The following is a 288,358-nucleotide window of genomic DNA, read 5'->3' as shown; positions in this document are numbered from 1 at the left end:
AAGATTCAGTTAACGTTTACTCTAGCATATAACCACCGATAATCATATACGCCTTGCTACAGCCGTCTATTTATATTCGGTTCGATCCGCCGTTCAGAGGGCGCTGCTCAGCATACGCATGCGCTACCGGTCTGCAATTCTAATCATTTGCATATCATGCCCTACTTTACATTTTCTGCAATTTTGAGCTCACTCACGTAAGTCCTTCGTGGTGTTGCAATTTTCGCAAACAGGAGTGTATCATAACAATTTTGATTTTATTTCCTAGAAGGGATCTTGAACTTCAAAATAAAAAGTGATTCTTGCAATATTTCAAACCCAACATTTATTTATTATCAAACAATACAAACACTTGAAAAACCCACTTTACCCTGCCAAGGGGCTTAAAACGGGTAAGTCGTTATGGTAAAGCAGGTATAATCTTAACTAATTGTGATTTGGTACATTTTTCTGTCAAATTTGAAGTAATACATGATGAAACTAATTAACTAGAGCTAACTGCCATTATAAAAAATAAAGTTTTACTTATCGAATTAAAATTAAAAATCAAAGTCAGCACATTTGTTTGAAACATAAAGAAATAATTGATTAAATCAATAGACTAGCAAATTCCCATCATTAAAAATAACATTTTAAAGTTATACTAATCCTATTTAAATAGAAAATCTAAGTCATATGCCAACAAAACATATAGAAAGCGGTTATACCCGCCTTGCCCGAAAGCATGTTTTTTATTTCAATAATTATAACCTTAAATTAGTTTTAAAAAAAATAAATAAAAAACGGAATGAGCATCGTAGTTAATAGGTGGATAGTGTCAGAATAACGTAATGTTATTGACGATTTAAAAAAAAAAAAAAAGCTGGTCTTCGACTAATCACAAGTTACATACGTTCAGGATTTTTTTTTTTTTTTTTTTTTCAGAAATGTATCATTTTTTATATTTTAAGTCTGGTTACGGCATACCTCTTCACTGCTGCTTCGCTGGGACTGATTGAAACTCGGGAGTATTCAGGTAAACACGACATACGTATGCATCGCCGCTTGCACACCATGCCGCGGCATACAATTGCCGACCCGCTTTGGATCACCCTCCCTTATGTATAAATTTTATCTTACGTCAGTTTTAAAAGCTTTTGGGCCATCCTCCCCTGTGTATAAATTTTATCTTCCGTCAGTTTTAAAAGCTTTAAATTATTAAAAAAGAAATTTATTGTAAAATTTTCTTCGATTTCAAATTAAAAAAATTTAATGAAATATTCCACTGAAAACAAAGAAGTTGTCACCATAGAAACATTAACTGACTCATTGTTCTAAAAGTTTGGCCAAGAAAAAGGACTGGTACTGCCACTACTTGAGAATATTTCAAGATTTTTTTGCTTAACGTTATCCTAGTAAAACAGATCATGTTCAAATGTGCCCTATGCTCACATGTGCCCCCCTTTCCCCTACCTTCTTCCTAAACGTAAGTATGTGCTATATGTACATGATCGTATTTTATTATTCGATAAAATTGAAAGTTTCATTCGGCAAATTCAGAATTTTTCCCCTCTAAAAATAAATTCGGGGCGCTTCTAAATATTGTTACAAATTTTGTAAATAGTAATTATTTTTATGATTAATTTGTTGTAATCTAGCAACATTTGGCCTTTATTCCATTATTTTTCATCTAAAATTATCTTATTAACGTAACCTGTAAATAGTTTCTTGTAATGTACATACAACCCCCTAACATTCGACTGAAGTATACGGTCCCCTCATTTCAGAATGATAAGATTTGTGAATGGAATCTAAAAAAATATGAGAAGTTGGTAGAACATTGTAGGATTTTCTGGATATTTCTTTCCTAGGTATAAAACACCGGGCGTCTTGTGAATGAGAGAGAGTAAAGGCCGATTCACATGGCGACCGATCCGTCCGCCCGTTCCGATTTATCGGATGTGACGGACGGGTGTGAAAATATTGCAACATTCATACTAGCTCCGTCCGATAGCCACGTGAAGGTGTTCCCCCGCTAGGGATGAAGAGCGCGCATCTAATGCCGTTCTTTTGTCGCTCTCCTAACCAAAATAAATTTAACAAGAAGTTATAAGCGCAACTGCTGTGATTGCAATAAGCCTTTTAAAAATACATTATTGTTTGTCACGAACGTCAAGCAAGCGGTTAGTAGGATCACTTTGAACGTTCAGAAGAATTTTGGGCAGTAGAAATTAAAATGGCCGAACGATAAGGGTAAGCAAGTAGTGTAACAGAAAATTTTTCAAATATTTGTCTACAACATTTCTGTCAAAAAAGTGTCTGCACACCTCCCTCACCCTCTTATATTTAATAGAATTTATGAGAGAAATATTATTATTATTATACTTTTTTTCTGAAAAACTTGTTGGTTGAAGTTTTAGAAAAAAAAAAAGTAAAAATTGAATGAGAGTTGTACATAAAAAAACATCTGCACCACATTCCAGTCCTCCCCCCCCCCTTGATCTTCAATGGAATATATGAGAGAAATATTAAATGTTCAAATATTTTGAAAAAATTTGCTGGTTGAAATTTTCGCAAAAAAGTAAAAATTTAATGACAACTATACATAAAGAAAAATCTATTTAGTCTGAAAGGAATCTAGGCATGCAACAGTTGAAACTTTGACTCGATGCTACTACAATAGGTGTTGTTCAGCATCAGTATTTCATATAAGTTCAAGCTAGAGCACTCTTCGTCTCTTAAAACATTAAAAAAAAAATTTGGTCTAATATTTCAATCGTTTAGTAATAACTGAGCGTTATATGATTTGGTCCCGTACTTTGATGGCCTAAAAAATCTTTAAAAATGCTCTTAAGAACTGAAAAAATATTGTTAAAAATAGCAAAAAAATGTCCTTAAATATATAAACATTGTCCTTTAAATAAAGGAGTTTTTTCTATATTTAAACATGGATTTTCACTTGAATTACTATTTATTTCTTAAATTTACAAACAGTGTTCTTAAAATATTTATATTGAGATAAATTTGGGTACAAATTTCCTCTTTTTACGATTCAGGATAATCGATAAAACACTTTGGCTTCTTCAATTTGTTGTTGGATTCTTAAACATGTTGCGTAACTAAATTTTTACTGGGAAGTGAGCTAAAGCATACTCTTAAAATGACAAAAGTTACAAAATAATTCGATTATTATATTTATCCAGAAATCCGAAAAAGTGACAGTTTTTGAAAAAGTCAGGATATTTCTGGCAAAATCCTTATATATTATTTCTGTAGCCTGTTTTTGGTTTCTACGCCAAATTTCCCTCAATTCTTGATCGATTTCTTTGATTTACGGCTAATTTTATAGCTTATGGTGCTGGCTACTGACGAAAAATAGACCCAAGGTCTAAAAATTGTTTCTTTTAACCGAAAAACCTGTTTTAAAGAACCAGAATAAGGTTTTCGGTCAAACTTATAACTTTAATTTGCGCCATGACCGACAGAGCTGAGTAGCTTGATCGGCAGAGCGTTCTCTTCCTAACCAGGAGATTACGTGTTCGGGCCCACGTCTGGACAATCTGCAACAAAAAATTAAGAGAAATATCCCGCATTACATGAACACTTAATTAAGTGAATAACGACTATGAGGGAATAAAATAAATGAGAAGGAAACGCTCCTTGCTGTTATGAAAACCTGATGCTTAATTGTAAGGCTTCTTTTTTTTTTTTTTTTTAAGATTTGGCTCCGGTAAGAAAATTAAAGCATAATAAGCGAAAATATAAGTAACAGGTTTAAGATTTCAGACTACAATAGAATTGTTTTTTGTTCAGAAAAAAAATAATAAATCGTATATTGAAATATATATTCTTCTAATGAGTTTTTGACTCTTTGTACAAATAAATAAAATACTACCTCAATTTGAAGGGTAAAATATATATTTTTTCTTCTTTTTGCTAAAAAACAAATAGCTTATCACATTTTTACTACATTCGAAAAGCTACGCTTAAAAAAGAGCATAGTTCAATTTATTTTGTATTTTAACCGTGCTGTTAAATGATGAACACGTGTTTAAGGCCGTATCCAGAAATTTTTTTCGGGAGGGGCCCGGATTAGCACATTGCCCGACACACACACCATATAGTATATATAGACACACCAAACGCATAAAAATGTTAACATAGAAGACTTTTTGTCTCGATTTTTAATGATTCCACTGTTTGGACTGTTGTTATTTTATTTTAATTTCTTATTATTTTTCTTATTCACCTTGTAGTGGTAAGGATAACACGAGGGGTGTCCTTTTAAGTCGGATGTAGAACATCCATAATTTCAGGGGGTCCGGGGGTTTCTCCCCCCGAGAAATTTTTGAAAAAAAAAAAAATCTGTATTTTGAGGCCTTATATTAGGTAATTGAAACAACGAAAATATGAAAAAAAAATAGGCAAACAAAGTTTTTTAAAAGTTATACATTCTTTCTCCAATCAAGATCAAACAAAATAAAAATTGCTTGCTCGACAAATCATGGAAATTAATGGACAGAGAGGAGAAAAGAGAAGCACTCCGTCATCTGCTCATATCGACTTTTAGTGAAGTTTGTTTTTGATCACTCCCCCTACCCCCACTTTTTTTCATTAACTGCAATACAGTATGAAAATTGTACAAAATAGTTTAAAAGAAGTAGTGCAGACATGCAGAAAATAAGAACGGAAGGGTAATATTCTGGTCATTTGGACAATTCATACTTTATTTTCTTGATGAGATACAAAATTGAAGAACTTTTCTAGGAATTTCAAAAACTTAAATAATTTTCAGCCTCTCGAACAGTTGAAATTATTTGAAGCTCTTATAACTTTGTAAGACACACCCGTTTTAAGTTAATAAATGCAACGAAATATTTCTCGAAACAAACTTTTTTTTTTCAATCACAAGTAGTGCAGAAAATGAAAAAGAGTAGAGTAAGTGTTATTTTTTTTTCTCATACTTAAGGTATTAACAGTATGCCGTAGAAGTAAGAAAAAAAATAATAAACAAGCAATAACAAAAGAACTTCCATGATACTGAATTCGGCATTAAATAAATGCAAGACATGAAACATATCAGTAACAAAAATGATCTTGAAAATTATGCTATAAAAACGCGAGAATCGTGATTTTTGCATTTTTTACGCAGGATGTATCAAGGAGCTGAATTTGGCACATCTTGGTAACAAGATACTCGCCTAAATGGAAACTAAGGGCCCAGACTTTGGGGAGTCCCCGACTCGATATCAGTACAGTGTAAGTTTTATAAGAGTTTTAGGGGGAGGAGGGCAGGGTCGTGTATAGAGGGGAGAAGGGACACCTGTTAGTCCGGGCCCGAGCTTAAATGGGGGCCAATATCTTTAAACCTAGGGTTCAAAATATAGGTGAACAATATGGAGGGGGCCCAAAAAAGGTATTTGTAACAGCCCCAAAATTTCTGTGCACGCCCCTGGAGGAGGAAGTGCACGAACCAGACTTTACCAAAACTGACAAAGGGCCTGCCTTGACCCTGGACTGCCCTGAATTGAATTAAGAAAGAGAGCAGGAAGTCCTAATTAAAGGTCTAAATTTCAAGTGTGCCTTGCGGCTAATGAGAAATAGAATTGCTTTTTCTGTATTTCTTCAAAATATTATAAATCTTGAATAGTAGCAAAATTAAGAATAAAAAAAACTTCGTTATTCTCCTTTTCTGACATTAGGAATTAAAAAAAAATCCTTCTTCTGTTTTACGGTACAAAACATTTCGGGTTTCGGGGGGGGGGCGGACCCGTCAGGCCCCCCCTCTGGATACGGCCCTGCGTGCTGCCATCTAAGTTATAACGGCTTAAGCAGTCTGCGATAACAAATTGTAAAAATTTTCAAAAATAAAAACATTTTTCTTCAATATCTTATCTTATATATTAATCCCCTCTCATTTTAAAACTTATCAGGCTGGCCAATGACGAAAAAAAGACTTACGGTCGAAAATTCAAATTATCGAAATCGCCTCTTGCTGTTTCAAAACCTTGATGCTGCCTGTAGTTCTTATGCATTTTTTAAAGCAAAGTTCTAATGCAGTTTTCCATTTTTTACGTCGCTTTCGGCAAAAAAAAAAAAAAAATAGCCTGTGTGTGTGTTTATATTTTAATAAAGCTTAACAGCACTGGACTTAGTTGTTCGGTTTAAATGATAAGTTTTTTTCGGTAGAGCGTTCGGCTATAAACTATCTGAACTTCGGGCAATCTTGGACTGTCCGACATAATATCAAATTTATATTAGTATTACGCATTACATGTGCTCATAACATACACACCTAATAAAATAAATGCAGTGGGAATGCTACTAGGTGTTTCGACTCCTTTATGCAGGCTACAGTTATCATTCGGATAAGTTGATTGTTAATCGAACTGTGTTCTTTGACTACATCCAGACCACTCAACATAACGTAAGCATAAAAAAGTATTAGATTTACCTAAAGAAATCCTTTTTGTGCAGAAAAACATTTTTATTGTATGCTAAAATGTAGATATTTCTAATAGCAGTGTTCGACCTTTTGTACAAATGAAAAAATACTACGCCCGATTAAAACTACGAGTTTCACTCAGTAAACCTTTAATTTTTTATTCGCGCGAATACGATATAAAGCATTAAAAGTATTATCAACTTCATTAGCAAGAAATTATTTTCTGCTCCTCTGCTTTCTGCTGAAAAAAAAATACATTTTGTCTACGTTCGAAAAATTACACTTAAGAACGGACTCAGTTCAACTGGTTTTGGTTTTGAATTTTAAGTGTTCGATTAAAAGAGAAACATGTGAGGGCATTTAAGCCGTAACGGTTAAAGCAACCTTCTATGTGAAATAGTTCAATATTCAAAGATAAAAACACTTATTTTCAATCAAATTTATTACTTCTCTAGAATGTTTGTTTCAATCGCTACGTGAGATCTTCGTCATTCTTTAATCAAATTCCATGCTTTGCGAATAATTTTAAATCGTATCATGCTGGTTAATGACAAAACACAGATGCATGATCTTATTATTATTATTATTTTTTTTTTTTTTTGGCAAAAAGCTTTTTTGCTGTTTTTTACTACGCATTCCTTCAATGAATAGCTTTCGAAAAGGAAGGCGCAATTGCTAGGTTTGTTGGGGTGTCGTTCTGTTAGTCAGAATGGCGCCAATTCGAATACGTGCCAATAAATATCTCTTTAATGTTTCTTTTTTTCCCGTCAGATGCTGACATGTGCAGGACTGTATTTGCCACAACCTGTTTTTTCACATGCACAATTATTGCTTTTTCACGAGTCACCACTCAGCCACACTTTTAATGACATTTATGTTTGCATTGAAAATATGTACGATTAAAAAGGGAGCTATGATCAAATTATCACAACCTTGTATTTAACGAGGTTTTGTTACTGATGTCTTTAAATTACATGCCTTCTCTTCTGCGCTTACTTTTTTTTCGGTTCTTCTTCATAATGTTCTTCCTTTGAAATTCTTAAAGAGCGAAATGCCTTATGAAACGATTTGAAGCACAGTGCGGAGTTCCGCACGGGTCGACTAGTAGCACATATTATATTCATGAATAAGTTCGTGGCAAAGCCTATTTATTCAAAATTTTGAAAAGTCCAGCAAATGTTTAAGACAGTTTAATATCATTAGAATCTGACGACTTTTGAAACTAAGTGCCATAATATAGCAGGATTAATATAAACTGAATTTTAACGCGTAACCATAAAAGATTTAACTTGTATGATTTTTTTTTTTTTTTTTTTTTTGCTTGGTTAAAATGTGATTTGCTTCATCACATTTCGAAACAATGACTATTCAAACAAAAATTCAAGAACTTATACTGACTAATTAAAATAATAATAATAATGGGTTTCGTTAATGGTCTCACGGCCAATGTTTAGCGTTAGAAGCTGGTTTTGCAAGTTACTATGAGCAGTAGAATTATTTTTGAACGAAAAAACGAATTGCAAAACTAAATTTTCACGTAATTATATCTAATAAAGCATTCCACGCAAAATAAAGATAATTGAGTAATAACCCTCATATAACTTCTAGGCATTCTCATTTTTAAAAACATCAACTGTCTTTTTAAAAATAACCTCAAATTTTGTACGAAACTAGCAGTAAACAAAACGAGAAACATTCCCGCAAAAGTAAAAACGGCGTCTCTCCTTTGATTGGCTATCACATTCGCTCCCCGAATCGGACGGCCGTCAAAATCCAGCATCGCCAGAACGTGACGGGAGCCGAGAAATTCGGCGTGCTGTCATGGCAACGGATTCCGAAAACCAGTTTGGCAGCTAAAATATCGGAACGGACGGACGGATCGGTCGCCATGTGAATCGGCCTTTAGTTTGCTTTCTAACTGTGGAGTCTCGTTTCAGCCGTTCCGCTGGAAGTGTGTATTAGCCTTTGTGCTGTGTTTTTGCTTATTTTTGATGTAAATACATGTGTAACCGCTTAATTTACGGTGTTAATTGATATTTGCTTAATTGCTATGGTTAATAAGCAGTTGTTAACGATATTTCCTGTACATAGTTGTAAATAAATCTCCTGTTTTTCTCAAGAACTGTGTCGTCGTTAAAGAAAGATTGAAGTTGCACTGAACTCGTAACAATATGACCATCGTTTTCCTTCAACACCCACATCGTTTTGGAGATAGCACCTCTCTTTTTCTTTCCCCTTTGTTTTCGACAGTTTCATAGCCATTGTTTTTATTTGGAAAGGAAAGGAATACTCATATATATAATAGCCTCATATATATAGTAGTCCTCATATCCTCATATATACATATAACGGTTCTGACGTCATCAGCAATGGAACCCACGCTACGGCATGATAATTTGGGAATATGTTTTGGTAATGTTTAACATCCAGGGAAAGGTTTTATTGTGACAAAGCTGAACTGGATCCAATAACTTAACTGTTTTACTGGTAAGACTGTCATTTCAGGGGTATGAAGAAACAAAAACGTGGTCAACAATGAACGATATCTGCTGGAATTTAGGGTTAATCCACTGGAGTTAGGGTTAAAATTTCAACTATCAAAAAGTATTACCAAACAGGCAATTACCTCGTTCAAATGTAAAAAAGCATTTTTTGCCCGTTATATCTTCACGGGCGATTCTCTAGTATTATATCAATCGTTAACATTCTTCTGGGAGGCTAAAGGTTAAAAGTTTAAAAATATGAACATTTGTAGGGATGAGGGGGAGACTCATGGGACTCCCCCTAAAATATTATCATCAAAAACGATCTTTTTTTTTCTTGATTCTTTTCCCAGTTTTTTTCCCTTATTATTTATAGGTGCCAAACAAGAGCATGGGCCTGACTCCTATGGGCTCCATGTGCGAAAAAAAATTTCACGTTGTAAAAAAATGTTTTTAAAAATCTAGGAAGCTCCGCATGTTGCATACGGTGTCATCACTATATCGAAAAATTTGTACCTGTGTCTCATGATTTATTTATGACTATTTGGTTATGACTGCATCATTTGTTTATGACTGTATCAGGAAATGGGAAACAATAGGGGTGGTACATCCCCAGAAATATAAATATACTATTGCATATTCATACTTAATTTCATTTTGAATCTTAATTATATCTATGAATGTAACTTGAATACATATAAACAATACGAGGAGTTTCTCTACTGACGATCTGTGATGCGACTCGTATGCAACTTTTGACGCTTCTAATATTTTTCAATTTTTGTTTATTTACTAGAAATTCGTCCGTCAAGGTATGACGGGTGAAAATTGATTCAACATTTGAATGAAGCCATTGCCTGTTTATTGATATTTTGATAGATGAAAGTTTAATCCTAGCTTCAGTGGATAAACCCTAAACTCCTGTAGATAGCGTTCACATTGTTGACTATTTTTTCATTTCTTCATTCTCCTAAAATGACAGTCTTACCAGTAAAAAAGTTAAGTGGCCGGATCCAGTTCAGCATCGTCAAAATAAAGCCTTTCACTGCATGTCAAACATCACCGAAAAATATTATCAAATTATCATGCTGCGTAGAGCGAGTTTCATTGTTGATGGCGTCAGGAACGTTACTCGATCATTCGCTATTATATATATGAGGATTTACCTTTTTTGTTGTTGTTGTTTACAACGTGAAATTTTTTTGGACATAGAACTTATAGGCGTGAGGCCCATACTCTGGTTTTACACCAAAAAAATTAGTTAAAAAACCTGAGGGGGGGGGGACAGGCAAAAATATCGTTTTTGAAGCTTTTTTTTAATATTCAGGTCGGGTATACTCCCATGAGTCTCCCTCATTGCTGCGAACGTTCATGCTTTTGAAAGTTTTACTTCTTAAGCCCCTCAGAAGAATGCTAACAGTTAATTTAATGGTCCCTTCCCCTCGAAATGAAAAATAATAGTTGTAAAAAACTGTCGAAAACAAAAAAAAAAAAAAAAAAAAAAAATGGGGGCGTTATTTCCAAAAAAGGGCTTGAGTGATGGGAGAAAATGGTGTTCATAATTGGATTCAGGGGTTGTTTTACATAAGAATCAGAAAAAATTGTGCGAGAAGTATTCTGAGAGATCTTTTTGTTTTATTTTTGACGAGCAGTGTAATTTAACTTCAAAAATAATTCATCCTACATATCCATCTATATGTATAGATGTTGGGTATGTCTGACAGTTTCTAAGTTTTTCATTTTAAAAGTCATTGTTTGATTCATTCTATTAAGTTCGACGATGCAAAAGCATCAATCGGAGGTATTATGCAAAACTATCTCGAGGATCTGAACAAGACAAAAAATATGGATTAAAATGTGTCAAATGTCCAAAAAAGAAACTTTTAAAATTTTAAATGAAATTGACGAATCATGTACAAATACAAAAATTCTAGTTTCAACCAAAATATAACTTAGTAAAATATATGAATGCTTTGGATAAACGCAAAAAGGAGCAAATATGAAACGAATAACATAAGGGCAGCAAATAATAATAATAAATCGATGGCACAAAGCTGATCTCCTGGCGTAAGGATAACAAGGAGCTTCATCCCCTAGCAATTCATTGATTATTGGCTAACGCCGACTGGATTGCTTGAGCTAGGTTGGAGAGAAATGCAGGTCTTGTAATTTAAAACTTTCTATTTTCAATTGAGATTAACTGATAAACTATATATATAAGGCTGTCGTTGTGTGATCTATGGAAAATTCCAAGTCTTGATATGTTGAAGCATTCTTTTCACTCTTATGTCTACATAAATTCTGTTGCTTGCGCTGTAGAAATTTGAAAGCTGTATAGGTCGGTAAGTGTCAGTCGCATTTAGGTTCTAAATTTTTAAATCATTGCAGAAGAACTTCAACAGAAGCTAGAGTGTGCTATAAATTGCTGTAGAATATAAAAAAGCCTCGGGGGGGGGGGGGGTGATTAAGACCACATACAGCATTAAGTCTTTTAAGCTTAGATTTCAAGTTAGATGCAAGACTTGACTCTGTAGCCCTGAGTTTTACCCTCCTTAGACCATGCATAATACTCCGGGCCTAGAACAGAAATTCCAGTTCTCTATTTACATTTAATACCGGGCTCCAATCCATAATTTAATATTTGTAACTTAAAGGAGGGGGGAGGCTTTTTCATATGTACAAATGTGTCACTTAAAATGTATTACTTATGGAGCTTCTAAGAGCAATACTTCCAAATGCTTTAACAATTTTTTCCTGAAAGAAAAAAAGAGTTATTTGTATGTGTTTTCCAATGAAATTACTTCTAAAAATTCTTCTTTATACCCAAAGCTTTTAAGGGCTTTGCGTTTTTTTACATATTCGAAGCTGTGTGTGTGTGTGTGTGTTTTTTTTTTTTTTTTTTTTTTTTTTTTTTTTTTTTTTGCATATTCAAAGGCTGCCCACAGGAAAAGATTATGTCGCAAGTTGCGCCATCAACATTTTTGCGGGGGGGGGGGGATTTTTAAATTTATTTATTTAGATTTATTTATTAATTTGTTTTTAATGTAAATAATTTATTTATTTATTTTTAATTCTGTTATAGTATATTTTATTTATTTATTTAGTTTGTGTGTGTGTATGTCATTGGCGTTGCACAGAACATTTCTAATAAAATAATAATAATAATTAAAATTAAATAAATAAATAAATAAAAATATTTTTAAAAAGTTGACAATATAAAAAAAAAATAAAAAAAAAATAATAAAAAATAGTAAAAAAAAAATAAAACAAAAAAAAGAAAGCTAAAAAATAAAAAAGGGAAAGAATGCTAAGAAAATGAGGGGGGGGGGGATTTGCACCATTGAACTTGGGGTAGGTGGGCACCCCTGTTCAAAAATTATTTACCTTTCTACAGAAAAAAAAGGCAATTGCAAGATTGTGTGGCGAGCCATCAGGCTCCATCTGTCGCTTACGTAACTTCCGGTTTGCGCGGATCTTATCCACGTGGCGACGAATGAATCAGGGGTGACCGTGTTTTTCCTATTTCTCCCCAGGGAATTACAGAACGCAATATATGATGCAATTGAGGGAAATAACCAAAGCAACGGGCATATACTTATGGCACAAATCTAATGCAACTCACACACTGCTCTTCGATCCTTCTGATGTTCAACTTCCTCAAAAATATAATACCAATGATCGAGTAACGCTCCTAACGTCATCAACAATGAAACTCGCGCCACGGCATGATATTTTGACAATATGTTTTGCTAATGTTTGACATGCAGGGAAATGCTTTGTTTTGACCAGGCTGAACTGAATCCAGTCACTTAACTGTTTCACTGGCAAGACTCATTTTAGGAGTATGAAGAAACGAAAAAGAGTGGTCAACAATGAACGCTATCTACTGGAGCTTAGGGTTCATCCACTAGAGTTAGGGTTAAAATTTCAACTATCAAAATATCATCGAACAGGCAATTGTTTCGTTCAGATGTTGAAGCAAATTTCACCCGTCATACCTTGACGAGCGATTTTCTAGTCTTGTAAATAAAAGTCTTATTTTTGGTAATTATGGAGTCAGAGTTCTTGTCAAGAACATTTAATTCTGTTCATAACAACAAAATTGATTTTGTTATTAAATTATTCCGAGTCCTCTGGAGCCCTGGGTCCTATACAATTTCCCTTCCCTTGACTCGGACTTAGACAATGCTAAAGTGGTTGAATGGTGCTGTTGCTCGCATAAAAAGACCATAAGTTGTGCACTTTGACGGATTGGCACCCTTTTAGGAATTCTCCGAAACGTTGTTGTTGTTGAACGTTCTTGTTAGTTGTTGCTGAACGTTGTTGTACGTTGGCAGCATCATAATGCTGCGATTAGGACTGCGCAGCCTGCACAACGCTGCCAAGTTAGCTTTTGCCCTAACTATAGTTGGTTTCCCCACTCTGGCACTGCTTCGGCAGCGAAACAACTTTTACGGAATTTATGTATTTTGCTTCAAGGAGCTTCGCGATAAAACTGGTGACTATTGACCAAACCTCAGTAGCTCTAGACGAGATGAGAAAAATATAACTTTCTTTGGCTTGGATATAAAATCCAGGAGTATGATTGGAGTTAGTAAGATATGCCATTTATTGAGTGAAGGGTCATTCCATGTGAAATCATCCAGCAAAAACGTGGTTTGACCCCCCGAGGCTCTCAGATCTTGATGAAACTTCGTGAGGCTGTTCTATGCATATATATAAGAACTAGCAGTACCCGCGCGGCGATTCCCGTGCTAAAAATTTAAAGGAAATCCGTTGAATAAAAAAAATCCACGCCAGCTCCCCCCCCCCCCCCCCCACTGAAGTGAAATGATCATTTTTCTTTGATTAAAATGCGTACACACTTTTTCAGAAAAACCTATTAAAGTTTCTTTGAAATTTAAAACTATTTGTCAAAACATTAAATTAGATTTTATTGTTACTTTAAAACTTAAAATAATATTCCAACTGTATAGTTCCTCGTTTAAAGCGCCAAGCAACCACGTTACAATAACCCTGCCCTTTAGCGAGTAATCCGTTTGTTTTCTGCAATTTAAAATGTTTCGCCAAATAAACGAAAAAAAGGGCATCAAATAGCATCTTGCAAATGTAAAATAATTCCAAAGCTCTATTGTTTATCACCAAGCGACCACGCTACCGTAACCCAGTTTTTAGCGAACTCCGACTGATTAGCTATCCCATCTGTCCAACTAAAAACGGAAAAAGATCCCGAGGGACACTCGAAAATCGTCATCAGAAAAAAGAAAAAGTAGTACGTTTCATTCGATTAAAAATAAATCAAACGTTATTTTGGATTTCAAAGCAATTCACCAAAACAATAAATTATAAAAATATGTTTACATTGTCCTCATGTTTGCTCCGTCTTTTCTCATTTCCATTTTAATGGAACATTTGCATACTAGACGTTAAATCCCGGTACAAATTTGCCATTTCAACTGCGCTTGCGCGCGGACTTAGTTCTTTGGGCTTTCTGCTTTAAAATTTCGTTTTGCAACAAATTAATGAATGCGATTAGAATATTTTCACAGCGATGAAACTACGGATATAAATAACTAATAATCTTTATAATGTAAAGAGAAAAATGACACTTCAATATTTATTGGTTTGGAAATATTTATTTAACATAAACGTAAAACACGTTGTGTACTTAAAAAATGATTGGAATATGAGTACAGATATACGTCTTTTGCGGATATTTTACGTTAGGCGTAAACAGCTTAGTATTATACATTTTTATTTTGGTTGAGGGTTCGGCTTTGTAATAGAAGTGATGCTGCCATTCTAGTACGCTCTTCTGAGGTTAAAAATTTGGCCCTGAAAAGGGACAGAAAAATCAGACACCGAATCCATTAATAATTAAGACGCAAAAATCAATCTTTACCTTGGTCTAAAACTAAATAAGAGAAAGCTTTTTGATTTCTAATTTTTACCTGTTGCCATCTCGTATTTATTAACAAATTTAAAATGTTTGTAATTAATTTTAGCAAGATTTTTGAAATCAGCTACCAGCCCCAAGCTATTCGCAACTCCAACGAACTATAGGGGGCACTGCAGTCACTGTCTAATGGCCGACTTAAAAACTAAAACAAACGCATGTGGTAACGAAGAAAATGCTAAAAGTGTTGTGATTTTTGTTCGTATGTATGATTTTTTCGCTTTATTCATTTGAAAAGATTTTTCAAAGTCTTTTCGTTATTCTGACCCATATAGAAAGAGATTAGAAACCAAAATGTATTACGAAAGTAAACAATTAATGCAGAACACACAGTAAGTTGTTCTGAAGCAACCATTTTCACGATGTTGAATTCGGAATTCATAAATTTTTGGTTCGCTTCGAACGGCATTTTCATTTTGTACCGTTTTTTCTATACATTAGTACATATTAGGTTCAGTTTCGTGACATTTCCGTGATTTGTTGACATTTTGGTCACATAGGGCACATACGTGGCAAACTGTCAAGAGTAACGTTTAACACTAGATAATTTATTTCTATGACTATATGATTGGATATCCAAAGAAATCATGCATTTAATTCATTCGTCATGGAAATGATTTACCTGATATGCGAAATCTTGTCAAGATACATTATTCTTTCACACAATTTTAAAACCATAACCCTATAAACAGATTTTTGGCGAACTTTTATTTTTTATTGTTCAAATTCTTAACGTTCTTTCTGGATTTTTCAATCTGTTCTGCGATAAATATTTTCAAGAAAATTTATTTGCATACTGTCTATTTCAGTAGGATACTGTAGTAACAAAGGTTATTTAAATTATTTATGTGGAATTAGGTCAAGGAAAAGTGTCCAGTCAATGTTGTTAAGTTCGTTTTTTTTTTCCATCGAATTGAAAAACTGATATTTATTCAAATTCACTCAGAACAAAATAAATAAAATGTGTACTCACAGTTTATATATGGTGGTAGTTTTCTTTTCAGTTGATTGACCATTATTTCTTTTTACTTATCGAATTCTGTAATTTTACTATCATTTTATTCCACTCATGATAAAAATTAAAAATGGTTTAACTAAAAACGCGAAATCTCGCCAAGGCTATTTTGCTCGCACAATACTAAAACTATAACCCTACACAACTTTGGCGAAACCTTTCAGCTGAGAATAAAAGGAATAAAGTAAATTCTTTCTCGGTTAAACATTTTTCATTTTGTTCTACGATAATAAATTCAAGAAAATATTTTGCATACTGTCCATTCCAACTAAATGCTGCTGTAAAATATGATTAGTTAAATTAATTTAAGATTAAAAAAAACTCATATTCTTACAAATTCATACAAAACAATAAAAATTTTTACCTGGTATAACGTTATCCAATTTTGTTAATCCAGAGTTTTCTTGTTTACGCTTCCACCATTTAATACTTTTTTGAAAGAAATAAGGAAAACTAACATTATTTTGAGAAGCTCGAGAATACTACTAAGGGACGAATTAATTTCTGTAGCTGAAAGCAAACTAAGACACATCGATTGCGTTAATAAATACTCAAAACAAACTGCCTGTGTTTACGTCAACAGACACACGTGGAACGCAACGTGGCAATGTTTTAGTTCCATTGGCAGTTTTGTAAATCACCGCAAGGTAGCGTATTCGAGCGCTGGAGTTCCGAATTCCTTTCCTGCAAGGATTGCCAGGGGCTGTTTTCCAGCAGGATGATGTCCGTCCACATGTCGCCAGGACTGTCAAATCCTACCTTGATTCGCAGCAGGTACAGCTTCTTCCTTGGCCTGTATTTTCTCCGGATATGTCACCGATTGAACATGTGTGGGATTTCATTGGGCGCGTCTCGCTCGAGATCCTCGTCGTGTTGCTTCGACAGACGAACTTTGGTTGCGCATATAAACAATATGGAATACTCTTCCTCAGGCAGACATTCAAACTTTGTTTCACTCCATGCCGAGTCGTGTAGCAGCTCTTACTGCGGCACGTGGTGGCCACACAAAATACTAATTTCAATCTCTTTTAATTGTTTGTTTGGTTTGAAAATAAAATCATTTATTTGTACCATTACCACTCAACTGTGTATTAAATTTCATTCAGCATGATGCTTCCTTCATGGTGTTTCATTTTCACAAACAGGAGTGTATGTTCGAGGTAATCTCCGGAACCACTGCACCTATTTGAAAAATTCCTTCACTGTATGAAAGGTGCTTTCTTACCGAGTTCTTACCAAATTATAGCGACATAGGCTATAATTTGAAAAAAATCCGATAAATAATTCTTTTTTTATTCCAATTTATACCCAAATTTCATATAAATTCCCGAATATGGGAGTGAAAAATTACTTGCACATATTAATATTATATATCGTTGAAAATGGTAGAATTATCCGCGTTCTAAACAATTTGTTTCAATGTTCTAACTTAATTACGGATGGAGTAATTTTTTTTAGCTCGAACTTTTTTAGGCTTTTTTAGCTGAAATTTAGGCACTACTTTCTTTATTAAATCTATCAATAAAAAGTGAAGGAATTGTTCCACAGTTTTTTTTACACCATTGGAAAAAGCGACATTTTTTACTCCAGATCTCTCTCGACCTATATTCGAAAAACTTCGCTTCTATCTTCAAAAAAAAAAAAAAAAAAAGTTACAAGCGTTTTTAAATCACATTCAAAAAATGTCATTTTGATTCAGGTTGTCAACCATTTTATTTTCGCTTTCCCACGGTTTCGCTCTTTCAATACATTGTTTCTTTCCTTATTTTGTATTTAATTTCTTAAACTTATTTTATTTCGTGGGTCCATGGTTACGCTATTAAAATCTATCTTTCGCATTTTAATTTCTTAAAAGTATTTTAATATCTGTCGTCATTGTTTGGAAGGGTAATTTTGCATTGTGTTTTTTTTTCCTTTTAATTAATGTGATTTTATACATTTTTGTTTGCTTGGCGAAACATTTATTGTTGCCAAAGAAAAAACATCCGCTTCACTCACAAAAGGGCTGGGTTTCGGTAACGTGATTGCTTGGCGCGTTAGGCGCTGAGCAGTTCAGTCTAGGATTATTGTTTCAAAGCAACCGTAAATGTAATTCATTGTTTTGGCGATTTGTTTTGAAAGATAAGAAATTTTTTATTTGTTTTTATCCGAGTGAAATGTACGACATTTTCTTCTTTTTTTTCTGACGATGATTTTTGAATGTTCCACTGGATGTTTTCTTTTTTCTTTTTCGTTAGACGGATGGATTATGATAGCGCAGTTGTTGGGCGAGTTTGGCGATAAACAATAGAGTTGCGGAACTATTTTTACATTTGAAAGATAATAATTACTATCTTTTTTTTTGTTTGTTTGTTTGTTTGGCGAAATATTTTAAATTGCAGTAAAAACAGCTTTTCTCGCTAAACAGTTTTAAAGCAATTGTAAATCTAATTATTAATGATTTGACGATAAGTTTTAAATTCCAAAGAAACTTTAATACTTTTTTGAAAAGGTGTATATGCATTTTACACATTTAAAAATGATTATTTCACATCAGTGGGGGGAGGGGGCGTCATTTTTTTTTTAATTATTCAATGGACTTCCATTAAATTTTTAGCACGGGCATTGCTGTGCAGGTACCACTAGTACTATGTGAACTAGTACTTTTTAAAAACCTACGTCACAAATAATTTTTTTTGTGAGTTGATTTTATCGATTTATTGTGAACCGTATAAATGAGACAAACAAAAATGCTGTTCAACACCCTGTTGAAGTATGTAGTTTAAATAATCAATCGGATCAAATATTTTTTAAAGAAAAAGATCTTTTTATATATTTTAATTAAATTCGCTCTAGTGAAGGTATGGCATGCCAATTACGGGATGAAAAAACAAAATTAAAATAAATTTCAAATGCAAATTTCTCTTGAAGAAATTTTTAATCAAGAGGGTTACGCCTCTTCGTTTCATGTTATATGAAGTGAAAAGACATGACTATGTACGAAACCGAAACAACTGAACAGTAAATGATATTTATATAACAAGCAAATGTAATATATTCGTAATTAAATGCCGCGACCCAACGAACACCCACGCCAGAAAATAGTCGAAGCTGATGAGAATATGTGGGGGAAATCCCACTCTCTCCTAAACTTACCACGTCATGCCGTCTCCTTGGTGACTGCAGATAAGGGCACGTAGGTGAATTTTTGAGCGATTTTTCTCGCCCCTATCATAACTGCATTTTTTAATGCCAGAGGATCAATCCTTTGTTTTTATATTTTGCGGCATTTTATTTTCTCCTTTTTTTTAAACCGGAAATCGATGGACAGTTCATGAAGGAAGGCGCATCTTGTTGCCATTTTGACAACAAAACCAATTTAGTTCTGTAAAATATTATGAGAACAAATTAAAACTCTGTATTTGTCAATAACCAAGAAAATACTCACTGAAGATGCTATTAAATCAATTTTCAACTTGTAAATGCACCAATCTGAAGGAAAGCAAAAATAGATTTTTTTTTTTTTTTTTTTTTTTTTCGGAATCCGCAAATGTAAGATTTATTTTTTCAGTTTAGGCGCTCGAAAAGTTCACTTCTTTTAATTTTATGACGAATAAATTTTACTACTATTTAAAAAATAAAGCATTTTTACAATTTTTATCAATGTTTTGGAACATTTCGTGGTATATCATATGTTGGTTTTTCTGAAAAATCCCGATGTTGCCAAGTGGTTGTTTAATCATAAACCATCCCTAAATTACTTAACTATGATTTTTTAAGCATTTTTCTCATGATTTGAACAGTTTAAAGTCAAAGAACGTATTTTGATGTGTTTTTAAAAAATCATGTATTTAAGGGGGGGAGTTTAAACCATTTTAAGACAATTTCTTTTTAATAGTAGTACATTAAAACATTTTTTGAATTTAGAATGATTTAAGAACAGAACTTCATTTTTGTCTATGATTATTGTCGCGTAGATCCTCCCGAGTGGTGGGAAACAATTTTGTGAATAGGCAAAGAGATAAAGAGAGTGCTTCGTTGCACCGAATATGTATGACATATCTTACAAGTGGTTTCTCTTGTCAAAGAAATTCTGAGAGAGTTGGGGTACCCCTTTACAGAATTGGGAAAATTCGAGTCAAAGAAAATATGTTTACTCTTAATCTCATCCAAAAGCCCAATGATCAAAATATTATAGTACATATTGCGTCTGTGTCAGATGAAGAAATTGCACCGCTAAATAACCCATTGCCCAGCGAGACAACGCCGCGACAACGTTGAATCACTGTGAAAAAAAAAATGACAAGCTTTGAAAAAGTTAGGCACTTAGCATATTCAGAAGAAATACCAAAACTACGGAACGAACCCGAAATTCAGATACATTCAAAGAACCGCTCCAAAGGGGGAATGGCTAAAATGCTTGCGCGGATTCGAAACTGAATGAAACGAAAGAATTCTATAATGTGAATTACACCACAATTATTGTCTACTTTTAGTCGTAGAAAGGTACCAGTATCAGATCTGCAATTTTTTCCATGCCGGCGCAAATCTTAAAACTGCCACCCCAAACATCTTCCTTCAAGTTTATGTGTTGATTTTCAACGAAAAATACCACAGAAATAGAGTAGATTTGCCCCCTCCCCCCAGAAATTACCGCCCGGGGCAAAGGTCCCGGCTTGCTCCCCCCTAGCATTGGTACCACGCAGTTTCTAGTGAATAAAATTATGAGCTACTGTGTCGTCTACAAATGGCGCCACGCTTTGAGTGAGGATGGTGGGTCATGAAATTGTGAGTTTGACAAGTGGGAGGGAGGGACAACAAGGCGTGTGACATCACATATTTTGGTTGAATTAAAATCCTTTGTTAGGGGCTGTCCATAAATGATGTCACACTTTTTTCAATGTTTATGACCTCCTCCCCCTATCACAAAGTGTCACACTTCACACATAAGTGTCACCCTTAATTGATTGTTATATTATTGAAAATTTTCTATTCTGAAATCCTTAATATTAAGTTTCACATAGAGATCAGAAATATTACTACAGTAATGACTTACCATAAAAATAATCAATAATATCGCATACATTTTCAGTGTATTTAACAGGGTTGGCAAGGTTTTGGACACTATTGTAAAAACCCTGGTTTTTACCGTCCTGTCCAAAACCCTTGTGTCCAAAACTGTCTGAAAGTGTCCAAAACTATATTTTAAAAAAAATTGTACTTTGTGAGAAAACACCAAAAAAAAAAAACAATAAAATGTATCAAAGTAATGTTTTATATTGAACATTTATTCAATGTGAACATTCAACTTATTTGTGCAGCTGGTTTTAACCTAGTTGTTATGTTACTAAGGGGTTGAATTCTTGTTTAAAATTTCTCTTTGTATGCATGGGTTTATTTTATTTATTTTTTACATTAGTAACCAAATTTCTCTACGTTTGTGCATGTGTGCGAATGAAAGCAGGGTTGGCAAGGTTTTTCCCATCCTGTTCAAAGCCCTTGTGTCGAAAACTATTCGAAAGTGTCAAAAACTATTTTTTGAAAAACTAGATTTTGTGAGAAAATATCAAAAACAGAACAAAATGTGTCAGAATTATGTATTTTTTGACTATTTAATATATTTATTCAGTGTGAATATTCATGTATAAATATATATGTAAGTTATTTATACAGCTGATTTTAATCTAGTTACTAAAAAATTAAATTCTTCGTTAAAATTTCAATTTGTATGCATGAGTTTTTTTTTTTTTTTTTCCCCATGAACCAAATTTTTCGACATTTATGCATCTTTAATCTCTCACATTTATGCATCTCTATGATTTAAAAAATAATTTTTGTTAAAACATCATGTAAAAATTATTTGCAAAAACCATTAAAAAAAATTAACCTTTTTTTTTGGCACCTAAATATTGCACATTTAATAGCATTCCTTTGATATTTTATAGGGACTGAAATTAGTTGTCTTGCTAATGTTGTGATTTTCCTTTCATAACTCTATGAACTGCTACATAAGGAAGTTTTTATGTAATAGAGTTATTGGCAATTTTTTTTTTAATAAAATATTTTTAAACAAACATTTTAAGAGAAAAATATTATTAAATACTCATTGATTAAATCTCACACTAATATCTATATTTATACATTACGAATATTGCAGTGTAAATACGAATTGGTTAGATTACCCCTTTAGATTTACCATACTTTTGGACAGTTTAAGACAGTTTCATACACTTTTGGACAGTTTTAAACAGTTTAGGACGGTAAAAACCACCTGTCCTGTCCCAAACCAGTTTTGGACAGTCCAAAATCCAACCCTGGTATTTAAAGATTTATCATTATATTATAAAACGTTTTGCTCAGAACTTAGCAGAAATAAATTTCTAGTGCTCGGAAAATCATTTTCCCATGAAAAGTAACCGGTTTAATATCGATATTTAAAGTTTAAAAGGAATATTCAGATCAGTATTGAACATTGAGATCAATCATGAAACTAAAATCTCTTAAATATTAAAGAAGCCTAAAGATATAATATGGCTAAAGAAGCGCTGATTGTTGAAATACTAAAATTTAGTAAAAAGTAAATATTGATACACATCAGACTATAAAGTCGTATTCAACAGTCCGTGAATGAATTTTTATTTAAAATTAGTGGTAACATTAATTTTATGTATGTCTTAATTAATAATGACCTAAACAATTTTTTAAGTAGGGTTGGTTGGGGAAGGGGGGTCACTGGGGTAGGTGAGTCACCCCCCTAAAACTGAAATATGGATAAAGTTTTCAAGCTTTTTTGCACAGATCATGTAAAATTTCATCACAGTAATTGGTTTTGCACACACTTGGGATTCGTGGAATTTTTTTCTAGGTCATAGCACTTAGTCAAAAGAAAAATAAAAAAATCTGATTTTTTTTTTTTTTTTTTTTTTTTTTTTTTTGCGAGTTCAAGCAACTTTTTTCGAAAAAGTATTTCTAGGTTAGTTTTTATTATTTGTTTATGGTCATTAATTTTTCCCGTATAGTTTAACTTAAAGCTCATACAGCAACTAGAATTTTCGCATAAAATATAATTAACTAGCAGTACCCGCACAGCGATGCCCGTGCTAAACATTTAATGGAAGTCCGTTGAATTTAAAAAAAAATTGACGCCCCCTCCCTTTCTGATGTAGAATGATCATTTTTCTTTGTAAAAAAAATTTTGAAAAAAAAAATAGAACCGACTTCAAAATTGCTCTAAAAAGTGAAAAATAATTTTATTCTTTAAACACCATCGATAATACTTTTAAACATAATTTTTGAAGTTGGTGCAAAAACGATCGATAAAATCATTCACAGCCATAACTCAACTACAAGTATAAATTTAACCACGTCCAGTTTCTTCACTACCACATGCATTACGCATTGATGACAGCATATTTGAGTAACGATATAAATGTTCCGTTCCTAAGTTTGGATGATTTTTTGATAAAAATATGAACGAAGCATGGTTACAATGGATTTTACTTTTTGCTTTTGCGCCAACTTCAAAAATTATGTTTAAAAGTATTATCGATGGTGTTTAAAGAATAAAATTATTTTTCACTTTTTACAGCAATTTTGAAGTCGGTTCTATTTTTTTTTTTTTTTTTCAAATTTTTTTTATTTCATTCTTTTTAGTGTAAATGTAGATATTTCAGTAAAAGTAAGAAGTTACCTAGTAAGAAGTGCGGCTCTATATCACTGTATTGCTTTAGAAAAGCCTTTATTCAAAATTATCATTACAATTACTATTAATGTTACAGTTATATGGCACCAAACTTTTATAACAATGAGTTTCATATTGTCGCGTAGATGAAGATAGCGAAGACAATGTAAAAGCCAAAAGAAGCGAATACTCGTTAGTCTCGACTCGAGATCTTTATTCAGAACCACGAATGAACGTTACATCTCCTTATATACAACTTGAAAAAGTGCTGGAACTTTCCAGACTTGAAAAGATACAGAAATTAATAGAACATTCGAGAAAATACGGGAAACAGTAGAAACGAAATTTTAGTAAAATTCACTTTGTCCTAGTCGGGATTTGAACCCGGGTCGCTCGTGTGGGAGACGAGAATTCTACCACTGAGCCACCGTTATCCACGGATGAAAAGTGCGAACTTCGCTACAATATCATTTTAATCATTTAATAGGGAAATTTACTGTTTTTTGCCCATAACTTTTTTTCTAAAGAACAAATATGGTCAAACAAAGTAATGGGACCTAAGTTGAGCCATCCTCTATCCATTAAAAAAAGAATCATCAAAATCGGTTCACTAGGTGGGACGCTATGAGTGGACAAACAAACAAAAAAAAAAAAAAAACATACATACGGTATGAACTGATAACCGCCTCCTTTTTGAAGTCGGTTAATAAAATGCGTACGCACCTTTTCAGAGAAAATAATAATAATAATTTTTCCTTGGAATTTAAAACTTTTCGTCAAATCATTAAATAATATTTACAGTTGCTTTAAAATTCTATTTAGCGAGTGAAGCGGTTTTTACTGCAATTTAAAATATTTCGCCAAATAAACAAAAAAAGACATCAAATAATATCTTTCAAATGTAAAAATAGTTCCGTAACTCTATTGTTTATCGACAAACTCGCGCAGTAACCACGATCTCATAATCTATCTGTTGTTCTTCTTTAGAATTAAATGTAAAAGCGCGTACAAATACAACTTCCATCCCCCCTGCTTTTACGATGCACTGGTTTCTTTTCATTAGTAATTTCGAAGATATATCGATAACTGGGGGTTTGGCGCTCAATGGTCAATTATGGGCTATAATTGTTTGCTTTTGTGACTATCAGCAAGGCCATGGCCGAAACCCTTGGTCTTTGGCGTCCACAAATTTGGCCACAATTGGGAATATTGCTAAGACTCCTAAAACTCTTCCCGCAATTTCTACATTGTCTGGGGGAATTTTCATAACGTAGATCGTAAAATATGCAGAATTGGCGAAAACATTTCCCCATTGCTATATTCCGTGGCGCCAAGTTTGTGAGCCTTTAAGAAATTAAAATGAAGCGCAGCTAAAAGACGTAACAACCATGGCAATGCGAAACAAAACATCAGTATTTTTAATGGAGATTAGATTTATTCGAACTTTATTTTTAACGGCTTGTAACTTTTTTCCTTTGAAGATAGAAGCTAATTTTTTCGACCTAAGGTCGAGAGAGATCTGGAGTAAAAAATCTCGCTTTTTCCAACGCTGTCAAAAATAAAACTGTGGGACAATTCTTTCATTTTTTATTGATAGATTTAATGAAGAAAGTAGTGCCTAAATTTCAGCTAAGCCTAAAAAAGTTCGAGCTATAAACGCAAATTACTCCCGCCGTAATTAAGTTAGAGCATTGAAATAAATTGTTTATTCAATGCATGTTTTATCTTTACTAATATTATAAAGAGAGAGGGCGGATTTTTGTGTGTTTATATGTTCGAGCTAATCTCCGGAACCCCTGCACCTATTTGAAAAATTCTTTCACTATATGAAAGGTGCTTTCTTACTGAGTAACATAGGCTATAGTTCGAAAAAAATCCGACAAATAGTTCTTTTTCTAATTCCGATTTAGGCCCAAATTTCACCTAAATTGCCTATTATTGGCTATTAAAGGGGTGAAAAATTACTTGCACATATTTATATTTTATATCGTTGAAAAGGGTAGAATGTTTTGCGTTCTAAGCAATTTGTTTCAATGCTCTAACTTCATTACGACGGGAGTAATTTGCGTTTTTAGCTCGAACTTTTTTAGGCTTAGCTGAAATTTTGACAATACTTTCTTCCTTAAAGTTATCAATAAAAAGTGAAGGAATTGTCCCACAGTTTTCTTTTTGACACCGTTGGAAAATGCGACATTTTTTACTCCAGTAATATCTCGACCTATGGTCGAAAAAATAACCTTCTATCTCCAAAGGAAAAAAAGTTACAAGCCGTTAAAGATAAACTTCGAATAAATCTAATCTCCATTAAAATTGCTAATGTTTTGTTTTGCATTACCATGGTTACGTCTTTTAGCTTCGCTTCATTTTAATTTCTTAAAGGTCCACAGATTTGGCGCCACGGAATTATTAAGCAGTGGGGAAATGTTTTCGCCAATTCTTCACAATTTACGATCTACGTTATGATAATTCCCCTGGACAATGTAGAAATTGTGGGAAGAGTTTGAAAAGTAGGAGACTTAGCAATTTTCCCTATTATCGGCAAATTTGTGGACGCCAAAGACCAAGAACTAATGTATTTCTGCCATGGCCTAGCTGATAATGACAGAAGCAAACGATTATAGCCCATAATTGACGATAGCGCCAAACCCCCAGTTATCGAAATATTTTCGAAATTACTAATGAAAAGAAACCAGTCCATCGAAAAAGCAGGAGGGAATGGAAGTTGTATTTGTACTCGCTTTTGCATTTAATTGTAAAGAAGAACATTACTATGATTTAGCTTTCAAAACTTAATGATATCCAAACAAAATATCAATGTGAAAAGTAACCCGTTCGATCGAAATGAGGTTCTGGATAGACGGTGTCACCGACAAGATTCAGATCTCAACGGATAACAAGTTCCATAGCAGTTCCTCATGGAAATTGGATTGCCCCGTGTTCTTCAAATCATTTTGAAAACTATTTTTTACTTTCTTTGATCCCAGATTTAAATTTAGCAAGTTACTGTATAATTGGAGTGGGCACATGTTTTGGAAATTGTTTTTTGACGACTAAAACTTGCCGCAATTGCAAACTTGCTTGCCGATTTTCAACGTAAAGAAAGGAAATACACCACTCAGAGCATCCGAGGTTATCGGACCCACGTTTACCGGCATTGGAAGCGAAATTTCTACCACAAAGCCACGAAGGCCCCCAACGCATAATGAATGAGACATAATGAGTGATATAGTTTACAAAATCATTCCAATAAATTTAATGAAAAAAAAATTCTTTCGAGAGAATTTTGACGGACAAGGGTAATTTTTATATCAGGGTTTTTCTTAAAATTTCTTTATGGACTATGTTTGGAGCTCAGACAAAATTATGTGTGCACATTTTAACTAACGAAACAGGATCTTTCTTTTTATTTCGGAGTAGAAAGAGAAATTTACACTTGCTCTAAGAGATTTTTTTTATTTAGTTTTATAGCACGAGCAGAGCCGTGCGGGTACTCCTAGTAATATTAATAAAGACAAGTATTTAAGAAGAGGGGTCCCACTTACCCTGTACATTTTTGCTATACGGGGTAAATGGGTCCCCATATAATAAAAGGGATTTTAAAATCAAAAGCAACTCTGATTAAATATTTGGGTGAAATATAAGACAACTATGATGACTTAGTAGGAATTGATAGTTCAGCAACAAAAACTGCTAAAGCTGGCGATTATGTATTTGTGAAACATGCATGAAAGAAAATCATTAAGATTTAAGTAGCTCTAATGTTGGAAGTTGATGATACAAATTAAAAAATACTGCTGAGAATTTGCAAGAAAGAATAAAAATAGTGACACTTTCTATTGGCGTAGTGCAGATGATTTTTTAATAATTACTGAGGATGAAGCGATAATGGTTCTGTCTTAGCCAACTTTACGTAGATGCAGTCATTTTCAACTTATAGTTTTGGCAAATTTACTCAAATTGATCTTAATGAACTGTATTACGTTTATTAAACACACCTTTATATGTAAAAATAAAATATGTCATTATAGGCTTTCAATAAATTTCACAAATGAAATTGTTTTCTTTTTCGTTTTGAAACTTTCCGTGATACAGATTGGAAAGACAGTAAATATCTCATAAATTAATGCATAAAAAAAAAAAAAAAAAAAAAAAAAATCGCGCTAAAAATTTACTTACTTTACCATGTAAGACCCCCTTACCCCTTTTTTAGATATGTATCATTTAAATTTAAATAAAAGGAGGGTGACCCACTTACCCCTTACTATGGGGTAAGTGGGACATCCGATTTTTTTAAAAATATAAGGTAATGCACTAATAGTGGCCACAGTTAAGCATATTTTATGTCTCTTTTAAACTGTGGGTCTACAATATTAATTCTAATTTTTTAGCTCAATGAACGTATTATAGCCCAACTATTCCTAAATCATCCCATTATCTAAAAATGCCAGAATTTAAATTTTTTCAATTTTTTATCCATTTTTTCCCAAACTTCAAATTTGATCCAATAGTGGCCTCTCCGAAATCTGAAATTTTCAGTAGTGGCCACATGCATGAGTCAGTAGTGGCCATCTGACATCCTTTCCTTAGAATTCACATTACTCACATTAAATTCAAATAACTGATGGATAAAATTGATTCAATATGATAGTTACATTAAGTACCATATATTAATCACATTTTTATTGTACATTTCTTTCTTCAAAGTACATACGTACTTAGGATAAAATAAAAAGTTTTTAGTAGAAAATTTGTATTTGTATTTTTTGTACGCTAATGTAAAAAATAAAGTAAAAGAAAATGAATGTACTTATATAAGTATTCTACATATGAAGTTTGGTAAGTATGAACTGAATAATTATTATCACTACGAAATCTTTACTAATAAAAAAGGAGAAAGTATGTCTGTATATCTGGAACTCCTTCTGTCTGGGTGTCTTTGACACGCATAACACCTAGACCGTTCCGCCGATTTTCATGAAATTCGGCACAAAGTTAGTTTGTAGCATGGGGGTGTGCACCTCGAAGCGGTTTTTCAAAAATTCGATTTTGTTCGTTTTCTATTCCAATTTTAAGAACATTATCCCGAGCAAAATTATAAGATGGACGAATAAATTACCAAGTTATCATAACGTGGAACCGTAACATGGGCAAGCCAATTGGCGAGAAAGTCACCATACATTATTTGTAAATACATAGGCGAACCAAAAGATCTTTTAATTTTTCTACTACGGGCAAAGCCGTGCGAGTACCACTAGTACATAAGAAAATAGTAAGTACACAATTCAATGTAATTATAGGACAATTTGTTTCCTACAACTTACCAAGGTATACCAATGGATATAGGAAATTGGTAATATAAGTTTTCAATACTACTAAAGGCATGGTGTCCATGCACCTAGAAAGTCATGGATTTCGGCTATGATCAAAAATGGTCGTGGAAAGTCATGATTTTCGGCAAACAGTGCTCAAAAATCATGGAAATTGACAATTGGTCATGGAATTTGAGTTCCAGAACATGCATATTCATCGAATTCTACACATTAGCTTAAACTTACGTATCTTGGCCATTTTTTACGCTATTTCTAAATCCGATTGCATCCGCTTCTTTAATACTAGCTTATTTTTCTTTTCCTTTTGATTTTACCTTTTGGACATTTATAATTATGTATTCAGCATTATTTTTAACCCTCCTTATATGTCTTATTGTGCAGTTGAAGACTTTTAGACCTCTAATTTTGCCGATCACATTCGATGCAAAAATTTTAAGTCATCCGTGTTGATTCAAGAGACTCATAAAAATTATCATTAATTCTCAGCTTTGTCTTAAGTTAACGGAGATTTTAGAAAATAAAATTGGTCTGAAGAATTAATTACGGACGTTTTGTACATCGATAAAATACAGAAATCAGGGAATTTTCGAAGGAATTTTTTTTTAAAAAGTTCGTAAATATTACATATTTCATAGCTTCGGAAATTTTACAACATTTGTAACCTATCATAAAACTTTGGTGGTAAATTTCTGGTATTTTCTGGTAAATTATTTTTTAAGTACTTGAATATTCTATTTTTTTCTGATTATTTATGCTATTTATTGTAAACATAATTTTAATAACTACTAAACTATTGCTTGTCACAGATAATTTAGAAAACTACTAGTAGTACCATGCTCCTATTTTTTATTCGGTAAGCTTTAAAGTTTTATCCGGTAAACTGATAATTTCCCCCTTTCCAAAAATTTGAATTTTGGGCGTCCCTGACTATTAGCAGTCATAAATAAATATGAATCAATAGATTATAAATTTCAAAACACATACTTACTGACATGATTTAGACTACCAAAGAGAAAAATTGTTCCATAAACAAGTGTTATAACTGGGAGTTTTATATATCATGGCTTTTTCTAATTTTACTGTGTGTGGCTCACTTCTAATAAGTGTTTTACCTTAAAAAAATCTATTTTCAAGAAATGATTGCTTAAATCTAAGAACTTAAAAATTATCTGCTTTGCTTAGAAAAGGGATAACTTCGATCAAGCATTATGCCCTTCCCCCTTCATTTTTTTTACCTGCTCAGCAAGCAGGTTGCAATCTCTCTCTCGGTTCTAGTAGAATGTTTCTCCTCTTTTTGTACTAGCGCGCCAAATTCCTGTTTTTTCTACCAACAAACTATTTAATAATACCCCCCCCCCCCGTGATATGAGCCCCTAGGCCAGGGTGTATGGGCCTAGGGGATGGCCTGTTGAGTAATCCGGGCCTGTCCATAGAACAGGTAAACGCACTATCAGTCGCCACAGTGAAGGATATTTTTATGACTTTTTTAAACTGTGGGCCTACACTATCAATTACCATATTTGAAACTCAATGAGCATATTATAGCTCTTCTCTTCCTTAATCGTCCCATTTTTTAGAAATACCAGAATGTGAATTCGTCCAATTTTTTTCAAGCCTCAAATTTAATCCATCAGTGGCCATTATATAATGTACATGAGTCAGCAGTGGCCATATTGCTGCCACACCAGGTGGCCACTACTAGATGACACAATAATATTATGTCAGAAATGAGGCAGGTTTTTATGTAAAGAGATTACAACATATTAAAAGGAAAATTGAGTCGATTTGTAAAAAACCTTCCTGATTCAGTAGTGGCCACTCGGTGGCCACTTTTGAATTTCCGAACTTTTTTGGTACCAGTAGTGGCCAGGTAAACTGTCAGTCAAAAAAGCAACTATTTCAAGTTGAAAACGCTCCAAACATGATCTTTCACATTTCATAACATGGTTACCGCTCTAAAAATATTATTTTTGAGCATTGTTCTATTCATAATACGACACATTGTTTATATACCTCGTTACAGAGAAGGGTTAGAAGACAATTGAAAAACTGCCCACTACACTATAGCCTGAGGTCTACCTCCTGCAAGTTTGAATCCACTGGGACCCCTAGAATCCTTATTTTAAAAATATAAACCTTAAAGTGGCTACTACTGAAGCAGTTGCCACTACTGGTGCATTTACCTTAATCGTTAAGAATATTTAAAGCATTATTTTGGAAAATTTCTTGGTTTTCACCATGTAACCAAAATATTGCCATTTCTTTAATATTTCTTTCTTTAAATCATTTGTTAACATATAAAATAATCCGCCAACTAAATTATAGTAAATTCATAATCAGCACAAATTTGCACACCATTTCAAACAATTGTCAAATTTTACTACTTATTTCGGAAACATTTTAGGTAGCATCATTTTATAGTCACCAGAAGTATTTCAGTATTTGGCGACACTATCTCTTCGGTTAAAATTAGTAACACACAGTTTTACAAAGTAGAGAGGGGGAACCTTATCCAAGGTATCCCAAAACGATTACCGCAAATTTGGTAACATTTTAAATCACAGTAAGAGATTACGAGCGGCTACATTTTTTTAACAGTTTGTACTTCAATAGCAATACAGAGAAGATTTCAAAATACGATCAAAAAAAAAATAAATAAATAAATAAATAAATAAATAAATAAAATAAAATAAAATAAATAAATATAAAAAAAAAATAATAATTTGAATTTTTGGCATCTTGAATTCAAATTATGTTTTTCGCAATCACGAGCGTGTGTGTGTATGAATGCGCGTGTGTGTTTGTGTAGGCGCATGTGTGTGGGTGCGTGTGGGTGTGTATGTATGCATGTGTGTGGGTGCGTGTGGTTGTGTATGTATGCATGTGTGTGCGTGTTGTGTATGCAGTGCTGTGTGTGTACGCGCGTGTGTGTGTATGTACTGTCTGACCACGGATTGTATGGAAAGACAAACATCCGTTTTACAGCCGGAAATGGACGAATCTATTATTTTTTACCGATGTCAGCTTTTGCAGAAGCAGAGTCTCATTCAAATGAGCGGAATACGCGCATCAAATTTTTACTTTTCCCCCTTATTCACATAGATTCCTCTTATAGCCCAGTTAATAAAGGTTTCGTAACAACTAATTTAGGGAAAGCTAAATTTTTGCGGGTTGTTAGTACATAAAGTATACACTAAAAAATATGAAATCCCGACCCCCACCCCCTCCGAAACCTTGCAAGAGCAGTACTATGATTATATGCTTTTTGTGTCGCAACTAATTAGGGGAAAGCTGAATTTTGGTCGGATGTTGGTATGTAAAGTACTCTTTAAAAAAGTAAAGTCCCGACTCCCACCACTTTTTCTTCCCCCCTCCCTCACCCCCTCCGAAGCACTGCAAGAACAGTACTATGATTGTACGCTTTTCGTGTCGCAACTAATTAAGAGAAAGCGGAATTTTGGCAGGATATTAGTACGCAATGTATTCTTTAAAAAACTACAAAGTCTCGACCCCTCACCCCCTCCGAAATACAGCAAGAGCAGTACTATGGTTATGCGCTTTCCGTGTTGCAACTAATTTGGGGAAAGCGGATGTTTTTCAAGATGTTAGTACAAAAAGTATACACTAAAATAAGACAAAGTCCCGACCCGCACCCCTCTCCCCCCCCCCATAAACATTGCAAAAGCAGTACTATGATTATACGCTTTTCGTGTCCCAACTAAATAGGAGAAAGCTGATTTTTTTTCAAGATGTTGATATACTAAGTATACACTAAAAAAACACAAAGTCCCTACTGTCTGACCACGGATTGTATGGAAAGACAAACATCCGTTTTACAGCCGGAAATGGATGAATCTATTATTTTTTAGCGATGCCAGCTTTTGAAGAAGCAGAGTCTCATTCAAATGAGCGGAATAACAGCATCAAATTTTTACTTTTCCCCCTCATTCAGATAGATTCATCTTATCTGGAAGTTTGAAAATTCCATACAATCCGTGGTTGGACAGTACCTCTATTGTTTTCACCCCCACCCCGCCCAGTCCGAAACATTGCAATAGCAGTATTATGATTATACGCTTACAGTATAATCATAATACTGTTATTGCAAATATCTTAAAATATTATAAACCAGTGGTGCCCAACCTACTTCCAACGGGTCACATCCGGCCCATGAAACTGATCAGTATGAACCGTTGTTTTGCGAAATGTTACAACTCGAGGACTATGTAGCAACTGGTTTCTGAAAAACAGGTTGCATTAAAAAAAAGGCATCAATTTATTATAACTACAATTTTTCTTTTATAAGGGGTCATTTAACAATTTGTTGACTTGGTCTGAAATATTGTTACAATGCATTGCACTACAGTGTCCACACATAGACGTACAATCGAACCCAGTTTTACGACAGCTACAGTTTGTAACACAATGTTTTAGAGTTGCAAGATATTAGTAGGAGAATTTCACTTGGAGCAGAGAGGTAATTGTCATGATCTTAGGAATCAGTCTGTTGCTTGAAATATATTTCCAAACCCATTCTTCTGCTGGAAGTTTAAAATCTAACCAAGTTTGAATAAAATTTTGTGAAAAGCAAGTAATCAAAAAAATGTCCCTGAAGTCCACTTTTGATTTATCAAAACTTCCACCAACTTCAGACGTCACTCGTCAACATCTTTTTAAGGTTTTCACCAGAGTTTTTTGGGTCAACACCAGATTCAAACTCGGTTAGGTTTTAAACTTCCCCCCAGAAGAGTGGGGTTGGCATTATACTTCATGCAACAGACTGATTCATGAGTCTGTTGACTGATTCATGAGTCTTCAGACTGAAGTTCATGAAGATTACCTATGCTTCAAGTGAACTTCTCCAATTAGTATCTTGCAATTGAAAAGATTATGTGTTTCAAACTGCATCTGTCGTAAAGCTAGGTTTGACTGCACGTCCAGTGGAAAGCACTGTAACAATATTTCAGACCAAACCAACGAAATATTAGAAGATGGCCCCTTATTACATTGTTGATCCATTTCAAGAAAATGACTATTATCATATTATTATCTATAAATTTTGTTCAAACATTCCTTTCCAAGACGTAATGATAAAAAGCTATTAATTTGTTGAAGTTACTATTTGGTTCTTGTTGTGAGATTTCTGCATATGATTTAGTTGGTAAAATGGTGAAACTGAGCTATCTACATAAAAAGTGTATGTTTCATAATTTGTGTATAACAGTGGTCCCCAACAACGTTTTCAGCACCAATTTCTAAATATTTGGCTAACAATTTGTAACATTGTCATTAATCGTGCTTTTCGAGTTGTAACATTTCACAAAACAACGGGCAACACCAAGGCCGTATCCAGAAAATTTTTTCGGGAGGGGCCCTGATTAGCACATTGCCCTAACACACACACATATATAGTACACATAGATACACCAAACGCATAAAAATGTTAACATAGAAGACTTTTTGTCTCGATTTTTAATGATTCCACCTGTTTGGACTGTTGTTATTTTATTTTAATTTCTCATTATTTTTCTTATTCACCTTGTAGTGGTAAGGATAACAGGAGAGTATCCCTTTAAGTCGGATGTAGAACATCCATAATTTCAGGGGGTCCGGGGGGTTTCCCCCGAGAAATTTTTGAAAAAAAAATCTGTATTTTGAGGCCTTATACTAGGCAATTGAGACTACAAAAATATGAAAAAAAAAGGCAAAGTCTTTCAAAAGTTATACATTCTTTTGCAAATAAAAATCAAACACAATAAAAATTGCTTGCTCGACAAATCATGGAATTTAATGGACAGAGAGGAAAAACGAGAGAGGAGAAAAGAGAAGCACCCCGTCATCTGCTCATATCGGCTTTTAGTGAAGTTTGTTTTTGATCACTAACGCTACTCCCATTTTTTGTTTCATTTAATGCCTGCAGTATGAAAATTCTACAAAATAGTTTAAAAGAAATGGTGCAAACATTCAGAAAATAAGAACAGAAGAGTAATATTCTGGCCATTTGGACAATTCATACTTTATTTTCTTGTGAAGATACAAAATTGAAGAACTTTTCAAGGAATTTCAAAAATTTAAATAATTTTCAAAGACTCTCGAACAGTTGAAATTATTTGAAGCTCTTTATTTACACTTTTCAGAAGTTGATTGCAGTCTTACAAAATGATTATAACTTTGTAAGACACACCCGTTTTAAGTTAAAAAATAAATGCAACGAAATATTTCTCGAATCAAACTTTTTTTTTTTTTTCAATCACGCAGAAAATGAAAGAGAGTAGAGAAAGTGGTTTTTTTTTCTCATACTTAAGGTACAGTTACTTAACAGTATGCAGTAGAGGTAAGACAAAAAAAAAAACAAGCAATAACAAAAGAACTTCCATGATACTCTGAATTCGGCATTAAATAAATGCAAGACTTGAAACATATCAGTCACAAAAATGATCCTGAAAATTATGCTACAAAAACGCGAGAATCGTGATTTTTGCATTTTTTACTCAGGATGTATCAAGGAGCTGAATTTGGCATATTTTGGTAACAAGATACTCGCCTAATCGGAAACTAGGGGTCCAGCCTTTGGGAGTCCCCGGCTCGAAATCAGTACAGTGTAAGTTTTATAAGAGTTATAGGGGGAAGACGGCAGGGTCGTGCACAGAGGGGAGAAGGGACACCTGTTGGCCCGGGCCCGAGCTTAAATGGGACCCAACATTTTTAAACCTAGGGTTGAAAATATGGGTAAACAATATGGATTGGGCCCAAAAAAGACATTTGTGACAGCCCCAAAATTTCTGTGCACGCCCCTGGAGGAGGAAGTGCACAGATGTCAGTTTGGTAGACTTGAAAAACAACGAATTGACAAAGGGCCTGCCTTAGACCTGGACTGCCCTGAATTGAATTGGGAAAGAGAGCAGGAAGTCCTAATTAAAGATCTGAGTTTCAAGTGTGCCTTGCGGCTAATGAGAACTAGAACTGCTTTTTCTGTATTTCTTCAAAATATTATAAATTTTGAATAATAGCAAAATTAAGAATAAAAAAACTTTGTTATTTTCCTTTTCTGGCATTAGGAATTTAAAAAAAAATTAAAAAAAAAAAAAAGCTTCTGTTTTACGGTACAAAACATTTTGGGTTTCAAGGGGGCGGGGCGGGCCCGTCAGCCCCCTCTGAATACGGCCTGGGCAACACGGATCAGCTTCATGCGGTCGGTACCTGGGCCTTAGGTTCGGCACCACTGGTTTATATAATATTGTTAGAAATGAAATAAAAAAGGAACACCGGTAGCATAAATTTTCAAGCTGTACTCTTATAATCATAGTGAACTGATCAGTGTGCAATGTTTCGGATGGAGGGGGGAGAAGCAAGAGGGGTTAGGGTCGGAACTGTGTAAGTTTTAGTGTACACTTTATGTACTAACATCGTGCAAAAATCCAGCTTTCTATTAATTAGCTGCGAAAAGAAAAGCGAATCAGAAAATCATAGTATTGCTCTTGATGGTCTAAGTGTTTCGGAGGGGGTGGGGGGAAAGCAAGAGGGGTGGGGATCGGGACTTTGTATTTTTTTAGTGTATACTTTATATATAAACATCCTGCCAAAATTCAGCTTTCCCCTAATTAGTTGCGACACGAAAAACGGATAATCATAGTACTGCTCTTGCAATGTTTTTCCAACGGGGTGGGGGAGAAAGCAAGAGGGGTGGGGGTCGGGACTTTGTGGCTTTTTAGTGTGTACCTTATGTACAAACATCCTGCCAAAATTCAGCTTTCCCCTAATTAGTTGCGACACGAAAAAAGTATAATCATAGTACTGCTCTTGCAATGTTTCGGAGGGGGGTGGGGGAGAAAGTAAGAGGGGTGGGGGTCGGGAATTTGTGGCTTTTTAGTGTATATCTTATACAAACATCCTGCCAAAATTCAGCTTTCCCCTAATTAGTTGCGACACGAAAAACGTATAATCACTAGGGTGGAACGAAAAAAACAAAGTTTTTATTTTCGAATTGTAATAGTGCAGAAAAGTTGCGATTGGTGAAGACTTACAAAACAAAACAAAAATTTTTAAAATCGCATAATATCTTCCGATCCCGCAACAAGCCTAAAAATTTGAAAAAAAAAAAAAATGGAAAATTTCATGTGTTCTTAGAGATTTTTTAAAAATGTTGCTCCAACGTTTCTTTTTAATACTCTAAGACGGAAAAGTTACGATGGTGAAGCCTTCAGAAATTTAAAAAAACATATTGAAATCAAATAATACCTTCTGACCCAGGAACAAGCATGGAAAGTAAAAAAATTGAGAATTTCATCTTTTTTTAGTGATTAAAAATAAAATTGTTCTTGTTGTTTTTTTCCCCGGTGTTACAGGGAAAAGCCTTTAAAAAACCCTATATTACACATAAACATTAATTTATTTCTTGACTTTTAAGGTATATTCGAAACAAGCAAAACTACCATTCTTTACAACAATGAAACATTTTCAAATAATAGAAAGTTATAAAGTATTTACCAAATTTACAATCCAGTATACAAGTCTTATTGTTTTAAGTGTTAGTTGTTAAAGCTAATTTATAATCAGATTTTTTGGAAAATTCGGGCATAATTGATCTGGATTTCAATGTTGCTCTTATGTAGCCATCTTTTGATTTAAATCCACACACTTTGAGTGAAGCCTCCGTCATTAGCTTCACACATCTTTCGACAGCTTGCGTATGGCAGAGGAATAGTTTTATATCCCAGTCGGGTATAGTGCCTGTTACAATAAAATTTTCAATGTCTTTGTTAGGAACTTTTCGAAGAAAAGGTGGAGAAGATAGCTTTGTCGTGTTCCAATTAATAATCTCTGTGTAACCTTCTGCTTCGAAATTTAGAGATGGAATGACAAAGTTTCTAATGCTTTTGCCTTTAGAAACAGATTCTCTGGCTTTTAAGACGTTTTTAAATGCTAGTTCTCTTATGTGCCCCCTTTCATTAAACACCATTGCCATTAATAAGTTTTCGGGATGCGCAAAGAAAGAGTTTCTTTCAATGACAGGGTAAACAACTTGTTTTAGATTGTCAGGTAAGTATCGACAGATTTGAATTGTTCAGTAACCATGAATGGCATCGTCTGTGAAATTTTTGCGGTTCTTTATTTCGCTGATGGGGCGTATTAGATGCATACACTGTACTAAGCGGCATAAACAAATATAAGTATCGCGGGATTAAAGGGCCATGTGAACAATTTACAGGCAGGCTCTATTACTGAAATATCTCATTTGTTTTATAAACAAACGTTCTTCCATTAGTATTTCATACCGAACTTATGAGGATCGTTAAACTAAAAGAAGAAAAAAAAAAAGCTGAAAAAAGAGCTTAAAGTTTACATTTTTTCAAACGTGTAGGTTCGTTGCGCGATCGGAAGATATTGTTTTATTTCAAAAAGATATTTTTTTTTCACTTTGAAGTCTTCACTAAACGTAACTTCTCCGTTCTGTAGTCTGAAAAAGTACATTGATCCAAAAATGTTAAAAATTCGGAAAAATCCTGAAATTCTCAACTTTTTCGATTTTTTAGGCTTGGTTCTGGATCAGAAGGTATTATTCGATTTCAAATTCTTTTTTAATTTCTGAAGGTTTCACCAATCGTAACTTTTCCATCTTAGAGCTTTAAAAAGAAACATAAAACAAAATTTTTGAAAAATCACTAAGAAAACACGAAATTTTCAATTTTTTCAAATATTCAGGCTCGTTGCGGGATCGGAAGATATTATCCGATTTTAAAAATCTTTGTTTTGTTTTGTAAGTCTTCACCAATCGCAACTTTTCCGCACTATTACGATTCGAAAATAAAAACTTAGTTTTTTTCGTTCCACCCTAATAATCACAGTACTGCTCTTGCAATGCTTCGGAGGGGGGTGGGGGAGAAAGCAAGAGGGGTGGGGGTTGGGACTTTGTATTTTTTTAGTGTATACTTTATTTGCTAACATCCTGCAAAAATTCAGCTTTCCCTAAATTAGTTGCGACAAAGCCTATTTTTTTACCTTCATTGACTGGACTATTATTTGGACGTTTGAAAATGCCATGCAATCCGTGGTTGGACAGTAGGCATAAGTGTTTGTGCCGAGGCATAAGTGTGTGTACATGTGTGTGTAGGAGTGTGTGTTTGTGTCTGTGCGCAGGCAGGCCGGACTGGGTGGTCAAAAGGGCGCGGGAAAGTCGAGTTGAAGGGCGCCGATTTTGCCTCTATAATATATAAGGACTTAAGAGATAGTGCGGACATTTTAAGGGGATAAAAAATCATTGAGAAGTAAATAAAGCCCTTTTTTTGTTACAGAAAATGTCCAAAAGAGAAGTCATATTTTTTGCAAGTTCGACAATAGTAGGAGAGACCCCCCCCCCCTAAGAGTGTTGGCACACTCCCTTAAATATTACTGATTACCCCCTAGAAAGAGACCCTCCCTAAAAAAGAGAGGAAAGACCCCCAAAATTCCCCCTGAAAATTTGAAGAACGCTGGGCGGGGGGGGGGGGGATATTTTCCAGTTTCTAAGAATGAGAAGTTTTGCTAAATGTTTCTCAATAGGCACTTCCGAAAATTCATTGCTTGTACGTCTTTCTTCTGGAAATGCATCATTCACTAGTTCAATAGCATTAGAAGACACCATTTCTTGCCGTGATACATTATTTTTTGTGTTGTCGATTGAATATTTTTCACTGGTATCTGCTGTCATTTTAAAACATGATGCTGTCATTTTCTCACATAAATTTGTCGATTCTTTAAGCAGACGAGTTTTTTCTCCGTGCAATCAATATACATGTCCAAGTTTTTTTTTTTTTTTTTTTTTTTAACGTATTTTTCCTGCATATCATATGCTAGTTGGTTACTTTCGACAAAATGCTTCTGCAGTTCAAAATTAAAAAGAGATGTACATTACATTTGAAACTGTTATCCGTTTTCAAAGACTTAAAAAAAAAAAATTTTTTTTCACTTTTTTCAATGCGCTAAGGTTTAAAACTCAAAAAGAATAAATTAAAAATATCATTTCATTATAGCATTGTTAAAAATCTTTGCATCTCTGCATGGTGCTTTCTTAAAGCATTTTAGTTATGCAATTATTTTGAGAATAGGAGCGAGTAGTAATGAATATCACAGGTGATGCGGTTAAATAGGTTATGAGGTTAAATAGGTCATTACTAGTTTCTATAAATGTACTTTAAAAAGGAAAATGGTACGTTTTTGGATGAATAGTAATACAAGAAAGGCATTCAGTCATGAACGGAAAACATGATTTTACAAATTGGGTAAGTCAAGAAATATTATAACTTATCAGAAATGAAAATTAATAAAGAGTAATTAAGATGCAGAATTTAGTGCGGATATAACATGAGAAATGACACTAGTGATTAATTAATTTCAGCTCTTTAAAAAGAAAAAAGTCGAATTATGTTTACTCATTTGTTCTGTACTTAAAGTATAATATTATTTTTTTGCATCTCAAACGTCAAATTTGATACGAATTATGCATTTGTAATGAAATCGGCTTATTTACGCTATGATTACACTATGATTATTAACATGATAATGTCATAGCAAATACCTTGAGTCAAAGTTACAAGAAAATACAACCAATCGAACTCTTAACTTATCCAATGCACCTGATTGCCTCTTTGTAGTACGTAATAAATAATATCATTTTGATAACACTGCAACTATTGGGAAAAGCTTAAAAGTTAAATTATTTGAGGAATCATTTTTTATGTATGGATATGCATTTAAAATTGCTATTATTGTTTGTGACCATTAGAAGGAATAAATAAGTTAACAAAATAAGTTCATTAATTAATAAAACTTTTGCAAGAAAACTCAACGATTTCAATTTAAAAGAACAAAATTTCTTGACCATCTTGTCTAATTTTCCCCTTGCCTCCTTTTTTTATTTAAGAATTCCTTAATTTTTTCGAAGTAAAATTAAAATTAAAGTTTTTTGTTCTGCAGGGTAAGAAAACAAGAGGGTTTTTCCTAATGATATTTTTTCCCCCATTCTTAGAACACATAATCTAATTTCTGAAAATTCGTTTCAGAAATTCTCGCTATCCAAAGTGTTACATTTTAAAAGTACATAATAGCAAGCGAACATTTTTAAAACGTTTCCACTCATTTTTATGACATTATTTCCTTCAAGTTTAGAAAATTTTTGAGTGTAAAATTTTGTTTTAGAAAACTGACGCGAATTAGAAAGAGCCGTCATGAAATAAATTAAGGATATCAAAAAAAGAGGGAGAATGAAAAAAAAAGTTCAGGGACACGCTTGATCTTAATCTGTTTTACTATTTAAAATAATAGTTTTCATTTAATAACACAAGTCACTTAGATTTTATCTTTCAACTTATCTAAGTACGTTGTTTTTTTTAACTATATGTATTGTGGAAAATTTTGCAATATCATTTATTTGTCATTTCGTAGCTCATAGATCATATTACAGTTTTTTTACGAATCATCGATCATAATTCTATAATTTAAGGTTATACATGAAGGAAAATATTATCACAATAAAAAGAAAATCAAAACTGAAACGAGTAACCTACTGTTGAAAAGATCCTTGGCTTGATGTATCCAATTTTGTTGCAGCTTCAAAATCACTTGTTTACTAACGCTAAAATCTGATCCAAATGACTCTTCGATTCATGTAAATAACAGCAATCGGACATCTGTCGTCTAACTGGATAAAATTTATGATGATTGCCCTTCCTTATCCAGCAGAAATCTGTTGCCACGAATCCCCAAGCATCGCAAATCCTTATCCATAAAACGCATGTTAAAAGGCGTCATTTAAAGCCATAAAACCATTAAAGTCAACGTGTGTGGTCTACATGTATGCTCCTTTTTTTCTACTTATCATTAAGATAGTTAGTCAAAAGCTCTCGTACAAGAATGCTGCGAAAGACCCTCATAAAATGCTTTATTAAGCTTTTATTCTGTGAAAGAAAAAGTGCTCTTTATTTTTTAAGCAATCAAGGGCGCCCATATGCAAAATTTTAGGGGGGGGGGGGCTCAATAATTTTCCCCATGGTTTAGCAGAATATTTTTCCCACGGAAACCGATTTCAGTTCAGATTAGAGATATTAAAATTTGACATTTTAAATAACGTATTCATTAATGGCTGGAAAAGAAATTTTTATACATTTTTGCAAGGAAAAAAGCACTAAAAGCAAGGAAGTTTTCATTTCTAAGGAGGGGGGGGGGGCTAGAGCCCCCGCTTGCCCTCCTATACGGGCGACCTTGTAGGCAATATACTGTCCTAATATGTGTATAACTAACTGCAGATAGAAAACGAATAAGGTTTTCGATATTTCTCGCATTAGATTTCTAATATAGTCTTTAGTGACTCTTATTAATATTTGTAATACTAGTAGCGTACCTAGCATGGGTGACACTCGGAGCGGTAATTTGTGATATCACCCCCCCCCCCTTTAAAATGGAAAAAAAGAAGTTTTGAAATTCTATGTAAATATGAAAATCTTAAATTTTCAGAAACAACTGCATTTGTGAAAAACAAAGTGTTTTTAGCGGGATAATATATAGAAGAAAAATAAAAACTATGACTGCTTTTTATGTAACTTGCTCCAGACGCATGTGGGCGTCGAGTGATCTAAAAAATAAGGGGGTCTATATGAAATTGTTGGCCCTATAATTACTTTAAACGTATCGCACACACAGGGAAAGATAATGGGTTTTCAGTTTGTTGGTATAAGAGGTCACTACTATGCCTAAGTATTGACAATATGAACCTAATTCGGAGTATAGTGATATTAATTCCATGATGTGGGTACTGAGGTTCGGGCGGTTTCACCCCCTGGAAAATTTTCAAATTAGTACTCTTGAAAATGCATTTCAGCTTCGTATTTTTCAGAAACTTGCAATTACACTTTGGGTGTCACCCCCCAGACAGGTCACACCCCGGGGCAGACACCCCCCCCCCCTTCGCGCCACTTAGCGACGCCACTAGTAATACCTTTGCGTTTTACTTATTTCCGACATCGTTATGCATTCCTCCTTCAAACTCAAATTTCGTTTCCCACATAATGATTTGTATTTTTTCATTGATGCAAAATTTATTAGTAATAAACTTCGCAATGAGGGGAGGGGGTATCGAGCTTCATATACAAGAGGAAAACACAGATTAAAAAACGTCTCAAAATGATATAGCTAAAGGAAGGTTATATCATTTTGAGCTAAATGGCTAAAAGCTTGAGCTAAAGGGCTAAAATGTAATAATATAACGATTTTATGCAGAAACTCACATATAAATATTTTAAAGGTAGTACTGTAGCTTACATAAGGGCAACTCCCTCCAAAAGCTACGCAGCGCCGCCCCCCTCCCCGAAAACGTTACCTTTAACATACTATTTATAAAATCTTAAGCGATCCCCTAAAAATTTCAATGCCAAAGGTTATACCATTACCCTCCTTTGTGCACACCTCTGGCTAAAAGGACTAAGACAGTGAAGGAATTAAATCCAGTTACAAAAACTGGATTATGCTTTGAACACAAATTGACAAAACTTGGTTTAAAATCGAAAAATGTTTTACCTTTAAAACTTTTAGGCATCTTTATTGTGTTGAGTCCGATAATTCCCCAAATGTGCCTCCTAGGACCACTTCGAAATTTTACTATTTTTTTCTCAACTAATTTAGACTTATTATTTATAAAACGTTTTCCCACTTTTTGCAGAACCTCTGCAGGATAAATAAGGGCTATTCAATGCAAATACAAGAATCATATTTATTTTTGACTGTCAGTTACGAGTCATACTTTTATTTTGGGAAGGGCGCCATGCAAAAATCCAAGTTCCGAAAAGGGCGCCTTGACTCGAAAAGTATAGGAATCACCGTACAGTCCTGTCCTTTTTTTTTTTTTTTTTGAAGCGACTAAAAATGCGACATTTGTCATTGTGTGCATCCATCCACTAAAATATTGATTTTATGCGGCTTATTTCGATATAACACTTTTTTTAATGCGCCGATTTCAAAAATTAACATTATTTGTAATCTTACTTGCTTCTATTGCACTCATGATCGTTATCAGAACAGGGAGTCATGCCAGCTATCCGCTCTGACAGCAACTTAAGGACAGTCAATAAATCAAACCATTCTTGACCATAGATATGTGTGCTGTCACTTTCACCCTCACATCCCTTTTTTATTGAGGAAACACCATGGGTCCGCTTTTGTCCTCAGAACTGAACCTTGGAGCAAAAGATAAGTCACAAACGGGAGCAGACCGTTTACGAAACGAGGGGGGACTAATTGCTTTTATGAGGGTAATAAAAGGGAACGTTTATATAAAGAAGAAGAACATTGCTTTTGCATGTGAAAATATTCACATACAAAATCACTTCTTGATTCTACATAATTTATTTCCATATTGCTAGAACATTGTTTTGGAAAATAAGAAAACAACAGAAGGGCGCCTTCCGAGAGGGCGCACCGGGAAATGTCCCGGTCAAGTCTATGGCCAGTCCGGGCCTGTGCGCAGGCATGAGTGTGTGTATGTGTGTGTAGGTGTGTGTGTGTGTGTATGCGTAGGATATGGACGCAACCTGGAGACAGTTTTCGCAAGAGGAGCAGCATCGTGAGACCGGTCGACGCGGCGGTGTTGCTGGCAGAGGGTACTGGTGGGAAAATAAAATGATAGGAATTCAAAACAGTCAAATGAGAACAATAAGCAATCGTGATTGCTCAATAAAAAAATGAATCTTTTTAAACAAGTGAAGTTTAATTTCATTTTTGGAAATTCCTCAAATTTGTATGTTCTTAACTGTCGTTTTTTCGTTTCTAAAAGAGTACTATTTTGTTCTCCATATTTATTGCCATTTTACTTTTATGAGTAAGGAAGAAACTCGATTTATAATCATGACAAACCGGTGTGTTTTGAGTAATCGGTGTGTGACAGAAGAAAACGAATAAAAGTAGCGATTGTTTCTCATTATTAAAGACCCAGGCAACGCCGAGTATTTTTGCTGTGTGCAATAATCTGGTAACTATATAAAGAAAGTTATTAGACAGAGTCTGTCACCCTACCCCCAGTTACCGTCGAAAAAATATTTATTTTTCGCCAGGAACTGCCAAATGCAAAATATTTTCTTCATAGCATCTTCTGTTCGGAATTAAAAATCATTCTTATAAATATAGATTTTAAGCTAACATTTTACGCAGTTTTATAAACTTGGCAAGTCTCTGGCGAATGTATGGTACTATGGTCCTTCGGCGACAAATAATTCATTTTATTATTTTACTTTTTTAAGCTGCTTTTAATTGCTAAAATAGAAAAGGAAATTAAACAAAATGACATTTTAACCAAATTTATTCGATAAGCAGAGTTATGATAACGCGGTCGGGACGAGTGTACAAAAGTTGCATTAAATTGTAAAAATTTCGCCAAATTAATTTTCGTTAAAAGATTATTAAATACTACGTGTCAGGTATTGAAGTTAAAATTAATTCGCCAAATTAGTGAAACAGCACGCTCAAATGACATTAAAACTACTAATCAAATGTAAATTAATTCGCCAAATCCTTTTTTTTTATCTCAAGACTCACCAGGCGGCTACTTTAGCGCATTGGCGAATCATTGTAAATTTTTATGAAACTTTAAAATTTTCTTTTTTCTTTTGTGTGCGTGTTTTTAAGGATAAATGATACTAATTAGGATTTTGTGGAATTAATGTCCCTACTTTAATGGCAACAGTGGCGAAACTGGGAACAAACCATTTTTTGGTTAACTATTTGACCTCTGCCTGTTTGACTATGAACTTGAATCGACTGAAAAAAAACTACATCAACGTGAGCGAAGCCGCGGGTAAAAGCTAATACAGTAAAACCTCTCCTAACGGACGCCTCTCAAAAGCGGACACCCCTCTTATGCGGACAATTTTTAATTCCCCAGTTCCAATGCAAATAACATTATTAAACCCCTGTCCTGCGGACACCTCTCTATTGCGGACAAAAAAATTTGTCCCGTTAGTGTCCTCATTAGAGGGATTTTACTGTATTACATACGTGTATCAATTTTTGAAATTTGCCTGTATTATCATATGCTTTAATCTTCGGCGGTATTTTTTTTCTTGACTGTAATGGAGTCGGGAGTTGTTCATCAAGAGCTATTTCTAACAAAACTTTTTTGAAGTAAATTCGCCTTTAAGTTCGGGATCTATATTGAATTTCAGTTTCCTCGTAGGCGCTAATGCTAAGGGATTTGAACTGTTCAAAATTGAACGGAAAATTGTTCAAATCAAAAAGATATTTTCTATCCATGTTATTCTTCAAAAGCTTTTCCCTATAAAGTTTGTTTGAATGAAATTCGCCTCGAATAAGGCGGTTACTTCCAACTATCCGGAAAGTGTTCCACTCTCGGAATTTAAGCTGTCACGTGACGCATGATGCCATCTTTCCGAAGTTTCTTACTTTGATGTGTCCGGAATATTTCAACTTCGGTAATTTGCTTCGGAAAAGGGTTAAAACTTACCGACAGCAAAATATGGCTCTGAATTTCAGTTCCGATGCCGGATAGATTAGTTTTATACATCTGCTATCGCGACGAGTGCTACATTTTTGATTTAAATATATTATAAATTGTTCGGTACATCCTTTCTGCAACTTTTTGCATAAATTGAATTATGATTGTACATTTGGAAGGTTCATATTGCAAAGTTAATCGGATGATAAATTTAAATATTTTTGAAAAGTTTCGAACCGAAATATTTTTGGTGAAAAAAGTTTTTGATATATCTTTTCGAAAGGAAAAAAAATCAAAAGAATTATTAGCTTTACAGTGCTGTACTCTATATGATCAACCCCCAGTGGAGAATTGAACCTCTTTTTAGTTGTATCAGTGCATATTACAGACTCATCTCCATGATTAATTCAGTCAACAAAAAACAGACAAAAAAAAAGAAAGAAAAAGAGAAAGAAAGAAAAAGTTAAGGAAAATAATTTTTAAAAATAATTATAAAACAGCGGGAAACAACTACGTTTTTATTTTAAATCTTGAAAAGTATTTTAACTTCTGTAAAGCATTAACGAATTTATTTTTTAAAAAACTCGTATAAAAGTTAAACGTTTATGCTTCCATTTTCTAAAAATATATTAAATCAGTTTTATCTGTGTGAAATCAAGAACAATGTGCAAATCTTTCTTACTAACAATATTGGCAATAAAGGAGAGCTCCAAAAACTCGGCACTTGATTAACCAGGCCGAATCCATAAAACTCGGCCACCATAGAACGTAAAATTCCCCGCCAAAACACGTGTTGTATGAGCATTCTCTATGACCCGGAGTTTTCCTAAACTTCGTCACTTTTCGATCCATATTAGACCGATTTTTCGGGATTTCACTGTATTAAAATTGCATAAATAAAAATTGAAGGCATGTGTTTCAAGATTACGAGAAACCACCGAATGTGTCATTGTCAGTGTCCGTTAAAATTTCAAGTTACAAGCTTCTTCTGGTGAGTGTAAGTGTTATTGTGAGTATCATCAAACATTGCACAAACAAAATACTCTAAGACCGCAACAAGTAGCCATATCATGCATTGAAATCATGCCACGCCGCATCCAAGCCGTGATAGCAGCAAAAGGCGGAGTTACTAAATGTTAAATAATTATTTTTTACCTAGTTATTGCATCGATCAGAAGGTACTTAACGTTTAATATGTTTAATTCATATTTAAACTAAACTTTAAACTGTGTTCAAGTAATAAAACTGTATAACAACACAAATACAGAAAAGTTTATTTGAGTATAATAATTTGTTATTCTCTGCAAGCCACCTTTCGAGCAAAAAAAAAAAAGAATCGGTTCATTCCTTTAGGAACTACGATGCCACAGACAGACGCACAAATACGCAGGTACATGTATCAGGTTAAAAAGGGAAATAAACGAGCTGATGACATCACATGACTTCCTTTTACTCCAATTTAATGTCATTTTCTCATTATTGGCTGTTTTAATATGATTCATTAGTTTACTCTCTAAATATCACCAACAGCGGCCAAATTGAAACCAGATTTAAAAAAAAACTGGCGATATATCGCCAAGTGTCCGCCAAATTATAACACCACGTGAGTTTACATCGAAATTAACAATGATTCCCCCCCCCCCCCAAAAAAAAAGGCAAAACGCAAAAGACCCCCTTTGAAGCATACGAATGCAACCAAAAAGGAAGATGCACAACTAGATCCCATTAGGAGTCTATGTACCAAATTTCAACTTTCTAGGACATTCCGTTCTCGAGTTATGCGACATACACACATACGCACATACAGACGTCACGAGAAAACTCGTTGTAATTAACTCGGGGATCGTCAAAATGGATATTTCGGGTGTCTGTACGTTCCTAGGCACATATCCACGGGTGATCAGGTTGAAAAAAAAAAACTCAACATTCATTTGGGGGTGAGCAAAATGGAAATTAAGGCCGATTTCGGGGTGAAATTTTTTTCGCGAATACAATACTTCCTTTTCTGTAAAAGGAAGTAAAAAGGAGAAAATCTTATGCATTTTTTCTTTTTCTTAAATAACCCATTAAAACTTAAGCAACTGGGGGGCACGAGGCCATGACCAATAGTTGCCCTATTTGGTAATTAGGTCCTGTGTGGGAAAGAGTTCTATGATATGTCGTCTGGCACTTTTTTAAAATTTTAAATTCCTAAAATGCAATTTTAAAAGAATTTTAATGTCAACGAGGAGGTGAGGGGTTGCCCTTAGATTTTTTTTCTCTTACTTTTGACACTGAAACGCGATCTTAAATCACCTTTTGTTACGTTAGAGGTAGGGATGGAGGTTAAGAACTCTAAAATGGCAAATTTTTGATATTGAAATTAAAGAAACAACTTTGCGATCTTCGATAATGTTGAGACGAAGAAGTGTTGCAATTTGAAAATTTTTAAATTGAGATCCTAAAATCAGAATTTTAAGACATATTTAATGACATTGGGGTTCGGAACTATCTTCGGACTATGTTTATAATCCAAATTTTGTAGCCTTAGTAAAAAACTTTCAACATTTTAAAGAGATGGTATTTTGCAGTGACTTTCTATTTTATTATGATTTAAATGTGCCTATGGATTCTCGTGCCAGGATTCTCGTTATTGAGGGCAAGCAAAGGCACAAGATAGTGGTTTTTAGCAGCCCCCTCCCCCAAGTACGGTCCTCGGAAATTGTTTGAAATTATAGTTATCTTTCCTTAAAAATACATTTTATGCTTTTTTTTTTTTTGTCAAGTGACTTGACCCCAAAAATTTTTCTGAATTGAAGTGTAAAAATTACAATTTTAAATTATCTTTGGTGACATTTCGAATGAACGAGGGAATCGGAGGTTCTCTTTAGGGAAGGGCAGTTGCTCCTCCCTGCCTTTCCCCTGACTAAATCTGTGGATGCATATAATTTCATGACATCAGGGCTGATCACTGAATAGAAGAACTAGGCCGTGGCCTAGGGGCTCCGATATTTAATGACCAGCAAATGGCTGAAATTACTTCAGTGTTTATTCTATGGCTAAGGTTGTTTCAGCCAGAGGCTAAAGTTATATAGTTTGAATTCAGAGGGCCCCCCAAAAAGTATTTGGCCTATGGCCTTTCGATATCTTAATCGGGTCTGCATAACACAGTTTTGTAACATTTCCCTTTTTTTTTTTTTTTTGCCTTTAAGCATTTAAAACTACTGTTGTCACTTTACATCACAATCTCTTACGCTTTAAATATAATGTCAGTGGTTAGGGATGGCGAGAGTCTATCTTAGCGTTTTCATAAATTTGGAGCCCGGGTCGGAATCGGATTTTTACAAATTTTATCAGGGGAGGCGACCTTGGCTCAGTTTCCCCTGGAAACTATCACGTTTTTTTTTTTTTTCTACCCCGCTTTTAATCTATTCATTTTATTTTCAACTACGGTTTGCATAGTTTTCTGTAATGTTACATTTTCTTTCTTTCAGTTAAAAACATGTGAAACGTATATCCAAAAGGTTTTTTTTTTTTTTTTTTGTTAAGTAATCTGAATAATACGAAGATTCTGGGACATTCTTAAATTGTATTTTATAATCAAATTCAATTTTTAAACTTAGCAGAAAAAATATATTTGCTATTTTTATTTATGTGCTTTTTTCTTTTAATTTACTTTTTGAGCACTGCAAAAATTTACCATTTTCTTAAATCACAAAATGGGGTTAGCGATCCCTTTTCTGAAAACTGGGAGGAGGGCAAGTGGCATAGGGTAGCCATAGGTCTCTGCCAGTCTACCACCCGGGCTAAATGACAAATTTATCGCCCCTCCCCATTCTATAATGTATAACTGTCTGAGTATGATGTTTTAATATAAATAGAATATTTTAAACAAAAAAAAATAGATTAGATAGATAGAGACAGATATATTTTGCAAAAAAATTATTTTTTTTTTTAAATTGCAAGAAAACTTCTTAATTTTTACAGTAGAACAATAAAAAATAATTTCAGTGCCTTTTTTTTTTCTCTCTTTTAGAGCATATCTTATAACGGTATTTCAATGATCAATGATCTATTTATTCGCAACTCCAGCGCTCGAATACGCTACCTTGCGGTGATTTACAAAACTGCCGGAAAAACTAAAACTTTGCCACGTTGCGTTCCATGTGTTCTGTTGACGTAAACACAGGCAGTTTGTTCTGAGTATTTATTAACACAATCGATGTGTCTTAGTTCGATTTCTGCAGTTTTCAGCTACAGAAATTGTTTCGTCCCTTAGTAGTATTCTCGAGCTTCTCAGAATAATGTTAGTTTTCCTTATTTCCTTTTAAAATGTGAGTTGATTGAGAAATGGTTAAAGCGAAAACTGTGGATTAACAAACTTGGATAACGTTATACAAGGCAAAAATTTTTATTGTTATGTATGAATTTGTAAGAATATGGGTTTTTTTTTTAAATCTTAAATTAATTTAACTAACCATATTTTACAGCAGCATTCAGTTGGAATGGACAGTATGCAAAATATTTTCTTGAATATATTATCGTAGTACAAAATGAAAAATATTTAACCGAGAAAGAATTTACTTTATTCCTTTTATTCTCAGCTGAAAGGTTTCGCCAAATTTGTTTAGGGTTATAGTTTTAGTATTGTGCGAGCAAAGTAGCCTTGGCGAGATTTCGCGTTTTTAGTTAAACCATTTTTAATTTTTATCATGAGAGGAATAAAATGGTAGTAAGATTACAGAATTCGATAAGTAAAAAGAAATAATGGTCAATCAAATGAAAAGAAAACTACCACCATATATCCGTAAAAATTTTGTTGATGATTTGCATAACATGACATAATTAAATCGTAACTCAGAAATTAGAAAAATCGAAACAGAAAAATTTTAAATTAACCGATTCGGGAATTCGAGAGAATGCATTCTGAATATTGTCAAAGCCATAATAATGAAGAAAAACGATGAAAAACTGAAAAAATCAAGATAATCAACAATAAGGACCAATATTTATTGAGTAAAAATGAGCTTTCAACAAAGCCATCTGACTTGACGGACTTGAATCCTGAATTATTCGATTTATGGCTTCAGTGCCAATGCATTAGAAGAATTTAAAGCGTACTGAAGTTTAAAAGCTTATTACCTTTCCTCTTGTGGATGTATTTCGGATTTTTTATGTGTAAAATTTCGGCGATATATGTGCGGTGACTGAAACGATAAGTAAAAATCATGTTTAGCATACCGGCGTCTGTCCAAATATTTTTGCAATGACCTTGTTTTGTGCGCGTTTAATTATATAAATATAAAATTTGATTCATTTTCTAAAGGATTGATTTTTGTTTCGAATATCATATTTTCTATGAAATTGATCCCAGAATTTATGCTAAACTTGGTCTCCTAAGAAATACAAAATTTTTAGTGTAGTTTTTCAAGAGCAGATTAATTGTTGAATTGTTAGAACTTCATGAGCAAAAAAAGACAACACACCAGACACATATTCAGTTTTCACACTTGCTAATAAAACTGAATTATTGGTGAACATTTTAAATAAATGGAAGAATAGAAGAAATTTTTGACTCTCAAAAACTAAACATGCCTTGACATAAAAGTAGTAGAAAGCATAAATAATAAAATAATTAGTGTTTTTACTGTTTAGAATACATGCTGGATATTGAGTATGTGTATTATCTGCAAAGATAAATGATTATTCTGATTTTGAAATATTTAGAAAAACTTCCTTTGCAACTTTTTAATCTTCTGAATATTGATAAAAGTTATCCTTCTCGTACAACTCAGATTTATAACATGAATTGTGGAGTATATCTGCTAATTTGCATAGTAAGTTTTCAGTCATGGAAGTTTTTAGACAGACCTGTCATTTAAGGGTCAACTGCTCCCCCCCCCCCTCAGGCTTGTCATTTCGAGTTTTCCAGGGAGGAGCAAGCAATGCAAAACCCTTTTACATGTAAAAACATTAATTTTTCAATGGCCAGCTTTGAAAAATTAATGTTTTTTTCATAAAAGAGTGCAGGTTTTGTTGTTTTGCAATAAAAACTTGCATTAAATGCCCTTTGCCCCCTCCCCGAAAAATTCAAAATGAAAGGCTTGTTTTTTGAATCTTTACACAGTCCTAAATAAACTGTTATTTATTGTGGTAAATTAATTCCAATTCGTAAAGCAATATGTGATTCCATTTTGAGCAGGATTCTTTTTTGTAGTTATTGTAGAAAATTCGTTTTTGATCTCTTAAATACTTGGTTTTAACAAGGCGGGTAGGTTTGTGCCAAGCCTGATCGGTGCCCTTGTGCAAGTGTGTTTTAGGCACCTTTATGCTGTGACATTCAGGAAAATCTAGTTAACACCTGTAGTGAGGTTTTGTCGACAAATATAGAGAGGAAAAAATACGGTTAAATTTAATTCTATGTTTTGGTTTATAGCTCGAAGTTCTCTCGAGTTCAGTAGTTCACCTGAAATGCTAATACGTTTCCGGAAAATAAAATACAGTGCACCATTTATACTTATCTTTTTTATATGTTCTTATCAATTATACGTTTTTTAAATTGGTCCCTGCAGAGTCTAATACACATTAACCTATACTTATAATACATATTTTTCATTTGTTTGCTTTTTTCATACAGTCCCTTCAAAAACGTATAAACGTGCTTTACTGTATTCTAATACTGAAGTTAACGCCACTCTAAATTTCTCTCTAATCTTTAACTGATGAATAATTAATCAAATTTTTATGAATATCAAAACATAACAGGGTACTGACTATATTTCAAAATTGAAGCATAATAACATAGAGGATATTTCACCTCAAAAACTGAAATTTAATTTTTTTGCCTGCAAAATAATTCTTAGGTACGGAATCGTTAAAAAGGCGTTGAATTTAATATCTAAAACAAATGCATTGTGCAAAGCTCTATTTTTTTAAATGCGATATCCAAATAGTTGAAGAAAATGGTGGTGGAGAGGGAGAATCGAGGTTTTTAATTTTTGGTCAAGTCGTCACTTGATGGAACTAAAAGGTTAACCAAATTATTGTCTACAGTATTACAATATATAAATATTACACACAAGTAAATAATATGTAATGTGCTTATTTTTATGTGTGATAACATGAAGCAGCCAAATTACCACAAATGATAGTTAAAAATCTGAAAAATACGTATTGCACAGATTATAATCGAACATATTTACCACAAACAATGGCACGGCCAAAGGTAGATCAAGGGAGTTAGAACCCTCTCCGAAATGAGAAAGAAACTTCAAAAATGGAAAAGGTCCATTTTTTACACGTAGTTTTCTTACATAGCCCAAAAAAAAAAAAAAAAAAAACTAATTCGAGTGCGTAGAATTCCATATACAGTGAAATCCCATTACAACGAAATTTTCATTACAACGAACAAAATGTGCGGTCCCATTTTAAAACGTATTAAGATGATGTATAAAACATCTCATTTTAACAAAGACATTTTTTTCAAAAATTTGTTCCACGAAATATTTTTTTCAACGTCAGTTCGAATATTTTGTACTTAATGCTGTTTTCAGAAACTAAAAAACAACTTTCACAAGTCGCTATGTGAAAACTCCATTTGTACTTTCAAAACAGAGCCATTCAAGGTGGAAATGCACTCATACTGAAACGTGGGTTTATGTGTGACAACAAAAAGCTAGTGTCTATCCAAGCGCTGTCGATTTCTGCACACCAAACACAAGGCACCTTGCGAATTCGGAAAAGGGTTCTTGTGGTCAGTATAATAACGATTATCAATTATAATCTTTTATAATGTCTACTGGGACCAAATGTCTCGCATAAAAGAAAATAGCAACACTTTTTGTGATGACGACCAGTGAATAAAAGTTCAGTGTTCAATATTTTATTTTTTTTTCAGAATAATTAATGTGTTAATTATATTTTAGATTTTTTGTAACTGTAAAAGTTGCATATTTATGTATATTAGGGTGTAGGTTTGTAAAACTGACACTTTTATAAAAATAAAGTAAGTTTTTAGACGATTCCGTTACAATGAAATATTTTATCAGTCCCTTGGAGTTCGTTGTAATGGGATTTCACTGCATTTCTTTTACTTATGTAATGCAAGGATCGATCAAATTTAAAAACAAACTTTTTCCTCCTTTTTTCATTAAAAAGAAAAAAAACCTAAGGATTTCACAAAACAATATTACGACTAAAGACAATTATTCGATAGCGATTATGGGAGGGAAGGAACTATAGATCCGGGCCTAGGCCGGACATATAAAGGTGGGGTAGATTATTGCAAGGCCGTAGCTAGGATTTTATTTCGGGGGGAGGGGAGGGATTTATAACGAAGAAAGTTTATAGATAAAAATGCAAAGGGCAGAGGCCCGGTAGCAGATGTTAATTTATTCTGTTAAGTATTCTCTCTCAATTGCCAGACTGTCATCAAACCCGTTAGAGTTATAAAGGTAGGGTACTCTGTTCTAAGGAGAAGAGGTGGTTTCTGTGCCAACTCATTCTTTTTACCTACCCCAACAACTGTTTGATAATTTTTAGGTTATCATAGCTATGGGCTTAGAACCCATAAAATTCGACATAATCATGAATTTTTCATATGAGGGCTAATATTCACTTATAACATATACATGTCAGCAGTGCTGCAATTAAGAAAAAATGTTTGAGGGGAATCATTAAAAGAAAAGGTGGTTTCAAACCAATTGACATCACATTTGCATTTATTACAGTAAAAAAAAACAATTATACTACAACTACAGCATTGTGTGTAGGTATAAATATGTATGTATGTAAAAAGGAGCAATAGAAATTTTATTGGAAATAAAAGTTTTTATTTGAATGTGTTATTTTTGTGCCTTCCATTCAAAATTAAATTGATTTCGATGATTTTTGAATGATAAAGCATCAAAAAGTTTTTCTCCCAGAATGGGCAGTTAAATTGCAGATAGAGTGGAACTCCATTCTGCTGGTCTCTGAAAATGACTACTGATACGTTAAAATATTCCGGATTTACTTTGCCCTTTTTCAGAAAGTCCACATGATTGTTTTTCTACAAACAGATCAAAATAATTTTCCAGCTACAAGACTCACAGAATTTTTTTAAAAGATAAATGTTTTATATAGCTGTTTGAAGCCGCTCTGGCATCCTTTTTGCACTGTCTGATTTTTCTTTGTCTGTGAGAAGGATTTCCTCTGACCATCCAATATTCCTTCATGGCAGTTGAGGACTAGAGCTGCCGGTACCCTTCTTGAAATTATTCCAGCAGTTGGTGACACGTGACGTCTCATTAAATAACGAATTCCTTCAAGATCAGATTAACTGAACGCCTTTGATGATAATAACGAAAACAAAGAAGATATAATCGAGACTGTCCCCACAGATGATTAAGCAATTTTAAGTACAAAAACTCTAAAGCTATTTACATTTGTAAATGCCAACCAAGAAGTGAATTTGTAAAAAAATGTTAACGAATCATGCTATAAATGAAATTGTATCAAAAAACAAGTAAAAAGATTACACATTTTCCCCTACTTCATTGGATAAGAGTCGATTTTTAAACAATGTGTTCAGATTTTGAACTAGGCCCTGATTTTAAGTTTTCCACCTTGGAACGTTTTTCATCACTGGTTCTACTGAAAGCGTAAAATCAAGTTTTCACTAAACCATAATTTTCTATTCATTCTGAAAACTTAATACAGTTATCTCTGACTTATATATCAGCACATGGGATCAAAATAAAAATAAGTGGCACATTCATTAATGGAATTCACATTTTAGATCAAATTAAATTTCAAATCAGTTACACAGATAAAGCAAAATGAACATAAAATTTTAACACAAACCATGAACTATTAAGTTTGAATTTATTTCTGTCCATGTGGTAAAAATACATTATGTGGTAATCATATGGTCTAATTTAGTGAGAAACTTTATATTTAGAATATACTACTATGTTACTCCGTCCTTGGTTGCAGAAAAGAGTCCATATTTCTGTTGTCAAATTCAATGCATCCTTATAAAGTGCAAATAGTTCTTCCAAATTTTCATACCAACAAGATCATTCGCAGGGCAGAATTTTAAAGACTAACTCTGTCTCTGAACAAATGATCCAGCTAGTGAAAATTTTCCTTGTGTTTCTGATACAACTTTTTTGCCACTTCTCATCCGTAGAGAATCATAAAAAGCTTATTAAGCTCGCGGTAGTATTTACAATCGGGTAGTAAAAAAATTACCATCGTAATGAAAAAAATAAAAACGGGGAACACATAAAAAGACTCACATCAATGTAATTAAACAGGAAAGCTGTTCTGATCAACATAATAAAAAACTATTAAATTTATAAATAGATAAAACATTTCAGTTAAGGAATTTTATTCATCTATTTTCAGTACTTATATCTGAGTAACATTAAAATATCAGTAGGGGAGTTACACTGAAAGTATTAAATGCCTGAACATTAAACAGGACTAAAGCTCCCTATAAACAATCGCTTAAATTTTTATATTAAAAGCCGCATTTTTTAAGCGCTACAGGGGCGAAACGTTTGCGAGACTGTCCCGGGATTACATTCTTTTTTGATAGAACATGTATTAAGCACATATCCTTTGCCTCTTTTGGGAATTGTCATAACTATACAAACGTTCAAGAATAATAAATTTTTAATAAAGAACATTTAAGCATAAATCCAAATAGGAAATTTTTGACAACATGGTCTGTAGAGTTGGAGGGGAAATGAAAGAGTCCGGCAATTTAGAGCCTTCGACTCCGACTCCTTTACCCCAAAATCAGTCCCACTTCGGCTCCGTAGTCTGATCAAAATTTATTGCTTAAGAAACACTGAAAAACTTAATAGCAGCAGAAAATAACACCTACATTGCACAGCAAAAGAAATAGTACAGAAGACAACAAATGTCAAACAAACAATTCCCAAAAACAAAGGGAGGAGGGGGAGAGAGTTCATAAAATTTGTGGCAAACTGTTTATTTTGTGACTTTGACTTATCTAATCTCAATGTGATAAGTTTTACTGAGAGGAAAAAGTGCAACGAAGTTCGTTTAGCATGAAATTGAATAGCAACATAACACGGAGCAAGTCGGTTCAGTGATTATAAAAAAAATTTTTAGAATCTAAACATTGCGTATTCTGGTTAAACGTAACACGAAATGTAATGACAAAATTTATGACAAGGCAAAAAAGTTATATGATGAAGGGATGGAAAAAAAAAAAAAAAAAAAAGCAGAAATAACACCCACACTACAGGCAAACGAAGTTGTGTCTTTGACTCGTCGAGAATGCAAATAATTTTTGATGCAACGCAAACGTAACAACAATAATAGCAACATAGCGTAAACATCGTGGATGGGTGAGTGAAGTAAACAAAAATTTAATCTCACTCTAAAAAAGAATCTGTACATAAAATTAACAAAATACTGGTTGTATTAGTCACTTCAACTTATCTAGTATTAAAATAAATGCTCATCAATGCCAAGAAATTAGTTGAACAGTGCCTAATTCAACAAAAGTTAGATCACACGCAGCATTACGATGTAAAAACATGGAAGCGAACGAGATGCTTTGACAGCCGAGTGAACAGCACGTTTAGTTGTCAGCAGCACTTGGAGTTTGTTTGTCCACCAGGATGACGTCGTCTGCTACTGCCCTATAAGCAACAATTATATATTATGCTTTATTATGCGTTTCACCAACGCGACAGTTCAAAATGTTTAAAGGAGTTGTTTATCCAAGAGCAATATGGAACGCTGTCTCACCCTAATACCACGAAACTCCTAAAGAACGAGAGCCCACCTAAGAAAGTAGAAAAATATCCCTAAAAAATTTCAATAGCGCAGTATCTGACCCCCCCCCCCCTCAAAGTACCCTATAGGTTTCTCTTTAAAGTTGGCTCAACATTTTGTTGAGTTTCTTTTTTCACTAATAAATTTCGTATTTTAGGATAGATATAGGATAGATTTCATATAGGGACTCTAGGATAGATCGGGGAAAAATAAACTCGTAATCAATTATTTCGTTATTTCATATCCAATGCCTGGATACTGATAAGGAATAGGCCATGACCTGGGCTCCTGCTTTTTTGGGGCCTTCAAATGCCTAAAATAGTTTTAGCGAATGTTCTCCGCAAAGTTCGACTACAAGGAGTAGGACCGTTGATCGCTGCCCCCCCCCCCCTCCTTCCCTATAAAGCATATAAAACTTATTCTACTCTGAATCCAAGCCGAGCCCGTTTCCAACTAGACTGACATTGTCTTTCGTCGTCCCTGACAGAGGGTTTATCCATATTATTTTTGAATCTTTGGTAATTAAAACGGTTTTGACTGATAAAACTCATATTTCAGTTTTATCTTTTTGTTTTTTGAATATAGTAAAAGAATACAGGTTAAAATTTCTCGAATTCTTTTTCTAAATGGTTCGGTTTAAAAATATTATTTAAAGTCAGTATTTAAAAATGAGAAATGGTTTTAATGAAAATCTGTGAACAAATTTCAAATACTGGGAACAAATTTAATAACTTGTGGCCTCGAAAAGCTATTTTTATCACTGGGAAATTTTTAATACCAAATTTCATTTGAAATCCCTATATAGTAGCAGTAAGCTCTAAACAAGTGATATTTTTGCCATCACATTAACATTAAATAACTCATGCTATCGGGAGTGTGCGGGTGAGAGCGCTCTCTAGGCAAATTTAAAAAAAATGTGTTGCTTCTTTCAGAAGTACCAGATTTGGCTCCTCCCATTCAAATGAAATCCAACCAATCCGATTCGGAAATCTGTTTCCTAAACATCTCAGAGCACAGCCGGTTCGATAACCCTATTGTTGTTTTTATGCGCATCAAGGTGAGAACATAATATCAGTGTTATTTTGCCTTTCCCTGTTGTTTTTTTTTCCATTAAATAGCTAATATTTCATGTTAAAAAAAGTATGTAGTATAGTATCCTTGTTAGAGGCTTTGTTTTTGATCATGGTTATTTTTAGTTTCTAGTTCACTATTATTCTTGAAGTTGCCCCCATTGCCCTTTTGCATTTTTGTAATGTTTATGTAATTGATCAAAAGCAACTAAATATCTGTATTCGTGACAATGATACATTTTTATATCCTTCTAATTATATTTCACATTGTAACTATGATTTTAATTTTCAGACTTTATGGATGAAGCAGCTAAGCCAAATGTATTCATCTCTTATTTGAATACTCTTAGACGATATAAGTGGGTTATAATCTTTCCAACTGTTTCGTTTTATTTGATTTACAAAGACTACACCCGAACTCTCAAATACAAAGCACAGAAAGCACAAGCTTACTAACCTAAAGCATTTTAAAGTAAGTAAAAAATTCCTATTCAAATTTTCTTGCTTTTGAATGTTACCTAGGTATACTCACATAATAAATGAATAAATATGTTATGATTTTTACTTCAGAATTTCTTGATGTACTAATTTTGTTCTGTGTATACATTTACCATGTTACTAAGTAGCACATAATACTTTAATTGTCAAGATAAATTAAATTACTTTGCATATAATGAAAGTTAGTGTTTTCATGCGTGGGTACTGAACTTTAAAAAGTTTTTGAGTAAAGAGAGTTAGAATGAACTTACAGTAAACCTTTAGTTTTTGCAGATTTGATTATGCACAGTTTAAGATTTTCGGTCTTTATTTTGTTTTACGCGGATGAGTTCTAATGAGGGAGCTTGGGCCACTGGAGACATTTTTTGAGATTAATTCCAGGGCTTGTTCCCGGAAGTAAACTTCTTAAACTAACACAATTAAGGGCTCACTGGAAGAAGAGCTTTTAGAAGTGACAAAGGAGGACAAAGAAAAGAACAGGCATTGATGGCCCACTACCAAAAACTTAGACATTGAAAATTTTGAGCCATTCCTTGACACTAGCAAATGATCTTTCTGACTCGTTAATGAGAAAAGATCCGATCATGGAAATAACGTGAGTGATTATGGCAGGGTTGGCTTTCTGCCGGCAGAAACTAGTTTTTGCCATGCCAGTGGCAGAAACTGGTAAAAACTGGCAAAAACTTAAAAATATATTTAATAACTCAAGTAATTAGTAAATGATATTTGTTTAAGTAAATTAAAAAATTAACATTTCATCATTTGAAAAAATAAAATCCCATGCTAGTGCCCTTAATTTAGTTCAGAAAGAGAACTTTCCAATTGCAGAGGCTCGTAGTATTTGGATTAATTTAACAAAGGATAAAAAATCATACAGGGATGCTTAGGAAAGAGGAGTGACATACAGAATTAAACAGGCATTACTGATTTGCTCACTTATATGCTTCCTCTAAATTGTTTGTGATTGAAATGATCATGTCATGCGCTTCAAGAAGAAAGTGCCAGAATTTTACTTGACTAAATTTTGTACCTAATGTCACAGCTTTGCAAAACAAATCGGCCCCATTTCTCAAAACTTATTTTTCCAGTTAAATTTTTACCACAATCCCAGTTACTACATGGTTGACCAGTTATACAATAGATGAAGGTTTCACAAACATTGCTTGCTCCTTGATGCATTGTCTGCTAGCTCTTCTGTTTTAAGAATATTCTTAAATTTCTTATTTGTGCGTAGTAAATTGAGAACCTGTTTAGATTTTAGAAACCACCTTTTCTAAGAGGAATTGCAGGGTCCAAATAGTGTAACATTTGATTTTGAATTGTGATAGTTTTGTTATAAAATTACAGTGCTTTGGTTAACAATTAATTATTTTTTCCATGCATTTTCTGTTGTATATCAAGAATTTTTCATTTTGTGAGTTTTTGCCAGTTTCTGCCGCAAAGTGGCAGAAAGTGGTTTTTGCCATGCCGGTTTTAACCGGTTTCTACCAGTGGTTTCAACCGCCTTGGCAGAAACTTGCCAACCCTGGATTATGGATACTTTAATGTTCTACAAAGAACTACAGAGAGAAATAACACTGGCAAACAAAGATTTTGTTACATGAAACACATATATACTGTATAGTGTTACTTAGGTAATTTTCGCACTGATTTCAAATGTCCAATCAGAATATTTCCACCACCCAGTTTTTGTGTAATCATAGGTTTTAAGTGATTTATTTTTCCCGTGATTTCTTGTATCACGAAATGATAAAACTTAGAGTTAACAATTAAAACCTTGTCATAAGGACAAGAAATATGGAGATAGATAATCAAGTTTGCTGGTGCAGCAGTGATAACATAGTGGTCAGTCTCAATGGCACCCATTTTCACGATAAACCGTACCTGAATTGAATCATTTTCTGTATTTTTATTTTTGAATGCAAACATAATGAATTCATAGATTTTTCCTCTAACCAGGAAACTGCTTTAGAAAACTAATTGTGTTGACTCTTTAATGGATATGTTCGTATTTTAATATCAAACAGATGAAACTTGGTATTAACTCTTTTTCGAAACTAGTTTTAAAATAAAAATACTGCATTATTTCAACACGTTGCCTTCGGTATCACTAGCATGTTTAGTCAAAATGAAGGAAACAAATGGATATTTGTAACTTTTTTAAAGATAAAATTTAGTATGACATATCACGGGACATTTTTTTCTGGCCTAATGTTAAATTAAACAAGTTTTATTAACTGCTTGGGTTTTACACAATGCTGTTTTCTCCTCTGCAAATGGGATATCAATGGCAAGAAGGTTTAAACAAAAAAGAAAAAAGACTGACCCTGTTATTCTACTGGCCTTTCATATTAAATTAGGCCTTTTCAAAAACTTTGTAACACTGGTGCTGAATTTGAATACTTAAAAATAGAATTTCTACGTATTATTGACGTAAAGCTAAGAAAACGCATCTTTGGAGAGCCCCCTACTGTAGCCCCCTCACATATTAAAATTATATGTCCATGCAGGCCTGGATTTATTTGCAAGCTAAGCAAGCTGTAGCTTAGGGCCCCCAACTCTGGGAAATCAGCATATTCGTTCCAAAAAAAAAAGTACTTGAAAAAATAAACTTCATTTTCTAGTGCTTGAAAATTTGGAAAAGTTTGGCTATAAATCACAAATGGGAGCGGGTCAGGAGAAGGAATGCCAATATATGCAGGGCTCCCGAATGATCCGCTTTTCCCGCAAAAGTTCATTTTTTAGGGTACAGTCCGCTTCAGACCGCTTTTTAACGTTTTGATCCGATTAGTCCGCTTTTATGTTGTTTTTACTTAAAAATTAGATGTTAAAAGCTTTCATTACTTTAAAAGATTCACTGTGCTGATGTTTGTTGTGCCCAAACATGCAGTCGGGGCCCCTTTTTTCTATTGAACCTGACTTTCCTGTATTATATCGTTTCAAATTGTCAAGAATTTTACTTTAATAAAGTTTTGTTTGCCTACTTCTGTCCTGATATTTATGCATCAGAGGAAAGAGACAAACATAGTGAAGGGAAAAGAAAATAAAAAATTGCCTCTTACACCACCGAGAGAAACATTGTTGAAACTGCAAAAGAGGCCCCATGTATGAAATAGCTTAGGGCCCCGTTGAGTCTAAATCTGGCCCTGGGTTCATTGAAAGCTCTTTTTTTTTCTGCTGAAGATGGCACCTGTTCGAAATTTCTAAGTAAAATAAAAAATGAATTATAAGCTTTTTAGTTCCATGTTCAAAGGCTTTCATCAACTCAATTCAGTATTTAGTGTATCATCTCAACTCTGTTGATAGCTAGAATTGTTGTATTGTTTTGATATTTTTGCTTTTCGTCCGACTATTCAAGGCTTTTCTCAAGTCAAATCTTAAAGTAACAATTTTTCACAATATTGGCAACCAATAAATGAATTAAACTGATTATTTTCCATTTTAATGTAACTTGAATGAAATTAATGTTTCTTTAAAATTTATTTTTGCTGATTGGACACTTACTCATTACCCAAGCAACCAGCAGGAATTTCGCCAAACTTTTTGTGCTAAGATTTCAATTAGCTGAGGCATTTAGCAATTTTTCAAGTGTCGCTGTTTTTGAAGCTAAACACTACGCAATACTGTTTCTCAGTTCTCACTATGTAACCAAATTATCACCATTAAAAGAATTTTTTAAACTTTTGTTTAAATGTAAACAAACCCACTAACTAAATTAGGCAAATCCATAAACAACTCAAAAACTTCCACTATTTTGTCTTAGTGCATAATTTCAAACAATAGCCGAATTTTACTAATTATTTTGGAAACATTTCATATGAAAATGTTTAGCATCATTTTATGATCACCAAAAGTATCTCAGTATTTGGCAACAATATCTCTCCGAAGAAAATTAGTAACAGTTTTGTAAAGTAGGGGAGCATTATCCAAGGGCCAAGGTAGAGCTTCTCAACCAGTGTGCCGCAACAAGGTCCCTGATGTGGCACAGTATTTTTGGAGTTGTAGAAAAAGAAAGAACAGTGATACATTTTACATGCACAAGAGATCAGATTTTATATTGCTAGCTTAAGTAATTGCTATCTTGCATTGAAAACTGCATACCAACGGTGAAACATTTATTTTACCAGCGTGTAAAAAATAGTAAGGTGGAAAGATAGGTTCCGATGCTATAAATGAGGTGGTGGTCAGAGTAACAGTTCTGGACGATGTTTTCAAGCGACAAATTAATGACATGACGGGTGACACTAATAAAACATTAGTTCATAATCTACTAATAGCTGGAAATTTTTTATTTAGTGTTGATGAATCAACAGACATAAAAGATGCACTACAGTTGCTAATGATGACGGCATTCAAGATCATTATATTTTTGCAAAAAACTTTCTCAGCTTTCAACTGGTGATGAACTATTACGAGTTACAGCTTAATAAATAAACTACAACTGGATCTATTATTTTAACTGCATCGGCACTGCAGTGATGGAGCAGTTGCAACAATGGGAAATGTCAAAGGGTTCATGTTGAAAGCGAAAAATCAAAATTAAAGTGTTCAAACTAGTTTTACCCATTGTGAAACTCTTCTGGCAAACAATATGCCAGCTGAAGTCAGTCATGGTTAAAGCTGTAAAAATTCTCAAAATAAAATCAAGACTACTAAATTCTCACATTTGCATTGTACTTTCTGAAGAGGTGGAGGCAGATCAGTACTCCCTGCTTCTTCACACAGTGGTTCGCTGGCTTTTGAGAAGCTAGGTCCAGCCAAGAATTTTTTTAGTTGATGGGATGAGGTAAACATTTCTAATGATTCACGACAAAACGAAAAATAGCAGTTTGCTACAAGGTAATTTTTGTCTTTGAAAACAAGCATATACTTGGCTGATATTTTTGAGAATCTTAACAAACTGACAAAATATCATGTCTAGATCCTTGATTTAAAAACTTCCTGTAGCTCTTTCCAACATAGAGTTGGATAAGAAGTGCCACTGTTCCTCAAGATAGGCACTAGTGTGTCAGTCATGTTAAGTGAACGTTTGGGACTTGCTGGCCATAAAAAGCACTGAAATTCATGCTGAACTTTAAATCAATCTGTAAAGAAACTGAAATATTTAAAAGATTTCGAATATTTAAAAGATTAGTTGTTATATCCATATGGAAGTGCTGTTTTTTTCTCTTCCTTGCTTTGACTAGTGAATGATGGAAAGCATTATCCATATTGACACATAAATTTTAGTTTAATGTGCCACAAGGATTGAGAACTATCAAGTGTGCTGTAAAGTAAAAAAGGTTGAGAAGCACTGATCCAAGGTATTCCAAAACAATTATCAAAAATTTGGTAATAGTAGGGGAGCCCATGATGCTAAATATGGATTTACTCAAGCGTAGCGTGGACCTATAGGATTTTGTAGTTTAGGTTATAAGAAGAAGAAAATGTTGCATAATTTTCAACTTCAGTGGTGGGTAAAGTGTTGACTGATATTCATAAATGTAAAAAAAAAATAGTTATATGGGCATACTCGAGCGTGTCAGATATTGATAAATTTGATGCTCCAACGTGTCTCTAATTCTCAAGTTATATTTATCTGCCAACTTGCATGGTGAGTTTGGCCATCTGGAAGGATAAAAAATGAAAATAAAAAAAAAATTCTCGAGTGCGTCAGATATTCAGAGGGGAAGTTAAATGACCTTTAAAAATGTCACCATTTAAAAGACTGACGTTTTGGGAGTGACGCAAGCTCGTAGCGAATTTTTTAAAATGCAAAAAAAAAAGTCTTATGGATTTACTCAAGCACGTCAGATTCAGTTTGATGGTCCAGTCATGGTAGCCTAAAATCTGATGATTATTTTGAGGGGTAATTCTTAATTTGACAGCTAGAAGGGAAAAAATGGCTTTTCTTATTTTTACAACCCTCCCACACCCTTGCATTATTCTCAAACTGTCAGATTTTTTAAATGTACCCTCTTTAGCTAGTAATTAACCCACCTTATTTTAATCTGACATGCTTCAATAAATCCAAGGATCAAATATTTTTTAATAATCTGACAGGCTGTCCTAGACATATCTACCAACAAGAAAGACCAACATTTGGTATAAATACTTGACAGGGTATAAGGTATCTATGTTTAACTAACGCGTTCGAGTATATCTCCAAAAACACATTGGACTCCCCTTTTACCAATCTTTGTAGCCAATTTGTGATAGTCATGTTAAAATTGGCAGATTAAATGTTTTTCGAGATTCTTGCATTATTTCCTTTAACATAAAAAAAAAAAATCCACTGTGCTCGAGAAAATCCACACAATGTTTTTTTTTACAACTTTATAACCCTCCCACACCTTTGCATTACACTCAAATTGTCAGATTTTCTAAATGTACACTCTTTAGCTTGTAATTAACCCACCTTATCTTAATTTGACGCTCTTCAAAGTTAACAGCTTACAAGATTTTTCATCCTGCTTAAGTAAAAAGATTTTTATTGGCTTCATTGTTTCACAAGCTGTCAGAATAAAAGGAATTTGCAACACCATTTCCGCTTTCAATCTAGAAATTTCTGTACACAAAAATATACTTTTTAATAATAACTTCCCTAAAAATCTGGTTGAAAACATTTGCTTAAGTATAGCCTTCGATGAACATTTCGCTTCTCTTGAAACCGTTTAACTGTGTAAATGTGTGATACAACCGTGAGAAACCATTTTTTTTTTTTTGATCGCTGGTGTGGATGGATTTTGCACGTGGGAAACGGATGACTGGCATGTTTCTTGGTTATTTTGGATATGAACTTTTTTTTTAGATTTTACGTTAATAACTAGAATGAATTTTGTTAAGTTGAATATCGGATTGGTGTTGTTATAAATGGATCTCAAGGTAGGATAATTTTAGTTATTGGCAGGTACTGTCCTGTGGATGGCTAATTATTCAGAACTTGTTTTCGTAATTAGTCGAGGGGAAACACCCTGCTTTTATTTTTAGGTTTAAGTAAGCTCTTGTTTATTGTTTATAGTTTAACATGTGGTGCATTTTGCCCAATTTTACTCTATATTGCATATACTAGAGCTTAGACACTCTCTTTTAGTTCATAGTTAAATTTTTTGGTCTTTTGACCATATTTATTGAATCCTCCACTGCTGATGAGCTCTGGATTCATAGTTTGTCTTTTCCTATTAAATAGCTGCTTGCAATTTTTCCTTTTTCTCATCATTATTTTTTATAAAATGTTTAATACTTGGTATTTGGCATATATATATATATATATATATATATATATATATATATATATAATAAAAGTGAAAAAAATTGAAAAGACCACACCAAAAGCCCATAGATGCGCAACACAGCAAAACTAAAAAGCCAAGTAACGTATTAATAGCAAAAATTAGAGTACCATAAACCAGAAGCCCAAAGATGCTTAAAGCAGCCAAACAAATAAGACAGGTAAATATAAATATCAATAGAACAATAAACAGACAAGGTTACAACACAAATAAATGACAGAGATGAAGCCAGTACTCTTCAGCAGTGGAAACTTCATCCTATGGTCGAAAGACCAAAAATTTTAATACTAAAACTAAGAATAGGATGTCCAATTCCGGAAAAGTCAACATTCATGAATACATTGGACAAAAGCACCACATGTGAAAAATGAATGCAGATTTTTGGAATTAGGACCTAAAACTAAGCACTGGGGTTTCATCTCGGACGTTAGAAGCCAAGGCTGTCAATAATGTCCCTCCACCGTAGCGCCAGCAAAAATCAAAAGTCTTACTTATGTGTCCAGGTGTAAAAGTAAAATCCGCGTCCATCGGGGTCATTTCCATGCCAGTCGATAAAAATAAAAACAAAATCGAGCCCATAAATATAAAAACTAAATACATAAGTGTGTCATCCATAAAAACTGTTCCAAAGACATTCCAGGTCGACCGAAAAACTTAATTCACAAAAACATCATAAACTGGAGTCCAAACATTTGGTTTACTCTACAAAAAATCATACATGTGACAAGTAAAACGGTTACAGTGAAGCAAACTTTGAATTGAAATTCGCTTCTTTTATCATAAATAGTGGTTTCACAGTTAAAGTCAATATTAATTTTAATGTCAAGGAAGACAATTTTACTATTAGAACTAGTCTTTTTTAATGTGAAGGGGTTATCTATACATATAATAAAATAAGATGTTTGTGTGTATGGCGTGCATCCCGGGAAAACAGTAAGGCCTAGAAAGATGAAATTTGGTATACAGGTGTAGTTTTTGCTGAAGTTGTGCACCTCGGGCTTCGATTTTTGATATTTTAATTAGAAAAAAAGTTACTTAATGTTTTATGTGATTTTTAGCACTTTTTAGTACTTTTAACCTCACAGACCCCGAACCAATCGCGCCAGACAAATATTTTTGGTACTATAGTGTCCGAAATTTAATTTTAAATATGATGAACAAAAAAATTTTGAAGATGGAGCAATTTTTGTATTTTTTATGAATTTTTGAAAAAACCTTTAATTTGCATGTTTTTCTGGGTTTTATTTTTTTCTAATATCATCCTGCGAGAAGTATCAAAGCCTCATTTCTGAAATTAAAGTTGGTAATAGTAAAAACATTTCGCCCTCTTCAGAAGAAAAAAGTTCTTAAAAGTACGCAATAGTTTTTTTTTTACAATTTTTTTAATGCTGAACACATCATGTCCTTTCACGCATCAGTCGAAAAAAGCGTTCTTCAATCTTTTATGCCTGTGACGTCACTACTTGGGTTTCAATTCGATATTTACGATAGAATCTTAATCGCAAGCAATGTTAATCTCTTTTTTTTTTTACTATATAGCTTACTTCTACATTTTCTGACGTGATAACCACGTGTTTTTTCGGCAGCGCTTGCTTTTTTTCTTTCCTTTTTTTTTGTTTTATTTAGGGATTGCATTTATTTCTTTTTCCATCCCCCCCCCAAGCTGAACCTTTCGCTGTATCTATATTACGTTACATTTCATAGTTGTGCACATTAAATCAATAAAAACAGCGAGATTTTTTTTATCTTTCTCAAAAGCTACTTTTTGCACACTACGGGGAATTTGAGCTTTTTTTTTTTTTTTTTTTTTGCTCTACTTAAATAAAAAAAGCGGTTTTTTCAGTGTTCTTTGTTTTTATTAGGAAATGGTTGAGGAGGTCAAAATAAATAGAGATGGATAAGAAAATGTAGAGATAGATTGTAAAGGTAGATAGCCGCCGAAGGCGGCAATCTTGGCGTAAAAATGTGAATGGCACAAAAAAAAGATAGAGATGGATTGATTAATACTGCTGCCAAATTTATTTAAACAACCGCCGAAGGCGGCAAACTTGAAGTAAAAAGGTAAATGACAAGTTAGCCAAACAGCCGCCGTAGGTGGCTGCTTGCACATTGGATGTCAATGCCCCCCTCCCTTCCCCACATACACCATGACTTTGAAAAAACAATGCTTTCACATAAAAATGGAAGTGCTTTTTGTTATTTTTCGACAAAATTTGCATGAAGAGTACGTCGTTTGTGTCTCCCCTCCCCCTCCTTTAAAAATATTCCAAACGACGAAACTGGAGAGAGATCTAGAAAACAATTTATTCAAGTTATTAATGATATAGATAGATATAGATTGATTGACACCGCCACGAAATTTATTTAAGCAGCCGCCGAAGGCGGCAACATTGGCGTAAAAAAACGAATGATAATACTGATTTATAGAGAAAAACATTGATTAATGTCGTCGCTAAATTGTTTAAGCAGCCGCCGAAGGCGGCACCCCTGGCGTAAAAAGGCGGACCAGCTGGTCGCCGCAGGCGGCTAGTGATAAATATTTTTGCTGAGTTCAGAAAAGTTGGGGAAGTTGATACATAATAAATCATCAATATATCTGCAACAAAAAGGTGTAGTACTAGGATTATCAATAGAAATTTTTTTTTCATAAAACAAAGGAAAAAGGTTAGCTAGTGTAGAACTATAGCACCCATAGCAATACCATTAATTTGTTGAAAGCAAGAATTGCCATTTTTGAAAAAGTTGTTGAAGATGTAAAATTTGAAAAGTTTGAGAAAAAAAATCCCTATTAATATTGAGTGAAGTATTGACAGTTTTAAAAAGTTTAGTAACTGTAAATTGCAGTTCATGGAGTGGAATGTTGGTAATCAGATTTTCAAAATCAAGTGTTTCTAGATGAAAGATGTCAAGCATATTAAGTAATTTGATCACATCATTGGTGTTATCGATTATCCAATACCATTTTTCTTGACAGAGCTTAAGTTGGTTTAAAATCTTTTTAAGATAAAATTTAAGTTTAACACTGAGATTTTTTCCAATTGTGTTAGTGGCGGAACAGATAAAACGAAAAAAAAAAGGTGTTTTGTGGAATTTGGGAATTGCATAAAGATAAGGTAAATGAATAGTTTTGGGATGTGGTAATTTCAAGAGTTTATAGGCAACAAAGAATTTCTTGATGATGGAAGATTCATTTAGTGCGGAGCATTTATAAGTAGTAGTTTTTTCTAATTCAGATTTCATAACAGTGGCATAAAGTTTTTTACAACAGATAGAAAAATTGGAGTTGGCTTCGTCAACAACAGTGAAAACATAAGCTTCTTTAAGTTTTTTAAATGACTTAAGATCATCTGCAGAAAATTTAAAAAAAGAAGAGTCCTTATTGATAATTTCACGAAGTATCACTTTTAAATGAAGCAAAAAATGGTGTCTGTATTCCAGAAAAGCAACGAGTGGAGTATTATAAGAGTAGGATATTTTTCTAATGAAATCATCTAGTCTGGGGCAGATTTAGCAAGGGGGTGGTGGTTGAAAACCGCGAAAGCCATTCCCCCCTCCCGACCCGTCATGTAGGGGGGGGCAAGGAGTCAAATGCCCTCCCTCTTACCCTGTCTTTTAAATATTAATCGCCTCTAACGAATTTTCACCCCCTTGTAGTGTCAAATCGCCCCTTTGGGGGTGATCCCCACCAGGGTTGGAAACAACTGTTCTAAACCATAGCAATGTCTTATCATACCAGTATAGTGTAGTCCTGGAAGAAAAAGATTGAAAAACACATATAGAAATGTAAAAATTATCAAAATTCGAAAAAAAGGGAAGAGGCGAGCTTAGGTTCAAATTAAAAAGTGGGTAACGCTGTCCATCCTCGACTACACTAACTTTCTAAAATTAATTTAAAGCAAATTTGTGGAATGTACTTGATTAAAAATTAGTAGAGATTGCTAGTAATTCTTTCAATTCTATATCACTGGTTTCAGAAAATGACGGTCACAGAGGGGGCAGTCGCTCCCCTAATAAATCCGCCACTGCATCTAGTTCACTGGAAAGTTTATTACAGGCTTTCCAAAAATTAATTCTAAAGTTGGGACGGAATTTGGTACCAAGTGTAAAAATGTTTTTTAGATTATTATTTTGCAGAAAATTTAGATCGCCAGTGTCGCCCAGTGATCGCCTCCATCTAGTGGAGTTGAAAAATTCAGTGTTGGCAAAATTAACACAATTGCAATTGAAATCAAGGTATTTTTCAAAATTTTTAGCCGCATCATGATAATTCAGAATTTTTTTGGAAAAAGGGGGATTAAATTTTAAACTAAACATAATATCAAGATCTCGAATTGGAAAAAATTTGTAAGAGATTATTGTGTATTTTTGGGAGATGAAGATTGTCGAAAGATTTCTGTAAGAAGCTGAAGGTACAATAACAGGAATTCTTATCTTGAAACAAACCAACTTTATAGGTTATAAGATCGTAGCATAATAATTCAAAATGTGAATTTTTAAAGTTGTATTGAGGTAACGCATTTTTTCGTCTCAAACTTAAATATTTAAAAAAATTAAGAAATGCGTTACCTCAATACAACTTTAAAAATTCACATTTTAAAAAATTCACATTTAACGTGGGTATGCGTTAAAAAATAACGACTTTTATTTCTTTGGGACACCCTAATATATATATATATATATATATATATTAGAGACATACTGAGTAGCACTTTGGCCGAGTACCGAGTACTCGGCTTTTCACTACTCTACCGTTACCGAGTACTCGGCCTTTCACTACTTGGCTGAGTTACCAAGTAACAATTATGTTTTAAGAAGAACTACCTACACACATGTGATGAATTTTGAACTTATTGAATAGTAGTATAGACCTCCTTGTCCATATAATAGTTTTTAAAACTAAATTCCTGCTGAAATTTAACTACGCATTATATAAACAATTTTGTTTGTGTCAAAAAGTTACAAAAAAATTATTTTTAAAATTAAAAATAAATAAATGAAAGGTATGATTAATCAAGTTGGAATTAAAACAAATTACAGTAAAATCCCTCTAATGCGACACTAACAAAACAATTTTTTTGTCCGCAATAGAAAGGTGTTCGCAGGACAGGGGTTTAATAATGTTATTTGCATTGGAACTGCGGAATTGAAAATTGTCCGCATAAGAGGGGTGTCCGTTAGGAGGAGTTTCACTGTATACCAATCAATTATGGTTCTAGCCTGCCAAATATGAATAATTTTTAAAAGCAGATAAAACAAATGTGCAGGAACACTTCAGACCCGTTTTTCCGCCCCCCCCCCCCCCCCCGGTTACAAGGAACGTCTTTTTTGTGAGCTAAAGAATGTAAAGACATTCGACAAAAAAAATCCGACTTTTGTCGGATGCCTTTAAATCCACGAGCTCTTGGTGCATTGAAAAAGGAATTCCTTGTAACGCCAAAACACGTGTCTGCAGTGTTCCTGCACTATGCTTTTAACGTTGTTTTATTTCCTTTTATTTTTTAAGCAAAGGTATTTTTATATTTTTTATAACTAATTTTTGTTTGTAGCAAAAATCCATTTTTAATTTAAAAATTCCATATTTTCTATACTTACCTTTTTTGCATAATTTTTAATAAATAAGTTTTATTAACTTTGGGGACATTAAAATAAAGATTTATTCCATTGAAGCATTACAAACTTCATTATTCTCAAAATTTAAATTTGACTTATTAATTTTAATTGTGAATGATTGCAGAATATAATGCTTGCTCCTTTTTTTATAAATTTTAGTATCTATCTTGGAGAATATTCAATTTTTTGCAACTACAGTCAAACCTTGATATCTCGAACCTCCTTATCTCAAAACCCTTGATGTCTCAAAACAAAAATTTTCCCCAGCATTTTCTATAAAAACCCCTATGTATTTTCCATAGTTATCTCGAAATTTATTTTTCGAAACCCTTGATACGTCGAAATTTTTGCACAGAAGCAAGTTTCAATTGTCGTTTTGCTTTGGCAATTTTTGTAGTAAAACCAGTTCCAGGGACAATTGCTTAACGTTTTTCATCCATTTTCTTGGAAATTTTGTTAATTTCCAAGGATTGGTGAAGATAATAGGGGAGTGTTGGTATGAAGGGGGTGCTGTGTTTTCCCCAGAGTTCTTTACGTATATCTTTGTGCATTTGCAGAGTATATTTGTATAATCTTTGTGCATTTCTCTCGAACATTTTGTCCACTTTGAGGAAAGGGGTTCAATTTTTCGTCCGTCAGTTTTCAAGCGAAAATGGAAAATGTGTTCCTGATTTTCATCATTCAGCTTTTTTAACTTCTACAAAATGGCTGCTGAGTACTTTTTGAATGTGAGGTTACTTGTTGAAGATAAAGTTAGAATTTTTAAATTTTTAGGTGAAAAAAACCAAGTTGAAACTGTTGTTCATTTCAAAATCTCATCCTATGCACTTTCGACAATTGGAAAATTTCAAATCTAGTGAAATATTGAAGACTACTTTATTGATCGTAATTTGAAGTGGTCACATAAGTTCATATATAAATGCATATAACATATGTCTGTGTAAATGTGAGAGTTTCTAGTGTAATTTTTTTAAAACCTTGATAACTCGAAAATTTTTCCAGTCCCGAGAGATTTGAGCCCCAAAGCAGAATACTTTACGATGTTCTGCAACGGAAAATCATTTGACTAAAATTGTTCTGCAAGTACCTTAAGCATTGTACGCGAAAAAACGTGACATTTTAAACAAGTTGGGTGGCAAAAATCAAAATCATTTCACATTGTTTTTTTTTTTAACTGGACTGTTACTATTTATTTTTGTGGAAATGAGATATTTCCGGAAACATCACAGCTTTCAACCAAATGACTAATTAAAGAGCACTGAATTTGGAAAATTAGTTGATCACGAAAACTATAAAATCAAAAAACTTTAACAAGGTGTCAAACCTAAACCGATTGGGATTCTCCAAAAATAGTTTATATGCTTTCCAAAATGCATAGAAAGAGCAAAGATACAAAATTTTATAAAAATCCGAACCTAGGTGTCAAACCATATTTTTGGTTAATTTTACATGGCATGAAGGAGCAATTAAAATAATGTTACTAAACAAAGAAATTACTGAAATAATAAATAGAATGAGTTGAGTTTGGGTTGCATGTAATAAAACACTTCAAAACAATTAAAATATTTTCTGGATGCAAAAGGATTGAAATCTTAAACAAGACACGCAATTTCCAGCGATGGACATGTTGGCATGTTTCCTAAACATGCATAGCGGAAATTGTAGTGGATGAAGATCGATTGGGGAAAACCTACAAAGGACTAATCGAATTCAACATCGCGAGCTTTCCCCCAAATTATCGTAATTTGAGACAATTTTAGATTTTCTACTAATTTTAAGAAATTTGCAAACTCTACAGATTTTCTGCACCGCAGTTTCTGCAGATTTTCTGCACCGCAGTTTTTGCAGATTTTCAGCACCGTGGTTTCTGCAAATTTTCGGCACGGCAGTTTCTGCAAATTTTCAGCATCGCGGTTTCTGCAAATTTTCGGCACCGTGGTTTCTGCAGAAATGTCAATGAAATTTGTAGAATTTCTGCAGAAAATTTGTCAGTTTTCCTCTCACATTTGAACAGAATTGTTCTGCAGCTCAGGCATCTGTTCTGCGAGGTACGTCGCAAATTTAGTAGTATTCTGCTTTGGGGGATTTGAGATATCGAGGTTGTACTACTCGGTATTGGCTGAGTATCTGATCAGAATTTGACCGAGTACCGAGTATTCGGTAAATTGGCCGAGTACCAAGTAGTTACCGAGTACTTGGTACGTCTCTAATATTTATGTATATCAACTGATAAACTTTTTAAACAAGTGAATTTTAATTTCATACTTTGGAAGTTCTTCAAATTTGTATGTGCTTAACTGTCATGCTTTGGTTTCTACATGAATACCGTTTTGCTCTTACTATTTTTTTAAATACTTATTGCTATTTTACTTTTATGGGTAAGGAAGAAGCTCGATTTTTAATCACTTCAAATTGGTGTGTTTTAAGTTATTTCAGTTAAAACAGATAATGAAGGAAAGTAGCGATTGTTTCTCATAATTATTACTGACTCAGGCAACGCCATGTATGTGTATGTATATATATATATATATATATATATATATATCAGGGTTGGAGTAATCACCGATTACGTAATCGTAATCTGAGTAATCGATTACGTTTCTGTGTAATCATAATCGTAATCTGTCTATTGGATACTGCCGTAATAGTAATCGAAATCATAATCAGGATTTTCATGTGTAATTGTAACTGTAATCTAAGTAAAATAATCCGTAATTTCAACCTTGTAATCGTGTAATCTTGACTTTCTAGAAGTGAAAAAAATTAAGCCACCCTTTTACAAATGTATAGAAAGATAACATAGCTCAATAGTAACATAGAAAACCACTTCTTTAGAAAACCACTTCTTTAGAACTTTAAACGACTATTCAGTGCTCGTACCCACTCGTCCATGTTTGCAAACGAGAGTCATAAATCGAGCCCTATCTTAATAAGTATTTAGTACAATTAGTCGCCAGTGGGCAGACACTGCCCCATGGGCACCTTTTCGTTTTAGGGTTTCTTGGGAACGTCTTCCCAAATCCTAACAATTGGTCATTCATTAGTTTCAGGCAATCAAGTAAAGCACATTGCCGCCTCAAAATCGTATTTTAGCAGAAAAAGTAAATGTTCTCGAAAGTACAAAAGAAACGGGCAACAAAAAGCGTTTGTTTTTTTTTTACTTTTAATGAGAAAGTAGTGAATGACTGAAAAAAGATTTTGTCAAAAAAAAAAAAAAAAATGAATTCGCATTTGTGTTTCAGTGATTCTTTAAACACTCTTGTCTTCATACGCATTACATTTATTTTTTGCTACATGACATCTAATCTAAACCCTGTTGAATAAGATATTTTTTGTATGTTTTCAAAATAATTTGTTGCATAGTTTCATCTTAAATGTATGTTTATATGTTTACTACTGATATTATCTCTAATTAATGAGTATGTATGAAAGTAAAAGGTTTGCATTGATATATTTTATAAAATTTGTTTACGTTTTATTTTATCAAGGAATTAACAAATTTTGAAATTTAATTATCTTTTTACGCCACATTCTTAAAGTGAGAAAAATTGCACTTCACTTCTGCATTAAAACTGTGATGTATAAATATTATTATAAAATACTCATTTTTAAGCAAAAAAAAAAAGCTGTATGACTAACAAGAAGTCCTGTCTAGAACTAAACGAGCCTACTTTCCCGTATACCAATATCGACTTTCTAGTATCTGATCAGTATCTCAAAATTAGCTAAAATCGTAAATTATTTCAAACACATTTTTTAAATATTTTAAGCTGATTTCGAGAAATAAATATGCCTCACTCATCTAAAGAAGTAGATACGTAAAAAATAAATAAAAGAACAAATAAAATAGCAGCACCTTCTAAACAAAGCCATTAAACACATTTTTTCCAACAAAAAAAATCTTCAACCGCTTTCAAAAAGGAAAAAAAAAAGAATTCAAAGTAAAAGCTCATTAAAATAATCATCAAAAAAAAAAAAAAAAAAATCGTTTGTTTTTCCCCTGTTGCCAAAAAAAAAAAAAAAAAAAATTAAGAATGAATTAATGTACTTTCAAAAATAAGCAAAAACAATAAAATGTCAACTAAAAGAAACAATTTTCATTGTCAAAAAAAAAAAAAAAAAATCGTCTGTGCATATCTTTATGTAGAAACATAAAGGACTCCGAATTTCTCCGCCAAAAACTGAATACATAAATTAAAACTTTAGCTTGAAAATAAAATCAAAACATATTTAAAACAATTATTTCACAGTAAAAATCATGGCTGTGGAGTCAGAGTCGGAGTCCATCTGATTTTGGGACTAAAGAGTTAGATTCGAGAGCCGAATGTTTTAAATTCAAAGACTCGGAGTTGTAATCGATCATTTCCCCAAAAAGTCCGCAAGTCTGCCAATATTTGCAGAGACGGAGTAGGACTTATTATTTGATACAGGAGTTGGAGTCAGAGTCGAACATCCAAGAGTCAGAGTCAGCCATTTTTCCTCCGTACATAAATTTTTGCCAAAGCTACGAAGTCAGATTCAAAGTCGGGAAGTCGGAGTCCGAGTAATTTTTGGGTACAGGAGTCGGAGTCGGGAGTAGGTCGCTAAGAGCTATTTCCAACAAAGTTTGTTTGTAGTAAATCCGCCTTTAAGTTCGGAATCTATATTGACTTTCAGTTTCCCTTAGGCGCTTAATGTTAAGAGATTTGAACTGTTCAAAATTGAACGAAAACTTGTTCAAATCAAAAAGATATTTTCGATACATGTTTTTCATCAAAAGCTTTTCCCTACAAAGTTTGTTTGGAGCTACTTCGCTTCTAAGTTCAAGATTTATTTTTGATTTGAATTTCCCCGTAGGCGCTATTGTTAAATTTTTTTGAACTGTTCAAAATTGAGCGAAAAATTGCTCAAATCAAAAAATGAATTATGGGAATGAGATGTCCTCGCCGAGATCTTTCTAACAAAAAAAAAATTGTTCAAATCGGACTATTCATTCAAAAGTTATTAGGGGGGGACAGACAGACAGACCGACATGCATTTTCCCCCATCTCAATACCCTACTTTCCAACTTTTAATTTTTCAATATTTATCTAACCATTTTATTTATTTTTGACTTTTTTTTTTGTTTTTCGGGATATTTTTAAGATGTATTAAGCCTTCTTTCATGCTTTTTTCTTCTTTCTCTGACTTTTACTGGGAAAGTTGGCTAAAAAGTGGAAATCACAGCAAAAAATGTTATGCCCAATCTTTTTTTTTATGATTGTTAAGTTAAAACTTTCTAGCACTTGTAAAAGTGCAATTTCTTCAGTGAGTAATTGATTCCAGAATGAAATCAAAGCATATACAAATAGCTTATCAAATGATCATAAAATTGATCCTGTAAGAGTTGTAGGGTTCTAACACTCGTATGTATCCTTTTGCTAAAAACTACCCAAGTATTTTTTAACCTTTTGCGTCATCTACTCCAGTTCAACGATTGCTTAGCATTGCTGGAAATTTTTTCATTTCTGAAAGAATGAAAAAAAAAAAGAAAACATTTTTGAAGTTAATTACACTTAAATGCATTAATTATTATTATTTTTTTAATTTTCAATTGTTTAGTACCGTTTATTTTATATACACTTTCTGCGTATTTTATTACATTGCAGTTTTTCTGCATAAAGACCCATATGAGGTTCTTTTTTTTTTAAATAGCTGCGTATTAAATTAACTGATAGTATACTAAATAATTGAAAATACAATGCTGAAATATACCACACAATTTTCAGAAATTATAAGCTCTAAAATGCTGAGCAGTTTAGCAGTAAGTTATTGACCTTAAGCCAGAAGGCTAATGCAGAACTACTGCAGTGGCAAAACAATAATAAACAACTGAGTAAAAAATAATATGCACTGTGTATACATTTGAATAAGAGTGTGCCTATACCTGTATACAATGTACAGTCATTGTAGCGTTGTGTAATGTACGCAATTTGAATTATCTAGATATTTTTTTATCTTTCATATATTGCTCTTTTCCTGCAACAGCGCAAGAATTCTAAATAAATAATCATTAAGTTATTAGTACACGGTAGTTGCAATTATCTCTTTAATATTGAATCAACAATTATAATTTTCAATATCACGTTGTTGATGTAAATGAGTGATATATATATACATAATATTATAAGTCTGTAATCGTAATCAAAATCATAATCGGCATATTATAATCGTAATCGATTACATTTTCTACATAATCAGATAGTTGTTGTAATCATAATTAGTTTTTGCCAGAGAATTGTAATCGTAATCCCCCTTTTTTGTGTCCGTAATCATAATCATAATCGATAACATTCCTCGTATTTGACTCCAAGCCTGATATATATATATATATATATATATATATATATTTTAATGTTTACAGAATATAGCTAATATCATCGCCTTTGAGCAATAGCAGGGTATCTTACTGATATTCCTGGGATTAGATGTCTTACTGTTGCTCTGAGATGACAATAAAAGAGCAATTTTTTAATGCAATTATTTTCTGTTTGTAAAAACATCAATCATATTTATGATTAGTTTGTTTCTTTGTTGATGCACTCAATTCTCTACAATGAGCACACTTCACTTGCTTTGAGTTACCTCTAAATGTTGTAAATTTTTGTCGTATTTATTTTCTACTGTATTAGAACCAAATGGAAGGGTAGGACTCAAAAATTTTCACCTTCAAAAATTTTGGACCATCTTAATGTTTATGCTACCTATTGTGTGTTATAAATAGTTTCAATGCATACTTGATGATTTAATCACTATTTTCATAATTTTGTGAATTATATGCAAAATACTTTTATCTGTCAGGCTTGCTAGCCAATTCGGCAGATAGAAGTTTACTGTGAGAGAGAATCAGTATTTAATGAATTGAATGAAATAATGTTTTGAATTTTGAAAAGGATGTAAGTTACTCAACTTTATTTATCTTTTATAGGTCTGAACATGGGCATGTTTCTTGTTTACCTCAGAAGATGTTGGGCTATTCCATTGTTTCCTGTTGCATTTTATATTGGAAAACTCTTAGATGAAGCTGAAACCAGACGAATGTCAGATTATAGGGATAAAAGTCACATGTTTGCCCCTAAAGAGGGTGTAAAAGGGAAATCACCATGGGACTATTATTTCAGATAGTTCTAATTAAATATTGAATTGTTTATGTATAGAAAAATGTAATACTTTATTCTGCTGAAAATTAAGTGCAATTCAATAGCACCATCGAAAAAGGAACAGAATAAACATGAATTAGCATTTATCAGTCTTTCTTTTGTACTCTTCTGAATTGTAATTAGATTGAAATATTGGTAATTTATTGTATGTTAAAGGGTAGTTCTCAAAAGGTGGGAGCAAAAAAGTTAATTCTGAGTAGTTTTTAAAATTTTCAAATTTGATATAAATTTTGCATAGTATGTACTGTACACTAAGGTGGGCCAAAATAAGCCGAAATTTTTTTTTTTTTTTCGAAATCAATTTTTGGATAGCGCGCAAAAGTTGCGTGATGAGCTAGTTAGCACTCACAAAAAATTTCTTGGATATTAAAAAATATCTAGCCGGCGCTATTTGACACTAAAAAACCGAAAAAATGAGAAAAATTAATTTTTGTCGAAATTTTTTTTTAAAAACTAAATTCCAAATATTTTGCTGGAATGCACCGAAAATGTTATATAATGAGCCAGTTTGAGCCCATAAAATGTTTCATTGATTTTAATGAGCATTTAACCGCTCCTTTCGGACATCAAAAAATTGGAGAAAAATGAAAAAATATTGAATTTTTTTAAAAACCATTGTGAAAATTATTTTTCAAAATTGAATCATAGACTAATTATTTAAATAGCACTATTAATCATAGTAATTATTATCATGCAATAATATCATACATTTTCTAGAATTACATATAAAGATAATAAAATTTTGAAAAAGAAATCTTCAAATTTGATTTATAATACCTCATGCATAATGAATATTATTTTTTGGAATAATATTGTCCCTTGTTATCAAATGATGGAAGTTCTTTCCTAGCTTGAAGTTTGGCACGAATGTATCCATTTGTGCAGTTTCACCACGAACTTATATTGCAGCTTCGGTTATTAGTTTCACAGCTTCCGTGTGACAGGGAAATTTCTCGAAACAGCTGTAGGCTTTTCTCTTTGCACATTTCTTTCAATAGTTGGTCTTTTAGATGCATTGTTAGAGGTGGCTCTGTTGCAACACAGTTTGCCCAATGAACTAAATCAACGTAATCAATGACTTCAAAATTGAGTTCAGGACGCTTAAAAAATCGTAACCATCCGAGCTCTTCGTCTTCTTATTTCTAGAGTTCAGAATGCACCTAACAACTAATTCCCGAATGTATTTTCTTGAGTCAAACAACATTGTCAACAGTAGCTGATCAAGATGAGCGAAATATGCATTATTTGTTACCTTATCCACTTTTCCGATAGCCATTTTTCTTACTGTCCTTTGATCAATTAGAAATTTTTTCTTTATCAGGGACTTTTGCTTTTTTTCTGCAATTACACGAATATAAATCTGCGCATTTGCAGGCACAAACGTCAAACAAAGTTGTAGCTTCTGCTTTAAATTTGTCTAGTTTTGATTGTAAAAGTTGCGTCTTTATATTTTTAGCATTTTTTGTTACGCTATTATATTTAGAATAATAAGATATAATCATGGCAATGACTCTTCTTACCGAAACAAGGGTAAGGGAAGCACGCCCCCAAATATCAATAACTTTTTTTGCTACTACAGCGGCCACACTTGCTGAAGATGGTTGCTTACTTCCTTCTACCATTATTTGCATCTTATGATTTGATAACATTTGATAATGTCCTCATATGTTGGAAGAAATAAAGCATCGGGAGGAGACAAATCTCTTCCAGGTCCAAATAGAAGACTACTTGTGCTTGCTCGCGTTACTTTCTTTTTCGCGCGTTTCTACATAACAGTCGTGTTGTATACCAAAACAAGGATAATAATGCAATGACATTCGAAATGTCCGGCTCCCGTTTAAAAGACTTCAGAGGAGTCACATTTTTTTAATACTCAAGGGCTCTATTTGTCAAACATATATAAAATAGTTATAACAATCTTAGGAATAATAAAAGCAGCTGAGCGCCGTTTATTATCCAGGAGAAACAATTGGAACCGAAGATTAAAAAATTAGCATCTCATGTAACTATTTTTTATTTGAGTGTTTGCATTTTCTTAAAATTGGCGTACAAATGTCGCATAAAATTGATTGAATTTTCACTGTTTTTTCTAAGTAATGTATTGCGTAACATTTCAGTATTTACTTATTTTGAAACTACTTAAAAATTTTTTTTTCTTTTTTTTTTTCATTTTTCTCATATGTCAGTCTTAAAGGAGCGTAGCTAAATATTCTACGAAATGCATAAAAGTCTTTGAGGATTTCAACTTATTCACTGACATATACTTCTAATGTATGTTGAAACTAGCTTCAAACTTTTATTTTTAACCCCCCCCCCCCCATTTTCTTTCTTTTTTTTTTTGAAAAAAGTGCATTTTTGCCCTTTTTTTCAGTTTTTCAAGGTCAAATAGCGCCGGCTAAATATTAAACAAATTTAGCGAAATTTTTTATGGGTAATAACGGGCCCATATAGCAACTTTTCCGCACTATCCAAAAACAGATTTCGAAAAAAGTTTTTTCGGCCCACCCTACTGTACACCTAGAATATCATATATAAACATAAAAAGGCAGCAGGTATAAAAATTATTAAATAGCAAATTTGATGATCAATGTGTAGGTAACAGATTTGGGACGTACATAACAAATTTTGAACACCATCATAATGTAAATTTCACTATTTTCGAAATATTCCAATGAACATTTTATTTATTTTTTAAATTCTGCAATTAAAAATAGAGAGGATTAATGAAGTTTATGACTTTATATATTGGTTTTCAAAAAATAAAATTTTGTTGTGGTTTCTCAAAATGCGGAAAAAAACCCCATACATTTTGCCAGCACAAGTGATAAAGTCGCCAAAATTGATGCAGTTGACAATAATGGGAATTCCCTGCTGGTGACCCTTTGCTTATCGTACTCTGTGAGCTGTCGCCAATCGAGGTTTGTTAGGCGATTTTTGTGCAAAGAAGAGGAATACCTAAATATTAGAACATCGAAGAACTGTTTATTAAAGAATTGTTGTTTAGTTGTCAGATTTTTTGTCGTAATTTAAAAAAATTTCATCCAAAATATCAGTAAAATAACTGATAAATCATGTTTGAGATTTCGCTGATTTAGGAGCTGCTGCTGTTTTGTTTACTTAAATGCGTTTGTTATGATCACAAATGTGTTTCTGCTGTTATTTATGTAGTGTTCAATGCATAACTTATTAATTATGCAAAATACCAGTGGATTAATTAACTAGTGGTTAGTAACTTTATAATAATGTGTTTTACTAAGGTTATTAGATAGTAGATCATTTATAATAATGAATAAATGGACAGAATTATCGGCATCTGGATCGTAATCCAATTTGGACATCTCACATTTATGTTTAGGAAAAATGATTTTGCTGATACTGCATAAAAGCATATAAAAACACTTGAAAACAGTTACAAATTGATTTTGAGGATCGAAAAATACCTTTAAAACATAAACATCATTACTTAGTTCTCAAATAATAGCATTGTCCAGATCATAACTTTTGGACATACAGTGAAACCTGTCCAAGTTGATCACTTGCGGTGCACTAATTTAGTGGTCAACTTATGAAGGTTGATTTATATGGTAAGGGCTAATTATGTGCCTGAGAAAAGGGGTCAACTTCACAGGTTTTACTGTATATCAAACTTCCCCAACTTACTTTTTTCTAAAATTGTTTACAAAATAAATAATATGTCTTTACTTTTGTCGTTTGTGGAAAATACTCATAAAAAAAGTTATTCAGTTTGAGATTCATACCCTTAATTTTTTTTGAAATGTAAGGAAATAATTTGAAGAAAAAAAAATATATTACTTTTGCTCAGTTAACGTTTTGAATTCCAAAATCTTACCTTTTAGCAAAGAATTTTTTTAAGGGTATTTGAAGAGCATGTTTTCCATAATATATGTCAATTCTTGTCTCTACAGTATTATAATTTTACTCAAAAATATTTGAGTGAATTAAAATAAAAGTTATTTGGTGTAAAAGCTTCAAAGGTTAGGTCTGTGTTTACTCCCACCTTTTGAGAACTGCCCTAATGACTTATTCATGTAACTTAAAATGTATTGATAATGTTCAAAAAGATAAAAGCTAATATTCTGATAAATCTAGGGTAGTATAGAATCAGAGATATTATCCATGAAATTCAGAATTTCGTTTGAGAATAATTAATCATAAATTCAGGAATAATGTTTTATGTCGAAACATGCCATCCAAGTCACTCTTTTTTTTTACTTAGTCGCCCCATGGAGAGTGGCAAGCTCTAATCTTGACAAAACACACAGTATTTTTTTTTCACACACAAGTTTTGTCAATTGATTTTCCTGAAATTTTACCTACTTTTGCTGATTACAAAATCATAACTACTGTTACTAAATATTTTTTAATATGTTTAATATCAAGTAGCAGTTGTTACTGTATACTTTATAACCATTATTTGCTTTTGTAGTTTGTCTTTCTAAAGCAGAAAAGGGGGAACATTAATTTTACTAGATAGTGATTGATAGGTCTACCAGGATCTTTAATTGGAATGGATGAGAATCTCTGGTTCCACCACCATAGAAAGCCTTTTCACTTTCTCATCCAGACCCTGTTCCACAATTGTCAAAGCAACACAACATGCATCTAAATTCTAAACATTGCTGTAAGTTGTTCAATGAGAAGATTAGTTTCAATACAAGTTTAGAAAAAAATGAAATCATCTCAAAACTTATGTTTAAGTATTTTAGCCAATTTTCAATTCATGCATGAGTCACAATATTTCTAGCATTGCTTTTTTTTAATCTTGAAAGAGGTTCAAATTAGTGATATGCTTCCCTAAAAAAAAAATCAGGATTTTAAAAAATATCAGCTTAATATATTGTCATCTATTATAGATTATTTTCTTATAGTAATTAGTGTAAAAATACTTTCTCTCTCTCCCTCTCAAAGAAAAAAAAATATTGAGCAGAAATTTGATAATACAATTATTCAGTCATAATTTATCAGTCAGTTATTCAGTGTATAATTTTAAAAGGTTATTCTTACAGAAATGTATCTCCCATGAGTGAGGTATAAAGAAATATATATGATCTAACCCACATAACTCAAAAAATTCAAACTTAATAAGAGAAGCAAAAACAAGATTTGAGGTTCTCATTCTAGGCCATCAATACAATATTTAACTGAATAAATTTAATAGACATATGTAACAAAACAATTTAATAATATAACAATTATGTACATAATATACTTCAACTTCTATGACTTTAACACATCAAACTTCTATGCCGAAATCAGATCGTGTTTTTAATTTCCATTCCTGCTTTAATTTTGGATATTCTGTTCTTGTATGCCAAACTAGAACCTGCAAACAAACAAAATGCATTTATTGAATTAATCATTGATACTAAAAATAATAAATATAGTAATTATATCTTAAACAAAATGTTAATAAAGCCGCCCATTATTCCAGTGACAATCATCCCTTGGAGGGGAAGAAAATACATCTTTCTCAAACTTCTTAAAAATCAGGGAAGTTTGAACTTCAAAACAATGTCTTCATATTTTGTAGTAAGTTACCTCCCTAAAGCCAGGGCTAAGGCAGAAATACTTAAAATACACCGCCAGCTCAGTTATTCCATCTGAGGACTGCAATCCTCAGATGGAATAACTGAGCTGGCGGTGTATTTCAATGTCTTCATAGAAATTATTTCTTTCATCTACACTCAAAGTTTGGGGTGCACCTTTACACTTTCAGTGAAATTTGTAACAATTTTATGACTGTAGGGCTTGATTCTTCTGTACATCACATGACAAAAATATAGGCTGACAAGCCTCATTTTTTATAACAGTACAGACAGTTATTCTACTTCAGTGTGCCCTTATATTTTATGCCTTATTCAATACTAGCCGCCTGCGTCAACCAGCTGGTTTCGCCTATTTATGCTATTCACCTTTCTGTGCAAGTAGCTGCCTATTGCAGCTGTTTGGCTTACTTGTCATACACCATTTTACGCCTTCGGCGGCTGTTTAAACAAATTTGGCGGTGGTATTAACAAATCTATTTCTATCTATATAAATATTAATTTGAATAAAATATTTTCTATATCTCCAGTACCACCGTTTGGAATTTTCCCAAAGGAGGAGGAGGGGGAAAGAGTGTACTCTCAATGCAAATTTTTCGGAAAAGAACAAAAAGCATTTCCATTTTTATGTGAGAGCATTATTTTTTCAAAATCGTGAAAGAGGGGGGGGGGGCAATTGATCCCCTCCCCCCGTTGAAGTTCCTTGAATAACGGGCCTGTCTATCTCTTACTGTCCATAGACCTGTACGACCTCTATATTTATCAATCTATAGATCTATGCATATCTTACCTCTGATGGTAATTAACAATCTTTTTCAATGAAAAAAAGAATATATTCGAAAAAAAATATTTCGTGCATTAAATATCTACCAATCCCATCCATCTCTAAATATTCTTGTCTCTCTCTCTATTTTAACCTAACTGCCAATCCTTAATAAAAATTTAATTGAAACAGCAAAAAAAAAAAAAGTTTCTATTTCCCTGTAGTATGCAAAAGAATTAAAAAAAAAAAACTCAGTTTTTATGGGGCGGGGGGGGGGGAGAGAAACAAATGAAATCCCTGGAAGAAAAAAAAAGTGAATGAATCCGTCCAAAGGGAGAGCGGGGGAAAAAAAAGCAAGTCACTTTTGTTAGATTACGTCGGCCCGTTATGTCATATTCAGAGCCATCAGCAGGCAGCAGAACTTCGGGGACGCGAGAACTCATATCTTCGTTTTGTATTTAAAAATGGTTAAAAAAAATATTGCATATTTTTGAAAACTTTTTCTTTTTAAAGAGGATGGAATGTTTTGCTGATTACATAGTAAAATTTTAGAGAAGAGGCTTTTATACTTTTGGAGGGATGAGTTTTAGTTTAGAAAAAACATAAACCCAAGAAAAAATGCAAATTAAAGGTTTTTTCAAAAATTCATTTAAAAAAAAAGCTCTATCTTCAAAATTCCTTTTTTTCATCATATTTAAAATTAAATTTCTTACATTTTAGTAAAAAAATTATTTTTTTGGTGCAATTAATTTGGGATCTGTGGGGTAAAAAGCACGAAAAACAGCTAAAAATCATAGAACATTAAATAACTTTTTTTCTAATAAAAATATCAAAAAATGAAGCGTCAGGTGCACACAATCTGCAAAAATTACATCTGTATACCAAATTTCATCTCTCTAGACTTTACCGTTTTCCCGAAATGCATGCCAGAAACACACAGAAACAGCTTATTTTATTACTAGCCGCCTGCGGCGACCAGCTGGTTCGCCTTTTTACGCCATTAACCTTTATGCAAGCAGAAAACCTAGGGCGGTTGTTTGTATAACTTGTCATTTACCTTTTTACATCAAGTTTGCTGTTTTCAGCAGCCGTTTAAATAAATTTGGCAGCAGTATTAATCAATCCATCTTTTTTCATGCCATTCACCTTTTTACGCCAAGATTTCCACCTTCGGTGGCTATCTACCTTTATGATCTATCTCTAAATTTTCTTATCCATCTCTATTTATTTTAACCTCTCTGCCCATTCCCTAATAAGAACAAAGATCACTCAAAAAACCGCTTTTTTTTATTTAAGTAGAGCAAAAAAATAAATAAATAAATAGTAATAAAAAGTAACATCCGAAATTCCCCATAGTATGCAAAAAGTAGCGTTTGCAAAAGAAAAAAAAAATCTCGCTATTTCTATTGAATTAAATGTGCACAACTATGAAATGTAATGTAATATACATACAGCAAAACGTCCAGCAGAAGGGGGGGGGGGGATTGGAAAAAGAAACAAATGCAATCCTTAAATAAAACAAAAAAAGGAAAGAAAAAAAAGCAAGCGCTGCCGGAAAAAACACTTGGTCATGACTGATGTCATAAAATGTAGAAGTAAGCAATATAGTAAAAAAAGATAAACATTGTAGCGATTAAGGTATTAAGGTTTGATCCCTCAATATCGAATCGAAATCCAGGGTGTGACGTCAGCAGATAAGAGAAGAAGGTTTTTTCGACGGAGTCGACTAATAAGTGAAAATATGATGATGTTCTGCATTTAAAAAATTGAAAAGACCTATTGCGTACTTTTGAAAACCTTTTTTTTTTCTAAAGAGGGTGAAATGTTTTCGCTATTGTATACTTAATTTTTAGAAAGGAATCTTGTATATTTTTTGCAGGATGAGTTTAGAAAAGAATTAAACCCAGGAAAAAATGCAAAATAAAGGTTTTTTTCAAAAATTCATAAAAAACGCAAAAATTGATCTGTCTTCAAAATGTTTTCAGTCGTCATATTTAAAATTAAATTTCCTACACTATAGTACAAAAAATATTTGCCTGGCACAATTGGTTGGGGGTATGTGAGGTAAAAAGAGCTAAAAATCATATAAAACATTAAATAACTTTTTTTCAAATTAAAATATCAAAAATCCAAGCCCGAGGTGCATACCGTTGGTAAAAACTGCACCTATATACCAAATTTCATCTTTCTAGGCTTTGTTTTCCCGGGATGCGCCCACACACACACAAACAAACATTTTATTATATGTATAGAAGATAAACAATAGTTGATTTTTATTAAAACTGCATAGAATTTAGTGTTGATAGCCATTTACCCTATATTTCTTAAATCATACTTCTTGCCAACCTTCCAAGAAAAAAAAAGGAGATTCCACTAAAGGTATATAGGTGATTCACCAGCGACATATTTCATATCAAAATTATTAAATTATGCTTTTTAATAACATGAAAATTAAATTTTTAAGTGAATAGGGATTTTTCTGAGAGGAAAGCTAATTGGTAGCACCAAGAAAAATACATCAAACTGCAAAGGAAAAATCTACTAAGGAGTCAATTCCCCTAATGTTTCGTACATTCCCCAGTCTCCCCCCAAAAAGTAGCTACAAAAATTTAATAACCAAAACTCCGGGAAAAAAATCAATACATTATTAAAAATGAAAGATAAAATAAGTAAGTATAGGGTAGCACATGTTAAAATAACTTCAAACTTTCAAAATAACTGAAATATTTTCAAGATGCAAAAAGATTGAAATCTGCTGCAAATCTGCTTTGTCGAACATGCAATGTGGAAAACTTATAAAAATAATTTTTAACAAAATGAGTTATTAATTAAAAATTTTTTTTCAAGTAAAACTTTTAAAAAAGCCAATTCCTTCAGTACACTGATTTTTTTCAAAAGAAGAAAAAAAATCAGAAATAGAATCAGACTTTTCAAGGGAAAAAAAAGAATTTTCGCAGCAAATAATTATGTTGAAAAGGGAGTACTTAGCAGCCTTGTGCCTAAGGGAAAAAATGGTGCAGAATCGCCCTTAAATGTAGCTTTGTGGCAAGTTGGTGCAGAAAACTTACTCTGGCACTCTCAAAACGTAATTGTCATAGAATTCCTATTCCCTGGGGATAAAATTGGTTTCAGTCCATATTTTTATGCACTATATAGAGTTCTTTTTTCCCCTGACATTGGTGGATGACTGGAAATGGGGGCCATCTATTGAGAAGAAAGTGAAATCGATTGCAAAAAACAGAAAATGGTAAAAAACGGGAAAGCAGGAGATAGAAGCAAAAATGGAAGTCTCCCATTAAAATCAGTAGAGTTGGCAAGTAATGCTTAAATGCATTTGTAGTCGTCTGAAGGAATACAATGATTAAAAAACTAAAAAATTCTCGAGTCAAAGAATTCTTTAATATTTTTACAAGGCAAGAGTAAGAATTCCATTTTGATCCTGATAATTGCTTTTCCTTAGAAGTTTTTCAACAAAATATGTTGACTGAAGGCTGCTTAATTAAGTTGGTTATGTCAACAAGAAAACTTTTTAATATTTGATGTGTCCTAACAGATAATGATATTACATAGGCACATACAAAAACACGATAGCTGCATAGGAGAGTACAGGTATGCAGTTTGATGCAGCACAAGCACTACAAATCGGATTATATGACATATAATGAAATAAGCAATTGAAGCAGTAATACTTAAATTACAAAACAGTTAATATTTTTTAATGAAGAATAATATTATGATACGAAACAGAATGCATCAGTAACAGGGTAGTTGTCAATTCTTTTTAATAAAGCAAAGGTGACCAATTCATAGAGTTGAGATTAGGTAGAGGAACCCAGGCAACCTTATCCCCCCTTAGGAGAAATGGGTCAGATTTCCCCACAAGTCACATGGTTAAAAACCAATATTTGGCATTAAACGTTGATCAGCTTTTTTTCACCCATCGCAACTCTTCGGTTTGATATTAGACTTGCTTTTCCTATAGCAGTTTCACGTCAATCATTTCTGAAACATATTCATCCTAAAAAGATATTGTTAAAGATAAAACCAAGAGTTATAATTGACAACACAAACATTAAGTTTTTAAAAAAGACTGTTGCAATCCCTCCCCCCCCCCAATGAATAATAAATTCTACAGATACTAGATGTAAACAATTGTTCTGAAACGTCTAAGCTATTTAATGAAAAGCAAAAATAAATTTTAAAAACAGCAATGAAAAGTGCAGTAAATAAATCCAGTAAACATTAAAAAAATTATGTACTTAGGTTAAATCTACAATAATTTATTTATCTTAAAAAGGTCATTTTGCATCAATTAATTACAATATTAAATACTTGATTGTCTTTGTCTCTTATTAAATATAAAAAGTCATCAAAGGGCTAAGCACAACATTGTTACAGGTCATAACAGAAGTACCATTACCGAATGATATATACTGTATTTAGTGACGCACATAATGGGAGGGTCCAGGAGGTCCGAACCTCCCCCATTCATGGAGGATCATTCATTTCTTTGACAGGGTCATCATTGGAAGGCAGAGGTACCAGACGTTTAAAGTCCAAAGATTCAACATCAAGAACTTCTAAGGGATATAACTGTTGATAAGGGCATAATATTTCACCATTTTTAGTCCTCAACTTGACTAAGCAAACGTGTCCATTTCTACTAGGAAAAAATTTCAATACTTTGGCTAGTGGCCAATTTATTCACTTCGGATTACCATCATCCATTAGGACTATGGTCTCCTTCTTTTAACGGTTGGCTCTTCTTGGTTCTACTAATTTCCACAAACCCTAAATATTCATTTCTGAAACGTTGTCTAAGAACGCTTCTAATCTTCTGTTGATAGATATTTTATCAATATTGTCCAGGTCTGGCACTCCAACATCATGGATGCGGACCAGGAGGGTTCAGGACTCAGACTGTGCCATTGAAATTTTTATGGGGGAGGAGGGTAATTTGACAGGGTTTTGATCTCATTTTTTTTGCCGGGAGGGGGTACTCTGCAGCATGTAAGGGGGGTGCACCATTACCCTTTGGGCCCCCTTGATTACCAAACTATTAATATGCATTCCAGGCTGCTTTTTAAGATGATAATAAAGAAGAAAATTAAAGAGAGAAATAGGGATAACACTCTCTTTGACTGTATTTGATATGTCTGATAAAATAAAGCAGCTTTTTAAACTATAATGTGATTGGTATCACTAGAAATGAGAGACGAGTCCCTTCAGAAATTTTGACTACACCAATTATGTATGTCAGAAATGTGGTAGGCTATCTTCTTGGGAACAAATTTTTAAACAAAATATTTCACATTAAGTTATTCAAAAATCTAGAATATAAGTTCATTAAAAAAATATATTCTTCAGTTACGCTACAATAATTTTTCAAAAATGAATTTTTAAGGAATTTCATATATTTGACGATTTTATATCAATTAGTTGTAATATTCAGGTAAACAGGCAATGATTTTTTCTGCATCAAAAGCAGATCAGCATGCACAAAAAGCTCATCTTACCTTGGTGCAATTGTTGGCTTTTGGTTCAAGCTGTTCAATTTTAACTAAATCTTTCAGAAGTTTACTTTCTTGGTATCCTCGAGGAACAGATAGACTAAACGCTGCTTCTGGATGTTGCAGTAACAAAGTAACATTTACTGCAAAACCTGCCATGTCAAGAGGAAATGGCCTGTTTGGTTTCCAAATAGTATTCCAACCAGTAACTTTTCCATTTTTTACTAGTGGCTTTTCAACCATTAGACCACCAACAAGTCCTACAGGCCATACAGAAACTCTTTCAGTATACCTCATCTATAAAGAGAATATTTTAAAAAACATGAATATTTCTTCAGACTATCTGTAAAAGACAGCAGTCACAGAATTTTCAAACAAAATGAGTGTGACCAAAATAATAGACTAAAAAAATTCAAGAAAATATTTCCTAGCCTATAAAACGCTGTGTGTTTTATCAGGTTATGATGCTTGATAAAAGGATCAATGAACCATTTTAAGGATAAATGAAAACAGAACAGACGTTAAATGTGGACAAATCTGTAAGTGCTTAAACAGTGTAGAATGTAGGCCTGTCTTTTCAAATTTTTTCTGCGAGGAGCGAAGGGGTTCCCCTAACTTAAGTTTTTGGAAGGAGGGAAATTCTAATGCAACTCCAAATTTTGCTGAATGATAAAATATGGGTTTTCAAATATAAGTACATCTAATGAGAAGGGACATTTCGGCATTAAAAACAATGCAGTTTTATCTACCTTAGACAATCGTTAGGTTTTTTTTTTTTTTTTTTGAATAAAATCGTTTTCTTAACTTTTTCTTCATCGATTTTGTCGTTCAAAATTTCATCTGATGATTGCTGCTGAATGGTTGGAAAAGGTGGAGGAATGGGAATTCCTGGTCCATGAGGTACAGGTCGTGTAGCAGATGGTAAATCATGATACTGAGTTGTGTGTATGTTTTTTTTTTTTTTTTCGAATTGAAACCCTTGACATCACAGGAGCAAGAGTGACAGTCATCTCCATGTTTTTTTGGTTCTCTATATACCATAGAAATGCCAAGGGTAAAGAGCTACTTGTACTTTTTGTCCATTTTCTCAGTAGCTAAACACACTTTGTGTGGAGCCCTGCGTTTGTCCAGATCACCAAGCTTTACATCGAAGTAAGCATGATAAGTTTTTTTGATAAATACTGTTACGTTTTGCTGATGCTTTGTTATTATTAAATCACCACATCTGTAACAAAATGTATCAGAACTGTTTTTACACTTTCTTAATGACATTATGACGCACTAAACACTCAGAAAACAAGACACAACTTGATGCTACAAACAACTGCTGCTAATTATTTCGTAAACAATTGCGGATGCGGTCAAGTTGACTTTGACAGATGCGAAAATGAAAAAGTATTGCACCACTGAAATGTAATAAACATAACATTATACTAAAACATTTTTAATCAATGCATCAAGGCTTCGTCAGAGGTCACTAGAGATTGAGTATACCAAAATTCAACTCCGGGGGTCTTCATGGGGCTGTGATACAGAGGGGTGAAAAACCCAACTTGTTCAGTCATGTAAACTGTTCTTAGTCGCATAATTATTTTCTTTCGTCTTTCTTGGCGGTGGATATTTGGTTTTGTTGGTGATAGGACATGTAAAAAAAAAAATTTCAATGCAATTTAGAAAATGTCAATAAGGAACTTTTTTTGCTTTAGTACAAAATATCTTATAAGGTTTTTTTTAATTTTGTGAAAAGTCTTGAAGTAATGGGCTCAAGCCAAATTCATATTCAGAATCTGCGTACTTGTAATTAGCTAAGGACACTTATCTAATTCAAAACACCAAAAAACATGTCTGCCTGTGTTATTAATAAGTATTTCAGTACAAATTTATAAACATTTTGGAAAGAACAATTTTCAATTGTTGTAATGAAAATGTTAAAAAATTAATTGAAGCATTCAATATTTACTATGAAAAGTACTGGTCCAAATTTACCAAGTCTTCAAATTAGTTAAATTACCACACTAACTAGTAGAAATTGTAAACAGTTTTTTTTAAAAAATAAGAAATAAAACTTTAAAAACCTAAAAAAACTGAATGTTTTTCAACATAACATTCATATCATCATTTTATGCAATAATTGAGATTTTTAAATTAATCCGTTACTAATAGCCCTAAAAGTGTATAAAATGTTTATCATTAGTTTTTCTTAATTAATCAGTATTGAATAACAATATTATCTTAATAATATGATACATATAGAAGATGGCTTTTATGCAAAAGATGGGTAATAAATAAAAAGACTTCACTGTATTTTGTTACGAGAAAACTTGGACATTTACTACAACCTATAGAAGCTTTTTAAAGTAAATTATACATACTTCTTCAAAAAGATACAAATCATGGGTATTGTCATCATCATCAAAAATATACAACCCTTTTTATCATCAGTTTGTGCAACAATTGCGATTTGTAAATTAATTTATTACTAATAGTCCTAAAAGTGTATAAATGCTAATCATTAATTTTTCTTAATAAATCAGTACTGAGTAACAATATTATGTTGATGATATGAGGCATATAGAATAGATGATGGCTTTTATAAAAAAGATGAGTGATAACTTAAAATAGACTTCAACATATTTTATTACGAGAAAACTCAGATATTCACAACAACCTATAGAAGCTTTCTAAAGTAAATTATACATACTTCTTCGAAAAGATCCAAATCATAAGTATTGTCATCATCAGCAAAATATACAACCCCTTTTTCCGAAGAGAGTGCATGTTTCCTCAGCCAACTCAAGGCTAAATTTCGTTGCAAAACACCTTTAGGTTTCAGCCAGCTGGGATCATCTTTTGACATTTTCATAGGCAATGGAGTTGGTGTATACAAATGTGTATATGACAATTTTGACTTTTGCAACAAATTAACCACTAAAGCTGTTTTATTTACAGAATCTTCCACAACAATCCAATGAATATTAGGTACCTAAAAAAAAAAGTACTTAAAATTAATTCAGGGTTTGTACGGGTCATGGAAGTCCTGGAAAGTCATGGAAAAAGAAAAAAAAACAATTTCAGACCTGGAAAAGTCATGGAAAATGAATATTTTTGTTATAAGTCATGGAATTTTTTTTTAAGGTCATGGAAAAATGTCCTGGACAAAGAAAAAGTAACAATAGCTTAAAGAGCATTAGAAATCTTGAATGGTTTAACAGCATTGCATATAAAAGCTGTTCAAACTTGAAAATTGAATGATCCCAAAACCAAATCTGAATTTTGAAATCCCATTGCATCCCCATTTCTGTAGTGGTCGCCCTTCTTCTTTTGCAATGTGATTTTACTGCATAGACATCACTAGTTTTGAACTTATCAGTATTTTCAACACTTCTTTTATTTTATATTCTGTAGCAGCGAACTTACACGTTCTTGATTTTGCACGCCCACTCAAAAGACGCGATTCAGTTGAATCCGAGAACGTTTCAACCACTCGTAAAAACTTAATTATTAAATTTATCAGAGTTTATCTTAGTTTGTTGTAGGTTTTAGAAAATAAAGATCGTTAATGAGGCGATAGAATACAAAAATAGAGGAATTCTAATGCTCTAAAACAGTAGTGCCCAACATACGGCTCACAAAACTGACCCTTGCAGCCAAATGTTACGTTCAATGTCAGAAATCTAACACTATATTCTGAAATTTCTAATCCTTTTAATTTATATGCATTTGAAAATGCATAAATTAGTAAACAAGTACACTTGAATCAGAAGATTTATTTACTACTGAATGATTTTTTGTAAATATCTGTCTTGGAAACATGAATTTACTGAAGAATGGCTTTACTTTAAAGAACCAAAATACTCTGACAGGTTACATCCATGATTAGATGCACTGTTGACACTAAAAGGCAACTTTTAAAGCAAATTTATCAATACTTAGGAATGACTCGTTCAACCCTTTGTCCCCTTCTTTATCATTCTGCCCTTTTATGAAAAAATAAATTATACATTTAAACATCATTACATTGCATTCACTGCATTTTTACTTTACTTAAATTTATATAAAGAAGACAAATAAGAAGAGTTTAGTTTTTGCAGTGTGCATTGATGTTTTTTCAATCATAAAAAATTGCTTTGATGAAGTAGTGGCATTCACGTAGAAGTTTAGCTTATTCACATTTCCAAATATTGGCAAGTTTGATATTAAATAGCACTATTCTCTTTGTGTAACAAGGTAATGAACATTTTTATTAAATCATGAAAAAGTCTTGGAAAAATCATGGAATTTTTTCATCTGAATAGAGTATGAACCCTGTTAATTCTACTTTTTTTTTCTCTTTATCTTTTTAGAGCTCTAAGAGAGGGCTACTCAAACTTTCTGTTTGTGCCCCTCGTTGAACACTTGTGAGAGCTCATGCTCCCCTCCCTCATCAGATTACCTTATGGGGTGAATACAGGAGTACAATCAAAATTTGAAACTGAACCTAGTTGGGATAGCTAAAACTGGTAATTAAATAAAAATATAGATAATTTCATAAACAAAATTCTAATCTTCTTTTCTGCTCATTAATTTATATTGAACATACAGTGAAGCACCGCTTATACGTTTTTGAAGGGACTGTATGAAAAAAAAAACATATAAATGAAAAAACGAAGTATAGGAATAGGTTAATATGTATTGAGCTCTGCAGGGACCAATTTTAAAAATGATCAAATGATAAAAACATATAAAAGAGAAACATATAAACGGTGCTTCACTGTATTCTTGTTAGAACACATGAAATCAAATTACTAAATACAAATAAATGTAAAGTAATCTAGGACTTTGGTGAGATTGACATGCTATGTCAATCACTTTCACAAAATCAACAGAAGGAATACCACTGTTTGCAGTTGAAAAGCTCTTAATATTAGGTCATAACTTGTAAAAAAGCACACCTCAGGTCACTTTTAATGTATTTCTTTGCTTGATAATTTGATTTTATACCTTTTAATGCTGCAAATATAGATTTACAAGGATAGGTAGATAAAAACTGTACTTAAAGCTTGCAAATTAGCAATAATGTAAATTTATTTATTTAGAAGAAATTTGAACTGTCAAAGAAAAGCTTATAATTAATAACTAAATTGCAAATTAAGTAATGCAAAGGTATAAATAAGTAATAAATTTAAAATGCAAAAAAAAAAAAAAAAAAAAAGAACCATCAATACGAATTAATTAGAATAATTTCTTTATCTTTCAAATTTCCACCTGAATAATGCAAAAACAAAAAGTAAGTTATTTAATAATTAATGATTATCAAAAAGAGAAATTAATAAAAATTTTCAAAGGTGATGACATGTGCATACAAAAAAGAAAAGAAAGAAAGTGAAGAAGGGAAAAGGAAGCATAATACATAAGTAACTGTTCTTGTACATTTACTTTCATTAGGATTACATAGAAAAATTATATTTAAAACTCAAATTATATTTAGAGATTATAAATATTTAAAGCAACTTCAAAGGTAATATATACAAACTACATATTTAAAGTAAAATTATAATTTTTTTTATCAACGACATATTGAGAGCGGGGGGACAATAATATACGTTCATATATATGTCAGAGGAAAATTAATAAAAAAAACTCATGTTCATATTTAAGGAAAACTTTAGTAACACTTAATATTCTTTTTAACACTGAACTGGGGGAAAAAAAACGAACAATTATTAACTTTTCTGCAAATAGTCTTATCGATAACTCACAATTGAAAAACTCTTTCTAATGTGAAAGATATTGCAAAAATAATAATAATAATAATAATAATAAGGTTTTCATCATAAGCGTAAACTGAAAACACATTAAGTAGCATTTTTTAGGATATTTTTGGTTCAAATGTAGCACATCAACATGGAAAAAACTTTGATGTTAGAAAACACATGGACTCACAAACACTAATGTTTTAACAAAAACATTGCACTTTTGTAAACATCTACATCTAAGTTGCAAGTTGCACCACTATTACAGATATTCAATAAATCAATTTGCTCAAACAAAAAAAAGTCCAGAATACAAAATAAAAAATGTTGTATATAATTGTTAGAGGAAACTTACAAGTAATAGAGTATGTGATAATCTAGTTAATTCTGCCTTTTGAACTGGTCTTGCATATGTTGGAGTAATTACGTATATTTTTGGCTTTTTTTCATTCAAAACAATAGTCTCCTGCACAACTGTAAGAAGTTTGGTACACTGTGGCTCTCCCTTCAACACATCAAGCACACTTTTCATGAGATCATTCTGAGTGAAAAATCAAAAAATAATAATGATAAATTAATTAATATCCTATACACATAAAATTATCATTATTACTAAACAGTAATGTTTGAGACTAAATAATAATAATAAAAAAAAAAAGACGACAGTAGCCAGTGGACAGTTTATCCGAAAAAGATATTTTGCCACTTTTATTTTCTTGGTGGACATTTTGAACCACGTTCCAAACATAATTCCATTTCGCCTCATTTCCATATAGACATGTAATATTAGTACATTGTACACACATTTACCTTAATGCATACCTTAAACCATATATTTTCAAAATTTTACATTAAGAGAAAAAGGTCTTTAAAAGGAAAAAAAAACTAAAATTAAAACCTGTTTCTAAATAATGAAATAATTCTTGAAAAATCAAAATTATAAATACATTATGCAAGTAAAACAAACTAAAAGCATACATACCTGAAGTTAAAAAACATTTTATTTAATGTGCTGATTAATCACATATTTTGATCATTCTCTGGCACTATATTCAAAACTATGTTTTACTGCATCTTCTGAACTAAAATTACGAAATGCTAACCCTGATGTTTTCTTCCTTAAACAATATGTTATAGAGTCGCTTTTTCATACATAAATTAAATGTAACATTCAAAAATGATAAAAAGTAAGTGTAATATTTTTTTTAATGGGGAAGGGGTCATTATTAAAAGGAAAGAGCTTTTTAGGCAAAACCATGTGATCAGGAATTGTAAAATTGGTCTCCTGCATAGGATCCAAAATTTGGCAGTTTTGGAGATTCTTACTAGTATTGTTTTATATTAAAAAAAACTAATTTCCATGTAAAAAGGAAAGTTTTATTTCAGACATAAAAATTGGGAACCTTTAAGCTTTTCTTGGGGGGGAGGGAGATAAATGTTTTAAAATGGGGGTGTAACATGAAAGCACGTTTTAAAAGTAATCATAAGTGTATAATTTTACTTACTATACAAAGATTTTGTACTTGATTTCAAGATTTTTTAAAAAGGGTCTGTAACAATGATGACGCATTTGTTAATTGTTGCTTGCATTTTGAAACAATATCAATATAATTTTGGCTTTTAATGTTTTACTACATTATTGTACATGTTCTTATAAACTAGCAGTAACTTTTCCATGATCAACAAAAAGGGACATTCAAGCATCCAGTTTAGCGCAAGGGCGTATATAAGGGAGGGGCTGAGGAGGCCCGGACCCCCTCCAAAATGTGGAAGAAAAAACTTAAATAAGGGTTGTTATTTTTGGTTTTAGTTGCTCACGAATAATTTCCAAACTTTTAGCTACAAAAATGAATAAATAAATATGATAGTGATAATAATAAATATAATGCGTTAGAGCAGAGATTTCCGAACTGGGTGCCGCAGGTAGGAGGTGAGGGGTGCCGCCAAGCCCCCATGGTAACAATAATACGTATGTATATAAAACTAGACTAGAATGCCGTGAGAAAATTCTAATTCTTCAAAGGGTGCCGTGAATTGCTAAAGTTTGGGAACCCTGCTTTAGATGGCACCAGGATATGGTGTTCAGAAGGGGTTGGAGGATCAATACTCCGTGTTCTCCAGAAAAGAACGGGTCTCGGGAAAGCGAAGTTATTTCAACAAAAAAAAAAAGCAAATAATGTTGGGGAACAAATCTCAATTCTTTCAAAAAGAAATCTTCTCATTAAAAAAAAATTAACAGATGCAGCTAATTCCTTAGTAATTTAAATTCCTTTCTCTTTCATCCCCCCCCCCCTTTTTAAAGTTTGGGAACCCTGCTTTAGATGGCACCAGGATATGGTGTTCAGAAGGGGTTGGAGGATCAGTACTCCGTGTTCTCCAGAAAAGAACGGGTCTCAGGAAAGCGAAGTTATTTCAACAAAAAGAAAAGCAAATAATGTTGGGGAACAAATCTCAATTCTTTCAAAAAGAAATCTTCTAATTAAAAAAAATTAACAGATGCAGCTAATTGCTTAGCAATTTAAATTCCTTTCTCTTTCATCCCCCCCCCCCTTTTTTCTTTTCAAAATGATTCTTTCCTTAACTCTCGTTCCCTAAAAGAAATTTAAAATAAGTTTTAGTTTGGTTGGAGTAATAATGGAAATTGATGTCCTAAAAACGCATTTATTTAGGCCTTTTTCGGGCATCAATTTCAAAACATTTCTGTAGGAGGATCCCCAAAACCAACATCCTTTCACTGAGCTTACTATGAAAAATAGTCTGCAATTGTGTCTTAAAGATTTCAATTTTGAAAAGTTTCAGAGGAAGATTCCTAAAACTGCTCCTTACCACTAAACGTCTATAAAGATGACCTGAAATTGCATTGCACCTTTCAGAGAAGGATTCTCGAACTCCTTCTTACTTTCAAAGACTGCCTAATGTTGGGGAAAAATCTGAATTCCTTTTAAAAATAACCTTAAAATAAAAATTTTAAAACTTACTGATGACTATTGATCACGTCCAACACTTTCTATTCTTTTCAGTCCCCCCCCCCAATTTTTTTCCTTTTTTCCCTAGTCCGTCAAAGACAAGAAAGTCTTCAAAGTGCTACACTTCAAAGTCCCTCCACCCACTAAAACCATTGAAGAGCATCTCCAACCTCGTTTTCAGGGCTACAATGTCGAAACATTTTCAGGGGACAACCAAACGCCTTGCCTTCTGAAAGCATCGAAAATTGTTTAAGATTACCTTTAATGGAGCTTCAATTTTGAAAAATGGCCGAACCCCCTAACGTTACCAAATATGGTCCACAGACGCGCTTTTAAGACTTCAATTACGAAAAAATAAAAGGAAAAAAACTACAATTTTGGAAAATTCAAGATGGAGAGTGTTTAAATCCCTCCACCTAGTATTACTGAACATCTGTTTAAAACTTCGCTTTTTAGGACTTCAATTTCAAAATAGTTTTGGGGACTGTCCCAGAACCACCCTGCCCGTAACATCATCTTAATTAGTCTGAAACTGCGTTTTTAGAACTTCAATTTCGAAAAATTGGGCAGAGGAGTGAGGGATTTCGCTCTATTAAAAAAAAAAAATCAATAGGAGGCAACTTCAAAAAGTCCTATTCTTTTTACTACACTAACGTCAACAAATCCAGCCTATAATGGCGTTTTTAAGATTTCTATTTCTAAAAACTTCCGCAGAAGCCCCCGAACTTTTCCTTTCTGAGCATCACCAGAGACTCTAAAACTGCGTTCTTAGGACTAGAATTTCAAAACATTCCCGGCGGAGAACCCCCTGACACCCCTAGGACTCGACCGATGCATCGGCGCCGATGGTTCAACAATTTAGCCATCGGCATCGGCATCGGCGGCCGATGCTAACTTGCAGGAAACATCGGCCCATCGGCCTCAAAAAACGTCGAAAAGCCGATGGAATTGGCCGATGTTTTTGAAAAAAAAAGGACCTTTGTTGTTTTACTTTTTTAATACAAAGTAAAGGGAGTTATTGTTTTCATATAAAATGTTTACTTAAAATTCAGTATGAATTTCTATTTTAGTCACCGCCGAAAAAGTTTTTGGAACGTTCAGGTACCGAACAATTTAATTATTGCGTTGTTTCTTGCGGCTGGATGTACGTATGTATCTCTTATAAGTCATAACTCAAAAATGGTAAGCTGTAGAATGCTAAATTTTCGCATGTGGGGTGTGCATACGTTCCAGTTGTGCACTTTCCTTTTTGTTTTCGATCGGGTGCTCTAAAAAGCCTGTTTACTCATTTTTTGTGGCTATTAATTACTTATTTTAATACAAAACTAATATAGCGTCTGAGACTGACGATCATTTGGTGATATATTGTCGAATTGGAGACCATGGAAACAAATATGAGATGGCGAAACCGGTGTTTTTTTTTTTTTTCATTTTGTTAGATTCCTGTTGAACCGATGGCAATTTTTCGATATTTGTAATATGAATCACAGTAATGCAGTCTTTTCTGTATCGCTTCGGTGGAGCTACAAGTTTGGGACCCGTCGAAATACATTTTGGGGCCCTATTTCTCTATCACAGAAGTTGTAAAACATTTATCATAACCATTTTTGTAACTCCTTCGGTGCCCCTATGTTATGGGGCCTCTCGTGCAATTGCAAGATTTGCTATATTTTAATCCGCCACTGCACGTCAAAACAAACTCGGGTGCAAGTTTTAAAAGGGTTTTTCTGCTCAATGTTTTTGATTATTTTGAACTCTACTTTTTATGACTATTTTTTGTACTTCCGAGAACACTTGCGTGCCCTTCCTCCCACTCATTCAATTTCTGAAATTAAACTCTAGTTGTACCTCTGAGTTGTTTAAAACTAACACCATTCATAAAATTAGAAATTTTTTTCTTTTCAAGCTTTATCTATTGTTTAGGAAGAATTTAGAGCATTAATGTAAGAAATTGATTAAAGATGTTTTGAATGGTGACATTATTCGGAAATCAAAGGGACCTTTGAATTTTTTCTTCGGAAGTGCTGAAGTAGATTCAGAAACTCTTCCGAGGCGTTGGTGGTAGCGGTTCTGTATTTAAAAAATGAGGCCGAAGTTAAATGTTGTGAGTTACTCCAAAATCAGAGGTTGACCCCCCCCCCTTAATCCACCCTCGTCGTTTCAAACATTTCTTCAATATTTAGCGATTATTTATTTTGGTCAAGAAATGTCATTTTTCGTACTTCTTATACTTGTTTTACCTATATTTCGTAATAAGCCATCTTTTTTGCATCATTAATAGCGATCTTTTTTTTTTCTGTTGTAAGTAACTATTTTTATGTATTTATATAAAATCAATCAATAAGTTATTATATGTTATGGAAAAGTTTCAAGGATTTTCTATTATACAATTTTGTAAATTTCAGAAAATTATTGTTGTATTGAAAAATTCAGTTAGAACTTGTTGGTAGTTCTTCATAAAAGATTAAACAATCAAATTGTTCAATATTACGTGTGCAAACATCAGATCAAGTAGTATATGTACTCAGTTATTAACTTGGTGTAAATATTAAGTTTGTTTATTGTAGCTGCGTTTTAAGAAGCCTCTTTTCATGGCTATTTCTTTTTTCCGCAAAATTTATGTCACAGTTATAGCTTTTATAAAAATGCAAACTTTTCTATTCATAAATTTTAAATAAGTATAAAAATATTCCTATTATGATTTAATATTGTAATTTATCTGTTACCTTTTTTGTTTAATTTGATGACTAAAAAATGTCTACGAGCGATCTTTCCACTTGAATTGCGTAATTTGTCGACGGTTTCATAGTTTTATTCTTAATTTATTTTTTGAATGATTAAACAACATAATTTAATGTTTTTTAACTATATTTAGTGTACCTAAATCCATACCTTCTTACGATATTACTGAAATCTTAGTTATGTGTTCAATTAAAAAAACAAAAAACAATTGGTTATTTAAACAGTCTCTTTGTCTTTCTTCCTTCTTTTTTTTTTTTTTTTTTTGGTTGTTGTTCTTTGTCTTCCATCATACATCAGTCAAAAAAGGAGAAGCATAACTACAGATTGTACGTAGTACGATCCAAAAGTTCGGGGGACAAGCTGTATAAAACATTCCACAGGATAGTTCACATGACCGAAGCACATCCAACTTCAAAAGGTCACCTTGAGGGACTATGTACTTCTGCCAGTGTTCATATAACTTTTGGAAACACTCCAAGAACCATTTTTCGCAACCTTCTGCGATGCAGCTTTATCTTCTATTGACGGAAGAAAGCGACGTCCATGCAAATGTTTTTTTTTTCTGCTGGGAACTTGTAAAAGTCAGACGGAGCTAAGTCCGACGAAACGTTATGTTATTTGTTTGTCTTATCAGAGTATTGAGCAATCAAACCGTGCATCCTCAACATGAAAGTCGCCTTCTTCCCCACGATGAAGTTAAAGCAGCAGCGCAAGAGGCTTTACAGGAGGTTGCGATAAATGTCTTCCAGGAGTCCTTCTAAAAGCTATACGAACGTTGGCAGAAGTGCATAGTCGTTCAAGGTGACTATTTTGTAGATAGATGTACTTCGGTAATGTGAACTATTCAGGGTAAGGTTTTATACAACTTGTCCTCGAACTTTTAGATCATAATACGTACGTATGAGTTTTCAACTTACTATTTCATAGCGTTTTTGAGTGACGCTAGTTTACGCGCATGAAGACATCACAAGAGAATTTGCGATAATTAACTAAGGAGGAGTTCAAAATGAATATTTCGGTCATCTATATGTTCTTAGGTACATATGCATGTACAGATGTTCCGAAAAAACTTGTGAAGTTTAAGTTGGGTGATTGTAAAATAGAAATTTAGGTCGAAATGTAATTTTTTTTTTGTGATTAAAATTCCTTATTCGTAGACAGGAAGTAAAGTGAAATGAATCAATGATCCTTTAAATCCCTCACAGTCTTATAAATTTATTTCTTTTAGATATTTATTTTTTTTTTGCCATCGGCCAACGGCATCGGCCATCGGCCATTTGGAGGAAAACAATCGGCAATCGGCCATCTTTGAACAATCGGCCAACAATCGGCATCGGCCCATCGGCCAAAAATGCCATCGGTCGAGCCCTAGACACCCCCCCCCCCCCCCACCAGACGCGATTATTTCTCGAAAGTGCCCTCCTAAAACTATTATTTGGTTGCGACACTCGATGACAAACCTTATATATAAAGTTCTTGCCCCACTTAAAAAAATGAGAACATCAGGGTACTATAGCTCCCCCCCCCCAAAAAAAAATTACAAAAAACAACATAAGGGGGGGGGGGTAATCTTGGTTATATGGGCCCCCTCCAAAATAAAAACATATATACGCCACTGGTTTAGCGTCTCCGACCGTATTGATGTAATTCAGATTTTACTGCATTTAAAATACATAATTAACAGTCAGACAATATGAAATTGCATCAGAAAGTGTAAGTGTTTATTTATTTAGTGTTTATAGGATTAAGCTAAAATCAGGAAATATGGAGACATTCTCTGGTCCCCGAAATTCTTTTTTTAATCTACAGTGGTGAGTGGCGACTGCTAGTCTGCATCTTTATTAAATAGGTATTTTTAAACTCTTTTACCATTTAAAAGTAATTGTTTATAAATCCTATACATTGTATTAGATTCAAAAAAATTACAACCCAGTTCTCAATAGCCATATTTGATGAATATTTAAGATATCAAAATATTACATTTTATCGGCTTATATTTACCAGGTCATTCATATTTAAGATCAAACGTAGATACAAGGGAGGGGCAATACGAGTGATCACTTTTCCCTTGAGCTATGATGGTTTTTTAATATTGAAGTTCAAGAAACACTCTAGACTATCTTAGATAATGTTAGAGAAAGGGGCTTTATGGCTTTCCTTTGGAAATATTTTGAAATTGAAGTCCTAAAAATATAGTTGTAGGCCATCTTTACTGATGACTTTAGGGGAAAGAAAGGGTTTCAGAACTCAACTCCCTCACAAAAATTCTCTGAAAATTTCCAAAATTGCAATTTTAGAAAATTTTGGCAATGTTAAAGGGAGGAGAGGTTTGGGTTCCTTCTGACAAACGACAAACATTTGGAAAACTTGAAGTCTTAAAAATTTTTAAGTTTTCTTTGCAAGAAAAGATAATTAAGAAACGTCTTCAAAACTATAACATCTTGATTTTGGTTCCCCCTATTGCCTTCCTTCAAATACGAAAATGCATAATATTTTGTTTGCTTAATTCTTTCATCAGTATTAGTAAATAGAAAGATGTCTGTTGTTTCCCACTCTTCCGTAATCACTCTGAAATGTTTTCGTCAATTCAAATCTGTAAATCAACTCTGTCGTGTTCATTTTGTTTCACATAATTTTACATGTTTTCTTTAATTTATCATTATTTAAAACTAGAACACAATAATGAAACAATTAAAGTGTGTATATGGATTAACATAATTTTGTAGTTACTGGTCTGCTGGATAAGTGACTTACTTTTTTAAATTTCTGCCCCTATGCTGTAATTCTGTTAAGAAAAGTTAAATAATACGCAATAAAATCTGATGGGAAATTCAAGCTACTACGTTACTGTCTGACCACGGATTGTATGGAAAGACAAACATCTGCTTTACAGCCGGAAATGGATGAATCTATTATTTTTTACTGATGTCAGCTTTTGCAGAAGCAGAGTCTCATTCAAACAAGCGGAATACGCTCATCAAATTTTTACTTTTCCCCCTTATTCACATAGATTCGTCTTATCTGGACGTTTGAAAATTATATGCAATCCGTGGTTGGACAGTACAGCCATAAATGTGCTATGTACAGCTTTACTATATAGCCCAGTCAATGAAGGTAAAAAAATAGGCTTTGTCACAACTAATTTAGGGAAAGCTGAATTTTTGCAGGATGTTAGCACGCCAAGCATACACTAAAAAAACAATAAGTCCCGACCCTCACCCCTCTTGCTTTCCTCCCCACCCCCTTCAAAACATTGCAAGAGCAGTACTATGATTATACGCATTTTGTGTCGCAAAAAATAAGGGGAAAGCTGTTTTTTTGCAGGATGTTAGTACTTAAACTATACGCTAAAAATCAAAGTCCTGACCTCGCCCCCATCTTGTCCCCCCCTTCAACCCTTCCGAAACATTGCGATAGCAGAACTATGATTATACGCTTACAACTCAAAAATTAATGATGTTACCGGGGAGTTCCTTTCTTCATTTCATTCCTAATAATATTATAAACCAGTGGTGCCCAACTTACGGCACGCGGGACACATATGGCCCGCAATGCTGATCCGTGTGGCCCGTTGTTTTAAAACGTTACAAATTAGGAGCCAAATATTTAGAAATAGGTTTTGGAAAAACAGGTTGTATTCAACAAAATAAGCATCAAGTAATTAAAACAACAATTATTAATTTGCATTTTTTCCCTTTTCCATATTTTCCCATTTCATTTAGAAAAGAGTAAAATAGTTTGAAATTTTATATGTGCCCTACCCCGCTAGAACGATTTTACTTGTATTTGTGGCTCTCGAGAAGAAAATGTTGGGGCCCACTCTTACAAATAAATTATCTTACATACAATTTTTATGTAGATAGCTCAGTTTCATCTTTTAATAACTTAATCATATACAGAAAACGCACTACAAAAAGTAACTTCAACAAATTATAGCTTTTTATCTATACGTCTTGGGAAGAAATGTTTGGACAAAATTTATAGGTAATAATGTAATGACAGTCATTTAGTTGAAATGGAGCAACAATATAATGACGTTCACTTTAAGTTTTACTATCATTGTACAATTTTTTGTCACCACAGTTTATAGTTCGTTTGTGTCGTCGATAGTAGTCTGCAAAATAATGTCAATGTTTGGCTAATTATTTAATTCTTGTATTAAATAAATCAGGAATACAGTAAAACCTATCACACACACACACAAGTTGACCACCCTTGTAAGTTAACCACCTGTCTAATTTGACTTCTTTTTTTCTGGTACAGAATTAGTCCCATATCATATGAATTAACCTCTATAAGTTTCCTGTTTATAAGTCAACCTGTTTAAGTTGACTACTAAAGTAGTGCACCGCAAGTGGTCAACTTTCACAGGTTTCACTGTAGTATATTTCAACTGATTATTTCTTCGCACCGGATATTATTAATGTTTAATATTACTTTTGGTTATTATTTTTTAGTCTTTTATAAGGGGTCATCTTCTAATATTTTGTTGGTTTGGCCCGAAAATATTGTTACAGTGCATTCCACAACAGTGTCCACACACTGACGTGTGCAATCGAATCAAGCTTTATGACAGATACAGTTTGTAACTTATAATGTTTTACAATTGCAAGATATTAATTGGAAAAGTTGATTTAGAGCAGAGGTAATTGCCATGAGCTTAGGAAGCAGTCTTTTGCTTGAAGTAAATTGATGACCTGACTCTTCTGTGGGAAGTTTAAAATCTATCGAAGATTGAATCTGGTGGTAAACCCTAAAAAGATGTTGATGAGCGGCATTTGAAGTTGGTGAAAGTTTTGCTTACCGTATATACTCGCGTATAAGTCGAGAAATTTTGTCCAAAAAATGAGATCAAAGGAAGGGGGGTCGACTTATACGCGGGTCAAATTTTCCGAAATTTTTTTTCCGATCAACGAGAGCTGGGAAGCTACGAGAAATGCCGATGTGCCGTTACAGGTAGTTGCTGATAAGTTGATCGTGTGAAAAAGTAAACTTACTCAAAAATAATAAATAAAAAAACCTAAATAATACACATAAATAAAGATAATTTTATTCCTCTTCATTAAGGATCAAATCAGCGATTAACAACGTGAAACGTATGAAAATACTTATCGTCAACAGTCATGCCATTCAAATAATTAACTGCTATACTTTTTGTTTTAAGAGTGGCAACATACTTGCTTAATCATATCTTTTCAAAGCATGTGCGCACTTCTGCCTCCTGGTTTCGATATCATTGACGATTCTGCAGCCGCCGATGTATACGATGAAGTGGTGATGACGGAAGCGGACTTTAATGAACTATTTTTGCGTCCGACTTGGAATCAGAGTTCGAAGGCTTTTAGAAATGTTTTCCTATTTAATTCCTATTTTATTTGTAAATAAATCTGTTCATTATTTTGAAATTTCTTTGAAAATAATTGGCGATGTTTTTGGAAAGTATGGGGGTCGACTTATACGCGGGTTTTAGATTTTTTCTGGATTTTTTCTCTGAAAAAGGGGGGGGGGTCGACTTATACGCGAGATCGACCTACACGCGAGTATATACGGTAATCAAAATTTTACTTTAGAGACATTTTTGCTATTACTTGCTTATACACAAACTTTTATTCATACTTGGTTAGATTTCAAACTTCCAGCAGAAGAATGGGGTTGGCAATATACTTCAAGCAACTGACTGACACCTAAACCCACGACAATTACCCCTGCTCCAAATGAACTTCTACTAATAATCTTGCAATTGTAAAACATTGTGCCTTACAAACTGTAGCTGTCGTAAAGCTGGGTTCGATTTTACGTCTATTTGTGGACACTGTAGTGCAATGCACTGTAACAATATTTTTGGACCAAACATTATTCTGTAGACTATCAGCCACACAAACGAACAAAAAACTTTTGTAACAAAATATTGCATTTTCGTTGTAAAACCTTAAAGTGAACATAATTACACTGATGCTCCATTTCAACTAAATGACTATTGCAGATCATCATTGTATTATTATCTATAACTTTTGTCCAAACATTTCTTCCCAAGATGTAATGATAAAAAGCTGTTGTTTGTTGAATTAATTTTTGTAGTGAGTTTTCTGTATGTGATTAAGTTAGTAAAACGGTGAAACTTAGTTATCTACATAAAAAGTGTCTGTAACCAGGCCCGCCGTAAGGGGGCCTGCAAGGCGTGCGCCGCACGCCTGAGAAGCGGCGAAGGGGCGCCAAAATCAGTTTCAACATGCTAAATCAAGGGAAAAAAATTTAAAAAAAAATCAGTTTTGACTTTCAAAAATTTTGTTTGCTCAAAACGAGGATCCCCTCCCCCCCACTCATAAGAGACCATTCAGTGCGAGAAAATTTAATAATAGCAAGAAAGAAGGCTCTTTTAACTTCATTCTTAGTAACACCTATGGCCAGTGCTCAATAAAAGCAGGCGGAAGGGAGTCTCATGACCGTTTTTGACCTTTTCCAATGTTCACTCAGTTACCAGCCCAAGCAGACCAGATAGCCCTGATGTTCTTGGAAGTATATCAAGACAAGAGGAAAAAATAAATGAAAAGCAACCCTCGAGGCTGGAGAGGGGCTCATGGCTTATTCAGTGGCAGTGTAGTAAAAACTTGTTCTGCTTGTGTTTTGTTTGGTCACTTTGCCGCCCCCATTGGGAAATCAAGCCAAAAAGGTAGTGACGTGCCGGATTGGGGTGTGAAGTTAAATGGCTGGTCTTCTAATAGGCTGTGGGACGAAGGCCTAAAAGATGCTTACAAACATGGTTTCGTTTGCCAACTTCGGGGACTACAAAAAGTGATATTTTTCTGAATCCTTAGTGTCTACAGATGAAAAAAACCCAATGTTCACAAAAAAATAGTGGCTCATAATTTTTTACAGACCATTAGAAATACATGAAAAAGAGTGAAACTGACGAGCAAGGGGCAGACAAATTTAAATATATAAAAAATATTATACATGTACATTTAAAATATTATGCATGTACATTAAAAACATCACGCATGTACATAAATAGTTTTAAAAAAAGTTTTTTTCAAGAAGCAAACTCTTCATTCTGAAGTATCATCGTCAGAATCACTGAATTCATCTATCCTGTTTTTGCGCATTGAGTTATTTTCCTCCTGAGAGTTTATACAGCTACAGTCAGTAGAGGAAAATCATGTGCATGAACAATTATGTCTTGCATGCACTACATCTCTTTGGAGAACACCGAGTTTTTGAGCATGCACAGGAGATTAGTTTTTGAACATTATCTGAACAATATTTTGAACAATATCTGATGCAACGGCAATAGTGCTCCATATTGTATTTCAACACTGCCCACATTTATAGTCCATCCAATGTTCTGATGAACTGGGAGCATCGATTAAATCAGCGGTGCTCAACCTACAGCCCGCGGATCAAATCTGCCCCTTGAAGCTGACCCATGTGCCCCGTCATTGTATTCAGTGTTAAAAAACGAAAAATATATTCTAAAACCTTCCAAAACCTCTAATCATCTTCTTTCGGTGTTATGAATTTTGAAGTCAATTGATTTCTGAAATACAGATGTAATAAAGTAAGCATGTAGTAATAATGACAGAAATTTTGGTTTGTAATTGTCTTTCGTTTCCCTTGTTTTCCCATGCTATCTAGAAAAACTTAAATCATAAAATAAATTTGATATTTGTTCTGCCCCACAAGATTCCTATTAATGCGAGTTGTGGCCCGCAGGTAAAAAAAAAAGGTATTCACCACTGGATTAAATTATTCAAGCATCAGCAATTGATATTTGCATATTTGCTTGTGCACAAACGATGGGATAGGATAGGAGTCAGAGTCAGGAATTGGTTCTTTTTCACTCCAGCTCCACAGCCCTGGTAACAACATTTGCGCTTTAAATTCATTTCATTTTGATTCAGTCATATTTATCTCTGACTTTCATCAATGTTAAGTCTACGAGATATGGTATTTTTATATTTATTAGTAACTTTCTTTTCTATTTCTTGTCATCAAAAAATGAGAATGTATTCAGAATCTATTCCATTTTTTTCAAATTTTGGTGACATAAAATAATTTTTCGCGTTGTCGTTAATGTTAAAAAAAAAATTTAATTGTCGAAAAAATGCCCTTAAAATGATTAATTTAAAAAAAAAAATCTTTTGTAAAAATGTTCTTCATCAAGGACTTTTTCGAACAAAGTTTTTCTTAAACAAATCCGCCTTTAAGTTCGCATTTTATATTTGCCTTGAATTTTTCCCTCAAGCGTTAATATAAAGTGCTTTGTTCAAAGTTGAATGAAAAATTGTTCAAATCAAAAAATGAAATACCGGAATGAGGAAAAGATAAAACATCGTGATACGACAGTGAAATATACTTTCTAATTTTTAATTTATTGTCTGCTAATGTTTAATTTTATAATATTTTTAAACATGTATTGGCATCTGTTAGAGTTGTTTATGTTCTTAAGATTTTGTAGGTCAATTATTGCTATTCGGTGATTTATTAATATCTTTTTTGTGAAGTAAAGTGCCTTCTATTTTTTTGTACTTAACAATGTCTATGTGCGCTGGCTCTAGTGTAATAAATGAAATCTTGAGATTAAGATCATTCAGAGCTGCGGATTGATAAAATTTTCGATTTCCTAAAAGTTACAAAATTACTAAACAAAAGTAAGTAATTCAAAACGTATGAATATATTTTGCAACGAAAAATTGAGTAAAACAGTAAAATTTCGGTTGAAAAACTGTTTATTAAATTTTTAGATTATAAATATTGTGCTTAATAGCGCCCTCTAGAGACAAATTTTTTTGTGTAAGTGCTAACAGTCCACGGAACATAGTTCTTCTTTCAATTACTAATTAAAATTTAATGAGACAGTTCCAGCGTGTGAACATTGTATTTTTCTATTGAGTTCATCATTTATAATAGATTTCAAGCAAGTTCACGTAGTCCCTAAGATTGGTAAACGAACTTGAATGATATTTGCGCTTGGCCCATAGACTATAAAGCCCGATATCTTCTTCCCGTAAAAGCAAGGTAATTTTTAACATAGGATCAGGACAATCCGAAGAGGGCGGGGGGGGGGGGGGGGGGGGGGGGGGGGGGTGGGGGCAAGAGATGAGAGGGGGAGCCATAAACTGAACTTCTACCGTGCATTAAAATTTAGTTTTCTTTTTTAATTTTTATAAAGTGTTTTTCATAATCCTAAATAGTTTTTAAAATGCTGGCACATTATATTTAATTTTTTGATGCAAAAAAAAGTGATGTCTACAATTATTTTATAATTAAAATCTGATATTGTTAACAATTAAAATGCAAAAGTATTCGGTACTTTTCCATTATACTCTCACTGTTGTTGTTAGCATGAGTTTAGCAGCATTAAAATAAAGCCAATGTTTACTGGCCACTGCTCCAAAACCAGCTTCCTTTTCCGTGTGAGTGTGTGCAGAGCCCTGTCCAAGGGGAGGGTTTTAGGGGTTAAACCCCTCCCATTGGGAAAAAAATAATGAAATAAATGAAGAATTGTGCATGTTTAACAATTAGCTTTAATGTTGAAATTTGTGAACAGAACTTTTTTTAAAAAAGCATTCTCTTTGAAGTTGCCTGGCAACTTGCGAATGTGTTCTCTCAATCAACTAAAATCATATTTTGGAAAAACAGAGATGCAGGAACGGTTGAATAAGCTGTCAATATACGTTTAATATTGCTTCTCATAAGGGGTTTTGATCTGGGGCGTGTCACAAAAAGCGATGAGTGCTGCCGCTCTGTAGATGCATAGTAATTGGGTTTGTTTATGAAATTTACATCTGCATCGAAACTCTTCCTATTTAGTTTACTAAGCATTATCTTAGAATATTAAAACCTGAAAACATATGTCATAAAAGAATTTGTGAAATTTTCTCAGTATTTGTTGCAATATATTGCACATTAAACAGATAATAGGTTGGAATCTAAACAAGTAGTAAAATGGATAAATACTGAGGTTTTCTTGCACAACTAGAAATTTCCTTCTGGGAGGTGGGGTTCATAGCGATCCTTACATGTATGTACAATACAACCTCATTTATCCAGACTAGATGGGATCAAAGGCAATCCTAAAAAACGAAAATCCTGATAATAATCAATAATATTCTTAAATATGCAGAATTATCTTTTATTGCACCAAAAAACAATGCCTTTCTAACAAAACTATATCATACCGTTTTTTCTCAATTACTTCATCAGTTATAATTCAGCTGCAATAGCATTGGGCTGACATCCAAAGTATATCATATTGTTTGCTAAATTAGTACTATACTATATTGTATGTCCGTTGCAGGAATAGTATGCTTGATCAAAATGAAACCGAGTATTTGGCGTATTTAAACTTCCTTTCTTGAAATCATCATTTTAAATGATTACTTGCGTAAATATATTTTTTTTCTACAAATTTGATCCGGATAAACAGGGGCTGGATAAACGAGGTTCTGCTGTGTATAAAATATATTAATAGAATAGGTAGTATATAACTTAAAATCTAATCTTCTGCGGATTTGAACCATCCCCCGTGCCCTCTGAACTGCTAAGCCCCTCATTGTGACCATTAAACAAATGTTTTGCACCCCCTCAAAAAAAATGTTTTGAAATGATAGGCCTGCAAACCCCCCCCCCCCTCCCCTTTATGGAATCCTGGACACGGGCCTGAGTGTGTGTAGAGCTAACTTAAGGGCCGACTGGTCTTTCAGCCCATTGCGGGGCGGTGCGCTCCCACCTGTGCGCCCTCGAACCTCTCCACCTATGTTTCTTTTGCGCCCTCGAAACTCTACGCCCTTGGCTTTTTTCTTTTTTTTTTGAGCCCTCGAACCTGTGTATCTTTGTTGATTTATTTATTTATTCCTAATTTGCGTGCTTTGGGAGTCAAGGCTGGTGCCCTCTTGAGGACCCAGTCCGCCCCTGTATGCACTGTGAGGAAATTAATTTATTTCACGAAATGCATCTGTCCCTTAGCAACAGTTGAGCAATTTATCAAAGCGTCGTGGGAGTGCCTTCGGATTTTTGGTATTTCGAATTTTGACCATCTACTGCAATATGCATTGACAAATATGTATCTTTTGAGCCCTCCAGGAAAATTTTGAAATGATGGATGTATGTGATACATAAGGTTCGAATTTAATGCAACTTTTCCAGGACATTTGCCAAAAATCTGCCCTTCCAGAAGGTCGGGGGGAAGACTTATGTGCTGATTATCCCTGCTCATTGGAGTCCGGGCAACCCCAGCCGGGGATGAGGTAAAATGTGTTTCACAAATTGTGTCATTCCATACAGATTCAACGGATGACTGCGCTCGACCATTTTTAATTATAATCATATCCCAAAAAGATGCATATTAATGATGTTTAAAACCACTTTTATTTTTTCTCTAACCTTAACCCTTGATTTTTTAGAGGTCATCAAAAGTCATTTTCGTAGTTAAAAATGGGACTTTTAGACCTTTGCATTTTGGCCCAAATCTATTTGAATAATAATCATGGCAAAACATTTTACATTTTGATGATAAAGTATATTAGATAATAGTCTCACACACTGAGTTATGTAGCTGTAACTTAATATTTAAAATAATGGCAGCAGGCCAAAGTTCAAGGTCAAATGTAAAATTTTTACTCATTTCAAAGGGTCATAACTCGCTTAGGGGATAAAAAAAAAAACAAATTAAAATTTGGCAAAAACTAATCACTGGAGTCACACTAATGAGAAAATATAGCTGTAATTGCGTGTTTGTTTACCCTTTATAAATTACAGCCCCTCAAAGATCAGAAAATTGAGGAAAATGACATTTTTAGACCCCTGTAAACCAAAAGGGGATGGAATTAAAAATAAAATTTCTTGGCCAATTGAATATTCCATTCAAGTACTATACATGTTATATATATTGTTTTGTGTATTTGGTTTTTAAGAAAGATACAGGTCTTTGAAATTGAGCAATTTTGCTAGTTAATTCACACATTAAAACAGAAATAAAGTGTGAAAACTTCATTGCACTTTCTTAAATTATGTATAGTGTGCTCTATGTAATATATTATACTTGAAAAAGATATTTTAAGTATAAAAATAATTATTTTAATTTGATAACTTAGAAATATTTGGACATAAATGAGTATTTCATACATGATTGACAACTGAAAGGTTTGACTCTGAAAATAAAATTCCCAATGCAACATTTAATCACCGTTTTATGCCACCGTATTTAAATATTATCATTGTAAAATTATTATCCCCTAGCAGGTATGAAGAATAGTGTGTTACTAAAAAGATTATTAAAAGAAAACACCCATTATTGTCAAAACAGTTATTACATAGCTTGTGTTGATCACTAAATTTAGAACCCCTGTCATTGTCTTGCTCCTAGTACATTTTAAAGTATCAAATTATGAGTGTGCCTTGGTAAAGCATTCCAAAACGCCATATACTTGAGTCACCATTACAACTATAGGACTACTAGGTGAGTTCATTTTTTCAAAACTACACTCAAACAAGAAATAAAAATGCACTGTTTTTGCATATGTTTAAGGCAATTTAGATATGTTAATATACAGAGCATATGTTTGTTTGTATTGAAAATTTGTGTGTGTAGATCTTGACTAATAATAAAGCTGAAAGTCTCTCTGTCCGGAGGATGTCTGTAGGATGTCTGTGACGTGCATAGCGTCTAGACCGTTCGGCCGATTTTCATGAAATTTGGCACAAAGTTAGTTTGTAGCATGGGGGTGTGCACCTCGAAGCGATTTTTTGAAAATTCGATGTGGTTCCTTTTCTATTCCAACTTTAAGAACAAAACTATCATTGGACGAGTAAATTACGAAATTATCATAACGTGGAACCGTAACATGGGTACAAGCCAATTGGCGAGAAAATCCACCATACATTATTTGTAAATATACAGGCGAATCAAAAGACCTTTTAATTTTTCTATTACAGGCAAAGCCGTGCGGGTACCACTAGTCTATATATATAAAAATGGAGTTTGGTAAATTTGTTCCCTAAGATCTCAGAAACTACCCGGCAGATTTGGCTGAAACTTTCACCGTTTGTTCTTTTTGGTACTGGGGAGGTTTGTAGACCAGTTCGATAAAAATCCGATTGATAGTTCCTTTTTTATTCTAATTTGCCCACATTTTCGCATAAATGCCCCAATATGACGGTTAAAAAATACGTGCACATATTAAAATTATGTGCCCATCGAAAGCGCTTATTTTTCTGCTGAAGATGGCATCTGTTAGAAAGTTCTAAGTTGTATGAAAAACGAGTTATGGGCTTTTTTTGTTCCATGTTCGAAGGCTTTCCTCAACCCAATTCATTATTTAGTGTATCATCTCAACTCCCAGTTCATAGTTAGAATTGTTGAATGTTTTTGTGTTTCGTCTGACTGTTTGAGGCTTTTCTCAAGTCAAATCTTAAAGTAACGTTTTTTCCCCAAGATTGGCTAATAATAACTATAGATTTGGTTGATTATTTTCCATTTAAACGGAACTTTAGAGTAATTAATGGTTTTTTTTTTAAATTATTTGTGCTGATTGGATTTTTTAATCATTATCCAATCTAACAGCAGAAACCTCGCCAAAATGTATGCAGAAAGATTTCAGTAGCGGATGCATTTGGCAGTTTTTTCAACTGTCACGGTTTTTGAAGTCAAAGACTACGTAATAATGTTTGTCAGCTTTCACCATGTAAACAAAATATCGTCAATCAAAGAATCTTTAAAAACTTTTTTTACTGTAAAATAATCCAGCAACTAAATTAGGCAAATCCATAAACAGCACAAAAACTTCCATTAAATGTGACTTTGTGCACAAATTCAAACCATCGCCAAATTTTACTAGAATGAAAGAAAAATTTATCGGCAAGTAGCCCTTAGTGGGTATAAGAGCTGATTTTAATTTGGTGTCAACAGCTAGAAAGGGAGTAGCTCAATCGCCCGTTCTTTTTTTCCATTGTGAGTGCCCTATCTCAAGAAGTAATACTACGTTCTGGCTGAAATTTGGAATATATGTGAATCCATATCAGTGGCGGCTCGTCACTATGGGCCGGGTGGGCCAGGCCCACCCAGAAAAATTGTACACTATTAAATAGATCATGTCAAAATAACGTTTAGTATTTCGTTAAAAAAATTTAAAAAACAAAAACAAAAAAAAAAAAAAAGAAAGAAAACAACGAATTGGGGACATGAAACACATTTTAAATCTCTAACACTCTGCATATCGCTTCTAAAATGTTACCGTTTGCGCTTGCAAGCTCTGAGAATGATTCTTGGGGCTGCGACTGGTTTGCCCCTCGATTGACTTGCCACACCTCCACTCCTAACCAATCACGGCGATCCAATTAGACACCAAAACGGGAAGTCCGTGTCACTCCGATTTCTGCTGTGTGGGCTCCAGTTCCCTAGCCCTCGAAAAAATAGCTTTACCCCCAACAGCAGTAGAAGGGCAATAGCAGGTGGGGAAGGATTTGACACACGTCACTTGTACGAAACAATAGTTCGAAAATGGGCAAAAAATGACTAGCCCACTGAATGAAAGAAAGTGCTCTTCTCGTTTTCCACCGTCCTTCTTTTGTATTAGTCTTTAATCGTAAATTTCGGGTTCCCTCCAATTCTACCACATCGCATCGCGTGCATATTTTTATTTATTTATTTTTCTGTTTGGAACTAATATGATCGGAATTTCTGAATGAAGAGTTTGTTTTCGAATATACTAGTTGGTTTTGAGTGTGAAAAATTCTGAATTGGTCCGGAACTTTTACAAAAAAACTTCAATTGGGCGAGATCTATTCAATTTTCTTTTTTGTTCTGATATTTGGCGAAAGTAATAAGTATTAATCGTATAATAGGTCTTATCGATATGTGTTTTCTATTCTGTAGTACTCTAAGGCGGAACAAACCTAAATTATTTCAATTTGATCCGGTACATCGCTTTAAATCCTTAAATGCGTAGGGCCATCACATAACCTCAAAAATGACCAAACTATTCGATTTTTTTATTGTTTGTTTTAAAACTTCAGATTGTTTCAAACTTTATGAAGAAGAGAGTTTCTACGCTTAGTTTATTAATTATTTAAAAAGTTATTGGCTTTAGGTCACTCACACTAGGTGCGCTTTTTCTTGATTTCGAACTGTTTTTGAGCAATCATGAATTATTTATTGTGTTCACTTGACCGTTGAATGATGTATGCCTTTGATTTTATTTTTCTATTCTTATACTGTTGGCCCCACTTAAACGAATACCGTCGGTTCCAAGAAATATTCGATTAAGCTGGGAAATTTTATTTATCTTTCCTGGTTGACAACTTTTGCTTAAAACGTAATAATAAATCAATATCTAAGTAATAGGAAAAAAAATGTTTTTGATTAAAAAGCGTTTTAAATAAGCTAAGTAATCAACAAAATAGTATAATAACTAAGTATATATAATACAAGTACATATGAAAATTATAAATATGCAACTTACAACTTGAGGTATTAAATCTTTGTTTCGACACCTTTTTTCAGTTCATATTTTTTGGAGAAAGTCCATAATAGTGGATTCCTTGCTCAGGATATTTTGTGAACACTTTTCTAAATTCAATTACCGCGTTTTACGTAATCAATAATTATCAATTTCTTATTTTCTGCAATGTTAATATTTTGTTGTGTTTTTTAAATTTATTTATCGACTGTCTGTTGGTAATGGCATTGGTAACTATAAAAGAAACTAGATAGAATAATGGAAATGTTTTGATGGAAAATTAATGTTGTTTTTCCCGCCCGTCGTTTGCCGAAGAAAATGCTATTTTAAGTTTTTACGTCAATAATTGCTCTTATTTAATTTATTTTTAACGTATTCAAAAATTTTTTTAGCAAAAATATATGTGAAAGCTGATTACTATTATTCGATTTTCCGAAGAAATTATTCGATTAAGCGGGGATCTCTAACATTACATCTATAGAGGGGGATCTCTAACATTACATCTATAAATTTGGTTCCTAGAGATTTTACCCGATTAAGCGGGGCTGACAGTAATGCAGGCATCCATGTGCCTCGGAATCGAATTATTTATTAACGACCTTCTGGACTTTACACAATCCTTTTTACGCGGAAAAAGTATCCAGCACATAATATCCAGCATCCAGCCCCAGGCATTCATTTGAATTTTGATGTCAGGAATTCAAACTATAGTTGCGATAAAAGCCATTAGTAGAAAAAAGAAATTCCTCCTATCGCAATTCGCGATAGTGAAAACCATAATTTGAATTCAAGATCTCAAAATTTAAACTTTTAAAAAACTGAAATATTCTTCAGTGTTTTGATTTTATGAAAGGGCATGAAAAATAATTATTGGTTAATAAGTAAGCGCATACAAAGATTCCAAAGAATTACATATTTTATTGAAATGTTTTAAAAAATGCTTTGAATGTGATGTGACCCCTAGATATTGTGATGTAGTTTCACACAATAAAAATAATTAATTAAATTAAATAATTAATTCTAATTTTGATGTATGATGAATGCACTAGCGATTGAGGAAACTGCTTCTGGAAAAAAATAGTTACCAATTTTGTAATTTGAGATAAGGAAGCATGCTAAAACGAAAGTTAATGCTTCTGCGTGATCATGTGCTCGTGTTGGCATCAAGAGTGTAATGTAGTAGTTTAATTAATGCTGTGTGTTGTTTATTACTAGTTGGCATGGGGTGGGTGTCTTGTCTTTAAATTTAGGTTGTTTACCTTGAATTTTCAAAAAATGCTCAAGTGGATATTTTTCTAAAACAATTTCAACTTTGAAGTAGAAGAGAAGTTATAAATGAAGCAACTGCAATAAAGACTATCTTATATTGTTCAGCATTACTAACTGCAGCCCTTTCCATTGTATCTGTATAAATATTATTGAGAAAACTTTATACAGCGAGCCCACCCGCTAAATTAAGGCACGAGCCGCCACTGATCCATATGTAAACAGGCTTTGGTTCAATTTTGACGCCAATCGCTCCAAGAGGTGTTGATTTTTTTTTTTTTTTTTTTTTTTTTTTGCGAATAAAAATAGCTTTATTAATGCAACAATAAGAAAGATAAATCGTAATAGATTGTCGTCTGCGTATTTCTCGTGATTTTAATTGTATGGAAATGATCGGAAATATTATCTCAATGATTTAAAATTTTTAACTGTTTCCATCTTATGTTTGTTAACAAATAAAATATTTGTAATTAATTCAAGCAAGGCTTTTAAAATAACTTTCAATTTTCGCTCTTTGCTTTGCTTTTGCAATAATTCAGACATTGGGATGGTCGTCTAGTAGTCTATAAATTAACTACTTAAGCTGTCAATCAAGTATGAACTACTCATTCATGTCCAAATATTTCTAAGTTATCAAATTAAAAAAGTTTTTTTTTTTAATACTTAAAATATGTTTTTTCAGTATAATATATTACATAGGCAATTTAAGAAAGTGCAATGAAGTTTTCACACTTTTTATTTCTGTTTTAGTGCGTGAATTAATTAGCAAAATTGCTTAATTTCAAAGACCTGTATCTTTTTTTACAAACCAAATACATAAAACAATATATATAACATGTATAGTACTTGAATGGAATACTCAATTGGCCAAGAAATTTATTTTTAATTCCATCCCCTTTTGGTTTACAGGGGTTTAAAAATGTCATTTTTCTGATCTTTGAGGGACTGTAACCAATAAAGGATAAGCAAACACACAGCAACAGTTACATATTCTCATTAGCATGGTTCCAGCGATTAGTTTTTGTCGTATTTCATTTTGTATTTCCGTCCCCTACGCGAGTTATCCCCCTTTGAAATGAGTAAAAATTTTACATTTGACCTTGAACTTTAATCTGTTGCCATTATTTTAATTATTAAGTTACAGTCGCGTAACTCAGCATGTAAGACTATCATCTTATGCACTTTAACATCAAAGTGTAAAATTAACTGCCTTAAATGTAATTCAAATAGATTTTGGCCAAAATGCAAAGGTCTAAAAGTCCCATTTTTGACTGCAAAAATGACTTTTGATGACCTTTAAAAAACCAAGGGTTAAGGTTAGAGAAAAAATAAAAGTGGTTTTAAACATCATTTATATGCATCTTTTTGGGATATGAGTTTCAAAAAAATTAAAAATGGTCGAGCGTACTCATCCGTTAAATCTGTATGGAATGACCCAAGAAGTGAAGTCGTATTCGTTTTTAGGCACTACCTCTAATACCTCACCCTATAAATTCTCCACTTTCCTGAACCATTCTGTTTATTACAGGTATTTTACTTTAGCAATGATCTGAAAAAATACTGGTTTCATTTTTCTCTTTCTTTTTTTTAAATTCGTGCCTCGAAAAGCTAGACATTGAATTATCAAAAATTTTACAATTGCAATCATTTTTTAGATCTTCGCTCACCAGAGTGCTTTTTGCACTTCTCATAAATTTTACTGTGCTTTATCAATGATGTACTTATTTATCCAACATTTAGTTTACTTCAAACCGTTTATTTACCGACCGAATGTGCTAAACATTAGGTTATCCTGTTCAGAGCAATGCAACCTAATCAAAATATCACATGTTTCTCGTAATTGAACATGTTCTGTACTAAACAACTTGCATGAAAGCAAAAAATATGCCAATTTCTGTGCAGGTATTTTTCATTTCTTTCTTTCTTTTTTTTATGTAAAAAATGTCTTTTGCTTTGTACATTTTGCACGAAAGAAGGAATAAAATGTTGTGTTTTCTTGAACGAATTTGACAATCCGAAAAAATTAAGAGTTCCTGGGAAGTTCTTTTTCTTTGTATAGCTTGTATTTTTCATTTCAAATCAAAAAATGCTATTACTAACTCCCTTATGTTTTCTACTTGATATGAGCATTGACTCATTTTCTACACTCACTCATAATCATATTGGTTTTTGTAACTGTTTCAAAACATTCTTAGTGGGTTTGAAACTTTGTAATAGAAATGTAGTACAAAAAAAGTTCTCAAAATAAACATACAACTAATTGCTGTACTTATTTCTGTTACTGTTTCATGTCTCATTAATTACAGATCTGTTTTTCATATTTTCGATCATAAACTAAACATATTACTCGCTTACTAAGCTTATTACTTGCTTATTACCTTCATTGCTGACATTTAAACTCCGAAGTTATTTTATGCATGTTAAGCTCCTTCTCCAGATAAATATTATATCAAAAATATGACTTAATTTTATTCTTTTTTTTATTGAAAAGTTTCATTTAAGATACTGAAGCAACAGGTTGCTTACTAGTAAGCGTTATGTGCTAGCTAATCCCCAAAATAAGCTGATTAAGAGAAGAATCTATAAATTGCAAAAGTGGCAAAGTGTCATTCATCTTCTGCTTTTTCGCGTTGCAATAAAAGAACAACTTATGTGTCTCGTGTGTTAGGAAGCACAGAACATGGAAATTTTTGCACAGGCAAAGAGATTTCTTTTTTTGGGGGGGAGGGGAAAATCGCTGGGTAAATCAAATTAGTAAGTTTTTTTTCAACCTACTTCAAAAAAAAATAAATAAATAAATAAAAAATAAATAAAAATAAAATAAATAAATAAATAAGAATAATAATAAAAAAAAAAAAAAAATAAATTTTCATGACCCTCGGGGGAAGGGCCGAATATCCCATGATATGGGGGGGGGGGCGACCAAAATAGGCTTCGCACGCGAGCGCCTGTCTGTAACATTATTTGTTTATAACAGTGGTCCCCAATCTTTTTCTTCCCATAAGGGCCGCAGATCATACTAAAATCCTTTTCGCGGTCTGGAGCACATATAAAATTTCAAAATGTTTTACTCTTTTCAAATGACATAGGAAAATACGAAAAAGGAAGGAAAATTGCAAACAAATTTTTCATATCATTACTTGATGCTTCTTTTGTTAAATGCAACCTGTTTTTCATAAACTAATTTCTAAATATTTGGCTCCAAATTTGGAACATTGTCATTAATAGTAGTCTTTGAGTTGTAACATTTCGCAAAACAGTGGGCCACGTGGATCGGCTTCGCGAGCTGAATGTGGGTCGCGGGCCATAGGTTGGGCACCACTGGTTTCTCATATTGTTAGGAGTGAAATAAAAAAAAGAAACTCCTCAGTAACATGATTAATTTTTGAGCTGTAAGCGTATAATCATAGTACTGCTCTTGCAATGTTTCGGAAGTGTTGAGGGAGGCAGCTAGAGGGGGTTTGGGACTTTGTGTTTCTTAGTGTGTAATTTAAGTACTAACATCCTGCAAAGAATCAGCTTTCTCTTAATTAGTTGCTACACGAAAAGCGAATAATCATAGTACTGCGCTTGCAATGTTTCGGAGGGGGTGGAGAGAAAAGCAGGAGGGGTGGGGGTCGGAACTTCGTGTTCTTTTAGTGTATACTTTATGTGTTAACATCCTGCAAAAATTTAGCTTTCCCTAAATTAGTTGCGACCATGGGCGGATTTATGGGGGGGGGGGCGAGGGGGGTCAATGCCCTCCCCCCAGTCTTGGGAGAACTTTTTAAATGGTAACAACACACCTTCAAAAATGTGAAAAGAAAAAAATCATGATTTTTTTTTCTTTTTTTGAAAAATTCAGCAGTGAAAATGAAGAGAATAGCGACTGTCCTTTTCTGATGGGGAGGGGGGGGGGCACCGTACACTCTATTACAAAGAGTGAAGCTGTTACCGGGTTGTTGAAATGTGTTGAAAAGGACTACTTTGAATTGAAAACCATTAGAGCAAATATATGAGAGAAAATATAAGTAATCAGCCGCTATACTTAAAATAATCAACGACTGTTTCAACAAATTGGAAACTAAAACAAAGATTTAAAAAAAAAACTGGATTTACCTATACACTAAACAAGCTATAGTTGAGGGCACCCGCTTTGTTGAAGGCCCCCAACTCCGGAAAATTTAATGATTTGTTCTTTAAAGAAAAGAAGAAAAGTACTTGAAAAAATAAATTCCATTTAAAGTGCTTGAAAACCTTGAAAATTTGGAAAAGTGTGGATACAAACCATAAATTTAAAAATTTATAACAAATGATGGGGGGGGGGGGGGAGAAATGCCGAAATGTGTCAAGTTTAGCTCCTTGCCACATCCTCCGTCAAAAATATAAAAATCATGGTTCTCACGTTTCTGTAGCATATTACTTGAGATAAATTTTTGTGACTCACATGTTTCATATATTGCTGTTTATTTAATCCCGAATGCAGTAATTTTGGAAATTATTTTGTATTACTTGCGTTTATCTTACATCTTCTGTATATCGTTAATCTGTGCAGCCCAGAAGGAAACAAAAAAAAAAAAAAAAAAAACACTACCTCTATTTTTTTTTCGTTTTTTGCACCACTTGTAATTGAAAATATAAAAGTTGTTGTAATGAAAAATCAATATTTTTTTTCCTTTTAAACTTAAAATGTTGTTGTTGTTCCTGATGACCCTTGGAGCACCCAAGGTAATGAATAACAGAAGCGTTAATCTACTTTTGAGGCTAATATGAGCGGCTTCCGTTTGACTGAGCCCCATTTTAGGTGGAAGTCCGACTTTTGCTCAGACACATTTGTCAGATAGCACAATTCAGATTTATTACAATACATGGAAATCAGAAGAACACCCAGGGCAATAGGGGGGAATCGAACCTGTGCCTCTCTGCATGCAAGCATTTGCTGAGCAATACCGCTTGGCCACCGAAGCCCCAAGCTTAAAATAGTTGTTTCTTACAAAGTTAGAACAATACTGTAAAACAGTACAATCAAGTACTAAATTTCAGAGACTGGAAAGGCCACTTTAAGTTCCTTAAATAATTTTAACTGTTCTCAAGTCCTTGAAACGGATTAGATGAGTCTTTGAAATTCCTAAGCAAAGTGTGCTTCAACTTTATTTCTTATCAAGTGTATAAATTATGAACTGTCCAAATGGGCCTATTTTCTAAATCTATACAACATTTCTTTTAAAGCATTTTTTTACTATTGATCATTTTGTATTTAATTTACTGTTGTATTTGTCGGTGGGTTGGAGGCGTGATCAAAAACTGATTGAATTGAACCGACAGCCAAAGTAAGCAAATAACAATGCAAAAGCATAATCTTCTATTCGTTCTCGCTTTTTCTCTCTGAGAACTTTTGTAATTGATTTGTCAACCCAAAAACAATTTTTACTGTGTATTATCGTAATTTGCAAAAGAACGTTTTGCTATTTGTCTCCGAGATTTTAATTGTTCCAATTACCCCTTCTAAGGCTTCAAAATGCAGAATTTTATATCTATTTTACAAAAATTCCTCCAGGGGAGAAACCCCTGGACCCCCTAAAATTGGAGATATTCTATCCCCTACTTAGAAAGGACTCCATTTTACACCTTAGACCTTATGTATAATGCATGGGGGGGAGGGGCGCTTTAAAAAATGGCCTTTTTTGCCGCCGATAGAGAAGTTGACCAGACTACTAAAGAGACTCAAACCCTGAAATAGCTTAGAGGCACGCTATGTCTAAATCCAGCCAGTTCTAATCAATACAACTGATAATGCTAATAAAAAAAAATTAAAATAATGCTTCCCCCCCCCCCCCCCAGGAACTCAGTTCTAAATCCGCCTATGGTTGCGACACAAAAAACGAATAATCATAGTACTGTGCTTGTAATGTTTTGGAGGGGGTGGGGAGAAAAGCAAGAGGGGTGGGGGTCGGAACTTTGTGTTCTTTTAGTGTATACTTTATGTGTTAACATCCTGCAAAAATTCAGCGTTCCCTAAATTAGTTGCGACACAAAAAACGAATAATCATAGTACTGCTCTTGCAATGTTTCGAAGGGGGTGGGAAGAAAAGCAAGAAGGGCGGAAGTCGAGACTTTGTGTTTTTTTAGTGTATACTTTATGTGCTATCATCCTGCAAAAATTCAGTTTTCCCTAAACTAGTTGCGACACAAAAAACGAATAATCATAGTACTGCTCTTGCAATATTTCGGTGGGGGTGGGGAGAAAAGCAAGAGTGGTGGGGGTCGGGACTTGGTGTTTTTTTAGTGTATACTTTATGTGCTAACATCCTGCAAAAATTCGGCTTTCCCTAAATTAGTTGCGACACGAAACCTTTATTGACTGGGCTAATAAATGGATGCAACTGAATTAATAAATAATTATCATTACTTAAAAACTAAAGTAACCATACCTGTTCTCTTTGGCACAAATCCGGAACATTACTAGAAGTGTACTTCTCATGCAAACAAGTGTTGAATAATGCTGCAAAAATAAATAAATACAAATAAAAGATACATAAAGCAAATATCTTTATGCACAACTGATAAATGAATGCTTTAGTGGTAATTTTAATGCATATAACTTAATATCAAAATATAGCTTTACTCATAGTAAAACATTTAGAGAGTCAATTCATATCCCAGGGCCATGGCCCTACCTTTCTTTAGTCAGTTCCTCAATTAATGAACATAATAAAATGATTTAGAACTTTATTTAGACCTTTTTATATCTACAAGCTCACCTCAGTTTGGGTTGAAAGAGGTTCCTTGTAACAATGAAAAATTTATCTTAAATTTTTTGCTAGTTTGTACATTTTAAGAAGTATAATTTGTATTTTTACATTCAATCAAATGTTTAAAAATGAATAGAACAACTAAATGTTACATAATTTAAGGTAGCGACTACGTAAAATACAGTGAGAAGAAAACACTGTAAAATTTATAAAGAAAAAAAAAACAAGTTATAGCACTTACCAATTTGCATTAAAAGCCAGACCATAGTCATTCCACAAAAAACGAATGCAACAATTTTTATTGGATTCATTCCAATCTCTCAAAATATAGAGAAACATTAGCCAAAACTGTTAAAGACAAAAAAGATAAATTAAAGATATTTTAAAGACTTAAAACAATCACTAGAGTTTGTTACGATTCTACTCCCACTTTGGCTCAGAATAATAAGAAAATGTCATTAAGAAAGGTTAAGTCTTAGTAAATTTGACTTTTTTACAGACAAATTTTAGATTTTAGAAAAGCTTAATAGCATTTAAAAATATTTCTTACTTTCCTCTACAAGTTATAAGTACGGTTGTAAGCAGGCGCAGATCCAGAGGGGGGTCATGGTGCTCATTACTAAGTGATCGTTTATTTTCCCCTCAAAATAGGACGAATTTACTAATTTGAAGGATCTTTTAAAAGTGCCTCTTTGAAAAAAAAAAAAAAAAAAAACAGAAAAAATGTAACTTTTTATGTACAAATTTACTCGAGTACATTTAGTACTGATTTTAAATAAGAATGAAATTCTTGGCAGAACTTCATGCAATTAACTTTCAAAATCAGCATTACTTTTTTGAATTACAATTTGCGACTGCTTTTTTGCTAGCCTAAGAATTAATCATAGGCAAAAATATCCTTTCTATGAATGTATTAGGTCAGGGCAAACATAAAACATATTCAATGATTATGTATGATTGAATTGATTGGGTATGAAAAGGCTTGAACAACTCCCGACTTTTGAATGAAGCATTTGATATTCTGTTACGTCACTTCATAAAATGGGATGTTTTAAGCATGTGTGGAGACAATGGGACCAGGGTTGCCAGAATTAAAAACAGTAAATACGGGACAGGCTTATCAGAATGTAAAGGGGGGGGGGCATATTTTTGAGACGTCTATTCATGATAAATCTGAAAAATTCATTCGCAACAAGACATTAGGGGAGGGGAGGGTTTTGCAGTTTTAAAAAAGTGATTTTGTCTTTTTTATTTTGTCTTCGAGTTATAAGCATTTAAAAAATATATTTTCAAAATTTCAAGTCATTTCAAGCAAAATTCCCAAAGTTATCAAGTATTCAGTCTCCGCTGCTTCAAACTATAGCTCCGACAGCTGCCGAAGAATGCAGCTGTTCTGACAGCTGCGGATGACGCTCAGAATGTCAGTGCTGCTTGCTTGGGGTTAGTTGAATATAATAAAAATAAATAAGGAAAGAAGAAAAGGCTCGGGAAATCCAAGCTACTACAGGGACTGTCTTCTATGGAGCTCGAATTGATGCCTTTAAGCTTCTAAAACTTTAAACACGCTTTTCACAAAACCACTTTTTCAAAGTCGGTGTTCACTCCCATTTTAAAACCAATTGACCGACCAATTTTGTATACACATTCTGCAAAAAAAAAAAAAAAAAACCTCCCCCCCCCCCACGTTGAGTTTTTTTTTTTTTCTTCCTTTTTTTTTAAAGCTTTTTCTACTAACAAAATAGCGGATTTTTTTGTGAAAATTAGCTCTTTTAACTTCAAATGGCCGCCAAAAAGTTTAAAGTCAAACAAAAAAAGATCTAAGAACGTACGGGGAGGATAAATTAATACTTTGGCTAAATTCAAATAGAATTTGATTTCAGATAAATGTCAGCTGAGTTACAGTGAAGACTGCAAATCATCTTTCTCCAAAGGTGCTATGGAAAAAGCCCTGTCACCGGCTTATCTGTGGATAGTTTTTGATCAAAAATTTATAGAATATTCTTAAAACCATACATAATAATGCACAAAAGGTTTAAATAAATTTAATTACACCATATTCTGAAAAAATTTTAAATAAAGTGAATTTTTGACGCTGAAAACCTCTTCCCCCCCCCCCCAAACCTCACAAAATGTCGCCAATCAAAGTATAGAAATTGTTTTCATTGCGATTGACGACGCATGCACAGAGATATATTTTTAACATTAGTCAATGAGCAAAGAAGAAGCAACCATTTGGTTCCTCATAGTCAGCTGCCAAAAAAAAAAAAAAACATGCAAGCCAAATCAAAATGAAAAACATTTTTGCGTTTGCTGCCACATAATTTTCTTATTGCTCATTAATTCACATTTTTTGTTTTAATTTATTTTTTTCCCTTAAAATAATGTCTCGTTCTGTAAAATATTGTTATCAAATAGAATACGGGACTTAGGCCGTCCCGTATGTAAGTTCCCTGTTACGCGGGACAATTTTTCCAAATACGGGACTGTCCCTTGAAATCCGGGACGTCTGGCACACACACAACCCTGAATGGGACAGAATACCTGAAAACAAGATTGTTCAGTTTAAAATGACATGTATGGTCATTTTAGTCATGACTGCCCTTTTAAGTGACCAAAGGTAGCCCAAAGCTGCATTTTGGTGACTTACATTTCGAAAAATTTGCCCCAGACCCTTTTTCCTAAAAATGATACCTATGCCCCTTCCCTTTGTAGGAATAATCCTTTCAAACCCAGCAGCCTTTGGTTTAAGATGCGTCAACACAATGAGTAACATTTTTGATAGTAAATAACTTTTTTTAGACTGCTTGCAATAGTAATTATCGGTAACTTAAATGCATATAAATTTATCTGCATACACACATCCTTCACATACCTGCTCTTTCTATAATACCGACGTCACTTCGCTCCCATTAGTAACGAAACACTGCCTTTTTCATCTCATTTTAATGATGGCAATTTAATTAATTTGCTGATGAATTTCAACCATGCCATTTTCTCTAAAATTTTAACAAAATCATAAAATGTAAGAAAGGAAAATATCATTTATTATATTTAATGGAAAGGAGGAGTGCGCGATTCATTACTTGCTCTTACTGAAGTTCAATGTTTATAATATTAATATCATGATTATACAAATTTTAAAAACTTTAAGAATAGTTGGTGAGTCTTCCTAAAATTTTTAGTCGAAACCAGCGCAATACAAGGATAGAAAGCTCCATAACGTTTAACAATACCCGCTCCACAAAAACTTCAAATTTTCTTCAAAACAAACAACAAAACCAATTGTTGCCAAATTAAATATATATATAAATAAGATTTTTTTTTTTTTCATCGGTTTTCAAAAGTGTTATTGCTAAAAGCATTTACTAAAACATTCACCATGTTCTCATGAAGACGAACATAGAAGTTATTTTAATTTTATAACGAAGAAGAGTGAAACCTTTCGTTGATACGCTAACGGTATTGCTGAACGACGCAGCAATATTGTTAGATGTCGTAAGGATGTCGTCCGAGAACAAAAGATGGTCGTTCATCGATCGCCTTGAGAAAATAATGCAGAGAAGAAATGTTTGAAGCTTTGACGTTTTTCATATGCCTTTATTTCCAATATTTATATTTTTGGCGATTATCAGTGCTAGATCGCGGGGGTGGGGGGGGGGGGCAAAATGGATCCCTTGCCTCGGGCGGCGGCAAATTTACCCTGCTTCGCTATTTTTTTTCCCTTTCAACTGCTATACCTGAAACTAGGCAGTTCCTAGTTTATCCATCACAAGGGAAAGGACATTTTTTTAAAAAAAAGCAGTAGCTATCATGTAAGTATTACAAATGTTTACAACTCTACTGATGTAGCCCCCCCCACCCTCCTCCCCTCTAATAAATGATAAGTCTAGGATATGGAAAGTTTGAAATGATAATCTCTTGTTCTACATTCGTCTTAAAGTCAAGTCCATCATCTTCCACTTTCATTAATTTAAGCATTTGAATCATGTCCTCTTCCTCTCATTTACTGGAGACTGAAAAAAAAATCTTTTTAAGCCTAGAGGTTGGGGTCATGGCGCAGACAGCGCCATTGGATTTTTTTTTTTGGGGGGGGGGGGAGTCTTTGCAATCTTTAGGGGGTACGCCCTTGCTCTTAGGGGGGGAGGGGGTCAATCCGTAGAAAATAAAGTAATTAAAAATAATGGGAGAGTGAATAAATAAGTGCTGAAAAGTACTAATTGGTTATGAAAAATTTCCAATAAATGTAAATTACATATTTTACAACTAAATTAAAAGAAATTTGAAATGTTACTGAAATTTTGATTTCTGCTGGAAAAGAGCCGCCATGAAATGAATGGGAGTTTTGTTGAGCATTTTGTTTTCCTCTAAATATTACTGGGTTTCATGGAAAGTTATAAGGAACCATTATTAATTTTCATTGCGCTAACTTAAGTTCGTTGACCCACTTGAAACTCTCTTCAACTGGGTAATTTTAAACTATTTCTCAGTTTGGTTCGATTATGAAAACCTATTGGGATACAAACAAGAAATATGCAAATACAGTCACACCTCAATACATCGAACTTTCACATATCGAAATTCTCTATATATCGAAGTCTCAGCAAATTTCCAAGTCCATTACACAGCGAAATTGTTTCTATACATTGGAAAAATCTCTATACATCGAAAAAAATTTCGAGACATTTTTAGATTTTTTTTCTACTTTAGACTGTTTGTCTCTTGAAAAATGAAAGTTGGGGGAGAAAATTATGTTCACTAAAAGTTGCAACGAAACTCACAAGAGAAATCCAAGAAATCTGGAGATCAAAAGTGTGTAGATAGGTCGTTGTTCTTATCTGGAGTTCTTAAAGTCCCTCAAGTTTATTTCAATCTTAGTTGCAACCAGTAATACAGTAAATGAAAAATCAGTTTTAAGTTATCCCTATTGTCTGTTGAGTATCACTCTTATTCTTTTTAGTTTCAGTGAAAATCATTAAAGTTTAGTAGATTGATTTTTTACTTTCCTCTTGATTACATTGTCAAACTGAAAATCCCCTAAAGTTGCGGATCAAGTTGTATTGCCGAAGAATGAAGATGTGTGATGGCGCAAAAATGTCATTTTTGATAAATTTAGTATTTTTGCAAGCCGAGTTCCTGATGCTATTATGAGAAATCATAAAAATGTAAAATACTGAAACTTACAGAAAATTCACTAAAAAACATGTACGGCATCATAGTTGGCGAAAATTAGCTTTAATTTTTATGTTTTAGGAGATTTCTATGATAAATAAGATCGTTTCTATACATCGAAATTTCTATATATCAAATTTTTTTCCTGTGATTTTCAATTTCGATATATGGAGGTCCAACTGTAATAATTAAATCAATAGAAAATATATTGTACGCCTTCGGTTATACTATCAAAGAAATTAATTTTATAACCAAGTAGGTCAAATAATTCTTTTCAGTTTTTATTTACTTCAACAGATGGTTAAATAAAATTATATATGTGCAACAAATTGGAAAAAAAAATACTTATTAACGGGCCGCTACAGATTTTGTAGCAGAGGGAACAAAATTTATAGATTCGGGTTTTCCAGTCGAGTTGGCAGGTAGGCAGTAATGGGGTGGCTAGTTTGACTTTCACCCTCACCAGGGATTATTTTCATCTTTCCATGTAAGGTGAGATCAAGCTTCTAGGTTTAAAAAGTTCACAACAGATTTCTGACCCATTTGCCAGGTTTTCTCACAGTAATTGAACCCTGTACCAGATCCAGCCATGTTGGAGGATCACCTGGACCTTAGTTCAAATGAAAACAAATCGATTTGTTCCAGTATAGAGCTAAAAAGTGCAGCTTTGGCTATATATAAGAGATATTCTTGTGAAAATTAGTTTCATGTATCCAGATAGTTTGGCTGAAGAAACAACAATACCACATGGTGGTGCTGGATCATATTTAAGTACTTTTAGTATTAACTGTTCTGTTGAGACACTGACAGTCCAGATAGAGGTTATACCATTGGCAAATGATAAATTAAAAAAAGTCCCAAACACAATATTATGTTTCTTATCAATTCATATCAACTATTTTGCCATTCAAAAATTTTAAATATAATGAAAATGCACATGCCCGTTCCTGTAGAATGGCACTTTTTGAATTCAAGAAAAGCAATGCCCTCCAATAAATTCCGAGTGGCTGATATTTTAAGAAACTTAGTGGGCAGATAAATTTACTAATGCTGGGTTTATTATGACCCAACCTAATTTTACTCTTCCTCTGCAAACATTTAATGAATTGTTTATAACAAACTAAAAAATAACTGTATATCTTAAAATGATGATGCAAATATGGGCGCCCATATGCAACATTTTAAGGGGGCAGGGGGCTCAGATATTTTCTCCATAGAAAGATTTCAGTATAGAATAGTTATTAAAGTTTGACATTTTTAATAAATTATTCATTAATAGCTGGAGAAGAAATGTTTTTACATTTTTGCAAAGAAAAAAGTACTAAAAGCAAGGAAGTTCCAATTTCTAAAGGGTGGCTTGAGCCCCCACTTCCCTCCTATTATGGGTGCCCTTGGATGCAACTGTGGACAAAAAGGGGAATCTCCAGTTCCTTGCATCAGTCTATTGGAGTGGCATGTCTTCCTATAATCACTGGTCATGAATTTTTGCAAAAACATGTAGTATTGGAGTGAAGGATTCACCTGGTGTCCTTTGTGTCACCAGGGTGCTATGAATGTTGTCTCAGATCCCATTAATTTAAGCAACAACCCCAAGGACACTATATGTTTTCCAAATTTTATACTTTTTCATCTTCTTACTAGGCTGCTAGAGGGCTAATTACAAAGATACTGCAGATTGGTGAAAGGTCAAAAAAAAATATAAAAAAAACTTCGAGTATTTGATTATACCAAAGTTATAAATTTAAAAACCATGTAAACAAATGATTAAGACAGTCATTTTTAAAATGAATTCATTTATCAGTCAGCAGAAAAAATGTGTCTTACACCTATGCAATTATCAAGACCAAATTCTTGCTAAAAGTAACTAACTTTGAAAAGCAAAAAGAAAGTTAAGAAAGGAAAAGGTGTGATATTGAACAAGTTTATTTAAGGCAAATGTAAAAAATAGGAAAAAATACAGGCAAAACAGATTTCAACAAAAGATAAACTTTTAAACTATCCTTTAGATATTTACTGAAGTATTAAAAATTCCTAACATTATTTAACAAGTTTTTCAATATAATAATGATGAATCCACAAATTTCAATTTCCTTTTACATGATATTAAAATTATATTGAAGCAAAAGTATTGGTAAAGCTGTGCTTCGATTCAATAAATGTAACTGAATTATTTCAATGATAGCATAGTATAAAGTAATTACATAGTATGGTAGAACAGTCAAATTTGTTCAAGTTAGACATAAAATAGGATTTCCTGAATCATCAGCTTATTCTTTTAGAGTTAAACTGAACAATTAATTATTCAAAACTTTTTTAACAAAGGTCGCTTTTATAGAAAAATTAAGTGTTCCACATAACCAGTTGACACAAGCACTAAGTTTTGCAGCAGCAAAAGTACTTTTGAGATTAATTATACCAACTTTTGAATGATGTTGGCATTTAAGATGTTATGATTTTGATGAAATTTAAGTAGAATCTTTTTTTTTTTGATACCAGCAAATCATGATAGTAAATTTAAGAAATTTATGTTACACTGAAATATAATTGAGCAATAGTAGAGCAGCATTACATTTGTTAGATGTTCATTTTAAATAAACACAGAATAAAGAATGTCTATATGCCTAATGGTCTAGAAGTTAATATATTTTTAAAAATAACATTTAAACAGCATGAATAATGACAAATATACTAAAATGTGAGTCTAAAAGACATCAAATGTAGAAAATTGCAACTTTTGACAAGTGATCATCACATTGCATATTTCCTGCTCCATTCTCTAGCAAGTTCATTGTATTTTTCACGATCTGTTTTGTAGATTCTAGCGATTTCTGGAACTAAAGGATCATCGGGATTAGGGTCGCATAATAACGAACAGATAGACAACAAAACTTTTGATATCGTTAATGCTGGCGACCACTGCGAACGTAAAATGTCCAGGCAAATGCTTCCATTACTATTGATATTAGGGTGATATATTCGAGTTGTGAAAGCTACTTTTGGAGGCTTGAAAGGATAGTCCGTTGGGAAGTGAATTGTTAAGAAAAATACTCCTCCTTGATATGGACTATCTGGTGGACCCATTATTGTTGCTTGCCAATGGAATAAATCATCGCCGACAGGCCCAGCTGAACATTGAGCAGGAGGGTCACGTTTCAGATCTTCCAACTCTTTTTTAATTCTTTTGAGAGCCATCTGATATTCTCGTTTCTCAAAAAGGGTTTTCGTAAAAAACTTTACTAAATGAATAACTTCAATTTAGATTTAAAAAGTGGTATTTAATAACCTAAATAACAGTCTTCATGATGAAACTAGAGATGAGTATAGCAAGGAGTTGAGTGAGTTAACGAAATGAACAGTTGCCAACATGGAAGTAAAATGCAGTTGAACTAATCTGCCGACAAACTTTTTTCCCTGAAGATCTATATATAAAAATTCCGAACTAACTGACAAATTGGAACAAGAGTTTAATAAATTTCTTTGTGTAGAGAAGTGAAATACAATAATATAATTTTGACATGTCAAAACTTCCAGTGTAGACACGTGTTTCAGAGTTACATGGATTTCCTGACATCCAAAATGAGAACTTAAGTCCCTTCTATAATACAGGAGAAAGTTCATAAAACAACGTTAAAAAAAATTCAAAATTTAAATTAATTCAATTCAATCAATTCAAGTGAAGTGACAACTACAGACATCGTCGAATCAGCAGACGACGTTATCGCTTACGGGATCAACAAGAACAAAAACAACTGAAGTTGACTCACGTTAAACTCAGATATAAATTTTCGAATTCCTGGCTGTTTGAATTTAGTACTCTTTTGCATGAACAAAATTTGAATCGTTGAACTATTGTTTTATTGGTACAGTAGAGTGAAAAGCTTTAAATCGTAAAAATGTCTACAGCAACGAGTTCTGAGTATGTTTCTACCCAATTGTTTTTTCATTCATTGCTTGACGTTTCTTCACAACTCGAAGATTGAACGCGTTGCCTCGCGTTCAATCTTCGAGTTGAACCGAACCATTGCTTCGGTCACTCGTCTGGTCTGCTAATTCTATATTAGCTACCAGTTTCGCACTCTTGGCTTCTTTAAGAGGTTTTCCATCTCCAGCTCAGTCACTTTCCTATGCCGGGCTGATAAGTGCTAATAAGCACGAAACTGCAGTCCTCGGCTGGAAATGACTGAGCTGGCGGTGTATTTCATGTATTTGAAGAGTTGTTACAGCATGAGGGGGGGGGGGGGGGGGGGTTCAAGCTTCTGGCATAGTTTCAGAAAATTTCAGTCTTCAGAAAATTTTACTTGCGTCAACTATCACCCTGACTGAAAGTTAAAAGTGATTTTAATTTTTATTTTGTATTTCCTAATTATTTTTTGTCATTGACATGTCTTTTAGTCCTTATTTTTCACTTGGAGAGCATACTCTTCTGGTACCCATGGATCTTCATACCCAAAACAGAAAAAGACAATGCGATTTCTTGAAAAAGTCATCTACTTATGAAAACGCTATTATTGTATTGCAAGGTGGAGAGTCGTGTACTCACCATTGCTCAGATAGAGAACATCTATTTCGACAGGTAATTCTTTACTACTTTTTTTATGAAAAATTATTTTGCTAATTTGTGTAGAAAGTAATGAAAATTATGTGTTACTACATTAAATATTGCCTGCTATTTTGGTTTAACTATCACTAAATAATATTTCCTTCTTACTCTTTTATTTAAGTAATGAACTGCTTTTTCTTTTTTCTTTCTGTAGGAATCATACTTTCATTGGGCATTTGGTGTGATTGAACCAGACTTTTATGGGGCAATTGAAGTTCAGAATAATCGCTCTCATCTGTTTGTTCCAAAATTACCAGACGAATATGCAATTTGGATGGGCAAGTAAGATCAAAATTTTAATGAAAAGCTTTTAAATTCTTAATTAGTGTTTTTTTTTTAATTTGAAAATCATGTTAAGAAGTACATACATTTTTTTATTTATTGCTATAGATGAAATGCTTTTTTACTTTATTCTGTTTTATTCCTCAAATATGATATTTCTAAATTTCCCCCATAGGCCTCTTCCTTGTTATAAACCATCCTCATATGTATAATAGCTAATGATCCAGAAAAGCTCCTGACATCATCAGCAATTAAACTCATGCCACAGCATGATAATTTGATATGTTTTGGTAGTGTTTAAAATGCAGGGCTTTATTATGACAAGGCTGAACTGGATCCGGTAACTTAACTGTTTTGCCAGTAAGACTCATTTTAAATGAAGTAACAAAAAAGTGGTCAACAATGAATGCTATCCTTGTAAGTTCAGGGTTGATACATTGGAGTTAGGGTTGAAATTTTAACCATCAAAATATCACCTAACAGGCGATTGCTTCGTTCAAATGTAGAAGCAATTTTCACCCCCATATCTTGGCTTGCAATTTTCTACTTCATTAAGATTTTTAAAAATATTTTACTTTTTTTTAATACAATTTTTTAGGCTCAATTCTTTGGACTATTTCAAGCAGAGGTATGCTGTTGATGAAGTTCATTATATTTCAGATGTGAGTAGCTACATATTTTCTTTTGTAATAGTGTGAGAAGTTGTAGTTTTGATCTATGCTTATTTCTGTTAATACTTTCAAATTATTAATCATGAATTCATGTCTGAATAATTTTAGATTGCTAGTGTGATGTTCAGTTTACAACCAGAAGTGCTATTGACATTGGTAAGATTTTTAACATAAACTTTTCAGAGCACATTTTCAGCGACCCTTTTTACTAAGCTCCTAATGTTTGTTAGATATAAATTTTAGAATTAAATCTTCTCCCATATGTGTATGTAATTGAAACCTGATCTTTTAAGTCTATTTTGAATGACAACACATACAAACAATGAAATTTGATTTTGTTCTAATTTTACTTCACTTTCAATCAAAATTTTCTGGTGTAACATTTCCACCTCTTGCGTGAAGATAACAAGAGAATACGTGGTCTTTAAGAGACGTTTAATGAAATCAATGTTTACAGTTATTTTACAAATTACAAAATTATTTTATAATACAAAGATATTTAGAACTTCGAGAGCCCATCGTTCGTGGTTCTCAGCTCTCTGCTCCACGAATATCTCTTCCTTTGACCTATTTAATTTCTCTTATGTACGAGGACCGTTTGGCGGGGAATGCACCCCTGTTTACAACAGTAAGACGATGTTGACAAAATGGGTAAAAATATTTTCCTTCTGCAGTCTGAGGTTTCAAATTGCGTTGACAGGGTGGTTGAAAAATGTTACCTATAGTGTCACAGTTATCATATCACACGAAATGGAGAAAGTTTATGTGCACAACAAATGTCCAGCTCCGGATAGAATTTAGTTATTTCAAAGATCTCATTTCGAGCATTTTGCAGAAAAGGACAGATATTTATGTGTGGTCCTAGACCTATACAGCTTCCATTCTGATGATAGATCTAAAACACGCGTAACGTGTTTTTCTCACGATGAGTGTGGTCTGGTAAGCAATTTCTAGATCGACTCCACACATTGAATCGAAATAGCAGACAACTGGAGGAATTGCATCAGTATACTGGTATGAGAAGGCATGTCGAATGAGTGCTAAATGTTTCGGGGATCATTTCATTCCAGTGTTGGTTTCTTTTGGGTGGCACTTTTTGCTACTTCTACTGGAGAGTAAGCTAAAAAAGAAGAAATTGTTTGCTTTTTAAAAACAAATGTTACAATGCAAAATATTTTATTTGATTTGCAGTTAAAAACGTAGACTTTCATTTAAACGTCAGTAAATATCACCTTACGTGACAGTTTTACATGCGGTTTACTGTTGTTATTCTAATCTGCTATATCAGTTTCCCAAGCTTTATAGCCGGTGGACACTTGTCATTAGATCGTATAGATACTTGTAGTTTATAGTTAAGAGGACTTAATTAAATTAACAATTACTAATTAGAGGGTAACATCACTTAAAGTACATTTGGTTGGTAGTTTACTATGCTTAACTTTATTAACAAATTCTGGAAGTCAAAAATCAAATTGACCTGTTAGAAATCAATTGGTAACAAAATCATTGAATTAAGAGCCACTGTCTGTAAGAATCAGGCAGTTTACGGCATTTGTGATTGTTGACATTTTTAATTTTACTTATTTTTACATATGTTGTTCCTTATCTTGAATGTAATATTTGTGCGAAATATGAGCTTTGTCTGCCTTACCGTTTTTGGGAAATTAAATTTTTTAATTTGGGGGGCGTGATACATTTTTGCGTGTTTTTCAAATTTGCAGATTTTAAAGTTCTTGTTGCTTTAAGCGCCTTTATAATGACATGGATTTTTAAATTCTATACTATTATATGGTCTTTTTAAATACTATTACAGCTGTCAAATCGGTGTAACTGCGTGGGCGACAGCCAAACTCCGTTTAAAAATGACCAAAAATGAATTTTTTTACTACATTCAATGCCAATTTTCTCAAAGCTCCTTCATAATGACACCAACGTTTTTACATAAATTCCTAGCTACACTTGCATGCATCAAAAATATGTAATGAAATTGGTGTCACGATAAGGACGTCAGAAGATATTAAAACTTTTATGTGATAAATTTCACAAAAACGCAAATGTTTAAAATCTAACTACCACTCTCGCCCTCATAGCAGAGATCCGAAACTAATTAAATTTGATAACCAACATGTTCGGCTAACATATGAACTAAAAACATCGCTGTCACTCCTATTACTTTTGGAAATATTATCATTCGAAATTAGTATGTTATGGAGTTATTTAAAAAAAGACTTTTCTAATTCAAATGGCTTTTTGCACGCTTTGTTTTAAACTTTAATATAAAATTACAGTATTGACACCTAAAATAATATGTTTCTAATGCTTTTTCTAAAAAAAGCTTTATAAAAAGCATTAGAAACACAATAAATCGATATAGGTACAGATGGACGTATTGTATAATGTGCATTATAGGCTAAAATAGTCGTACTAATATTCTTTTTTTTTTCAACCATACAAATTTTTTATCTTATTTATATTAAAAATGCAACTATTTATAACATAATGCCTTAAATAGTTATGAATGTAATGTATTATATAGATAGCATTCAGAGTCTGAAACATTATTTGAGGATGACGTTGATTAAAACAAAGAAAACATAAAAAAACAAATCACCCAGTTTCAGAAAGACGGTCACCTCTTATTGATCTGGAAATTTTGTAGCACTAAAGCTTGGGAAACCATGGTAACCCGGAGAAATAGTAGAAGTTGCCCATTTGCAAGTAAAGGTCAAATGCATGGCAAGAAGGATTGGAATAATTAAGTTTATTTGACCGGAAAAAAGGCGAGTATTGGTATGATAATCTAAACATATTATGCACAATAGATCCACCTGGTACCTATATAAAAACAAGCATTTGCTATTCAAGATAAAGACGCTCTTACTGCCCAAAGCTGTTTATGTTAAACGTTGCTTCTTTGTTATAAACTAAAAATAAATATGGTCAAAAACACTATCTGGGTGTGATAAGATTAAATTAACAAAATACATAAATAAACAAATAACATAAATTAAAAATAATAATAAATGAAAAAAAAAAGCACCACAACATACTACTAACTTCAAATGATTATACTTACAAAAGTTGTAGGAGTGACACTAATTTTATTAGTTCAAATGTTAGACAAACGTGTTGGTTATCAAGCTTAATTAGTTTCAGATCTCTGCTATGAGGCGGCTAGTTGTATTCAGATTAGCAAATGGTCAACTTCTACTATTTCTCCGGGATACCATGTTTTCCTAACCTTTAGTGCTGCAAAATTACCACATATCAATAAGAGATGACCGTCTTTCTGAAACTGGGAGATTTGATTTTTTATGTTTTCTTTGTTTTAGTCTACATCATCCTCAAATTATGTTTCAGATTCTGAATGCTCGCTATGTAATACATTATGTTCATAACTATTTAAGACATTATGCTATAAATAGTTGCATTTTTAATATAAATAACAGATAAAAAATTAGTATGGTTGAAAAAATATGAATATTAGTTCGACTATTTTAGCCTATAATGCACATTACACAATACGTCCATCTGTACCTATATCGATTTACTGTGTTTCTAATGCTTTTTATAAAGCTTTTTTTAATAAAAGCATTAGAAACATATTATTTTAGGTGTCACTACTGTAATTTTATATTAAAGTTTGAAACAAACTGTGCAAAAAGCAATTCAAATTAGAAAAGTCTTTTTTTAAATACAGTCGACTCCCGCTACAAGGCGATCCGACTTACGCGAAATGGCTATAACGTGAGTTTTTCGGAAGCAACAAATTTTAGAGCTAAAGTGAATTTCTCGCTTTCAACACAAAAATATTTGGGAAGGAATCGTGATGCTAAGTTTCGGCTTTGTTATTCATATCTAAACATTGACTTCGTTAATGTACTTTCATCCTTTCAGCATCACCCAAGCAAGTTCCCACACACTGCACTATAAACATAGCTTTATTAGTGTGTATAACTCACCACTCCTTATATTTTTCATTAATTTATTCTAAATATGAAAGGTGATGAAATATTGTAGCATCTAGGCACGCTGTTTCATCTGAAGTTTGAAGATGGAACCAAAAAGCGAAAGTTTGACAATAAGAAAAGGTAGAGATTCTTTATACGCTTGAACAACTAAATAGTGGGTCGAAGGTAGCACGGCACTTAGGTATGAGTGAATCTTTCATACGTATAATTAAAAGTCAAGAGAAAGGCATTCCGTATAAGTCCAGACCTTAGTTTTAATATGCAGTGTTTAAGCAAAATGCAAACATTATGAAATTGGAATCTGTTCTTGTATTGTAGATTATAGAGATCCTGAAAGAGGAGTGTTACCATAGATGTAAATACTTAAAATACACCGCCAGCTCAGTCATTCCATCTGAGGACTGCAGTTTTGTGCTTTTTAGCACTCATCAGCCCGGAATAGGAATCACATGAGCTGGAGGCGAAAAATCTCTTAAGGGAGCCAAGAGAGCCAAACAAACTGGTAGCTAATGCAGAATTAGCAAACTAGATGAGCGACCGCAGCAATGGTGCGGTTCAACTCAAAGATTGATGGCAGAGCTAAGGTATTTTGTAGTAAGTTACCGCCCTAAAGCCAGGACTAAGGCAGAAATACTTAAAATACACCGCCAGCTAGTACGGCTAGTACCACCTTAGATGTAAATGTTATTAAAGCAAATGCGAAGCTACTGTATTTAAAAATAAATTAAAATGACAATCAGATTGCACAGCATAAATCATCATCAATTTTTAAGTAATAAATGTAACTTATTGTATCTAGTACTGCATAACTCTTACAGTGCAGTGTTTCAGTAATGCAGTTTTTTTTTCAAATATGGCAAAAAAATCAGCTCCTTATGTAAGAAGCGGTAATATATAAAAAAGGGTCATATTCACAATATTTTTCCACAACGCGAAATTTCGACTTACGCGAGGAGTCTTGCAACGCATCCTTCGCGTAAGTCGGGATATGACTGTAACTCCATAACATACTAATTTCGAATGATTATATTTCCGAAAGTAATAGGAGTGATACCAATTTTTTTAGTTCATATGTTAGATGAACATGTTGGTTATCAAACTTAATTAGTTTCAGATCTTTGCTATGAGGGCGAGAGTGGTAGTTAGATTTTAAACATTTGCATTTTTGTGAAATTTATCACATAAAAGTTCTAATATCTTCTGGCGCCCTTATAGTGACACAAATTTTATTACATATTTTTGATGTATGCAAGTGTAGCTAGGAATTTATGTAAAAACGTTGGTGTCATCATGAAGGCGCTTTGAGAGTATTGGCATTGAATGCAGTAAAAAAATTCATTTTCGGTTATTTTTAAATGGAATTTGTGGCCGTCGCCCTCGTAGTGACACCGATTTGCCAGCTGTAATAGTATCTAAGAAGACCATTTACTAGTATAGAATTTAAAAATCCATGTCATTATAAGGGCGCTTAAAGCAACAAGAACTTTAAAATCTGCAAATATAAAAAGCACGCAAAAATATGCCACGCCCCCTAAATTTAAAAATTTAATTTCCCAAAAACGGCAAGGCAGACAAAGCTCATATTTTGCACAAATATTACATTCATGATAAGGAACAACATTTGCAAAAATAAAGAAAATTAAAAATGTCAACAATCACAACCTGCCTGATCCTTACAGACAATGGCTCTTAATAGGATGAATTGCAGCTAGGATGTTTTAGCTGACACAATTTAAATATATTGGGTTTAGTGGCGCAGCCAGAAAAATTTTCCATGAGGTGTTTTCAAAATCGAAAAATTTTGCTTTCTTTCCCATTTATTTATAATGCAAAAATATTCAACATCTTAATCAAACAGTTTCTGTGGATTAGTGATTATTCATTTAAATTACTCATAAACAATTTATAATTCTTCTTGATATCACCATGACTTTAAAACGAAGAAAGTGGGAAAAACACAGAAAGTTTTTTTATTTTATTTTTATCGTACATTTATTTTCTGGGTTTTTTTTATTTATTTTTAATTTTTTTAAAGCAAGATCATTTAAAAGCTCCTACTCAGATAGATCTATGTCTTTATGAATGTCAAATGCTTGCTAATAACGATTTAGATCTTTCAATGAGAATTGGGAAAGAACCTCAAAAAATGTGGTGTGGTAAGCTTCCTTTATCTAGGTTTCCATAAAAAGGATTTGTACAGTGCTGAAAGTGCTGATTGAGCTTGATCAAATAGCAGGTTCAGATTCTAGACAGCTTCGACATTTAGTTTTAACGACTTTTCCATTGAGCAACGAACAGTTGGTATTTTTTTTCCAGGCGAAGTCAAAATGACATTAAGTATTCTGTAAGGAAGATCTCAATCATAGGCGGATTTAGAACTGAGTTCCTGGGGGGGGGGGGGGGGGGCAGCATTTTTTTTTATTTTAGCATTAGCAGTTGTATTGATTACAAATGGCTGGATTTAGACTTAGCGTGCCCCTAAGCTATTTCAGGGTTTTGGTCTCTTTAGTAGTCTGGTCAACTTTTCTATCAGTGACAAAAAAAAGGACCATTTTTTAAAGCTCCCCCCCCCCTACGCATCCATTATACATAAGGTCTAAGGTGGAAAATGGAGTCCCTCTTAAGTAGGGGATAGAATATCTCCAATTTTAGGGGGTTCGGGGTTTTCCCCCGGAGGAATTTTTGTAAAATAGATATAAAATTCTGCATTTTGAAGCCTTAGAAGGGGTAATTGGAACTACTAAAATCTCGGAGACAAATAGCAAAACACTCTTTTGCAAATTACGATAATACACAGTAAAAATGGTTTTCGGTTTGACAAATCAATTACAGCAGTTCTCAGAGAGAAAAAGCGAGAAGGAATATAAGATTATGCATTGTTATTTGCTTACTTTGGCTGTCAGTTCAATTCAATCAGTTTTTGATCACACCTCCAACCCACCGACAAATACAACAATGAATTAAATACAAAATGATCAATAGTAAAAAAACGCTTTAAAAGAAATGGTGTATAGATTTAGAAAATAGGTCCATTTGGACAATTCATAATTTACACACTTGATAAGAAATAAAGTTGAAGCACACTTTGCTTAGGAATTTCAAAGACTCATCTAATCCGTTTCAAGGACTCGAGAACAATTAAAATTATTTAAGGCACAAAAATTGGCCTTTCCAGTTTCTGAAAATTAGTACTTGATTGTACTGTTTTACAGTATTGTTCTAACTTTGTAAGAAACAACTATTTTAAGTTTGGGGCTTCAGTGGCCAAGCGGCATTGCTCAGCAACTGCTTGCATGCAGAGAGGCATGGGTTTGATTCCTGCCCAATGCCCTGGGTGTTTTTCTGATTTCCTTGTATTGTAATAAATATGAATTGTGCTATCTGTCTTATGTGTCTGAGCAAAAGTCGGACTTCCACCTAAAATGGGGCTCAGTCAAACGGAAGTCACTAATATTAGCCTCAAAAGCGGATTAACGCCTTCGTTATTCATTACCTTGGGTGCTCTAAGGGGCATCAGGAACAACAACAACAGTTTTAGTTTAAAAGGAAAAAAAACGATTGATTTTTCATTACAACAACTTTTTATTTTCAATTACAAGTAGTGCAAAAAGCGAAAAAAAAAATGGAGGTAGTGTTTTTTTTTTTTTTGTTTCCTTCTGGGCTGCACAGATTAACGATATACAGAAGATGTAAGATAAACGCAAGTAATACAAAATAATTTCAAAAATTACTGCATTCAGGATTAAATAAACAGCAATATATGAAACATGTGAGTCACAAAAATTTATCTCAAGTAATATGCTACAGAAACGTGAGAACCATGATTTTTATATTTTTGATGCAGGATGTGGCAAGGAGCTAAATTGGACACATTTCGGCATTTCTCCCCCTACCCCCATCATTTGTTATAAATTTTTAAATTTATCGTTTGTATCCACACTTTTCCAAATTTTCAAGGTTTTCAAGCACTAATGGAATTTATTTTTTCAAGTAGTTTTCTTCTTTTCTTTAAAGAACAAATCATGAAATTTTCCGGAGTTGGGGGCCTTCAACAAAGCGAGTGCTCTCAAATATAGCTTGTTTAGTTTGTAGGTAAATCGTTTTTTTTTTTAAATCTTTGTTTTAGTTTCCAAATTGTTGAAACAGTCGTTGATTATTTTAAGTATAGCGGCTGATTACTCATATTTTCACTCATATACTTGCTCTAATGGTTTTAAATTCAAAGTAGTCGTTTTCAACACATTTCAACAATTCGGTGACAGCTTTGCTCTTTGTAATACAGTGCATGGTGCCCCCCCCCCGTCAGAAAAGGACAGTCGCTATTCTCTTCATTTTCACTTCTGAACTTTTCAAAAAAGAAAAAAAATCATGATTTTTTTCTTTTCACATTTTTGAAATGTGTGCTGTTACCATGTATAAAGTCCTCCCAAGACTGGGAGGGGGCAATGACCCCCCTCGCCCCTCCCCCATAAATCCGCCCATGATCTCAATGTCGAAGCAGAAAACGGTTTTACCACCTATGATCTTGCAGCATCGTATTTGAGTAGTCGGGAAGTAGTAATCAAAGGACAGCTTCATGCTTCAAAGATGAAAATTCTGGTTTTTAAATTCAAAAGCCTGATCTAAATATCTGTTAAGGTTTTTGAAAAACTTTTTTTCTGATGTTTGTGGCAGACCCCCCTACTAAGGGTTGGAGGACCCTCAAGGGGTCCACGGACCACAGTTCGGGAAACCCTGTGCTAAATAAACAAACACATATTGTTTTTGTAGATGCTCTTATGCCATTGTCCATTAGCAAGGGCCAAACCCGAGGAGTTGATGTTCTCTGTCTTGCCATGCCCTCACACCCTGTTTCTAATGCCTTTTCAAACAATCACCACCGGGCCAGTGTCTCCCACTCTTTCTTTAAAGTGTTTACCTGATAACTATTTATTTAAAGAACTTTCAACTAAAAACCAATGTTTAAACAATGTTTAATAAAATTTATTTTTTAAATATACCTTATTCTTTGCAAGAACAGATTTGTTGCATTCCAATACAAAAATATAACTTTGTTTATCTACGTACACAGTCTCATGTGTTTAATTATATGTTATGCTGATAATGTTAAAATATATATTATCTTTCTTGTAGATTATGCTACCTATTTTTCTGCTTATATTTGTGAGCTTAGGTTGTAGTGTTTTGGTTTTATTCTTATTCCCCCTTTTCCCCAAATTTTGATACTCAATAAACCAAACTTTCAACAAGTAGAATATTTTTCTCCTTTTCCTGTAACTTCAACTCTGAAATTTTACTGCATGTTTTCTTAAAGCTTGGCATGCTTCGTAATATTGTTAACAATTCTCTAAGACTTAACCCATATTTCAGCATGGTGTGAATACTGATAGTGGCAAAGAAACTCAGGAAGCTGTATTTGAAGGAATTGCAGAGTAAGTAATTCAACAGGGTCAGCTGTAAAACATTTTTAGGGTCTGATAATGTTATCAAAATCTATCTGAATGCAGAAATATACTACAGGGCTATATTTTAAAAACTTCTTAGAAACAAAATTTTTGTTAAATATCATTTTCTTTGCTGTTTATGGATACACATGTGTACAATTCTTTACCATTATTTTGTTCTTTAAACACTTATTTTTACACTATGTAATCTAAAATTGATATAGATGTAATTTTTCTGCTCTACATAATAAAAATGCAATCTTAAAAATATCACTTTACTTTTCAAAAAACTAACAGTAAAATTAACAACAATAATAAAGAGCAAGAATTATTCCTACCTGAAAACCAAGTATTAAGTTATTTTTCATCAGCAAAGTCAAATGCAATTACTTCAAAAACCATATTTTTCAAAATGCATCGTTAAATTCAAAGCAATAATAAGAAATTGGACTAATTCCTAACAGTAGAAAACACAGGGCCGGATTTGGAAGTGTGGAGGCCCCAGGGCAACGAAGGAGTGGAGGCCCCCTATTCAGGGTTCGAAAAGATCATCATATTTCCGAAAATATCCGATACTTTGATATATATCCGAATATTTTGATATATATTTATATATCCGATATTTTCGACCCGTGAACGTTAGGATATTTTGTAAAAATTTTATTGTGGGGGCCCCTTTGTTGTGGAGGCCCCGGGGCAGTAGCCCCGCCTGCCCTCCCCTAAATCCAGCCCTGAGAAAACGAAAGGTATAGAAAACTTTAAATTTTTCAAAATACCCTTAGAATCATTTATTTAAATAAATTTCTGTGCTTAGCATGTAAATAACACTTGATGCTTAAATGAATTATTAACATGTATACATAATCATCATTCATATTTATAAACCATTTCTTTTCTTATAGCTTCAGAGTTGACAATAAAGTTCTACATCCAGCAATGGCAGAATGGTAAATTTTTTTTTCTGTTAAATCTTTCAGTTTTTAGTTTGTGCACTCTCTATTATCACAAAATTTCATTTGCGTTAATTTTAATTAATATGAAACATGAGAGTGTTTATTTAAAAACAATGCTGTATGATACTTTCTTTTTGATTAAAAAAATAGATTGTATTTTTATTTATGTCTTATAACAATAAATTTTATAATTTATTTTTTTTAATGCAAATATGTTTCAGCCGAGTTTTCAAGTCTCCATTGGAAATTGAAATCATCCGTTACGCAAATCGAATTAGTAGTGAAGCGCATAAAGAAGTAAGTGAGACTGTTTTGTAACTATATGTGATTTTAATGATGCATTTCAAATCAAAAGTATCTTAACTCCAATAAAACAATTAACTGAAAAGTTTTTATGTATTTGTGGCCCCTATGCAAGCTCTTATTCAAGTTGGTATTAATTCAGATTAGTTGAATGGGACAAATGTGGGCAGCATGCTTGTGAAGGCCATCAAGAAAGCACTTGTGGGCAAAGAACTATGTCAATATTCGTTGACTTACCTGATGAAAGTGTTTTTAATTTTTCTATCTTTTATCTAAAGTTTGAAGCAGCCACTCTTGGATATCCTACAAGAAGGGAGATTTTTCCCAGGTGCTCTGCACCAAAAGCAGCTTTTTCTGACTTCAGTATAGCTCATTGAAGCCCCTCAGCACACATGCTAAAAAGAAAAAAAATATATATATAGGTACAAAAGCGAGGGCACACAGATCCAGCTTCTCTTTTTTCAGAGAGTCATTTTCAGAGAGGGGGCATATGTGTCCTTTTCCTCCATAAATAGGGGGGTCTAAAGTACGTTTTTCGAAATATAGTCCCAAAAACACCGCTTTAAGCTGTCTTTAGAATCTTAAAGGGTACAGGTGTAGATCATGACCGCATGATCTGCACCTGAACGAGTGAAAGGAGAACACAACTAGATAGATAACATCTTCTGTGCATTGCAGTGATGTAAATACTTTATGGAAAACTATGACATGACCATAGCCATGTGAGAAAGAGCACTTCTTATACTTTTGACTTACTCAGTCATAGTGGCAAATAATATTAAAGAAGGTTTTATTCTTCAAATACAAATACAAATACAAAAGTGACGACCAGCAACAGGCTCTGGGCCCAGCTAGACTGGTCCTAGTCAATTTACAATCCCCAGTGAAGATCAATGGCCCTCTTAAAACTGTCTACTCCTTTGCTCATTACCACCTCTTCCGGTAAGCTGTTCCAAGGTTCCACTACCCTGCTAAAATAATAATTTTTCCTAATATCCATGTTAGCCTGAGATTTAAATAGCTTGAAACAATGACCCCTTGTCCTGTTTTCAGTGCTAAACTTTAGCCCCGTAACATCTTTCGTTTCAATAAATTTAAACAGCTGAATCATGTCCCCTCGGTCTCTTCTTTGCTCAAGACTGTACATTTTTAGCCTTCTAAGCCTGGAATCATAATCTAAGTGGGAAAGTCCACTTATTAGCCTTGTAGCCCGCCTTTGAACCCTTTCCAATACATTAATGTCTTTCTTAAGATAAGGAGACCAAAACTGAACAGCATACTCCAAATGGGGTCTTACCAAACTTCTATATAAGGGCAGAAGAACTTCTTTAGATTTATTTGAAATAGATCTATTGATAAACCCAAGCATCTTATTGGCTTTGTTGCTAGCAATGCTGCACTGTTGGCTAAACTTTAAATCCTGACTTATTAGGACCCCCAGATCAGTAACTTTGTCTGCCTGACTAATGACTGAACCTTGCAAATAATAACTTGTACACTTATTTCCATGCCCTAAATGTAGCACTTGACATTTCCCAACATTAACAGTCATACCCCATTTATCAGCCCACTCCGTAATATGATCTAGATCCTCTTGCAGCTGATTTGCTTGTTCTTCATTTTCTACAGTCCCCATAACTTTGACATCATCAGCAAAACAGTTCATGTTCCCAGAAATATTTTTGTGAATATCGTTCATAAAGACAATGAACAAAACAGGCCCTAACACTGATCCTTGAGGAACCCCGCTTAAGACCTCACTCCAATTAGAATAATTTCCCCTTACAACTACTCTTTGTTTCCTTCCGGTCAGCCAATTTTTTACCCAAATGAAAGTTTTCCCTCCTATTCCTATATCAGCTAATTTGCTAAGTAGAGCAACATGCGGTACCTTATCAAAAGCTTTTTGAAAATCAATGTAAACAACATCTACAGGCTTCTTATTGAACAGGCTTCTTATCTTCACGTACTTTGATATTAAGTCTTCGCAGCAATATCAATAACTGTTATTTGCACATGAAATTTGTACTTTTCATGCATCAGGAAAAATAAGTACACTGTTGTATAACTGAATTTTGGCAACTTTGACTTTATATAGAAACTGGAATTTTTCACATAAATTAGGGTAAATATTAAAGAGATGGAATAGCTTTAATTTATTTGCATAGCTTTTGTTGCAATGCGTTATTAGTTTTTCTATCGTAAATTTAAGTTTGAGGCATATTTTCTTAACATTTGATTCTATTTGCATTTACTAGGTAATGCGGCGAATTAGACCTGGAATGAAGGAGTATCAGCTAGAAAGGTAATAACAAACTTTTTGTTTGTTTACCAATTGAAGAAAGGTTTCGAAAAAAGCCCCCCACTCCCCCTCCTCAAAAAAGATAAAAACTGCTGGAAAATGAAATGTGTTATAAGAAGATAATTTTTTCAATAAAACCTTCTATGTCCATGAAATTTTTGGGTCACTTTTCCTAGCAAACAAGGTACATAGGCAATTTTTGGTTTGAAAACAGTTTCAATAGGAGCTTGCTTAAGATTTTAGCATTGTGAAGGCTGTGTTTGTACTAATAGTTTAACACTTTAACTAGTAAGGGTACTGTGTCTGGAATGGAATGAATTAAAACCATCCAATTTCGAACACACATATTTTCCATTTATTGCATCAAATACAGTTGAGTTGCTTAATGGTTGTAATATGATGGAGTAAATCAGTTAATTTTTTTCAATTTAGCAAATACTAAAAACAAATCCAAAAATGTTATTTTCATTCTAAATAAAAAAATAAACATCTTCCTAAAACTTCATTCATATACATCAGTGATTAATGTAATCGTAATTAAATATCACATTAGTTTTACACAGAAATATGATGCAAGGTATTTGTGAGTCAAAAATGTTTAGAGTTCAAAATTTGAACTCAATGCTCAGTAATTTGAACTTCAAATTACTGAGCATTTAGTACTAATTTTTACATGAAAGAAATGCGTAATTGATGTAATTCCTGAGGTTTTTGAATTAATAACCATCTCTAACTTTACCCATGTCAGGGATGGATCTATATTTTTTTCGAACCCAGACAAAAACTTGAAACTGTTGCCTTTATCCATATTCTTTCAAATTTTATGTTTAGTTTCAACAAAAAAAAACCTTACAGAAATGGGTCAATTTGCCTCCCACGGAAATTGCCAGCTGAGGCAAGGACCCCGGCTTGCTCTCCCTAGATCCAATTCTGGCCCATGTCTAAACACATAATAGAAAGTTTATTTTTTGTCCTGAGAACAGAGACAGCGATTGGGACTGAAAAGTGAAGGGGGGGGGGGGGGGAGGGTCAAAAAAAAAAAAAAAAAACACACACACACACACAACTAGAAACCATAGGATTTTTAGCGGCAGCAAAAAAATTAAAGAATGAAAAAAGGGGGAAGTAAAATCTAATAGCTTAACTTACGTTTTTTCTTAAGATTTTGATGAATTTACATAATAACTTTCCCCAAAGAAGCACTTATACATGAATTAGACTTACTTTATTTACCCCAAAGTATTTTGAGATGACACAAACACTTGGTAATAATTTCATCAAGCAAGTATGGCTTGTTTAAGTAAAACAATTGATTTACTAATATCTAAACAATGAATACATAAACTAAAAGTTACTGCTTGTGCTAAATAATGTTTTGTAAACAGATATTAGTGTAAGTAAAACAAATAAATATGATCTGAAAATTTCAACATTTCTGCTTTTTTTATAATTTCTAGTTTCTTAAATTAGAAAATAAAATTATTAAATGAACCATAAAAAGGGGGGTGGGCACTTTTTTATGGTTCTCGTGGCCACTGCCAATGAAGATTAAAATCTTGCTTGCACGAGAGAAATTTAATTGCAAGTAATCATTCATATCCATAAATAGGAATCAGAAGGTAAAATGAACCTTAAAACTGGAAAATCTTTTTATCACACACACACACACAATCAAGCTACTAGTTGCAGACATTTTTTTAAAACTTTTTTTTGAACAGAGAGTTCAAGATTAAAAGTAATATATGTCCCATGCAGACATTAAACTTAAGAGTTCAAGATTTAAAAATTTTCACTTTCTGTAATAGCTCTGAAGTATCAGTACAAATTAATGACTACATTTGATTTTGTACATTTATTTATTAAATTTTTCATTCAGTTAAACATTACTCGGAGAGCAAACTAGACTTATGCTTCTATAACTTATGATGCTTATTATTATTTTCTCCATTGAACATGTTTTAATATTTATGCTAGTTTTACTTTGGCACTCATTTTTTATTGTAAAAACCAGAGCAGTTTTCAGGTAAAACCACAAATAGTGGTAGGTACGGGGGGGACCCTGGAGTAATAACTTGAAATAAAATTTGATATTTTCCTGCAAGTATTTCTCTAAAAAAAGAAAAAAAATACATGAAGAAGTTTTCTTGAAGGTTGAATTTTGAGCATTGAATATTTTTAACCCCCTCCCAATCCTTGCACCTTTGAACTCTGCTTTTGCTGAGTGCATATATAATAATGTCTTTATCCAAAGAAACATTTTTGCAATAACAATTTAAAAATTTACACAGTGAAATTGTCAGTAGACACCACATAAACAATGAGCAAAATTTAAATAATAAAAAATTCAATTTTTAAAATGATGTAAACTCTGCAATTTTGCTTTTTGTTTTCAGCATATTTCTGCATTATTGTTATTACATGGGTGGATGTCGTAATGTGTCATATACATGCATATGTGGAAGGTATGTATAATGGTGTTACAAACCATTTTTACTCCTTTGTATGAAGCATTTTTTTTTTTTTTGTCCTGAAAAATAGTTTAAAAAAAAAAAAAAAATCAACTGTGTGCTCTTTTATGCATAACAAGTCTTGCAGTCCAATATTAGTGCCTTGTTTGTAAAAATTACAGCAAAACACTGCAGTATCACATACATAAATATGAAATATCATGTAAAATTAAATCTAAAAGAAAATAATCTAAAATCATATGTTATATTAGTATAAATGTTAATTGTAACACATAATGTTTGTATGCTATTTAGAATTATATTATTTTACTTCAGATTTTTATGAATTTTAATTGAGTTACTTAAGAATTAGCTGCTTTATTCATTTTTTCATTTGCTAGCATTATTCGCTCTTTGTTAACTTATTTTACAAAATTATATAATTCTGAATTAAAAATACTCAGTCTGTGTTCAGCCTTAAGACATTTTTATTTTTTCTGACTAACTTTTAATTTTTAACTAGGCATTTTTAAGATACAGTAAAAGTTACACAACACTTTACAGGTCACATGTTTTTGGCGTAAACAGTAAATTTTTTCGATTGAGGAATCTTGTCTTGTACAATATTTAATTTTCACGCATCGGGATGTTTGATTTTCACTGCTCAGCCTGTTAATTTTAATTATATTCTTATTAATATATTTAATGCTAATGAAACAAATCAATAAGTTAAATGTATTTTGTTACTAAAATAGTTGAATTTATTAATTTAATATAAAATTGTTTTTTGCTAATAAATAACTTTATTTAATCATTAAAGTTTTTGTTTTAATATTTCAGTTTTCAAATATATTTAGTGTTCAATTCAAGGGGAATTGAAGACCCCCTTCCCTCGGTAACGATTAAAGTTAGATTCCTTAATAAATGTATCGTAACTGGTGTCCGATTTCTGAAGTTTGACAAGTATTCTAGATTTAATATTTCACAATGCGTCAGTTTAATTTATAGTTATGGCAATACTAATTAACAGACTTCGTTGGAATTTTTTTTATGTACTATGCTCCCCAATTATTAGAAGAGCCTGGACCGATTAGGAAAATTCTTTTTCTGTTTAAAACGGCATACTTCTCCCGGCCGTCTAATGGTCTTCAAGTCTGGGTATGAGGGATCCTGGAGAAATCGAGGGAACTCTTCAAATTTCTTACTCGTGCTTTATTGCCTGTAAATTCATAGTGTCTCATTTAGTGAAACGATTTTTATGGGGGTTTTTATTTAATGGATAGGAGGGATCTAACTTAAGACCCAAACCTTTGCTTCACCATATTTGTTCTTTAGAAAAAAGTTATGGATAAAAAACAATAAACTTCATTCAATTTCAATATCAAATGATTAAATATAAAATCCATTGTTAAAGAAAGTGCCCCCCATAAAACTAAAGGTACTTTCTTTACTCAGTGTTAAAGAAAATACCATAAAACATTAATAATAGTCGGGGGTGCCCCCGTATGGGCGAGGGAGGGTGTTTTGAGGGGTATTTTTCCTTTTTAGGGGGGGGGGGGGCTCTTCCTTTGGGGGAGTGCCCTCCTCCCTACATAGGCAGATTTAGGACTGAGTTACTGGGGGGGGGGCAGGATTTTTTTTTTTAAGCAACATTTTTATTGCCCCCCCACTCCTATGTTTTTGTCTGTTTCCTGAGTGCATAAGTCCATACTTTACTTTTTTGTGTGTCGTTTTCATTAATGTGTTTTCATGCTGTCCTTTTTGAATTGACCTTAAGAGAGGGAGCTGGTATCAAGAGAGTGACGCAGGGCTCCCTTTTAAGTGGGAAATAGAATATCTCCAATTTTAGGGGACCGGGGGTTTCTCCCCCGGAGAAAATTTTGTAAAATGGATATAAAATTCTGCATTTTGAAGCCTTATAAAGGTTAATTGGATAGACATAGAAATTGATAACTAGATTATACAGTTGTACAGTATTGTTCAAACTTTGTAAGAAACAGCCATTTTAAGTTTGAAAGAAAAAATAAACTAGTTTTCTCATTGCAACAACCTTTTTTTAATTATAAGTAGTGCAGAAAACGAAAAAGAATAGAGGTAGTGTATCATTTTTTTTCCCTGGCTAAAGATTAACAATATGCAGTAGAAGTAATTGGAGCTCACTTTGCTTAGGATTTTTAAAAACGTATCTTATTATTTTCAAGGACTCTAAAATAAATAAAATTATTTAACGCACTTCATTTGTACTTTCCAGTCTCTGGTATTTTAATACTTGATTGTAAATTTTTGCAGTCCTGTCCTAACTTTGGGAGAAATAGCTATTTTAACTTTAAAAGAAAAAAAAAACATAGATTTCTCATGACACAGGGGTCGAAGTAGTCCTATATGTCCTATATTTCCAAAAAAAGCAACAGAATCGTCCTATATTTCCTATATTTTTCAAAAATGTCTTATATTTCCTATATTCCCTTTTTATACCATATATATCTTTTGAAAATAACGTTAAATAAACTTTCTGACATCGGATTTTTCGCTGAAAGTACGTGCCCAAACGAATTTCAAATTAAAAAACTCAACTGACTAAATTCTGCAACAGGCATCTTCTCTCATTGGCTACAGCAATGTGACATCACTCTATAGTTGGTGCAGTTTCGAGAACCAATTCTGAAGTTGTTTTAGAATTTTGCATTTGAGGAGGGGGGGGGGGCGGCAACAGCTGTTTGTTTTGTTTTCCATCATGGTTTTCGTTGGTATATTTTTGCGTTCAGTGCATTTTCTGATCGGAATGTTCTAATTTTCTTTTTGCAATCTTTTCTTTTTGTGGAATTTTGGGATTGTGGAATGGTTAGTTCCTTATGATGTTAAAACGTAGTTTGTTGTAATAAGTGGAATTATGATGGCGAAATCGCATCGCTTAACAACATTTCGTGTGGAGTTGTTGAACCAGGAGGACATTAATTCTACAAATTTTGGTGCATGGTGCAAAAGAAAAAGATGATTTTACCACTTTTTGCCATTTTTGCAAACTGTTCAGTGCCCATAAGCAATAGTGGCAGCATGCTAAAACATTCAAGCATAAAGAAAACTCTGAAAAACGTCAGAAGGATCCTTCTCAAGCTCTGTTTGTTCTTAATACAAGTGGTAAAGGGTTCAGTTTAGATATAAAATCTAAGAGCAGTGGAATTAGTACTTGGGTCATGAGTGAGGAAGACAAAATAAAAATTATCTTTGTTCAAATTTTGTTTAGTTGTTTAGTCTATAAAGTACACTTTTTTCAAAAATTATTCTTTCAACTACAGGAAAGTCATTATAGATGTAAGGTATTTTGTTTGAGGTTTTTTTTAAACAAAATCATTGATAAGAATAACTGAATAATATATGATATGTATTATTTCTTTTTTCATAGCAAAATTATTCATATAATGTGTCCTATATTTGTCCTATATTTTTTGTGGAAAATGTCCTATTTGTGACAAGTCGGTCACTTCTACCCCTGATGACAACAACTTTTCTTCAGTTGCAAGTGGGGCAGAAAACGAAAAGAAATGGAAGTAGTGTGAATTTTTTTCCCGTGCTAAACAGATAGACAATATGCAGAAGAAGTAAGATAAAAGCAATCAATGCAAAAGAATTTCCAAAATACTGCATTCAGGATTGAATAAATAGCAAGATATGAAACATGTGAGTCACAAAAATTTATCTCAAATAATATGTTACAAACATGAGAACCATGATTTTTACATTTTTAATACAGGATGTGGCAAGGAGCTGAATTTGACATATGTTGGCATTCCTCCCCCTCAACCATTTGTTAGAAATTTTAAAATTTAAGGTTTGTAGCCACACGTTTCCAAATATTCAAGGTTTTCAAGCACTTAAAAATGAAATTAATGTTTTTTCAAGCAATTTCCGTTTTTTAAGGAACAAATCATGAATTTTTTTTTTTTTTTTTGATGAGTTAGGGACCCACTTCAAAGCAGGGGCTGTAAGCAACAGCTTGTTTATCTTATAGGCAAATTCGACCCTATTTGTAATTCACTCCTACCTGTAAATTTTTGCTTGATTTTTTTGTAGTTTTTACGAAAATTCGTCAGTTTTTACGGTTAAAGGATTTTTACCATTTTACCAATCTTTGTTAGGTTTTTATAGACTTTTATAAAATTTCAGTAAATTTTTCCAAAACTTTTGATGACTCAATTATTTAGATTTCAATAATGACAAGGATTGACTCACTTAGACTTAGATGATTATGACTTACCTTACTTTTTAAACAGTATTTATAAAGTAAGTAAAATTGTACTCTTCCTCTAAGTAAAAAGATTCATTTAATCAGAACTCTCAGATAACTGAAATGTATTCAGTTTGCGATAGTATTTATTCTCTCTCTCTCTCAAAAAAGAGAGAGAGAAGGAAAAAAATCTTATGTTTTTTAGAATTTCTCAAAAGGGCAATTAATATACTCCCAGTAGCAGAAACTTTCTAGTAAGTCTGCGACACTATTTTGGGCAGTTGAAAATAATCTGCAGCATTATTATTAGTTTTATTTTAAGTTTTCATAAAATACACAAGTCCCTGGTAAAGGTCAAGACTCAGAAATTTTCCAACTGGCCAGTGGCCACTAGAGCCGAAAAACTTAATAGCCACAACTGTAGCTGAGCTTTAAGTTATAGATTAAAGTGGGGGGGGGGGGGAAGCAGTTTTACTAATTTTATAAAAATAAATAGAACTCTGTGCACTATGAAAAACAATTATTCAATACATATTTATTTAAATATGGAAGATTTAAGTTAAAATGGGTTTTTGATTTCTTTTAAAATGAATAAATAAATAAATTAGTAAAGTTGGCAGGAAACTGCATTTCAGATGAATGTTTTAGTTTACAACAAAGCTTCCAAATCAAAGAGGATCAAATACAGTTGTGCAGATAATTCACATGTTTCATGAAAATAATTTTAAAAGAAAACATTATTTAGTGTACATTTTATGTTATCTTCAATAGTTTGTGTTGAGGTAAAAATCCAATTCTGTTTTTGGAAACTAAAGCAAGTAATAGGCTCGTCTATTGCCATTTTGCGTATGACCGAACATGGCGTCTATGCGAAACATTCACGCTTATAAATAGATTTCTGAATGTGATATTTCAAAATCCTTAAAAACTACAATTTAGATGAAATAGTCAATTTTTAGCACATTAGCTTCTAAAGCAATAAAGATAAAACAATATTCATGAGATAAAATTTGGCATTTTCAAGACAATAGTTAAGAATTACCAAAAAAAAAAAAAAAAAGAGGCACATTTTTGCATAATTTTCAATAGTTTCATTGCAATAAACATCCTATTCCGTTTATGATAATGTAGGCAATTCAAGAGTTTCGTACCAACATCTTGGGAATGACCAAACATGTGGACTACGCCAAAAAATAAGATATAAATTTCTGAATTTGTTGCAAAAAATAATTTAAAAATAAAAATCCTCATGAGACTACATTTTAGTTGAAAAGTTTTTAGTCCTTTTGTGCCCGAAGCAATGAAGATAAGGTGAAACTTTAAATATAAAATATAATTTCTCAAGAAAATTTAAAAAAAAAAAAAAAAAAAACGATTTGCTACTTTTTAAGTTATTTTCACCAGTTTTTAGTAAATAAAACATCTAGTTCTGCTTTGTTTTTCAAAACCTAGGCACTTAAGCATCTTATCTACTTTGATCTTATGAATGACTAAATATGGGGACTATGCTTATAGCTGAAATGCTGAAGCATCCATCGCCTTTCCGGTCAAAAAACGATCTTTGCCAAGTTATTTTTCTTTTATTTATTTATTTTTTCATTATTTCTTTTTGTTCTTTTGTAGAATTATCTGCAGGCCCATGAAAAATCTGCGACGCACGTCTCGCGTCTCGCAGTTTCTGCTACCGGGAATATACTAAGAACATAAATATTATACACAAATAAATACTTGAAATGTGGACACAAATCATAATGAGTAGATCGTTCTCTTAGCGCGAATGGGGGAGGGGGAGATTTTCCCCTTTGCTTTAAGTTCTAATTTGTTAAAACAATCGTCAATTATTATAAATGTTGCAGCTTAATGTATAGCTCGTTTAGCCTATATTTTCATTCATCTACTTGCCCAAATGGTTTTCAGTCCAAAATAGTGAATTTAGACACATTTTCAGCACCTCAGTGACAGTTGTACTATTTGTATTTAATGTTCGTTTTTTTTTTTTTTTCCTTTTCTTTTCTCCCATCAGAAAAGGACATTTGCTTTTCTCTTCATTTTCATTAAACTATTCAAAAAAGAAAAAGTCGTGGTTTTTTTGTTTTAAGATTTTGGAAGATGTGTTATTACTGCATAAAGTCCTCCCAAAACTGCAGGGCATTGCCCCCTATGCCCCCCCCCCATAAATCCACCCATGCCCTTCTGTTCAAAAAAGAAAAAATGTATATATTTTTTAATTTTTGGAAGATGTGTTGTTACTACATAAAGTCCTCCCAAAACCGGGGGGGGGGGGCATTGCCCCCTCTGCCCCCCCATAAATCCGTCCATGCCTCCCTAACTATTTCCCCTGCATTAATCATTCGTAGTCTTTAATTTTTGAATAAAGACTCCTCTGAAGCAAACAGGAAATTCATTTAGTATTGTTGTTCTAGTAGTATTTTGATCTTCATATATACAACATCACAGTAGATACTCTGTTTCTAGTGTGGTATTGATCTATAACGGGGCCTAGTAAGGAGAAATGTGACTTTTTTCACGAGTTACGTGATACGTATTATTGTGAAATATAAAATAGTTAGGAAAACCATTGACATTTAAATGGTTCTAACTAAATTAGTGCAGAAATAAATCCTGGAGAGGAACAAAGATCAGTTTTTAGTGCCAATCTTATAAAATGTTATGTGCATTAAGATTTTTCTTTTTTTTAAATAAATTTAAAACAGACGTACTCAACTCATCGGAATCTTTTTATGTATGCCTTCTGTGAACCCAAACACGCGTAGACCAATTTGGAAAATTCTTTTTTTTTCTCGTTTGAAAAGGTATATACTTTCCAGATGATCCTATGGTCAGCAGGTTATATCTGAAGGTGGAATCCATGAAAAATCAAGAAAACTCTTCCAATTCTATGTTCAAAGTTGAAGCGATTTCTGTTAGTTTTTAGTGACTTGTGAATTTTTTTCGGAAAGCATACTTTGATAAAGTTGAACTGATGGTGAAGACAATTTTCTTTGTATATAATTGTGCATTGGAAAAAGCCTTTCTTCAAAGTCTTTGGAAGTCTCTGAGACGCTGTGCTCTATTTTGCTCATCTTAGCTGTTTTCAGACTCCTGTGCTGGATGCTTTCTCACTTGAGATGTACGTAAGGAGTGTACCACATACTCTACCCTACATACTTATTTTATATTTACACCACTAAAAAGCAAAAAATAAATTATTTTCAAATAAAAAAAGAACAGACTTCAAAAAACAAAGAGGAACTAAAAAGTAAAAAATAATTGGTCATGCTTATACGATTTCTTACCCACACGTATAAATCAAATTTATTTTACAATTCCAGTACAAAAATCAGCTAAACTAAACACCCAATTATAAAATAAACTGATTTTAATTGCTATACGATGAATTATTTTAATACACCTAATTATTATATACCATCTTTTAATTTTTAAAAACCATTTGAAGTCGGGGTTTCCTATAAACTACTACCTAACGTAACTGACAACCTACCAAATCCTGAGTTAAACACTAATTTAACAAAACAGGAAAGTCTTCAAAACTAAACCTACTCAGTTATATTAGGTAGTAGTTTATAGGAGGCTCCGACTTCAAATGGTTATTAAAAATTAAAAGATGGTATTTAATTATTAGGTATTAAAATAATTCATCGTATAGTAATTAAAATCTGTGCTTATTTTATAATTGGGTATTTAGTTGATTTTTGTACTGGAATTTTAAAATAAATTTGATTTATACATTTGGGTAGGAAATCATATGTAAGTATGAGCAATTATTTATTACTTTTTAGTTCCTCTTTGTTTTTTGAAGTCGGTTCTTTTTTTATTTGATAATAATTTATATATTGAATAACTTCTCACCTATATTACAATTATTCTGACTAAAGACTGGGACAGAGATATGCTAATCTTTTATATTCTTCCTTTTATATGTTTCTAATCTTTTGAATCGTGTAAAATGAATTTGATCTTTTTTTTTTTTTTTTTTTGGTTAGTTACTTAAATTATAATTTTCATTTCAGTGGTGAAAATGGAGCAGTTTTACATTATGGTCATGCAGGAGCTCCTAACGATAAGACTATTGAAGATGGTGATATGTGGTAGGTGAAAAGAACATTGAAATACAATCAAAAATGTGTGTTAGAACTCATTTGTATGAACCATATGAGTAGATATATTGTCACTTGTGACTTTCTTTTCATGTGTTAAGCATTTTAACACGCTTTTATTAGCTTCACCTGTATGTATATATGTATCTTGTAACGGAATCTTGCAGCTCAAATTTCGCCCACTTCCTGCGATCGGATTCTTTTGAAATTTGGCACGCGACCTCACACCCGATGACAATGCAATATTCTATAATCAAATTAATTAATTAACTCTTTTAATTGTTAGTTTCCTCCAATTTTAATCAATATTTTGGCATAAATCCAACAATGTAAAAAAGGAAAAATTTAATAAAATACATTAAAAAATGCTCGCAAAAATTATTTAAAAATATCTACAAAAACCTTTAATTTTTCTGCATCAGACAAAATTTGTTCCAATGTTCCAAGGTAATTAGAACATGAAATATAATTGTTTTTAACTAATTTCATGACAAAATTTAGGTGAGCCTTCAATTGGAAATTCATTGTTGATCAGACCATTGTTGAACAAAACTTTTATTCAAATGCATCTCAAATTTTCAAAGTAATATAAATATGATTTCCACAAACATACATTGATGACTCACAGTAGCTTCCCATCGGGGTGCCCTTGTCTTAACTTTAAGATATTACCCTCGCTATCGTTTTATAAATAATTTCGTTGCCTGATAATTCTCCAACATAAGACTAAAAAACAAAATAAAATAATAGTTTAAAAAACTAAAAAAACACGCTTTCGTAGCAAAATAAACTAAAAAGTGAAAAATAGTACAGTAAAAATAGGGGTCGAACCCAAACATCCAAAAAAAAAAAAGCTAAACCTGGTGCAAATTGTTTATTACCCTCCCAATAAGAACAGGTAAAAAGTCCCACCCCATTGTGCGTCGGGTTTTGGAATGGGGGACATCTAAAAATTGCTGTTTTGGGTATTTTTCCAGAATTTTTAGAGTAAATTTAAAGTGAGAATATTATGTTTTACTAAATTTAAAAGCATGAAATTAAAGGTGTTTAACCCCCAAGAGAGATGACGCAACCCACCAATACTACAGAGCCCCCCTATCCCCGTAAAACGAAGCAGTACCCCTGAACCCCTCTCCATACATTTCATATGGAAACATTATTTTATGCTAAGTTAAAGTTAGAAATCGAGTGTGTCTATTTTCCAAGATCGATGATGCACCTCCTCTCAAAGCACCAGCACCCCCCCCCCCTTTGCCAAATAAAATAAATCCTCACCCCCCCCCCTTTCCCTTTTATTTCAAGTAGAAGTATTATTTCATGCAAATCAAAAATGCATTAAATCAGAACTGTCCACCCCATAAGAACAATAGCCCACCTCCCAAAACGAAATTATATACTAAAATATTATCCTTCCCCCACCCCCTCTAATGGTGCACATTTGATTAAATGGCCAGAAAAATTACGCTGAACTGTTTTCTTTTTTTGCTTTCAAATGATTTCTCCTAAGCTTCTAACAAAATGTTTTCGTTATCAAGATGTTTTTTGGAATCTAGATCCTCAGCAAACTCGTTATTGTTGCAGCTATGTCTAACACAGTTTGTGCATATAATTGAGCACTTCAGTCCACTTTCAAACTTTTCAAACATTCACTATATCCAATGAACTCCTCAGAGCAAGCACAAGATTTGAGATGCTGAAAGTCTTCTAGAGCAGAAGGCTTGACAGTTGTAATAGGACGCAGATTATATTTCTGTGGTGCTTTCTTTGCACCCATCAAAAATGACACTAGCTTTCCCATACTTACAAATTACCTATACATTTCATTGCTGGCATATTTCCTTGAAGCTTACAGATCATTACCAAAAATATGATCAAGCAGGTATCTTCCATCTATTACATATGAGACAGTGAGAAGCAAAGGGATGCAAGTGGCAAAATTAAAAATTTGGAGATAACCAGTACAAATGGTTGGTGAAACTCTCCTCTATCTTGAGGCAAGAGATGGTACTAGTAGACCTGGTAGTTGCTTCTATACAGCATAATTTAGAAAAGAAAATCAATGAAAGCCTACCTAGGATCATATCTTTAAACGCGTTTTATTCAAAACTTGAAAATGTCCACTTACATCCCTTTGCTTCTCACTGCCTCATATATGACACCAGCTGTTCGTTCTGTGATTTTGGATGAACCTTTTGCTTCAGATAATAGTACTTTAAAGATACAGGATTTCTTTCCTTCTGAAACCATATTCATCGAATACTGATGGAGGATCAGCGCATAACTCGTACCAGAAGTTCTTAACAATTTGTTATTCCATCTTTACTGTTCCTACCATTCGGTGGAAAAGATGGTTTGGGCTTACACATCTTTACCAATAGAAACTACTCTCCTAACAGAAGCTAAGACATAACTGTTTACCTCCTTTACAAAGAAATGCCACAAAATTGTTTGCCTTTCAATATCCTTTGATGTTACTACCCGAACGTTTAAAGGTCTCATTGCAACTCACCTTATCATCAACGAGCAATACCACTACCAACTTAAGAGGGAAGAAACTTCTGGGGGCTTTAGAAACGGATTGTGATTTCCAAACTGGGAGACAAAAGGGTGTAAATATTTAGCATTCTATTGTTGTATTGCTCATTGCTCTCATCAAGACTTGTTCTATCGTTGAATCACTACAGGTTCTAGACCACCTGAATTTGTCACTGAGTTAGATCGTTGTATAGCTGATGTTTGATGTGATCAAATTTTTTTTTATCGCATAATGTACTTAAAAGGTTGAGATAGTGTTGAAAGTATATGTCCGTATATTTAGCATAATTCACATAACCAGCTGCATAAAAGAGAGGTAGCTCGGCGTTTGCAAATGAGAACCCCCACCGACTTAGAGGATGCAGAATTGCAGCATTGCCCATCTCACTATTGGCAATTTCGGTTTGTCCCCCCTTACGGTGATGTCAAAAGATTGTGGAATAGTTGAAATTTGTTAATCAAGAAGAAGTAGGGAAACTTTGGCCAATTTGAAAAATTTTTATGCTGCAAAGGAATTTTGTTTTCCAGCGCTCTAAACAGTTTAATAACTCCAGTCACAAATAACTTGGTTACTGAGCTCGCTTAGATCTTTTAGAATTATCATTCTGACATTACTATATCATTGTGTGGCATTTTGTGCTTCGAAAAAGTTTAAATCAGGGAAATTTTTTCGTGAACTTCCCTGCAATAGTTGATTTTAGAATGTAAATTCAGGGTCCCCCCCCCCCCAAAAAAAAAGCGATGGCGCACCCCTTAAGTGTGACGGAGTATCCATCCAGAATAAAAGTCTTCAAAAAAAAAAGAAATACCCCTTGAAAAAACTGCCTTAAAAAATTCAATGACGCAAAGCTGCTCCATGACCCCCCCCCCCATTCCCCCCCCCCCCCCCGTCTGTGCACCCCTGCAAATTAGAATTTTTTTCTGCGAGAGTTTATTATTTTACTATTATAGAGTGGTTTCTGCGAGGTTTGAGAATTTTTTTTAAGTAATAGAAATTATTTTTATTTAAATAGAGGATTATTTTGTCCCCCCCCTTCCCCCCAAAACCCGACGCGCAAAGTGCTGGGACTTTTTACCCCTTCTTGCTGGAAGGGTAAGAAGTAATTTGCATTAGGTTTCACTTTTTTTTTTTTGGATGTTTGGGTTTGGCCATTTTTTGGCCTAATTTTACTGTACTAAAATAATCTTTGGATGATAGTAGTTGACCAATCACTTAATTTTAATGTAATACAAAAAAGCGTGGGGGGGGGGGGCTTTTTATCAGTTGTCTTGAATTTCTTCCATTTGTTGTCCAAGCAAAAATGTAAATAGACAGCACCCCACGCTTTTTTGTATTACATTAAAATTAAGTGATTGGTCAACTACTATCATCCAAAGATTATTTTTCAGTTTTTAGTTCATTTTGCTACAAAAGTGTGTTTTTTTAGTTTTTTAAACTATTATTTTATTTTTTTAAGGCATTTTTCAAGCCCTCTAGACTTGAGAAAGAACTATCTAGAATATATATATTTTTTACAATTTGTGCTTCATTTACTTCATTATTAACCCGTAACAAGGGTAGATGCGGTCTCACAGACCGCTGAAAAGTTCATCCGATCACCCCTATTTCATTTTCAGTCCAATTGAATGGTTTTTCCCAATAGCTTTTTGTTTTGTGACCTTGAACACCCCTTTTGCTTATCAGCATCCTTTGGCGAGTGCATCTGGTTTAAATTTCATTGCATTCTTTAGAAGTGGTCTGTGAGACCGCACCTCCCTTTCAGTGTTACAACTTTTGGCAGTAGTAGACATGGCGAACCGTTGAAGTAGGGGTTATGCAGAAAAAATGCAAACTATTCTAGTTGAGGTGGAGAGTTGTTTGATATGTTCACAAAAAATACGCAATGATGTTTTAGGGACAATAAGGGCGGAATTATTCCTGGAACTAAGACGTAAAATAATAATAGTTAAAGGACTGAAAATTTTCTTGTAACGTGATATAATCAAGTTTCTGGTATTAAAATGTTCTGTATATATTTAACTATTTAAAAAAATCATTAATAAATAATAGATTCATTTTTATTGTGAGTAATAAACTGTTTACTGAAGCATATGAATTTTCTTGAAAAATCTTAAGGCTCTAGTAAAATTTCCTCGGAAAAGATGTACTTTAATTCAGAATTCAAAAATATTTTTCTCCCATCCTAATAAAAGTACAAAGAGCACTTAAGGGAAGTTGCAGCAATGTATCTTAATTATACGATTAAAAAAAAAAAAGGAAGTAGAGTGGTCTCTGAGACCTCAGGTCCCCTATTATGTCCTACTTTTTCACCTCCCCTGTTACAGGTTAATGTTACTCACAGACTCTTACCTGTTCAGATGTGATAAAATATATTGGGGCCTACTTTGACTCTTAAGTAGAACTGGGAAAAGTATTTTACCTCTATTCTGACATAAGTTCTAGTCAAGTCTTTTGGTTCTGTAAGAGAGCTATTTGAAGAGCTGAAGGGGGGGGGGGGGAGCTTATTCTGCAAGCTGTTCATTTATCAATAAAATAATCAGCTGTACCATCACTTTCTACAGTTCTATTGTCGAGTGGTCTGAAACCTGACTAGACACCGCAAGAACTGAAAGAACTTCTGCACCAGTCATTAGATGATTATTATGCAACTGATAATATGCATAGATGTTTTTTCAGTACCAGAGAACCTCAGGGATGAGCTTCTTGAAAGGTTTTTCTTTAAGGATTGAATCAGTTATCTCTCTCTTATTTTACTGTTAATTACCCTTTGGAAATATTAGGCAAACAACGAAATTTGTCTTTTGTTTTTTTGGTGCATACACTATGTTAGAAACAACTTCTAGGCTCTTTGCTAAGGTATTTCTGATGGTTGATTGTTGAACTGAATTTGTTGATAATTTCAGAAAAGCCATCTCTCTAATGGATAACACTAAAATCAATGCCGCTAAACACGAACCAATAAAATATATTGTTTAATTGAAAAAATTATAAAATTGGATGTTGCTCAGTCAAAGTTACATCTAATGAACCTATTGTTTTAATAATCGAATAATAACTAGTGCTAGGAATAGGTGGTTTTTTAAGAAACAATATTAAGCACTTTAGATTAATGATTGAATTTAGGAAACTTTTACTACTAGAATAAATAAATAATTGAGAATGATTTAACTATGACCTCTGAACTTCTTTTTAAGCATTATCAAACAATTTATTTATTACAAAGTGTCATTAAAAAATCATTTTGCTATTTACTGATGTCTGTGATGTTTACAGCCTTTATGATATGGGAGCAGAATATTATTGTTATACATCTGATATAACTTGCTCTTTCCCTGCCAATGGAAAATTTACAGACCATCAGAAATTGATCTATAATGCAGTACTTAAATCAAGCAGAGCAGTCATGACTGAAGCTAAACCAGGTACTGTGATCATGTTTTTAATCAATTTTCAAAATAATTGATTATACTTCAACATCAAAATTATTTTCATTTCTTCATTTTATAAAATGAGATCAAAACTTTGATGTCATGACTGACTATTGCCATCTAATGTGTTGTCCTCAGAGATCCATTCCTAACTGGTTAGACTAAACAAATTGGAAGGTACTGGGGTCTCTGGAGTGCTAATTTCATTTATTTTGCACTTAAGAATTCAATGAGAGAATAAAAATAAGAATTGAAAAATTATTTTTTTCAAAAGCATTAAAAAAACTAATTTACTTCTGGGAATAGTAAAAAAAATTCCTTTTACTTTCAGTTTTCCTATGCAAAAAGTTTAATGGGCCATTCATTAATTACGTAAGGATGATTTTGACAATTTTTGACCCCCCTCAACCTATATAAAGGTACATAAGAATTTTTAAACCCCTCCCCCCTTTCTTATGTAAGATTCCATTTCGTTTTTGAAAATAATAAAAATAACAGATTTTACATCACTGGAATCGAAATTAAATTCACTATTAGTAAATTAAACCTTTTTATGTAAAGAAATATTTACTGAAAAGTTGAAATTTACACTGGATATTTTTTGGACATTTTTTTTGTATATGATGCGATACTAATTAAATATAAAACATGCAATATACAATAGTGCAGATATTTTATTATATTTCACACTGTTCATTCTTTGTAAAACAAATAAACAGCTCATCCTATACGTTTTTTACCTTCCAGACCCAAATAAAATATAATCCCTTTTAAACCACTTGACCGCACGATTTTAAATGTAAAATATTGACTTGGAAAATATTACACAAGAATGGCTTTGACCCCCCCCCCCCCTCCAAAATAAGGGTATGTCGAGATTTTTCCAACCAGCCCTCCCCCTTGGTGCTCTTACGTAATTAATGAATGGCCCATAAGTGTAAAAGGTTGTTAAAATTTAGAAAATTTTGTAAAATGAAGTTCATGAATATTTAATTTTCTAGGTATTTAAAGCTATTCAATTATTAGTGTTAATTTCTGTTATTTTGCTTTGCAATTTTTATTTAAAAAATAACGTTTCTAAAAACATTTTTTAAACACTAAAATTTTATTGATTTGCAGTTTTGATCCATCGTGTGTACATTCTAAATGTAGTATACGCACAACCCAGTTACTGTGACTTGACTATCTGTGAGGAAAAAAAGAGGGAATATCTGCCTGGAATTTTTTGGTCCGATGAGCATTGGAGAACTGTGAGAAGATGCTAAAAATACAAAATTCAAACTCATTTTATTTGTTATTACCTAATATGTATCATTAAAAGTCACTGAACTGAAAAAAATTAGCATCTGCACATTTTTAAAATTTATTTTTGCTCTCTGTTGGGCTTGCCATGATTGAGCATTTCCTAGAAGAATCTGGTGTTTGGCACATATTTTGTAAAGCAATGTCGTATTCACATTTAATGACAAAATTTCTTAACCTAGGCAGGTTTTGTTTTGACAGGTTTTTTTAAAGTGATTTTTGGATTTTATATTATTACTAGCTGTACCCTCACGGTGATGCCCATGCTAATTTAAAGGAAGTCTGTTGAATAAAAAAATTCACTCCCCTCCCCTCTGTTTTTACACCAAGTTTGACGCCTACGGAATCTGTTTAAATAAATTTGACAGCGGTATTAATTAATCAATATCTATCTTTTTTGTATTTTCTAAACCTATTTCCAGAAGTCACGGTACATCTAGGACAAAAAGGAAATCCATATCCTGTATAAAAAAGGTTCAACTCCCCAGCAGAAAAACAACACAATTAAACTCGGTACATCTAGGACAAAAAGGAAATTCTGCACCCCGTATGAAAAATTTAACAATAGAAAAGCTATCATCTGAGAAAAGGAAAAAACCCTCTAGAATTTAACCCCCCCCCCCCCTCTGGCTCCCACAACACAAAAAACAACACAATTAAAAAACTTGGTACATCTAGGACAAAAAGAAAATCCTGCACCCCGTATGAAAAATTTAATTATAGGAAAGCTATTGTCTAAAAAAAGGGAAAAAAAACCCCTCTAGAATTTCAAAATACCTCCCCCCCCATCTGATTTCAAATAATCAGTAATCATCTATTTTAATTAAAATGCTTGAACACCCTTTGAAAATATAAATGCAATCCTTTGAAATCTAAAATATTTTGCGAAATAAACAAATAATCCGCAACTACATTGTTTATCGCCAAATTCACCCAGCGACTTCCAAATTAAAAAGAAAATCAATTAACATTCGCACAATGAATTCAACAAAAATGACAACAGCGCAATAACCAAATCAAGAATTCTCCAGTTCTATTATTCGAATGCAACCGTATACCGAAGATGACATCACTGCAGAAACGAAAATCAAGTTTAGCCTTAAAAATTGGCTCAATTAGGATCTCAATTAGAATCCTTTATATCTCCTGTTCTAATTAATTAATTGAGAGAAATGGAACAAGCATCTTCTTGTTCGGAAAGGAAAGCTCTTTTCAACGACATATAATGTTAGGGGGTGGGGGGAATTTTACCCCCTTATTAAGCAAAAAAGTGAAATTTCAGCTTAATTACTTAATTATGAAAAACTAATTAGAAATTTAGAATTAGGGCTTCGAGGTGCAGACCCCCGGGTACGTTCAAATTTTGTGCCAAGTTTCAGAGCTGTATGTGCTACAGGGGCTTCTGGCCATCGGGTACAAAGAAACACCGTCTGCTTTACATATATATATATAGACCAGCCGTGTTGTCCAGCTTTGGACAGTCTACCTTGAAAATAACAGTTGCATTAAGTGATGTGTGTTCAACAATTAGGCTTTAATAATAGAAGAAAAAAAATAAACAAACAAAGATACTGTAAAATTTCCCGTCAAAATGATTCTCAAAATTCGTTGACGGCAAATCTAAAAGTCCCGAATAAATTAAACGCAACCATCTATTAATACAATTAAAATCCTTGATTATCTTCTGCCAGTACTAAAAAAAAAAAAAAAAGAAGAAGAAGGCCAACTGGAGTCAATTGCTCCTCCTCTCTGACTTTGGAAAATTAAAGTATTTGCATATGTGGGCATGGTTTTTGTTGTTTTTGGGTATTATTTTCATTGAGTATATACACTCCCCCCCCCACACCCACCTCGAGCTTTTCAAAATGATGGGCCTGTATCTGATGCAATTTCTTTTTTCATAACAGATAAATTTGAATTGCAAACAAAGTTGATTTTTTAAAAAAATAGAAGAAAAAGCACTTTTGTAAAAATCTGTTATTTTATTAATTAACTGAGTAAAACATTATTTTAACTATGCAGATTTTTTTTTTTTTTTTTTTTTGATGAATAAAAAGCTTTTTTGTATTTGTACCAGGAGTCAGTTGGACAGACATGCATAAATTAGCTGACAGAGTACATCTTGAAGAACTCAAGAAGGCTGGTTTATTACAAGGAGATATAGAAGAAATGATGGCAAAGCGCCTTGGAGCTATTTTTATGCCTCATGGTCTTGGGCACTTTATGGGTTGTGATGTGCATGATGTTGGAGGTTATCTTGAGGTATAGCAATTGTAGTTTACATTTATTTATTTATTTTTCTGTTGTCAAATCTCAGAAAAACTTTAGATTTAAATATGCTTTTGCATTAAGGATTCCATTTACTAGAAATTTTAAATTAAGTTCCCATTAGTGAAAAAAAGCCTATTTCATTATTTAGTTATTTATATTCTCACATTTTCTGTTAAAACATTAAGCTTTTTAATTAACTAAATTAGCTACGCTTTCCGTTACAAATATTTTTTGATTTCATCTAAAGGAGTATGTCAGCAATGTTGTTGATTTTAACTTTTTGTAACTTTCAGCTAAAAAATCTGAAGTTTAATATTTTAGTTCTTGTGTGTTAAAATACAGAGGAGCGCCACAAATCTGCCAATGTCAGGAGTCCGTGTAGACTTTTTCTGAAACTGATTTTGTAGTGAAATCAATTTTGCAAATGTGAATCAACCATATTTTTGTATCATAATCCGCCAATGAAGATTTTCTGCTCTCTCTTTTTCAAACATGGAGTAGACCTTAAAAAATCCATGGGCCACATGGTAGGTGCACAGAAAAATTGACGATAAAAAAAGACATATTTCCCTCTTTGAGATTTTTCTTCCCTCTCTACGAACTTATTAGCTAGTTTATTTTCGGTCTACGATTCACATCACTAATATTTGCCCAAATATTTGTTTTTAACACATAACTTGCGGATAAAGACATTTTGCCTTTTTATTTGGCATTGTACCTCATGATGAGCAGTGCAATTTTTTTTTAAAGCTTTAAGTTCAAAGTTGATAAATGCAATATCAGCAGAAGGTTAGTGGTTCTCGTTCAATTCAGTTAAGGCAAAATCCGTGCTTCCATATGTGCATACCTTGTGGATATACATTAGGGGTTCGACATCAATGTCGATGTTTTGGAAACATCGATGTTTTACTTTCAATGTTTTTGGACTATCGATGTTTTGGTTTCGATGTTGATGGTTTTGCATTTTAATGGAAAATTATCGTAAAATTTGCTCCAATTTTCTCGCTAGGTAATTAAGTTTACTTATGGAATTGCCAAAAAAAATTATTTTTTGAACCAATTTTTTATGATAATTTTTTCTGCATAAAGGATGATTTTTTGGGAAGATCACTACAAGATAGTAGAAGATCAACCTGAGAGTGAGGAAGAGGTCAAAGCTATTGGAAGAACCTGACACTGGTAGTCTGGTGCCAAAACTTGCAGTCTATTTCAAGGCTCCAGTTCTTAAACTAAAGGAAAATCCTATATGTTACTATGGTGAAAATTATAACTTTAAAAATTCTGAGCTGGTAAAAGTTGCTTCAAAGTATTTGATAGTGATGACAAGTTCTGTTCCATTGGAAAGAGATGTTTCTCTGAGTGGTGGGATAGTCTGCGAAAAGAGAAATGGGCTTCTGGGCAAACAAAGTAAACAAACTTCTTTCTCTCCGAACTGTCAACACCAATATTCGGGGATACTTATCGATTTCCTCCAACAAGTCGTCCCTTTATTACTTACAATTTGTGTTTAATTATTAACTAACAGTACAATACATATTTCTTGCTCTTAAAAATAATTGTTAGAATTAACTTGGTATTTTTAAAATAATTAGTAGAACTTTTTCTCATCATTCAACTGATGGTAAGTGCTATGATACATTTTTTCTTAGATTCATTTTGATGTAAATTTACTTTGTTTCATTCAGTTTGACAATATTTCCTTATTACTATGACTAGTTTGTATTAATCAGTGCTTGTCTTATTAATTTTTGTCCTATTATAATACCAAGATGTTGCGAAATTATTCTTCTATTCATGATTTGAAGTTCAGTATTTTCAATATATTTGTCGGGTAGATATTCTTTTGTATTGCTTAAATTAGTGTAGTATATTCAAAAAATGTATGTTATACATTGATGAAAAGATCGATGTTTTAAAACATCGATGTTTTTTGGTCGATGTATCACTAGCATCCATGTTTAAATTTATAACATCAATGTTTTGCCATCAATGTCGCACCTCTAGTATACATTGCAGAGATATAGAAGCAATGTTTTGAACTTCTGTTAAGCTATTTAGTGAATAGTCTTTTATATAGTTGATGAGAAAAGAAAAATAAAACTCCTACATTTTAACTCTAGTTCATTGTGTTTTACACAAAGGATCGATAGTTATACTCAAGATATTTACTAATCTTCATATAAATAATAGCCAAAATCACTGAATAAAAGCCAAAATCACTGAATAATAGCCAAAATCACTGATCAAGTAATGCTCTGACGTCACCGACAATGAAACTTGCACCATAGCATGGGTAACAGCATTATTTCATTGTTGCAGCACCAAAAATTCAATAAAGTATTAATAATTTGATAATATTTTTTAGCAACGTTTGACATGCAGAAAAATGTTTTGACAAGGCTGAACTGGGTGCAGTAACTTAACTGTCTTACTGGTAAACTATAATTTAAGGAGAATGAAAAAATGAAAAAGTGGTCAACAATGAACGCTATCTACTGGAGTTGGAGTTAAAATATCACCAAACAGTCAATTGCCTTGTTCAAATGTAGAAGCAATTTTCACCTGTCATACCTTGACGGGTGATTTTAAGAAAAAGTTGATAAGAATCTATATTTTTTTCTCTGCTGTAGAATCAGCAGGTTTAGGGTATTTACTTAAGTGAGATAAGAGTTTTCTGGTTGATATGCCTGCGAAGTGTCATTAGAAAAGCAATCATCATCACTACATGTTACGTAGCAAATAAGTCTATGTGTTGATTGTTTCTTGAGCACAGAACTTTAAATGTGTTGAAAACTATCCAGTTATGCTCACTACTCTAAGAGTCCACCAGTCAGCATTCAATTCTACTTCCATTGTTGTGTTGCCAGGTTATAGTTTGAAAGTTAAATTGAGTAATTTAAATTTCTTTCTTTTTTTTTAGAATTGTCCACCTCGTCCAAGTGAACCTGGATTAAAATGCTTGAGAACAGCAAGAAGACTTGAAAAGGGAATGGTGTTGACAATTGAACCTGGAATATATTTTATTGATGCTGTAAGTATACATATCTCCTATTATGTTGCAGTTTTGTCGTATGATATAACTTTCGAAAGGCAAGTTTCATTTGCTATATTTCTTGAACAAGCAGTTAATTTGAGTTAAGTTGAAGTACTTATAAAAACAAAATTTAACACAGAAGATCACTAAATTTTTCCTAACGGTAAACATAGCTTTTAAAGTAATCAGTTTTTTATATGACTTAGCAAACCATGTATAGTAGAATTACTTATTAGTTGATCTGAAATTTGTATTGAAACAGTATTTGTTCAGTGGTGAAAAATGTATTTCAAAATATAAAGATACAAAAAGAAAAAAAAAATTCAAAAATCATTTCATTTTTTTTCCTTAAAAACTAACAGAGTAAGGAAATTGTCATTGATTCTATCTAAAAATAATCTAGTTTATTTCTTGATTGCCTTTTGAAATGGGAAATAAATTGTTGTAAAGAAGATGTAATAAATTCAAATCCATACATTTACACCTTTTGTTAGATCTGACATACTGTACATTTTTTTGATTGTCAAAAAAAAAAAGAGCTAAAACCATTTTATATCAATTTGAAAAACAAATATATTTACAGATGTAAAATTTCTTGTATGTTTTATGAATAATTAGACACATTAAACACATAAAGTTTGTAGAAAATGATTTTTTTATTGCAGAGAGGAGGGAGGGGGTACTTAGGACCGCACTAAAACCCTGGGGTCATAAGTGTATTAAGTGCTGTTCGTTGAAAGTGCACTGAATTTTGTAGCAATAAAATCTTGGCTGTAAATTGGCATCAGTTTACATCAAATACGTAGTACGTATCAATATCTAGTTTGTTCAATCTTGATGCACGTTATTATAATATTGTACTTGCTATGTTATTCATGCTTTTAGCTTTATATTAAATCATAACATTGTTTTCTAATTTTTTAGCTATTGAATGCTGCTTTTGAAGACCCTGAAAAATCTAAGCACTTAGTGAGAGATAAAATTGAACAATTCCGTAACTTTGGAGGGGTTAGTCTCTTTTACTGAAATTATTAAAGTTCTGTGCACTGTAATGAGATGTATCACTGGTGTAAGTGTTCAGCCTATTGAGCTGAAATACTCTTAGAAGCATATTTAGTTAATACTGCGTAAGTCCGTGCCAAAATAAGTTTTCCATGAAAAAAGATTGTATTATCCCCAAAGCCTGATGACCAAAAAAGAATAAGAAGCAAGCAAATCAGGCAACTTTTGGCTAACCATATTTTTTATTATATTCTAATAAGTAACTACTGCGAAGTACATTGAACCAAGATACTCCCATCATTTTACCCCAAAGCTTCATCCTCTTCCCACAAAAATGGAACTGAACTAATTATTCAACTGTCAAAATATAAAATGAAAAAAAAAAATAAATAAATAAATAAAAATAATTTCATTAACCTTTCTAACTATTTATGTCTGAGCTCCTTCTCCCGAACGCCAGTGAACTGACCATCAAACCAGGTATTGATAGATTTGTAATTTTCCTGTCTTTATGTTTGGCTATTTAACAAGAGTCTCCAATAATGAATAGCGGAGATATCAATTAAAACTATTAATTATGACTCCTAGATTTCGACATGAAATCCCTAGTTTTCGTCGAAGGCTTTCCTCCATTCAAATTATTAATCTGTGCTTCATCTCAATTTTCTGTAACAATGCTTTTATTAAAATTTTTAGAGGTGAAGAAAATCATTGAGAAGAAAGATCTGTTGCCTTTTTCTTTTTTTGCTCAAATGTGAACAAATAAAATTCTGGCTTTTGTTTTGAGGTTTTTCCTGTAATCAGGAGATTTACAATGTTTCCTTTTTGGTTATTTTTTCACAATCTGCCGCAACATTTTACTGATTCTTTTTTTAAATTAAAGTCTTATTGTTGAACATCCGTCACTTGACATAACTTTTATTTTTGAGGTAGACCGTGCAAAGCTGGGCAATACAGCTAGTATTTCTCATATTTTTTGTTCAACTAGTAAATATAATAAAGCATATTGAGCTGAAATAATACAAAGCTTTTTTTTTTCTAAAATTCTGCCTCCATTCCCTCCAAAATGTATTTTAAGTGAGTGATTAGTTGTATTTACTTCAAATACAAAAGAAAACACAGCAAATATAAAAGCTGTTTTCTTTCTGCAGAGTCGTCACAAGTTTAATCTTGCTGCAAAATATAATTCAGCTGCTTAAAAATTGCTATTCTTTGTGCTCCAAAACTACATTATGCGCCCCTTACACAGGCGTATACTTGACTTAAAAAAAGTACTTAATTACATTTTAAAAACATGATAATATTCATGAAGTATTTGATGTAAATTTTATCCTTGCATTTCTCGTCTGCATGTTTTGAAACACAAATTAGGGTAGTTGCACCAGTTATGGCTGCTGTACCAACTGTGACCAGTTTCATATTCAAACTAGATATGCTACGAATACTGAGCACACTAATTCTAAAGCTTGTTTCATAAGCTGCAGGATTTTAAACCAACTATGATTGGTGCATAATGTTTTCTTTGTCTGGTTGCAGGATGCCTCCCCCACCTCGAGACTAAATGTGAAATAGCAGTTTTTTTTTTTTTTAATGTTTACTGTTTTGGGTCTTTTTTTTAATTGAATCGGTGGTTTGAAGATGGGAACAAGCACCAACACAATATTTTGGCATTTTTCCCCTTCTTCAAACTACCGATTCAATTACTTCTACTAGTAATATTTCGTTATTTATGCCACTTCTATTGACTGTTTCTTATTCTATTTTTACTGACTTCTATTCATTATAAATCATTAAGAAAGTTCCAAAAAATGTTTTTTGTTATTATTTCTTGTGATTTATTATATTTAAACTCGCAATTTTATTATAATGAAAAAAAAAATAATCCCACATAACTGAATCGTAAGAAATTCATTATTTTTCATTTTATTCATTACATTACTTTTAAAGTTGTATTTATGTTAAAAAGGTTTGAATTTTTAGTGTACATACATTATATTACATGCAATAACTGACAACGTGGTCATGCTATCCAGAGAATGCAGTTTTGTCATTATTATGGACTCATCAGTCTGGAATAGACAATAACCAAGCTGGGGGCTGATGACATCTCATTAAATCTGAGAATACCAACAATCTGGCAAAAGCAGCAACTCATCAGCAAGAGTCTACAGAAATGGTGCGGTTCAACTCGTCAATTGAAGGCTAAGGTTGAGTATCAAACAGTGAGTTACCGCCCTAAGCCAGAGCTAAGGCAGAACTACATGACAGATACCTACAGCCCAGTTATGCCATCCAGAGTCTGCAGCTTCGTCCTTATTATTTATTTTGCCCTTCTTTGGATGGCATAATCGGGCCGGGCTGTTGGTATATTGCATGTAATTCTGCTTTAGCCCTGGCTTAGGGGCATTAACTTGCTGCTTAATACACAAGCTTTGCCGACAAGTCGAACTGCACCATTGCTACGGACTTTCTCTGGAAGGCTAAATTTACTTACCAGTGTGTTGGTACTCTCACCTTCAATAAGATGATATCTGCCTCCAGCTTTGATAAAATTTTTACTATGTCAAATTCATTTAAATATGTATAATTTGGCAGGTTCGAATTGAGGATGATGTTTTGGTCACAGATGAGGGTGTGGAAAACCTTACATTAGTTCCACGAACAGTTGAAGAAATTGAAGATCTTATGGCAGAAGGACAACAAACGCCTTCGACATTCCCCCAGCAAATGTGTGGATAGAGATCACAAGAATAAACAGCAATAGAAATTTTATTTTAGCAAAATATTAACAAAAAACAATATTTTTTCACATGTGTATGTATATATATATATAATAACAAAATAATTTCTCGTGAACATTTTTGTAATGTATGATTAGATATATCTGCTCATAATGAAATTGCATTTTAAAGAAAATATTCATTTTAAATTGCATCACAGCAAGCAAAATAGTTCTTAGTAGCATGTTTACTTTTCAAAATCTTTCATTAAACAGCAAAATTTTCAAGCTACTAAACAATACTAACGAATCATGGATTGGTTCTAAATATTTCACAAAACAAGAAATCACAACATTCTGATTACCAAATCAGTAGTAAATACAGCGAGTTTTATGGAAAGGTACATGCTCCATTTCTTTTGCAAATTTTCGTCTGTACACCCAAAGGAAATGGTCTACTAAGATTGGATTGATTAAATCATTCTTTGGTATGATGCCTTGGTTTTGTTTTTCTTTTATGCTTTGACAAATAAGCTGGAAAATAACTTTCAGTTAATAAATTGCAGCTAAGGGACTGTCCATAAATGATGTCATACTTAAAGGGGGGGATTCATGAAATTGTTACATGGAGGATTTAGCAAGAACTGCAACACCACACATTTTAAAATTAAGAATGTGTTCATAAAAAATCCTGTAGAGTATGTTTTATTATTATCTAGCTTTCAATCATAAATTTGAGTGTTGAAGCAGGCATATTTTTCTTAAAGAGAAAGTTCGTCTTGAAATGACTTGAGCGTACTTTTCTTCGTTTGCGAAGTCTTTCTTTCTTTCAGAAGTGTCTCTTTTTCTTGGAATAATTGAAAACTACAGAAATACTTAAATTGTCCTTTCTGACCCAGGAAAGTTATTTTATCCTTTTAAGTGCATTATGATGAGTGCTTAGTATTTTTTAAAAAAATTCTGTTATTTTAAAGTTTTTGTTTATTTAGCGTTAAGTTGTACCTTAAGATTAAACAAATCATTTAGTGAAATTTTGAAGTCTCTAAGTGGTCTAGTTGCTGAGATTGTAAGCAAAAGAATGGTTCACAGCATACAAGTTACTTGTGACAAAGATCCTAGTATGTCTCTTTACTAGCCCTGTTATTGATAATTGGCATAAATGAGGATAAAAACCCTAAGAAAGCAACGTCAGTGAACAAATTTCATTCTTGCTCTAGAGAAGCCTTGATTCAAAATTTTCAATATGATTATCATTAGCACTACATTTGCAAGGCAACAAAATTTGTAACAAGGGCATTTAATGGGGAAATTACATGAAATTTGCTATTTTCCATCATAACCGAAATAATAATTTTATTTCAGAATTTAAATTTTTCAGCGTTAAGTTGTACCTTAAAATTAAGCAAATCATTTAGTGAAATCCAGAAGTCTCTAAGTGATCTAGTTGCTGAAATATAAGCAAAAGCAGGCCTTAGATTACACCGTGACAATCAGGCCAAGTATAATAAAAGTGCTTAATAAATACTTTAAATAAAGTAAAGTAAAATAAATAATTTAAATAAAAATAAATAATTTAAATAAAAACAAATAATTTAAATAAAAATAAATCAATAAATGAATTTAAATGTATAAAATATTAAAAAATCCCCGAAACATTTTTTACCACCCATCATAAAGTAAAATTTTGAGCAGTAAGCACTAACTCTCTGAATGTGCAGATTTTTTTGAAAATCAAAGAAAGAAGCGCATTGAAAGTCATTTAAGATCACTACCAAAAATACTAAAAGATTAGCGATACTCCTATAAATAAAACGTGCTACTCCCCCCCCCCCCCCCCGCGCTCCATACTCAAAATAGTAATAATAACTTTAGAATTGCTGATGTAAAAAAGTAGCGTTTAGTCAGAGCTAAGGCCCCCATATATATACGAGCCGATGCATCAGCTTAAGATTAGCTATTTTGGATCGGAGCACGTGCTTGAGTGGTTGTCTTTCTGGCGAGTTATCGGATTTGGAGATTGTTCACTATGAGCAATTATTAGCAGCACATGTGAATTGTTTATTAAATGAAATATTTTTCGCAATTTTGGAGAAATCTGAAACTTTGCTGTAGTAACCCTAACAGTACAACAATGAAAATTCCGATCCAAAATGGCTAAACTTAAGCTGATGTGTCGGCCTATCTATATAGTGTCTCTAAACAGAGCCTGCTCAAACTACGAAGACAAAAAATACCTTCTGCACAAATCTGCTGACTGCGAGGGCATGCCAATGCCAGAGAGCTGATAAAAAGCACTTCAGGATGAAGGAAAAAGTTTGTATTGCAAAACGACCAATGGTGGCGGGAAAAACAAGGCCGAAAGAAATTTTTTTGACCTCATATGGCGCTGCGCTAACTAAAAACGATCAGAAAATAAAAATTCTCCTCACATTTCCGAAAATTTATGTTATTTTTCCTTTCTCTTGACATTTCCATGACCATTTTCATTTTCCATGACAATTCCAGGTTTTCCCGGTGCGTGGCAACCAAAAATTTTCTTGCCAGAGGTGCTTCAATATATCATACCAAGGTGTATAAATAGCTTATTTTACAGACAATCAAAATGCGCGTCATTCAATGTATAACTTAAATGCTTTTCATAGAAAACAAAATCACAAAACTCAAAATTTGAGAATCTATTAAAAATTTGAAAAAAAAAAAAAAAAATCATTTTAATACATTTCAATGAATATGTCCAAAATTAAAGAGTGAGACCATGAAGCAATTGGTAGTTAAAGCATCTATTGTTAGACAATTTTTGCCAAAATTTGTTTGAAATTGTTATTACTCGAGTTTTGCGGGAGCTAGCGAGTTTAATAATGGCTCACTGTAAAGAAAATTACGAGCACTTTAATATGATGCGTAGTTTAAATAACTATTGAGAAAAAAAATCAAAATTTTAAAACCTTAAATTTTTCTGAAAACATTTCTGTTAAAAAGTTTTGAAACAATTTCAGCCAATTTGTGTAGGGATGTTTTTGCAAATATTGCAAAAAATAATTAGTCACTGCCGAGGTCACTAGTCCTTTCAAGGTCCAACCTTGAAAGTTTTTATATGTATTCATCAAAATATATTAAAAATCATATATATTTTTTTCAAACGTAGCCTAAGACATTGTTAAAATTTTTTTGGTATTTTAACATTGAACACTAAACTTTAACATGAAACTAAAATTTTAAAGCTTTGTTGAAATACATTAAAATTTATGTTAAAAACTTGCTTAATGAGATCTCAAAAAATCAGTAATCCAACGTCAGAAAGCACAAATATTTGCAAAATATTGCAGACACATGTTTCGGTGTTAAAAGGAACACCTTTTTCAATGCAAAGAAATGTGAGCTTCTGGATGAAAAGTCATCCGAGAAAAGCAACACCGTGGAACAGGAGATAGTATAAATATCAAAAACCATCATCCAGAAGCTCACATTTCTTTGCATTGAAAAAGGTGTTCCTTGTAACACCGAAACACGTGTCTGCAATATTTTGCAAATATTTGTGCTTTCTGACGTTGGATTACTGATTTTTTGAATTTTCAGCACAAAGGTATTTATTCGTTATTGCTTAATGAGAGTGCAATTTCAACCGTTTAAATGAATATTTTGCTATTGGCATCTTAGTATTCTGTAATTGTAAACTTAAAAAATAAGAATAAACTAGAAATTAAAATTAAAAAAAAAATGCTTAGTAATGTGGCAAATTAGTCATATTTTTTACAAACCAGATTGAGATAGAAACTTTTCTACAATTAACAAAAATAATGAAACTTTTTGCACTGGGCAAAGTGGAAACAATATGCAATTTTTACTTATCAAAAAAAAATTTTTTTTCAGTGTGAATTTTTTAAAATACATAATCATAATTTTTAAAAGCATCAACAATTCCTTTCTTTTTTTAAATTAAAAATTAAATTTCTAGAAAAATTCCTTAAAAATTTTGAAAGTAATCAAGTTGTTTACCTCAACAGCCCAAATACTACAGCCTCTTATTTCAACTTCCATTTGACTTCCATTCACCAATAGTTGATCTGTATAAAAGGTAAAAAATTTAGACATGTTTATTGCTTAAGTAACAGTAGATTTTGTTAAATATACAACAACACTATTGAAATAATTATGTACATTGTGATTAAGACATGAATTTTTCTCTTAAAAAAAAAATCATTTTTAAGTTGTTTGAAGTTAGTACTGATTGTTCATTTAAAAACTGGAACAAGCATGGTTTCTTACTTATTGCACACAAATTTTATATTTAGTCATACCAGAAGTTCAAAAAAAAAAAAAAAACTAGAAATTATTTATAACAACAATTGTTATTGCACTTAGGAGACCAATACTAAAACAAAATAACAATATCATGATCAAATAAAAAACCCATAAAGTGTTTGAAAGGGGGGAAAACAAAGCCAATAATGGTTTGGCAAATACGTATGAAATTATAATGAATCTCATATCATTACAGATATAAATACATTTTAATCTCAACATAAAAGAGTTTTTAAACTTCGCCAAAATACACCTTTAATATATTTTATTGTTACAATGATGAAAGCTTTGAAATACTATTGATATGATGCAAAAGAGAATTTATTATTATTTCTTCTATGGAAATCAAAAGGAAACAACAATATTAACAGTTGAAGTTGGAATCCTAGAATTCTATCTTGTGAAACTATATCTGAAGAAAATTTCTTAAAATAAGAAATAAATACTTTTGTACAAATAACTAAAATTAAATTAGAAAGTTATAAATCTCTATTATGTTTTCAAAAAAGGATATTTCCTCATAACTCTGAGACATGTGAATTTTTTTGCGAACTTATGCATCTTTGATTTCTTTTTCAAACAGTTCCATGAAACATTAGCAGCAAACCGAATGTATTTTATAAAATTGGAGAATTTTTAAATTATTATTAATAACAATTTAAATATCACATTTCATCTTGGTTAGATTTTTGTTATGAGGCAGTGATGTAAAAAAGGTGATGTAAGTGGAAAAATTAAAAATTTGGAGATAACTGATAAGAATGATAGGTGAATCTCTCCTCCGTCTTGGGGAAAGAGACAGTACTAATAGCCCTAGTTTGTGCTGCTGTACAGTATGATTTAGAAAAAAAAAAAAAATTCAATGAAAGTCTACCTAGGAAGTTATCTTTAAACACATTTTACTCAAAACTTGAAAATGTCCACTTACATTCCTTTGCTTTTCACTGCAAGGATTTTTTATAATTTTAACGTAACAAACTTATAGGGCTGGATTTTTGATTTGACCTGTGTTAAATCCGTGTTTTATCCAGATTAAACTGTCAAAACCTCAAAACCAGAAATGCTACTGTAAACATCAAACACAATTAAAAGTAGTAAATTATTTTTAATTGCGTTTTACAATGAAATTAAAGTTTCTATTACACACATAGTATTAGTTATTATATTCTATGCAATTAACAGCAGTTATTAATTACTTTTAATTGTATTAAGGTAATCAGCAATTGGCTTTTAAATTAAGAATACAATGAAATAGTACAACTCAAAATACAATTCAAATTATTTCAATTTTATAAACAGGATATTCTAATAGATATACACACAAATAGACTTGTTTACTTTTATTTGTCTAATAGAGACATAGAAGTAAAAAAGTCTATTTGTGTGTAACACCATAATCAGAGTGAATAAATAACTTTAAAACCATATTAAATCTTTTCAAATAACTTTTAAAACAAGGGGAAAATTTGATCATCTTTTTAATGATCATCCTCATCTACATAATGGCAAAACAGTTCCAAAACCGTGTAATCTTTTAGAAATCAGGATTAAAATTAAAAATATTACATTTTATAAACCGTAGTTTTAGTTTCTGAAGAGCATATTTCAAAGCTTATTCACAGACATGACAATTGTCAAGATGATTAAGTAGAGAAGTAACCTTTATTGTATGTTACTTTTGGAAAAATATTTTTTTCCTATATTCATCTATCTTTCTCTTACAGCCAATAAGAGGCTGTAAAAAAAGATAAACAATAAAAGAATAATAATAATAACAATAATAATAGCCTTTGTTGTAGTTTCAACAACACAATTCCAGTCCCTCCGCTTGTTGATTTTTAAATTTTCAATTATATTAACTAAACTCTCTCACAACTGCAAATGATAATGAAATAGTAAACATTTGAAATAATAAAAGGTTTATTATCTTCACTAACCATCTTTTATAATAAAGTACATTTTCTATCAGCTGAACAACAAAATCTTACCAGCAATATTAAATTTAAAAAAAAAATCTGGGATAATTTTTTTAAGCCACGAATTTTCTTGTACATTCTAAATCGGACATAAACTAATACATAATTAACAGAAAAGCATATCTAGGGTAAAAAATCTTTATTTAAAAAATAAAAAATAAAAGAAAAAGGTTTGGAATTTTTACCTTTTTTTTAATATATTATTCAGTTCATCTGAATACTTCAAAACTCCTAAATAAACCAAAGCTTGTGGGATTCTAGGAAAATGGAAAGAAAATGCCTATGAGTATGCATTTTTAATGTTACATTTGTGTATACTGAGTCATAAAATACTTCATTTGAAGAAAATCTTAAAAAATAAATAAATAAATAAATTTTATTTTAACAGTTGCATACCACATGATTCACTTTTAAATAATGACTTCTAAATTATCTCTATTTGTTCTGATGATGATATCAGTTAACTTACAAAAAAATATATATATATATTCACTTAAATGTTTAACTTTAGTTGAGGCAATTGATTACAGGGTTATTTGTAAACAATATTAATCTAGCAATGAGTCACAAACTGCTTAAGCATGAGAAAAAGTCAAGGAAAAGCATGCTAAGGCTTATTTTTTTGATTATGTTTTACAGTCAAACCTTGATTTCCTCGAACCACCTTATCTCAAAACCCTTGATGTCTTGAAAAAAAAAAAAGAAATCCCCTGCATTTTCCATAAAAACTCCTATGTATTTTTGATACTTATCTCAAAATTTATTTTTCCAAACCTTTGATGTGTCAAAAACCCTTGATATGTATGTGTGTGTAATTGTGAGAGTTACTAGTGTATATTTTTCAAAACCTTGATAACTTGAAAAACTCGTTCCGCTTTTTCCCCCGTCCCGTGAGATTCGAGATATTGAGGTTGTTTTTCACCTAGAACTAGATTAATAAATCTAGCAGACCAAGGAAAGTAACAGTAGTCAATAATGAAATCAACTTTATTTCTAACTTTTTTCCTTACTTTTATAATAATTACAACTTTAACAGGATCATGGCAGTTGGAATAGGTTACCGAGTTTTTTAGAAGACTCTAGATCAGTGTTTCCCAACCTTTTTTGGCCCATCGCCCCTTTCGGAAGTTACATTACACTTATCGCCCCCCCACGTTCTTCCCTTAAAAAACACAAATTAGATGGCGCTGATTTTAGTGAAGATAAATGTTACTGAACACCTAATTTTAGTTTTAAGCTTCAAAAAGTGCATGATAAAGCAATAATTAGCTTTAAAACTAAATTTTTACTCTAAACCCCCTTCCCCCTCCCCCCCCCCCCCCCAAAAAAAGAAAAAACGTAATTTGAAGGGCTTTAATTAACCAACGTCATTTACATACTTAGCAAAAAATAAGACTACTACATTTTTCAGTAACATGCTTTTTTTTTTTAATTCAAATGCGGAAAAAATTAAAAATTTTAACTGTTAAGATTTGTTTTTTTTTAACCTTTTTAATGGCTGCCTTGTGCTTGATGGAACTCCGTTAAAGCTTTGATGTCTGGCTTTATATATTAATGAGATTTAATCTGAGGTCCCCTTTGAGGCAGATGTCCAATCTATTTCTTTGCTTCGTGAGAAGCTGCACTACAGAGCTAAATCCGCTTTCAACTAAATATGTTGAGGGGAATGAGATCAGGAGCTGTTCAACTTTTTTCCAAAGTTGTGGGTAAGTACCTATAAGCTTCACCCAGGCAAGTTCGTAACCGTATTGCTTGAAAGTAATTTTTGATTCACAATCAAATTTCAAATCCATAAACTCTGTCTGCAGAGAGTTTTCCAGTTCATCCACATCTTCAAAACTAAATGGGTCCTAAAATTCAGTCAGGAATTCGTAAGTTGATCAAATCTGCAAAACTTGATTCCATGTTCTTTTTCAACTGATCAAGGTGATCAAAAAAAAATTAAAAATTTTTCTTCAGGAAGTTCATCATCCACGATTAAACTTTTTTTTTAGAGTCGGAAACAGGATAAATTCTTTACGGTCAATATTTGCCTTGTGGATTTCGAATTTAGCAATGAATGCTGAAAATTATGCTTTTGGCCTTGATGAGGTTCATCTTGTTTCCTTGAAGCTTAATGTTGTATTCGTTCATTTTTTCAAAAATATCTGTGAGATACGCAAGTTCCAATTTGCGCTGTTTCAAATTCTCACTTAAAGCAGGATCATGCAAGTCGAGAAACTCAGCTACAGAATCGAATAATTCAAAGAAACGGCGCAAACCATTTCCTTTGGAAAGCCATCTCACAGATGTATGTAAAAGCAAGCGTTCGAATTTTTCATCATTTTCATGGCAAAACTCTCGAAACAGGCTATCATTGAGAGAATTAGCTTTGATCTTGTTAATACCAGTAATGACTAATTGTAAGGTTTCATGTAAAACACCACTCAATTTTTTTGCAGCCAAGTGTTGACGATGAATGACACAATGGATGGTAATCACTTCTGGCACTCCTTTTTTAAGGTGTGCAAGAAACCCAATATGACGACCCGCCATGGCAGGGGCACCATCTGCTGCATTTGTCAATGGAATTTCTTTTTCTTCAAAATAATCCTTCACCACTTTAAAAATCGACGATCCCTTTGTATCAGTAATCAAAGTTCTGGCGAACATTTCCTCAGTTATCTCTTTCAGCTCATTAATAAACCTCACGTAAGCTAATAAAATAGCTCTGTTATCTGTCACAGTTGATTCATCAATTTGTAGTGCAAATTTACTTTGTTTTCAAAACATTTATGAGTTTGCACTCAACGTCAGCAGCCATTTCATCCATTCTCCTGGAAAGTGTGTTGTTACTCAGGAGGAGATGACTTATCGGAGCCCTCACCAAGCAAAATTTCAACTATTTTTTTGGCAGCCGGTAGAATAAGGGATTCGCCCAATCGTATGAGGCTTACCACATTTTGCCATCAAAAGAGACACTTCGTAAGAAGCAAGAAGCCCTTTGTCAAGATCTGTTACTTGTCTTCTAAGTAATTCACCCACCTTTGGCCGTTTATCCGCTTTTGTTTTGAGATCTTGAAAATAATTAAGAGATTTATTTACTTTGTCACCATGTACTCTTGACAAATGCTCTTTCATTCGCGAGGGCTTCATCGCTTCATTGCTAGAAAATGTTTTATTCCACAAAAGACAATGCGGAAACTGCATATTTTGCTGTGATGTGACAAAACCAAATTTTAAATACTCTGCTGAATACTGCCAGCACTTCTTTTTTCGAATTCATATCGAGCTTCTACACTACGAAACATGCACAGTTAAACAGAAATTCATTAAATTAAATCGAACAATAGAAACTACCTAAGGAGGTTTATGCACTGATTGCAAGATTCTGAATGACAACTGATAAGTAAATGCAAAAATCCATTCCTACACATATCCATCCACTTTTCATGCGTTAAATATATGCTGGCGCCAATGGTCAGACAGCGCTTACAAGATTTTTTTTCTTCCTTGTGAAAAACGGCAATACAATAAAAGATATTATTTTTCGCTTCTGGGATCTTTTTTTTTATCTGAACAGATTTGATTCAGCTGTAAATCATACATGCCCTATTTTCTGGGGAACGACTTCCTTTGATTTGAAGTGCCATATGCTTGTTTCAGTATTACACAACATAGGTATTCTGAAAGATATTTCTGAATTGTGTACCGATTTGTTTTAATAAATATAGTTTTTAAAAGGTCAAGAATTTCTCATTACCAGGTATCCGAATACCGGTCGCCCCCCTATCGTCCCCCCAGAAATTTATCGCCCCCTAGAAGAGTTCGATCGCCCCCAGGTTGGGAATCACTGCTCTAGATCTTTATTAGAGAAATGTTATTGATTAGGACTAGCCTAGCTGAGTCCAGAGCCTACAGCTAGTCATCGCTTTTGTGTTTGTACTTGTACAATGTGAGAAATATCTTAAAAGTTATGCAATTACAAAAAAATGAATAAAAACTTTAAACTATACAAATAATAAATTACAAACCTGTAATCGGCAAATATTGTAATAGTGTCAATATCATTAAAAAGCACCACACCCTTTTCCTTCAAAGCAACACCAAATGTCCCCCAATGAGAATTTGTGCACGCTTATAAAAAGACACTGGAAAAAAAATTTTTTTTTTCATGAATTCAAAGCAATCATCAACTAAAAATATCAAGAAAACATTTTTCAAGCTGTACCTTTGTGGCTATCAATTGTTGCTTCATCTCTATACGATGGGAAATTGTCGATAATTAGTTTTAACAGTGTTTGAGCACTTTGCTCACACATACCAATACACTTTACAAATGTACCTTCGAATTTCTAAAAAAGAAAAAATACATGTCAGAGTTAAGAATTTTTAAAGCATGTTAAGATGTAAATGTTACATAATTTCAAAAAATAAACCCTCCTATTTTTATGTAGTGCAATACTTCTCTGAAGCCCCCCCCCCCCCCCCCCCCCGACAAACAAACGCAAAAACAATAACAGCACTAATAGAAAACATTTACATTCTGCTTAAAGTTTATTAAGAAGATTATGATAAGAAAATAGAGAAACTCAAAAATTTTGATTCAAAATATACTTATTATTACATTATTTTTATTCAGAAAGTAATATGCTTTAACAGAGATTCCCAACATGGTTGGATTTTTGAAGTCAAAAACCTATTATTGGCGCAACATGTCAAATGCTAGTCGAAAACTCAAAAACCTGATGATAACGTCAAAAATCTGCCTGAAAACTGTCAAATACTGACATTATTACCAAATATAGTCACAATTGACAAAACAAAAATGAAAATAAGATACTAGAACGTGAATGAATTTGATTTTTAAAAGGGAACTTTCTGTTCAGTATTTTATGGGAAAAAATAAAGATTTACATTGGTTTTGCATTTAGGTTTCGTTCTTTTTTGTGCAGTTCTGTCTTTTTTCCGAAATTTTCGTTTTTCAGTAGGGAAAATCTGATAAATCAGTGAGATTTTCGACACACAAAGAGGTTGCTAAACAGATCACCATTATTTTTTGTCAAGGAAAGCAGTAACCCAATTTTTGGAAAAAGGCAAGTATGTTTCAACTCATACCTTGTCCAAAGTCTATTTTTGGTGCACACAAAAAAATGTTCGGTTCATCAAAATGGAGGTGCAGTTGTGTTCAAATCCTGCATTATTTGAACACAACTGTATTTTTCGTCACATATTGTATTCAACATAATCTGATCCAAAAATATGAAAGGCTTACAGTATTTGTTATAATTTCTATGTGACAGCGATTCCAAATGGGGTCGCAACATTATTTCTACTTTAAAAATATATTACATGAAAGTAAAAGGAAATAACCAACATTTTGTAGCACAAAAGTACGGATTACTGCAGACATTTGTTTTGGGGTTTCAAGGACTCTTTTTTTTCAATGCAAAATAGTGAGCTTTTGGATGTAAAGACCTTCCGTAAAAGCAATGAGAATGAACAGCAGACAGGTAAAATAGCAATTAACAAAACAAACAAGACAAAATGAAACTTAGAGTTGAAATTTATTGCATAATTAACTTCAAGAAAAAAACTGTTAAGCAATAAATTTTCCAAAAATCCCATAATAATAAATTTTGCTGCGAAAATGAAACTGCTAGTTAATAAATTAGTAATAAATTTTATGTTAGAAAAAAATTGTAACAAATCAATAGTTACATTTAGCAAAAGGCAGAATAAACATAATACAGGAAAACAACAAAAAAATGCAAAATATGTTCAAATTAAAACAAGAAATAGAAACATAAAGACAGAAAAAATATTTCGAAAAACAGAACAATAAACATCTACAACAGAAAAACCATAGGAGCTCAAAGAAGAAGGCAAAAAAAGACAGATTACATGAATGAATACAAAAGTACAGAAAAATGGCTTTAAGATCGTTCCGACATAGGTAGGACCCCATGTGCAATTAGTTTTATAAATTCCACAACAATAAAGAGAATTAATAAAGTCCATAAGAGAGGAGAACAAAAGTTTATGAATTGGAGAAAACAACACCAGGAATTGGAAATGTTTTAGAATCTTAGCGACCGGAAAACTAATAAAAGGAAAGAATGGCAAAATGAACAAATTCATAGTTATGAAAGTTCTTTTGAGAACATTACTTTGAGATTTTTAGAAAGCTTTTTCATCAATGAAGTCAATCAAAATAGGCAGATAGTCTCTATCAATTGCCACAGCTCTAAGATAGTTATGTTCTGCATTAAGAAGTTCCTGTGAATAACAAGTCTACAATAGACAAAGGTATTAAAAGCAGAATATTTTTGATTAGGTGAATGAGAAAATAGGCTATGAGGAGGTCTAGAAAGAGCAAAAGGTTTGAGATGAACAGTAGTTTCAAAACCAAACTGTTTGAGGAACGGGAACATGGAGAAAGAGAAGCAATTTATTTTGTTCTAATTCATACAATAATTGAATATGAGGATCAATAGAGGTTTAAATTATTAAAGCCTCTTCAACACTAAGCAGAATATGGCTCATAACAACAAAACATTTATTAACATAGCAAACATAAAATTGAAATTGTAATTTTTGCTTAATTTCAGAGTAATGCATGTAAATGTCACTAATATGGCTATTTGGGTTTTCCACAGCCGGATCCAGGCCCGGTTCCTGGGGGTAGGTGGTAGAGATGAGACGGGTTCAGCCCGGGCCCGACAGCCCGAGCCCGGACTCTGGAATCGAAAGTAAGTTTCGGGCTCGGACTCAAGCAAATGTATTCAATCGTCAATCTCCAAACAAATTCACAGAAAATAAATATTTTCCTACTTTGAGAAAATGATACAAACATTTAAATCAGTTCAATCATTGTGAAAATTTAACCGCCCCCCCCCCCCACCAAAAAAAACTTAAGGCTTATTTACAGTATTTTTTTCTTTTTTTTTTGATTACTATTGCAGTATATCATAGAGGAATGCATTTGAAGTGGAGCATTTTGAGAAAATTTAGAAACTTCTGCTAATGAAGAACATTTGACTTAACATTTTTCATTAACCAAGAGATCATGTCAGACTAAAAGGCTTGGTTTTTGATACAAGAAAGTTTCCTTCATTCTCAGGGCAGGCTCGGATTTTGGTCCGAGACAATATCACTTGGGCTCGGTTACAAATTTCCGAGCTCGGGTGGGCCCGGGCTCTCAAAAATGAGCCCAAACTCATCTCTAGTAAGCGGTCACTTAGAGCAGCAGATTTTAGGGACGGCAAATTTTGAAGTTGAAACTTTTTTTTTTTTTTGAGTATGAATATCTGTTTCAGCACCATAACATTCACTGCTTTAATGCTAAAAAATAATAATAATAATAATTTAGAGTGTGTACCAGAGCTTAGGTCTTCAAAACCCAGTTTGGAATTTAACTAGAAACTCACTTTAGTTTTAAGCACTTTCCTATATTTTTATTTTATTAATATATGATTATTATAAAAATTCAAGGGGGGGGGGGCTGCACTTGTCGAATTCGCCTAGGGCGGCAGAACTACTAGAGTGGGCCCTGGCTCTAGATCCTCCACCGTAGCATAAAATCTGCTATTAAAAACAAAAGAACATTGTTTTAAACAAGTTCAAGTAAGGAAAATTAACTCGTCAATTTCCTTAGAGGTAAAATGAAATTCAGAAAGTCTACCCTTAAGGCACAACAATGAACCCTCTACTGGAATGTTCATAAAGAGGTCACATCAAAAGAAGCCATAAAAGTGTTAAATGGAGCAAAATCATGAATTTTTTCGACAAATGCAGTCGTATTTTTAACAGTGAATAAATAGATTGACTCTTAAGGTGAGAAAACACTGAAACTAAATATCTCGCAAGTTTATAAGAAGTTGTGCCAATATTGGAAACAATTGGTCTGAAAGGAATACCAGCTTTATGTATGTGGGTAAAGAAAAAAAACCTAGTCCAATTAGCAATAAAAGTAGTAACAGAGCACTTAACTTTCAACAGGATAGACTGGGCGAACTTGACAGCCAAAGAAATAGCCATTAATTCATTATCATAGGGATCATTAGAAAGTTCTGAATAAGGCCCAGAAGAAAGAGGTTCCTTGAAATCCCAAGACTTGTATCTGCAGTAACCTGTTATTTTGTGTGTGTGCTACAAAATGTTGGTTAGTTCCTTTCATTTCGCACAAAGGTATTTATTTATTTATATCATAATTTAGTTTTTAAACAATTACATAAGAGAAAAATATGGCACTATTTTCTTTTTCCTTTGAATCAATGTCAACTATGACTGACCCCCACATAGTTATACATATTGGGGACCCCACATTGTAAAATGCATTTATATATGTGGGGGTACACAATAGAGATGAGTTCGGGCTCATTTTTGAGAGCCCAGGCCCGCCCAAGCCTGAAAATTTGTAACCGAGCCCGAGTGATATTGTCTCGGACCAAAATCCGAGCCCGCCCAAGCCCGTATCAAAAAAAACTTTCGTGTATCAAAAACGGAGCCTTCTACAGTTTGACATGATCTCTCTGTTAATGAAAAACGTCAGATGTTCTTAATTAACAGAAATTTCTAAATTTTCTTAAAATGCTCTACTTCAAATGCATTACTGTATGACATATTGTAATACTAATTGCAAAAAAACAATATAAATAAGCGTTTATTTATTTTTTTGGGAGGGGGGGGGGGACATTTGACATTGATTGAACTGATTTAAATGTTCCTTCCATTTTCACGGAGTAGGAAAATGTTTCTTTGCTTTGAATTTGTATGGAGATTGGCAATTGAATATCTATGCTTGAGCCCGAGCCCGAAAATTTGTACCCGAGCCCGAGTGATATTGTCTCGGACCAAAATCCGAGTCCGCCCAAGCCCGTATCAAAAAAACTTTCTTGTATCAAAAACGGAGCCTTCTACAGTTTGACATGATCTCTCTGTTAATGAAAACTGTTACGTCAAATGTTCTTCATTAACAGAAGTTTCTAAATTTTCTTAAAATGTTCCACTTCAAATGCATTACTGTATGACATATTGTAATAGTAATCGCAAAAAAAAAAAAAAAAAACAATATAAATAAGTGTTTATTTATTTTTTTTTTGGGGGGGGGGGGAACATTTGACATTGATTGAACTGATTTAAATGTTCCTTTCATTTTCACGCAGTAGGAAAATGTTTCTTTGCTTTGAATTTGTATGGAGATTGGCGATTGAATATCTGTGCTTGAGCCCGAGCCCGAAACCTATTTTCAGTTCTAGAGCCTGAGCCCGTCTTATCTCTAGTACACATATGGGGTCACGGGTTGTTTAGTCGGAACAAAGGGGATGGAATGTGGAAAAATTTGGCAACCACTGCTGTAGAGTAATGAAATAAATGTCGATAAACGATCATTTTGTGAAAAGGGTTGGGTTTTTTGCCGGCAAAAAGGTATTTTTGCCGGGCCGGTGGAAAAAACCATGGCAAAAATGGAAAAAAAACGGCAAAAATGGAAAAAACGGCAAAAACCTAATTGCAAATAAAGTAGCATTATAGTGTTAATCAAGAAATAGTGACAATATAATATAAATAATGCACTTTAATATTTTAGTTATGTCTCTCCATGTTACTTCTAATTTATAAGGTGAAAAATAAATAAAAAACAAATGTTGGAATTGCAAAACTTAAGATTTTAAATGTTTGCTAAAACAATTTTTTCAGAATGAGCCAATTCCTTCAATGCTAAAACAAAGAATCAAGGGCGCCCATATAGGGGGGGCAGGGGGGGGGGCTCGAGCCCCCCTCCCCTTAGAAATGAGGACTTCCTTGCTTTTAGTACTTTTTTCTTTGCAAAAATGTAAAAACATTTCTTCTCCAGCCATTAATGAATAAGTTATTAAAAATGTCAAATTTTAATGACTGTAATCTGTACCGAAATCTTTTCCCATGGGAAAAATATCCTCCTAAACCATGGTTAAAATATCTGAGCCCCCCCTTACAATTTTGTATATGGGCGCCAATGCGAAGGAATGTGTACTAGTTAAGCTTAGTAAATTAATATAAAAAATTGAATTCTAATTATATATATATATTTAATTAATCACTTTTTTTTGATAACACTAAGATTTTTAAGTTATTTAATTAATAACAGAATATTTACTTGAATATAGAAAAATATTAACTTTTCCTCACTAAAGAAATAATGCATTTTTTCTCACTTACTGGGAAAATGGATAGCCAAGAGAGGAATTTAAAAAGAAGAAAAAGCTGATCAATATGTGTATTCTATATTCACTCTACTTTTTAGTGATACTAGCTCACTCTACAGAAAATGGCGAAGCCTTTTATCAAAATCTTTTCATGCTTTTACTTTTATATAAAAAGAAAAAAACTATCCGTAAGTTGTTAACACAAAATCTATTTTTGCCACTTTGGCAAAAACTGGCAAAAATCTATTTTTGCCAGGCGGTAAAAACCGTGGTTTTTTCCGTGGTTTTTTCCATGGTTTTTTCCGCCTCCGGCAAAAACTTGCCAACCCTGTGTGAAACATATTTTCATCACTAGCTTCATAGGTTTATTATGCTTTTGTTTTTTCATGGTATGTTTTGCAAATAAAAGAGCAATAAATGTTAAATTTCTTTTTGTTTTTACATTCCCTTGAATTCACTTGATTTCAAATTTGTTTTTCTGTCCTAATTTATTTAGAAACAAAGGTTTCTACTGTAAAATCCTTTCTATTTTTTTTTACAGAATTAGCTGGCAGAAAATTTTATGAAAGAATTAAATAAACAGAATTATCTTACATCAACAAGAGTTTTCCCAGATTCATTTAAAATTTTATGCCTTTCGGCTAGCATAGGCAGTTCAGTCCCTGTATCAGATCTAAATATATGCTGCAGAGCATCCATAGACACATTTGAGTAATATACTGGAGAAGTAATGTTATAGCCTTCCTGAAAAATAAAATAAAAGCTGTTACACAACAACGTCAGCACTTAATCTTTTGAGGAACATAAACTTTACAGAAGCTTGCGATATCTTCAAAAAATAAATAAATAAAAGTAATAACAGTATATCTTTTTAGAATAATTAGATTCTGATGTTCTAACAACAGGAAAAAAATACAATTTATAAACTATTAGTACTTGATAATTTATAAAATTGATTTTGAACATAGAGGACACATTTCCACAACACAAGCATGAGATTCTTGCTCAGATCCAGGATTTTCTGCTTTTTTTGTAATTTTCCTCGTTTTCCCCAATTTTTGTCACTTCTCTAATATTTTTTATGATTTTTTTTCAATGATAGCATGTGTGAAATGTCTAATTTTTTGCCATAGCAAGGCTACTGTTGAAAGAAGGTTTTCAAGAAATTAGTTTGAGGAAGGAAAACAGAGACATGTGTTCTAGGGATTTCCTTGAAGTTGGTAGCTTTTAGCCTCCCCCCCCCCTTTTTTTCGTATCTATCTTGCTTACTCAGTATTTTTAATTTCGTCTCTTTTCCCACTATTTTTTATCATAGAATTTTGCCTCATGATCCAAAATAGCAGGAAAAGAAACTTTTGAGATTTTTTCTCTTCCTATTCTATTTACAGCATCTATACAGTGAAATGTACAAAAATTTTGCATCCTTCACAGAAATTGAAGATTTTGTCTTCAGAGCGTACATCAACTGTCTTTAAAGTGTAGACGAATATTTTTTACCGTCAATTTCCTTTAATATAAACATAAAAAGTTTTTATGTTCATCAGAGCAAAATACCAAGTCCTGTTCTTTACAGTAAAGGAACTAAAATGTAACGTTAATAAATTTCAACTCCTTGAATCCTGGTACCAAAAATTAAAAAAATCCCAGTTTTATGATAAACTACACCAGTGAAACAATGTTTTCAGCAATAAAGTTCACTTTTTCCGTAAAGGATTAGATTTTTACATGTCGTTTTCTGTTTTGCATTCCTTTTCTTTCCTTTTTGGCATAATGGTTCTTAAATGTTTAAAGGAAGAAACTTGAGAATGATTTCTTGGCTGTACTACAGGCTTTCACTCACAGTTAAAATGACTTCTAAAACTTTATTTCCAGGGCCGGATTTGGAAGTGTGGAGGCCCCGGAGCAACGAAGGAGTGGAGGCCCCTAATCAGGGGTGGACTGCCCCTGGAAGTTTTATGTGGAAAAATATTATTGTCGGCCCTATCCAAAAAATTTTTGCTGTATTTTTCCCAACCCCAAAAGTTTCTAGTGATTTTTTCATTAAAAAAAAGAATAGAACAAGTTTTTTCGAAGACTACATGTCCTTAAAAATTTTTTTTTTAAATCCCCGTTTTGTAATAATGACAACTTTTCTGTTGCTGGCGAAAGAAAGCGTCTTTTTAGTTTTTGTTTTAAAGCCATGCTTTTTACCTTTTTTTTAAAAAAATTTTAATGTGTTGGCTGCTGTCCGTTTTTGGATTGAGCTTAAAACGGATAATGATATCAAGAAAGCAATATAAGGGGTCTCCCTGTAAGTGAGGTATGGAATATCCCAAAGCCTGCACCCCCAATTTTTTGGGGTCCGGGGTTTCTCCCCCTCAGAAAATTTTGAAAAATAGGTATAAAATTCTGCATTTAGAAGTCTTATAAGGAGTGATTGGAACAAAAGAAATCAGGAAAAAAATAAGAGAACAAAACTTTTATTTTGAGTTTCTTTTTCAAATTAGGATAATTAAATTTTGTGTCAATAAATCAATGACAGCAATTGACAGACAAAAAGACTGAGGAAGGAGAAAATATAATGCATTGTTACTTGGTCACATTGGCTTTCGGTACGATTAATTTTTGATTAACCCTCCAATTCACAATAGATACAACAATGAAATAAATATAAAATGATCAATAGTAAAAAATGCTTTAAAAGAAATGGTGTACAGATTTCGAAAATGGGAAACGTAAGAGTAACATATTACCTATTTTTACTGTTTGACCTATATATGTAAAGGTGATGGTGTTTCTTTGTTTGTACTCGATGGCCGGAAGTCCCCATGGCACCTACAGCTCTGAAACTTTGAACAAAATTCGAACGTAACCCGGGAGTCTGAACCTCGAAGCCGAAATTCTAAATTTCAAATTAATTTTTCTAATTAACTAATTAAGCTAAATTCCGGTTAATTAGGGGGTAAAAAGTCCCCCATCCCTAAACTGGTTTTCCTTCTCAAACAAAATGATGTTTGTTCCATTTTTCTCAATTAATTAGAACAGGAGGTATAAGCGATTCTAATTGAGATAAATTTTCAAGGCTTCTCTTTCGAGAAATTGCTATAACACTAGATCCACTTTCCAGACAATTTTCAACTATAACACTAGGTCCATTTCGCAGACATTTTTTCAATTATTTTCTTTTTAAACATTTTGGAGGAAGTTCCCTTCGCTGCTTATGAATATTTTACTGTTATTACTTCATTTTAAATTCATTCTGCGTATGTTAATTGATTTGCTTTTTATTTAGAAAGTCGCTTGGCGAATTTGGCGATGAATTATGGAGTTTTTGCATTTGAAAGCTACTGCAAATATAATTTTGATGTAATTTTTCTTTAATTCAACGGATTTTCTTTAAATTTTTAGCACAGGCATGGCTGTGCGGGTATTGCTCGTAAGAAATAAAATGAAGCACACCTTGCTTAGGAGTTTCAAACACTCTTAATCTAGTTATTTTCAAGGACTTTAGATTTGAACTTTAATAAACGAAAACAAATTAATTTAAAGTAACGGTTATTTTAAATTCATATTCTTTTATTTAAAGTGTTGAAAACAACAAAATTTTAGCAAACACATGATTAAAAATATTAAAATGTCCTGTAAATATATAAACAGTTCTTGTCATTGTTGGTTCAAAACAGATGTAATTCCACGCTGTATAATAAATAACTCGTTATTTTTCCCAGAGACGAAATTGCGAAGAGAGAGATTATCTAATTGGTTGAGAAAAAAACATGGCTCCGTCTATTATATAGAAAGGGGCGGGAAAATTAATAGTAAACACGAAGAGAGAGAGAGAGAAAAAAAAAAACTTTCTTGGCAGGCGTTTGCATGTTATCGGATGGAGTCTTTTTCTTATGAAGGAAAGGGATCAATGTAATATTTCCCATACAGCTTTAGAGGGCCATGAAAAACATCCCCACCCCCAATATACCACTCCTTATAACAGAATTCCAGGAAACATCAATTCCCAACAGAGATAGCAAGAGACACCACCTGCCCTTAAGGCTTCACTTTGGGCGAAGGACTACCCCATGAAGCCATTGTGTTCTCACTTTGTAACAAGATACGGCAATAGTTTGACAAGAAAAGAGTGACCACTGGAAGAGGAAAACCATCTAATCATCATCCTCTCCGACCACCCCCCCCCCCCAATTGCAGTTCTTTCAATGGTCTAAAAGACAACTGACTGCGACTTTTAAATACACAAGATCGGCCGGCCTAGCTTAATTGTTTTTTCTTCTTTTACTTCCTTTTCTTTTTTTTTGCAAACTAAAACTGACTTTGAAAAAAGAAAACGGCCCAAGTTAGGCCCATGTGAAATTTTCCACATCTTCTACATGGCCAGTCCGCCCCTGCCCCTAATCAGGATTGGAAAAGATCATCATATTTTCGAAAATATCCTATACTTTGATATATATCCAAACATTTTGATATATATGTATATATCCAATATTTTCAACCTGTGAAAGTTAGGATATTTTGTAAAATTTTTATTGTGGGGGCCCCCTTGTTGTGGAGGCCCCGGGGCAGTAGCCCCGTCTGCCCTCCCCTAAATACGGCACTGTTTATTTCCTATGATGAAGTAAAAAATTTCAGAAAGCACTCAATGAAATTTAAATGGGTAAAACTGGAACAATTTCTCATTCTGAAAAAAAATAACTAAAAGTTTGAAAGTTCATGTGGTTTTTTGTTGCTTCTGGTTTTGTTTTTGATTAATTACAACTTGTATGGTTCAACTTGAACTAAAAATATTCTATTGGCCAACTGCAGTTCTCATTAGTAACACATCCAGGCCCAAATCTATTAAGTTTGGGCCCCCCTGCAACAAAATCTGTGCGGCTCCTCGCCAGCAGTGTATATTTGTAACATTAATTAGTCTTGGTGCTTGTTTTTTCAATTTTTCGTTTCAATTTCTTAAACTGTTGGGCTTCTTAAGGATGTGGGCCTGTCTGCACTGCGGGTATGCAGATCCAAGCATACACAGATACAGTAAAACTCCTCCTAACGGACACCCCTCTTATGCGGACAGTTTTTAATTCCCCGCCAGAAAGACATTAAACCTAATGTATTTGGAACCTCTTGTACGGACACCATCAAATACGGACACAGACACTATTTTGGCAGCCATTTACATTGATATATCTTTTTTATCGGAGAGTATTTAAAACTTGAGAATTAAATAGCTACTCCTTAGAAAGGCTACATTTAATGCTAAGTCAACCAGCTTATATGGAAATATATTAAAACATTTCTTTACAATTTTATTTTGCATCTACTGTGTAACAAAAAAATTTTGGTTTGACACCGAAATGCATTTCTCATACCAATAAAACATCAAGTCGTCAAAATTTTTAAAAAAAGGAAAGAGAAGAAAGTGGCGCCGAGTTGACGAGCCATCTAACAAAAATATTTTATAGAGAGTAAAAGCCAATGCAATACCATAAAGTAAACTTAACAGTAAAAGCATTCAGTAGTTTAATTGTTCTCAATGGAAATGGCTGTGAATACTAATCGTCAGCGTCGTACTCTTTCTCTCAGTGTTCGCGCTCAACTATCCGTAACATGGGTCCCAGGGACCCATTAATGAAATAGATTAGGGTCCTTTGGTGGAAAAAATGAGTCCCTTAAATTTTAAACAGAAAATCTTAGTGCAAAAATGAATAATATAAAAATATTTATACTTGGGGGGGGGGGGGGAAGGCATGAAATAAAATAAATTGGTTATTTTTTGCCCTAATTTTTTTGTGATTTCATCATTGTAAAATTATTTTCAAATAATACACTTGCAAGACTCAGTTATGTGAGAAACTATTTGGTCAGTTACAATGAGATTAACTCAAAATTTACTTTAAAAATGGGTTTTACCATAAAATATAAAACAAGTGCCTCTGATTGATCAAGCAAAAAGCACTCCCTTAACTTTTGTTTTCCTGGAAATTTTTCTTAGTGAAAAAAGCAAACAGACCCCCCCCCCCTTCCCAATTATCATTGGCAATTACATAATAATAATAATAAATCGCAAGGGAATGAACCCAACGCAAAAATCGCGATCGCAAAAACGAAACATTTTCTCATATGAGTGTGAAAATTGCTCATTTGCAATCTTAAATCAGTATATTTGAGTTTATTTTGACTTGTTCAAAATATCTGTTTTGATTTTTGTTCTATTTTTAAAATGGTCATTTTGAAAATGGCGCGATCGATTAATACCCGACTTTTGCAAGTCCAAATAAAAATAACCCATCAGAAAGAGATGAATTATTAGAAAAAGAACAAGGTTAAAGTGCTTTTGTATAAAATTCAAGTATTCATAAGCAATTTAACAAGAAAAATGTAAAGTTCTGAACTCTTTGTGTTAGCGCGATCTGGAAAATATTCGCCATTTTTTTCTCCCCTCTTTTTATTGGGGATGCAAAATGATGATTTTCAAAAGTAATTCTGGTTACATGAATACCAAATTGCAATATTTTTACTGTACAATTGTTTTGTATTAATCCTGAAGATTGCATTGAAAACCTCTCTCATTTTTAGTCTTCATTTCTGTTTTTAGGAATTTCCTCAAGACAAAAGTTGAGGGAAAGCTTATTCTTAGAATACAGTACAATGGGCTATTTGTGAACTTGCTCCCTGAGCTCTGCCCAGGAGGTCACTGTAAGCTCCAGTCTTATCACTAAAATTCCATTGACTGGTCCACAATTTGGGTGTGTTTGAATAGCTGATAAACAGATAGGGTCATTTTAGTCCCTTTCTGTTGATTCTCCTGGTCATTTTGAAGCTTAAAAGCATTTACTAAATAGATCTTTAGCATTTCCCCCCATTTTTTTTCCGGTTCTTATCTTTTAGGTTTTCTGGGTCCCTGGGACCCGATTTTTCGCGGAAGTTGCGTCCCTTTCCCGCGAATTTGCGTAAAAAACCCGCTATAGCGCGTAAACGCGAACCCTGTTCTCTTAAAGAAAAAATTGAAGTCATAGATTTTGCAGAAAAAAAAAAATAGAATTGGAATACGGAACATTGCTGAAAAGTTTGGGGCAGGACACACACAAATTTGCTGTATATTAAAAGGAAAAGAAAAGTTTAAGAAAGAATGGTTAATATATGGAAACCAAGAGAAGAAAAAAGAATTTCCTAAAATTAAAGCCCTTGCAATGGATGAAATTGTTTTTAAATAGTTTGTGTCCGCAAGAAGCAAAAATATTCTGATTTCTGGCCGTATTTTGCAAGAAAAGGCAAAGGAAGCAGCTGCTGAAATTTGCAAAGAAAATTTCAAAGCTTCCAATGGATGGTAAGATCGTTTTTGAACGAGCCATGATATCGTATTAAAAAAAAAATCTGTGATGAATTCATGGATGTGGATGCCGACGTTTGCGAGAAATGGTTTGAGAAAATGCCTAGTTTAATTGAAAATTACAAGCCATGTGACATTTACAACATTGATGAGACTGGCTTGTTTCGTAGAGCTCAACTAGATAAAACTTTGACTTTACAGAAAGAAAACTGCTCTGGATGGCAAAATTTCCAAAGAACGCTCGACAGTTTTGTTAGGTGCCAGCATGGATGGTACAAAATTAAACCAGTTGTCATCGGGAAAGCAGCCAGATCTTGGTGCTTTAAAGGACTGGATTTAAAAAAATTACCTGCAGACTGGTATTCAAATAGAAGAGCGTGGATGACAACCAGTATCATATCTGATTGGCTTGTAACTTTAGATAAGAAGTTGGGGAGAGAAAACAGGCATGTTATTTTCATAGACAATGTGCCATAACATCCCAAAGACTTAAAAAATATAGAGATCACCTTGTCAGCTAACACAACATCGAAATGCCAACCAATGGATGCTGGGATAATTCAAGCCTTTAAAATTCATTATAGACAAGTAGTTTTGAAGCATTAAATTAATAAAATGGAAGTAATTAAAACAAGTAGCGAATTGTCCAAAACAATTGATGTGTCAGATGCAATCAGCTGGGTTAACTCCTTAAGACCCAGGCCGCCCGAATACGCCTTTGTAGCTTAGATCCGAGACCGCCCGACTTCCGCGAGCTCAGGGGTTGTGGGTAGAAGAAGACCCCTACTGTGAGACCTTCCTGAAGAAGATACTTTTTTTGTGCCAATAGCTATTTAGCAAGTGATAGCAACAATTGCATGAATGGGGATCTGCTAATGACTTGAGGTCGCTTGACTTCCTCAAAAAATGAGAAAAGATGAATCCGCTGTCGTTTCAATTTCCTGCACTTTTAACTCTAACTTTTTTTATACCACTTTTTAAAAACGAATGCTATTCTAGGGTTTATAAATTAATGTACAATTATGATAAAACTGATACAAAACAACATTAATAAAGTACAAACTTTGCAAATAACTGCCTATACATGCTTCAGGGTAACAAGGAACCTTGAAACACGGGTGTGCAATTACTACTTACAATATTTCGCCATCTATTAACCTTTTTTTTTTCATTATTTTTATTTTCAGCCTCAAAGTACTTATTTCTTTCCAGTTTTAGAATCTCAAAAGCAATGCTTAGCAAATCAGAGCTAAAAAAGTATCTAAACAGATCTGTTAAGAGCTTGAATGGGCCCTTGAAAATAAACTGCGTCCCCCTCTACCCCACACACCCAACTGTTACCCAAACAGTAGAGCAACAAAAAATGAGATATGAGGTCATAATTACATCAAGAGGTAATAACTACATATACGCACACATAATATGTATATTATGTAAGCATGGTCCGACCAACTCCAAGGTTTAGGTCGCTCTGGTGACTTAAGAAAATGCCTTGGCAACTATTCTCCCAGAATGGGAGAAAAAAAAGAATTGCGTTACCATATTATAAAATATTTAATCTAGCGAAGGATCACTTTTCCTTTTGAGTTCAACATTCTGAGTAAAGTCATACTTACTAGTAATATATTAAAAACTTGCACTTCTAAAAATGTAATCTCAAAACAGCATTTTCTAATTTTCTTCTGAACAATATCTCACTCACACTCAAAGCAATATTTTTTATGCATACATATCTATCTTTATATATATTAAAATAATGAAATAAGTTGCTCTGTGTTTGTCTGCCTCGCGACAATCGTTAGGAATCTCTAACAATGAAAATTTCAGGAAGAGTTCGGTTAAGGATGAGATTTAATTTAAAAAAAAAAAGATTGCTGTGTGTCGTGCTATGTATAGTGCAGCTGTAATAAGTTGAGCTACGACATTGGCAATGTTTACCTTTTCCTTAAGAAATTAGAAAAATATAGAGATATAGATAGATAGATAGATGTATACAGACATGGATAGATTTAAACACATGTACAGAGATATATTTTTTGATTTTCTGTATTTCTACAATATGTCTCTTAAAAATCTAAAAAATATGTACATTTCTAAAAAAAAGAATGTTTTATAATTTTATTGTAACCTTTTTCAATAACTTAAAAAGAAAAACATGTATTAAAAAGAATGATATGTTTTGTAATTTATTTATTCTGCAAAAGAATAAAAGTTATTGGCTATGCTCAAACTTTTTTAATCAATTGAAATCGGGGGAAACGTTTCCAAAAACTAAAGCTACCAGAAAGGTTAGGCATTTTGCGCTGTAAGCTGAACATGATATCCAAAAAAAACGAACTGATTAGCAATATGGGTAGGAACTGATGGAAAGTCACGCTGTGAGACCACCTCAAAGATCCTTTCTTCCGACCGAAGTATTTTCAACTGATGGGACAAATGACAGTGATGTACAATTCCCAATGGCAATACAACTACAAGGATTGATAGCTAATAACTTGTGAAAATGCCTGCTTTTTGGGAGGAAGGGGAAATGAAGAAACTTTGATATTCATTCTAACTTTTTCATGCATGCACAACTTGTTCTATTTTTTTTCCTTTTGAAATTCTTCATTCAGAAGTTGCTTTTGATTTTTGAATATTTTTTTTTCTGGTTCAGATGTTTTATTCGTAATTTTGAAACATCCCATGTATTCTATAGATCGCAGACAGCTGAACCAACAAGAAAGATACGCGATAAACACTAGACTAGGGAAATAGCGAAAAAGGCCGCGCGCCTGAAGCGCGACAGCAATTAAGGTGACAGCTTACCACGCCTCCTGCAATTAGTGCACACAAGAGCTGACGAGATGCCGCCAATGGGGGTCTCAGAGTGGACGATTCCATTCCCAAAATAGTTTGGTTGAAAAAGTCAGGACTTAACTGTAGTAAAAAATTCCCCCCTTCCCGGTCTTAAAGAGTTAAGCATACATGGAAGGATGTTAAAAAAGAAACAATAGTAAGTTGCTTTCATCACGTTGGATTCAAAAAAGGATCTGCCACAGAGGAATTTGAGAACGAAGTTGTTTGTGACAATGATGAATCCGATTTGCAATTGTTAATGCATCAAGAAGGGTTCAGAAAAGTAACCGCTGAAGACTATGATCTTGTCGGCGACCAAGTTTTCACTGAAGAAAGGGAAACCAAAATTGCAAGCATAGTGTGTGAAATTAATGAAAATCATATAATTGAGGATGACGATGAAGATAAACTGCCCGTAAAAGAAGACGTTAAATCAATTGAACATTTTAACGAAGCTTTAAGCATATTAGATGGACTCAGGGAATTTTCAATTAAACATAACGATCCTAAAGGACTAGACTTGATACAAGAACTTAAGATACATTTCAAAAATGAAAGACTTTCATCGATCAAAACATATCAACAGATGTCAATCGAACAATTTTTTTAAAGTACAAATTAGGTATATAATTTCTTGCAAATCTGTTATTTAAATCTCTTTGAGTGTGCAAAATTGTAATATTTGAATTAAACCAGATAAAATAATTGTTTAATATGCATATGTTGGTAAAAAGTAGTAAATTAAAAAAAATATATGCACATATGAAAGAATAGAATTCAAACATATTTCATTTCAGATTTCAAAAAACATAAATAAATAAGAAAAATTAATTTAATTTAAAAACCTCTGTAAAGCAGACATCCTCTCTTATGGACAAAAACGTTTGTCCCGTTAATGTCCATAATAGAGGGCTTTCACTGTAATATGCTTTTTTCTTCAGTGTTATAGCAGAACTTTTATTTGAATTACTTTAGATCTTGCTTTTTTTGTATTTTCATCAAACATTCAGGTTGCTGTGAAGGGTAGATTTTGAATTTTACTTAATTCAGAGGCGTTGCTAGGATTTTTTCCAAGATGGGGAAATTCCATGGATGCCCAAATAGGGGGGGACAAGTGGGGGCTCAAGCCCCCCCCCTCTAGAAATTAGAACTTCCTTGCTTTTAGTACTTTTTTCTTTGCAAAAATGTAACATTACTTCTTCTCCAGCCATTAATGAATAAGCTATTAAAAATGTCAAACTTTAATAACTCTAATCTATACTGAAATTGGTTTCTATATGGAAACTATCCTACTAAATCACCGGGAAAATATTTGAGCCTCCCCCCCTTAAAATTTTGCATATGGCACCCATGGAAAATACTCCTTTGCAGTTTTTTAAAGGAGTAAAATTCATTTAAAGGAGTGAAATATGCAAAAAAAAAAAAAAAAAAAAAAAAATTAACTCTTCAAGCATGAAATGGAAATAGAAAAGAAAGAAGAGAGATTTTTCACTATTTTTATTTTTCATATTCAAAATTTTTTAAATAAAATATAGATGTATGAACAATTAACAAAATATTTCAACTAACAAATAGCCTGAAAACTGAAAATTATTACAATAATACTGCAAAAACCAAGAACATGAAATAAAATAGAACCTACTTCAATGGCTCTGTTAACAGCAGCACATAACGACCAGTATCCTGTATAAGTTTCACCATGAAAAGTAATTCTATACTCCTTGCCAGGCTCAGACCAGAAAGAAAAGTTTAAAGTGTCAACCAGAAATATCCAATCCACAGTAAATGGAAGCATAGGGTCTTTGGGATTGAGTGGATGATTCTTCCAAGTTCTTAAATCAATGTTTTCTTCCTCAAAACTTTTTACGACCTAAGTAAAGAATTGGACACATATAAAAAACTTGCGACAAAATACCTGTTGAAATATATAACAGTAGTTCACTTAATACATAAATTAGCAGATGAACTAAATAAAGTTCTGTTATCCTGACGTCATACAAAATGGTTGAAGGTCATGCATAAGTAAGTGAAATGAAACTCTTGAACAGTATCATTTAACTCTTAATAGCCCACTGGCTTCAAGAATATAAGTTAATGTGGAAATATCTCAATCAAAGTAACTTCATTTACTTTATATGTATATAAAAAAAAAGACACGCCAAGAAGAAGTTGTCAGAGTGAAACTAAGTTTGATTATGTGATGGCATCATTGATAATGGAGTGTAAAAACAAAAAGCAAAATGATCATTTATTACTGGAAAAATTCCAAATGAATGGAGGTTTAAGTACCCTATTGAACTACCTCTAGCCTGAATATACGAGGCAATACAATCGAGCATTGAGACATAGCAATCTCGTACGATGTCCTACGTCATCTCATATCAGTTACTGTAAATGTGCTACTAATTTGATATAACTTACAGGCTGTCAGTTTACAACAAATCAGGGCATTGCACAGTCTAGAGAAGTTTACAATGTGGAAGACGGAAGTCCCGGGGGGGGGGGGGGCTCAGATATTTTCCCCATGGTTTAGCAGGGTACTTTCCCCATAGAAACCGATTTCAGTACAGATTAGAGTTATTAAATTTTGACATTTTAATAACTTATTCATTAATTGCTGGAGAAATGTTTTTACATTTTTGCAAAGAAAAAAGTACTAAAAGCAAGGAAATTCTAATTTCAAAGGGAGGGGGCCTTGAGTCCCCACTTGTCCCCCCCCCCCCTCCCTCTCCATATGGGCACCCTTGCCTAAGACCCTTGCAGTGTGTGACCGAACATTGTCCTGTTAGTTTGTGCACCATTGGCCACGTGATTTGCAAGATTTTCGCCAAAAGGTTACAAGTCGCCTTTTCTAAGATTGTGACGTGTTACAGCCAGTGAAACTAGGAAATGTCTATTGATTGAACATTTGGGAAACAAAATTTGTACCATTTTATTCACCAGTAAAGTCAGAGTTGTTGCTGTATTGCTAATATATTTGTTTCAATAAGGCTTCCAAATCTGGACGGAGTTTTGATATGAGAATTTATACAATAGAGATACACTAGGGTGGCGTGAAAAAATTTCTAATTATTTAAAGGGTGTTCCGAGTCGGGAAAGTTTGAAAACCCTTGGACCAGTGGTGTCAGAGTATATTCCATATACGTCATATACTCTCAAACATTTTTTAGACATATAGAATATACCCTCAATCTTCAAAAATTTTCATATTATGACATAGTATGTATATGATTGCATATACATATTGTGCGTAATGGATTACTGGGGGTATACCCTTAGTAGCCACTAAAAATGTGCAAATACGCCCATAACCAGATTTTTTTTAATGAGTTTTTTGAGTATTCTCACTTCAAAAATCATAAGTTTTGAAAAATTTCAACTTGATTTCCAAAGTTGTATGCATCTGAGGATTACAAAAAAATATGCTATAAACTGCAGTACATAGGGATTCATATAACCATCTGTCTGTGAAAATGCATTGGAATAAATCCTAAACTCAGTAAACAGGTGCTTTTTTTCATCATAAAAATTTTTCTTTTTTTTTTTGTAAGTTCATCAGTTTTAGCTATTGTAATTTTTTCAAAAAAAAAAAAAAAAAAAATCTGTGAGGGTCAAGTGACATGTCCTGCTTGCTTTGAAATGGAATGGCTTTTTAACAAGAAATCAAGTTTTCAGACATACATGCTGCATTACATAACATATGAAATTACATTTTCATGTAAAAATCTTTACATTTATAAATACTTACAAAGTTAACAGCCTTCAAAATTCCATCTTTTGAAATTGTAACGTTTTTAGCGATGCGTGCAATAAGTTCAGCAGAGTCTCTCGGGGGAATAGCCATCATCTGGAAAAAAAAAACTAATCAGTTGAGAAGCATTCTATAGCAGGAAGAAAGGGTTGGTCAAGAAGACAGTTTCAGCTAATGTTTTCTGTCTTTTGTTAGTTAATTTTATAATCATAATTTTAGAAAGCAAAATATTAAAAAAATAACGTGTCAGAATGTACTGATTGAAGACATATTGACAACATAAAATCAACACTGCTGTGAGCAGGTAAATGGCAGTATCAGTAGAAATGAATTTTTGAGATATTTGAAGGAACACGTTTTCTGCAGAAATCAAATAAGCAAGCCCATGCCCAATAAAGCTAACATCTCATCAAAAACAACCCTGCTCACCAAGCAACCACTTCACTTTGAAAAGCTTCCCTCCAAACAAGATAAACAATTTAAAAGATCTATCCATATTTCTGAGGAATTGAAGGTGGGAGGAGGTTCTAATGGAAGTAGCTGTGATGAAAAAGGAGAAGAGGGAGGATGATAGTTTGGCAGATACTTAGCAGGCAAACTAGATATCATAACTTTTTATGGCTGAGGGTTTTTGGGTTTAGGATGCAGGTTTTCTTTTTTGTGCGGAAAAGTTAAAGGTTTTCTTGGCGGGGAAATTTTTACAACAGGGTTGTTTTTGATGAGATATCACATCTTTTTGCATTGATATTATTACTTTGTCTGTATTTTTAGAATTGAGAACTTCAAGTCAGAAAATTTTCAATTGAAACAACGCTGTTTTGTGTTTTTAAGGAACAATAATGACTAGCCTAATTTTACGTGAAGTTATTTTCTGACTATTAAGATTCTATGTTCATTTTGCAAGAATTGGGCAGTTTGAATTTTATTGCAATCCTTTCATCCTCTCTGTTGCAAAGAAAACTTCTTGGATAATAAAATACTATATTTTAAATTATATTGTTTTCGAGTATTTTACAACTTCGCAATAAATTCTACTACAGTTTCTTTATTTGACAGATTATTCAACATTTTCATGAAAGTTTCTTTAAATGTTTTACAAGTTGAGGGCTATTTTAATCTAGCTTTTCACTTTCTTGTTTAATTATATTTTTTCTTAAATCGTGGATTATTTTACGTTTTATGGGATAATTTTAATTGTTTGGTGATTTATCTTTTTCTTGATAGAACTCTTTGTCATGTTTACTACCTAGTTTTGCTTAAAAGTTCATTTAAAAGACGAAATAATGCATGTTATCACCAAGCAAAAAAAAAAAAAAAACTAAGCCATTAAATATTTTAAATTTGAATGTGTCAGAAGATCTATACAACTTTACTCGATGTCAAATCGCGGATATCCCAAATTTGCCATAGCAAATGCGCATGTTGTGCGCGGACTAAGCTCATTAAAAGTCTTGCTTAATTTTTTTTTTTTCAGCTAACAAATTACTGCAAAGCACGATATCCACACACGTATTTCATATATTTTCAATTAATTATGTGTTGCTTGTGAAAAATCCATTACTTTAGAAAATAAGCAAACCAATAAAAAAGTGCTATTTTTCGCTTTCAATTAAAAAGTTATATGCGCCGTATTCATATGCGTACGGTTTCATATAATTTGTCACGTAAAATATTGTAAGTTTAACCCCAGTTTCGTGCCGACATTTAAAATTTCTTCCCTCTATAAATATATAAAAACTGAAAAACAGGGGGAAGGAAATTTCGTATCCGCAAAACTGGGGGGGGGGGGAGGGGGGTGAGGACAGCATTCTAATCTCATTCATTAATTTGTTTCTCTGCTTAAGTATAAACAAACAACATAGAATCTGAAAACAGAAAGCCCAATGAGTTAAGTCTGCGCGCATGCGCAGTTGCTGTGGCAAATTTGTGATATCCGCGATTTAACGTCTAGTTGCAACTGTTGGATATGTTTTAGTCTTGATTGAATTTCATTTCCTAAGACAACTATGGAATAACTGTTAGATCTGTTCTAACCTTGCAATTGCAGTCCGAGATAAACAAACCCTATGAGCTGAGAGTAAGTACATAATAATTTAGGGAAAATTAGTGATTTTCAAACTTCAATTACTCCGGTCCATGATGTCCCTGGGGGTTTAATTTTTGTATATGTACTCAATGGCCTCCCCAAGAATATGTATACAAAAAATCATTACCGTAGCCCCCCGGGGGGCTGTGATAGAACCCCGGGAAGGTACAATTTGAGGGGTAAAAACAAGGGGGGAAGGGGAGGGGGGTTAAATGGCAGAAAAAGGGACATCAGTAGGGCACAAGGAATGTGTGTGCGAAATTTCAGCTTGATTCCTTTTTTCGTCTGGGCTGTGTCCCTGTCAAAGAAAGCGAAAAGTTTTTTGAACAGCGATTTTATAACTTTAATACCTCCTCCCCCTGATGGTCCAGGGGATTGTATTTTGGTTTAGGGCGTCAGGGGCCACTAGAGATTGAGTGTACCAAAAATCAACTCCGGGGGTCTTCATGGGGCTGAGATACAGAGGGGTGGAAAACTCAAAAAACCCCAACTTGTTCTGTCGTGTAATCTTGGTCTTGGTCACTTTTATTTCCTTTTGTCTTTGGCGGTGGATTTGCTTCTGTTGGCTGCTGACGTTTGGTTTCCTTGGCGGGGCGGGACGCTCCCGCGTCCCGTGATATAACAGATGACAAAAATGTTTTTAAAAAAAAAAAAATTCAGAGTTACTACTCTTTACCTACACACGGCAGGAAAATATAATGTATTGGGTTTCTATGCTCTTGAATTCCATTTTCCCAGCAAATGGAATACTGAAAAATACTTGAAATTGGATATGTTTCTTGAAAATTTTTTGAATTTTGCAACAATTTGAAACATTTACTAGGACACTTAGAAAGATACCTAAAATGGGATGGGTAAAATTGCAAATCTTGAAAGAAAATGGCTGTGAAGAATTGATAAGATGACAAATGAAAATGATATTTGGAGAAGATAATATAACTTTTAACTATACAAAATAGATAACCCTGATACCATAAATGATGATGTCTCGAAATATATGTTCTTCAATTTTGGAGAAAGGATAAATATCCGATGCATTTTTTAGTTATTTCGTTTAGGGTGTCAAAGTTTTATTTCAGCATGTACTATGCTTGAAAAGTATATGAGCTATAAATATTTGAACTCTTTTTGGATTTATTTGTCTCCAAATGAGATAATATTCTAAATGCGTGCTTTTACGTTGCTCTGCTGTTAAATAATTATTAAATATTTAGCATTTAACCAGGGGTCTGGCCAGAGCAAATTTGGGTCCGTTAACGGACCCTTCACAAAAATCCGATCAAGCAAAAGGGACCTTTCACAAAAATCCGATCAACCAAAACGGACCTTTCACAAAAATCCGATCAACCAAAACGGACCCTTCACAAAATTCTGGTAAACAAAAACGGATCTTTCACAAATTGTTTATTGAAAGAGCAAATCTCAAATTAAAATAATACAGCATATTTAAAGTTAAATTAGAGGAATCAACTTATACAAAATCAGCTAATTTTGCAAAAGGAAAAAAAAAAAATCGGCACTCTTGTGATGCTCCTGCAAGCCATAAATAATTACTACCGCCAAATAAATATAATGCCTGTTGTTGGTTTCTTTGAAAGAAATTAACAGCTGAAAGTCGGTTTGGTTTATAATTTTGCTTGTTTGTTTTATGCAGCGGTGTTGTTGTAAACTTCTTTGGAAAAGCGTCAACATTCTCTGAATAGGCGTAGTAAGCACTTTTCTCCCCACTCATGATTTAAGCATCAATAATATACAGTGAAATGAATTTAGAACTGCAAAGGATAGTATGGGTGGGGCGGATGTGATATATTCAGATAGGGTTACAAAATTTAAACTTATCGCCACTTAGTGTCTGGTGGTGCGATGTTAAACTGTTATTTTGGGAGAAAGTTATATGGGTTTGGTTTTTCGATACTGAAAAGGATAATTAACTTTAAATAAACTTTTATTTACCGTTATTTTTTTCTATAGATGTCTACATTTTGAAAAACGCAATCTTTTTACATCCGATATGAGAATCATATTTCATTCTTTTTTTCAAGCTAACTTCGCTTTATTAGTATGCAAATAAATGAAAAGTCTCTTTATTTTTGTAACAAAGCTTATTTCAAGTTTTTAAAGGGGAATTCCATTTTCTTTTATGAGTCAATAATTAAAAGGCTGAATCGATGGTTTATTTTTTATTTTATTTATTTATTTTTGCTTCAACTGTGTCCAGATATTAATGATACGTTTATCATCGGACTCTAAAATGCAATTCAAAAGAAATTTTATCAAAAATATTTATTTTACAAGCCGTTTTTATACTTTTGATTCCTTCACTTTGAGGATTGCAATCTCTTTGCATCCACTGTGGAAATCTGATTTTTCGCATTTTCGATGTTTAGTACGCTTAGTTAAGAGGTAAACAAATAAAATATTTTTTTATTTTTGTGAAAATCACGGAGTTTATAAGGTTTGAACGAAACTCTGTGCTCTTAAACAGTGTCTTGGGTTAAAAAGTTAAATGCTGAACCCCTGCCTATTTTTTTTTTCTTACAGTTATTTTAAATACTATACAAAAAACATTTATAGTATAATTTAACATGATGTAGAATGGTAGATAAATATTGATACTTGAGGGGTGCCCATCTCCCAGGGAGCGATGCCTCCCTCCTCTCTTCAAATACTAGAAAAACACTCAAGAATGATATTCTCAACAGAGAAGAGAGAAAACACTCAACTTTAAGTGTCAATGATGCAGTTTCCACCATCTCAAGAGTCTAAGCTTTCGTTTTTACAAGAAAAAAAATTTAATTATTTGATTTTTCACAAAAATAATTGATTTTTCACAAAATTATTTTATTTTTCACAAAAAACGGACCCTGTGAAAAATCCTGGACAGACCCCTGATTTAACAAAAAAGGCTGTCTGCCAAATTTGGTTTCAGGGGAAATAAAAATGCATCAACATAATATCGACGAAATAGGTAATAAAAATAATGTGACGCTTTTTTTACCTGTTTTGAATTTAAGATCAAATATTTGGTTTAAAAATACACCTCTTTTTTAAAACATAAATTTAATATTTCACAAAAGCTGCCGGTCTCAATGTAAACAAAAACAAACACCATTTGTTTATTCAGCCTCAGCGCATGCGTAGTGGTTAATCGCAAAGTGCTGCCAAACTGTACAAAAATTACTTAGAAAGTTTTGAGAAAATTGGAAAGGGGGAGGGGGGGTTGACTTCCTTCATATAAATACATACTTGCAGTTTTAAAGACAAAATACCTGTAAAAGTGAAGGTATGCAGGAAAAAATGGGTGGCTTCGACATTGTTTCCGAACTTTTCTCTAGCCTCTTGACGTAGCTAATACTGGAGTGCTGCTAATCAGAGCTAGAGATAGAAAGTAAAATGGAGGACAATCAAAGTAGTGGGAGTACTTTTGTCTGAGACGACTATTTAACTATTATGTTGTGGCAATCACGAAACTTTCTTCTATGTCTTTCTTAAATTCTGATCCCTCCCCAGGGGGCCCCGGGGCGACGAAGGAGTGGACCCAAACAGCACAAATCGTCCCAAAATCGTAGAAGTAATGTAACATCAACGTGATCACATGTACCGAAATCCTCCTAATACCCCGTTTACACTGGCCGAGATATACTAGTTTATTTTTAAACGGTGTTAAAGTTAAACCGCGAGCCGAAACGGGCGTTTACACTAGCGTTAGTTTAAACACGTTTAACCGTAACTTTTTGTTTGTTTACATTCTGTCATTCTGCTGTAGCGTCGTTGCTTTTTTATTTTCATGCTCGCTTACACTGTTTTTGTTATTAAAGAAAATAATATTCAAGACTGAATCATATTTTCTAAGCACATGCGAAATATATTTAGCAGTTTGTACGATTCTTATTTATTTTTAAGCAATTTATGTTCGAAACATTGATTTTGTGCACGAAAAAAAAAAACCCCTTCAAAATCAAAGCTTTGAACTTGAAATCAGATTAATAGAGTGTTTTGAAACTTAATTGTTGGGAAATAAATGATTTCCTTTACATTTTCCTTCATGTTTACGTTTCATAGATGAGAAGAAAGTAGATTTTTGTACATCAATAACAATTCAAAGGTAAAACGCACTGTCTAGTTTTGACACAAGTAAAATTTTTCGGTTGATAAATATCTCAAAATGTTTAGACCAGAATAAGAGTGTTCTTAGTTAAATGGAAAAATTTAGGAATTTGTAATTACAAACGAGCAAAAATTGACTTTTTAATTTTTTTTTTGTCTTGAAAGTAAAGCTAATATTTTGATCAGTCACTCTCATGGAATACATAAAAATAATAATAAAAATGTTCACTTTGTTCTTTTTTTTCGAATGGAGAATATGTATTTATGAATTAGTACTTTTTCAGTTCTACAGATCATACACTAATCTTTTTTAATTTATCTACAGTGCATTAGTCTACATTTTGCACAGCTGAGTGCATTTGACATGTATCCAATTAAGGTGAACATATCGGTAGTGGCCACTGCTTCAACAGTGCCACTTCAACGTTTATATTTGAAAAAAATAGGGTTCAAGGTTTTCCAATGGATTCAAACATGCAGGAGGTAATATCGTAAGTGCACATTTGATGAAATTGTGATTCCATTGGGATACCTGGAATCCTAATTTTTGAAATATAAACCTTGAAATAGCCACGACTGAAGTACTGGCCACTATGGGTGTATTTACCTTAGAACCGGTTTTTATTTATATTTCTGTTCAAAAAGCTTTCGTAGTCGTCAATCACTGCTTTCGAGAAGGATATAAATCCTTTTCTTTTCCTCAGCACAATTATTTCGATTTGAAATGTTTGCTTTTCAATGTAAGTACTTATAGTTATTTCAAGTTATTATAAGACCCCCTTTCCCTTAATTAGCCAAATATAGCGTAATTCTGCCTTTTAGGGATTCTTGTTCACCAACTTCGTACATCTCAAATATTGTTTAATAAGCAATTTAAATGAAGATCATATTTCTTCCCTGAGTGCTCACGAATTCCCCACAGAAAAACATTTTTAAAAAGTCTTTCGATAATGAAATGCTATACAAATCATTTGTTTCAAGTACACAATAAAATTCACTTTGTGACATATTGTCAGACCACACCCATTTATATTGCAACCTCTCACTTTCATGCTCATTTTTCTGCAAAAACAATTTTTTTATTGCGAAAAAATTGCATTTTTTATACAATTAGCAAGGATGTCTCTGAAAGGAGAACCAACATTATGAATGGTTTCTTAATTGTTACACGTAGAAGTACCTACTAAATCGATTTCCCAAGAAAAAGTCTTTTTTTTTTTCAGTGTAATTTTCCTAAGACAAAAATTAGGACATTTTGGCATAAGAACTGCACCTTTAAACCTGTGCTTCTTCGGTATATTTTTTTCCCACCTTCGAACCCGAGCGCCTTTTTTTTTCTTTGCCCTTGAACAAACCTGTGCAACTTCAGATTTTATGCACCTGTGCATTTTTTGTTTTTAATTTGCGGCCTCTTAGGGTACCCAGTCTGCCTCTGCATATGATCCTTTTGTAATGATGAGCCTATCTTTCTTGTTTTTCACATGTTTTGTTTTTAGTTTCAATGCATGTGTTAATGTTACTGGTAATCTAAGCTATTGTATATATTAGTTTCTTTTTTACTTTCGGATTATCCAGCAAATTAGCTTATCCGATGTTTTTCTTGCTGCCCTGTTCTAAGAATAACCGGAAGTTAGCTGTATTTTCATAACTTGAGAAGAAAAAAGGGTAATGAATATACAGTACAACTTTGGTTTAACAACACCCGATTTCCTCAATTTAATGATACACTTCTCCGGATTTCACTTGCATTGATTGTTCATGCTCCTGGATTCAATGATTCCCTTGGCAATTATTAAGTCGGGTTATACTGTACTTTTTTCTTAAAGAATGTAAAATCAACTTATTAACAACTTGGTTTTAGAAAAAGGAATTAAATAAAAGCTGTAATATGTTTAACTTGAAGTGTAAATTATGATTTCTTTTAAAACAAGCAAAAACAAAGTACAGCATTTCAACAAAAATTGATACTCATTCTTTAAATTAATGCTTATTTCCACTGATATTGCAACTCTTGGGGAACGTACTCGCTTCACAAGGGACTATATGTATTCATTCTGGTTTCAAAGCAGTGGGTAAAAAAAATAACCTACTTACTGCTGCAGTTTATGATGCAAAAGATGTTCTTCTAGGTGTTTTCAGTTTTATGAGTTTTTTAATAAAACAAATAACTTTTCCTGATGATTCCAGGTTCTCGCTGACAAAAAGGAACCCAGAATGTTAAACAATACATTTTAGGAGATGTAATTGATTATCAAATAAATAATCAAAAATGAATTGAAATATCAAAACCTTTCTCACATTTCATTATTAGAGAACATTCATACATTAATCATTTGAGTAAAAGTGTGCTTTGACAGTACCAGTAAAAAGTCTATTTGCAATGAATTCGAATTTGCATCATGCATTGTTTTTTTCTGTGATCTTCTGAAAACAGTTATATCCTCATTTCCTGAGTTGATCAAAATCAACACCAGTTCAGAAAACGGAACGCCCAAAGTATACGGATGACATAAAAAGTAGAGAAATATTCAGTTTTGTATCAAAAGAAAAGGGGAAAATATCCCCAGGGAGATTGTTGTGAAATAATAATAAACACACATGTTTTCAATTTAAAAAAATATATTTTATTAACATCACACACATACTTAAAAAATAGATCTTAAAAAGTTTAATGGGTCAAGTTTAACTTTTGGTCTGGGATTCTTTCTTGCTAGGTACTAGGTTTTTGAATAACCTTTTAAAAAAAAAATTATGTGGTGAAAGATCTGGTTGTTTAATATAAAGGAGAGTAACACAACTTTGTTTTATTATTTTAAATCTTCAGTGACATCAATTTCTTCAGATGCTGCAATACAAAGCTTCTTTCTTGAAATCCATCCGCTTCTTTCTGTAGAATTCTTTAAGGTATATGCAAACTGAAAAGCATAAACAGAAAGGTTGGTATTAATTAAAACCAAATCTCCCTGTTATATGCCATTCGGTAATGAAAGGAACTGCAAACAAATGTGATAAAAATGTTACAATTTTCCTTCACACTTTATCCAGGCTTAGGACTGGCAGCTGTCAATGCTGGCGTGTTTAAAAATTGTTTTTACAAAAACTAAATTTTAATTTTTAAACTGTTGCATGAAATAAACTAATGCGTAGACATGTGCTACAGTTAACACTCTTCTTCAGAGTAGAATGGATGTGCCTCAATTTTAGGAGTCGCCTCTCTGTAATAAAAAAACTTGATTAATTTTCCATTACAGTGAAAATAACATATGACTTAAAATAACTGTAAAATAAAGTTAAACAGAGCATTTTGGGAAACAAACATGTAGAGATGGACTGCAATGGCTAGAATTTCTACGGTTACGTTGTTACTGAGGGAAATTTGACAACAATCGTGAAATCAAATTCAGCTTATTGAATATTTCGACTCGACGAAATTCAGCTTATCAAAAATAAGTAACATACGTTAGATATTCAGTTAAACGGGAATAAATATTCACTTCCACTAACCAGTTTTTGTCTTATCTAAGGTTGACTTTGGTAAGTTTCACAGTACTTGGCTCTAAGTTTGTAACATTGCCATAAATCGTTCTTTTGGATCTGTAACTCAAAGCAAAACATAATGCCACACGGATCAGATTTGCAGGTCGGATGTGGCCTGCGGGCTGTAGGTTGGGCATCATTGCACTGGGTAATATGAATGGAATGATGACTAAAGGGTGCTATTTCACTCTAATAAAGTTGAAGCAAGGTATTTAAGGGATCAAAAACAAGTTTTCTACACTAAATACAAAAACTACCTCTGGTTAGGAAAAAAATTCACATATTGTAGTAGCAATTGGAACTAGATAAACCACAATAAACAAAATCAACTTGAATTCAAATAACTCTAGGGGCCTCCTTGGCAGAAGCTGAGTCTTCTAAGCCGGAGGCTATGGGTACGATTCCCACCTTGCCTTGGGCGTTCATTCATTCTCATGTATTGATGTATTGTAAAACTTTCATGTCTGTTGTCCTGAGAATAAAATTCGGAATAACGTTGCGGATTATTAGAGGTACAAAGTTTCACTACAATGAATAGCTAAAGACCGCAATGGGTGTAATGAAATCGAAGACTCTAAAAACTTCGATTACTGAAAAGTTATACAGGAAAATAATAAATTACTCCGCAATTCATGTTGTAACTCTGAGAAGTATGTGAGCAGGATTATTTTAACCAATATTCAAGGTATTAAAACAGTATTAAAATGAGTAAGGAATAGCAAACAAAAATTTTCATTCATAGGAACAATTCAGTACTACAGTCAAACCTCGTTAATAGGAACTCGACAAAGAAGCCCAAAATATTTCGTGTTAACCGATTTCCACATTTACCGGATTTTGTCGAAGCTGACAAGTTTTTGTTTTTGTGACTCAGAAAATATAGTAACCAAAGTACATTTGTACTAAAATGTTCGCCCAAGCATTTGTATTAATAGTTCAAGTAAGAAACACAAGTAATTCGAACCAGGCATTGGCTATTTGGGGCATTTCTTTATGACAGTGCATTTTCAAACTTCTGATCGAAAGACTGGATTTTTGCTGCAGTGCTGGCGGGTAAATAAACACAATTTATTGCTTTTAGACCATAAACCTCTACATCGGCAGAACAGTTGTCTTGAATCAAACTTCTTTTTTCACGATGAAATTTTAAATCTACGTTTATCAGCCACTTGGTAAAGATTTCACTGTTCATCCAAGCTTTTTTACTGTAAGCATAGTCTGCAGCTAAAGTTTGTTTTTACTTGAAGCAGCGAGATTTTCATGATTTCCCTACAACAAGGAGAGGAATTTTTTCGCTGGCATTCATGTCGCTTGTGTCCAAGTGCAGATCTTTTAACTTTCAAAAGTAATTTCAAATAAAACGATGAGAATTTAATTTCTTTTTTCTTCCTTTTTTTTCAAGACCTTAAAATATTCTTTGTCTTATGCGAGAATTCGTCTAAAATCTTTTCGTGTTAAGTGATAGATTTAACACTAATTTGTAGCTTTATCTGATGGGGAGTCGCATTTACTTCATGCTAAGCGAAATTTTGCGATAAGCAAGTTTGTGTTACAGGGTTTGACTGTACTCACTATCACAAAGAAGTACATAACGTCTCATAGAACTGTTTCCAGGGTCACTACTTCAAATACGCCAGGCCGTATGGGGCCAAGGCTGGCCCTTCATCAATTTGGTTCACAGGGGTCCCTCTCTCACATAAACTCATAAAATGTATAATGCTCTGATTCCGAGCCAGGTCTCTAGTTTGTGACATAACCCTTCTCGGGGGTGCAAATAAGTTTTTCCATATGTAAACATAAGGAATGGCGAAGAGTAAATTTTGGCAAAGCTTTGTGCATTTTTCCAATTTCCATTTTCTGTAAGAATTAAAATTTTCAAGGCGTTAGGTATTATCCTGGATGCTGGTCCGCAACACACAGAATATCAATTTCTTTTTTGTTACTTTTTACAGAAAACTGGATTGAAAGGTTTTACAAAGAATGATTCCGAAGCTGGTTTGTTTCAAATTTCTATATCATATGAGACTTTTATCTGTTAAATAATCATGACTTATTGGAACAAATTTCAAGCTGAATTAAAATCTTGCCAAAAAACAGTTCTACTTTAAGGCGGTATCTTACTTCTGGGCAATATTAATGTGGAAGCAACACCTTTAACAAAGTGTTAAAATATGGCCAGTATAGTTTTGCTTTTAATAAATCACAGTAGTTTAATTTTCCTTTTTAACCCTTTTAGTACAGAACAGTAATGAAGATTAATTTAAGATTCTTGAAAAGTAAACAATAAAAATTTCAATAATAAACATCTACCACTAAATATTTTGTACTTAATTTCAATTCATTCTCAACGAATTGATCTTTAACCAAAAGAAACTATGAAAAATGCTTTGAAACATTCAATGACCTATTTTATGAATGCTTTACAAATATATTATATATTTACTAAAAAATTAGAACTATGTACTGTTTTTTTTTTTTTGTTAAGCATTTTGAAAGGTAAAATATAAATGAAATAAAAGCATTCAAACTTACCAGAATAGAGATGTCAGATTTTCTGATTTTGTGTTGAATTACATAAAACTTACAATTCGCTTACGTTACAGATTTCCTTTAATTTTTTGTATGTAACATTAAACACTTCCAACGCTAATCTATAGGCTTTCATTTTCCGATCACTTCAGCGATTTTTATTTTTCTTCCCCGATTAATTCAATGTAAAAATAGTTGTAAACATGAGCAGATTTCTGCAATAAATTTGGTCTCAAGCTCTTTGAAATATGATGCATCATGCATACATAATCATAAAAACATAAATAATAGTTATGAAAGCATTAAAAACACATCTGACAGATTTTCATAAATTTTTCAGCAACTTAGTGTCCTTTTCAGGCGAATTTCCTTTTCATATTTAGCGTTGCGGCGGCCATATTGTTGTAAATAAACGTGTTTAAAGCAGTTAAGAGAGTTTCCGGAAGTCTCTTAGGTTGCGTTCGATGAGCACGACCGAGAGCGACCGGTTAGTTAATCACGTGACAACTAATGATCACGTGCTCCAATCAACCAATCAACTGCTAAGAATGGTAACCAGTGAGGTAACCGGTTGATCATAGAACGCTGCGGTAAGTAACCGGTTACTTACTGGTTAACCGGTGAGGTTCGTCGAACGCACCCATAATTTTAACACGCTTCCGAGCAAAGTTAAACTATCACGTGACCGAACGACGCAAGTCATATCATATCTACAGCGATTTTACGTGAAATCGCTGTAGATATGATATGACTTTCAACATTTTTGGGAGCAATTATCAACGTTTTTTGGATGCTTACAAAATATCAACGATATTTCTATTTTGGTTATATTGTACTCTGGAGGAGTTTTCAACGGATTTTAGAGGTTAAATGGAATTATCTACTAATATTAGATGAACTAACAACCTGTTTCAGAGGATTTATCAACGATTTTCTCATGTGTTTGTGTCACGAAATATCTACATAAATTGCATCTTGGTAAATTAATTACCAATAATTTATAGACTGTTTGCACACTTTTTGAAAGTCTTAAAAACTTTTTTACCCTCAAACTTTTTAAAACAGTAATATACTTAAGATTTTTTAAAAAATCGTATTCGCAACTCCAACGAACTATAGGGGGCACTGCAGTCACTGTTTAATGGCGGAATTGAAAACTAAAACAAACGCATGTGGTAGCGAAGAAAATGCTAAAAGTGTTGTGATTTTTGTTCGTATGTATGATTTTTTCGCTTTATTCGTTTGAAAAGATTTTTCAAAGTCTTGTGGATATTCTGACCCATATAGAAAGAGATTAGAAACCAAAAAGTATTACGAAAGTAAACAATTAATGTAGAACACACAGTAAGTTGTTCTGAAGCAGCCATTTTCACGATGTTGAATTCGGAATTCATAAATTTTTGGTTCGCTTCGAACGGCATTTTCATTTTGTACCGTTTTTTCTATACATTAGTACATATTAAGTTCAGTTTCGTGACATTTCCAGCATTTGTTGACATTTTTGTCACATAGTGCACATACGTGGCAGACTGTCAAGAGTAACGTTTAACACTAGATAATTTATTTCTATGACTATATGATTGGATATCCAAAGAAATCATGCATTTAATTCATTCGTCATGGAAATAATTTACCTGATATGCGAAATCTTGTCAAGATACATTATTCTTTCACATAATTTTAAAACCATAACACTATAAACAGATTTTTGGCGAACTTTTATTTTTTATTGTTCAAATTCTTAACGTTCTTTCTGGATTTTTCAATCTGTTCTGCGATAAATATTTTCAAGAAAATTTATTTGCATACTGTCTATTTCAGTAGGATACTGTAGTAACAAATTTTATTTAAATCATTTATGTGGAATTAGGTTAAAGAAAAGTGTCCAGTCAATGTTGTTAAGTTCGTTTTTTTTTCATCGAATTGAAAAACTGATATTTATTCAAATTCACTCAGAACAAAATAAATAAAATGTGTACTCACAGTTTATATATGGTGGTAGTTTTCTTTTCAGTTGATTGACCATTATTTCTTTTTACTTATCGAATTCTGTAATCTTACTATCATTTTATTCCACTCATGATAAAAATTAAAAATGGTTTAACTAAAAACGCGAAAACTCGCCAAGGCTACTTTGCTTGCACAATACTGAAACTACTATAACCCTAAACAAATTTGGCGAAACCTTTCAGCTGAGAATAAAAGGAATAAAGTAAATTCTTTCTCGGTTATTCATTTTGTTCTACGATAATATATTCAAGAAAATATTTTGCATACTGTCCATTCCAACTAAATGCTGCTGTAAAATATGATTAGTTAAATTAATTTAAGATTAAAAAAAACTCATATTCTTACAAATTCATACAAAACAATAAAAAATTTTACCTGGTATAACGTTATCCAATTTTGTTAATCCAGAGTTTTCTTGTTTACGCTTCCACCATTTAATACTTTTTTGAAAGAAATAAGAAAAACTAACATTATTTTGAGAAGCTCGAGAATACTACTAAGGGACGAATTAATTTCTGTAGCTGAAAGCAAACTAAGACACATCGATTGCGTTAATAAATACTCAGAACAAACTGCCTGTGTTTACGTCAACAGACACACGTGATGCGCAACGTGGCAATGTTTTAGGTGCAGACGCAGTTTTATAAATCACCGCAAGGTAGCGTATTCGAGCGCTGGAGTTCCGAATAAATAAAATTCAAATTTGGAATATAACTCAATAAAATAATTAAGAAAGACAAGAAAAATGAAATAATTTTTAAATTAATTTCAAACATAAATAAATATGTATATTTTATTTAAATAATTTAAGAAAAAATGTCTGATGTTAACTATTTTTAGCGTTTAAAAAAAGTAATTTTAAAGATTTAAGACTTCCATAAGAAACATGGCAGTAATCTATGAATCATTGATAACCTATTTTGTGTTCATATTTAAGTAGACAATAAACCATTTCTTTTGTATGCACAATTCACAAATTTTATTCCAGCAATAATCTAAACAAACAAACAAAATAATAATAATAATAATAATAATATGAGAATTTTTAATTCAAAGCTATCTCTACGTCGTTCTTGACGATCAGAACATTATTTCTTGAATTTAGAAAACATAATTAAAAAAAACTTTAAAAGCAGGCAATTACTTACTTCACGTTAATACAAGAAATCGCTAATTCATTTACACACTCACGATCGCAACAATACACAAGCCGACAACTGACAACGTGGAAACATACTACAGTCAGTAAATAGCCATTCTAAACTGAAATTGTTGCGCATGCGCAGATTAAACAGTTTTCAGACACGTAAAAACTCGTCAAAATGATTACAAAAATTAGAGATACGCTATATACTATAAATGTAAACTTTCAAACATATTTTGGATTTATTTTGAAACCTGTGCCAATTTCGTACTTTTGTCAACCATATTTGGAAAAGCCCAACTACGTGAGGAAATCTACATCGCGTCGATATCCGTTTGTGATATGTCACGAGTTTTGCACCAGTTCAACGATATAACAACGAATATTGGAAGATCTGTGCTGTCTGGGGAGGCCCTTAATCAGGGTTCGAAAAGATCATCATATTTTCGAAAATATCCGATACTTTGACATATATCCAAATATTTTTATATATAAGGTTGCGTTCGATGAGCACGACCGAGAGCGACCGGTTAGTTAATCACGTGACAACTAATGATCACGTGCTCCAATCAACCAATCAACTGCTTAGAATGGTAACCAGTGAGGTAACCGGTTGATCATAGAACGCTGCGGTACGTTACCAGTTACTTACTGGTTAACCGGTGAGGTTCGTCGAACGCACCCAACGTATGTATCCGATATTTTCTACCCGTGAACGTTAGGATATTTTGTAAAAAAATTATTGTTGGGGCCCCTTTGTTGTGGAGGCCCCGGGCAATAACCCCGTCTCCCCTCCCCTAAATCCAGCCCTGAATATTCCCAACAAAAACAAAATTACACACGCCAAAAATTGACGACCATCCAAATTCTCGATTTATCTCAAAAGCAAAGCAAAGAATGAAAATTGAAAGTTATTTTAAAAGCCTTGCTTAAAATAATTACAAACATTTATTTGTTAACAAACACAAGATGGCAACAGTTCAAAAGTTTAAAGATTCTTCCAGAATAGGAACAGGAAACATGCCAAAAGAGTCGCCAAAACGAACTCGTCGCCGCATTTATGCCTACCTCTGGTAATCGTTATTTGGAGTACTGATCGCGGATTTATTTACACCTGATTTGATTTACACGAGGCGTGGTGATTATGATCCGCAAAAATTGTTTATTTCTTGCATTTGTGTGTTTTGTATTTTACTTTTTTGTTTTAATTTATTCATTTTGATTTGTACTTTACATTCCTAACTGGTATGCGACTACTAATTATTGGTGATTCGATGATGAAATACGAATTTAAGAAGTTGATGTTCCCAGAAGAAATTTAAAATTGATGATATAGCGGCGTGTTCTAAAAGTGAATGGAATAAAAATCTTGATATCCTAACTGCCTATAAAGTAAGTATTTTTAAAGTTAAAACGCATTATCTTTTGAAACTGTTGGTTATTTGACAGTATCGTAGATGACTTCCAAATCATATAACACAAAATTCCAAAATTCAGTAAGTAATAATTCACTTGCTGCAAAATCATATCATAGTCGGCTCTTACAAATGAAGAATGTGTTGTGCCAGGGAAGAAATTTCTCGGTCAGATTATGTTTTTTCTACCAGCAAATATCAATTGTCATTGGTTCCTACTGTTATTTACAGTAAAAGATATAGAATGATCAACTTTTAGGATCTTAAAGGTTTGCAAAAATTTTGATGTTTATTCTGATTTCATAATGATATGGAGAAACTTCGTTTGTAAACTTTTAAATATCTTTGATAGTGATGTAAGTTATCCTCCTCATAACACTCACATTGATAACATGAATTGTAGGGTATGTGTTTGACTATTGAGAATTTTGCTCAACAAATTCTCAATAGTCAAAATTTTATGTCTTCATTTGATATACTTGCCAAGGTTCAAAATTAACAGTGGTCCACTAGTCCAGGACCAACCACAAAAGTATCTACTGGACCAGCGAAATACAAATTGTAGTGGTCCACTTGACCAGGGAAGTTTTATTTCTGCTTTCCTTTCAGAAATTGTAAGGATCACAATTTCGATACCATAAGAAAGTTTGCACCTTTATTTACAATGTTTAGATTTTCAGTCTGCAAAAAAGACTATGTTAAAAGATTTCTATAGCATTATAACATAGTGATTTTACCTCTTGTGTCATGTCGATTAAAAATTGTAAATTGTCTCTATATTATCATGTTACTTTATTTTGTTTTTTTCCCTTTTTTCATATTGTTTAAAATCAGGATGTGATAATGGACCACTAAACGTGTGCTGTTCTGGGAAATTTAGATTTTACTAGTCCATTGGGCCAGTGACGTATTTTTCTAAATTTCAACCCCTGCTTGCTTCTAGGAAGCAAATTTATAACACTCTTGTCGGTTGCAAATAAATAATTACATGTGAAACTGATTTTTGAAAGGTAAGAGAAATAAGTTATTGCTCTACCTTTCTCTGCATACTTACCTCACAAAATACTTTTTTATGTTAATGTACTTTATTTTACAGCTGCTGTGCAGAACTGATGAGGGCAGTTTTAAATTCCAATGCTTGAATTTTTGCAAGTCTCATGGTGGTAATTTTTTTCATCAGAGACAGAAGACCCACAAAACTAAGACTGATCCATACCTTATCCAAATGCGGAGTGGAAATTAATCCTAGTGTATGCTCATGCAGTAGTTCATTTCATGCTACAGTTTAAAAGTTAAAATGCATTTTTTGTTCTTTCTTTTCTTTTTTTTTTTTTTTAAATATTTTTAACACAATTTTTAAACACGCCAGCATTAACAGCTGCCAGTCCTAAGCCTGGATAAAGTGTGAAGGAAAATTGTACAACATTTTAATTAAATTTGTTTGTAGGTATATTATAGCAGGAAGAATTGGTTTTAATTAGTGCCAACCTTTCTGTTGATGCTTTTCAGTTTGCATTGGAAGAAATTGAATTTCAAGGAAATATACATAAATAGTTTTAATTTGCTGTCAAGTATTACTATGAAATTTGAAGAAATCCTAAGATTTAAATCTCATTTCCAAAGTGTCTTCTTTAATATTAAATCATTTCTTGCTTTTACAGCTATCCTACGACCTTTTGTTTTGAGCCCTAAGATCCAGAACTGGAACCAGGAGTTTCAATACAAGGATTGGTCCAATCTTACAATTTCCTTTTCAAGTAAATGTTTGTACTGAGTAGCATACAGCAGGAAGATTTGGTTTTAATTAATGCCATCCTTTCTGTTTGTGCTTTTCGGTTTGCATTATCTCTTCAAAGTTTCTTCAGAGAGCAGTGGATGAATTTTGCAGAAGCAGCTTTGAATCTACATTGAACCCTTTAAATTGCTATCGATAAATCACAAGTATAAAAAACTATATATATTTGATGCACTTCTATGATTGTAACATTTTTTGTGAATTCAATATTGTAATAAAGTATGATACCCAACATTTAAAAACATGGACTCAATTTTGATGCAAAAATAAATTGAATGGAACTGTCATTTGTCATGTTTGAACTTTATGCATAACATTAAATTTATTTGTTCAATTATGTAATATGTGTGCAATAATGATGAATTCTTATAAGTTACAATTTAGTAAATTTGAAAAAGTAAATTTTATTTCAGATTGATTTGAATAATCATGAACAAGAGCAAGGATTGTTAATATTCATATTGTATTCAGTAACATTTAGTTAACAGTGATTAAAAAATATGTCTTCAATTTTAGCTAAGAGCAACATTTTCTTGTTAAACTAATTAAATGCGGTAGAAACTTGTTACACCTCAAGGTTTGAGGGATATATTTTGCACTTGCCTCATAACTTAACCATGGTACAACATTATTCATTATTGCCTTCCCATTGGGCAACAAATTATAAAAGTTAAAATGAAGAAAATGTGCATTTAACTTGGGTGTTAATGTTTGACAGCTGTACTTTACATGTTATAATTTTTTCCCCGTTATAGAACTTGGGCAAGAGAGGAGAAGAATTATAGTTACATTACATGAAAATTCCAACTTTGTTTTGTATATGCATATTAAATGCTGTCATAATTTCTTTTGTTGACTAAGGTTGCAGAGAACTCAGGGCGATGAGACCCCTGGACCTGGAGAAAGGCACCCTTTTCAATCTTCAAAGTAATTGTGTGTTTAGTATTATAATTTGCATCTGCAATAGTTAATCAAGCATTCTTTCATAATTTAACACATATACATTACATGATATCAGGCCTGGCTCCTGGGGTGGGCAATCGCCTAGGGCAGCAGATTTTAGGGGTAGAAAATTTCAAAGTTGAAACATTTTTTTCTTTTAAATATGAATAACTGTTTCAGAATCATAAGATTCACTGCTTCAATGCAGAAAAAAAAAATATATATATATATATATATACATATGTATATATATATATATATATATATATATATTTAAGACTGTACCAGTGCTTGAATATGCTAAACATAGTTTGGAATTGAACTAGAAATTCAATTTAATTTTAGAGGTGGCAAATTGCATGATTTGAAAGTCTTTTGAAAATATTAATATCTTTCTATGGCATAAGATGCACTACTTTAATGTTAAAATTGAAGTGTGTACCAGTGCTTGGATATGCAAAAATCAGTTTGGAATAAAACTAGAAACTCGCTTTAATTTTAGAGGTGGCAAATTGCATGATTTGAAAGTCTTTTGAAAATATTAATATCTGTTTCTATGGCATAAGATGCACTACTTTAATGTTAAAATTGAAGTGTGTACCAGTGCTTGGATATGCAAAAATCAGTTTGGAATAAAACTAGAAATTCGCTTTAATTTTAAGCACTTTACTATTATTTTTATTTTATTAATATATTATTATTTTTATTATTCAATGGGGGGGGGGGGGGGGAGGGGGCACTTGTCAATATCGCCTAGGAATGCAGAACTACTAGAGCCGCGCTACATGATATAAAAATAGTTTTGCACAATTCTTTAATCTTTTTGCTATCTACATAAGATTTAATTCAAAGGAAGCTGTAAAATGAATGAACATTATGGTCAATAGCCAGAAAGTATAAAATTCCATGCTGAGAATGATAATGTGACTAAAAACCAAATGTTCTAGAAGAGAACTTTAATGCCCCCTAGTTGTAATCATTAAAAGTCCCTATTTTTTTTTTTTTTTTTTTTTTTTTTTTTTTTTTTGAGCAATCACGATTGCTTATTGTTCTCATTTGACTGTTTTTGGTGTCCGTGCCTTTTTCAACTTGGACCAGAAGCCTTTGCAGCACCACCGCCCACCGTCCTCTGCAGGCGGCGCGGCTGCTCCGGTTTTGAGCTATCCGCTTCTCATGGTTGGAGGCGTCCATGTCCTACACACACGCACGTTCACACACACACACATACACGACTTCACACACATACACACACAAGACTTCACACATATACACTCACACATACCTACGTGCATACACACAGGTCTACGCACACACACAACTATGCACAAGTAACCGCCCAGGAGGAGAGGCAGACTTGGGGGGACAGGAGCCATTTCTAGAAACAATCACTCCAATGAGTAGGGTCCTGTCTCAGTTCGTGATTGCGAAAAACATAATTTGAATTCAAAATTTCAGAATTCAAATTGATTTTTTTTTTTTTTGTGAACAATTTTTAAAAAATTATTTTTTGTGTAGTCTTATAATTTTTTTTCTTGTCTATCCAATAAACAGACATGCTGCAAAATTTTGAAATTTGATAGTGAGCAGAGTTATTATAGGGGCTCATGTGAACAATTGAAGACTTTTTTTTTTTTAAATATCATAAAGTAAAGAAACTTAAACAAAAAATCTCAAAAAATTCCATGACATAAAGAAAATATTTAATAGGGACGTTTATGGGGAAGTTCGTCATTAGTTCATAGACTAGTATGCATCTAACCTTAGTAAATGGGATGATTTACGGAAATTCTTAATTCCAATTTCCATTATTTTGACCTAAATTACCCTTCATCTTCATTTCAAATTTTAGCGTTTACACACTTTTTTTTTTTAATTTTCTACAAACTACCTTCAGTTTCCACTAGTACAGCGCTGTACATATATAAACAAACCATGTCATGATTCACACCATGTGGTATATAAACCAATCTAATAAAATAATGTGGTGTATAAACCAAAATATAGTCCAAGTGGTGTATACCAGCTAAGAAAATGTATATCTGAAAAACATAGAGCAGATCAAATTCATCTAAAGTCAAACCCAGTGGCGAATTTACCATATGTCGCAACTGTAAAGGGGATCCGAATGACGCACAAAAGTGCACATGATAAGTGCACTATGTTTTACATAGTTTTGTTTTAGAGAGGGCCTCCAACTTTGTATTCTGACGGGCCCTAAATCTAAAACCGCAGCTGGTCAAACCATCTATTTTTTTCCCCAAAATTAGGGCCTGGTTAAGACATCAGGGAGCCGTGTGTAGTCAACTCTTACAATTTTAGCCATTGACGAAATCAGTTTGAAAAAAAAAAAACCGTTTGGGGCCACAGCCTAGTTGACCTATTCAGTAATCAGGCCCTGCCTGAAATTAAGTGAAAAATTAGGTATACCAATAATTACCAAAAATCGCAATCATGAAATCGAAACCTTTTGAAAAACCGCGATCAAAAAAACGAAAGCTTTTCATACACGAGTATAAACTTAAAACATTTCAATTTTCTTCATTTTAGTCCATTTATTTCCCCAAAAATGCAGTGAAGTTTTACTGATTTTCTTCAGACCATCTTACTGACCATATTCCTTGAATAGAGAGAGAAAAATTACCTTTTTTACGACCTATATAAACGGAATTTAAAAAACTTTTATTTTCTAAATGTATTCATTTTCTGTTTTTATATTCTGTTTTGTTCTCAATTCCAGCGCACGGCAGTCCAGTTCCTGCACTTGTTTGCAATTTTTATTTATTATTATTATCTTTTTTTTCAAAGATGTCCATTAAGAATGATGACGTACCCCTTCAGATGTTACAGAGCATCCACAAATTGTCCAAAACTTCTAAAAATCTCAATGGCGCAGTCTGCATCGTGTTTTTTCTCATTATCGACGGGATCCTGACTATTTACGCATTAATACAATTTCTAAAGACTTAGTGCAATTTTTTCTAGCCAAGCTACTATCTCTTATATCACTTTTTAAGTTACAATTGAGGCTTTACCCCGAACCTAGACTAGTATATTCCTTATCACAGTAAAAAACAAAATAGCATAAAATGTATTTTTTGCATTCAGTTTTAGGAGCCCTGCGTTTTCAAAATATCCTGCTTCTTGTTTTTTAGAGACGGGACGTCAGTGTATATGTGTGTGTGTTTGTGTGTGTTATTTTTTTTTTGAGCAATCACAATGGCTTATTGTTCTCACTTGACTGCTTTTGATGACGTTCCTTTGATTTTTCCCACCACCACCCTCCGCACCATCACCGTCGACGGGCTCCTCACGATGCTGCACCTCCAGCGAAAGCCGTCTCCAGGTTGCATCCATGTCCTACACACACGCACATACATACACAACTACACACACACAAACACATACACCTACACACACCTACACAAACACATACACACACGCATACATACAGATACCCACACATACACACACAAAAACATCAACTACCCACACATTCATGGCTGCACACAGACACAAACACATATGCCTACACACACACATACACCCCCCCCCCCCACAGACACAAACACGCATGCCTACACACACATACACATAAGCCGTACACACAAACACATACCCCTACACACAAACACACACGCCTACATACACACACTCGTGATTGCGAAAAACATAATTTGAATTCAAGATGTCAAAATTCAAATTAATTTTTCTTCTTTTTTTTTGGGGGGGGGGAGCAATTAAAGGTATTTTTCAACACTCATTTGTGCGCAAGTGATTTTTTTTTAAATAAAAATTTAAAATTAGGATAATTTTATATTCTCAAGAAGTTTAGATTATTCTGGAGGCCAAATAATTAAGCATTCAACCTTCATTTCTCGCGACATATCATCATCGTGAGCACATGAGCCCTAAAAATTGGGGGCACAGGGCCGCAGTCCCATCTATAGAGTCCCTATATAAAGTGAGTTTGGAGCATTCGATTCTTTCCCTACTCTTCTGACGATGCTCATGGAAGCATTAATTAAAATTTTACCAATTTTTCTCCGTTTCTTGTTCATAATTATTATTTTAATTGTCATTATCTGATTTTTAAGAAAAAAAGACTCTGCGAATGACCTGCTTGATCTGTACAATCAAATCACAGAAAACACCAAAAATAAATTGACATAAAACGTAAAAAAAATAATTTAATTAAATTATGCGATGTTTTCTCTTGTTTACAATTTTTTCAAGACTTTTTTTACGTTTGTGAAAAATACTAATTTAAAAAATATTATTAATGTGAAGAATTTCTACTTATACCATTTTTAACTGTGACCAAGTTAAGTGCTTGTTCTGTCTTTATCCACATCTTTGAAGTGAATAATTAGAATCTTTCAACTGAGCGATAAGTTGCCAAATATGGCAACCCTGCAGTGTTTCCAGTTCCTATTATTAGTCAGACTAAAGTTTAAATCATCACAATTTTCCGGTCATTTTCCAACAATTAAAATCACGCGAAATATGCAAACAGCAATTCGCAACTCCAACGAACTATAGGGGGCACTGAAGTCACTGTCTAATGGCGGAATTGAAAACTACAACAAACGCACATGGTAACGAAGAAAATGCTAAAAGTGTTGTGATTTTTGTTCGTACGTATGATTTTTTCGCTTTATTCTTTTAAAATTAATTTTCAAAGTCTTGTGGATATTCTGGCCCACGTAGAAAGAAATGAGAATTCAAGAAGCATTACTAAACGTCAAAGATTCATGCAAACTACGTAGTTCGTAGTTCTAAGCAGCTATTTCCACGATGTTGAATTCGATATTTATCAATTCTTGATAAAACTAAATAATAATTGTGGCCTGACAAGAATAACAATTAATGCTAGAAAATTCAATGTGACATTACAAATTGTTATCGAAAGAAGATGATACTTTTTTGCCTTGCTTGGCTAGCGCTTATTTTTTTTTTCCATTTGTAGTTGAGTTATTTCTCTCGAATTCCCGAATCGGTTCATTTAAAAATTTTCTGTTTCGATTTTTCTAATTTCTGAGTTACGATTTAATTGTGTCATGTTATGCAAATCATCAACAAAATTCTCACGGATATATGGTGGTAGTTTTCTTTTCAGTTGATTGACCATTATTTCCTTTCACTTATCGAATTCTGTAATCTTACTACCATTTTATTCCACTCATGATAAAAATTAAAAATGGTTTAACTAAAAACGCGAAATCTCGCCAAGGCTACTTTGCTTGCACAATACTAAAAATTAATAACCCTAAACAAATTTGGCGAAACCTTTCAGCTGAGAATAAAAGGAATAAAGTAAATTCTTTCTCGGTTATTCATTTTGTTCTACGATAATATATTCAAGAAAATATTTTGCATACTGTCCATTCCAACTAAATGCTGCTGTAAAATATGGTAAGTTTAATTAATTTAAGATTAAAAAAATATATTCTTACAAATTCATACAAAACAATAAAAAATTTTACCTGGTATAACGTTATCCAATTTTGTTAATCCAGAGTTTTCTTGTTTACGCTTCCACCATTTAATACTTTTTTGAAAGAAATAAGGAAAACTAACATTATTTTGAGAAGCTCGAGAATACTACTAAGGGACGAATTAATTTCTGTTGTTGAAGGCGTTCTTAGACATGTTGAATGCGTTACTCAGAACAAACTGACCGCGTTTACGTCAACAGACACACGTGATGCGCAACGTGGCAATGTTTTAGGTGCAGACGCAGTTTTATAAATCACCGCAAGGTAGCGTATTCGAGCGCTGGAGTTCCGAATCTGTTACGATTTATCTTTCTTTTTGTTGCAATTACAAAGCTATTTTTATTCCTCCCCCCCCCCCAAAAAAAAAAAAAAAATCAGCCCCCTACGAAGAAACGCCTGTTCACATATGGATTCACATTTCTTCCAAATTTCTTCCAGAACGTAGCATTACTTCTTGATGGCACTCACAATGGAAAAAAAAAGAACGTTCGATTGCGCCACCACCTTTTTAGCTGTTGACGCCAAAATAGAATCAGCTCTTATACCCTTTAAAAGGGCGACTTGTTGATAAATTTTTGTTTGATTCCTTTCATTATTTCTTGAGATACAGCAGTCAAAATTGACGGCAAAAAATGTTCTATAACTCAACCCCCATTTGAGCTAATTGACACCAAAATTGAATCAACACCTGTACCTGTTAGGGGCAACACATGGACCAAATTTTGTTTGATTCCGCCAGTTACTTCCTGGGGAATAGCAAGCACGCATAACTCAAGAAACGTCCCATTGCTCCACCCCCTTGGAGGAATTCGTGCCAAAAACCAATGGAGAGAAGTTCCCATAGGAGCACTTATGTGTACCAAATTTCGTTCGAGTTCATGCGGTAGTTTTTGCTACAGAGCGGCCACAAAAAACTGGTCACACACATACGTGACACACACACACACACACACACACACACACAGACATTTTCCAGAAATGGTCGAAATAGACTCCGCACACCTTAAAACGTTCGAATCAGTCAAAATTCGAAATTTTGCACAAATCCAAATCCCCCTCCCCCTCCCCCTGTAACCCGTCTATATTGATCAGAGAGATTAGCAGAACGAAAGCGAAGAACGATTCGGTTTATCAGCGTGGACTTGTCTCCATTCATCAAAAACCTACCACATACCCACACACACCGGAATTGGTGTGGATATATATATATATATATATATATATATATATATATATATATATATATATATATATATATATATATATATATATATGACCAAAAGTATTGGGACACTTTCAAAAATTCACAGTTTTACGGATTTCTCGAGAAATAACCAATTGCTCTGCAGCTTCACTTAAAAAGTATACTCCCCCAGTTGTCATTTTCCAATGAAAATGTCCCCTGTTCATTTAGGGGACCAGCAAAAAAAAATTGAGGAAATAAAAAAGGTTTTTGGTCATTTTTCATTGTAAATAGCTGGGAATAAGCTTTAAATTTCAGAAATAAGTTTAAAAACAATCTAGAATTTATTTTTATATGTTCGTGAAGGTATCTCTTATACCCACGGACATATATATAAGCATTTCTTTCATAAATACAAATTTGTTTTGAAGGTTTTCAACTCATATCACGCAGAGTATTTCGTCAAACGTTACTAAACTTGCAGAAAATCTGACAGCATATCAGAGAAACATAATAATAAAATTTGAAGTTCAAGTATTGAAAATTTAATGAAATACGAACGTTTAAAGCAATTAATTCTTCATTGCGCACGCGCGAAAGCTAGCAAGTTCAATAAGTCGATTAAAACTTGTAAACATTGAAACTGCTGCTTTTCCCTCAAGTTTTACATCAAATTTTTTTACAAAAGAAAAAAAAGAAGAAATGTGAACTTATAAAAAGAAAGATAAGTTAAATACGAAACTTTTATGTCCAATTGATTGCAATAAAGGAAGGATATTCTTAGTGACGTCAAAGGAAGAATGGATGGCGTGTTTAGATCCATCAATACTTCTTGGAAATGTTTTTAAATTGAAGTCTCAAAAACGCAGTTGTAATCAACCTTTGGTGGTGTTAGGAGAAGAGGAGTCAAGGTATGTAGGGGTTGAAGTATTCAGGAAATTTTCAATAGTTACATAATAGAAATCTCACTTTCAGGAACCTTTTGGTAATGTAAGGGGAATAGGGTTCCTTTGTATATATATATATATATATATATATATATTTTTTTTCAAAATTGAATTCAATTTTAAGCTATCTTTGACGACTTAAGGGAGTTGGGGGCTTCTTCTGAAATTTTTCCGCAGTAGGAATAGGTCTAAAAAAACTTTAGATTACGATGACATTATGCTAGTTGGGATGAAGTAGGAGGTAGTGATGCAACAAATAGTGATTTGGCCAAATATTCGGTATTCGGCCATAATCAAAACCGAATATTATGCTATTTGGCCGCCGTATAGTCGATAAACTTTCATTTTTGTTAAAAAGAAAAACACAGGTTGCATTTAAAGCAGTTTTGTATGGTTAATATTTAAATATGCATTCTAAAAGAACAAGGATTTGGAGGAGGAGGAACAAAGGATTTGGAGTAAATTTTTAAAAATTTGCTACTATTAGTTTAAACTTTAAATTTATTTGGCCATATTGCGCCGAAAAATTACCGAAAAGTGGAAGTGTTCCTCAGCAACACTTTTTACAGATCAGAATTCTATATTTAAGCTTAAAAATAACAATTATTCTCCATTATTGGTATAATTTCATAAAGCTTCTCAATTGAATTGGAAAAATAATTTAAATAAACTGAAATGATTCAGCATGGAATAGCATCTCATAAATTTCTATCCTTATACACATGTAACAAAATTAGCGGTTACAAGCAAAATTTGTCTATTAGAAAATTTAATTTATGAAGTTACTATCGTAGAAAAGATAAAATTTTGTTTAGATAAATCTGCAGACAATATTGGTGCATGTGCCATGACAAACCCCCTATGGACAGAATTTGGAGATACAATTTTTCACAATTAAAGACCATGAGCACTATATTACATTTCAACTGTTTTTGATACCAGATTCAAATTGCTCTTTCGAGTGGGACAGAACAGTAATGTAAAAGAATACACACAAATTTTTTTTTTTTTTTTTTTTTTGGGATATTTTAACGAAATTGCAAACTAACCACGAAGTGAAGTCTCAACAGAAACCTCTGCTCGAACTGAAATGAGAGAAATCGACTATTATATATTTTTAGAATCGTTATTAGAAAAAACAAAATGAGCTTTAAAAAAAAAAAAAGAACATATGAACACTAAATGTAGTGAACACTTGTTCTCAAACGCAAAATCTGGTATTTTTTTAATGAAGGAAAAGAGAGAGAGAGAGAGATCTATACACTGAAAATGCTCAAAATTTTTTCCCTTGCATCATAAACTGTGTTTGTACAGAAAAAACTTTGCTCTGTGAGCTACGTAACTGTTAACATTACATAGAAATTTTTTTTAAATGCCAAGTAATCAAAATTTTAATGATAATTTTTGCGTTGTAAACTGTCATATTTAATAAGAAAAAAATTAAAGATTGGATAAAACTAGTATGTTGTGGCCATCACGAAACTTTCTTCTATATATATATATATTTTTTTTTTTTCTGATCCCTCCCCATGCTTGACGAGGAAGCAATATTCCCAACAAAAACAAAATTACACATGCAAAAACTTGACGACCATCCCAATGTCTGAATTATTGCAAAAGCAAAGCAAAGAGCGAAAATTGAAAGTTATTTTAAAAGCCTTGCTTGAATTAATTACAAATATTTTATTTGTTATCAAACATAAGATGGCAACAGTTAAAAATTTTAAATCATTGAGATAATATTTCCGATCATTTCCATACAATTAAAATCACGAGAAATACGCAGACGACAATCTATTACGATTTATCTTTCTTATTGTTGCATTAATAAAACTATTTTTATTCGCAAAAAAAAAAAAAAAAAAAAAAAATCAACACCTTGGAGCGATTGGAGTCAAAATTGAACCAAAGCCTGTTTACGTATGGATTCACATATATTCCAAATTTCAACCAGAACGTAGCATTACTTCTTGAGATAGGGCACTCACAATGGAAAAAAAGAACGGGTGATTGCGCTACCCCCTTTTTAGCTGTTGACACCAAAATAAAATCAGCTTTTATACCCACTAAGGGCTACTTGCCGATAAATTTTTCTTTCATTCCGTTCATTATTTCTTGAGATACAGCAGTCACAATTGACGACAAAAAACGTTCTATAGCTCAACCCCCGTTTGAGTTATTGACACCAAAATTGAATCAGCACCTGTTCCTGTTACTGGCAACATATGGACCAAATTTTGTTTGATTCCGCCAGTTACTTCCTGAGGAATAGCAATCACGAGTAACTTAAAAAACGTCCTATTGCTCCACCCCCCTTGGATGAATTCGCGCCAAAAACCAATGGCACAAGTTCACACAGGGGCACATATGTGTACCAAATTTCGTTCGATTTCATGCGGTAGTTTTTGCTGTAGAGCGGCCACAAAAAACTGGTCACACACAGACGTGACACACATACACACACATACACAAATACACACACACATACACACAGACAGACAGACATTTTCCAAATATAGTCGAAATGGACTCAACACACCTCAAAACGTTCGAATCCGTAAAATTCGAAATTCAAAAATTTGCACGAATCCAATACTTTCTTCTATATATTAGATATAGAAGAAAGTAAAAACATTATTAAATTTTTATACATATTTTACTGTGAGAAAGAAAACTAGCTTTTGCCTCATGAAACAATTCTTGATAAATTTGAATCATTTTCAAATGATGTATATATAAAGTAACTTTCAAAAAAATTGAAAAATTTTTTTCCATGAATTCCAACTTCAGAAACCTATGTTTTTTGTATAATGACCCCTACAAGTTTGCAAGTTGGTACAAGTTAGTTCGGAATCCGGAAAAGGTATGCTCTTAAGGCGTTTTTTTTTAAATTTTTTTTTTCAAATATCTCGGTTCTGCATATTTCTATCAAGTTCTTTTTGTCTTTGGGTGGGATCAGGATTGTGTTTTAATTATGAACACTTTACTTAAATTCCATTTTCTACGGGAGGGTGAGGGGGGGGGGATTTTCTTTTTGTTCGGAACAGAACTCGTAACGCGTTTTTTAAACTGATTCTTTCTAACAGACGTTTTAAAACTATGCGATTCAAATAAGATTGCACAGCAATCTTCGTGGGTTGGTGAACGCCAGCGACCCAGAGGGAGGAGCCGCCTATTATCTTTATACATAAAGGGCTAATCTCTGTCCGGATGTCCGGGGTAAACTTGAAAACTACTGGACGGATTTTAACCATTTTTTCACCATAGATAGCTACATTATCAGGGAACAACTTAGGCTATAATTCATTGCTAAAGAACTTAGGTTTAAAAAGTTATGGTGGAAAACAGTAAATTTCATGTAATTTCCCCATTAAATGATTAATTATAAAACCCATTGTTAGGAAAATTCGTTGCCTAACAACAGCAATATTAAAAGTAATCACAGTTAATATTTTTAATCAAGGCTTCTCTGGACAAGCATGACATTTATTGCTTTCTTAGGAGTTGTATCCTCATCTTTATGCATAAAGGACTAATCTCTGTCCGGATGTCCGGGGTAAACTTGAAAACTACTGGACGGATTTTGACTATTTTTTCACCATAGATAACTACATTATCAGGAAATAACTTAGGCTATAATTTATTGCAAAAGAACTTAGGTTTAAAAAGTTATGGTGGAAAACAGTACATTTCATGTAATTTCCCCATTCAATGATTAAATATAAAAACCATTGTTAGGAAAATTCGTTGCCTAACAACAGCAATATTAAAAGTAATCACAATTAATATTCTTAATCAAGGCTTCTCTAGACAAGCATGACATTTATTGCTTTTTTAGGAATGGTATCCTCATCTTTATACATAAAGGGCTAATCTCTGTCCGGATGTCCGGTGTAAACTTCAAAACTACGGGATGGATTTTAACCATTTTTTCACCATAGATAGCTACATTATCAGGGAACAACTTAAGCTATAATTTATTGCTAAAAAACTTAGTTTTAAAAAGTTATGGTGGAAAACAGTAAATTTCATGTAATTTCCCCATCAAATGAGTAAATTCGCAACTTTAATAAACTATTGGGGGCGCAGCAGCCACTGTCTAATGGTGGATGAAAAAGGTAAAACATATTTTTACGCAGTAACAACAGTAATTTTTGATCGTATTTGTGAGGAGCTTTCTTTTCTATTTTTCTGAAATTACATTACAACATTGCAAACTGCTTGAAGCCTGTAATTTACTCCAAAGAAAACACGTGGAATGGAATGCTTTACCTTTTTCTTTAGTATTGGCAAGGCTTCACTCGATGCGTGTCTTATCAGGCTCAGTCATTTCTCAAAAGATCAAAGGCGCCGCCTTGCCCGTAAGATGGCGCTGTAGTATAACCGGGGCAAATCATTTGTTTACATTACTTAACGTATTATTTCTGCTGTAAAAAGTGATGTTTTTTCAATCTTTAACGTAAAATTTCATTGATGGTTAACCGATGTGTAATACAAGTGAATTGATGCCGGAACGGCGTACCTGGTCTGTTTTTCAAGGAAAATAAATTCCCTTTTCAAGTAAAGCTGGTTCCAACTCAGTATTCAACTATTTCTCACTGGCGTTCACTTCTGGTAAAATGCATCCCTGAAGCACAGGGAACTCCAAAGCATTTTGAGCCTTTGTCTCACTTTTAGTAAGTCGGCCCCAGGGATTACGTATAAATTTTTTGAGACATTTAATGTGAGTTGATATCGAGAAGGATTCGAACATTACTCTTCCTCTAAATTAAAAAAAAAAAAGTCTGAGAAGGAAACCTTGTTGTTTATAAATTATATAGTATTTTACTGCATAATTAAAGGTGCTATTTAATGGCGCAATCGTCAAGATTTCGACAATAATTGTTTTATTTTCACAATATCGGTAAGACTGTAATACATATTTGCTCTTTGGATATTATTTAGTTACAGGTACGTCGCTCAGCTTGATGAATTTTCTCTTTACCTTTATTTGGCGAAAACTGAAAAATTGCACTTACATCATCGTCGGCGAAAATGAAAAAATAAGGCAAACATTGTCGTATGTTTGCTTCTTTTTCTAATTTTACAAAATTTACACACTTTCAATTTTTACTTATGACAAGGTTAATTTATTCTGCTGATTATGTCACATAATAATGGAGAATTGAAATTGATTTAGCGAAATATTTTAACGAGATTTCTCATATTATTTTAACATCTCGTTTTTTATTTGGCGAATTATTTTACTTTGTTTTGATTAAAAATCCGCGAAAAAAAAAACAAAATAACATACTACTTCGAAAAATAAATAAGTTCGATAATCGAAAGCATTTAAAGTTTTATTACATATAGTTTTATTACCTATATATTTATTAAAAGTTTCAATAATCCTCTCAAAAAATGAAACCACCCACGAAACGACACTAAAAGTTTCAGTAAAATATAAAAAAAATCCGCTGAACAAACTATATTTGACAACAATAAAAGCTTCATTTTATTGAAACCAAAAACCGAATACGGGGACAACAAATAAAATGAAAAATAATCGCCAAGAGTTGAAATGCATCGTGACGCACATATATGTAATTCTTTGGCGTCACAAAATTTGACAGTATTATATTTCTTGCCATTTAATATTCACATTAAAATCATGGGGGAATTATCGAGTAGCGGAACATGTGAAATTGGCGAAAACTTTTTCTATTGCTAAAATTGCTGTCGCCAATGTTTGTTCTTTTGATATTTTGATGGAACTTTTATTGTTTTTTAATTAATTAATACATTTATCTGGCGAATTATTTTACACTTTAATTGATCCTTGACTAAATACAGTAACATGGTTGCTTCCTAATACTATTTAGTTTTGATTTGGCGGATTACGAAATAGCTTAATTTAATTTTCCATTTTTTTTTTCATTTTAATGTAACTTTTTATGCTACTTAATGGCTTTTTTTTTTTAAATTTGATCTTTAACAAATAATTTAAAAATTTGTGGAACTTTTCATGCTTTTTTGCGCAATAATGTATTTATGTGGCGAAGTTTCTCCCCTTTAAATTTCCTCACAATGCGTAAACATTGGAATACCGTTTACCTTTTTAACAGGCTTGTTTTTACTTTTTAACTGTTATTATTATTTTTATTTATTTATTTTTTCAAAAAGCAAAAGTTTTGTTCAAGAAAAAAAAAAGAATCAATTTTTATTATTATTTTTTTAAAGGCTGGAATGTATAGGTTTATAAGAATCTTTGAATGAAAAACTGCCACGTTTCCCTTTTTAAAAATTTTTATTGGCATGTTTTTCCGGGTGAATTCATTATTGTTTCAATGTACTTTTAAATGATTTAAATTTCTTGTTTTTTAACATACAACGTACTCCTTTATGATATAAATTGTAATTTATAATGATCGATACTAACGATCAGTTTTATGGCAAAATTTTTATTTGATATGTTTTCTACTTACTTTTCTTTAGAAAAATTGTATCTCTATGCATTTTTTTGTGCATTTTAATAGTTCTTATTTTAAAAAAACAAAAGATATAAAATTGAGCTATTCACCATTTTCAGAATATGTTTTTAAGAAATAACTAATTTTGAATTAAACTTTAAAGTATAAGAAAAAAAATACTAAAAGCTCTTTGAATGTTTCCATAAATATATTTATCAACTAACAAAAATATCCGGCGTTGCCTGGGTTAGTAATAATTATGAGTAACTAGCAAAAATACCCGGCGTTAACTGGGTCAGTAATAATTATTAGAAAAAATCGTTACTTGCTTTTGTTTTCTGTTTTAAATGAAAGAATTTAAAACACATCTTTTTGACGTGATTAAAAATCGAGTTTCTTCCTTACCCATAAAACTAAAATAGCAATAAGTAAAAAGAACAAAGCAGTATTGATTTAAAAACGAAAGCACTATATTTAAACATATACAAATTTCCAAAACATGAAATTATTCTTCTCATGTTTAAAAAGGTTAATCTGTTGATACTTTTTTTTTTTTTAAACATGGAGTCTAAAACCTTCTCTGTATTGCTATTGACGTTGCTCGTAATCCCCTTATACTTGCTTTAGTTATTTTGGGAAATTTCAATCATTGTGGGCTCTTGGTGCGATTTTACCGAATTTGCGGGAATCGTTTTGGGATACCTTCGATGATGCTTCCTCCTTCTTTCCTTACTTTGTAAAACGATATATTAATTTTCGTTACAAAGATATTATCGCCAGGTGCTGAGATACTTTTGGTCACCATAAAATGGCGCTAAAGAGTTTCATCCGAAATGTTTCCAAAATAAGTAGTAAAATTTGGCGATTGTTTGTAATTGTGCAAAAAGGAAAAATTAATGGAAGTTTTTGTGCTGTTTATGGATTTGCCTAATTTAGTTGCTGGATTATTTAACACAGTAAAAATAGTTTTTTAAAGATTCTTTGATTGGCGATATTTTGTTTACATGGTGAAAACTGAGAAACATTATGACGTAGTCTTCGGCTTCAAAAACAGCGACATTGAAAAAAAACTGCCAAATGCATCAGCTACGGAAATATTTCTGCAAAAATTTTGGCGATCTGCTGGTTGATTGGATAAGTGTTCAATCAGCATAAATAATAATAAAAACCATTAATTATATTAAAGTTCCGTTTAAATGGAAAATGATCAGCCAAATCATATATTATTTGCCAATCTTGTGCAAAAATCTCACTTAAAGATTTGACTTGAGAAAAGCCTTGAACAGTCACGAAAAGCAAAGATAGTCAACAATACAACAATAGTCGCTATCGACAGGGAGTTGAGATGATACACTAAATACTCTATTGAGTTTAGGAAAGCCTTCGAACATGGAACTAAAAAGCTCATATCTCGTTTTTTATTCTACTTAGAAATTTCGAATAAGTGCCATTTTCAGCAGAAAAATCAGAGCTTTCGTTGGACATATAATGTACATATGTGCAAGTATTTTTTCATCCCTAGATTAGAGAATTTATACGAAAATTGTATTTTATTGCTCCCCTAAGGGGGGTTTTGCCCCCCATAACGGGACGAAAACTACCTTATGTGTTATTCTGATGCATAAGCTATATTATTGTAAAGTTTCATCAAAATCCGTTCAGTAGTTTTTGCGTGAAAGAGTAACAAACATCCATACATCCATACATCCAAACATCCATACATCCATACAGACAAACTTTCGCATATATAATAGTAGTAAGATAATCGCTACTTTCATTTGTTTTCTGTTTTAACTGATAAATATATTTATCAGTTGTGCTTGTTGAAGCATATGTGATTAATTTTTGCATAATAAAATCAAAAAAAAAAAAAAACTTTTTCTTGATACAAATTATTAAGCATTGTTCATACGTTTAATAGACAGTATGGTTTCGTCCATAAAATGTAATGTTTAATTATATAATATTACGCATTATTTCATTCAGAGCCAAATTCCAATGTTTGTTTTTTATTAATTGGAAGCAGAAATTACCCCCGCCCCCTCCCCCCCCCCAAAAAAAGAAAAAATAACAGTATTTCCAAAACATTTATTCACATACGTTTTCGAACAGAAAACTTCTTTTTAAGCTCGTTTCAAATTGTTATTCAATGTATAAATTGCAATAAATGCTCACTCCTATTTATATTTATTGAAGGTTTGCAGTTACATTACTCAAATAATTTTGAAAATGCTTATTGCGAAAAGTTGGAATAATTAATCACAACATTTTTTCATACACGGAATTTACATTGATTTGTCTTCCTCAGCTTATATTCATCTGATTTTGCTTCCAAACTTAATTTTTCTTGAAAATAAAGTTTCATATTTTTTCACTTTTTGCCTAAAATATCTTTTCAAACACTTTTCCTCAGGAAGAAAAAAACCGCTTCTAAATTAACTCAAATGCTTTTGAACTCAATTTTGAATCTCTTTAAGAATAATCTTATCTGTTGTTTATATAGTTAAAAGTTGCTACAAAATCCACCAGATGTCACTGGAGTCTGACCAGGTTTTTTGTTTGATTGATTGGTTTCATACTACAACTTTTATTGAAATGACTGAGCCTGATAAGACGCGTATCAAGTGAAGCCTTGGTATTGGTAACCACCGCAAGGTAGCGTATTCGAGCTCTGAAGTTGCGAATATAAAACCCATTGTTACAAAAATTCGTTGCCTAACAACAGCAATATTAAAAGTAATCATAATGAAAATTAAGGTATTGATAATCAAGGCTTCTCCGGAGCAAACATGAGTTTAAAGTCACTTAAACATTTGGAAAGAGTTTTTTTTCTTTTGTGTGTGTGTACTTTATATTTAAATAATAAAGCGCACGGCTATTTTAGTGATCTTTGTTTTTTTTAGTTCATATTTTGAAAAATTCTTCAAATTTTTATGTGCTTAAACTCGTGCTTTCGATTCTAAATGGATATTCGTTCGTTCTTTGTACTTATTGCTATTTCACTTTTATGGGTAAGGAAGAAGCTCGATTTTTAATCATGTTAAAGCGGTGTGTTTTGAGTTCTTTCAGTTAAAACAGAAAACGGAAGAAAGTTGCGATTGTTTCTTACAATGGGGTGGTTTCCTTCAGTCAAAAGTAGTACTTTTAGTCACTAAAATTGATAGAATAAGCAAAAAAAAAAAAAAAAAAAATAATAACTTGGACCCAGAAATAATTTCATTTTCCCAACGGTTATTTTTTCATTAATTTTTTAAAATGTCAGATTTTTCAAACAAGGCGTGGTCTTAATGACGTCACAAATGATGCACTTTGCCGCATCTTTCACCACGTTTCCATATTATGATAATCAAGAAGCGAATTAAAATTGCACTCTACGCTTGCGATCAACCATGTTGTTGCCAATACACGTGAGTAAAGATGCGAATTAAATATTTAGCTCTGTGAGGAGGGGCAACACTAAATGACATTTCATCATTTGTGATGTCATTCGGCAGAAGTATAAACAATGAAAGCGCACCGATTTAAGTAATTTTTTTAAAACATTAAACTTAAACGAATTATTTATAAAATGGTCAGATCTTATGTTTTTTAAGCATGCAGAAAAAAATACTTTCAAAAATTTGGAAACGACCGCATTATTACTGACCCAGGCAACGCCGGGTATTTTTGCTAGTAATTAAAAAAAAGGTAATTAAATCTATATCTATAGAATTGAATTCATAACTGCATGAGTGCTATCTCGTAATTCCACAACGCTGTCAACTTTGGACAAGATTTCAGGCAAAATTCAACTATCCTCTTTGAACGGAGTTTGACTCTTGCTCCTAGGAGGGCTATAAGTCCGATTCAAAGGAAAAAAAAAAGCACTGAAACTAATAGATGAAAAGAACAATATTGCGTACAGCAAGAGGAAGGACAGAAAAGAGAGAGAGAGAGAGAGAGAGAAGGGGGGAGGGATTCTTCTTAGGGGGGAGAAATTTTCAAAATTCGTTTTCAATTAACAACCACTCATTGGGAAAATTGCATTATCTGGAATCGAAATATTTCATAAATAATTTTCAGCATGATCCCACTGCTGCCTCACATTTTTAATACGTGTAGACCACATTATTAAGCAAAAAAGATATTTTTTCAGATTTTTAAAAAATCTACAAAATTACATACTACTTAAAATATTCAAGGTCAAATAATGATTGGCATGACCTTGAAATATTAATGTGACATAACCTTGTCACATGACATATCATGTGAAAGCCTATTAAAAGAGCTTTAAAATGACATCAAGTACCGCACTCCAGCTCCTATAGGAGCTGAGAAAAAATAATTTTTGTAACTACCGAAATATCACTTTTTGCCATTTTTCGAGTATTTTGCATTGTCTCACAAATGATCAAAAGAATCTAAAAAACTATTTTTTTCTATCATCAAACACAACCTGTAAATTTTGTAGAAGTCGATGATGAGTGTCAATTTCACAGGCTCGTTGATTTGGCGTGGAATGACCCATATGTAGAAAGAGGGCTTCAAACCTCATTCGTTTTTTTTTCTTCGAGGGAGCTAATAAGTTTTTGACAGGACTTAGCCCCCTTAAACCTCTGGAACTCCGCCTTTGATTGATGTTTTTATTTACAAGAGACAGCAGAGTCCTTGTGAGTGCAATTTTGTAATAGTTTGATTTGTGAAAATCCTTCATTGTTGTTTAATCAACCTGACTGGATTTAAATATTTTTCTTAGCTGATTTAATATCCAAGTCTAAGTTTGAAACAATCATTACCAATGTAAATGAAATTTGTTTTGGAAAATTAATCTTGATAATGAAGCGTTTAATCAGTCACAGATTAAATTTGAGTAGAATAGATCGGGGGATTGGCGCCACCAGGGGAAATGTCACCACCCCTGATATTTGAGTCAAGGAAACCGGATAGCCGCCTTGACAGCTCCTGACCTGTAGTAAAAGATGCTCGTTTTTTTTTTTTTTTTTTTTTTTTTTTTTTTTTTTTTTTTTATAGTGTCGAACGCTGTTTTGAAGAAGTTTGATCTTATTTTTCTAATTTAAATAAGCTAGGGTATGTACCTTTAGATACTACAGTGGCAGCATCTGCTATGAACAACCTCTAACTGGATATTTTAGCCTGTATATTAATCAACAATATTGATCCCTTTGGTTCGTTTTGATGTCTTTAATCTGCATTTCTTCCATCTTGTCGGATCGGGGTTATGACGCCACCTCTCCGGGGGTAATGCCGCCACCCTGGAAGCATATTTCCACTGTATAGGTCAAAAGCAATTTTTTTAAAGGAATGAAAATGCGCTCTTGTAAAATGTGCTTAGTAAACGGAGTTAGTTAACAGAAGTTAGTCTTAACAGAAGAAACTGGTGAAGAAAATAATATTGTAAATGCGAGCAATACGTCTGAAGGTGATAGTGAGTTACTGGATGTAGCATCTTGCTCATCAAAGCCCGTTCAGGAAGGGCCTCAAAAAACGTTTCTTCAATCGCTAGAAAAGTTTTCACCCATTCCAAAAATGGCAGCAAAAAGGGTAGAGGAAAGTTCTTAAAGTAAAGACCACTCGTCAATTCTAACGGGAACGCCAATGAATGCAGTTTTGGAAAAACAGGAGCTAAAAGAAAGGAAAAGACATTGAAAAAGAAACAAGCCGAAAGAAAATCTGCAGCAAAGGTTTAGGGAATGTATATCAAAACTAAATACAAATGCAAAGAAAGAGAAAGCAGTGACAACACGGCAAAAGAAAATGAATAAATATCAAAAATAACTACATTTGTGATTTTCGTAAATTGTAAGAAAGCAGATGACATCAAAATACTGTTTTTTTCACTCGTATAAACTAACAATATCCTTTCTTTTGTTTTTCAATTCCTATATTGTATTGCTAATTGCATATAGGATTTTCAATAAATTTTCCTTCTTAGTCTTTTAGTCATATTGGCTAGTGGTCATATTGGCGAAATGTTTAAGTAGCCGCAAATTCGATTTGAATATTTCTACTAGACAATGCCTAAATTTATGTTAAAATAATCGTAAGCTTTGTCATAGAAACTGACTTTGAGAATTTAATCTTTGATTGCGAACCGTTTCATCAGCCAAAATTTTTGATGGTTGATACAGCTAAGTGTATTTGAAAGAAGATCGTAGGAGATATAATGATAATTCGTTTGGATAATTAACTCTTGATTGAAAAGCGTTTAATCAGGTCTAGATTCGACATATTTTTCGTACGATGTTTACCGCAAAACCGTTTTCGCAAACTAAAACTTGGTAAAATCGTTTTGAGGGAAAACACTGTATAATGAAAACCATGACTTAGAAGCAGAATGATAAATACTTCTGCTCCTCGTGTCAATAGGTAATTTGTTATCCATGAACCAATACTTTTCTTCCTGTCTGCCTTATTTAGGCCAGTGATGCAAAAGTTCTTTTGGGGCGGCAATAAAAAGGTGAACCACTGAATCTTCCGGGCTCTTTCTTGTTGAAGTATATTGGATAGTTGCATAAAAAGCGACACAATAACGTTTTCTTCAAACAAAAAGTTTCTATAGAGTTGTTAATGAAAAGTATCAATTATATACCCTTGAGTTTTTTTGGAAGGGACGCAATGAATGAAAAAATTAAAGCAGTAATAATAATAAAAAATAAATGCAAGGACACCATGGCTGTTGTATTTTTATTCTTTGAAACTGTACAGGGATACCACAAATGATTCATTACTTTTCGAAATGCTATACGTATTGCAATAATAAATACGTAAAAATAACCACAAATAGTTCAAGTTTCTTGTATATTCTATGAATGTTCGATATAGGGTTTCCAATCCCGAAATCCCGAATCCCGCAGGATATTTAGCAGGATTGATAACGCGGGATTTTGCTCTCAATTCTGCGGGATTCCCAATCCCGCAATTTTCTTTTCCATTCAAGCGTTTTCCAGCTTTTGCCGCCCAGAAAACGACATTTTTCACAAAAGCATCGTCTGAAGTGTAAATCTTCTTCTTCGTATATCTATTCGCAACTCCAATAAACTATAGGGGGCGCTGCAGCCACTGTCTAATGGCGGATGAAAAAGGTAAAACAAACAATTGTCGTAACTTATGACTTGCTTTGACGCTTAGTGAATGGCAGTAATTTTTCATCATGTTTGTGGGAAGCTTTTTTTTTTCTGTGCTTCTAAAATTACACTACACCACAAACTGTCTGAACCCTGTAATTTACCCCAAAGAAAACACGTTGAATGGAATGTTTTACCTTTTTCTTTAGTATTATTTATCACCGCAAGGTAGCGTATTCGAGCTCTGGAGTTGCGAATCTGCAAGAAGAGCTAGAAAAACTGTGTCTCATATGATCAACGATGGATTTACTATTTAAGAACACAAATGAAAATAGAGTATATTTTTCTGAGAATGAATTGGTATTCTCATTCGAGGTTTCAATTTCATATGTTCAGCAATTGAGAAAATGCGTGAAACTGATAAGCATTTTCGAAAACCATCACTACATTTTAAAATCCATTAAACTACGCTTTAGAAAAAACAGAGAAAGTATTACATGTTCTAAAACTCACTGGAGTAGCCTGAATGCAATGTTGAAGCACTTCTGTAAGCTTTAGTAATACGCTCAAAACCTTTAGATTACAAAAGGTGCAGTCCAAAGAAGAAAGCAATGAAAAATCTGACATTATTTATATATTCGGTACGACTTCAAAAGAGGCGACAGAAACTTGTATAAAACACGGGACGACTCGCATGACATTGCAGAAATCTAAGCTGCTCATGTTTTCGAATTCCTCTTTGAAATGAGAAGTAAAATTAGCGAAGTTATCCAAACACTTTTAATGAGACTGCAACTTGGTGAAATGGTGAAATCAAGTTATTCACCCCTTACTGTAATAAATCAAATTCACTGATACACTGACCAACGGTAATGAATCAGCAAGGGTATTATCAATGCAAGTTAAATTGGATACAGCAAAGCACGTATCCAACAGATATCGTTTTTGTTCGAAATTTGCAGTTCTTGAGCAAAACCTCAGCATAAAAAAAGAAAATTCTATTTCAAAAGGTGATGACGTTAATGCGGATATTTTTCTAAGTGTCCACAATGATTTAATTTTAGTAAAACCAATTGCAATGAAGACACAGCACCACAGCACGTGTTTTCATCAAGCGTAGGGTCTGGTGGGGTAAAGTGGTCATAAAATCGCAGGTTTTCAACTTAGAGAGGTGGATAATAAATACACTAAATTCTTTAAACACTTGAACTTTTTTTATTGTTATTTTACATTGCATTATTAAAGAACACGGTGCATTGAATTTCAGTAAAAAAATATTGATTTAAGTAATTTTATAGCATTTTCTTTTCCCTTTGTATTTACGACCACTTTACCCCATGGGGTGGAGGAAAATGGTCATAGCATGGGGTAAAGTGGTTATAGTTAAAAATAGATGTAAAACCGTTACAAATAACCCTAATTTTTGTATATTTAGGTTATTTTTATAGTTGCAAGTATATATACGAGTATATGCAGGTATACACGGGTATAATATATGTGTCATGTAGACATGAGTAAACATGTTCATATATGAATAAATAAAAGTATACATCAGATACATGCATGCACGTGCCTACTTAAGTATATACGTGTATACACGAGTATATGAGCATGTATACTGGATTACCTACAGGAGTGAATACGTGGTCTACACTAGTATATACGTGTCACATGTATATGCGAGTATATACGCGTATAAACGAACATCATATGCGTGTTTGCACGTATCTCGAGTATATACGTGCATACCTGAGTATATACGACTATAGTCGACGCATATATAAGTGTGCATACATACTTATACGAGTATACACGAGTTAATTCGTGGATACATCCAGTGCGTGTTTGTACGTGTCTACTCACGTGTGTATATATATGGAAGCACGAGTATATACGTATGTTTACGTGTAAACACGATTATATACCTGTTAGACGTATATACGTGCATTTACGTGTATACACCAGTACATGTATCCACGTATATTCACGAGTATATCCGCTAATGTACATTAATGCTTACAGAATGAATCCAAGATCTTGAGCAAAATCTAAGTGGTGTGAAAGGGGAGGATAAGAAGCAAAGAATCATAAGGAACTTGTTTCGCTGACGCTCTAGTTTTTCAAAAGTCTCGTAATTGCAATAGAGTGATTGCGATGCATGTATTAAAGCTGCCGGTCACAAATTTCCCCAATCACTTTAAAACTTTCTTAAAACCTAAAATGTTGTGTAAAATTAGCTTTGTGTAATAAATTTGTGACCTGTTTTGCATCCATCAGTTTCTGGCCTTGCGTGCATGTAGCGCGTCAGTGTTGAGTTTGTGTCCATATGTTTCTTATGATTCTTGCTCTTATCCTCCCGTCTAATACCTTTTAATAATTTGCCCAAGAGTTTAGACTCACCCTGTATATCATATGCTTGTATGTAAGTGTCTACTCGAGTACGTACGCGTATATACGTGTCTCCCTGAGTATATAAGTGTTCGTATATATACGAGCAGAAGCGGGTATATACGTGTATAGTCGAATGTATATCTGTATAGATAAAAAATACTTGCAGGTACCCAAATACGTGTTTATTGATGCATTTATGTGAATGCGTATATATACGTGCCTACACGAGTATATGCGTATACATACGCATATACTCGTATATTTAACCCTGTTTATTTTAAAAACAATACATATTAAGTGAAATTAATATTTAATTTATATCCGCCTTATACTTAAAGATTAAGTGACTTAAGAAGAACAATATTCGTTAAGCCTAATATTATGACCACTTTACCCCATCTTACTTAAATTGTTCTAAAAAATTATTCAAAAGAGATTCAGCTAACTGCTAATGAGTAGGAGTTCTTGAGACATGTAGGAAGCTTCCTGTGCAGCCAATCTGTTCATAATTCTAACAAACAAAATTTCTCATGGAAGTTAAAAAAGGTGTTTAGATTTTAAAAATTTTCATATTTACACAAAATATTTCTTTTTAATAAATAAAATTTTGCCATTTGTAAAATTTTGTATTAAAAATGTAGTTTCTAAATGCACTACTCTAAAATAAAATTTTCACATTCATTCGAACATTAATTTCCAAGCTATAGCCATTTATTTGAATTATGACCACTTTACCCCATTGACCACTTTACTCCACCAGACCCTATTATTTTTAGAGCAAAAATCCTTTACCATCCCATATGAGCGGCACACGTTTGCTTACCAAATGATAATGGGGTCGTTTCCAAAATTTTAAAAGTATCTTTTTCTGAAAGAGCATGCTTAAAAACATAGGATCTGACCATTTTTTAAATAATTTGTTTGAGTTTAATATTAAAAAAAATTACTTAAATCGGCGCGTTTTCAATGTTTATGTTTCTGTCCGATGACATCACAAATGATGAAATGCCATTCTGTGTTGCCATTCACAGAGCAAAATATTTAATTCGCATCTTTACTCACGTGTATTGGCAACGATATGGTTGATAGTAAGCGTAGAGCGCAATTTTAACTCGCTTCTTGATTATCATAACGTGGAATCGCGGTAGAAAGATGCGGCAAAATGTGTCATTTGTGACGTCATCAAGACCACGCCTTGTTTCAAAAATCGGACGTTTTAAAAAATTAGTTAAAAAATAACTGTTGGGAAAATGAAAGTATTTTCTGGGTCCATGTTATTTTTTTTGCTTATTCTATCAATTTCAGTGACAAAAAGTACTACTTTTGGCTGAAGGAAACAACCCTACTGCTAATTGAGATCTGACTTTGTAGTGCTTTACAATTGCTGTACGGATTTCAAGAAGATTATTAATTCAAGTAATAAAAGCAGTCCTTCCTAAAAAATTTTTTCTCTTAGACATCAAAATTTTATTTTTAGAAGACTAAAGACCATGCATGTCCAGGTTTTAGACTGACTACTACCACACATTTTGTCGCGTTGCCCTGATAATGGTCATCATTGCTGTATGTGAATACGATCCTTGAGCACTCATGTTTTTGTTACAGTGGGGGGGGGGGCATGAAAAAGCTATTTTGTGCGCTCATAATGCGTTGCAATAACAGATTCATCAGACCATCGCACTAATTCTCGCACAAAAAACTCGTTTATTACTTTGTCGCCATTTTACGAAATACTATATGTGTTGAAACCCGACAAAATCCCAAAACTTCTTGGGTTTGAGGTCATTTTCATATGCTTCTCATCGGGCAGCGATTGGGGTTTATAGGGAGGAGGGAGGAGGACAAAAAAAGGGGTACAACTAAAAGCCATGGGACTTTTAGGGATAGCAAAAAAGAAAAAAAGAGGATAAAATTTTGTTAGGGCTGGTTTTGAGGGCAAATAAGAGAAAGTTGATGAAAATCTAACAACTTAACTCACCTTGTTCTTGAGCTTTTGATGAATTATGTTTTTTGTACACAATAGCTTTCCCCAAACAAACACTTAGAATTAGACTTACATTATTTACCCCAAGTATTTTAAGATGTCACAAACACTTAGTAATAATTTCAATAAACAAGTATGGCTCTTTTAAGCAAAACAATTGATTTACTAATATTCAAGAAATGAATGCATAAACTAAAAGTTACTGCTTGAGCTAAATAATGTTTCGTAAACAGATATACACCGTAAAACAAATCATAATGCTCTGAAAAATTTGACATTTCTGCTTTTTTATAATTTCTAGTTTTGGTTTCTAAATTTGAAAAAAAAAAAAAAAAAAAAAAAAAAATCAACCATGAAAGGTGAGGTCGGCGGTTTTCCCCCTTGCCTCCTCCCCCACCCCTGAACCGCCGCTATTGCTTCTCATCGTTGGAGACCCTAAGCTAAAGATCTGTTCGGGGCCTTCTGTAGTCTGCAGTTATGCTACGGTACTCAATCAATCTTTCAAAATATTTAGTAGAGGGCAAATCATCTCGCACTTGAAGTAAACAGAAGAAAAACGAAATAAATAAAGTATAAAACCTTCATTTTCTTTCTGTTTCTTAAATAATAGGCTAAAACTTAAACAAGTTCAGGCCCCTAAAAGTCCTTAGGCCACGGGCTAATTGATCTATTCGGTAATAAAGCCCTGCTGCTGGCCCGTGAATTGAAATACAGGTATGAACAAACAATGTTTAATTTAGGAAAATCTTGGCTTATTATCCTGAAAAGTTCCTGCAGTTCACACAAACAATGTGGCTGATATTTGTTTTTGCCCTAGATAAAAGCAAACTTTTTTAAAAGCTGTTTTAATGCACACAAGTACAGTAAAACCTGTAAAGTTGTAAAACTCTTGTAAGTTGACCACCTGGCTAAGTTGACCGCTATTTTCAGGCACAGAATTGGATCTTATCATATAATTCAACCTCTATAAGTTGACCACCTGCTTAAGTTGACCACTAAAGTAGTGCACCGCAAATGGTCAACTTACACAGGCTTCCTAACAATAAATCAAATTTCTGAGCTTTCAAAAGCGCAGGTCAAAGGTTTTCAATAAAATAGTATAATTTCAAGATTTAAAAAATGCAGAATAAAAATCCCAGTTTATTGTGCAATCAATTCTTAAAATTATTTTAGAAAAATAAATTTTAGTCGATAAAGTTTACGAATTTTTCTCTGAAAACAGAATAATGCTTCTGTAACCAGCGTGAAGCATAAAAAAGCATAAAGTTCTGTACCTGGCATGAAGCCAGATGACTTCGAAAAACTACGTTTCATCTCCAAATCTTCAATAAAATAATTCATCATTTTTTAAAAAGATTTTCAAATCAAATTTGTTTATGGTGTTTCCAATTTATGCGGAGATAAGTAATTTAGAAATTATTTTAAGCAGTTTTACAAAGTCCTTCAGTAAGATGAATGACCATGTTGGTTATTATGAACAATTTATTCTAAATAAACATCACGAAGCTTTCATAAGAAAAGCTAAGTTTAAGAAAATTAACTTTAACTATCAATATTGATAAAAAGCGAGGAAAATTTTAAAAATCGATCAAAAATTTCAATCATTTCAGCATTTGGAACGCAAAATTGATGAGACTCTCATAATGAAGTAAAAGTTATTCGGAAAGTATTTTCCTTAAAGCATTCAACTCCTTTTGAATTCAGTTAATATTGAAGATGATTTGTATAATATGAGAATATGTGATTTATTGTATTAAATGAATTAAGTGATCTAAACTAAAAATTTAATTTGCAGGCTCTAGGATTTTACATTTTTTTAAAAAACTTTATTCATTTGTTTTTACACGACCATTTTCCTTCTTCACTTTATAATTGCTTGTATCGTCAATAGATTCGAAATCTCTTTTCTAATCTGAATTCGTGCCCTAATTGCAATAGTTAATTAAAAGAATATTTAATAGTGAACACTTATAGCAGTACAGTAGAACTCCGAAAAATCGGCACTTGATAGTCCGACCAAATTCGAAAAACTCGGCCTTATTTTAGTAGTATCAAAAAATCCTGCCAGAGAACCAGCTTCAAGCGCATTCTCGATAATCTAGCCTTTCCACAAACTCGCCCACTTTTCGGTTGACATTAGGTTGAGTTTTCGGGACTCAACTGTATTATAGTCCGACCGCGAAAAGTTGAGCCTTTTCTCCGCCTCGTTTCAGAATTGTCCATTTTCGAGAAGGGGTGACATGGAGAGAAAAGTTGGAACAGAATTTGCAAGTGCGTTATTGGTTCTATAGATTGAATACGTCACCTCGGAATTTGAGAAAATAGTCAAAGAGGTAAAACATTTTAATTTTGTGCGGTCAAGGCAGATGTCTCATTGGACAGATCACGTCCTATGTAAGTGGGTGGGTCTTGGTTTTACTTCTTTCAGCAGCCATTGTTCAGAGATAACAACGCCCTCGATAATTAATTTCAATTGAAAATTGGCTCGAGTAGGGTTGCAATAAAGAATGCAAGGCTTGTCATTTTTACTTTTTCGTCAACTCAACGCAGTTATTGCCGCAACTTAAATCTTTCAGGTCTAAATAATTCCATAAAGAAAATATGCTAGGAGTAATTTTTTTTTTTCCATATCACCAAAATGTTCCTAAACTCCAAAATATGGCCCACGTCCTTTCTTTCTTCGCTACCTATTTTTAGGAATGGACCCGTTTTTTTCAAATGATTGACAGTGGTCATTTGTTCGCGGTCGGACTGTACTTAAGACCTTAAAAATATATGGTGTTGTTGAAAAATGTAAAGAGCGATTTCTTACACCTTTAAAACTTCCTTATCTTCTTACATACATTTCGTTTTTGAGGAAAAAAAAAAAGCACAACTAGTAGATTTTATTTCTAAAAAAAGTAAATTTTTCCTTTTTTTAAAAAAAAAGGAGAATTAACTTATGACATTTGAAAACTCTCGCAGTTTAAAATAATAATAATAATGGGGTCATATCCAAAATTTTAAAAGTAGTTTTTTTTTTCTGAAAGAGCATGCTTAAAAACATAGGATCTGTCCATTTTTTAAGTAGTTTGCTTAAGTTTAATATTATATATATATAAAAAAAACTTAAATTGGGGCGCTTTTATTGTTTACGCTTCCACCGATGACATCACAAATGATGAAATGTCATTTTCACAGAGCAAAATATTTAATTCGCATCTTTACTCACGTGTACTGGCAACGATATGTTTGGAGCGCAATTTTAATTCGCTTCTTGATTATCATAACATGGAAATGCGGTAGAAAGATGCGCCAAAGAGCATCATTGGTGACGTCATCAAGACCATGTCTTGTTTAAAAAATCGGACATTTAAAAAAATTAATTAAAAAATAACTGTTGGGAAAATGAACGTATTTTCTGGGTCTATGTTTTTTTTTTTCGTTTATTCTATCAATTTCAGTGACGAGAAGTACTACTTTTGGTTGAAGGAAACAACCCCATTATTATTTAATCATCTGAAACCTTCTGCCCGTTGGTATGAGAGGATATAACATATTTGAAAATTTTCTGCTGTTATTCGCATGTTATTTATTTATTTAGAAGCTAAACAACTTTACATACATGAGGACTGAGTGCCAAGCACTTTGACTCCGGACTCACAGGAAATATTTACACGAGAAACGAGAAATAAATAACACTCAGGGCACCGGCGGGAATCGAACCCACGACCTCCGGTTTAGAAAACGTAGCTTCTGCCACGCAGCCTCGGAGCTCCCATTTGCATGTTTACGTGTGCAAATGCAAATGATTCAGAATTAGAAGATTTATTCATCGACTAGTGGCACCCGCACGGCTTTGCCCGTAGTAGAAAATATAAAGGTCATTTTGTTCGCCTGTATATTAAAAAATAATGGATGATGAAGTTCTCGCCAATTGGCTATGTTAAATGGATCTCCCATGTTACGGATCCACGTTATGATGATTTCGTAATTTACTATTCCACGTTGTAATAATTTGCTCGGAAATTTTTTTCTTAAAATTGGTATAGAAAAAGAACAAAATCGAATTTTCGAAAAATCGCTTCGAGGTGCACACCCCCATGCTACAAACTAACTTTGTGCCAAATTTCATGAAAATCGGCCGAACGGTCTAGGCGCTATGCGCGTCACAGAGATCCTGACAGACTTTCAGCTTTATTATTATGTAAGACAAACGAACTACGATGATAGAATTAGTTCGTAATTGAGTAGCACATAAAAACCGATGCATCGATACATCGAACAAAAAGTTCTAATGATCCGTGTTGGTAATTATTCGTGTAGATCATGATGGAAATACAGTAAAACCTGTGTAAGTTGACCACTCGCGGTGCAGTACTTTGGTGGTCAACTTAGACAGGTGGTCAACTTATAAAGGGCAGTAATGAGTTCTTTTTTTTTGTCATTTCTTGCACCATGTATTCATTTTTTGTGTAATTCACCCTTATTCTTTCTATTCAACTCACTTTCATTGTTTAACATTATTGAAATTGAAACAATAATTAAGAATACTATTCAAAGAATTTTGTTATTTTTCCCTTGTTTTTAACTACAGTCAAACCTTGATGTCTAGAACCTCCTTATCTCGGAACCCTTGATGTCTCGAAACAAAAATTTTCCCCAGGATTATCTATGAAAACCCCTATGTATCTTCCATAGTTATCGCGAAATTTATTTTTCGAAACCCTTGATATATCGAAATTTTTGCACAGAAGCAAGTTTCAATTGTCGTTTTGCTTTGGCAATTTTTGTAGTAAAACCAGTTCCAGGGACAAGTGCTTAACGTTTTTCATTCCTTTTCTTGAAAATTTTGTGAATGGGGGATTGGGGCCAGATAGTAGGGGAGTGTTGGTATGAAGGGAGTGCTGTGTTTTCCCAAGAGTTTAGAATCTTTGCATTTCACTCGAACATGTTGTCCACTTTGAGGAAAGGGGTTCAATTTTTTGTCCGTCAGTATTCAAGCGAAAACGGAAAATGCGTTCGTCATTTTCATCATTCAGCTATTTTAACTTCTACAAAATGGCTGCTGAGAACTTTTTGAATGTGAGGTTACTGGTTCAGGATAAAATTAGGATTTTAAAATTTTTTGGTGAAAAAACAAAGTTGAAATTGTTGCTCATTTCAAAATCTTATACTGTGCACTTTCGACAGTTAGAAAATTTCAAGTCTAGTGAAATATTGAAGACTACTTTATTGATCGTAATTCGAAGTGGTCCCATAGTACATATATAAGTGCATATAGTGTACGCGAGTGTAAATGTGAGAGTTACCAGCGTAATTTTTTAAAAACCTTGATATCTCGAAATTTTTTCCCGTCCCGAGAGATTTAAGATATCGAGGTTGTACTGTATATTATACACTGTAGTTTTAGAAATTCCATATGGGCCGGCTAATTTTCTCAAGCTTTCTCCATTTTATAATTTTAATATAATATTTCATACTTTTTATATTACTCAAGTTCAACTAACTTTCTTTTCCAAGCCTTTTTTGTACAACTTATAGCACAAAGAGCAATAAGCGCGACTCTCCCAGTTCATAAAGGCAAAATTAAAATGTCCTGTCTCTTAATCCCTTGCACCAGAAACATGTAACTTTACTCATTAGCAGGCCCAGATCTGCGTACCCGCAGTGCGAGGGGCCCGCGTCCTTAAAGGGGCTAACGGTCCTAGAAATTGGAAGAAAAAATAGAAAAAAAACTAGCACTAAGACTTATTCACTTTACAAATAGACACTGCTGGCCACTAGGGAGAGGCCCTGCATATTTTGTTGTAGGGGGGGGGGGGGGCAAAATGTATAGATCCGGACTTGCTCTTTTTAGCACAATTCCTGTGTGTCACAACATATTACAACTGAAAGAAAAGACTTTGAACTTTTCTACTGACACCAATTTTCATTGAACAGGGTGCAAAAAGCTATCTGAAGTAGAACAACAAATGAAAAACAAGTTTAGAGAATAAAGAGCAGCATAAGCTTTATGCTGCTGTTTAGTTAGTAAAATGCTAGTCTGTCATCAAAGCATTAAAAACATTTTTGGAAAGCTATCAAAAAAAAAAAAAAAAAAAAAAAAATAAATAAATAAATAAATAAATAAATAATAAAATAATTTGCTGAAGAAAGTTCAAAAAAATAAACCAAGTGGTCAACTTACAAAGGGTTTTTTACAATACTTCAAACCAAATTTGGCGTACATTAGTGGTCAAGATAGACAGGTAGTCAAGATAGAGAGATGGTCGAGTTACAGAGGTTTTCCTTCATTATATGAGATAGAACTAATTCCGTTCCTGACAAAAGCGGTCAACATAGACAGGTGGTCAACTTACAAGGGTGGTCAACTTTACAGGTTTTACTGTATTAAAATACATTCCTAAAATTACTTTCTTCAGTAATCTTAACAAAAACTCTTTTTATTTTCCGCTTTCATACTTCTGATTAAAGTTGCAATATTTTAGCATCCGTACATAATCAGATTTTTTTTCTTTTTTTGATTAATTATTAAGCTTTGTTGGAAGGCCTAAAAAATTTTTTTGTTCTTTTTTTAATTAAAAAAAAATTTTTTTTGAAATGTTTAAATGAAACTGTATGATCATTCTGCATACAATAAAGAAAATGTGCGAATAAAAGTTATATATAAAGAAAAGGAAAACACGATACATGCATTTATTATTTTTATCTTTAAACTGAACAGTTAAAAACCATGAAGGTTTACCGAATGTATAAATTGCTTATTGAATAACGTTTGAACAACGTTTATTTTTTGAAGCGTAAGAGTGAAAAGAATAGAAATATCTTAGATTAGTTTTAAAAAAAATATTTTAATTAATTTATCGCAGATCATACAGTTTTCATTCCCAATCCTTATCTTTACTAATAATAAAGCTGAAGGTCTGTCTCTGGATTTCGGATCTCTGGATGTCTGTTACGCGCATAGCGCCTAAACCGTTTGACCTATTTGCATGAAATTTGACATGGAATTAGTTCGTTGCATAGGGGTGAGCACCTCGAAGCGATTTTTCGAAAATTCGATTTTGTTCATTTTCTACTCCAATTTTAAGAACATTCTTCCGAGCAAATTATCATAACATGAACGAGTAACTTTCCATAACGTGGACGAGCAAATTACCAGAATGTGGATGAGCAAATTACCTTAACGTGAGTGAGCAAATAAACATAGCAAATTGGCGAGAAATTCGCCAACCATTATTTGTAAATATACAGGCAAACCAAATGACCTTTTAATTTTCTACTACGGGTAAAGCCGTGTGGTTACCACTAGTTTTACAATAAAATAAATTCAAATCACCTTAATCATATCAGTTCTTTGAAAATTGCAGTTAAAATTTTACGTTAATAGAAATGTCTTGCAAAAATGCAATTTCATTTTCTATGTTTGTTTAAATTTCTATTCTCAGCGAGAATGAGAAATAAATTAAAAAAAAAAAAAAAGTGAAAATCTGGTGGTGAAAAAATTGAACATAGCACAGTGGTTTTGTTTTGAGAAAAGATATAAAAGCTATCCCCGTTTTGGAACTTTTCTTTATATTATCTCATTTCGTATCTCAAAAAGTGCGCCATGAGTTTGAAAGGTTGACAGGGTGAGGATAAAAACTGAAACAGATGAAACACCTCGTTTTTTTCAATCTTTTTTTAAAAATTTATTAAAGCGTCCTAAAAAGTTTTCTTACGTATTTTGGACGAGTTTAAATTTAAATATAAATACTTTGAAACCTTCTGAATATTTATTTTTAAATGCACTATTATACCTTGCATATATCCATGCGGAAAAATTGAAAGGAATTTAGAATGGGATTTCGTTATGATTTTTTTTCGTTTTAAATTGTGCTACCATTTAAGTCGTACAAAACGACGTGTAGTAAATGTATACTTTTATTTTTTAACTTTGCTGTTAAAAAAGTGTCAGTTGGAGTTGTACGTAAATAGTAATCATTAAACAAAGAAAACTATAGGCAGTCATTTTGTGCAGTAGCTTTTTTTTAATAAGAAATTTCCAATAAAAAATATGCATAAAGTTTAAACATAAGCAAAATTGACTTAGTTACTATTAAAAAACAAGAAAATCGCACGTCAAGGTATGACGGGTGAAATTTGCTTCTACATTTGAACGAAGCCATTGCCTGTTTAGTGATAATTTGATGGTTGAAATTTTAACCCAAACTCCAGTGGATTATCCCTAGACTCTAGTTGATAGCGTAAAACAGTTAAGTTACCGGATCCAGTTCAGCCCTGTCAAAATATAGTTTTCCCTGCATGTGAAACGTTGCAAAGAAATATTATCAAATTATCATGACGTGGCGCGAGTTTCATTGTTGATGACGTCAGGAGCGTTACACGATCATTCGCTTTTATACATATGATGATTAAAAACTTCACATTTTTATGAAACACATATATAAAGTATTTTATGCTATGAACTTTGATCCAAGTGCTGTAAATTTACCCTTATTCAAACACTCAATAACCTTCCAGCGTGACACGTATCTGAGAGTCATCATTGAAATTTTTCTAACGACAGTAGCAGTCTGCTTCTTGTATCTGAGAGATACGTGCGACTGTTTAAGTTTTTGTTGCATTCGATTTTTATTCATTTTACTATTTTAGGCTCAAATATTTTACGCTTTTTGGGAACTGCCACTATATAAATGCGTTTAAACGGTGTTTTTACTGTATTAAAAGTTTCCTATAAAGAATAGAAAATCGATTGTAATAAGAATTTACTTAAACAGTCGCGTGTATCTCTCAGATTTCTCTGTTAATATTCAAACACTAAGCTCCAACTTAACATAAAAATTACTTCAAATTATAATCCAAAATGACAAACGCTCTAGACTCATGAATTTCAGCTGCGAGTTACGCCAAATGTGTCTCTAAGAAATATACGCGATCTTTACAGTTTTGAATAAGATTATAAGTTTTGAATAAGCAGATATTTTAGTTCTACACATTACGCGCACATTACGGATTAAACGCCGTCTGATGCTGTAAAATAAAACTTGCTAACGAAGTTTATTTTTTCCCCCTAAATGTTTCATACGATCCTGCAGCAACTGTTGCTGCTTGAACTTATTAACAATTGATATTATTGTTATTATTTCTGCAGCGTGTTCTACACGTTTCGAAAGTGATATCATCAATTACAATTGCAACGGAAAAGAAATGAAGTTATTTCCTGTAGTTGCGAACTGATATCATCTGGCATTTTAATAATTCTGTCTTACCGCAATGTTGGTTGATATTGATAGAGAGCGACCTCGAAACTCTTTCTGCACAGAAAAGTTTTAAATAGAAAGATTATTTGATTCATCTCATTTCACCTAATATAATTGCTGTGGCAACATTACTTCCACCATGTGTGGTTTGCTTAGGGTTCGGTAAGGTACCAAATGGTCCCCAGTGGGGAAAAGGTTGAGAACCACTGATCTACGCAATACTGAAAGGGAAGGATAAAAAAAAACATTCAAATGGGGTTGTTTCCTTTAGTCAAAAGTAGTACTTTAGTCACTGATATTGATAAAATAAGAAAAAAGAAAAAAAAAAAAAAAAACATGGACCCAAAAAATACTTTCATTTTCCCAACAGTTATTTTTTAATTAATTTTTTTTAAATGTCCTATTTTTCAAACAAGGTGTGGTTTTGATGACTCACAAATGATGCTCTTTGGCGCATCTTTCTACCACGTTTCCACGTTATGATAATAAAGAAGCGAATTAAAATTGCGCTCTACGCTTGCTATCAACCATATCGTTGCCAATACACGTGAATTTAAGATGCGAATTAAATATTTTGCCCTGTGAATGGCAACACTGAATGGCATTTCATCATTTGTGATGTCATCGGCGGAAGCGTAAACAATGAAAGCGCACCGATTTAAGTAATTTTTTAAAAATATTAAACTTAAACAAATTATTTAAAAAATGGTTAGATCCCATGTCTTTAAGCATGCTCTTTCAGAAAAAAATACTTTTAAAATTTGGGAAACGACCCTATTGCAACAGTAAAATTTTTCAAGTCAAGAAACTCTACAAGTAAGAATGTGAAAAGCAATTTAAAGTTTTACATAAATACAAATGATACTTACACTTTCCCTAATTTTATTTTGATTCCATGAGAAAAATGTATTAAAAGGCGAAAATAGCACTAGAAATCTGAATGAAGAACTAGCGTTCTCCGAAATTTCTTTCACTCCAAACGTCGCGAAAATTTACTGTTGCTACAAAAAAGTGATTATTAAAGCAATTTTAGGTGTTTTGAGAATGTCTTTATATTTTATCAGAATGTTTTTAAAAAAAAACACTTATGAACCTTGACAAAAAGGACTATGAAAAAGTTAATAACATAGAAAGTGGTAAAGAATCGGTTATTAAATTTTTCATAAACTAAAACTAACTCAGTGTAAACTATTTTTTCAAGTTTCTTGATAGTTTTTCAGCCGTCATGGAAAAACGGAATACTAAAGTAGAGAGTATATCTCGAAAATTTCACTGCGTATTACATCGATTTTATTGATAAACTTAAAAGTAAAAATTTACCACAACTTTCTGTAGATTAGTTTATTCGACAAGTACTGGACACTTGTCATTAACATACTTTTCATGTAATACGTACACGAACTTTTCTTAAAATAACTATTTTTACAACATTTTCTTCATTCTTTCGTCTTCCTTTTCATTTCAGCTTTAACATTTAAAAACCAATTAAGTGAAAAATTTAAGCTCATTTGTATGCTGAATATTTGCATCGTATATGCTGAACAAAAATATTTGAAATACAAACAAGGAAAAACCTCTTCTCTCTTTCCTTCTTTGGTTCCAAATTGTCTGTTAAATTTTTACTTCTCCGTTGTTTCTTCTAGTGCTCATTAGGAGGCAACAATATTCAAATTGCAAAATTTCTATTCAATGTATGCTTCTAAGTATTGGAGTTTATCTCAACTCGAGCTCAGTAAAAACGACCATGTCGAATATGGGCGACAATAGATTGGAGAGGGGAAGCAGAGCGGTCTTAAGCCCGATTTAGACAATGGTACACCACAGAATATGTACACACTAATTATAACACCACAAATTACTGCCCGAGTGACATCCGTGCTGGTAATGTCAGTGTTCAATGTAGCGGTAATATTTGCATTTTCATGCATTAGAAAGCTGTCATGAAAAATGAGGAGGTATGTGTCCGTTTAAAATTAAACACAAGTCGTCAAAACACAAACAACAAATGAGAAATGTTGATTTGAAAACAGAACGTTTTCAACATAATTTTACACTTCCTTCCTTAACTTCCCTTACAGAAACATTTTTTCCGAATTTCCCAAAATGAATTCACTCTAAAGAATCACAGTTGTTAGAAAAGTCTTTACCATTGCCGTGTTTTCTCATAAAAGGTTCGCTTTTTATTTTTACAAATTCTAAGAACAACAAAATGTGATCAGAACCGAAAAATAAAGATTCGTTATAAATATGTTTGATGTCACGAGTTTCATATTTATTCTATGCTCCTGTTTTACACGTAATTTTAGCACAATGCAATTACTAATAGAAGCTAAAATATAAAAATGCGAAAATTTTAATCTTTCATTTCAGAAGGGAAAAAAAAGAGATTTTCGCTTTGTAATGACATAATACAAAAATACACTGTTCCGCTTTTGCATCAATGAAATATTCAAAATACAGACTTTCGCACTACATTTTGTAATTAACTTTATCTGCGGAATAACGCAAAACTATTCGTTTGCAGCAAAGTAAAAACACATACTGTTGTTAAAAGATAACATCCTTTTAAAAGTTTTAAAATTTCAAGAAAAGCTTGTTTATCCTCTGTTTTAAAAAAAGGAAAAAAAAAAGCCTTGGAAAAGAGAAATGTACGTCCATAACTTTGCTGAGCCTGAAATGAAATAAAAAAGTTCTGTCATTTTCATTTTGCTTTTTTTTTTGTTCGCGCTCGCCTAGGAAATGTTTTTCTAAACAGCCTTTGTGAAGAGTTTTTCTCATTGATCGTAAATATAATATTATATTCAAAAGAGCTGCTCAAAAATACAATTTAAATTGACTATGACACATTTTGTCAGCAGCAGATTTACAGAAAATGTGTTTCCTCCAATTGTTATTTAAAGCTTCTTCACGAGCTGTGTGTAACTGCACGAACTATAATTTGATGTATACTGTCTGACCACGGATTGTAAGAAAAGGCAAACATCCGATTTACAGGCGGAAATGGACAAATCGATTAGTTTTTAGAGATGTCAGCGTTTGCAGATGTATGTTAAGGTCTTTATATTAAGCCAAGTCTCATTTAAATGAGTGGAACGACGCGCATCAAATTTTTACTTTTCCCCCTCATTCAGGTAAACTCGTCTTAGTTGGCCGTTTGCCAATTCCATACAATTCCGTGGTTGGCAGTAACTCTTTCCATCTTAGAACAAGGTAATAGGTTCTAATCTACTGTAATTGAATTTGACAACTGATTGAAACTGATAGCACATTGACTATGCCATTGTCTCGACAAAGCGAAACAAGGGGGTCACGGAAAAAAAAAAAAAGCTCCGTTCCCACTGGAGGCCCATGCCTTACTTTACAGAAAGTATTATAATGCAGCTCTGGTAAGTTGGGCAATGACATTTACAATGTTTTCCTCTTTTTTGGGTAACAGGGGGGGTGTTCGGGGTAAGTGCGCAACCGACTTGGACTCATAAATGATTTTTTTAACGGTTAAAAACTCAAACTGAGCAACAACTGAATATAGAGTGTGATATGATATTGAAAGCCGTATTTGTCATTACCTCTATTAAAGGACACATCTGAATAAGGGACACCTCTATTTAAGGGACATTTACAGAGAAAATCACTATATATATATATATATATATATATATATATACATATATATATATATATATATATATATATATATATATATATATATATATATTTTATATATATATATATATATATATATATATATATATATATATATATATATATATATATATATATATATATATATATATATATACTATATATATATATATATACATACATACATACATACATACATACATACATACATACATACATACATACATACATACATATATATATATATATATATATATATATATATATCCCTTTTTGTCCAAAAAGTAACTGGAAAAGTTTGTCTTGACATTAACAGGTAAATGAACAAATAATTATTCTAAAATTTTTCATACATTCATGCTTTTCTTTCTCATCAATGTTTCAAATGGGCTCAGCCTCAACAGATAGTGTGCCGCTCATGACAAGATATGTATAGAAAGCTTGAAATATGATCTCACAGTTTTTTTTTTTTGTATTGTAAATTAACATGAAATCAAACAAATCCATGTAACAACTGAATTTAAAATTGATGAGTTACAAAACTTTAATACTACAAAATTTTTGATACAATTCTAATATAAAAATTTTCACCAGTTTGAATTATTCTGAATTTTATTTAGTATATATATCAGAAAAACTTTCAATAATTAATCTTAAATAGAATTAGTTTATGTTTATTATGAAATTATACTGAGTTTATACAGCATACATGAATTCATCAGCCTCCGATTTTATTACATGATTTTATACTCGAACAGACCTCTCAATTATGCCCCATAAAACTGATCGATGTGGAACTTACGTTGGGTAATCTAGGTGGTTGAAGCCCAGTGGCTTTTTGGTAGCACTTCGCGCTTCCCTTCCACAGACCGATCTGGGTTCGATACCCGGGTCGGATACGGTGAACTAACAGATCCTATCAATAGGTTGATACAATAAGTAACAAGTGTGCTCGATAATCAGGCAGTTTGCTTTTACCGGTGCATCCCTAGTCACGAGCCCAGAAGAGGCGTTATAGGAGATATTGTGTTGATTGTGAAGGCACTTGAGTTGGTTATCTGCTGCCATAGCCCATTAAAGTCAAATTTTTCTTCACTGTTCTAAGTTCTAACTTACGCGTCTGTAGTATGTCTTTCGTGGTTATTTTTCTCAGTGCTGGTTATCTGTTAACACTTACAATTTATACTCACATGACGCTGATCTCGGATATTAAGTGCAGGCGGTCTGCCACCGAATTGTCCATGATGAGAGATTAATTAGGTATTTTCGGTATTCTTTTGACACTGAGGATCTCTGAATATCGAATTCCTTACTCTTTAACGGATTCCGAATCGGAATGTCCCACGTGTCTTGCTCTAACTGCCGTTCTGGGTTTAATGTTTATTAGCTCCCGCCGTGTCACCACAGGTTTAATGCCGGTTGACATGAATTTCTTGAATACAAATGAAGGTACTACAAATCAATTGCCCATTTATGCTTTTGTACTATCTTATACATATAAAATCTGAGTATCTATCTATCTATCTATCTATGTCCAAGCTTCTTCTCCCGAACGACAGTGAACTGACCATCGAACCAGGTATCGATGGATTCGTCATCTTCCGTCTTCATGTTTGGCTATTTAACATAATCCTCCGATAATAATTAGCGGAGATATCAATTAAAAACTATTAATTATGACTCTTAGATTTCAAAATCAAATCCCTATTTTTCGAAGGCTTTCCTCCATTTAAATTATTATTCAGTGCTTCATCTCAACTTTCCGCAACAATGCTTTTATTAAAATGTATGTGAGCGTGAAGAAAATCATTGAGATGAAAGATCTGTTGCCATTTTTTTTGCTCAGGTAAAATTCTTGTTTTTGTTTTGAGGCTTTTCCTGTAATCAGGGGATTTAAAATGTTTACTTTATGGGGGTTTTCCGCAATCTGCCACAAAATTTCACTGACTTTTTTTTTTTTTTTGGTTCAAGCCTGATTGTTAAATACGCGTCACATGACATAACTTTCATTTTCGAGGAGGACCGTGCACGTCGTAAAGTAAATGAGTGATTTACAAGTTATTTGAGTTCTTTGAGGGTTTGTACCTGGAAAACGGATTGATGTAATTCTTGTACGACCATGTGGATAGAATCCATCCAAATATTTATCTGAGTGGTATGTTGCATTAATAAACACCCGGGCAACGCCGGGTAGTAGACTATTTTATGTAAAAAGCGGATTGTTATTGTGCATAAATATTTCCGATATAGTCTATCAGATGTAATTCAGTTTAACGTGAGTAAAGATTATAGTTGATAATGCATATATTTTCCCCTTTTGTGCTGACTGAAAATGTACTCATAACTTGTATCATTGATAACGATTATTAACGTTGATGAGGTGTTTTGGCAAAAATATGTTTTACTGGTGTTTTGCAAACCTTGCTTTACGCGCATTTATTTATTCCTTAACGCGTTAGAAACTAGTGTCAGTGTACTACAAAAGCATCAACTGGACTGCTCTTACATTTTTAGGTAGCCCGTGCAACGCCGGGCACGCAGCTAGTACATTTGTAATATCTGGATATTTTCATACTGTATCCTGTATCCCATAACTTTTGTCAACTCTATTGTATTTAGTTAATGCGCATTTTCACGGTACAAATTTTCGCTACATTAAGTTAAAAAATTATCGGAAAACTTAAAAATGATAACCGAAGGTAAATTGAATTTTAGATGTAAAGATTCCATATAAAATCAGGATACATTTATTACAGAATTTTGCGAAAACATTAATCAAAGTATGGTTAAAAAAAAAAAAAACTTCAAATGAAATACAAATTTTCTATGATAACACATAAATTTGATTAGACTTATATAACAGGTAAAATTAGTTGGACAACAGCAATGAAACTTTCGATGTGCGGAATGGAACTAATAAACTAAAAATCTCCCCCCTTTTGTTTTGGGTAATTCTGGATATTTTTTTATAAACTACTTACAATCGAAAACAAATAACTTTACTTAAAAAAATTCAGAAGTATTTTGTCAGAAATTAGATAAAAAACGTAAAAACTTGGACATTAAAATCATAAAAAAACATACATTGTTTTTTTAGAATATAAATGTTTTTCAGAAACTAGTATTATTAAATGTTTAGAATTCTAATTAAAGTTCCCCCTATCAGAGTTCCTCTTACTTTCAAGAACAATTTAAAATGTTAAAAGAAAAGCAATGCTTCAGATTTTTTAACGGCACATTCTTGCCAAAATTCCATTTGTAAGAGGATTCTATTAAGACATCTCATTGTTTTCCGAAGGTATTTTCCGTTTTCTTTGACAGCTATTGTTCCCAATAAAAACATTACAATTCCTTTCACCGCGTAATACTTTTTTCTGAAAAATAATTCCAAGATCATTTTTAGAGAAATATTCTAAAATAAGATCTTGATCTTTTCAGAGAAACACTTTCCATGCATCAGATGGATGTGGGGTATTATGAAGTTGAATGAAGATTATAGTGTGGGTGTGGATATGAAAGAAAAGAGATATCTTTGTTTGGTATTACGGGAATTAAAGTTGCCTGTCTCTAAAACTTCATATTTGTTGATGACCACTGCCATCAATTTATAGCAAGCGTAAGGCTACCGCAAATATTGTTGTTTCATATAGCAATTGGGTTGTTTGCGAAGTTCTAAAAGTGTTTTTTTCTGAAAGAGCAAACTTAAAAACATAGGGTTTAACCATTCATTAGATAAATAAAATAATCAGTAACCCAACGTTTTGAAGCACAAAAAATGCCAATTGCAGCAGACACGTGTTTCGGTGTTACAAGGAATTTACATGCATTACTTTGAGGTCAAGTTGTTTCAGAAACTACATTTTCAATTCTATGTTCGCTATGTTGATGACAGTTTTGTTCTTTTGAACCACGATCAACGAAACATTGATGAAGCTTTATCTATTTTAAATTCCATTGATCCTCATATTCAATTCTCTTGTGAAAAAGAACAGAATAATTGCCTTCCATTTCTGGATGTTTTCGTTTCTCGAACTGAGTCTGGTTCACGGTTTATCGCAAACCTTTTGCTGTTTCCTTACCCCCACATAGATTATCGTCTCTCACCCTCCTAATCAAAAATATTCAGCCTTCAACACATTTGTTTGTTCTTCACCTGAGCTTCTTATGCGGAACTTAACTATTTAAGAGCTGTGGCTGTTGATAGAGACTATCCGCCCACCTTAGTTGACTCCATTTATAAAAAACTTTGCAAAAAATCTCAAAATATTGTTCCTAATAGAGCTTTTAACACTAAGAATTTAATTGTTCTGCCTTTCTTCCCTGGTTTTAGTTTTTAGGTTGCTAAGATTCTGAAGCGATTCCAATTCCAAGTGGTGTTTTCTCCCATTAATAAACATCTGTTCTCTTCTCTTTAAGATTCTATTCACCCTCTTAATTGTTGTGGAATTTACAAAATTGCTTGCAATTTCGGACTCGAATACATCGGGCAGACCCGCCGTTTTTTGAAATTTCCCTTAAAAGAGCATCAAAGATATGTGAAAAAACAACAGCTGAACAAATTCAGTATCGCCCAACACTGTTGGAATTCGAATCACACTTTTGATTTTAACTCTTATCAAATTATCCAAAAATGCCCCAATTCGTTGGATCTTGGTATTTGGGAATCTTTCCACAATCTAAGGAACCGGTCTAATTTAGTTAACGATCTTACTGCAATTCCGTATTTTTCTTCTGTGTGGGCTCCTTTATTAAAATTGGTTTACCTTTTCTAGTATTTTTATGTAAACGTTGTACATTTCTCACTTCTATTTTTTTATTTTTTGTTTTATTATTTCTTTTTGTGATCAACTAATTCCAATTTGTTTATCCTTCACTCTGTTTTTTTTCTGCATTTCTCCATTTGTTACATCGCTTCATTACATAGTTTTTTCAGTCGGTAAATTTACTGCTATTTTATTCAGAGTGGTTTCATTTTTGGACTATTTGCATTGTTTATGGGTTTTCTTGGAAATTTTTTACTTAACGGTTTTTTTCCTGATGGAATTATATAATAAATTTCGGCTTCAGGTGACATTTTGTCTTTTATGCTTCAAAACGTTGGATAACTGATTAATTTAATTTTCAGCACAAAGTTATTTATTTGTCATTTATTAGATACTTTGACAAAGATTAATATTTTTTAACATTCTTTTAAATGATGTGTAGATTCAATTTCATTTTTTACGCTTCTGCACATGATGTCACAAGTGATGAAATGCCATTCACTGATGGCACTAGCGCCAAGCGCAATATTTTGGCATTAGATAAGATAATTATCGGCATTAGAAAAAATAAATATATTTTAGCACAATGATAGTAAATAATTTCATGTTTGCTTCAGTAAAAGATTTCATTCAAAATTCTCATTATGACTAAAAAATTACCCGTCAAATTACGACATGACGGGTGAAAATTGATTCTACATTTGAACGAAGCAATTGTTTGTTTGGTGATATTTTGATAATTGAAATTTTAACTCTAACTCCAGTGAATTAATCTTAAACTCCAGTAGATAGCGTTAATTGTTAAACCCTTTTTCCTTTCTTCATTCTTCTTAAATCACAGTTTCACCAGCAAAACAGTTAAGCTACCGGATCCAGTTCAGCCTTGTCAAAATAAAGCATTTCCCTGCGTGTGAAACATTACCAAAAATATTACTAAATTTTCATGCTACAACACGAGTTTCATTGCTAATGACGTCAGAGCGTTACTCGATCAGTGAATTCGCTAGTATATATATATGAGGATTGCTATTAATATTACTGTTTAATGGCAACCTTTTTTTGAGCAATCACGATTGCTTATTGTTCTCATTTGACTGTTTTGATGTTCTTATGATTTTATTTTCCCACCGCCTCCCTCTGCAGCACCACCGTCGACCGTCCTCACGATGCTGCTCCTCTAGTGAAAACCGTCTCCAGCTTACGTCCATATCCAACATACACACGCATACATACACACACCTGCACACACACATACACACACATACTCATGCCTGCACACAGACACAAATACACACGCCAACACACATACACACACACTCATGCCTGCATACAGACACAAACACACACGCATGCATACACATACCTATACCCACACACTCATGCTTCCACACAAACACACATACCTACATACACACACACACACTCGTGATTGCGAAAAACATAATTTGAATTCAAAATGCCATAATTTAAATTAATTTCTTTTTTTTTTTTTACAATGCGTAAACTTTTAGCACGTCAAAGGAGTAGCGCGCCTATACACACTTGTGACGTCATAAAGACCAGGCCTTATTTCCAAAGTCGATCATAAAAAATTTAAATAAAAATAACTGTTGGGAAAATAAAAGTTTTTTACTGAAGAAAACGCCCCTATTTTGACAATGGCGACTCGGTATAAAAGAAATTCTTTAACATGACTTTTTACGTCTTAACCTCTCACGTCTATTCATTCTTAAAAAAATTTTTAAGGCAAGAAAAGTGATTTGTTTTCGTTTCTAAGACGAATATTTTGAGCTTCAGATAAATGATTTGAACCAAAATTTAGGTCTCATGATAAATGTAGAATTAAAAATAACTTCAAAAATAATGATTAAAAAAACAATGCAAGTAAACAAGGCATTTCTGTAAACGATTTTTTTTCTCAGATCCTGAAATTTAATGCATAAACAAAGCTTTATTTCTTTGCAACGATACGAAACCTTATTTAACAATATATTTGTTGGCCATTTCCTGTACAACAGACATATGTGACACTAAAATGCGAAGGTTTATTAAGTTTCAGAGGCTTCTTTTTTTGAAAAAAAAAAAAAAAATTCAAAGCTTGGAGATAAACACTTCAGGTCTTCTCAGCGTTATTCTCTTTTTCCAAGGTTTCAAAGCAAGAACAATGAAGTAAGAACTGTATTCTCTTCAAAAAACGTTGAAAAGGAATGCTACCATTTTCCAAGGTCTTTTTTCCCTTTTTTATTATTCGCAGAGTGAGGGAAAAAATCCTTTTTTCTGCTATCAGCTTTGTACTGTTTTATTTTCTGAAAAGACGATAATGCTACATTCTCCTGAAAAAGAACTTTGAAAAAAAAAAGTGCACAAATTAAATGGTCTGTGACTGTTATTTTGTAAATAAAACATCGTGTTTTTCTAAAGAAAGAAGTTGCAGGAAAAGACAAATCTTTATGCCTAAGCACTTTTAGTGCATGCGTGTAATAACTATTTAATTACTCTTTTAGTTTGGTTGTAGAAATAATTAGGCAATATAATAGGAAATTATTTTAAAAATTTAAGTTTATAGGAAGAACACACTTTAAAAAATATTTTTATAATTAAGACTGAGAAATTCGCTCGTCTAGACGCTCGATGATAGCTAAGCTTGTTTTCTCTTTGTAGTAAACTAGCTGCGTTGCCCGGCATTGCCTGGTCTACCTTGAATATAACCATTGTGTCAAGTGAAGTATATTCAATAACCAGGCTTAAATGAAAGGAAAAAAAAAAACCGTCATGTAAAATTTCCCCTCCGAAGAATGACGACAGATATTAAAGGAATTAAAATGAGAAAGATGGATTTAAAAAGCGTAACCACGGAAACACAAAATTTAATAAGTTTAAGAGTTGAAAATGAGAAAGATGAGGGAAAAAAACAATCAATTCGAAAAGCGTTACCGTGGAAACGCAAAAACAACATTTTTAAAAACTTGAATACTGAACAGATTTTTGAAACTTCATTTAATTCGCTTGCATCTTTTTTTCTAACTGAGATAGAGGGTTAAACTTCCGACCATAGGTCAAGTTAGATCTGGAGTAAAAAAAGCAGCTCTTTAAAATGGTGTAAAAAAGAAAACTGTGGGACAACTCCATCACTTTTTATTGACAGATTTAGTGAAGAAAGTAGTGCCTAAATTTCAGCTAAGCCTAAAAAAGTTCGAGCTAAAAACGTAAGTAACTCCCGCCGTAATTAAGTTAGATTATTGAAACAAATTGCGTAGAAAACGGAAAATTCAACGCTTCCCAACGATATAATAGTAATATGTGCAAGTAAATTTTCACTCCCATATTCGGGAATTTATGTGAAATTTTGGTATAAATTGGAATAAAAAAAGAACTATTTATCGGATTTTTTCAAATTATATCCTATGTCACTCGGTAAGAAAGCACTTTTCATATAGTGAAGGAATTTTTCGATTTTAACGAAAAATCTTAGGCTCAGCTCAATTCAAGCCCCGAGCTAAAGAGCAAAATACATTACTAGAGACCACGAATATGAAAGCGACTTTTCAAACGTACAAAACTGCAGTTTTGCAATGCTCAAGAGCCCGTTAACCCTTACTGCTGTGCAAGTTGGTACAAGTTATTTTGAAACCCGGAAAGGGGTGTTTTTTGTTCCAAAGGGAGCTCATAATGCGTTTTTAATCTGTTTCTTTTTAATTGACGATTTAAATCTTTGCGAATCAAATAAGATTGCGAAGCAATCTTCGGGGGTTGGTAGCATTAGCGAGCAGGGGGCAGAGCCCCCTAGTGCTTTAAAAAATACTAAGTTGACAGTTTATTCGCAATTAAAATGAACTATAGGAGGCGCTGCAATCTCTGGTCAATAGCTGCTGAAAGAGGTAAAACAAAGACCCGCCCACTTTTATTTGTTCAATGAACATCTGCCTTGTCCTCGCAAAATTCAACTGTTTTACCTCATTGGCTAATTTCTTAGATCAGTGCTTCTCAACCTTTTTTACTTTGCGGCACACTTAAGAAATTTCTAGATCAACGGGGCACACTGAACCTAATTTCGTAATGGTAATATAAAAATGTTTTTATCATTCACTGGTAGAAAGACGGGGGGGGGGGGGCTTTTTTAATATAAATAAAACAATTATAACTAACGTAGTGTATTTTAATTTATTCAGAAAGTAGAAATACTTCAAATGTATTGAGGTTGATAATGAACAACAAAACTACCTATATCAGACTTTAAAGAAAATTATGCTTCATATGTTTCAAAGCATTTCCATCAAGCATATCCTTAAAGTGTGCACACTGCAATTAAACGATTTATCAAATAATGTTTCAAAAACGAAGCAAGCACCTATAACTTCCGTTTGACACTAATAAGACACTTCAGCCTACCTTGAGGAGCAAAGACGTTTGATGTTCGGCTCTATCCTGGAAAGAGCTACATGAAGTTCTGGTTCCAGGCTTAGAGATGATTTCTTGCTGTTTTTAATACGCTTTTATTAACTTCACCTGTATGTATGTGTGTATGTATGTATGTATCTTGTAACGGAATCTTGCAGCTCAAATTTCGCCCACTTCCTGCGATCGTATTCTTTTGAAATTTGGCACGCAGCCTCAGACCCGATGACAATGCAATATTCTATAATCAAATTAATTAATTAACTCTTTTAATTGTTAGTTTCCTCCAATTTTAATCAATATTTTGGCATAAATCCAACAATGTGAAAAAAAGAAAACTTAAAAAAATACATTATAAAATACTCGCAAAAATTATTTAAAAATATCTACAAAAACCTTTAATTTTTCTGCATCAGACAAAATTTGTCCCAATGTTCCAAGGTAATTAGAACATGAAATATAATTGTTTTTAAATAATTCCATGCCAAAATTTAGGTGAGCCTTCAGTTGGAAATTCATTGCTGACCAGACCATTGTTGAACAAAACTTTTATATTCAAATGCATCTCAAATTATCAAAGTAATATAAATATGATTTCCGCAAACATACATTGATGACTCACAGTAGCTTCGCATCGGGGTGCCCTTGTCTTAACTTTAAGCTATTACCTTGCACTCGTTTTATAAATAATTTCGTTGCCTGATAATTCTCCAACATAAGACTAAAAAACAGAAAAATAAAATAATAGTTTAAAAAACTAAAAAAATACGCTTTCGAATCAAAATGAACTAAAAAGTGAAAAATAATCTTTGGATGATAGTAGTTGACCAATCACTTAATTTTAATGTAATACAAAAAAGCGTGGGGGGCTTCTTATCAGTTGTCTTGAATTTCTTCCATTTGTTGTCCAAGCAAAAATGTAAATAGACAGCACCCCACGCTTTTTTGTATTACATTAAAATTAAGTGATTGGTCAACTACTATCATCCAAAGATTATTTTTCACTTTTTAGTTCATTTTGATACGAAAGCGTATTTTTTTAGTTTTTTAAACTATTATTTTTTATAAGTGTGAGGGCTGAGAAGCTGAGTTCGCAAAGATATGTAGTTGAAAATGGTAGCAGCACATCAATAGCAAGAAAAGAGATGGTGACATACTCATTTATAACCAGCAACCAAAATTCGTTCAGAGCGGCACTTCGCTCAACATTGAGTACGGTCGCTCTTAAGGTCCATAAATTCTTCTCACGGCTTCAAAGAAAAGTCTTTAACTGATGCATCGGCAGATAAAGAGAATGGATCGCGAATCCAGTCATACCGTTCTATGTCAGTATTCTTGAAATAGTGCTTAAACTTGTTCTGAAGTATGACTAAATGATCCGCTACCACATTTAGTAGCTTTTCTGCCATGCAATTTCCTTCACATACCACGTTGACGGTCTGTTTGAACATGTCCAATGAGCCACGATCTACTTCTTCTCTCCACAGCTGAATTTTTGATTTGAACCCGTTTAGCTCGTTCATACATGTAACCCAAATTCTCTCCTTGTCTTTACATTTTCCGATTCAATTCGTTAAGGTGTTCAAAAATGTCAGCCATGTACGTTAGTTTTGCCAGCCAATAGTTGTCTTGCAACAAACTGCTGTACTGCATTTCGTTTTTTAAAATCAAAAAATGGGGTACCTCATCCCTCAATTCGAAAATTCTTGATAGTACCTTACCACATGAAAGCTAGCGAATCTCTGTATGAAGAAGTAGGGAGTGGTGATCTGCCCCAGTTCTTCACAAAGTATACGGCGAAAAGGCGAGAATTAAGCGGCCTCGATCTTATGAAATTCACGATTTTCACGACTTCAGCTCATCTGGTAAGTTCTTTGCCATGAGAGCTTCACGATGGAGTTAACAGTTTATGCTTTTAATTTCCAGTTTGTTAAGTCTCAGAATCGAACTTTGAGAAACTACGATAAAATGAAATTAGTATCGGAACTGGAAAAGAGGAAAACAAAAGTTAAAGCTTGGGCTAAAATTCTGGGCGGGGAGGGCACGATCTCTGACTGGAGGAGGCGGCGATATTCCCGTTTGTGAAAAATTTAGAAAAAATTCTGCATAATTAGTGCATTTCGTGGAAATTAGAATCCGTTTTCGCAAACTGAAAATAATAGGATCGTGAAAAGTTTAAAAGAGGTGGGGCAGAAAATCCCGCCTCTTTGATTCTTGGGTATGTCTTATTGCACATGACCGACAGGGTGAATTGAGAAGTTACAGAACGATACAAACGCTATTCGGTCGTAAGGTTAAAATAAAATACATCAAGGCTCTTTCTTTTTATACAACTACGAAAATACCGCGGCACACCGGGTTCCTTGTCACGGCGCACCAGTGTGCCGCGGCACACCGGTTGCGAAGCCCTGTCTTAGATCACCGCAAGGTGGTACATCCAAGCTCTAGAATTTCGAATAAGGTTAGTTAAAATTTCTGTTCGTCGATAGATGAAAAATTTTAATGAAGTAAAAGTTGTTTTATATGAGATTTTGGAACTTGATCCAAAAACAAAACTAAACAAAAGAATTAAACAAAATTTCTTGTTAGTATCCCTTATTTGAAAGAAAACTCATTCATTTTTAGTTATTGAAGACTCAAGTCCAATTAAAATTCTTGTAACAAACATCGCCACCTGAAGGCAGGATGATTTTTTAATGAAGAAAATTAAAAAATCATCCTGCCTTCAGGATGATTTTTTAATGGATGGTGAAAAGATGTGTGCTTTTGAAATAATGAAAAATGTGTTTGAAGTTTTTTTTAAAATATATTTCAACTTTTTCTTATTAACAGAAAATTGTGATACAATCTTTTTGCATCATAAAATACACGTCCATACTCTACTCGAGAAAACCGAATCTTTTTTTTATTTAAACAACCATGAAATTGCGATTAGCAGATGTTGCAGACAGCTTATATTTTGTTTAGTTCGAATTCCTGATGCATTTAGGGAATATAAGTCAAAAAGCATTTATCCTTTTTGATAGGAATAAACGTACTGTCATCTTGAATGTCAAAATCCATCTAAGGTCAAAAAGATGTTTCTTTCTAATCTTTCAGCTTCTAACTTAGCAACTGTTATTTTTAAAATATTCAATTCAATCTGGTGATTCAATTAATTTTCTTTGTCATATAGGGGATAAAATAATGCTCGGGTGATTTTTGAAAATTGTATTTCTAATTTCAATTACAATAATTTAACGAGAGTTTGTTTTTGCATAGGAGTTTTATTATTCCTTGAAACATTTCCGTAAGAGAAGTGTATTATTAAAAGCAACGAATATGTAGTGGCTCGTAGTAGTGGATATTTAAGCTCAAAAAACTAATTTAAAGAATTAATGTTTTATGAGTAAGTGTTTACGATTTCAAGATAAGGATTTAAGAACTAAAAAAAAATATTTCACTTTTTTTTTTGTTTTGAAGTGTCTATTAAATTTTAAAGCAGTTTGAATTGTTAATGCATTGAAATTTTATTCTGATACTGATACACTCAACTTCATATTTCGCTAATCTTGCTTTGTTTTATATTCAAAATATGCATTTCTGTACTGTAAAATTAATAACAATGAAAAAAGGTTTTTTATTCTTAGAATATGGAAGAACATAATTACTGTTCTCTCCCTTAAAAAAGCGTTTCAAATTTGTGAATTGTTTAAAAATGTTTTCCGCTCTAACAGCAGGCCAACATTAGAAAATTTATTGAAGAGAAAAAATGAACTTTTAGAGTATAATCAGATTAGTTTAATCTGTCTGTGTGTCAGAAATGCATGAAGATAATGAATTCAGCTCTTACATAGACAATAATTAAAAAACAATTGTTTAGTCAAAAAATAGTTATAGAAATTTCTTACCTGAGTTATTCTTATATTTTAAATATATGAGATACCACAGTTTGTAAAAATCAAAACAGTTTTAAAAACCTATAATCTCTTAAAAGATGATTATGGATAATAAGTACATTTAACAAAATACTCGCACTGAAGTTTAAAGATAAATGAACTATTTTCTGACACTGGAAAAAAAAAATGATGCAACAATTAAATCTTGTAATAACTGCCGAAAGACGTATCTTTAGCTGGACTATTACTTTTACTAGAGATATTGCATTAGAAATTAAGATTCAAAATTCTGAGAAAAATAATCTATAATCTCTCTTAATTTTGGTTTTAAGTCTTAGGGATCGTCCGCAAATTATGTCACAGTTTGAGGGAGGGTGGTTCGTAAAATAGTGAGTTTGTGACAAGAGGGAGAGTGTGGGTGACCAGAAGTGCGACTTTATGCATTTTTTAAATAACAATATGCTTAATGAATAAACAGTGCGTGACATGCGACAATAAGGGAGGGGGGGGGGGCAAGACGAAGTGTGAAACGTTGTGTCACAGGAGGGAGAGGGTCAATTTTTTGGAAAAAAGTGTGACATCATTTATGGACAGCTCCCCTCCCCCATCAAACAAAACGAAAAACTTATTACTCCCCAGTTTCCGAGCGGTGGGAGCACTTACTTCGTATGCCGGTGGTCGTGGGTTCGTTACCCATTGGTGTTCTGGGTGTTTTTTCCTCTCCCCTTCTATGTAAGTCCTGTGTTGTCCCGTTTGTAAATAAGAGATAGTGTTGTGTGCCGTCGTCACTAGTGCAGTCAAAATTTTTTTAGTCAAAAATACCTTCTGTTTTTTTTAATCAAAAATATCTTCTGGAGGTTTTTTTTTAATCAAAAATACTTTCTGGAGGGTTTTTTAAATTTAAAATTCAAAGTACCTTCTGGGGTTTTTTTGATCAAAAATACGTTCTGAAAGGAGTTTTTTGATCAAAATAGCCCTTTCATGTGCATAAACTACTGCATTAGAATTTGCATTTATGTTAAAACCAATGCATCTGGAGGGTGTTTTCACCACCCCTCCCCTTCGCTGCGCCACTGGCCGTCGTATGTCGTATCAAAGACCATATCTTTGGTCGTATTAGAAGCCCACTCTCTTTGTGATTTTATCCCATTCTCCTTGAAGCCCACTCCCCCTGTGAGCCTGGCACCTCTTTTTGCCTCTGCTGTGGAACACGACAGCAAACAAACTTAGTTAATGCTTTGAAAAACAAAAATATCCGACTGTTTCTGTGAATGAACTGAAATAATATTTAATTCAAAAAAAAAAAAAAAAAAAACATATTAATTTTTTTTGTGCAAAGACTACAATAGAAAACGGATGAAAGGCGGATGATTCATGTGAAATTTTCCCAAGAAATGAATTCTTTTCTTCTTGCCAAATTCATTAAATTTTTGCTAAACTTAAAAATTGCTTTTGCTGTGGCACAAATAGAGTTCTCACTAAACTCTTTCAGTTGAAGTTAAAAGAAACATTTTTATCAGAAAAAATTCAGCCAAACTACAAAAAATAAAAAGAAAATTTAAATTGTTTTCAGAGGCACTAAGCTTAAAACACAATCTCACGTTATTATTGAAAGAAAGATGATTTTAGCTTTAAAGAAACGGCGCTTTTATACAAAAACTGCATTCCTCCGACTTTTTTCTTTTTTGGTACAAGTGAAAATTATCAGACACTAAACATTTTCGATTTTTCTTGCATATTACTTCCTTTAATTATTACGCCGTGCCGGTGAGCAAGGTTGTTTTTAAGTTCTTATTTATTACAGTTTAATAATTTGTTTAAATAAGTGCATATTAGAAAATATTTTTACTATTTTCAACTGTTTCAAATTAAAATACGAAACAAAGAAAAATTTTGCACACAATATCATTGATATAAAAAATCTTTCAGTAAGGATTTGTAGATGTTGAAATGGAAGTAAAAGCTGCGGAGGGAAGAAAAAGTTAAAAGAAGCTGCCTGTGCGGTATTAAGGGGACAGTGGACCTTGAAAGCTTTTTCTTTTATTTATTAATTTTGAAATATGAAACTGGGCATAAAAGTTAGTAAGTTTATTGTCATGCAAAATATCAAGCAGAAAAATAAGCAACAAAATAAAAATTTAATTAAAATTAAAAATTTTGAAATTAAAAATAAAAATTTTAAAATGCTCCATGGGACTCAAGTTTTGTTTTTTTCTCAAACAGTTTGCATTTTATCAGAGAACAGAACATTGCCAAGAACTTTGGATATCCATTTAAGGATTGGTCCATTATTGGTCCATTATTAACTGCACAGTACTTTTTTTTCGCGCAAAGCAAGTTTTTGTTGCGAATTTTACATAAAAATCAAAACTTTAATATTTTTAAGCAACATAAAATTCATTTAATCCTTAATGCATACCCAGTTTCATCAAACTACTACCAAAGTAGCATATTCTGAAATTTCAAGTAAATCGAACAAAAATTAAGTCGCATGAAGCTTTTTTAAATCTGTGTCAGCATCGAATTTTCTAATCCGAGATAAATGACGTTAAAGTCTACTTTCACTTACATTTCATGATCTTCGTATTTTAATACCCGCCGAAAGAAATTTTCACGATGACTAAATATTTGACATTAATACCAATGTAAGAATTTATTGAAACTCAGTTTACATGTTTGAAACTTAGTTTTAATTAGTTTTTCGATTTCGTTTACATGTTTTACAACCATTTTCATCGAAAACACGCTCTGTTTACTTTTTTTTTTAAACGCATATAACTTCGCGATAAAACATCATATCAACAAGAGTTTTTTTTCATACGATTCAGCACACTTCATGTATTGTTACTTCCATGGAAAAAAAAATCATATTTTTGACTGATTTGAGCTATTTGGAAGGTCCACAGTCCCCTTAATAAAATTCCTTTTTGCTTGAAAGACCCATGCAGTCCATTTTGTGTGGAATATAATATCGTTTAAATGTCTACGCGGCTTTTCACGGTGCCACCGAATCGAGTGGTGTAATTTTTAATAACTTTGCTATATAGATCTGGCTGAATATGAGCGATGGCCAGGACTATGTTGGCTTTAACGGCATCGGTCGATTGCGTCTTATTTGGTTAGACCTGTGACATCAAGAAACCGCGCAAGCAAAAGTCTGGCTTTGTCAAGTTACAATCTTTGTAGGGAATTGCTAATTAAGCCTTAAATCGTTTATGGAAAATGTGCACAGTGATGTCTGCTGTGTTGCACATAGCACCGTCTTGCTGAGATCAAATATCGTCCACGTCCATGTCGTTCAGTTGAGGGCCCAAGGAAATCGGTTGTCATCGTCCTGTAACGCTCACTGCTGACGGTGATGACCTCGTCATCGTCGTTCTCAATATAGGCTGGACTAATGCCCCTATATATATACGAGCGACGCATCAGCTTAAGATTAGCCATTTTGGATCGGAGCGCGTTTGAGTGGTTGTCTTTTCTGGAGAGTTATCGCGTTTGGTGATTGTTCACTGTGAGTAATTATTAGTGCACGAGAATTGTTTATAAAATAAAATATTATTTTTGGCGAATTTGACGAAATCCAAAACATTGCTGTGGTAACCCAAGCAGTGCAACAATGAAAAATCCGATCCAAAATGGCTAAACTTAAGCTGATGCGTCGGCCTATCTATATAGCGGCTCTAGGCTGGACCGAAGACGCCGCCGACCCAAAATTCAGATGAAAACTAATCCTTTGTCATCATTGCCACCTGGTGAACTTTGTGTGGGTCAATGTTATCCCTTATACGGTTGTGAAGGGTCCTCGCATCTGCTGTCAAATGGGCGTAGCGAGCGCAACGTTTGCACTAACGAACACTCATTTTGATAGTAAAGTTTTATCATTTGGACGTGTGATGCTCAATCGTGTTACTTGCCATGGTGATTTGGCATCGGGAGCCCGACAGAACGTTCAAAACCAAAACGTAGTGACCAAAACCAAATCTTTGACTGAATATTAAGCAACAGATTAGACATATGCCACACATGACCACTACAAGCCGCCAACATCTACCCGCACCAATTGAAAGACCCTTTAGTACTACGAAATTCATTTACCACAATTATTTTCATTTTCGGTATGAAGCTATTCGTTTTTGATACTCTGGTGATTTGTAACTCGGACAATCAACCATCTTGTCACTATTACTAACTTAGTAACTAAACACTCCGATCCCGAAGTGCAGCCATGGATAGCTGGGGGCCTACATCAAAAGTGAATTCCGAAGCGCTAGCATATGTTTAGCAGTAAGCTAGGGAAGAGTGTTGTCCCTTGATACACTTTTCATATTTTAATTTTTTGCGTCAATTATTTAAATCAAATTAATAATCTAAAAGTCACATTAAAATACCTCAGCATATTTATTTACAATATATATTTTTTTTAATTCAGACAGTTTGAAAATAAAATATTACCAGTCATTTAAAGTTAGAGTTCCAAGCTGTCCCAAGGTACACATCCTGTTGTGACCTGGGGACTGTGACATGTGACAAGGGGATGGGTAAGGAGAAGAGCGACACTTTGTAGCCATTAAGAGATAAAGTGGAGTGAGTGAAGACTTTCATTCGTGAAGGAAAGACCCCGAGTCACCTGGTAGATTTTGAAGAAAAGCATAGAAGAAATCAGGTTTCTTTCGCTTGTTTCACGCAAAACGTGTCAACCATTTTTCGAGGTTGAGTCACGTGACTTGAGCTCTTTGCAGAAGCTTTTATTTAGTCAACGATTGATCTTGGTCCCTCTATTTTAATTCCTGCTTTAGATTTGTAACAAAGGGGACTGGACTCCAAAATTATCAAAAAAAAAAAAAAAAAAAACGGTGACTTCATTTATAGACCGCCTTTTATTTCAAATTTTTCATTAAATTTCCGGTAAATTTAAATCAACCATACATTTTCCTAGGTGAAGAAAACTGACAGGCAATTAAAAATTCATCACTAGCAGTCGTCGTTCATACCATCAGCAATGCATTAGCACTTAATTAAAGCTGCACATAGTAGATGGTTATTGAAAAAAACAAAATGTAGTGTATGTTCTTTAATTCCTTCCCAAAATCAGAGTAACTCAGATAAACATAGTGACAGAAAAAGGGGAAAAGTGAAATGCATTAGCAATGTATATTTCCGTTTCCTTAAGTAAATACATTAATTCGAGCTCGTTTAAAACGCATCTGCGGCAGAATTTACATTTTTATGCTCAACAGCTTTTAAAAACCAATACAAAAGCCATTTTCACACAACGCTTAAAATAACACGAGCGGAGCAAATAATTTTAAAAATCGGATGGAAGCCTCGCACACAGAGATTCCGGGGTAGAGTTCCGAAGAACATCAATATTACTTAGAATTCCATTTTCTGCCTTCCTAGTTAAGGCCGGAGCAAGTCCATTTATAATATTTTATCTTCTCCTTACCGGTTTTTTACGTAAAATAGCAGTTATAACTGAATTTTCGGATTCCTATAATTCAGAAAGAAAGAATATTTGTAAGAATAACTAAAATTTACTAAGATTTATCGCAGCTTCTTCCGTTTATATTGTTATCATAATGTAGCGTTGCGATTTAGATCAGTAGTTTTGACATTCTGAGAGCAAAATTTAGATTGAACAGCTTATAAAAGGGGGAAGGGTCGGCAAAACTGTAGACTCGGGTTGATAAGCAATATGATTAAATCACAAAGCAAGAATAAAATTTATTGGTTAAATCTCCAACAGTAACAGAAGAGCATTTTTATTTCCTTCTATATACAAAATATTGTAACAAATTATGTAAATAGTTAATACTTTTGAGTTTTTATGTGTTTAATTTGTTGTAATCTAGCAAAATTTGGCGCTTGTTCCATTAATTTTTGCTTAAAATTACCGTAGTTCTTGAAACTTGCTCTACTTTACCTGCCGTACACCATTTTACATTGCACCTGTGGCATTGGCGAAAAAAATTAAAAGATAACGCCAAGTTGGCAGGTTTTTTAGTGCTTAATTTGGCGAGAAATCGCCAAATGTCGCCATGCTTAGCAATATTTTGATTACTAACATGTAACTAGTAATTCAAAATTGGAAGATTAATGTTCATTCAAAATTGGAAGATTAATGTTCGTTCATTGTAAAAATGGTGTATCTCCTTGTAAATGATTTTATTATGCCTTATTATGTAAAACTTTTTGCAAATTATTCCTTACAATAGAAGTGTTCTAAAAATACAAGTGTTCATCTACTATTGGTCATTAGACATCTTTCGAAAAGCGCTTTGCTTCTCTTTTATACTAAAACATACGTAATTAAATTTGATGCTATTGACCATAATAAACACACATTTTAAAAATATGGAAACAGACCACAATGAACGACACAAACATTAATTAATGGATAAACCCCAGCAACCTTTTGAATTTTATGACCAACTGCAACATTTAATTCATTTTTCTTTCTTCAATTACTAAATTGTAGTATGGGCTATTTTTGGTTCACGTTCTACGTAAAGAGTCTTTCCCATCAAAGTTAGTTTGAAGTGAATAAGCCTTTTAGTTCGGGATTTATATTTGTCTTAAATTTATTCGTAGGTTTTGATGCTAAGTTTTTTAAATCTGTTCAAATTTGAACGAAAATTTTTTTCAAATCAAAAAATAAAATGTGTGAGTTAGGTGTCCTGGCTGAGATCTTTCGAACCAAAAGCTTGTTCGAATCGGAGTATTTTCTCAAAGTTGTTATAGGAAGGGGGGGGGGGGGGAGGTTGCAGATCGACAGACACATATTTCTCCATCTCAAAAACCTAAAAATCTTCTAATTTTCATTTCAATATGTATTAAATTATTAATTTTATTTTTTGACTTTAGGGACAAAATTTTTTTGTAATACATTGAATGTCCTTTCACGTCTTTATCTCTTTTCTTTTTTTTCTTTTGTAGGAAAGTAGGTTAAAAAAGTAGAAATAAGAATAAAAGCTCACTCTAAAATTGCAAATTTTATGCCTACTTTTATTAATTAAAGCAGCTGAAGAGACTGCATCGTAATAACATCGGTTTTATTGAATCGTATTCATATTTTTTCCGTATAAATACTTTTATTAATCCATATTTTCCAGCATCTATCATTAAAGAAGCTTTTAGGGCTCTTGGTGTTTTATTTTTTGAAAGAATTTTTCTAGTTGTTTGTAAATGTTTTAACATTTGTATTAGATATAGAAAAATAATATTTGTTGTAAGAAAGCCTTTGTTTTTAGACATTCAATTAATAGGGTTTTTCTCCCAGAAAGTAACTGTAAAAAATGATTTTGCTCTTACGTAATGCAGTAACATTTATCTGTACATTTTCCCAGTTGTTTGTAAATGTCGAGAAATTTATAACAGTTATCAAAAAATAATAGTTACTGTAAAAATACCTTTGTTTTCAGACATTCAACTATTATCATTTTTTCTCAGCTACAAAAAATATTTTGCTCTTAAGATCATTATTTTACGTAATGCAGTAAAAGATATCTGTAAATTTTTCAAATACAACGTTATGGATAAAATGTTTTGAGGTAATTTCGTGCACAGAATCGTGACTATAAATCTGAAGATGACGTTAATGGTCAAGAAAACGCTTGGCTTAAGGCCAAACCGAGTAAAACAGCTGGTGTTTGAAACTGGTCCTGTTTAAATGGTATTGTTCCCGTACTCATGCAATTTATTTCTGAATCTTAACAAGAAACAAGGATTGCATTCATTACAGCGCATTTATTTCGCAGTAGTATTATAGCATGCATTAAAGTAATATAGTATCTAGAAAAGAGGTAACTTTTTCTCAAAACATCCGGAGTAAAAAAGAAAAATAGCCAAGATAAGCCTCTGTAGAATAAATCGTTGAACTGTTACGAAATTTATTTTGTCAAAATTAAAATGGTTCAAAGATATAAAGTACAATATTTATTTTGATGTAACGTGGAATAATGCAATGTGTTATTTGGTGAAAAAACGTGATTTTCCAACCCCCTCCCCCGCTTCCTATTGTAAAATCTGCTTGAGTTAAGCCTTGGAAACAAAAATGAATGGAAGAAAAAGCGAAAGATTTGTAACCATAACGACTAAGGGATATGTCATTCATGAGCGAAAGGGTCAAAAAGAACGAATCTTTAAAATGAACGGATCCGTTTGTTCACCTAAAAAATGAACGACCGTTCTTTTGAACGATGAGCAGTTTGGAACACTGTATTGATGAATTTGTGATAAAATCGCTTTTTTTTTCAATTACATTCATCTTCAAATTTTTAACTCTATAAGTAAATCTCAAATTTCATTTTTCTCAGTGAAGTACAATGTATTAATTTCGAACATTTTTACTTTTTGCTTAATTTATCATCTTTCGTTAACCGTTGCAATTCATTTGCAATTTTTAAATGCATCCATTAGTAATGTTTTGTGTAACTTCTTTAGACTACTAACAAAATGCTTGGACTTTCTACTTCCTGTCCCAAGTACCCGCTAAAACTCTTCTGTTGTCAAAATTATTTGTAAAAAAAACTTTTTTCACTTTTCTTGTGATCCTTTTGTCTTCGAAAATATACCTATCAACTACTATCTATGTTTGTTTTAGGGTAAAAAAGGTCAGTTTCGACAACTTTTTTTGTTTTATTTTCATCTGTGAGCATATAACACTTGGCGATATGATATTTCTATTTAGAATTAGTGCACTATTTCACGTAAGTTCAATTTTGGTAAATTTTCTGACGTCACAAACATTTTGTGACATGCTCAAATGAAACCTGCGATTTTCGGAATGGAAAACATATCTAAACCATTTAGCAATTGAGAAATATCTTACAAAATGAACCATAATTTTTTTACACATCTAAACCTGAATAAAGTTTTTTTTTTAAATCAATTTTCATAGGCATATTTTCTTACTTTTAGATCATTTTAGTTATTTTTCCTTCGAAGAATATAATTGATATCTTATCAGGCGCATGCACGGAAATTTTAGGGCCCGTCACAAATGACTTTTCTGGTTACCCCTCCATATTGCTTACCAATTCATTTCACGCCTAGTTTGAAAAATATTGGGCCCCCTTCAGACTCGGGCCTACAGGTGTCCCTTCTCTCCCCCCCCCATGTGCGTGTCCCTGGATCTAATGAAATATTTCGAATGTACGTGAGTATGTCGTGCAGAGAGATCGCCTGCAACTTTTTGAAATGAATCATGTCGTTCAAACGAACGAGTTGAATGAACGGATTAAAAGAATGAACGATCCTCTGATGAACGGATCCTTGAAAAGAACGACATTGCCCACCTCTAATAGTGACGAAAATTAGTCCTCTTAAAAATATCAAAAACCTAGACTTATTCTCGTCGTTATAGAATCTGAAAAATCTATATCAGACCAACTTATAATATATATCAGACCAACGTCAACTGCGGTCAAGTGAGAGCAATAAGCAATTCGTGATTGCTCAAAAGAAAAAAAAAGGTTAAGGTTGCCGAGTTTTATGCCTAGATAAGGTGGTTATACCCATATATCTATCCCATATATCTATCGTTTGTTTGAATTTTACTCTTATCCGATCTTTTCTAAGCTTTCTTGGTTAATAAAAGAGTACAAATGGGGTCGTTCCCGAAATTTTGAAAGTAATTTTTTTTCTGAAAGAGCGTGCTTAAAAACATAGGATCTGACCATTTTTTAAACAACTTGACTAAGTTTAATATTTTTAAAAAGATATTTCAATCGGTGCGTTTTCATTGTCTACGCTTCTACCGAAGACA

The 288,358-nt window shown here is 32.9% G+C and overlaps 4 protein-coding genes and 1 long non-coding RNA gene across 8 annotated transcripts in view; 2 read left to right on the top strand and 3 right to left on the bottom strand.

Annotated features, from left to right (window-relative positions):
- LOC129235322 (uncharacterized) overlaps nt 1-59,654 on the top strand; it is a 149,972-nt gene extending 90,318 nt beyond the window's left edge. For both annotated transcript variants that reach the window (XR_008581584.1, XR_008581585.1), the window contains 2 exons: nt 59,049-59,173; nt 59,479-59,654. This is a non-coding gene — a long non-coding RNA (uncharacterized LOC129235322). The remainder of the gene's footprint in view (nt 1-59,048; nt 59,174-59,478) is intronic.
- Nucleotides 59,655-84,778: 25,124 nt separating this feature from the next.
- LOC129217219 (galactosylgalactosylxylosylprotein 3-beta-glucuronosyltransferase 3-like) lies at nt 84,779-129,736 on the bottom strand. Of its 3 annotated transcripts, none has more exons than XM_054851495.1 (8): nt 129,345-129,736; nt 126,714-126,820; nt 126,152-126,222; nt 112,978-113,093; nt 97,668-97,853; nt 94,282-94,563; nt 91,587-91,877; nt 84,779-85,087 (listed from the first exon to the last, which is right to left on the bottom strand). In XM_054851495.1, the coding sequence occupies exons 5-8, from the start codon at nt 97,842-97,844 to the stop codon at nt 84,998-85,000; spliced, it is 840 nt and encodes a 279-aa protein (XP_054707470.1). In that variant the 5' UTR covers nt 97,845-97,853; nt 112,978-113,093; nt 126,152-126,222; nt 126,714-126,820; nt 129,345-129,736; the 3' UTR covers nt 84,779-84,997. The 3 variants fall into 3 exon arrangements, with proteins under 3 accessions (XP_054707470.1, XP_054707469.1, XP_054707468.1); XM_054851494.1 differs by lacking the exon at nt 112,978-113,093 and having other exon boundaries at nt 84,781-85,087; nt 129,345-129,468; nt 129,556-129,736; XM_054851493.1 differs by lacking the exon at nt 112,978-113,093 and having other exon boundaries at nt 84,781-85,087.
- Nucleotides 129,737-134,389: 4,653 nt separating this feature from the next.
- LOC129216471 (ubiquitin-conjugating enzyme E2-17 kDa) lies at nt 134,390-134,833 on the bottom strand. The gene has a single exon (XM_054850684.1). It carries the CDS (start codon nt 134,831-134,833, stop codon nt 134,390-134,392), a length of 444 nt encoding a protein of 147 aa, XP_054706659.1.
- Nucleotides 134,834-135,351: 518 nt separating this feature from the next.
- LOC129235319 (xaa-Pro dipeptidase-like) lies at nt 135,352-177,582 on the top strand. Its single transcript, XM_054869054.1, has 16 exons — nt 135,352-135,557; nt 136,034-136,214; nt 136,396-136,523; nt 137,122-137,185; nt 137,303-137,350; nt 146,536-146,597; nt 147,512-147,556; nt 147,784-147,859; nt 150,124-150,170; nt 152,561-152,629; nt 160,871-160,948; nt 166,767-166,915; nt 170,301-170,485; nt 173,415-173,525; nt 174,453-174,536; nt 177,126-177,582. The coding sequence occupies exons 1-16, from the start codon at nt 135,535-135,537 to the stop codon at nt 177,267-177,269; spliced, it is 1,494 nt and encodes a 497-aa protein (XP_054725029.1). The 5' UTR covers nt 135,352-135,534; the 3' UTR covers nt 177,270-177,582.
- A 21-nt stretch (nt 177,583-177,603) lies between these two features.
- On the bottom strand, nt 177,604-212,803 carry LOC129235320 (queuosine salvage protein-like). Its single transcript, XM_054869055.1, is given in 11 exon segments — nt 177,604-177,783; nt 181,246-181,315; nt 183,716-183,784; nt 187,541-187,581; nt 187,583-187,624; nt 187,626-187,657; nt 187,738-187,861; nt 194,288-194,437; nt 205,483-205,710; nt 207,589-207,687; nt 212,676-212,803. Coding segments are annotated over 10 exon segments (1,020 nt in total). The 5' UTR covers nt 212,676-212,803; the 3' UTR covers nt 177,604-177,618.
- Nucleotides 212,804-288,358: the final 75,555 nt, after the last annotated feature.

Source organism: Uloborus diversus, chromosome 2, assembly GCF_026930045.1.
Source record: "Uloborus diversus isolate 005 chromosome 2, Udiv.v.3.1, whole genome shotgun sequence".
Lineage (NCBI taxonomy): Eukaryota > Metazoa > Arthropoda > Arachnida > Araneae > Uloboridae > Uloborus > Uloborus diversus.
This window is presented reverse-complemented; position numbering and strand designations above follow the sequence as displayed.

Excerpts from the sequence above, each read along its gene's own strand:
- LOC129235319 (XM_054869054.1), top strand. The coding sequence starts at position 135,535 with ATGTCTACAGCAACGAGTTCTGA. Across the intron at positions 137,186-137,302 it reads AAGTTCATTATATTTCAGAT|ATTGCTAGTGTGATGTTCAG; the intron begins GTGAGTAGCTAC and ends GAATAATTTTAG. Across the intron at positions 150,171-152,560 it reads AAGGAGTATCAGCTAGAAAG|CATATTTCTGCATTATTGTT; the intron begins GTAATAACAAAC and ends TTTTGTTTTCAG.
- LOC129216471 (XM_054850684.1), bottom strand. The coding sequence starts at position 134,833 with ATGGCTCTCAAAAGAATTAAAAAAGAGTTGGAAGATCTGAAACGTGAC.
- LOC129217219 (XM_054851493.1), bottom strand. The coding sequence starts at position 126,783 with ATGAATCCAATAAAAATTGTTGCATTCGTTTTTTGTGGAATGACTATG. Across the intron at positions 126,223-126,713 it reads CTGGCTTTTAATGCAAATTG|CATTATTCAACACTTGTTTG; the intron begins GTAAGTGCTATA and ends TTATTTTTGCAG. Across the intron at positions 94,564-97,667 it reads TATCACATACTCTATTACTT|GTACCTAATATTCATTGGAT; the intron begins GTAAGTTTCCTC and ends TTTTTTTTTTAG.